Source organism: Thalassophryne amazonica, chromosome 6 (assembly GCF_902500255.1).
Source record: "Thalassophryne amazonica chromosome 6, fThaAma1.1, whole genome shotgun sequence".
Lineage (NCBI taxonomy): Eukaryota > Metazoa > Chordata > Actinopteri > Batrachoidiformes > Batrachoididae > Thalassophryne > Thalassophryne amazonica.
In genome coordinates this window covers 83,227,754-83,516,111 of record NC_047108.1, presented here as the reverse complement: position 1 = coordinate 83,516,111, position 288,358 = coordinate 83,227,754, and the positions used below count along the sequence as shown (strand labels likewise).

At 41.0% G+C, this 288,358-nt stretch overlaps 2 protein-coding genes across 3 annotated transcripts in view; both read left to right on the top strand.

The window, feature by feature from the left end:
- Window positions 1-124,856, top strand: part of LOC117511481 — a 146,044-nt gene extending 21,188 nt beyond the window's left edge. The window contains exons 2-9 of the mRNA XM_034171502.1: window positions 80,301-80,514; window positions 84,875-84,929; window positions 85,017-85,104; window positions 85,192-85,628; window positions 93,884-94,036; window positions 94,359-94,514; window positions 110,684-110,824; window positions 124,251-124,856. Of these exons, the coding sequence (XP_034027393.1) occupies window positions 80,375-80,514; window positions 84,875-84,929; window positions 85,017-85,104; window positions 85,192-85,628; window positions 93,884-94,036; window positions 94,359-94,514; window positions 110,684-110,824; window positions 124,251-124,766 (1,686 nt within the window). The 5' untranslated portion in view covers window positions 80,301-80,374 and the 3' untranslated portion in view covers window positions 124,767-124,856. The remainder of the gene's footprint in view (window positions 1-80,300; window positions 80,515-84,874; window positions 84,930-85,016; window positions 85,105-85,191; window positions 85,629-93,883; window positions 94,037-94,358; window positions 94,515-110,683; window positions 110,825-124,250) is intronic.
- A 19,561-nt stretch (window positions 124,857-144,417) lies between these two features.
- On the top strand, window positions 144,418-287,018 carry si:rp71-79p20.2 (zinc finger protein 704). 2 transcript variants are annotated; one of them, XM_034172627.1, is made up of 9 exons: window positions 144,418-144,832; window positions 163,524-163,753; window positions 245,319-245,419; window positions 249,749-249,987; window positions 267,565-267,665; window positions 281,010-281,283; window positions 281,786-281,917; window positions 283,674-283,801; window positions 286,787-287,018. In XM_034172627.1, exons 1-9 carry the CDS (start codon window positions 144,824-144,826, stop codon window positions 286,896-286,898), a joined length of 1,326 nt encoding a protein of 441 aa, XP_034028518.1. In that variant the 5' UTR covers window positions 144,418-144,823; the 3' UTR covers window positions 286,899-287,018. The 2 variants fall into 2 exon arrangements, with proteins under 2 accessions (XP_034028518.1, XP_034028519.1); XM_034172628.1 differs by having other exon boundaries at window positions 144,713-144,836.
- Window positions 287,019-288,358: the final 1,340 nt, after the last annotated feature.

The following is a 288,358-nucleotide window of genomic DNA, read 5'->3' as shown; positions in this document are numbered from 1 at the left end:
CTTCAGTATGTGTTCAGGCAGTGATGCGGATCTCATCTGCATCACAGACATGCGTGCCTCTGCGGATGAGCACGGACATGATCGGATGGCGGCCGACTCATACAGGAATGTTACACGGTTATTGCGGTTGTTTGGCGGATGTGGGCCACTTTTGTGCGCATTCTGAGCACTGTTTCTAAGTCCTCAGTAAGGAAAATAACTATTGGCTGTACTAAAAGTTGCTAGAAGTCACTAAATGACATCATCACTTAATTTGCATAATTGGCATTGTGCATGTAATTGTTATCGACATTGTAGGAGAGAGGAATCCCGTCTTGGGAGGGACAAAAAGTGATCAAAAAATGCCCTAAATATGTTTAGAACTACAAATGAATTCTGTTGATTCTTGCGCTTGGAACCAACAAAAGTGACCCAAAAGAGACACTCTCGCGGAGTTACTTGTTTTTCGTTTTGTTTTGTTTTTTACTTTAGTTTCCTTAAATCTGGTATTTAGTGCAGTGATTTATTTTAAACATAGAAAAAAATCTGCCCGGCTTTGATGTGACACACAGGCAGTTGGGACATTAATTTATTATTTTGCTGTTCTGTTTTAATTTTGCATGTCAGTGAAAAACCACAACACTTGGGCTAAAAACGATTTAGGAATAGAATTTTATGTTGAGAAAAATAAACATACACAGTTGCAAAGATGGAGGTGGGAACCAGCCTGTGTCTGTGTGAGTCAATCAGAAGCACTCACTAAGGAGCTCTCAGCCAATGAAATGGAGTAACTAAATAACAGTCCAATCCAAGCCAGAATTGTTCTCAGTCAGCTTGCAAAAACTGTCACGGTTTGGACTTTCTGCGTGATGTTTTCTCTGTTTTGTTTAGGTAGGTTTGTTTGACGTTGTTGTATGTGATTTCTCTTTCTTCTATTGTGGTCAGCACGATCACATGATCTCTGGTTGCCAGGTCAGGGGTGCCTCTAAGCAGAATAGCCCGTCAATCCGGGTGAGTCAGAATTCTGTTATTTCCACAACAGCTCAAAATTTAATTATGGCTAAACTTACGTCTGAACATTCATCCGTGTCCATTCCTGTGTTTGTTGATTCAGGATCAGAGGCTAACCTTATGCATTCTTCTCTCGCTAGGAATCTGCACCTTAAACTGCATCGCCTCCAGCGCCCTCTGGTGGTCAGGGCAGTGGATGGCAGCTCATTGGGTCAGATCATACATAGACCTCAATCTGTTCAGTTAGTAGTATCAGAAACCCATTCTGAACAAATTAGTTTCCATGTTTTTGATAGTATGACTCATCCAGTAATTTTGGGGCACCCCTGGCTAAAACAGCACAACCCAAACTTTAATTGGATGAATGGCCAAATTAGCTCTTGGGGTACAATGTGTACTAATTGTGCAGATGTAGTTAGTAAACCTCACTCCCAACAGCTCAAAAGGATTCTCTGGTCACAAGGCCAGAGCCCTGGGTTTTAGCCTTCTGGTTAGAGAGTCCGACTCCCATGCTGGAGCTCGTGAGTTTGCGTTCCGAGGGGAGCGAATGGGCGGAGTCATAACAACACAACGCAGAGTGCAGCCGCTACACTTGCTCCACACAGATCTCTCCGGGGTCCCTGCTTGTTATCACGACCTTGCTCAGGTCTTTAGTAAGTCTAATGCTAAGTCTTTACCTTCACACCGAGACTACGACCGTGCCATTGATTTACTCCCCGGTACCAGTCCCCCTAGGGGGAAATTGTATTCACTATCCGCACCGGAACGACAAGCCATGACAGAATACATCCAGGAGTCTCTGGCAGCTGGATTAATCTGTCCTTCGTCTTCTCCAGCACGTGTTGTTTTTTTCTTTATGGAAAAGAAAGACAAGACCTTACATCCATACATTGACTTACCTCGGCTTTTGAGTTGCTGGAGGGTGCTAAAATATTCACCAAATTAGACCTACGAAATTCATATCATTTGGTTATGAACAGGGAAAGAGACCCTGGTACTGAGCAGTGGTTTTTATAATGGGTGGCTTTAAAATCTACGAATCCCATATTGCCTCTATAGCTGTGCAACAATCACTGTCGCTAATGTCACCTGCTAATATCTGGTAACAGCGCTAACATATAAATGATGAAAATAATTTTGCTTAATGAAGAAAATGGTCTGTTAATGCAACTAGCCACACAGTAAGTCATATTATCTCAAATATTTGTAGTAAAAAGACAAACACGGTCAAGTTTTTGACCAGTTAGCAGTCTCTGCTAGCGGAGTCCTTGCCAACTCCTCAGTAAGGAAAGTCGCTATTGGCTGTCCTAAAAGTAGCTCGAACTTGCTAAATGATGCCATCACCTAATTTGCATAATTAGCCATGTGCTTGTAATTCTTACTGATGCTGTAGGAGAGAGGAATAAAGTTGTAGGGGTGGGGTGGGTAGTGAGTATAAAAACCCTAAATATATTTGGAACTACAAATGAACATTTTTCCAGTTGATTCTTGGGCTTGGAAGCAACAAAAGTGACCCAGAAGAGACACTCTAGTGGAGTTACTTGGTTTTTTGTTGTTTGTTTGTTTGTTTGCTTTAGTTTTCTTAAGTCTGGTATTTAATGCAGTGATTTATTTTTGAAAAAGAAAATATTTGATATTTTTTAAGTTCATACACAGCAAGAAATCAATTCAGGATGTGTTAATATAGACTGACAGTTGGAGTCACCACTGAATGAATGTGTTTTGAGAAATGTGAAAGCCATCTGTCTCTATTTGCATACATTACAGTATTTATTTGCATGCTTGGCTCTGATTTGCAACATGCCTTCAATTAGCATAAGTGTGAGCTATTTTTTTCTCACCTTAAACCCCTTTTCCTGTTGGAGACACTCTTCCAGGCTAAAGCACAGTGTGGATTGTTGGTGTCACCTTTGAATCAGTAGGTGGTTGTGATGGAGGATGAGCCTCTGCACTCAGAGAGTGTGAGGACGGCAATCGGCTTGTTTATGTATTCATTAATAGGCGGTTTGCTCCTCAGAGGACCATTTTCACCTGTTTCACCTCCCAGGGGTTTGAGAGAGTAGTCATTTGCTCTTAAAGCTGTGTGGGATTCAGGGGATCACACAAATGCACGAAGGTACACAGGACTGTTGACGTAAAGGCCCCCTGACACTTGCACGAATTTGATCTGTGCACTTGCATGCACATCGTTGTGATGATTCCACCCGCTGTGTTCCCAGCTGGTCGCCGCGCTTTGTTCCGCTGGATGCTTCATTTATAAAATGATTATTTCGTAGCTGATTAATCATTTTCTCTCCGAGTTGGCTGTTGAAAACGGCTGTAATCGCTTCCAGAATCACAGAGGACTATTCCAGCTGCCGCTTTTCTCCTCTCTCACATGTGTGCATTGATCGAGGTGGAGAAAGCGTTTAGAACCGTCTAAAAAGGTAATTATTTGTAATGTTTATATTGATATAGCATGGTAAAACAGTTGCATGTTCTTTCCTTTTTGTGATCAGCTGTAAAAGCATATTTATGATAGATTTAACATCTCGTTATAGTCGATCAGATGAGCTGCACTCTGATGCGGTGCACCTACACAATCACTTGCACTCACACAAAGTGCTTTTAATTGTTTTGCATAATGTTCATGTTAAGTTCACATAATTAATGTGTGATGGAGATTTTGAACATTTAAAAATTTTCTTTGCGCACTTGCACAAAGCTGTGCACAGTTTACAACGGTTTACAGTGAGTTTATGACGAGTTTACTCTCATACACAGCAGAGTGCGTGCAAGTGCACGGATCAAAGTCGTGCAAGTGTCAGGGGGCCTTAACCCTCATGAATGAGAGACTGATGGGACAGTAGACGCTGCAGAGAGACAGAGGGGCAGAGTTGTGTGCTCCGGGAGCATGGCAAGCCAGATCCTCTATTGATTGGTTTAGTAAGAGAATCCTCAGGCTTTTAGTGGCGCTGCTTAATAAGAGTGGCTTGTGGAAAGAGAGATCACATCAGCTAAAGTCCACTCCAGAGGCTGCCTCTAGATTTAAAGAAGAGTTAACAGCAAAAAGCAAAACATCAACAAGAAGGGGATAATCCCAAAGCCTTTTCATGGTTCTCCGTCTTTGAATGTAACACTTTACTTGAGGAACCGAATGGAGCATTTTTTCATTATTGCAAATTATACTAGTCAGGTTTCCATCTGTGGCCCTTGAGCTCAAGGATTATGGCCTGCAACATGCCCTATCGCCAGTTATCCTCATGCAGTTTGAAGTAAAACGTACAAAAGGTAATGTGCAAAAATTTGTATATATTCGACATATTCGCCAGCTGGCAGCTGGTGATGACATCACAAAAAATAAGCTGAAAGATTTTCCCCCCTGCCCCAAAATTCATCTTATACTTATTGTTATTCTAACCTTAATCCTAGCCCTAATGCCAATGCATGTCTCTGACTGTTAAATGTGAAATATGCATTGCAAATTTGCACAGAAATTAGTAGGAATGTGCATGAATATGCATGCTTTACTTTAAGTATGATATAAGAAAAGTTGGTCATTGTATCACTGATTATTAAATATGGACTGCATGGGTCGCTTAGAATTACGACATACCAGTTATTTCTGTAAATGAGCTCACTAGCAGCCACTTTTTTCCAGTCACGCTATTGTCTCGAAGGACGGCAAGTTGGACAGAATAATGCATGATTTCAGCCGATCTGTGGCCACAATATGGATGAAGGTACCAGTGGTGCCCCATCAATAATGCTGAGAAAAATTGGAATTGTGCATTAGTGAGCAAAAACTAAAAGGAAAAAATACTGATCCCAGAATAGCATTTTACGGCATTGTCATTTAAAAGAAGTATGTGAGCCAATTTGAGATGAAATATATAACAGAACATGAAAGTAAAACAAAAATTAAAGATGACATAGAACAATCTAGCAGGGGTGGTGGCTACGTGGTTAGTGTGCTTGATTTCAAGGTTCCTTGGTCAAACCTCGCTCCTGCCACATTTCTCCATGTAGTGTGGAGTTGTGTCAGGAAGGGCATCCGGCGTAAAACTTGTGCCAATTCAACATGCAGAACCACCTCAGCTCTGCTGTGGCGACACTGAGTGGAAAAAAAAAGGGGGCAGCTGAAGGGATTTACTATAGAACATGTTAGTTGTGGATGGTGCCGAAACCATTGGTTGTTACTTCAAATGAAAATGTATCCTTAATACAGCAGTGCTACCTCAAAACACTGCAACACTGAAAATAGCAAAATAGTATTTGAAACACCCTTGGTTCAAATACTATTTCATAGTCCATATGAAAAAGAAGACATCACAATATGAGCTGAAATATACATCAGAATAGGAAAGTAAACCTGGAATTAAAGGATAGAATGTGTGGCTGGAGATGGAGACAAAGATTTTATATTGCAAATTAGTGATGGCTAACTTGAAACACTGCTTCAAACATTTTGAATCCTTTGTACATTGCTCCAGAGACCGGATAAAAAGGAAGTCATCCCGTGCTGTGCTGCACCTGGTCAATACGGTGCCATCAGAACAGTTTAGTCCCATGCATCCATATCAAATTATGAATTTTATATTTAAAGGCTGCAGTCTATGCTGTCTGTATGTGCACTAGCATGGATGCTACTTGTGTTTCAGTGGCAGCTATCATATCAGCTAGCCATGGACATAATTTGATTTGAAAAACCTCACCCCTGCCAAACTTTAAAAGTGTTCTAACAATAAATGCATGTAAATGTCATTAATTTGGGAAAAGTTCCAGATAATGTAATTACATTCTAGGGCTGGGCGATATGACCTAAAATTCATATTGCGGTAACAGTATATTTCGCAGTGTAAACATTACTGTAATGCTGCGTTCACACCGGGCGCTATGCAAGTGCCAGCAGCGACAGGTTGCCATGTAATCCCTATGGAACGACGCATTTTGGCTCCAAGTCACGCAGCGCGACGCGAATGAAGCGACGTGAGTGAAGCGATTTTGAGCAATTGGCGCAATATTGCGTCGCATCACGCCGCATTGCTCTCCTCCCCAAGTTGAAAAATCTGAACTTTTTTGTCTCATCGCGCCGCGATGACCAATCAGGGACTGAATATGTAGTGACGTGGAGATGTCTGGAGTTTGACTGAAGATGTGAACATGTCCTGTATCTGGTAACAGCCTGTGAGCAGGACTTATGTCTCTTTTGTCCTTTATTTCACAATTATGACAGAGTTTTTGGAGCGAGCAGCAGCCCCGCAGCAGCCCCACAGCAGCGGGAGCGGAGTTTCTTTCTGTTTTTATTTTACGTGCGCATGAGCGAATCGTCCATTGAGATTATTTTACTTATTAACTACACAGATGTATAATAAAACAAATGGTGACTGGTTTCTAAACACAATTATGACAGAGTTTTTTGGGAAAGAGCGAGGAGCAGCCCCGCAGCAGGCAGCAGAGTTTCTTTTTTTTTAATTGTTTACATGTGCGCGCATGAATGGTACAGGAGGTCCTCAAACTGGGTCCTGCAGAGGCGGAAGGACCGTTGAAAGCGGCCATCATCCAGACGCAGCTCCTGCAGCAAATAATGATAGTCCCTGAATAGGGAACGTCTCATGACGTTTGTCAGGTTTCCACAACAACTCGCTCCGTGTGATCAAGGTCCGTCATGTTAACTTGACAGACAACCGGAGCCGGCGAGCGGAATGGAAGCTCCTCCTATTTGATGACGCACCGGGGCGAATTTTCGCAGCAAAAGCAGAGCGACACACCGGGCGAAGGAGGCGCGTCCGTCGCCACGCGACCCCCGCGAATTTGTAGCGTCTGATCGCGCCCGGTGTGAATGCGGCATAAAAATTATAATGGAAGTGTTTCTGAATGGGTCCCCTAGCAAAGAAAATTTATTGTGCATATTTCAAAACTACAGCTACAATTTGCCAGAAGGTACAGCTAAGATGCAAGGCTAGATTTGATGTTTTGGGGAAATAATTAAATATTTTTTTTTATTGTTGGGTCAGTGGCTGAAGTTTCGTCTCTTGAACACTAAATGGGACATCCGCTTTGAATACATGAAGCATTTTCAGGACGGAGCGCTTTTTCTCATTTACAAAACTCAATGCGAAACCACCATGAATAAAAATACTTAATTTACTAAGATTTGAAGTCAATCTGGGTAAATCGTTGTTCTCTGGCTGAATTTGTGTCTCTACTCTGATTTAAAAAATCCTTGCATTATTTAATGTGGCGCTTCTTCAAATGTTTGATTCAGGTCATGACAGAGCCTCTGCCCCCGGAGCATCCACTGCAATAAATAAACAACGGCTTTGCAAATACTGCATGTTCAATTTCAGTTTAATTTGGTTTATTTATATAGCGCCAAATCACAACAAAGCTGCCTCAAGGTGCTTCACACAAGTAAGGTGTAACCTTACCAACCCCTATGTTATGGTTTGGACGCGGATTGAGGAGCGATCCAGCGTCTGACTGAACCCAGCGTCAAATAACCAGAAGCAGTTCCAAAAGAAACAAGTTTTTTTTTTTTTTCCCCTAGTGCTGTACATGAAATACTAAACAAAACTGGTGAGGTGAAGAGGCGGCGCGCTTTCTCAGCGTCTCAATAGATCGGAGCCCGAACGTTTTGGACTCAGGAATTCCGCCGACACCCCCCCAGGTGGCTTTTCCCAGGACTGTACTCTCTGACGTGTGCTGACCGCTTTTGCCTCTCACCCTCGTCCTCCTTCACAGGCGCAATGTCAGAATCTGGAGCGGCCCTCAGCGTCCCCAAACAATCGTCACATGGTCGTATTCTCCGGCAATTCAGCCCTGATCACTGCTGGCTTAAATGCAGCTCTTCATTTCTTCATTGGCACCAGCTGAGAGTCCTTAGATCTGCACTTGAATGCCACAAGTGTCGTAGATCGTCCTGATAGAGAGCCGCACGTGAGTGCAACAGGTGCAGCAGATCACCGTAAGAGAGGTGAGAGACTCTTCTGCAGCACACTCTCCCCAGAGATCAGCCCCAAACCACCTGGGAGGAAAATAAACACAAAAACAGCAAAACAATGCCCAGCCAACCCCCCCAACACACAACAGTACCCCCCGTCAACAGGATGCCGCACAGACCTGACCCAAAAACAGCCCCTCTCATCGGGGTCCAAAGCAGGAGGCGGGCAGCAACGACGCCCCCAGAGTCCACAGCAGGCAACAGGGCCGGGAGATGCGGCTGGAAGGCCGGCTGGCATCAAAACAAAAACACCCCCCAAACAACTCCAAAAGAGTCCCAACACAACCCAACATAAAAACAAAAACACAGAAAATAACCCCAGCATCCCCCCCAGAGAACACCACAAACACACCCCAGGAAGCACACCGGGGAAAACGCAAAAGAAAAACACAACACCCACCCCAACACCTCCCCAGGGGACTGTCCCATCAAACCCCGGGAAGAAACGAAAAACATACAACCCCAATAAACCCAACAAAGCCCCACAACACAATATAACACAAGCTACAGTAAAAAAAAAAAACCAATAACCACCCTCGGTCCAACATGTAGAGGTCAACACCCCCCAGAGGACATTCTCGTCAACTCCGGGAGTAACAACCATAGCTGGGGCCATCCAGGAATCCCCAGGCGTATACGGGAGCCTTAACGCCCCCCAGAGGACCGTCCCATCAAACCCCAGGAGACACCCCCACGACCCGGAAACCCCCACCCCAGCCAAACACGGCCAGTTGGCCCCACAGTCAAACTCCCCCCCAGAGGACCATTCCATCAAACCCCAGAGGTGGAAAACAGGAGGAAACATAACATAAAAATCCCAAAACCCCAGGGGACCCCAAAAACCACCCCAGGGGCAAATAAAAACAACAGGAAGCCCCGTTGACCTCCCCAGCACCCCGAAAGACCCCGGAACACCCCCAGAGTCTGTCGGCAGACACATCGTGGCAATCGGCTCAGGACTACTGAGCCGGGGAAGACAACAGGAAAAATGTAACCCAGCCCCACCCCAAAGTCAGGGGAAAACAGGCAATACGGCCGGTGTCGTCCCTCCGACTATACTCCAGTCTACCGGGAGGGGTGGACAGCGGAAAAGGCGTACGGCTCTGATCGGCCCCACCGCTCCGACTGAAGTATATTCCCACTGCCCCACACCCCAGTGACCCAATGGCAAACGGTCAGAGGCTCACCGAGGCTGGGGTGGAACTGGTAATTAACAAAACCTAACTAAGGGCCCTGAAACCCCCCCCCCCCAGGTGCAGAGGTTTTCTTGGGGATGCCCAGCATAACCAACCTGCACCACCCCACAACACTAAAGATGAACGGTCAGAAGTGTGTGAGGTTGGGGTTAGGGGACAGGGAAATAAAAACCAACAAAACAAAATGACCCACACCACTAACAAAAATTAAACAACTATAAATAATAAAAACCCACGCTTACCTGAGCCCAAGCGAACTCCGATCAGCCAGCCTGTTCACTCCACCAGAACTGCCTCAAGTGCTGTACACAAAAATCAGTTCACAGAAAACTCCCCAATTATATCCCAAATAATTCCCAAAAAACACCTGGAGCCATATTACTGTCCTGTCTCCTGACACTCGTTTGACCGGGGCAATATGGCTGTTCTAACCCTTCCGAGTTGCATTGGCTCATCCACTAGAGGAGCTAGAGGTCCCGTCGGAGGAGTCTCAGTGGAGCGAAGAAGAGGTGGTCTGGACCTGTGTCGGGGAAAGCCCCGAGACACAAAACCCCGCTCGGACGTTCGCCCATGCCAGGGTGTCCCCTCGCAGCAGATTTGTAACATATGACACACGGCTGCTCTCAGAAGAGAAAGACGCCTGTCGCTGAGCAAAAACCAAAGAACACTGCATCAAAAACGGAGCACAAGTCTCCACATCTCTCGAATAAGGTTCTGGATGACATATAACCGGTTCAGGAGCCGAATCTCTGGACGGCGAACTTATCTGTACCGGGCTCGATGGAACCAGAGCTGCAACCGCAGGAAGCGGAACTGCCTGCGCTACTAGCTCTGTAACACGGGCATCTGTCTGCTGAATTTGGATCGAAAGGTGCTGTACTTGCTCCCAAATCATCTCCAGGTGTTTCTGGACTTTTTCCTGAAAAGGAACTGCCTCTGCCGCTGGGTCCATACTGGAATGGCCGGAGAATTCTATTATGGTTTGGACGCGGATTGAGGAGCAATCCAGCGTCTGACTGAACCCAGCGTCAAATAACCAGAAGCAGTTCCAAAAGAAACAAGTTTTATTTTTTTTTCCCCTAGTGCTGTACATGAAATACTAAACAAAACTGGTGAGGTGAAGAGGCGGCGCGCTTTCTCAGCGTCTCAGTAGATCGGAGCCCGAACGTTTTGGACTCAGGAATTCCGCCGACACCCCCCCAGGTGGCTTTTCCCAGGACTGTACTCTCTGACGTGTGCTGACCGCGTTTGCCTCTCACCCTCGTCCTCCTTCACAGGCGCAATGTCAGAATCTGGAGCGGCCCTCAGCGTCCCCAAACAATCGTCACATGGCCGTATTCTCCAGCAATTCAGCCCTGATCACTGCTGGCTTAAATGCAGCTCTTCATTTCTTCATTGGCACCAGCTGAGAGTCCTTAGATCTGTGCGTGAATGCCACAGGTGTCGTAGATCGTCCTGATAGAGAGCCGCACGTGAGTGCAACAGGTGCAGCAGATCACCGTAACAGAGGTGAGAGACTCTTCTGCAGCACACTCTCCCCAGAGATCAGCCCCAAACCACCTGGGAGGAAAATAAACACAAAAACAGCAAAACAATGCCCAGCCAAACCCCCCCAACACACAACACCCTAGAGCAAGCACACAGGCGATAGCGGTAAGGAAAGACTCCCTCTGATGATACTGAGGAAGAAACCTCAAGCAGACCAGACTCAAAGGGGTGACCCTCTGCTTGGGCCATGCTACTGACACAATTGACAATACAAATATACAAATATATGTTCAGCGACAGAACTGCTAAGTGCAGAAGACCTTCAGGCGTCTCACTCCTTGTCTCGGTGAGAGACACGCCTCAGCTCAGAACAGACACTTCACGTAGGAGTTTTTCTGGATTGAAAACCTCCTGGGCGTTATCGCGATTAGTCAGTGCAGTCCAAATCTCTACCATCAGCCAAATTTATACCGTGAAACAGTTAAACTGGATCTGCCTTGCACCCCTAATACATTCCCTTCATCCTTTATCTGGCTAACATCCAAGCTAGGGTAGCCCATTCGCTAAAGTATCCCCCAATGAGCTTAGTTATTTACACAGTAAATTTTGCAGAGTAAAATTTACTCTGCTGGGATAACATTTGGTTCCAGTCCATACAGAGTTAAATATATTCTATCACAGTGCTAAATCAACTCTATCACAGTGTAAAATCATCAATTCTTACTGGAGTAAAAACACTTGATTTGACAAGACGGTAGAGCTGATTTCACTCTATAACAGGGTATATTTTACTCTGTTTAGCCTGGGACCAAATGTTATCCCAGCAGAGTAAATTTTACTCTGTTAAATTTACTGTGTGGTGTGTTTCTATTCCATGTGGAAATTAGCCTGTTATGCTTTTTTGCAAGGTAATAATGTATTCAGTTATACTGTATGTGTTCTTCAAGTAATGCCAGTTAGCAATTTCATTAAATAGTTGAACCCTGGAATTGTAGCATTTTGTACCCACCGCAGCACGTTTACAGCATCGACGCTTTCAGTATAATATCAAAACAAAGAGGAAAAAATGCTGGAAGCAGTTAAGCTGAATTATGTCAATATACCACCATTTTCAAGACATCTCTGTGTAACAGTTTTAATTCATATGTGAGCTATTATTAAATGAGTTTGCAAACACATTTATCAGTTTTATTATTTTAAAACGCCAGTGAATAAGATCGGTACGACGGGTCACTTTCACCTTCGGGGTCACTGTGTAAGTAATGCTCAATGAGGATCCACAGTGTGCACTGCCTCATCTTGCAGCGAGCGTGCATTCACGTCACAGGGTGGATGCTGTGGTTCAAACACTGATGTCGTCTTTTTGCTGCAACTTCCCTCGCTGTCGGTTTTGGTGTTAAGTCAAGAGCCGGGCTTCACAGAAACACTGAGCTATTTTGGGAGGCAGCAGATTGTGTTGAAGGAGGAAGTGAAGTAACACAATTGGGGTTGAGATTTGTTGATGACTGAAACCCTTGAAAATATCTTCCTCTAGTTCTGGTGTCCCATGTGTCACCTTGTGGATTGTGCCCAGTCACCATCAGATAATGGGTCGCAAAGACAAGAGATGTACAATCACATTACTGCTGATTACTGAATTTTTTTAATACATATTTGTCACAAAAATGAGTATTTCAGGCATTAGTTGGTGATTTTTATTATAGTTTATTAGATTATACTGTCAACATTTTACTTTAAAACAAATGTTGAATACAAAGGGCCCTATTTTGATGATTTGTGGCATACAGTGTAAGTGCTCATGCATGTCCATCTCTACTTTGCTACACACATGGTACATAATCTAACCACAATGTAGGGAAAGGGTGCAAATGGTTTGTATTAATTCACTTATTTAGTCATGTGAGTATTTTGGGTATAACTTGAATTGTCACCACCCTGTGATAGAGTGGCGTACTGTCCAGGGTGTACCTGCCTCACACCACCCCCACCCCTGAGACCTGTAATTGTAGTAAGCGGGTATAGAAAATGGATGGATGGAATTGTCACCTGCCTTTGATATTAAAGGGGAAATCCAGGATTTTACAACCTAGGCTCTATTCTGAGACTTGTGGTTGGGGGGTCACCAGTTTACTTGGGACAACTTGGGCTAACTGGCTAATAAATGTAATAGCATGTGGCAAGACTAGGAATGGGTATCGAGAACCGGTTCCTTTCGGGTATCATTAAGAAATGATTCGATCCACCGACATCAATAAGCTTTTTGCTTAAAGATTCTGTTATCGGTCCTTCAGAGTGGCCGTTATTTTGGGGGGTGTTTGTCAGGAAAATGATCATTTCTCTACATTGATTACAGACCCTGCAGCGAGTCCGTAATCAACTTTTCTGCAGCGCGGCTTTGCTTTAAACCTTGAACCAGTCGAAGCAGTGCTTCGATCTATTGCTTTGTTTATTCTTTCTTTCTTTCCCTTAATTTTCCCCCACTAAAACCCTAAAGAGCATACGTCTGTGAGTATTATTTACCTTTTTTATGTTAAACCGACCTGTTATGGTCTTCTGAAACAGTTGATAGATGTATTTTATAACTTAAAAACGGGAGCAATGCTAATGCATTAGCATGTCTATGGCATTCTCAATGTTAAAAGTTAGCATTAAGCAGTTGCAGCTGTCATCACGTTCGGGTGCATTTGTTTTCAAATTGTAATATTTTTTAAAGTTATTTTTGTTTATATATTAATAATCTAATGATTATTATATACTTATTATATACAATTTTAGAGAAAGAGACAAAAAGAACCTGAATAGAAACACAACAGAAAATATAAAACCAACTAACAATGAACATACATAAATAAATAAATAAATACATACATACATACAGAAATAAATAAGTGTTTCCTGTGAACAACTATTGACTCTTACACCTCCATTTAATCCCTGTCTTATTTAAGTTTAATGACATTTTGTTTCGGTCAAACCATATTTTCAATGTGTTAATTTCTTCAGTGATTTCCTCCAGAACTATCTGCCAAGCTAGAAAACTGCTGCATGCCAAGCTAGAAAACTGCTGCATCCTAGTAAGAGCAGAATACTACTGGAATGAATTTGAATAAGGAAAGTTGTTTTTTTTTTTTTTCCTTCACTAACTGGATGCTGCACTCACTCCAGTTTATCATCTGGAATAGTCCCAGATTGCATTTCAGAGCTTCTAGAATTGAAACATTTTCGTGCAGGTGGTGTTGGGGGGTAATTTTGGGTTTCAGCTTTTTTTTGTTTTTCACCACTTTCATCCCTGAATATGTTAATCATGAGTCACTTTTGTGCAGATTAAAGTTACTAACTGGGACTCCTGTCCTGAAAGAAAGAGAATCGTCCTCCGTTCTGTTCACACAGCTCCAAACGCTGCGCGGCTCTCTGCCAAGTCAAGTTAGAACGATAGAGTCAAGTCGGAATTAATAACTTCAAAGCGAAACACCATTTTGTTTATTTTTATTTATGTCCAGAAATCAAGGATACAGTGACCAATTTCATATTTATTTACTTTAAGACTCAATGAAAACCTGTAAAGCCTACTTTTAGTACAAAATTCACAAGGTATCGATAAGGGAATTGATAAGGAATCGGATCGATAAGCAGAATCGATAATGGCATCGATATCGATAAAATCTTATCAATACCCATCCCTAGGCAAGACATGGCAAGCTACAAACACTCAGTAAACTGCTTCTTGTCACCACTGAACAGAGGAAAATGTCATTAAAAGTGCTGTGTAGCGTGGGCAGGGTCACTGCTAGGGCAAATGTGTACATGTTGTCCACACTAAATGTAAAAAACAGTTGACTATAGAGTTAACCACTAACCTTAGCCTAGCCGTCCTCCCCCGGTGTTGCTGTTATTGATTGATTACAGGTCACCTGCAGAGGAGGAGGCTTGTTTTATAAAAGAGAGAAGTCAGCAGTCAATTTGTATCCTCTCAGTGGAGAGCAGTGCCGGGGGAGGACGGCTAGGCTAAGGTAAGTGGGTAACTATAACTGACATGTTAGAAAGCTTCTTGACACTGAGTGAGGTAAACATGCACACATTTCCCTCCCTAGGAACACTCTCTGTGCTAGCGGACACTTGAAAAGTCATTCTTGAAGATTCAGTGGCAACAAGAAGTGGTTGGCTTAGAATGTTTTTTGCCTGGCTCCATGCTGTTAAATGAATTAGCCAGTTAGCTCAAGAGGGTGTTTGACTTCTAAATCCTTACTGAGTCAATTAAGTTTGTTTTAGGCCCAAATGGAAAAAAATGACCCCAAAATGTATAAAAATACAACCTTGGTTGTAGCATCCTGGCATTCCTGTACTGCAGTATTACTATTGACTTGGCAAACTCAAATATGAAAGGTTCTCTGGCGTGAAAACAATTTTTCGTGACAAGCGTCAAAGTGCACAAGCTTGAACGGCAGTCATCCACCAAAACTCCCTGAGGTGAAGCATTAGAGCACCTACTGCAACGCCTCCTCATCTTAAGGCAATCCACTCCACTTTGCACCAGGAGCAGATGCCCACGGGTGCACAGATGACTGCAAGCACATTTGCTATTTAAAGAATGTGTGCGCTGAGTGTGAAAATGACAACTGGTAGTGACACTTGCAGCATGCTGCACGCTCCTTTGTGTTATTGTGTGTGCAGGAGATGAAGGCCAGAACTATTTTTTGCTGTTTTTTATTATTTAATTTTATTATTTATATATTCACCTCCACATGAAAGTGAGCTGAGGTCTCATGTGGTCTGTCTTTTTCTCTCATATATTTCTGTCTTTCATGAACAACACACATGCACACACAAACACACACATCTCCATATTTATTTAACCATCGTCTTCTGTTTTCCTCGCTGTCATCAATACCGGCGCTTTTATTTGTTTTTTGATGTGATTTTTCATCCTCTGCCTTTCTGTCTCCCTAGTTCCGTTGCAATCTGACACGATTGTACGGATGTTTTTGTTCTTATCTTGTGTGTGTGTGTGTGTGTGTGTGTGTGTGTGTGTGTGTGTGTGTGTGTGTGTGTGTGTGTGTGTGTGTGTGTGTGTGTCCCTTTCATTCACTTGTCTGATCAATACTTCAGCTTCGTCTGCACAGAAGTTGTCATAAAATCTCTGCTAACCCAATTAACCAAGCGACGCTTTAAACCAATTAGCAGGACTCTGAGCTGTATTAACTCCACTGGCATCTATAGTGCAAAGCCAGCAGGTCAAAGGCTTGCTGGGCTCACCACCGATAGCAACCCCTCCTACCACACTGAGAAACACGGCCTTTAAAATATTAATGCCATGTTTGCTGTTTTCGTGTTTCCGCTGGTAGAAATCAAAACCGCACCGGGTTCTTTACGTGTTTGACTGAGCGAGGCACAATTTGCACATCATTTGTGTGCAGCATTTCCAGCTGGTTTTCAAAAAGTGGATTTATGAGCAATATGTTGCACTGCAGTATCCATCACTAATATCTGCTGATTTTACAATGCGTGTGATATAAAAGTACCTTTTCTCATTATTGCTTAAGAGCAGCCTGTCTTTTGGCGAGGCAGACTTATTTATTTTATACAACACCATTCAGAGGAGGGAAGGCAATTCAAAGTGATTCAGTGAGGCAATTAAAAAAACAGATTGAATTTAAGATGTGAACACAATTAAAAGAGAAGTGGAAAACCTTTAAAGGTAGTGAGTAAAAAACAGTGCAGCCACAAAGACTTTAAAAGGGAAGGCAAAGGCTATTTGCCCAACCGTTGGGCAGATAAATATAATGTCTTACCTTATTCGCCCAACTGTGATCGTGTATTTGACAAGTTTGCACATCTAAGCTGTGTTTTTTACACCACTTTTTTAAGGCTCTATTCGCCCTATTGACAAATCTTCAGAGAGGTCGCCGCGCTGCGAGATCTCAGTAACATTGAGAACTGCATTGAGACGCTCTGATCACGCTGCACTTTAACCGCTGCACACAGACAACACCATTAACATCTCAACATAAAACTATTTTTAAAACTAAAACTTTTATGAATATATTCTCTGGGTTTATAGATGTTGTTATTGTGTTTATTTTATATAAACATGTGAGAATCACAGGCTGTCTCTCCGTTATTTTCAGTGGGAGCTGTTGTGAGCTACGCTCGCTTCCTGTTCATGTCGTTCTAGGGGAAAGTGAAGTTTGCTCTTTAACGTCTCGATTATTGTTCTTTACAACACTGTCCTCTTTGTTCCAGACTAATATATATAATATGTCTGAAATTCGGTTTGCGTTTATTAAATTCCACGCAGATTAAACGTAACAGACACAGATTATTTGTTATAATTGTTTTAGCAAGTTTTCATGGTATCATGCAGCAGTCTCTTATTAACGTGACGAAAAGCATAAAAAATACATTTTTGTAGCATAATCTTCATTTACAACTGTCATCGTGTTGATTCTGTATGTGTTGTTGACTGCAGCGACTCTCTGGCACGCAAGGGATTATGGGATACGTCAATAGGTCGAATTGCAGCGTGAAAAGCAGCGTATGTTTGACACATTTAATGGCGCTGTCTTTGATTATTGCGAAAAAAAAACACAGCAATGGATAAAAGCAGACAAACTTCATAAGCATTTTGAACGGAAGCCTGTTAACAACTACGAAACAGTTTTTCTGAACAAAATGCTGCTTATTGCCTGTAAGATAGTGTTAGTTTGACACAGTTCCCTGGGTGTGATGAGCCATACAGAACCGCTTTAGATTACAGCCCGTCCGTGGGCTGTGAACCCTCCCGCAGCTGGCGAGAAAATATCCGCCCTTTTTCCCTGCATTGAAATCAGAAGTGAACTTACAAGAGCCCTCATTGGTCGGTTGTGGTTGGCTGTATATACTATTTATACGTATTTACTTTATTGAACCAAGGGTTGGGCGTATAGCCACTCCGAAAAGGGAAAGTGTTACAGCATAGGAGTCAATACCACAAGACACCAGTAATGTCTGAAGGCCAGATTTGAGCGAGCCCAGTGACGAGGTGGAGTTCCGTCAGTAATTCACAGGTCAACGGCTATTTTGGAACATGACTTCATTTTATCAAATCTGAAATTTTTTGAGCTGAGTGTTCTCATATTTGGTCATTATATATATATATATATATATATATATATATATATATATATATATATATATATATATATATATATTCATTACTGTTACTTACAAGTACATTAAAGCATAACATTTTAGTCCAGGTTTATTATTTAAAAATGAATAAATAAATACATAAGCAACTTATACATTTTTTGTGAAAAAATATGAGGCAGTTTAAAATGTAATGTTTATAGGGTATTTCCCATCACTTAGTCTGTCAACACAAAATCAACTCAGAAATATTGAAATATTACATTTCCAATAAAAAGCAATTGTTTTTGTTTGTTGGGGTGGGGGTCTATATTTTGTTGAGTTAATTTTTTGTTGTTGTTTTATGTAAGCATACTGCCCAGTACATGACAAAAAAAATCTGTCCATGTTTTATTATACACTGTGGCAACCCTGAATAAAATGGGAGTTGCCAGAAGAAACAGATCATGATTTATTTGTTTGTTTGTTTTGCACAGCACTGTTTTGAGCATATTTTTATGTTTTTAATGCAAATTAAATTTGTAAAAGATAAAATTAACTTCAGAATAAGTAAATAAAAATCCATCACATACTGTCGTTATAGTATTAAGTTTATACAATCTTTTTTGCACTTTTCTCATTACCCCGTCTGATTATCGGATGAGCCGGTCCGTCATTCATATCGTCCCTTTTCTTTGTGCTTATTTAAACTGCAGCAGCAGCATTTTGCTTATCTGAATCATAACAGTGATCATCTGAAAAGAAGTAACTAATGAGACTTTAAAACAGTCAAAAACAACACTAATGTACATGAAAGCTCAGTTTGATGTCAGGGTAATTTAAGTATTTCATTGTGGTTTCTTGGCTCAGCTCAGTAGAAGCTTCTGATTTTTCATATCTGGTGCAGACGGTGATGCAGAGGTCTGCTTTTTGCTTGAGCCGCTATCTGCAAAACCTGCTCACATCTCACTTTCCTGTCAATTTTCATACATGAAACAACAAAATGGCAGAAAATGCATTCATTTCTGATGCTTTAGTTTGAGCAGTTTAATTATTATTACAATATTTACATTTAAATGAATCATATGAGACAACTTTTTCTGCATTAAAAAAACAGATTTCATGTTTTTCAGCCAAAAAGAGCTTATGGAGTAGGTTATACCTTCTAAAAAAATGTGGGACCCTGTTTTCTAAGCAAATTTTCTCTGCAAATTCATCAGTATGTATACTTGTACTTGAGAATGTACGTACATTTAAACACAGTTCAAACACATCAAACAAGTAAACCACCTGTAATCGAACCAGAATTGAAAATAGCAAACACGTGCACAGACACACACATGCAAAGTAACAATATAGGGTGTTTTTTCACAGTTGGTAGAAGCTTCATAAGCTTCAATGATGCAACACCTCAAACAAACACAAAAAAAGCAAACTCACATCTCTCTGATTACTAGAAGAATTTCTTCATGCACAGTAGTAGAATTTTGGGATACGTCACCACAAAAGGGTACATAAATTTTACACCAACTAAACCTTGAATTTTATCAAAGTGCAAAGTGGATCTATAATGGATCTCTGGCTTTCTTCTTCTGATACCTGTAAGCAGTCACCTCATTGGAGTAGGCATCAAAGTTCGTTCAAATTTTAATTGAAAATGCAATCAGAGTAATGAGCCAAAATACCAACACAGACTATATGGTACATGCGATGCATCTGGAAAGTATTCACAGCACTTCACTAGAGTTTTTCCTCACCACTGTCACCTGTGTGTTTGCTCTAGGGGTTGGTACAGTTAGACCTTGCTTGTGTGAAACGCCTTGAGGCAGCTTTGCTGTGATTTGGTGCTATATAAATGAAATAAATTAAATTAAATTCACTTTCATCACATTTTGCTATGTTACAGCCTTATTCCAGAATGCATGAAATTTTTTATTTTTTTTTGTCATCAAAATACTACACACAATATCCCACAATGGCAAAGTAAAAAAAAGGTTTTTGAGATTTTTGCACATTTATTAGACATAAAAACCCCTAAGAAATCACATGTACATAAGTATTCACAACCTTTGCCATAAAGCTCATTGAGCTCAGGTGCATCTTGGTTCCACAGATCATCCTTGAGATGTTTCTACAACTTAATTGGAGTCCATCTGGGGTACATTCAGTTGATTGGACATGAATTGGAAAAGCATATGAGGTACATACAAGGTTTCACAGTTGACAGTTCATGTCAGAGCACAAACCAAGCATGAAGTCAAAAAAATTGTCTGTAGATCTCTGAGACAGGATGGCCTCAAGGCAAAAATTTGGGGAAGAGCACAGAAACATTTCATACGGTGGGGATGTTTTTCAGTGGCAGCCACTGTGAAAATAGTCAGGACTGAGGGAAAGATGAATGCAGCAATGTACAGAAACATCCTGGATGAAAACCTGCTCCAGAGCACTCTTGACCTGAGACCGGGGAGACGGTTCATCTTTCAGCAGCACAGTGACCCTAAGCACACAGCCAAGATATCAAAGGTGTAGCTTCAGGACAACTCTGTCAGAGCCCAGACCTGAATCCGACTGAACATCTCTGGAGAGATCTGAAAATGGCTGTGGTTCCCCATCCAACCTGATGGAGCTTGAGAGGTGCTGCAAAGAGGAATGGAAAAAACTGCCTAAAGATAGATGTGCTACAATTGTGGCATCATATTCAAGAAGACTTGAGGCTGTAATTACTGCCAAAGGTGCATCAACAAAGTATTGAGCTAAGGGTGTGAATACCTATGTACATGTGACTTCTTAATGTTTTACTTTTAATAAATTGCAAAAATAATGATAAACTTTTTTCATGTTGTCATTATGGGGTGTTGTGAGTAGAATTTTCAGGGGTAAAAATAATTGACTCAATTTTAGAATAAGGCTGCAACATAAAATGTGGAAAAAGTGAAGCGCTGTGAATACTTTCCAGATGCACCGTGCGTTACTTAACACTGCCTCATCATGCAAACATAGCATTGTCATATTGCAAAGAAAAGAACTGATGGACTTCAACTTTAGTTGCCACATATCATTTTCACAGTAGCAGAATAAATTTCAGTGGGATCAAATTAGTCATCTGTGACTTTTCCACAGTGTGAGTAGCTGTGAGGAGCGCGATGGATGAACAGGCATAATAAGTTGGCAATAGCTGTGCTGGAGTGGAGGAGTAAGGGAGGTGGCCTTGGACAAGAAGTGTAAAGAAAGGCAGCATGACTCACCATGAGTGCAGCACACTCCATTGAGAAGCATCCCACGGTGCTCTTTCTTCTGTGTCCTCTCCATCTGTGGTGCTATGTAGGATATGCACAGAGAAAGAGAGAGAGATTGCAAACATGCATGTAGGTTAACGTTTCACAATTCACCTGGGGTAATGGTTTTTCCATAAGCTGCAATTGTTGAGGCTGATCTGGCTTTTAACGCTGAATCAAATCGATGCCTTCCTGGTCTGAGGCTGGGAGTAGCAGAGGAGCAGCTGTCTGTCTGTACAGCCGTGATAACACTGCTCAATGGGCACTAAGTACCTTTCAAATGAAAATGGAAATTAGACACAGTCAACTGGATGCTACTGGACCTCAAATGGGAGAGGAGAGTATGATAGTTAAGAGATGTTTCACACTTTGTCTTTATTGCGTTTATAATGAGGGGCTGTGCAAACCATGACTCATTCTTAGACTCTCACATGCATACAATTTCACTCATACATATGTTTTCACATTCACAAACCAGCCATTTCGTTAGGTTTACCTGTTTAACTGCTCTTTAAGTTAGGGCCCTCTCCCACTGGGGAAAGGATTAATTGTGCATGAATTGAGTACACAAATTACGGGCGTTCGTTGTCGTCCGCAACAAAAATGGCCAAAAATGACAAATGTCCCAGTATGAATTACGGATATATTAATAATATATAGCGAATATATGATGAACAATCACGGTTGTATAATGCATGTAGTGAGGAAACGGATCTGACGCATTGCGATTATCACGGCAGTATTACGGGGGTATTATGATGCATCACGCACGTGTTGCGCGTGCACGGCATCTGCATTGCGGTCATAAATGAAGTGCACATAGGCCATTGGCATCACTATTCACACCAACAGTACAGGCTCTAGAACATTTGCTGGACTTGGACAAGTTGATTGGAGTAAACAAGCAGTGAACAGGGCGAGTGGTGACGTCAGCGGATCGCATCAGAGCACAGCTTGCCTGTGCGATTATAACAAGTTAAATCTGTTATAAACATACAAATAAATACTGTAACAGCTGCACACAAGAAGGAAAAAACATGCAACTGTTTTATCAAACCTTGACAATGTAAACAAGTCAAATAATTACCTTTTAGACGGCTTAAAATGCTTTCTGCAGCTGGAGCCGGGCACGCGCGCACGAACGGCCCAGCTGCAGCTTCCTCTGTGATTCAGGAGGTGATTAGAGCTGTTTTCAACAGCCAGTTTGCAGAATAAAATGATTAATCAGCCACGAAATAATTATTTTATATACGCAGCATCCAACGCAGAGTGTGTGGCAGCCGGTAGAACAAAGAACGGCATCCAGCTGTGAACACAGCGCATCTGATTTGCATCCGCCACAAATCAGATGCAAAGCAGATGTAATAAAAACGCTTTATTCATGGCCAGTTTGTATGCAGTCGCTACAACTTATTTTAGTTCGTGATGTGGACATGATGGGCACACAAAATATCCATTTTACACACTGTCCCAGTCCGCTGCCAAGCCGCAAATCCCCGACAGTTGCGGATATCAGCAGATGACGGTGGATATACAGCGCATAAATTGTGTATGTTTGTGTATGTATTGAGTATGTATGGAGTATGTAAGGTGGATGTCATCCGCAGCCAAAATTTTGTGCTGCTCAGAAATCCTGGAAACGGAAAAACGTGCCTCTGCAGATACTTGCGGACGTGTGCGGGTGTCGGCCGACTCATACAAGCATGTTTCACCCATATTGCGGATGTTAAGTGAATATGAGCCAATTTTGTGCGCAATCCATATGCAAATCCTCCTAAACGCCAGTGGGACAGGGCCCTTAGATACTCTTCTTCTTCTTTCGACTGCTCCCGTTACGGATCACCACAGCAGATCATCTCACCCTGTTCTGTGACTCTTCCTCTGTCACACCAACTACCTGCATGTCCTGCTTCACCACATCCATAAACCTCCTCTTTGGCCTCCCTCTTCTCCTCCTGCCTGGTGGCTCCATCCTCAGCATCCTTCTCCCTATATACATATCCAAACCATCTCAATATCACTTGTTTTTACTTTGTTTCCAAACCATCATACCTGTATTGTCCCTCTAATATGTTCATTTCTAACCCTGTCCGTTAGGGCTGTTCATGTTATATAGTGAAAAAATAAAAGTTGTGAGAGACTTCAGGCCAGGTTTCTTCCTCAGATGGAGTTTTTCCTTACCACTGCTGCTCTGGGGGTTGGTAAGGTGAGACCTTACTTGTGTGAAACGCCTTGAGGTAACTCTGTTGTGATTTGGCGCTATATAAATGAAAATAAATTGAAATTGAATTGAAATTGAGGAATAGCCGAGTGGAGCAGCAGCGGCTGTATGGTTTAGCAGCACGACATTCTTTACAAATCACCTGCATCTTGTGAAGATTTCCATCTTTTTTAAACAGCCAAAGTATCTCAGAAAGCCTGATTTAAATGTTTTAGGTGCATCAAAAATCTACAACTGCTCGTGGACCTCCATTTTGTTGTGGTAGACATATGTTTTCTAGCTTCCACCCGTGTTCAAAACAAAACGCGATGCAGGGATGATGCATTTAATGTGCCTCAGAAAAAAAATCAATACAAGCACGCAGCGAGCAATGCGATCACGATTTCGCCCATCAGTTGAATCGATGCACACTGAATGAATCGATACACTCGTATCGCACACTTGTGTATCTAGATACCGTTTCATATCGATTAATCTTCATATGCCTAATGTACACACAAATAACTTCATAGTAAGCACCTGTAAGGTATTTACAGTACTGCTGACATAGAAACATGGGCAGTTTTCTCAATCCTGCAAAACCCCTCAAGAAATGGTCTAAATGAAATCCGTCAGATTCTGTTGGTGCACGACTACATGTATGTTAGTTAAATCTCTGTGTGTGTGTCCTTCATGTTTCTGTGCATGGCAGTTTCAGAGGGTAAATGTGAGGAAACAAGACTTTCAGGGAATGTGCTGTGCTAAATGGTTGCACTGTTGTGTCGTGTGCGCTTCAACGTGCTCTCAGCAGTCATCCTTTGAGAAATATAAGCAGCAGAAGCAGAGATAGGCTTTCTCTGACACAGCACATCTGTCCTATTTGTGCACAGTTTGTGTCAAAATGTCTTAAAATTGGAGAAGACACTTGGATGAGGAAAGAAAACATCATAAATGAAAGTGAAACATCTTGAAGTCAAAGTTTTCTACAGTCACAGACAGCACCATGTGGTGTTACTGGCAGGCCTCTCAGTGAAATGTGTCCTGTAATGAAATCCTTCACCTGCTCGGACCTTCACGGCACAAGGTTGGAGCCCATTCCTTTGTAGACATCATCAGACATGAGTGAGACTTTCACTGCAGTTTTCCTTAGTTCCTTCTTATTCTCCGAGCATTTTTCCTTCATTAATTGAAGTTCGGGTGGTGGTCAAATGGTTAGTGTGCTTGGTTCCATTGTCAGTCATATGTCAGAACCCGACCCCCATTGTGCTTCAGGGATAAGGTGGCCTATTTCAGATCATGAGTTGTTCTGTACCTTCTCCGTACCATTCGCTCTTTCGCAGTTATGAATCTCGTGGCGTCTCACGGTCCGTGACTCATGGGAGAAGTCGGTTTCAGCAAAGTTTCGGTGTCAAGAACTCAGCACTCACAGTGTAAACAAACCTTGTGAAGTATGGACAATAAGACATCAACCACGGCAGAAGTCCATCACAGGTGCTACACCTCCTCGAGATAACCCTCTCAACTTGGGAGAACATGTCATCAGCATAATCGCCTGTGAACTCGCTAAATCAACTTCATCCATATCCTCGCTTTGCCACTGTTCTGCTGGCGCCACAGTGCATTCTGGGAAGCACAGGGGGCTGCCAGGGAGATTATGGGAAATGCTGAAGTACCGAATTTCCTTCTCTTTGTTCTGCTACAGATTAATGTCACCTGTTGTTTCAAGGCTGCATTGTTGGGTTGTTTTGGTTTGGGCTTTTTTTTTTTTTTTTTTTTTGGGGTGGGGGGGGTAGGTTAAATGTGTTGATGCAAAATTATAGGCTGGCATGAAGATTTTTATGTGAACATACATGCAGTTCTACCTCTTGCAGGATTCTTGATCTGGCTAACTGTTCCTGTCCAGGGAAATAATTGTTCACCGTTTTTCAATGCACTAGTTATCTCAGTTCGTCTTCTTTTTTCTTTCTTTTTTTTTTTTTTACCTAAGATCACGTGTGCATTTGTTGGTTTTGGAATATTTTGGTCCTTATGACAGTTAAAACAATCAGATTGTCATCCCCTTTTCTAATAGGTCTAATTTGATTTTTTTTTTCTCACTTTCCTTTCCATGAAAAAACTCCTTTAACAGTGGAATGTGCCGAAAAAGTGCTGATGTCCACGCCTTTTTCCTCTTTTTGTGGAAGTCAGACGACGTCCCGGATCAACAAAGCCTTCACGTTGGAAATTATTGGTAATCCCCATAAAATCGTCCCTGAAAGCCAACAGAATTTTCCGAAAAGGTGTCCACCTGGAGGTCTCTCACAGTTTCTGGAAAAAATTAATGCAGCAAAGCTCCAAATCGTTCAGACATTTATTCGCAATAAAAATCTGACGAGAGGGTGGACCACTGCTCACACACCACTGCTGGACCACACTGGACCACTGCTCATGCTCCAAATCGTTCAGACATTTATTCGCAATAAAAATCCGACGAGAGGGTGGACCACTGCTCACACACCACTGCTGGACCACACTGGACCACTGCTCACGCTCCAAATCGTTCAGACATTTATTCGCAATAAAAATCCGACGAGAGGGGTGGACCACTGCTCACACAAAGCCTGCTCACAGGCGAGTGACGCAACCGACAGGCGTGAAAAAACTCACGCATGCGCACGAAGGTTCAAGCTTTGCTGATGCAATCACACGTGATTCAAATACATATGGTTTTTGAAAAAAATTAAAAGGTCCGATACTTTTTGGACAGACCTCGTACATTGATTGATTGATACAGAGGGTGGATGACAGCAAAATCACCCATATTTTAATGCTTAATACCCTGGAAATGTAATACATGCAGCCTTTTGCAACCTCACATCTGAAAGATAAGCTCTTATTGTGTATACATACATTGATTGATTTCATGCCCAAAACATTGGGTAAAACCAGTTTAAATTGTTGACTAAAGGGTGGCCTACATTTATATAGCACATTTCCATCTGAACCAGAAGCTCAAAGCACTTTGCAATAGTGCCTCACATTCACCTATTCATACACCGATGTCAGGGTGTTGCCATGTAAAAGGCTGAACTGCACACCAAGGGCCATTAGTGATTTTCCAGTCTGGCAGGGGTTTGAACTGAGGATGCTCTAATCTCAAGCCCCCTGCTAAACCACTAGACAACTATTTTTGTTTGATGACAAACAAAAATAACATGGTTCCAGAAACCAATCTAGTGGGAGGCACTGGTTGCAATCAGTGAATTAATAATGAGAAGAGAATTCCAAGTGGAGACAATGTTATCGCCATAGCACTTTGTTTTTTTGGTGTGTGCATAAGCATGCTCATGAGGGAGTTCAACTTTTCTTAGATCCATGTAGGGGGTGTACCCTGACTCATTACTGTTAGGGAGGTACCGCTTCAGTAGACAGGAAATATATATTTTTTACTTTATTAATGTTATTATATTGTATTATTATTCAGTTTATTAATTTCTGAATAGGGTCTGTGTGTCTGTTTACCCACAAACAAAAGGTAGTGAGCTGTGCCTTCATTCTCCGTCTCTTCAGTGGATCCTTGGGTACTGCTTGAATGTCTTTGTGTCACTGCAGTTCCTTAAAAGAACTCAGATGAAGAGTATTACTTGCATTCTGAGGCAGTATTAGCTATGACATTTTGGCCTTGTGGTGCATTTCTCTGGACATGCCTCAGTGTTGAGGGCCACAGCGGCTGGAGAAGGTCAAGGAGACACCCACATTTCACCTGACATTTCCTGGTAAAACCATCAGCTAAAAAGTTCATAAAAGAGAAAAAACATAACAGATGTCTGGAAAAGGGCTTGTTACAGAAAAGACAGCAACAGCAGGTAGGAGTGTGACTCATTCAGAAGTTTGTACCATACCCTGAAGCCACAGACCACAGGAAGACGGCTGCAAATCATGCTCGAAGGAGCTCTTGTGCAGAAAGGTTGAACACCGTGGAAACCTTTCACTTTTATAGGTAATTCAAATTGTCGCCGCCTTTGTACTCATTTATTGAGCCAGAAAGGAGCACAAGTGCAGAGTTTAGCTTCGAGAGACGATAAGGGAACTAATTTCATTCTTCTTCTCTCTTCTGCGCTCTGATCCTCACCTCCTGCTTCATATCTCTTTGATTGCCATGTTTATGACAGCTCCTTCCCATTTTCTCCTCATGCCTCTCTCTTTTCCCGCTGGGTGGTGTGGCATGTCAGCAGTTCATTTTCAGATGAAGGTCTACAAGCACGCACACGCCCAGCACGCAGACATACACACTGATGTGCACAAAGGATAAACACACTTTGAGTGCGACGCGCTCGCTCGTTCCATATAGAGGTAAAGTGAGTGCACCAGCATCTGCAATGAATAATTGAGTTATCTGGCCTGGCGCAGAAATAGCAATCTCTCTGCACGAGTGTGAAAACATCACTCGCCACCTGAGACCTGAGAACGGCTGCCGCCATGTGGCTCGACACGTGTTTCGTACTGTTTGCATGCAGGACTGACTGACTGTTAAATACAACAGGGGTGGATGATGCAAAAATGCATGTGAACCGAATAAAGAAGGTTTTTATTATTATTATTATTATTAATTACAGGACACAAACCTTAAATAAGAGCACAGTACAAAAGTTTTGCACATTTTTTAAAAGTGATAATGCAGTGTTTGAAACATCCCAAAACTAGTCATCCAATAAAAATGTGATTTCTATTTTTGTTTGTTTCATTAAATGAAATTATTATCAACCAATAAAGTTATAAGTGTAATTTTCATGTGAAAGGTGTCAGATGACTGATGCACACCCTGCACCCTCATATATGTCTGTAAGTAAGTTTTTTAAATTTAGGTTTGACTATGTATGACTTCATCATATGACTTTTCTGTGATGCCATTATGAAGTTATTCATACCAGTCAATTGCAAATAGTTTGGTCACCAGTATATACTTGACATTATCCATCTAGCCTTTTTGTTTGTTCAGATATAGAAAAAATGGGTTTTGGACCATGTTTTCATTGACCTTTGACCAAACTACTTCAAAATGTAATCACCTCTACGTATCTATCCAAGTAAGATTCCCTCCAGGTTTGAAAGGAATCCATGGAGCTTTGAGTTATCTTGTCCATAGTCAGACACACACACACACACCACAGCCAGGGTAAATAAACTAAAACCACAACGAAAAATCACATCTGCTCATTTTCCTTTTTTATGTGGGTTCCTTCAGGATGTTTACAGCCATATTTTAAATTGTACTTTCATATGTTTACATACAGTGAGGAAAATAAGTATTTGAACACCCTGCGATTTTGCAAGTTCTCCCACTTAGAAATCATGGAGGGGTCTGAAATTTTCATCTTAGGTGCATGTCCACTGTGAGAGACATAATCTAAAAAAAAAAATCCGGAAAACACAATGAATGATTTTTTAATAATTTATTTATATGTTACTGCTGCAAATAAGTATTTGAACCCCTACCAACCAGCAAGAATTCTGGCTCTAACAGACCTGTTAATTTTTCTTTAAGAAGCCCTCTTATTCTGCACTCTTTACCTGTATTAATTGCACCTGTTTGAACTTGTTATCTGTATAAAAGACACCTGTTCACACACTCAGTCAATCACACTCCAACCTGTCCACCATAGCCAAGACCAAAGAGCTGTGCAAGGGCACCAGGGACAAAACTGTAGACCTACACAAGGCTGGGAAGGACTACAGGACAACGGTAAGCAGCTTTGTAGTCGACAACAACTGTTAGGATTATTTATTAGAAAGTGGAAGAAACACAAGATGACTGTCAGTCTCCCTCGGTCTGGGATTCCATGCAAGATCTCACTTTGTGGGATAAGGATGATTCTGAGAAAGCTCAGAACTACACAGGAAGACCTGGTCAATGACCTGAAGACAGCTGGGACCACAGTCACAAAGATTACATTAGTAACATATGATGCTGTCATGGTTTAAAGTCCTGCAGGGCAGCAAGGTCCCCCTGCTCAAGCCAGCACATGTCCAGGCCCGTTTGAAGTTCACCAGTGACTATCTGGATGATCCAGAGGAGGCATGGGAGAAGATCATGTGGTCAGATGACACCAGAATAGAGCTTTGTGGAATCAACTCCACTTACCATGTTTAGAGGATGAGAACAACCCCATGAAAACCATCCCAACCGTGAAACATGGGGGTGGAAACATCATACTCTGGGGGTGCTCTTCTGCAAAGGGGACAGGACGACTGCACTGTATTGAAGGGAGGATGGATGGGGTCATGTATTGTGAGATTTTGGCAAACAACCTCCTTCCCTCAGTAAGAGCATTGAAGATGGGTCATGGCTGGGTCTTCCAGCATGACAGTGACCCCAAACACACAGCCAGGGCAACAAAGAAGCGGCTCTGTAAGAAGCATTTCAAGGTCCTGGAGTGGCCTGGCCAGTCTCCAGACCTGTAAGTGCTGTGACAGTTAGAAGACACCTGTGTGAAGCTAATTTATTTGCAAGAATCTCCCGCAAAGTCCCTCTGTTAAATAAAAGACATGTGCAGAAGAGGTTACAATTTGCCAAAGAACACATCAACTGGCCTAAAGAGAAATGAAGGAATATTTTGTGGACTGATGAGAGTAAAATTGTTCTTTTTGGGTCCAAGGGCCACAGACAGTTTGTGAGACGACCCCCCAAACTCTGAATTCAAGCCACAGTTCACAGTGAAGACAGTGAAGCATGGTGGTGCAAGCATCATGATATGGGCATGTTTCTCCTACTATGGTGTTGGGCCTATATATCGCATACCAGGTATCATGGATCAGTTTGGATATGTCAAAATACTTGAAGAGGTCATGTTGTCTTATGCTGAAGAGGACATGCCCTTGAAATGGGTGTTTCAACAAGACAGTGACCCCAAGCACACTAGTAAACGAGCAAAATCTTGGTTCCAAACCAACAAAATTAATGCCTCGCAGATGTGAAGAAATCATGAAAAACTGTGGTTATACAACTAAATGCTAGTTTAGTGATTCACAGGATTTCTAAGAAAGCAGTTTGAACATAATAGTTTTGAGAATGTAGCGTCAACAGCACATGCCTTTGCATCTTCTAAAGCAGCCTGACATTTGCGACGGATGATGGTAACCATTGAAACCCCTGAACGTGAAAACAGCAACTGCAGTTTTTAGCTCACACATCACTTGATCCTACAAAGCTGAAGTAATCGTAGATGCCGTGTTCATGTTTGAAGGACGAAGGATGAGGCTTCTTATATTTGCCAAAAAATAAAAGGCACCTGTGTTTAATAACAAAACCTGCAGCCATCACACATTGTTCTACCGTTCACATTACCAATACAGTCCTCAGTGGTGTGGGAACACATATGAGGGCTGTCAATAAAGTATAGGTCCTTTTTATTTTTTTCAAAAACTATATGGATTTCATTCATATGTTTTTACTTCAGACATGCTTGAACCCTCGTGCGCATGCGTGAGTTTTTCCACGCCTGTCGGTGACGTCATTCGCCTGTGAGCACTCCTTGTGGGAGGAGTCGTCCAGCCCATCGTCGGAATTCCTTTGTCTGAGAAGTTGCTGAGAGACTGGCGCTTTGTTTGATCAAAATTTTTTCTAAACCTGTGAGGCACATCGAAGTGGACACGGTTCGAAAAATTAAGCTGGTTTTCGGTGAAAATTTTAACGGCTGATGAGAGATTTTGAGGTGATACTGTCGCTTTAAGGACTTCCCACGGTGCGAGACGTGTTAAAGGAGATTTTTTTAATGTGCGGCGGCACAGGAAAAACCATTTGATAACCATTTGTAAAATCCAGGCGGCTTTTGATGGCTTTCAGTGGAGTGAGTATATGAGAAATTGTTTAACAGCTGGACATGTTCCAACTTGTCCTTAAGGCTTCCAACGGAGGTGTTTTTCCTGTGGCGGAGCGTCGCAGCGGCTGCGAGCCGACGCTGCAATCCATCCGCACGTCTTTCATTTAAAAAAATCTCCTTTAACAGTGGCATATCCAGATAAAATGCTGAAACGGACTTCTTCTGAAACTTCTCTGTTCTCTCACGACGTCCTGGATCAATAGAGCCTGAAATGTGGAGGTTTTCAGCTTGAAACAGGCTGACGACGGCCCCTGAGAGCGCTGCGCGACGTCTCGCACCGTGGGAAGTCCTTAAAGCGACAGTATCACCTCAAAATCTCTCATCAACCGTTAAAATTTTCACCGAAAACCAGCTTAATTTTTTGAACCGTGTCCACTTCGATGTGCCTCACAGGTTTAGAAAAAATTTTGATCAAACAAAGCGCCAGTCTCTCAGCAACTTCTCAGACAAAGGAATTCCGACGAGGGGCTGGACGACTCCTCCCACAAGGAGTGCTCACAGGCGAATGACGTCACCGACAGGCGTGGAAAAACTCACACATGCGCACGAGGGTTCAAGCATGTCTGACGTAAAAACATATGAATGAAATCCATATAGTTTTTGAAAAAAATAAAAAGGACCTATACTTTATTGACAGACCTCGTATAATTACAACTGATCATCACATCCCCTTTGAAGATAAATACTGTATTAAACAGAGGAAAATTATTATTATTATTGTTATTTTTAATCAAAAAGCATGAAACAATATCTGGCAACAAACCAAGTCAACTTAGGAACATGCTGGTAACAAAAATTGTCCAATAAGTGAATTAAACAAATTTATCTCCTTCTGTGTTTATTCTTGAGTTGAGTCTGTCCAGTCGCTTTATTTCTCGAGTTGACCGTCTTAGATCAGGTTGTTATGGTAAAGTTTTTGTGTTACAGTCTGTCGGTGGAGTCGTAACAGGCAGTCCTTTGTGACCTCCATTGGGCACATTGGTTGTTGTTGGTGTTTTTAGGAGACTGCGTCTGTTACACCTGAGAGTTTGACCATCCTCAGTCTGCACCATGAAGGATCGCGGTGCCACTTCCTGTAACACAGTACCCTTTGTATTCCATCCATCGGATGCTCGGTAGCTCAGAAGAGCTAGGTATGGATCTGAGATTCTGTCTGATGCTTTCTTTAGAAGCTGTTTCAGAATGTGAACTCATTTTTCTGCTTGTCCATTTCATTGTGCATAGTGTGGACTTGATGTGACATGATGAAAGTCACATTGCTCTGTAAAGATTTGTCATTCGCTGCCACTAATACATGGTCCATTGTCGCTGACTATAGTCACTGACTATTGTCATAGACTATAATGCCGTGCCTGGCAGAGATGGATTTAGCGTGTGTTATGACACATGCTGATGACATGCTTGTTAGCAAACCCATTTCTGGATAGTTTGAGTAATAGTCAATTAGTACAAGATAGTCTTTACTTTTGAGATGGAATAAGTCCATTCCCACTTTTTGCCAGGGTGGAATTGGCAACTCCATTTCCACCATTGGCTCTTTTGTTTGCTTACTCCTGTGTTTTTGACATGTTTCACATTTGCTTACTAATGTCTCAATGTCTTTGTTTAGACCGGGTCAGTAGACTCACTCCCTCGGTCTCCTTTTACACTTCTCAATCTCCAGATGGCCCTCATGAATCCTGTAAAGCACATCTGATCTCAAAGTCTCCAGGATAATGATCCTCCCCGTTTTGAGTAGTAGTCCATCCACAGAGCTCAGGTTACCACAAACATGGTAAAACTGTGGACATGAACCAGCAGGTGACCCCTCCTTAGTGTTGTGAATGATACTCAGGTTGTGTTGTGTGTCCTGTCTGGTAGCCCCTACTATTTGTTTTGACTTTGTGTCTGACACAGGCAACGTTGTAGACACCATGTTCACATGACATTCAATGTCCTCATCAGTTGTGCTAACAGTTGCGCTCAGGTATTTTGGAGAGAGTGTCAGCAAGAATCAAGTTTTTTTTAAAGTGTATAAATGAGTTCAAAGTCGTAGCTTTGCATTCATTAAGCATTGGATCCTTGGAGACATTTCATTTAGGTTTTTTTTTTTTTTTCTTGATTATGGACACCAGTGGTCAGTGGTCAAATGCTGTAAACCATAGGCCACACCCAAACACTCCTTTTCTATCTGGGCATACTTGCATTCCGAGTTGGTCAAAGACCTAGATGCATAGGTCACAGGTTTCCAGTGCTCGCCCACGGCTTGAAGGAGAACGGACCAATGCCATCTTTCAAAGCATCCATTGACACTTTGATCTTTTTGTTGTGGTCATAGAAAGCTGAGACAGGTGCTATGGTTAGTGTCTTTTTAAGCTTTTGCCACTCATGTTCTCATGTTTTGTGGTCCATTTAAAGTCACAGTCATTGTGCAACAGTTCACGAATGCAAGATCTCTTTGCAGTGAGATTGGGAATGAATTTACCAATAAAGTTGACCATCCCCATAATGCGCAACACAACTGTCTTGTCTGTTGTTGTAGGCATGTTCAGCATCGCCTTTATTTTCTCTTGGTCTGGTTCAACACCTAGAGCTGTAAATTTATCTCCAATTAAGAGTATTTCCTGTACTCCAAACTCACACTTGTTTTAGTCTGTACTTTTGGATGTGCTGTAGCACTTTGCAAAGTCTTGATTGTGCTCTTGGAGGGTAGAGCCCCAAATGATGATGTCATCAATGTAGACTTGAACTCCTTCCAAGCCCTCAATGATTTCTTCCATAGCTCTGTGAAATATTTCTGGAGCTGACTTTATCCCGAATGGCAGTCGGCGATAGCAATACCTCCCAAATGGTGTATTAAAGGTACACAACTTCGTACTGCTTTCATCTAGTTTTAACTGCCAGAAGCCTTGTGATGCATCAAACTTTGTGAAGTAAGTCGCTCCTGCCATTTCACTGATGATTTCGTCACATGTGGGTATTTGGTAGTACTCTCGCTTTATATTCTCATTTAGATCTTTTGGGTCCCTACGTGTTCTCAACTCTCCATTCTTCTTCTTGGTGACTACCATTGAGTTGACCCAATCTGTCGGCTCTTTAGCTTTCCTGATCACACCTAGTTTGGTCATTCTGTCTAGCTCTTTCTTAAGGGCTTTGCGTAGTGGTTCTGACACTCTGCGTGGTGTGTGTATAACTGGCTGTGCACCTTCTTTGAGCTGGATTTTGTACGTGAAGGGCAGTGTACTGTAATTTTCCTGGTTTCCAAGAACCAAACCATTGTATTCCTCATTTTGGAAATATTAAAGGTCACTATGAAAACCGGACCGGGAAACTCATAGACAGTGTCCATCTTGTGAAAAGCCCAGAAAATGGGTCATACAACACTTTTTATACAATGTGGCTGTTTACAATGGGTGTAGTTTAATCTGACATTTCTAATGTTACTGGCTCTCACAGATAGGGGGAGCCCTCCCTGTATCTAAAACTTAGACATAAATGATGGAAGTAAAAATTAACTCTTATGTTTAAATGTTAAACCAGATCCCAGAGACTTCAAATCAGATAGCAAAAGCAAATACTTAATAACTAACATAAAATAAGGACTTAGCACAGATATTATCTAACAGTACCAAACCCTTTAAACACATCTGTAAAGTGCTGTATTGAGTCTACAGAGTCTGGTGATGTGCTTGGCTTTGCACCATTACAGTACACTCTTTTCACTAGCTCTAGTTCTTCACACAACTTGTCACCCAAAAGTGATTCACATCCTTGGTTCGCAACTGAAAACAGTACATGGTGCGCTTTGCTTTTGACAGTAATATTTTTACTACAAGTGCCTAAACACTGAATAGGCTGCCCATTGTAGTCTTTTAGTTCAGAGCTGCTACGTATTTGTGGTTTTATCTGCATATCTCTTATGTCTGACATACCTATACAATTTGCTTTTGCACCTGTGTCCAGTCTCATTGTAACTATAGTGCCATTGACCAGTAAAGGAGGTATCCATTTGTCATCTTTGACAATGCTGTTCACTTTTTGTGGCTCATCTACACAGTTAACAATGCCTACAAAGAAAGTGTCATGTTATGTGTCGGACGCAGCTCGGAGAACCGACCAGCGTTTGAAGGACCCAGTATGAAATAAGCAGAGCACGGTACAAAGGCTAACTGAATTTAATACATAACAGTGATACAAAAATAACAAAGTGCGGTCTGGCGTGGTGCGCTCCCAGCAGCGCTAACGGTCCGGAGCCAGAAGCTGTTCGGACCCAAGGACCCCGCCGACACCCCCCAGGTGGCCGCAACAAACCGAGTCTGTGAAAGAAGGAACCATTATGTGAGTCCACACTCTACACACAGAGAGAACACTTAAAGGTGTACAAACAGCAAACACTTCCTGGCTTGATTACTAATCAGCTTCCCAACCTGCAGGCATGGAACATCCAGTTCACAAAACTCCACTGCAGTGGAAGCCGATACATGACTAACATACAGCTCAATATAATAAAGGTGTGAGGGACACCACATTTACTGACTGTATAAATGTTAGTCACAAAATCTAACGTACCTCAGGAAGTGTGCTGACGAGCGTGAGACCTCACCCCCTCCTCTTTCACAGACCGTGCATCAAACCCTGGATGTTCTCTGCATCCACTGATGATGAGATGGCTCCCGAGACGACGATCTCACCCGTCTGGTCACAAGGTCGAGTCTCTGGCAAATACACACTGTATACTCCAGTCTTAAATGCCACCATGTTCCAATCCATATAGATGCACCTCAGCTGTGAGTCCTGACGAGCCGCAGGTGATCAGGGTGAGGTCCTGATAACCTCAGCAACACAGCCACTCAGTCCCAAATGCAAGCCACCTGGAAGGAAAAACAAAAGACAGAAACAAAAAGGCAGCCAGGCCCCCCAGCCATACAACATGTCACTTAAGTCTGTATCCTCAATCACATTTACAGACTTGGCTTGCTTTCCTTCCTATGCTTTTGAAAAGCATTGTTTGGCAAACGGTTCTTTCCATGACATTTGGAGCATACTTTGTCAAAGGCTGGGCACTGTCTCGGTTTGTGCTGTGACCCACAGCATTTGCAGGTGAATGTTGCATCGTTGGTCCACTGTGCAGTCCTGGTGTGGTTGTGGCAGAGGTGGGACGAAGTCACCATCAAGTCACTCAAGTCATAAATCAGCAAGTCCCAAGTAAAGTCTGAATCTTAATGACCACCAATTGTTTGCAAGCTGACTTGAGACTTGACTTGGGACATGATGATTGATGACTTGAGAATGACTTGGCAGCAACTTCTTCCCACCTCTGGTTTGCGGCGCCTCCCTTGGAATGACACTGCACCATCTGCTGTAGCTGTTCCATCACTAGTGTGCGCCAATGCAGTCGATACATCTCCAAACGTCCTCATATGCTTTTGGGATATTTTGCTTGCTTGGTATATTTTTATGGCTCTATCAAGCGTCAGGTCCGACTCACATAACAGTCTTTAACGCAGCTTCTTATTGTCCACGCCAAAAATTATTTGGTCTCTCACGTGTACCAAAGTTGCACGTCTGAGCCTTTAGATGTAAGATCTAAACATGTATCTTTCATATGTCTCGTTCTTCTTTGGTGTGCAGTGGACATCAAATTTATGAAACAAATCAAATCAAATCAATTTTATTTATATAGCGCCAAATCACAACAAACAGTTGCCCCAAGGCGCTTTATATTGTAAGGCAAGGCCATACAATAATTACATAAAAACCCCAACGGTCAAAACGACCCCCTGTGAGCAAGCACTTGGCAACAGTGGGAAGGAAAAACTCCCTTTTAACAGGAAGAAACCTCCAGCAGAACCAGGCTCAGGGAGGGGCAGTCTTCTGCTGGGACTGGTTGGGGCTGAGGGAGAGAACCAGGAAAAAGACATGCTGTGGAGGGGAGCAGAGATCAATCACTAATGATTAAATGCAGAGTGGTGCATACAGAGCAAAAAGAGAAAGAAACACTCAGTGCATCATGGGAACCCCCCAGCAGTCTAAGTCTATAGCAGCATAACTAAGGGATGGTTCAGGGTCACCTGATCCAGCCCTAACTATAAGCTTTAGCAAAAAGGACAGTTTTAAGCCTAATCTTAAAAGTAGAGAGGGTGCCTGTCTCCCTGATCTGAATTGGGAGCTGGTTCCACAGGAGAGGAGCCTGAAAGCTGAAGGCTCTGCCTCCCATTCTACTCTTACAAACCCTAGGAACTACAAGTAAGCCTGCAGTCTGAGAGCGAAGCGCTCTATTGGGGTGATATGGTACTTTGAGTTCCCTAAGATAAGATGGGACCTGATTATTCAAAACCTTATAAGTAAGAAGAAGAATTTTAAATTCTATTCTAGAATTAACAGGAAGCCAATGAAGAGAGGCCAATATGGGTGAGATATGCTCTCTCCTTCTAGTCCCCGTTAGTACTCTAGCTGCAGCATTTTGAATTAACTGAAGGCTTTTCAGGGAACTTTTAGGACAACCTGATAATAATGAATTACAATAGTCCAGCCTAGAGGAAATAAATGCATGAATTAGTTTTTCAGCATCACTCTGAGACAAGACCTTTCTAATTTTAGAGATATTGCGTAAATGCAAAAAAGCAGTCCTACATATTTGTTTAATATGCGCATTGAATGACATATCCTGATCAAAAATGACTCCAAGATTTCTCACAGTATTACTAGAGGTCAGGGTAATGCCATCCAGAGTAAGGATCTGGTTAGACACCATGTTTCTAAGATTTGTGGGGCCAAGTACAATAACTTCAGTTTTATCTGAGTTTAAAAGCAGGAAATTAGAGGTCATCCATGTCTTTATGTCTGTAAGACAATCCTGCAGTTTAGCTAATTGGTGTGTGTCCTCTGGCTTCATGGATAGATAAAGCTGGGTATCATCTGCGTAACAATGAAAAATTTAAGCAATGCCGTCTAATAATACTGCCTAAGGGAAGCATGTATAAAGTGAATAAAATTGGTCCTAGCACAGAACCTTGTGGAACTCCATAATTAACCTTAGTCTGTGAAGAAGATTCCCCATTTACATGAACAAATTGTAATCTATTAGATAAATATGATTCAAACCACCGCAGCGCAGTGCCTTTAATACCTATGGCATGCTCTAATCTCTGTAATAAAATTTTATGGTCAACAGTATCAAAAGCAGCACTGAGGTCTAACAGAACAAGCACAAACACAACATCCAACTCATCTTTGTCATCTGGCGAGTCAAACACGGACGTGTTAAACTCTTCAATGGCCTGTGACCCTGCTAATGGTAGCAATAGTGCTACTTTCCTCGTGTCCGGCTTCATGTCCACACCCATGGCCGTGACATACAGATTGTAGTGCTGCTTGAAGGCATAATTACAGTATGTAAATTGGTTGCACATAATCATAATGTGTCCAAACATCATAATTCTCTTATGTTTCCAATTGAGATACATGAGAAAATTATGTTTTTGAACACATTCTGATTATATGCAAACCATGTACATATTTAAGTCATGTTTTCTTTTTCTGTGCTGCAACAGGATAAAGGCTGAAGGATGAAGGATTTGTTGTGTAACCAGGGACGGACAAAATTTTGTATGCTGAAGGCATAGTCAAATAACACAAAGAGATACACACACCTTCCATCCTGAACATTCACAATAAAAGTCCAAGCCATACAGCTGGTACAACAACAAAACAAATAATAATAAATATAGCCATAAGTGGTAATTGACAGGCTCTAAATACCTTTTCCATAATTTGACCTTTGAAAATTGCAGGCATGGCAGACACATATAAAGGCATTAAAATCTAATGAGTGCCATAAAACATTTTGTGTCCTGTCGTTGGCTCCCATTCAGGTTTGCCATGGTTAATAATCCACCTCACCCTGTCCCCTGCATCTCTCACTTTGACTATCTATATGTCCCATCATACATCATCCATCATCCTCCTCTCTGGCCTTCCTGTTCTCTTTCTGGCTGGTGGCTCCATGCAGTAGTTATTGCCTAAATGTACCATGATGGTTATATCAACCCCATCACATCAGTTGGTGTGTCATTTTTTGCGGAAGTCCATAGTGATAAAATTCACCAATTTTGATTTCAATAGAGTAATTCATTTATGAACTATAGCAGATTTAGTCAAATAAGCCTCACCCATTCAAATTTGGCATCGCCTCTGTGGTTAGATGCAGCACCATCCAAGAAATCCATATCACAAAGAATTTTAATTCTAGGCCTCAGAGCTCAGATGTTTTTGCGAAAGGTCTACTATGGTGGTTATAGCACCCTCATCAGGTCAGTTCATGTGTTAGTTTTTTCATACGTCCACATTGATCATGTTCACCAATGTGCTATGCAGATTTATTGAAATAAGCCAAATTTTAGCAAAACAGGAAAACAGGTCCAAAATCCATTTGAAAGCTTTTGTGTTGCTCAATTCAAACAGTGTGTAACATTTTGTGAAGTTTGGGGGAAAAAACTGTAGGAGTCAAGAAAAAACAGCACAGTTCAACATTTTCTTCCTCTATCCTTTAATAAGAAAGACAACATTCCACTTTTTCTCCTGCCATTAAAGATTTACCAGTGGTGACTGCTAATAATGTTGGGGACCATGATCGGTTGAGGTCATTATTCACAGTTCATAGCATCTCGTGATTGCCTGAGATAATGACAACTGAAAAGAACATGGCTGCTAAGAAAAATGTCCTTGCAGGAAACACCAGAGAAGCCTTATGATGGTTAAATGTACAACCCAGAAGCACAATCATGACACAGAGTTGCATTTAATAATAAATAGTGCTGAGAGTAGTTTGAGACCTTTGCACTTCACACCAGCACTCGACAAAGACAGACAACCATTCACACCTACAGGCAATTTATAGTCAGTTATAGATAGATAGATAGATAGATAGATAGATAGCTTTTATTATTGTCATTACAAACAATGAGATTTCCGCACTCACATTCCACATACATACAGCAGTTAATCCACAATCATTACTTGTTTACTGTAATAATGACACACGTCAGAATTAGGACAACACATATACATTTGATATTGTTTATGTGCACTAAACTTGAAACAGTCCGTTTTCCAAATTGAGGCGATGTGAGTGTGTTGGTAGCTGCTGCAACTGAAGTCACACCGCCTGCCAGCTTGGGAAGAACGGGGGCCTGCCGCGGGGGGGGGGGGGGGGGGGCAGGAAGAGAGGTAAAAGGAGAAACTGGAGCATGCTTCAGTCCATGTGTAAGTCAGTTATTGTCTTTGTGGGTTGAGATAAGAATGGAGCCGAATAATCTCACCAAGGCCTGAATAAATTCCTCTGGAATAACCAGTAAAAATCTATTTAAGCATAAAAATTCAAAAAGAAAAAATAATATAGCACCTTCAACTGCACCACAGACTAAAACAGTTAAATGTGGTCTATTAAACATTAGGTCTCTCTCTTCTAAGTCCCTGTTAGTAAATTATATAATAATTGATCAACATATTGATTTATTCTGCCTTACAGAAACCTGGTTACAGCAGGATGAATATGTTAGTTTAAATAAGTCAACACCCCCGAGTCACACTAACTGCCAGAATGCTCGTAGCACGGGCCGAGTCGGAGGATTAGCAGCAATCTTCCATTCCAGCATATTAATTAATCAAAAACCCAGACAGAGCTTTAATTCATTTGAAAGCTTGACTCTTAGTCTTGTCCATCCAAATTGGAAGTCCCAAAAACCAGTTTTATTTGTTATTATCTATCATCCACCTGGTCGTTACTGTGAGTTTCTCTGTGAATTTTCAGACCTTTTGTCTGACTTAGTGCTTAGCTCAGATAAGATAATTATAGTGGGCGATTTTAACATCCACACAGATGCTGAGAATGACAGCCTCAACACTGCATTTAATCTATTATTAGACTCAATTGGCTTTGCTCAAAATGTAAATGAGTCCACCCACCACTTTAATCATATCTTAGATCTTGTTCTGACTTATGGTATGGAAATTGAAGACTTAACAGTATTCCCTGAAAACTTCCTTCTGTCTGATCATTTCTTAATAACATTTACATTTACTCTGATGGACTACCCAGCAGTGGGGAATAAGTTTCATTACACTAGAAGTCTTTCAGAAAGCGCTGTAACTAGGTTTAAGGATACAATTCCTTCTTTATGTTCTCTAATGCCATATACCAACACAGTGCAGAGTAGCTACCTAAACTCTGTAAGTGAGATAGAGTATCTCGTCAATAGTTTTACATCCTCATTGAAGACAAGTTTGGATGCTGTAGCTCCTCTGAAAAAGAGAGCTTTAAATCAGAAGTGCCTGACTCCGTGGTATAACTCACAAACTCGCAGCTTAAAGCAGATAACCCGTAAGTTGGAGAGGAAATGGCGTCTCACTAATTTAGAAGATCTTCACTTAGCCTGGAAAAAGAGTCTGTTGCTCTATAAAAAAGCCCTCCGTAAAGCTAGGACATCTTACTACTCATCACTAATTGAAGAAAATAAGAACAACCCCAGGTTTCTTTTCAGCACTGTAGCCAGGCTGACAAAGAGTCAGAGCTCTATTGAGCCGAGTATTCCTTTAACTTTAACTAGTAATGACTTCATGACTTTCTTTGCTAATAAAATTTTAACTATTAGAGAAAAAATTATTCATAACCATCCCAAAGACATATCGTTCTCTTTGGCTGCTTTCAGTGATGCCGGTATTTGGTTAGACTCTTTCTCTCTGATTGTTCTGTCTGAGTTATTTTCATTAGTTACTTCATCCAAACCATCAACATGTCTGTTAGACCCCATTCCTACCAGGCTGCTCAAGGAAGCCCTACCATTAATTAATGCTTCGATCTTAAATATGATCAATCTGTCTTTATTAGTTGGCTATGTACCACAGGCTTTTAAGGTGGCAGTAATTAAACCATTACTTAAAAAGCCATCACTTGACCCAGCTATCTTAGCTAATTATAGGCCAATCTCCAACCTTCCTTTTCTCTCAAAAATTCTTGAAAGGGTAGTTGTAAAACAGCTAACTGATCATCTGCAGAGGAATGGTCTATTTGAAGAGTTTCAGTCAGGTTTTAGAATTCATCATAGTACAGAAACAGCATTAGTGAAGGTTACAAATGATCTTCTTGTGGCCTCAGACAGTGGACTCATCTCTGTGCTTGTTCTGTTAGACCTCAGTGCTGCTTTTGATACTGTTGACCATAAAATTTTATTACAGAGATTAGAGCATGCCATAGGTATTAAAGGCACTGCGCTGCGGTGGTTTGAATCATATTTATCTAATAGATTACAATTTGTTCATGTAAATGGGGAATCTTCTTCACAGACTAAGGTTAATTATGGAGTTCCACAAGGTTCGGTTCCAATTAGCTAAACTGCAGGATTGTCTTACAGACATAAAGACATTGATGACCTCTAATTTCCTGCTTTTAAACTCAGATAAAACTGAAGTTATTGTACTTGGCCCAACAAATCTTAGAAACATGGTGTCTAACCAGATCCTTACTCTGGATGGCATTACCCTGACCTCTAGTAATACTGTGAGAAATCTTGGTGTTGTGAAAGTGTAGTGACACGGACCTACAACAGGGGGCATAAATGAACGGTCAATAGATGAGCCAAAAAAGTAACAATTTAATGTTGTGAAGGTGCACAACAAATACACAGATAATCTCAGAATCTGATAATAGTCAATCCACAAAGGTGACGTGTGGGCAGGCTCGAGGATAGAAGACGTCTGTCCTGAGAAGAGCCGGAACCACACGATTTCCGCCGCCACCGAACCTGGTGAATACTGGAGCCGCCAAGTCCCGAATTCCCAGGTGATCACCGTCCCCGACTGTCGGATCTGGTACTGCTGGCGAAGAGCAAAGACAGTCAAGTGTGGGTGTGTGTACACCCCGTAACAACAACGGTGGGAATTCCACCTCCACCTCTAACACACACTCGTGCAGCGTCTGAGTACCACTTATCTGACGGGACGTAGGACGAAACAGTCGCGACCCACGCCGGTCCTCTGGTTGACAGCTGCAACACAATAGCTCTTGGAATCAATTAATACAGGCAGAGAAAGTTACCTCCATAGAAGTACGATATCTCGGCGATGAGGTGGAGATGACGTCTGGGTTTTATGGAGTGAGATGATGAAGAATGAGTGACAGCTGTCAGGAAATAATGAGAGACAGCTGTCACTCCCGGCTGTGTCCGTGGCGGCAGCGCCCTCTCGTGCCTGAAGCCCGCACTTCAGGCAGGGCGCCCTCTGGTGGTGGGCCAGCAGTACCTCCTCTTCTGGCGGCCCACACAACAGGACCCCCCCTCAACGGGCGCCTCCTGGCGCCCGACCAGGCTTGTCCGGGTGTCGACGGTAGAAATCGGCCAGGAGGGCCAGATCCAGGATGAAGCTCCTCTTCACCCAGGAGCATTCTTCGGGTCCATACCCCTCCCAGTCCACCAAATACTGGAACCCCCGGCCAATCCGACGGGCGTCCAGGAGCCGGCGCACCGTCCAAGCCGGCTCCCCGTCAATGATCCGGGCAGGAGGCGGTGCCGGTCCGGGAGCACAGAGGGGCGAGGTGTGGTGAGGCTTGATCCTGGACACATGAAAGACTGGGTGGATCTGCAGTGAAGCTCCAACTCCCGGCTTCACTGCGGTGACCCTGAACCATCCCTTAGTTATGCTGCTATAGACTTAGACTGCTGGGGGGTTCCCATGATGCACTGAGTGTTTCTTTCTCTTTTTGCTCTGTATGCACCACTCTGCATTTAATCATTAGTGATTGATCTCTGCTCCCCTCCACAGCATGTCTTTTTCCTGGTTCTCTCCCTCAGCCCCAACCAGTCCCAGCAGAAGACTGCCCCTCCCTGAGCCTGGTTCTGCTGGAGGTTTCTTCCTGTTAAAAGGGAGTTTTTCCTTCCCACTGTCGCCAAGTGCTTGCTCACAGGGGGTCGTTTTGACCGTTGGGGTTTTTACATAATTATTGTATGGCCTTGCCTTACAATATAAAGCGCCTTGGGGCAACTGTTTGTTGTGATTTGGCACTATATAAATAAAATTGATTGATTGATTGGAGGTAAATAGTGGGCAATTGTCCTTGAGGCTAGATAAGCCTGGAGTGTTGCAGCTGAGCAGTGAAAAACACTTTTTAACAGTTCCAATTATGAATAAAGAATATTCCCAATTATGAATTAAGAATATTCACCGGCCTCCGAAACCTTCAGCTTCAACTGCAAGGCACGCATCAGCTCCAAGGTGTCATCCAAATTGCGTCTGTGTTCAAGAGTCAACGCAGTCTGAGAATGCACTGCCTTGCCAACCTCGTTAATCATGACGGACAAGCGAGGGGCCGCGGTTCTTGATGCCGCCGTCTTGCCAATTTTCCAGTAGATCAGGGCAGCACATAAGCCAAAAAGTACCAGCCCTGCTGCCATGAGACCAAAAATGAATAAATCCTTGACATCCTCAACGGAGAAGGGCACCAAGCATGCAACACGCCAAGAACCCCAGGAGTCGAGGACATAGCCCGCAGGATACGTTCCATCTGGGCAGGTATGATCCCCCCGTCCTGACCTTCTTGTAGAAAAAATGGTGTCAATAGCTTTCAGAGACCAGCTGATCAATTCCATGGTTAATCCAATAGAAGTCCAATAGATCCAGAATCTAATATAGTTTTGAGGAATTCACAGTCTGGTGAAGTAGGGACTTGAAGGTTAAAGGCAGAGAGATAAGGGAGAGTGGAGGAGATGCGACTGCCCTTGTCGGAGTCCCAAGCTGTAATGAGTCCTAAGCTGTAATTATAAAACCATAAAATAGGTTTTTGGACTGGGGGAGGATATAGAGTGAGGGTAACTCTTTGCAGGCATGTAGAAACCAGGCAAATTCTGCATAGAAGGGCTTTGGGTTTGAGTCAAACCTATAACCTTCTTGCGGTGTTACTGTTGGGGCTTTAGTAGTTGTAATTGCAATACTGATTTTTTGTGATATTTACTCAGGAGGAGCTCGGAGTCGAGCCGCTGCTCCTCCACGTCGAAAGGAGTCAGTTGAGGTGGCTTGGGCATCTTTTCCGGATGCCCCCTGGATGCCTCGCTGGAGAGGTGTTCCGGGCACGTCCCACTGGGAGGAGGCCCCGTGGAAGACCCAGGATACGCTGGAGGGACTACATCTCTCAGCTGGCTTGGGAACGCCTTGGGGTTCCCCCGGAGGAGCTGGGGGAGGTGTGTGTGGATTGGGAGGTCTGGGCGGCTTTGCTTGAGCTGCTGCCCCCGCGACCCGACTCCAGATAAAGCGGAAGAAAATGGATGGATGGATGGACATTTTGGATAACTGGTCATGTTATAGATGTATGATGCCTCATCCACGTTAGTATCACACCGGTTTCCACCCGAATGGCAAGCAGTGGGGAAACGGTTTGATCCAATATGTCCACCAACTCCATATTCCAGTGGGAACGTGCAAGTCACCCACAAAAAGGCACAGATTTTCAGTGGAACCAAAACACAGTCCCTGTTGTGAGGCAACAATACCTTCATGGCCATCATGTACAAAAAACAGTGTTTGCCACTGTCAGTGGGCCTTTAAGGTGCACTGACACGAGCATGCCTTTGCTTCACGCAATAGCACGAACGTCGTTGTGACGATCCCACCTGCTATGTTCACAGCTGGACATCGTTCTTTGTTCTAGCAGCTGCCATGTGCTCTGTGTTGGACACTGCGTATATAAAATAATTATTTTGTGGCAGATTAATAATTTTTTTCTGCAAATTGGCTGTTGAAAATGGCTCTAATCACTTCCTGAATCACAGAGGAGGCTGCAGCTGGAGCCGTTCGCGCGCGCCTAACAATTTGAGCTGTTTGAAAAGGTAATTATTTGTCATGTTTACATTATCATGGCTTCATAAAACAGTTGCATGTTCTTTCCTTCTTGTATGCAGCTATTAAAGTATGTTTATAACAGATTTAACTTCTTGTAATAATCCTTCAGACAAGGTGCGCTCTGATACAATCTGCTGACATCACCACTCGCTCTTTTCACTGCTTGTTTACTCTACTTGACGAGCTGCACGTCGTGTTGGAGATTAGATTGCGCCACATAGCACGACATTTGTGCGTGAAAGATTTTTTTGAACATTTCAAAATTCTCTGTGTGCAATAGCACGCACCGGCACCCCTCTGGCGTCCTGTCTGCACCTGTTAAAGACGAGTTTACTCTCCAGCACAACACATCACGACCTGTGTCGTGAAGCAACGGCATGCTTGTGTAAATGCCCCTTTCATCTTAATCTAGGACAGTCGGAAACCCAGACACTTTGATTCACACATTCAGTTTCTCAAGTGCTACAATCAGGACATCCACTGACTATGCAAATTGTACGGTGTGATGTCATATAAAACAATCCTAAGTGATGCAGATTGACAGTTTTCCATGTAAATGGGTCATCAAATCTTAGGATTTAACATTTTAAAAATATGTGTCATCGCAGTTTGAAGAATTAGACCCATTTTGACAACCTTGCTCGATTTGTGGTGACGGCTCCCAAGGAGATTATCGTGGCTGTTTAAATCCTCACAACTAGTGTTCCTGGTCTGGTTTAAGCATTCTGTCTGTGTTCGTGAGGACTGACCTGATGTAAATCTGCTATGAGGCCTGGCACATATTCTTCTTGAGAAGCTCCCAGGAGCCCTCTGAAGAAATCCGAGTGGCGAAATGGCAAAGCTGAGGGAGCAGAATCACAGCAAACTGACAAATAAGGCCAAATCTGACAGGCAAATCCTCAGAGCAGCGCCACAGTTTGACAGATCCTTCGGCAGACGAGTGCAAGCCAACGCCCATTGCAGTAACACCGGCAGTTTGTTCTGTTTGATAACTTTAGTAGAAACAATGATGTAGTGGTGGCATCATTGACATTGATTTCACATGTGGCTGAGCTGTATTGTGTAGTACTGAATGTGAAATTGATGTTAAATAGTGAGTTAAGTACATGTCCGCAGTGCATGGTTGCTTGTTTGGTTCTGTATTTAGAGCAGTAATGTGGGCTTGGGTGTAGAAACAGCCAGCTGTTAGGTCTAACAGCCCAGAGCTCCGTTGTGGGGAGACGGTAGCAGATTAAACAGTCCTACTCAAGCAGCCCACAGGTTTATTCTCGCCGCTCCCCCTCCCTGTCCTACGTGCACACACACACCGAGCATAGTCAAGAGGTGATGCTGTGAATGGCCACTTATCTCACCTGAGAAGCTAAAGGAAATTGGTCTCAAAGCATCATATGTTACAAACCTGCAAAGAGTGAATGTGAGGAGTTAATGTGAGGAGTTAAAAGTGGCCCTAAAAACAGGTCTTGTCATCTCTCCATCACTCTTCCAAAGACCATGTGGGCAGGTTACGTAGATAATACACTAGCTCAGTGGGCATGTCTCCCAGAGCATGCAGGCATCCAGGTATAGATTTCCATGACATATGTCACAGAAAAATGAAGGAAGCTGTTTTGGACCTGAATTTGGCTTATGGTAGAGTAATTTCAGCATGGATAGACAGAGAATTGAGAAATGAAACCCCAAATATATCTAATTAGTAAAAGTTGATAAATACACATCTTGCATTCCATTTGTGCTTGGAGGGCCAAGGATTTAGGATTCTTCCTGGAGGATCAAGTGGCCTTCACTAGTCACACTCACTGTTTGCACAAGAACCTTCATCTGCGTTGTCCCAGACCAGCCAGCTGTAACCAAGTACTGGTTTTGGCTGGGAAGTCATGGCTTCTCATCATCTTTGTGCTACAACATCAGAATAGCCTTTATTCGCCAAGTAGCTTCAAAGAATACAAGGAATTTGACTCCGGTTGAACTGTATTCTCTCTGTACAAGTATGTATAAATATACACTAAATAATTCACAACAAAAATGTGCAAATAAAATATGCAATAAAAAATGTATGCAAAGGACAAACAGACAAAACAGACTGAGGTCGTACATGAGGTATATGAATTTGTGAGGGTTTTTTTTTGGCAGATTAAATTGTTCAGTGTGATGGCCTGTGGAAAGAAACTGTTCCTGTGTCTCTCTGTTTTGACGTACAGAGAACTGTAACGTCGACCAGAGGGGAGGAATTTCAACAGTGTGTGTCCAGGGTGTGAGGGGTCTGCAGAGATGTTACCAGCTGGTTTCCTGTTCCTGGACCGGTATAAGTCATGGATGGAGGGCAGGCTGGCTCCGATGATTGTTTTCTGCAGACCTGACAGTTCGTTGAAGTCTGTGCCTGTCGTGTTTGGAGGCAGAGGGAAACCAAACGGAGATGGAGATGCACAGGACAGACTAAATGATGGAAGTGTTAAAGATGATGAGCAGTTCCTGGAGAAGGTTAAACTTCCTAAGCTGTCTCAGGAAGTACATCCTCAGCTGTGCCTTTTTCCTGATGGAGTCTATATGGGAAATCCACTTCAGATCTTGGGAGATGGTGGATCCCAGGAACCAGAAAGTGTTCACAGTAGACACAGTGTTGTTGAGGATGGGGGGGGGGGGGGTTCTCCTGAAATCCAATATCATCTCCACAGTCTTGAGTGGGTTCAGCTCCAGGTTGTTCTGACCACACTAGAGGACCAACTGTTCCACCTCCTGTCAGGATGCAGCCTCATCACCGTCCTGAATGAGTCCAATGATGGTAGTATCATCTGCAAACGTCAGGAGTTTAACAGAGGGGTTCCCTGAGGTGCAGTTGTTCATGTAGAGGAAGAAGAGCAGTGGGGAGAGCACACCCCCCAGAGGGGCACCAGTGCTGATTGTCCATGTGCTAGATGTGATGCTCCCCAGTTTCACCTGCTGTGTGCTGTCAGTCAGGAAGTTGGAGATCCACTGACAGGTGGGAGTTGGCACAGAGAGGTTGGAGAGTTTTTTGCTGGAGAATGTCGGGGAGGATGGTGTTGAACGCCAAGATGAAGTCCACGACCAGGATCCTCACGTACATCCCTGCAGAATCCAGGTGCTGCAGGATGTAATGTGTCTGCATTACATCCAGCAGCACCATGTTGACTGCATCCTCAACTGACCTGTTTGCCTGGCAAACAAACTGCAGGGGGTCCAGCAGGGGTCCTGTGATGTCCTTCAGTGAATAAAGTGAAATGAACTTGAAATGACCTGGCACAAACAAATGGGCAACTTAAATACCTGTTCACTAATTGAACACGTGTGGTGATCACAAGAGGGCGGAGCAGAACAAGCCAACAGAAAATTACAAACAACATACAAGAGACCACAATCAATCAATCAATCAACTTTTTTCTTATATAGCGCCAAATCACAACAAACAGTTGCCCCAAGGCACTCTAAATGACTGTAATCATCAAATTAGAACTTCAGTACCAGCAAAAGCAATACATCATAAATCTAAAACAAAATCACAAAAATAATGAATGCAAAAAGGAAATCCAAGACATACATGCAAAGTGAGAGGCAGGGCCCAAGCCATGAGCACCAGCCAAACGCGCGCACAATCCTGAGTCACAGAGCGTGAACGTGGATCTGGAACTAACAGGAAACCATAATACTAGAAGATCAAAAATTAACAAGAGGATCAAAGTGAAACAGAGAGAAAGAGAAATCACACCCGATCACAGAGGGCGGAGCCCACTGACAGAACCTGACATGCACTGCCGCAACAGAAACAGACTACGCATAGCCAAGGACAAGAAGAAGACATTCATGCACATATGCATGACCACATACACACAAAGGCTGGCACCTGCCGGGAGACTCGGACACAATGACAAACCACACATGTATGCAAGCAGACCAAAAAGATAACACGCATTCCCACATACGCTCCCCCACACGCATACGTCTGTCTAATGGAATAAGTAAATTTAAATAGAATGGTAAATGGACTGCATTTATATAGCACTTTTCCATCTGCATCAGACGCTCAAAGCGCTTTACAATTATGCCTCACATTCACTATGCTCACTATACACTGGGAGCATTAAAGACCTTGCCCAAGGCCCCTTAGTGATTTTCCATTCAGGCGGGGATTTGAACCAAGGATCTTCTGGTCTCAAGCCCAACACCTTAACTACTAGACCATCACCTCCCCTTTTAACACAAATCAATTTTAACACACATCAGTTTTAACACACAAATTTAACCACAAATTTTACAATGATGCCCCACATTCACCCATTCACACGCCGACGCTGGGAGCAACTTGGGGATTAAGAATCTTGCTGAATAATAAACTTACAAAAGGAACAAGTGTAGTTTGTATTTGGATATTGTATATGGAAATTAAAGCTGCAAGTTGTGATAACTCACGCACTCACTCACTCACTCATGTTCAACCGCTTATGCCAGCTAAGGGTCGGGGCGGGGGGGCTTGAGCCTATCCCAGCAGTAGTTGTGGTAACCGTGTGCTATTATTATTATCATCATCACCATTTCCACACAAATTCAAGGTACAAAGCAACAAAAACTCTGCAGTGTGGTGAGATGAAGTGTGTCAAACATCTGATCCAGATGTGCTGCTGTCATCAATGTGATGCCTCTGAGGAAATGACATCTCATTTGTCTAAACGCATTTTCCCTTAATTGCTCTCTTCTCGCGCCTTTTCCTCGCGTCTCAAGTGCGACGCGCTCACACGGCAGGGAAACATGGATGCAATTAACAGATGATGCAGAGACAGAAGGAGGGAGAGTGAGAAAGAGTGGAAACAGAATCTGCACCTGCATGTTCTGACAGCACACTTGCACCTGCACACGTACCGCAGCGCACATGCGGCTGTGAGAATTAACAAGGCCTTTGTGAGCTCCAGGCCGTGTGCCTCCCTCTGCACCTTTGACAGGGTTAACGCTCTTTAGCTTTAGAAATGGTCATTAATCTGCTGTGAGCAGATGAGTCAGACAGAGCTGGGAATATCACAAAGTGTGAGGCCATGTCTCCCTCACTCAGTTCAAATCCTGTTGTGCGACACTGCAACTACGAGACCGAACCCTGCTCCTCCTTTGCTCTTTCTGTTTCTGGTTCATTCTTCTAGTGCTCAACCCCCCCCCCCCCCGTTCTTTCTCTTTTTCATATGCTCTGGCTCTGACGTCTTTCTTTCTAGTCTGCCTGTCATGCTTCTCCTTTTGGTGCTTGCAGGAGCATTGGGAGGGTTTCTCCAAATTGGCACACATGAATAATGCATCTAAAGCAAAAGCTGAGAGCTGGGGTTGGATATATCTGCTCTTTATCTATATTACAGTTATGTGGGGAGTTATGCTGATACTTCATAAAAATATTGCTCATCAAGTCTTTAACCAGCTTTGTTAACTCTTACGTGCGTGGTCACCAATTGCATGCAGACACAGAGTTTCGTCCACCTTGAATTTCAGTCGTTTGGGAAAAGGGTGCTGGTTGTTTTGGTGCAGCACACATCCATAATGCATGTGTGGGATTTTGATATTATTTGATTCTCTGTCACTGTTTGTACCACTTTATGTGTGCGGGTATTTCTCGCTCTTCCAAAATTGCAGTGTTAAAACACAAACTGCACTCAGGAGCACAAATCTCACTGCTGCAACACCATCATTAAAGTAATGAGCAGAACGTTAGCACTGAAGTCATCCAGCAACAGTGCAGGAGAGAGAGAGAGAGAGAGAGAGAGAGATTCCCAATCCCATAAGAATGTTAAAGTCGTGAATGTTGCTTCTGACTCATTCTGGTTAATTAAGTTGAGTGAGAAGAAAATGGGCTCTAGTCATGTCTGAGGTTCAGCACTATACTGTGTTTGTACTAGGGATACACTGATCCACAATTTTTCACTTCCGATCTGATCCCGATACCTGAATTTGGATATCTGCCGATACCGATACTTTTCGGATCCAATACCAGAGCTCTGTTTGCTTTAATATTATTATTATTATTAGCATCATTGTTGATTTTATATGAGGATTTTCTTAAAAAGGAGACCTGAAAGTTCAGCTACAATTTGCCAGAAGGTGTATCTAAGATGAAAGACTAGATCTGATGTTTTGGTGAAAGAATTAAGTACTTTTATTTTATTTTACTTTTTTATAGACTTTTATAGCCTTATTTTTATAGATTAAAGAGGAAAGACAGCACTCTCTCTGTCTCTCTCTCCCTGCCTGTCTGTCTGTTTGTCTCTCTCTCTCTTTCTGTCTATCTCTCTCTCTCTCTTTCTCTCTCCCCCTCTCTCTCTGTCTCTCTCTCCCTCTCTCTCTGTCTCTCTCTCCTCAATTTCAACGGAGCTTTATTGACATGGGAAACATATGTTTACACTGTCAAAGCAAGTGTTACAGTAAAAATTTAAAATGAAGTCCTCTCCCTCTGTCTCCCACCCTCGTGCTCTCTCTCTCTCTCAATCATTCAATCATTTTTGATGGCCAATGATATTTATGAGAAATTTCAGTCTGGTTTTAAACCATGCCAGAGTACTGAGACAGTGTTGTTGAGAGTTTTCAATGATCTAATGGTAACTGTTGACTCAGGAACAGGGCGCCTAATGGCGACTTCTGCTCCTACTGGCAATTAGGATGGGTTAAATGCAGTAGACACATTTCATTGTGCAGGGAACATGTTCTTCTGTGCATATGACAATAAAATTCCTTTGAATCCTTGAATCCTTTGAGGAAATCCAGTATTGTTAGTGACTCTGGATTTGACAGCCACTTTTAATACCGTAGATCATGGGATCCTTTTAGCACGAGTGGAACAGTGGGTGGGCATTACAGGCTCCACTTTCTCATGGTTCCAGTCTTATTTGATTGACTGGAATTTTTCTGTGCAGTTAGGTGGTTTCACTTTATCCTCGGCTTCTCTTGTCTCTGGGTTTCTCCAGGGATCTGTCCTTGGGCCAATTCTTTTCCTGTTGTACATGTTACCATTAGGGCCAATTTTTAGGAAGTATAATTTGCCTTTTCATTGCTATGCCGATGATGTTCAGATTTATCTGCGCCTGACACCTATATTCAGTGATTCTGTGCAGACATTGATTGTTTAATTGAGGTTAAGTCTCGGATGTAGGGATGTCCCGATCAGGTTTTTTTGGCCCCGATCCGATTCCGAGTCATCTGATTTTGAGTATCTGCCGATATCGAGTCAAGATCCAATACTTTAAAAAACTGAAGGAACAAATGCTAAATATATAATAATTTCATTTTAATCACCATATTTTATTATTTATCACTTAAACAGTACACTTCTCCTTGAGGTAGCTTGAACAATCAAGTAATAATCTACCAGACTTAAAAAAAATGTACAAATTTCCATGTTATTTTATTTGTCTAAAAATGTCAAAGGTTCCGTATGTTGAACAAGAAATGATCTAATCTGAAATAACAGGTGGTTTTAATTTATAGATGAAAGGTTTCTAAAGAACCATTTATTGATTTAGCTATTTTAATTACAAGTGTTCTAAACTTTTTTAAACAGTAGAAGAAGAAGAGGATTATATTTAACGTGGGTAGCCAACGAAAGCATGAACCTTGTTTCCAGAAGGGCCCACGCACGTGTCTCTCACTCCTCCCCAACACTGTTGTTAAGAGTGCCAGTTTGGAGCATGGCTGCGATCGGGAAGCGAACCCAGATCGCTGGCGTCCCAGTCCAACGTGCAGACCATTACGCCACCATCTCCCTCGTACAGTAATCAGAAATTTTGAGGTAACAAACAACAACAACAAAAAACATTTCCAAGGATTTTTCTTCAGACACGTGATTTCTGCACTGATCTGTGGTTCAAATCCCCGCCTGACTGGAAAATCACTAAGGGCCCTTGGGCAAGGTCTTTAATCCCCTATTGCTCCCGGTGTGTAGTGAGCACCTTGTATGGCAGCACCCTGACATCGGGGTGAATGTGAGGCATAATTGTAAAGCGCTTTTAGCGTCTGATGCAGATGGAAAAGCGCTATATAAATGCAATCCATTTACCATTTGTACAGATCAGTGGTTTCTGCCACTACTCTTCCGTGTTTTGGCCCGATGCGTCGTTGCTATTGGACAGCGCGAAGCGACGGCACAGCTCAGAGCGTCGAAAGTTCAAAAGTCAACTTGAAAAGTAAAATGAAAAAAAAAACATTACATTTGTGTCCTGACAGTCCTCAGTGTACCCCTCTGATGCTTTATCAGTGTTCAACAAGTTCAGAGCAGCGCAGTGAACGTGAATGAAGACGGAAGCTCTTTAAGACGCGCTCCTAAATGTGATGAGTGTGCACGTCTCTCGTGTGCACACCATCTCTCACTCCGTTTTGCAGACAAACGATCACAGGACAATTTGTTTTTTTCTTTTTGTTAATCAGATGACAGATCGTCGTCCAGAGGACTTGGTCAGCACCGGGTCCTGTTGCGCACGGAGGGATGACTGAGTAAGAGTTTCGGTGGGAAAGTGTCCATCATCCTCTTGTCATTCCATCGAGGCGTCAGGCTGAGTGCGTAAACACACAAACAGCAGTTCTGCGAAAGAACTTTGCGTGCGTAACTCCCCCCACCTCTGTCCAGTTGAACTTATGTTTTTTCTTTTGTTCAATTAAAAAAAAAAGAAAAAAGATTGGGTTGAACTTTGACCGTGTCCGCCTGCCGACAAGCAGCAATGCGCGCTCCGGTCAGAAGCGTCACGTCAAAAGCCGAGCTAAAGTGACGCTTCTGACGCCTCTAAATAGGAAAGCGTCTCACGCCTCTGACGCTTCCGACGCGTGAAAGCCCCATTAATCTGGAATAATGAGCCTGAAATAGCGCTGATCAAAATATTGAGGATAAAATCTATATCGGATTCCTGATCGGGATGCAACGTCCGATTTTGATCAAGTCTGAAACCACGTGATCGGGCCCGATTTCCGATCACGTGATCGGATCGGGACATCCCTACTTGGATGACTGTAAATTTTTTGAATTTGAATGAAAACAAGAGTGAAATTATTGTGGTTGTGGTCTATCTGATTGTTCTGCTGGATTTCTGGGCCCTTTCACTCCGAACATTCAGTCTTCTGTGAAAAATCTTGGCATAATATTTGATGACAGGTTGAAACTTGATCGTCAAGTTTTTCCATTTGTGGATTTCAGCAAAAGTTAAAGGGTACTTATCATGTAAAGACTGAGACTGTGATCCATGCTTTGTTAATACACGGCTGGATTACTGCAACTTATTGTACTATGGCCTTCCAACCCCCCCTGCTTCTGCTGCCTCTGGAAGTGTAAACTCATGTACAGTGGTGTTCAGAATAATGGTAGTGCTATGTGACTAAATAGATTAATCCAGGTTTTGAGTATATTTCTTATTGTTACATGGGAAACAAGGTACCAGTAGATTCAGTAGATTCTCACAAATCCAACAAGACCAAGCATTCATGATATGCACACTCTTAAGGCTATGAAATTGGGCTATTAGTAAAAAAAAAAAAAAAGTAGAAAAGGGGGTGTTCACAATAATAGAGCATCTGCTGTTGACGCTACAAACTCAAAACTATTATGTTCAAACTGCTTTTTTAGCAATCCTGTGAAACACTAAACTAGTATTTAGTTGTATAACTACAGTTTTTCATGATTTCTTCACATCTGCAAGGCATTACCTTTGTTGGTTTGGAACCAAGAGTTTGCTTGTCTACTAGTGTGCTTTGGGTCATTGTCTTGTTGAAACACCCATTGCATACCACCTGGTATGCGATATATAGGCCCAACATCATAGTAGGTGAAACATGCCCATATCATGATGCTTGCACCACCATACTTCACTGTCTTCACTGTGAACTGTGGCTTGAATTCAGAGTTTGGGGGTCGTCTCACAAACTGTCTGTGGCCCTTGGACCCAAAAAGACCAATTTTACTCTCATCAGTCCACAAAATATTCCTCCATTTCTCTTTAGGCCAGTTCATGTGTTCTTTGGCAAATTGTAACCTCTTCTGCACATGTCTTTTATTTAACAGAGGGACTTTGTGGGGATTCTTGCAAATAAATTAGCTTCACACAGGCGTCTTCTAACTGTCACAGCACTTACAGGTAACTCCAGACTGTCTTTGATCATCCTGGAGCTGATCAATCGGTGAGCCTTTGCCATTCTGGTTATTCTTCTATCCATTTTGATGGTTGTTTTCCGTTTTCTTCCATGTGTCTCTGTTTTTTTTTGTTTGTTTGTTTGTTTTTGTCAATTTTAAAGCATTGGAGATCATTGTAGATGAACAGCCTATAATTTTTTGCACCTGCATATAGGTTTTCCCCTCTCCATTCAACTTTTTAATCAAACTACGCTGTTCTTCTGAACAGTGTCTTGAACGTCCCATTTTCCTCAGGCTTTCAAAGAGAAAAGCATGTTCAACAGGTGCTGGCTTCATCCTTAAATATCATCCTTAAAATCATCAGCATTTAATTATTGCTCTGGCTGGCTAGCTGGCTGTTAGCAGGAATATGTAATGAATATGGAATATGATTTTGACGAAATTTCCACCACAGATAACTATTAGGCCATGGAAGACGACTGAATTTTGGAGGTGATCCAGATCCAGATTGGTGGATGTCAGACATCTGGGATTGCTGTTGTCAATAATTATAACATGAAAGGACACTTTGCTATTGGCGGAACTTTTTTTCATTGCTGTTGAGCTGACATTCTTAAGGTCACAGAAGAAATTATACATGACACCTACCCTCAGCTTATACAAGCGTATTTCCTGTTTAACTGCACTTTGGTTCCAGCAGCACTAACTCTGTGCAGTGTCTGATACGTTGCACACCAACTCCACAACAAATAAGCAGTTGAAATGATAGTGTCTGGGATGATTTCCGATGATCACAACCTTAAATGATGCCCATGATGCTTGTTAAATACGCTATTTGAACCTTCTTCTCTTTTTTTTTTTTTTGTTAAAAAACTGTATAAGTCTGCACCTGGGCCATCTTTTGAGCCTTCACCATGCAGATGTTCTTAGATGAGATTTTAAAAGTGACCAGTGATTGTCATTAGCTGCTTTCTCTTTTCTACCATTGTGTTCACATCATAGTCCAAAAACACGTGGTGCTTCTATTTCATTCATGCACCTGCAGCAATTTTAGATCAGACTGATTGTAACGAAGTGTTACGTAAAAAGCAAATTACTGGCTCAAAAATAAGAATAAGACCAAAAAACACAGTTTTAAAATAGCAATGTCAAAAGTGCTTATTCTTAAAAAAATAAATAAATTTACTGTAACACATTAATACCCACCCTTGATTTCTGGGTGTGTAATCAACAATCTTTTATTTACCACACTTTATCATTTAGCCCCCACGCTCGGTGTTATTTTTCCATATCCTGCACTCTCTGCTGTGCTTTAAGGGCACACCCACCCCCAAAACTCAAAAAGACAAAGAAATCTGTAGAGCGACCTTTGGGATTTTCTTTGTTGTTTTTGGTAAAGATTTCAACACATGACACAAGATGAGGCAAACAAGTGAAATGTCAGAATCTTCTGCGACTCTAAAAATAAAATAACACAAAGGTTGCTGTTTTGGGACATCACAGGTGCACATTCAGGTCTGCAGCAAACAAAAGTTCTTTACAACCAACAGCAAACAGACGGAAGCTGCCAACGGAAGTCAAGAAAGTAAAGAGTTGGATTGTCCACAACTAAGTCAAGCTGTGTAATGCACCAGTGGCTTCTGCTTTTTAATCTTAAATGTCAATAAGTTAAACATAGGAAAAGTTACACTGACTAAACAGTAAACGGTAGACAGCTTCTTCTTCTTTCCCATGGACTCGCCACAGTAAATTGTCCTTCTCTATCTCCTCTGTCAGACCAACCACCTGCGTGTCCTTTTGATAGACACATTTGTGTGCTGATAGGATAAGTGTACAACATGCTTTTATACAAAATAGGAGCATACAGTAACTCCACATTTCTGACTGTATATGAGACAGTAATTCAATGCATTTCTGACAGCATATACTGTATTATATAACAGTTGAGTGGATCCTTGTCATTTGATTGGTGCTTTGTATGTCACATGACATGGATTAATTCATCCCATTTGTGTTGCACTGGGTATAGAGTGTGACTTGGTTCCATTTAGAATGTAGATTTGGTTCCATGTTTGGTACCATTGCACTCTGCATACACATGCATGTGCGCACGTCCTCGTGTATACGCGCACACGTACTTGTGCACACACACATACGTGCACGTGATCATGCATGCGCGCCCACACATGCGCGTGCGTGCACAAACACACACAACAGGCACACGCACACACAAAACAAATCCACTGTGCTGTCTGGAAGCTGTTGGCAGGAAGTTGGAATGAAAAGATGGACTATAATTTCTGATGTGATTTTTTTTTTTTTTTTTCGCTGCACTTTGGATGTACACAGTCTTTTTTTGGTAGTACACAGTCGCACAAGCGCCAACCCGGCTGAGTGTGTGTGCGCGCATTTGCGAGCATGGGACAACGACTACCAAGACATGATTTGATTGACCTAACTGACACTGCTAATTCTTGTAACACACACACACACAAAACAAATCCACTGTGCTGTCTGGAGGGTGTTAGCAGGAAGAAAGAATGAAAAGCTGAACTCATTTCTGATGTGGGTTTTTTTTTTTTTTCGCTGCACTGAGGACGTACACAGTCATTTTTTGGTAGTACATGCGCACAAGTGCCGACACGGTTGCATGTGTGTGCGTGGGGGGACAATGACATGATGATTTGATTGAGCTAAGTGACGTGCTAATTCTTGTAACACACACACACACAATCTACTCCGCTATAAGCCATCTGGATGCATGAAGAACTCTTCAGATGAAAAGCTTATGTGATTTTTGGCTAGACTGAGGAACTACACTAAGTCTTTTTTTTTTAATGGAAGTCCGAAGTCAGTGCACAGTATCACTGGACTACACGTCACAATTTGAACTTTAGCAGCAGTGGAACAGCAAAATGTAAGTTATTAAATTATTAAAATTTCATGACCTTGTAAAATACTGTACTGTAATTATGGTATTTAAAGCATTCAATAATCAACTTCCAAAAAATGTGCAAAAATTCTTTTCTCACAAAGAGAAGATTCATAATCTGAGAGGTAATAGAAATTTTATTTTACCTAAGGTACAAACCACTCTTTATTGTATTTACTAATCTACTCTTCATTTAGTTGTCAATATTTTCGATGTGAATGACTTGTTTCTTATTTTGGTGTGTTATTTATTTTGTTTGTTTTTTTTGTGTGTGTGTGTGTGTGTGTGTGTTTTTTTCTCAACAGATATGGAAATTGGAAGTCAAATATAGTTTAAGTTAAGTATTAATGTAAGATAGGGGTGGGATTCAATAAGTTTTCTTCTTCCCACTCCTTTTCGAGCAAAAATGAAATGTATCTGATTGTTTAATATGTACTAGGTTCATGTATTCTGTTACACTGCTCGAAATGAATTAATAAATGAAATAAGTCCCTTTTCTGTTGTTTATAAATTAATAAAATGTCAGATGACAAGGATCTATTTTACCCGTTATATAAAACAAATAATGAATGTTTTTACATTCTTTCAATGAAACAAATAATTAATTTGGTGAAAGCTGGAACATACCATTCAACTCTGCTTCACCTCGTTGAATGTAATGTTTCAGCTTTCACCTCATGGAATATTTGTACCATTGAACTCATAAACATTCATTATTCATATAATGTATTATTTGTCTTCTGGATCCATTGTTCCAAAACTACGTCAACTGTCCTAAGGCCCTTTTATCTATCCACTGAAGGTTCTGATTGGTTTGAGCAATTTTGGCTCTTTGTGTTTCCACCTGGATGATTGTGTGCTAATTGGGTTCAAGCTGTGCTAACCTGAGTGAATGATATTTGCTGCTCGTGCATTCTAAATGAGCACCTGGTGTAGGCAATGATATATGAAGAGATTTATGTTCAACAAACACAACAGTTTGTTCAGTTCAACAAATCTGAATCATCTGTCAAAACAAGAACAGTAGTAGTAGAGGGTATTATGGCTTTTAAATTTTAGCTCATAAGCACGGTAATAGTGTGTAAGCAATTGAGGAAATAACCCAACTGAGTCTGGTCTGCTTGAGGTTTCACTGATGTTACATTTTTCATTAACACCAGTGGCCTCATTTGTCAATCATTTGTATGCATGAATTTGGGCTTAAACTGTGTGTACAACAATTTCCACATGAAGTATAGAATTTGCCAACTTGTACTTATACCTATAAATGTGTATAAATATACACACAGCTCTGATGCTGTTGTACATACAACATCTAGTGGTAGAAACTGCAACTCAGTATGCAACGTCATCTACGTAATGGACATTCTTTATTTCCTCAAATAAATAAGTACACAATAAATAATTATGCCTCGTTATAAACAGATGTGTAGCTCATCCAAAATCGCCCGATAAGAACCTTTCACAAACATCAGTATCTGCGTTATTTATCCTCATATGAAAACCTAGTTTACCAAATAAACAATGTAGATAAACAATGCTGGTGAAAATTGCATCATTGCGTAGTTTGTCCAGTAGAGAATGGCATTGCTTGCAGTGTTCCACAGGACCCACAAGAGACATTAACCTTCCACATATGTTGGAATTCAAAAATTAAGGTTCATTTATTATGTTATGAGAAACTGATGATTACACAGTGGGGCCAAAAAGTATTTAGTCAGCCCTTGATTGTGCAAGTTCTCCTACTTAGAAAGATGAGAGAGGTCTGTAATTTTCAACATAGGTAGACTTCAACTATGACAGATGAAATGAGAAACAAAATCCAGAAAATTACATTGTAGGATTTTTAAAGAATTTATTTGTAAATTATGGTGGAAAATAAGTATTTGGTCACCCACAAACAAGCAAGATTTTTGGCTCTCACAGACCTGTAACTTCTTCTTTAAGAAACTCTTCTGTCCTCCACCTGTTACCTGTATTAATGGCATCTGTTGGAACTCGTTATCTGTATAAAGAGTCAGACTCCAGACTCAACCATGGCCAAGACCAAAGAGCTGTTGAAGGATACCAGGAAGAAAATTATAGATGTGCACCAGGCTGGGAAGAGTGAATCTACAATAGTCAAGCAGGTTGGTGTGAATAAATCAACTGTGGGTGTAATTGTAAGAAAATGGAAGACATACAAGACCATTGATAATCTCCCTCGATCTGGGGCTCCATGCAAGATTCATCCCGTGGGGTCAAAATGATCATGAGAACGGTGAACAAAAATCCCAGAACTACATGGAGGGACCTGATGAATGACCTGCAGAGAGCTGGGACCAAAGTAACAAAGGTTACACACTACGCAGAGAGGGACTCAAATCCTGCAGTACCAGGCGTGTCCCCCTGCTTAAGCCAGTACATGTCCAGGCCCTTCTGAAGTTTGCCAGAGATCATATTGATGATCCAGAAGAGGATTGGGAGAATATCATGTGGTCAGATGAAACCAAAATAGAACTTTTTCGTAGAAGCTCAACTAGTCATGTTTGGAGGAAGACGAATGCTGAGTTGCATCCCAGGAACACCATACCTACTGTGAAACATGGGGGTGGAAACATCATGCTTTGGGGCTGTTTTTCTGCAAAGGGGACAGGTCGACTGATCTGTGTTAAGGGAAGAATGAACGTGGCCATGTATCGTGAATTTTTAAGCCAAAACCTCCTTCCATCAGTGAGAGCATTGAAGATGCAACATGGCTGGGTCTTCCAGCATGACAATGATCCCAAACACACCACTTAGGGAACAAAGGAGTGGCTCCGTAAAAAGCATTTCAAGGTCGTGAAGTGGCCAAGCCAGTCTCCATACCTCAACCCCATAGAAAATTTGTTGAGGGAGTTGAAAGTCCACGTTGCCCTGCGACAGCCCCAAAACATTACTGCTCTGGAGGAGATCTGCATGGAGGAATGGGCCAAAATACCAGCTACAGTGTGTGCAAACCTGGTGAAGACTTACAGGAAACATTTGACCTCTGTCATTGCCAACAAAGATGATGTTACAAAGTAATGAGTTGAACTTTTGATATTGACCAAATACTTATTTTCTACCATAATTTACAAATAAATTCTTTAAAAATCCTACAATGTGATTTCCTGGATTTTTTATTTTTTTTTTTTTGTCTCATTTTGTCTCTCATAGTTGAAGTGTACCTATGTTGAAAATTGCAGACCTCTCACATCTTTCTAAGTAGGAGAACTTGCACAATCAGGGGATGACTAAATACTTTTTGGCCCCACTGTAACAGCAACTGTCAATTTCTGCCACAGTATTCGGATGGCAGGGTCAGGAACTTGGCATAAACAACATGAAAGCATTGATCCATCCCACCTTGTATCAACAATTCAGACTGATGGTGGTGTAATGGCATGGTAACTGTGTGATGCTTTCATGTCAGTGTGGACTAAAACCTTTTCAGCACCTTGTTGAATCTCATTTTCCACAAGAATTCAGGCAGGTCTGAAGGCAAAAAGGAAGTCCAACATGATATTAGCACTGTGGACCTAATGAAGTTATATGTTACATAAGTTAAATTTATATATGAATGCATTAGGCGTCTGTAACACTCTGGGGCCGACGCCGTCGTATATGACGGCTAAGACCAAGCTTTACTAAATTATAAATAGCTTTTTAATGATATGAGATAGAAACTTTTTTTTTTTTGCTGAAAAGTTAACTCCGCAGACTTTTGAGCCAGCCATCGGCCATCTTTGTACTCCTCATAGAAGCTGTGTGATGACGTGCACAATGTGAGTGTCCAATCGGAATTGGTTCACCGTCACATGGTTTTCCAAAATCCAATCGTAGGGCAGATTTACCTCACGTGAAAAGCCAAAGATCTTTTCAGGAGTGATATGTTACTAGTTGGCCCGTTTGAATAGCCCCCTGGGTGCTCCAATGAGTACATACTATGAGTACATACTCAGTGCACCCTGCGCCATTACGCACAGCGATCAGTGAAAGCAGGAGCACACGGAGAGCCTCTGATGACAATTTCACGTGCTCAAACAAAGAGTGTGTAACTATCAGGATTGCTCCACTAGTTTGCATGTGAATGTTACTGGATAACTCTGTTGCTTTCTCGGCGCAAACCACTGTTTACCATATCAATGGACAACAAAACGCATAGACCATTTTGTATATATTGTTCAAAATGTGCATTTGTGTTTATTGTTTGAACCTTTTTGTTGTACAGTCTTTCACACAAGACCTCAAATTACCTTTATAAAGTGTCAAAACAGTTGTTTGTTATAGTTTGCTGTGTGTTTTGAATAAATGTGTGGAAAATTATTTTTCGCTTTATTTTTTCCTTGCCTGTTTTGATTGTAAACCATTATTACACTTATAAAACACAACAAAAACATATATAGTCTGAAAGCACAGGTTTTCCTGAAAAACAAAGACATAAAACTTGATTGTAGGATGCAGGGAGAGCTGTTAACAGCAATAATAAAACATTTATGCCAGGCGAGTGAACTGTCCAAAAAATGCCCACGGACCTAGGAGGGGTGGAATTTTGTAAAAAAAAAAAAAAAAAGTTTGTTTGTTTCTTTTTATTAATGTATGAATATCTATTTTTATAAAACACAATCAATATGGTTCCAATCAATTTGCTTATAGACAAGATGGAAAGAATGTAGTATTTCTTTCATTCAGCAGAGGTTACAGAAAAATTTGGCATTGTGAATTGTTTCTGTGAATATGACGAGATGTGTCTTATTCAACTTTTCCCTTGGTCTAGTGTTGCAAAAAGCAATCAAAAATTACAGTGTATTGCAATACTTGTAGAATCACATTTCTTAAGAATCACAACCTGTTTCGAATCGTCCCCCAAGATTGTGAGACATATATCGAGAGTTAAGTGTGTCATCCCCGCCCAAATAGGTAGACTACTTTATTAAGAGGGAAAAAAATTTTCCATGTAACCCAGTGAGAAAAAGAAAACCTTTAACCAGGTTGTCTTCTGGTATATGTAAAAATTTAGTAACAAAAGTCATCATTAAATTTAGCAATAGTATTTAAGATCATTGTAAATGTAATGTAATAGTCTTACTCATTAAATGTGGGACATTGCTGAAAGCTTTGAGCAGACTGTACATCCCATTTGGTCTTACGAATGATATTAGAGCGTTAGTCTTGGACAAATTGCTTTGCAGATTATGTTCATTTGATCTGTTATGTGACTGGTTCTAACGGGCCACTGTGGGTTAGGCCCAGAATTGCAAATTAAATCTTCAAGTGAGGGAATATGTGAGTGTGAGGCTTAGAGATAGTCACGGCACCCGGCGGTAAAAGTGTCAGAGGGTTTAACTGTAACCACCGCACCGCTTCTGCCTCTCTCTCGCTCTCTCGCTCTCTCTCTCCTTCTCCACGTTGTTATGCACAGTGCGGCTGTGTCCCGCGGGGCTGAAGATTGGCGTGGACATGATGTGATTTCTCGTCTCCTCTCTGCTGTAACATGCTGCAGTCCAGGCGCTTGATGAACTTTCCTCCCTATGTTTGAAGGACATTTTGTCCACTGTAGCTTCGTCTTCCACTTGCTAAAATGTATTTGTCTGTATTACACATTATGCGCGATTCGATGACTGATCCCCAATTTGCAGATGGGGCAAAATGACAGATGATCTGCTTTCCAGGTCGATGTGCCTCAGGCATGATCTGACAGAGCTGATGATGCTCGTCAATCTGTAACTGACATGTAATGTGCCATGTGTCTAACTCCAGTCCCCTCAAGAACACTGTAAAAAGCATGTGAACACCTCAGGTTGTCTGTCTGTGCATAGGATAACTCAAAGACTTACAGATGGACTTTTTTTTTTATCTGCTTATGTATTCCATTTGCTGAGACTTTGCTTTGCACCATTTGAATGTTGTTGGTTTTTTTTAGCCATAGGATGTTGCAGCCAACACACTCTGTGTCTTTATGGTTGCTTAGCAGCAACATTTGTGTTTGCATGTTTGATATTTTTTTTGTTCTGCTTTGCTTATTTATTTTGCTATTGTTATCATGGCCAAAGCAGATGGTCACCCAACTGATTCTGGACTGCTTGAGGTTCCTTTCCATGGGGAGGTGATGGTCTAGTGGTTAAGCAGTGGGCTTAAGACCAGATAGTCCTCGATTCAAACCCATGTCTGGCCGGAAAATCATGAAGGGCCCTTGGGCAAGGCCGTAATCCCCAAGTTGCTCCTGGTGTGTAGTGTGTGTGTGTGTGTGTGTGTGTGTGTGTGTGTGTGTGTGTGTGTGTGTGTGTGTGTGTGTGTGTGTGTGTGTGTGTGTGTGTGTGTGTGTGTGTGTGTGTGTGGTGTGTGTGTGTGAATGGGTGAATGTGAGGCATTACTGTAAAGATCTTAGAGCTCTTGGTATAGATGGAAAAACGCTATATAAATGCAGTCCATTTACCATTCTTCCTAGAATGAAAAAACCCCAGAGAGAGTTTTTCTTGACCAGTGTGCTTGCTCAGGGGGTGGGTAAGGTTGGGCATTACACTTGTGAAACACCATGGGATGACATGTTTTGATTTGGCATTGAAAAATAATAGTACCTTGTATGGCAGCACCCTCAAATTGGGGTGAATGCGAGGCATTAGTGTGTAAAGCGCTTTGAGCATCTGATGCAGATGGAAAAGCGCTATATAAATGCAGTCCATTTAAGAGTTGTTCAAGAGCCAAGGACCATTTGTGGACAGCTTCAGAAAGACCTGGAATTTACAGGTACACCTAAGAAAATGCAAATGCCATGGCCTGTATGTACACTCACCACTCAAGACTCCATTGCTTAAAGTTTGATGTACAACCTTTAGACAAGCCTGTGAAATGGTGGAGAATATAGTCTGGTCACACCAAAATTGAACCCTTTGGAAGCCATAGTACACACCATAAATGGCACTGCACATCACCCAAAAAACACCAGCAAACTTCATATAATTGAAGAAAGGATAAATGGAAAAATGTACAGAGACATTCTTGATAAAAAAAAAAAAACTATCAGGATGATGAAAATGAAACAAGGGTGGACATTTCAGCAAGCCAGTGATCCCAAACACACAGACAAGGAAACTCTCAACTGGTTTCAGACAGAGAAAATAAAGCTGCTAGAATGGCCCAGCCAATCACCTGACTTGAATCCAAAACAAAATCTATGGAAAGAACTAAAGATCAGAGTTCATAGAAGAGGTCCACAGACACTTCAAGATTTGAAGACGGTTTGTGTGGAAGAATGGGCCAAAATCACACCTGAGCAATGCATGTGACTAGTTTCTCCATACAGGAGGTGTCTTGAAGTCATCCTTACCAACAATTGGCTTGTGTACAAAGTATTAAATAAATTTCAGTTATTGTGTTCAATTATTTTGCCCTGTGTGATTCCATTTTATTACACATGACTTAATTTCTGTACTTATTTATTACTTGGGTTGTTACCAATATCTGATGAAAATTTTATGTCAATAACACCTTTAGAAATATATTTACTGAGAAAAAGGTGACATGTTCAACAGTTATTTTACCCACTGTTACTGTTGTTAAACAGTCTGAAAGTGACGGTGTATTTGTGTTATTTATACTTATTTTATCCACTGTATATTTATTAGAGCTGTCAAAGTTAACAGGACAATAGAGGAAGGAGTGGCAAGATGGCGCCTGTGTGTTTGGCGTGCCATCAGCCTTGTTTTTACCGCTCGTCGAGTTTTTTGTTATTTGTAGCTGTGTTTTTGCTCTGTGTGTTATGCCGGGACACCTCTGCCTTGCTTGTGTATAATCGTCAGTCTCTCTTGGACATTAATGCTCTTTATGAGCCGCTGCTGTAGTCTGGGTCCAGCCTGGGAGGGCCCCGCCCTGCTCTGCCACCTGTGCTCGCGGAGGTCCCACTGCACCTGCTCCATTTTTGTTGCGTTCCTCTCCGGAGGAGGCGCTTTAGAAGGTGCGGAAAGCGGAGCGGTGCGTTGGTGAAATTTAAGTTCTACCTGGCAGCCTTCACTAAAGGGTCTGATCCTCGCCTCCTCTGGGATGGACGATATTTTTGGGCGTGGGAGCGGGTGCTGTGCACGAGAGGCTGCTGGATTCGTTCTGTCGTTCCTGGACTGTCCTCTCCGATGACCGGACCAGCTCCGCTGTGCCCGTTTTTGCTGCAGCTTCCTGCTGCTGCCTCTCGCCGGGTTGCAGAGTTTTTACACCGGTGCTGTCGTCTGCGGGCTCGCAGACGCGGTGTTTCACCTGAGCTCCTCCGGCTGCTGAAACACGCTGCGTCACTGGCTGCTGAGGAGCTGAACTTCCGCATGACTTCATTAAAATCTGCTGATTCCACCGAGATCCTTAGTTTGGGTCTCATTAACATCAGATCATTGACTCTGAAGTCATTGCTGGTTAATGACTTAATTGTGGATCATCATCTGGATATGCTTGGATTATGTGAAACCTGGCTTAAATCTACAGCTGTCCTTCCTCTGAATGAGGCCTGCCCACCGGCATACACTTTTACTCACGTTTCACATGATGTGAGGAAAGGCGGGGGTGTTGCTTTTATTTATAAATCCAGGTTTACTTTAGTAACTGTTGGGGGACATAAATATAATTCATTTGAGCATCTGATTCTCCGTTATGCCCATGATGCTAAGTACTGTCAAGGTCATAAAACTGGAAATCAGCTATGTTATATTGTCACTGTCTATAGGCCTCCTGGCCCATATTCTGATTTTTTAGATGAATTTGGCACGTTCATCTCTAGTCTTTCAAGTAGTGTAGACAACATTTTGATTATTGGTGACTTTAACATTCATATAAATAAGCCGTCTGATCCCCTTGGTAAATCATTTATGGAAATCATGGATGTACTAGGATTTCGGCAGTGCATTCATGGTTCAACACATATCAGTGGTAATACTTTGGATTTGGTTCTTGCACGTGGCCTTGGCTCTCTATGCCGATAGCTGCTGGAAATCCTGTCCACATAAAATCTTTACAGGACTGTCTCGCAACAGTGAGAAGTTGGATGTCTAGCAACTTTCTACTTTTGAACTCTGATAAGACTGAAATGATGGTTCATGGTCCAGCAAGACATCAGCATCAATTTGATCAGCTAGCGCTTAGCCTTGGTTCATGTGTTATACATCATACTGACAAAGTGAGGAACATTGGGGTAATTTTTGATCCTACGTTGTCCTTTGACCTCCACATTAGGGACATTACGAGGACTGCTTTCTTTCATCTAAGAAATATAGCAAAGATTCATCCCATCCAGTCTATGGCTGATGCTGAGACTCTGATTCATGCTTTTGTTTCTTCTAGATTGGACTATTGTAATGCTTTGTTTTCTGGTTTACCACAGTCCAGCATCTGGGGTCTTCAACTGGTTCAAAATGCTGCTGCCAGACTTCTGACACGAAGCAGAAGGTTTGATCATATTATGCCAGTTCTGGAATCCCTTCACTGGCTTCCGGTCTCCTTGAGATTGGATTTTAAGGTGTTACTATTGGCCTATAAAATTGTTCACGGACTGGCGCCCCCCTATCTGGCCGGCCTGGTTGAGTCCTATGTGCCGACAAGGGCTCTGCGTTCACAGGGTGCAGGACTATTGTGTGTCCCGAGGGTGAAGAAAAGGTCAGCGGGTTACAGAGCTTTTTATCACCGCGCCCCAGCTCTGTGGAATGATCTGCCTGCGCTGATACGACAGTCGGACACTGTGGAGACTTTTAACGCCAGGCTGAAGACACGTCTGTTCTCCCTGTTTTATCATTAGTATTTTATATGATTGTGTGTCTTTTTTTATTCGTTTTATTTATTTTACTTCTTTTACCTTTTTATGGTTACATTTTTTTATTGTGTTTTAATCTTATTTCATTTTATTCTGCTTTTAAATGTTTGTGAAGCACCTTGAGGCGATTACTCGTGATTTGGCGCTATATAAATTAATAAATAATAATAATAATTATTATTATTATAACATGTTGACACAAATTCCTTTTAACACCACAAATTTTTTTTTAAGCATGTGATTAACTTCTGCGACCATCGGCATAAGGAAGCCATGTGGCAGAGTGTGGATAGCAGTAAAAACAAGCCTCCTTGAGTATAAAATAACTGATTAAGGAATTTTATAATTGATCCATATCAGATTAATTAAATCCAATTCACCAACTAAATGCATGAGCATTGTCTGCTTCACTATAAACCTGATGTTCGCTCTTTAAACAGTGTACATCTCACTCTTTGTCATAAGGACGGAGTGGTCACAGGTTCAGCACTACACCATGGAAGTTGAAAAACACACATCACTTCAAATACACACCAAGTCTATTTCTGGTTACCTTCATCCCGGCCAATCAGGTAGCAATAGGTTACCATTGCGAGACTTGAACCCCTGCGTGGTATTGCAGGATTTGACCACTTCCAGGAACAGCCTTCCATTGGGTAAAACAAACACAACATCACTTCACACAGAAAGATGGTGTACTGTTTTATTTTTGTCTGCAGTCACCGAAGCAATCGCGAAAAAGTGTTTTTTTCCGTTCCAGTGGAGGAAGTGAAGACAAGGCAAATGGGAAAGGTTGTTTTAGCGGGATTTAATGTGAATAATGAGGAGTTGAAGTTGGACCAAAAAGAGCACATACGGACCATGCCGCGCTGTTATGGCCGTGGCCCAAAACCGCCACTGTCCTAGAATGCCACGGCCTATCAATCAGTATCAAACATGTTCAATACGTCCCTGAAAATAGTTGTAGTGGTTCCAAAATAAATCAGTGTCAGAGAAAGTGCCATGTTTCTGTTGGGGACAGACGAGTGACTGGGTGATAATGGGGCTGTCCACGGAAGTAGAATTATTGCATCATATGTTCTTTCATTTTAACCTATTATGGCCCACCTTCACACTAGACTACGGTAACGTGTTCGCACAAAAAAAAAAAAAACGGCATTATTGAACTCCTCTTCAGCCTCCTATCAGGCTGGCTAAAAAGTGCAGACCTGGCAACTAGCAGGCTTATAAAGTGCAGACCTGGCAACCTGCTCAAAAACGAAGGTAAAGCTGCACCCAGCTGCATTCCCAGTCAGAACTGCAACAAACGATACTTTAGCTTCAAATTTTTTACCCCGATGGAGCACAATCAAATAGGTCTCAAGCTGTACTCACTAATACTACCCCGTTTAAAGATGTTTGAACATGATTGAAAACCTGGAACGTGACCGCCTGGAACATGACCGCCTGGGAGTGACGGCGTAATGATGCCGATTTCAATAGCTTGAATATTTCACCCCGATTTCAAAACTTGTGTCGATGATGGCCATAATGACTGCGTACACCGTTTGTTCAAGATTGACAAAAGGTGGATCAAGAAGTTACTGTGATGCTCCAAAACACACACACACGGGAAAAACCAGGTGACTGAGGTGATTCGCGAATATTCATTTTTAACAAAAATGAAAAGTTTATCTTAAATGTTCCAGTAACTTAACAGCCTACATTTGTTAAAGGTTATCTTTGTACAGTTGCATTATCACCTTGGCTCAACACATTTGAACATTATTTCATTGTGTTTCTATGCTACATTACAGTCTCCCACATTACCTTTGTGTGCACTATGTAACACAAGTGCCTCTTATTGTAGTTGACATCTTGCAGTAATCAGATGCTCTAATTTCTAACAAAGTGCATGAAATTATTTGTAGTAAATAATCCAACTGAATCTGGTTTACACAAATATATGTATATAGATGCCAAGTTCTGAACTATAGACCTGATCATGGAGCTGGTCAAGGGTCTGCATTTACTGATGCTGTGGTCAGTTTATTTATTGAGCCAGAGTAGCGCTTTAATCACTGTCATACAAGAACAATTCTTGTATGTCAGGACAGGCTTCTTTGTTGTCATGTCGTAATAATCACTTTGCTGGATTTGTTGTGATGTGATGACAGAGACTGAAAGCTACGCTCAGGAACATGACGGGGACATATCAGCTTTGTGAATCTCTGACTGCAATAAGGAAAATTGCATGAATGTCAGCTCTGGGAAGCCACTATGGAAAGAGGAAGAAGCTTTTAGAAAGGTCTTTATGTGATTTTATTTTGATATGAAGATAAAAATGAAAATTGAGGTAAAGCATAAGTGACTTTGAGCCATTAAAATTAATCTGGAAGATGTGAGTCACTCTCAAGGTGAGGAAGAGCAAAAACGTACGAACTTGAGGTGGAGCGCTGGAAACATATTTTAAAAAACAATACCTTTGCTTCTTTGTTATATAAATAATTATTTCCATCTTGATGTCAGCTGTTTGCCGTGTAACTGGTGCAAAAAGCATTGAATGTTTAAGGTCAATATCAGCAGAGTGGACTTCATCTTCTTCCTCTTTTCGACTGCTCTTTAGGGGTCTCCGCAGCAAACGCTACCCCAATGGGTAGCCTGTCTCCATCTCACTAGGTCCTCTGCATCTGTCTCTGTCACACCAGCCACCTGCATGTCCTCCCTCAGTACATCCATAAATCTCCTCTTTGGCCTCCCTCTTCTCCTCCAGCCTGGTGTCTCCATCCTCGCCATCCTTCCCTCTATATATATATATATACCCTGGGTCCCTCCTCTGTATCTGTGCAAACCATCTCAATCTCGGCTCTCTAAGGTTGTCTCCAAACCCTTGTATCTGTTAAGCAGATGAATAAATTGGACCCAAAATGCAGAGAACCACACACTGGCTAGGTGAAATAAGTGATTTTATTTACTAAAAGAGAAGAATCAGAGTCCAAAAGCTAGGGTTCTGTCCAAACAGTCCATAGTGTATCAGGCATGGGCAAAGAATCAGCGAGTTTGAAGGCTTGCGTAAAGAAAAACAGATGACAAGGCTGAGCGTGGCTGGCACAGGAGGTCAAGGAACTAGCAAGGAGTGGATGACTGACCCGGTCTTTTAAACTACACTGGCGTAGATAATTGATTGCAGGTGCGAGTTGCAAGCAGTTCAGCCATGCCCAGCCTAAGACTCACAAGACAAACAGAACTGCAAGGGGAGGGGAAGAATAGCAGAGGATACAAACATAAAAAGGTAATATCCCAACAGTACCTGCACTATATTGTGTGAAAGTTGGAGCGGTTGTGGGAGTGTGTGTGTCTGACAGTGTCGGACTGTATGTGTGGTATTGTTCGACTGAGTATTCCTTCACTGTATTTTATTATGTAATGGGGACTGCAGATGGAAACTAGCTATTTAGCTACAATCTGGTAAAAATCATCTTTGTTTTATGAGCTTAATGTCTCTGTACATTGTCCCTTTTCAAATAAAGGCGAGTAATAACTATCCCCCTGATATGTTTTTTTCTGAATCCTGTCCATTCTTAAGATTTTGCAGAATGAAATAGACTCTGCAGTAAATCAATGTGGCCCCACTCTGAATAGTGTTAAATCATCTCTATCATAGCGTTGAATTAACTCTATGATTGCATAAATGAATAATATTACAGTTTGTCAACTCATGTTAACACTGTGACAGAGTTGATTTAACAGTGTTTGAAGTGCACAATTTATTAAGTAAGCTGTTGTCAGTGATTCCAGGTCATAAGTAATTGGCCCATAATGGATATGAAATAAAGCAGTCGCGAGGTGCTTGTGGTGTCGATGTTGAACGATGCACTGAGACACTATCTGCAGCAAGATCATGTTGTAGGTCTTTGGAGCAGGTCTGTGGGTCGACGATGACTGTTCTCACCATCCTTTGCTTCAGCTTATGTGAGATTTTTCTTGGTCTGCCACTTCGGCCTTAGCTAGTACTGTGGCTGCGGTCTTCCATTTCCTGAGATAGCTTTTTGTATCCTTCTGCTAAACCATGATGTTGAACAATCTTTGTTTTCAGGTCATTTGAGAGTTGTTTAGAGGCTCCCATGTTGCCACTTATTAGAAGAGATGCAAAAAGGGGAAACATTTGGAAATGTCAACCTTAAATACCCTTTCTCATGATTGGATTCACCTGTGTAAGGAGGTCAAGGGTCAATGAGCTTACCAAACCAATTTTGTGTTCCAATAATTAGCGCTAAATGTATTCAAATCAATAAAATGACAAGGGTGCCCAAATTTATGCACCTGCCCAATTTTGTTTAAATCATTATTGCACACTTTCTGGAAATACTAGAAACTTCATTTCACTTCTCAGATATCAGTGTGTTCATCTCCTTTATGATATATTTAACTGAAATTCTGATCCAGACAACCAATGATTTATAAAGGAAAATCATGAAAATGATCAGGGGTGCCCAAACTTTTGCAACTTCAAACTATGAAGGAATTACATATGTATACATAATGACTCAATTTTCAGAGGAATAAGTAATTGGACAAAAGCCAAATAAGGATTTTTTTCATAGAACTCATCAATTTTGCAGCCAGTTTTCTTTAGAAAAATCAGAGGATGGACATATGATCATTTCCAAGTCACTGAATATTTCTTATACATCACTTATATCAATTATGAAGAAATCCACAAATTGTACTGTATAGTAATCCTAGCTGTAGTAGACAGTTCTCGTGACCATGCAAGAAGTAGAAGAGGCTTCTGTCAATGTGACTGGAGAAACTGCACGGTCGACTACTGAACATCCTATTTTGGGCTGTACTCGTATTGGCATTTTTAACATGCACAATAACCATAATATAAAATAAAGTCATACAAGCTTATCACGGGGCCTAGTGGCAACTAAGGTAACTACTACTCCTTGTTAAAAATCATTGTGTTTAAGATCTGATGTTTCTTTGCAAAGTGGGTGCTGTTAAATTTGCCTCACAGAGGAAACCTTCCACCCTGTGGTTGCACTGCACGGCTGCATTCTTCCTGGTGCTCTGTCAGTTCTGCCTCCTGCATACGCTCCTTCTCAGCGCTCACTTTGACCTCATTATCGCCATCATTAACGACAAAATCCGGAGTTGTGGTCTCCATCAACACTGCCACTGCCGTCTTTGTGCTAACCACAATTAGCTGCAGGCACATATAGAGTGATCACCGCCATCATCATCATCATCATCATCACCATCGTTCTCACTATGTTGCTTGTTCAGGCTGTCACCGTTTTCCTCGTGACGCTCAGAGATGAAGACAGATGTGACAAACAAACATTGCTCCGTGCTAACAGAGTGTTGTTGCTGCGCTTGCTGCAGGGATGTTGTGCGTCGTGCAGGAGCCTCCTCTCTCCTCCTTCAGAGGCTCGTTCACCACTTGCTTCACATGCTGTCGCGGATGCTGCTGCTTCACATCCTGCATTGTGTTTGCTTTGTGTTTCAGAAACACAACCGTTTCTCTTCTGAATATTTCAGCAGGGGCTGACAAAACGCAGGCAACAACCGATCGCTGATGACCTCCTTCTCATTGCCTCCCTCCACCTCCCTGCGCTCCTCGCACATTTTTCCAGTCTTCATCCTCCTTGTTTCATCACTCCCTTTTCCTTCTCCTTGCCCTCCCTATTTAGTTTTTCTCTCGTTCCACTCTGTGACTGTCTTCCATCGTTTTGTTGCATCCTCTCCCACCTGTCTCTCCTTCCTCACCCCTCGTTTGGCATGGTGTTCTTCCTCATCACCTCTCTTTTACCCTTTAATTTCATTCACTATCAGGTTCTTCCTCCATCTGCGGCGTGCGCTCTGCCTGTCCATCTCTTTCATAAGGACCTGTCTGAGGCCTCTGATCAGCTAATTCATTCGCTGTGCATCGCCTCACATATCTACAGGGTCAGGCAGACAGAGGGGGGGAAGAGAAGAATAGGCCATCTATGGGAGGATGGAGGGATATGGAGAAAAAGATGCAGCTTTATCACCAATAAACAGAAGGCAAGAGTCTGTGCTGGTGTACTATCTTAACCACACTCTCCCTCTCTCCCATTCTTTTTCTCTTTCCCCGCTCACTCTTTCTCAAACACTGATAATATTCATTCCAGTGCCATATAAGAATCACCTTTATTTTTAAAAGAGATGGAAATCTCTTTTGCAAGGATGTATGTTAGTAAGGAATATACAAGATCGGAAGTGCTCAAAGAACACAGCGACGCTACGCTCAAATTTCAAAGTGTCACTCAGGCGTGTCGAGAAAATGTTGCATGTGCTTTAAACGGTCACTAAACAATAACAATATCCATATACCTATAAATGATACGCCCAACTATGATTTGGATAACAACAACAAGAATAAATAGCAATACCACCCTTTTCGCAAACGGGTAATATTTTTCATACCACCCGAGTAAAAACCCACAAAATGAATGTCGCCTGGTAATCGCCAATCCAGACAGCGGAGCGGCGCCACGACGAAGAGGTGCGTCAGAGGAACTGTGAAACACTGGTGAGTCACTATTAATAATTTCTTATGTGTCCAACCTCGTAGGTTGATTGTTAAAATTTAATTTGTTAGTTCTAAAAGCCATCATAATTATTTATAGGAAAATGTTCTTTTTTTTCTACTAAGGTAGAAAAAGAAGAAAACCATCCTCAGGATGTATGGTTTTCTTCGGGGTGTATAAAGCCATATTCATTGGTAAACAACTTGATAACTGATAATATCTGAACTTGTTTTAATAAAAGTAGCCATTTAAAGAGATATCAGCAGTGGGCTGTAAATATGACCTTAAGTGTTCACGTTGACTGACCTAAACAAAATGAAGTCACTTCTTCCCATCCATACACCCAATGGACCTGCCAGTTTTGGTCAAAATTGTATTATGAGTCCTTATTAAGTCTAATTTACTTTGACCTCCATTTTTGAGTACACAGCCCCTTTAGGGGCTACAATCTGCACCTCTTTAGTTATATCTGTGTGAATTTATTCATGGTAGTGCTCACCGGAGGTGGAAATTTGATCATCTGCTGCAGTAGAAAACATGAAATCAGAGCAAAGGAGTACACGCCCAGTTGTAGCTTGGCGATGGCGCCGTAGCACCGCGCCAGTGTCCACCACATGTGGTTTTAGCTAGTGACTGTAATTATACTGAATTTGGTGTCGTGTTTTCCAGAGCAGTGGCTTGACATAGATCAGCACAAGTCCTGCAATATGGTAATCTCGTATCATTCATTAGAACATGTTTAAAATTTCCTGGGCGTCTAAATCGAGCATCTGCGGGGCTAGACAGCTGGGAGTCCACCAGAAAACCAGCAATAAAGGCAGCTGTGGTACATGTGAGAGCAGTAGTCAGAAGGAAAGAGCATAAGAAGATCCTGATGTAGTTAGGGGACTGAAGGGAAAGCATTAAAAGATGTGGAAAGTAAAGATCACAGTGGCCCAAGTGGTAACAGGCGCTCTCAGAGCTTTGACCCTCAGACTGGAAGAATGGCTCCAATAGATTCCAGGTATAAAATCTGAGGTCTCTGTCTAGAAGAGTGCTGCACAGGACACTCAAACTCTCAGGTTTCTGGAAGAAGACCTGAGCTCGAGGGATAAACACACCACCATTGATTAGATAAGATTAGATTAAATTAGACTGAAATTTATTGATCCCTTGGGAAGGCTCCCTCAGGGAAATTGAGGTTCCAGCAGCATTGTATAGCAGCACACAGGGTAAGAAGCACACAGAGTATCAAAAGTGAAAGTAAAAACAGTTTGCAAATATAAATATAAATACACAAATATAAATACCAGACATACTGATCAATATTGGTTTACTAGCTTCTGCTGTTCCTCTCCCTCCCATCCTCTGTCTTCATGTTACTCCTCCTCCACCTGAATGAGGAGTTGTACAGTCTGGTTCTGCACTTGGGAAGGAGCAGTCTGTGGTTGAAGAGGCTCCCCTGGTTGCTGATGATGGTGTGTAGAGGGTGACTGGCATCGTTCATAATGTCCAGCAGTTTGTCCAGTGTTTGCTTCTCTTCCACAGTTTTTGCAAGTACAATCACAATTTGTTCCATGAAGGGTAGGATCCCGAGACATTATGGTGCTGCTGGGGTGTGCAGTGAAGGGGGTAAGGGTCAGGCTAAATATACTGTGTACGCAAGTAATAGAACTCCATAATGAGCTCCCATGTAGCAGCAGTTTTACAATGTATCTCTGCCCTAATACCAACATAAGACCACCATAACTTCAGTAACTCAAGTAAACCCAGTGCCGGAAGGTTTGTGCATAGCATGGCATTTACTAGTGCTCCAGGCACAAACGTAAGTTCAAATTTTATGGCCAATCTGGTGACTGATAAATATAGGGTGTCCCAAAAAAATATACATTTAAAACACTCGGTTTCACCTTTAAATGCTACAAACTTAATTACTTATGTTTCTTTTTTACTTGCAGAGACCCTGAAGTTTATGTTGATGCCAAGCAAGACTCAGGAAAATGCCAAGATTAACCATACTACAGTGAACAAAAATTATTGAGTTTTGGCACCAGAGTGTCAAACAGGTGCAGCGACTTTATGCTAGACTGACAAAATGCAGGGCCAATATGGACATTGATATGAAAAACGTCAACCTTTCAGCTTTCTATCCAGCCATAAATTTGTTTCCTAGACATATGCTTTGACCATTTTCTTTGCTGATAAAATGTTGCATATTTTTTGGGACACCCGATATACATAAATAACTCAACCTATTTGTTTAATGCATCACCTCTGTAAACAAGGGTGAAAAAGTCCACACATTGCACTCAAATTTATCTTGAAAATCCAAAATAGCCATGTTGAAATGATAATGTAGAACCAGACGAGCCTTGGCCATGGATAGATGACAGCGATGAATTGTCCATCTCGCAACTTGGCAAATCCCAAGAGGCTCGTCCTGTATGTTCAGGCTTGAGATGCTCAGAATGGCTCATCACATTGACTAAAAACATAAAAATAACATGCAGTCACAAACAATTGACATCAGCTCCAAATGTACCTTTTAATAAACACAATAGTGATTCAGTGTAACTAGTAGAAAGGTCACAGAAGGGTGGAAACCTGGAATTGAGTGCATGAAATATAACATGAGACCAGGAGGTCCTGTCAGGCTCAAAGAAAATGAATCTTTGCACTAAACAACTGAAGGGGGGTGCAAAAAACGACGAGAGAGAGAAAAACAATGAAAGCTCTATTGGCGAGGGTGAAAAATGTGCTTTTAAGCTTGTCACCAGTGTTACTTCAACTAATGATAACACTAGCAGCATTGATATCAGCGTGGACACTGACACAGACACTGCAGAGCTCGACTGAGGAGACAAACAAGGTGATGACTGAAACTAGCAAATACAAGTGGCCATTGAATCAGGTCTGCACACTGGACTGGCACTAAGCGAATGAAGCACGGGAAAGCGGGTTCGCTGTAGCAGCGTCTGGATCAGAGGCAACTGAAGCAGCCTATGTATTTGTGCTTGGATGTGGCGTGAATGTTGGACCACGTAGCACATGTTAAACTGTGGTTGGTATATGTTGTAGAAATTATAGATTTGTATTTTGTTGTGAATATCTGTATTCCAGTCTGTATGGGTTTATCTCAAGCTTTTTGTTAATATTCAGGTGCAGTTGGTGTTGGGTTTGAAAATGAGGTCAGTGGGCTCAGTGATGGGTGACATCAGACTATGGAGCTTGACAGACCCTGGGAGGTTGTAAAACATCATGATAACACTACACTATGTTACAGTATGATGTAATGTAATTTATATGGACACAACCTTTATTGTTATGACTGACTACCATAAAATCAATACTGTTTAAGACAGTAAATGGGGCAGGGTGATGTCTAGGGCTGGGTATTGAATCAGATTTCAAGAATCAATTCGATTCTGATTCTTAAGATTCAGAATCGATTATTTTGATTTAGTTTAATTCGATCAGATATTGATTTGGGTTAGTGTTATTAACACCGTTTTTTGAGCTGTTACCTGATTGTCTAGTTATGCAACACATACTTCACAAAATTTGGCCCTTAAAATGCAGGCAATAGTGTTTCAGAGAGTTATAAATTTTAAAAATGTCCTGGGAATAATGACCCTGGTCTTCCCTAGAAAACTAGTGCCTGCATCGCTCACTGCGCAGGACGCTGCAGAAGAACTTTTCAACTACACCAGGAGAAAGGGGCTGGGAGGAAAGTTCTCGTAAGTTCTCCTGCTGCAGGAGAACTTTTCCCCTGCAGCAGGAGAACCCGGCTATGGGAAACGTTCTCCCACAGTCCACACCAGAGAATCTTCGTGTGCTGTCCCATGGAAATGGCATGTTATGAGGAACAACAACAAAACTACTGTGTGAATTATAAATGGCGGACAATTCTCTTTTCCTGCCCACAACAACAGTCTCGATAGTCATGATTGACATCTTAAATGGCTTTGACAGAGGTTGATGAATAAATTGTGGACGCGTTGCTTCTAAATCAGAACCAGTGCATCCACAATCAATGTAAAGAGCAGGTACTTTGCACAGAAATTATCATTTAGTTTTTCCCGTTACACACCTTCGGAGACAGAGTAACGGCCCAACGGCAGCTTACTTTTTTCAGGCACGCTGTTATAACGCTAGCGAGAAGTGCACACACACATACACACACACACACACACACACACATATATATATATATATATATATATATATATATATATATATATATATATATATATATATATATATGATGATCTTTGGATGTATGAATAGATCTACAGTATGGGAATTAAAATGACAATTGATTTAAAATCAGAGGCTTGATCTTTTCAACCCAGCACCAGTGATGTCAGGTGAAATCAGTAATCCATTCAAGGGATCTGTCATTTGGACAAACAAATCTAGTCAATGGTTATGCACGCATAACACAACAGGCCAATCAATGTCTGTCATGAAATGCACCACCGTTTTCCAGTGTTTCAAAAATTACAATAAAATCTTGGCGTTTTTCTCCAAAAAGTGAAAGCATTCTGCCGGGAAACTGAGTGCAGCAGTAGTGGATGTATTCTTTCCGTCAGTAAAGACACGGCTCTGGGGAGTTCAGTTGGTTTTTCCTGTAAAACTAACACAAGAATTTTTTTTTTTTGTAGCAAGTCAAATTAATGTTACGGTATCATTTGATCTTTTTTTAACCACAAAAAGAATATGATGAAACCGTTATTTTTTCCTTCTTCTTCTTTGCACATTCGTACTGACTGCCTTGTAAGGTGTTCTATTTTCTGTGCATTATTCTCCTAGTGAGTCAAAAATAGAAACTGATATGTCAGAATGAGACAGTGACAAAATGCTAGAGGCAAAGCAGGCATGCACACCCACACACAAACACACAAACGCCGTTAAAACACATCACATTTTTTTTTTCATCTCTATCTCTTGTGTCACTCACATGCTGTATCTTTTGGTCTTTTTTTCCCCCTCTCTTCCCCTGCCCGTATCTCTGCAGCTTTTCATAAGCGCACAGTTTGTGTGACAGAGTTCAGATCTGAGCACAAGTGGAAGTGAGTGACGGTGTGTGTCATGGAGACACTGGGCAGCAGAGACAGCCCCAACCTCGGGGAGCCACCCTACAGTAAGGTGCTGCTCCTGGGAGCCATCGCAGCCGCGTCGGCCTTCGTGGTCACCATCCTCATCGTACTTGTCTGCGTGGGTTGCCAAAGGTAAGAGGACAGTCTTGTGACTGAAAGCCAGAGGTCACTCAGACCTTCACCAACATCCAGTAGTCCTCTGCTTATGTATTCTTAACCGAGCTGGGGGGGTTCTGTATCATCAAATACATGGAAATCAAAGGGAGAGATCATAGAAGAGTGGACAACTGGTCTAGGCAGAGATTGCCAAACCTCCAGATGTCTCGTTTTCCGCTTTTGTCAAGACAGGCACTACATTTTGCACTGCTTCTCTCTGCTGCTGCTCCTCCCTCACCACACCCTGAAACCCCTCATCTTTGGCCTCCTGCTTGGTGGCTCCTCCGCAGCATTCTTCTCATGATCTCCCAGATGTGCCCAATCATGTCCATCTCACCTCTCTCACTTTGTCTTCAGACTGTCCTACTGAACTGTTACTCTGATATGCTCATTTCTAATTCGGTCCTCCTTTGTCACTCCTAAGAAAAGTCAGAGCATCTTCAGCACTGCCGCCTCTAAGCCATACAACATAGCTGGTCTCACTACTATCTTGTAATCTTTCCTATTCATTCTTATAGATGCTCTTCTGTCACACCTTTCTCCACCCACTCCAACCTGTCTGCACTATCTTCTTCGCATTTTTTGCTACACTCTTCTCAGAAAAATAATAATAATATAATAATAATAATAATAATAACCACCCTGACATACAGAGGAGGAAGAGGGAGACAGATGTCTTGCTTCAATTTGAAGTCTTTATTACCGCGGGAGTGCCATCACTGAAGCACATTAGCAAAACATCAGAATATATAGAGCCTGTAACACATGGGGGGTCCTAACAACAATTTTGCCAGTCATTCCCCCCCTGTCTCCAATACAGCTGCCACACTTAGCTACTCAAGGTTGGCCAAGACAAACATACTTTTGTCAAATGCGGGAGAGTGGAATTCTCTTATCTTATTCCTTGAGGAGAACCTTGTTGGTCACTCTTGAAAGTAAAGTTAGCACAATATATATTCAGCATACATGATATCAATTAAAAGAAAACTCCACATTCTCCCATGATGATAATAATTAAAAATACGTAATAAAGCACAAGAACTTTTCCAACACTCTTCATTACGTTGACTTGTTGACCCCAGGCATTTCTTTCTCATTGGTCTTCCCACCTCTACTGCTTGCAACATCATTTCACCGCTTGTACTCTGTGCTGCTCCTGCTGACTTTCATTCTTCTCCTATCTATACCTTTTTGTCTGATCTCCTCCAATCCTACCTCAAGTTTAACCTGTCATTCCTAGTACACACCTCATGCTGTCCACATATACATATCCTGCTCCACTCTCACATACTTCTCTGCAAGTCCATGTTTTCTCATACAGTGCCAAGCACCTTCTATTAAGCTGTCTCTAAATCTAAAAACACCAAATGCATCTACATCTTTCTTTTCTTCTCCTCTGTGGTATTCCTTTGCAGTTTTTCAAAGACTTCCACCCTCGTGTGGAACATTGCTCGCCAGCTGGCTCAATCCCTTGCTTGTTTCTCTGAGGTCTTCCAGTTGATATAGCAGCTCTTGAGGTTGTGCTTCAGGAGGTCCTTGTAATGCTTCTTCTGTCCTCCTCTGGAGCATTTTCCTTCTCTCTGCTGGGAACAGAAGAGCTGCTTGGGAACTCTACCATCATCCTAACGACATGAGGACTCCACCCAAAGCTAGTTCATGATGATGACACGCTCTATGCTCTGGAGCTTGGTTTCAGCCAGGGCGCTGATGTTGGTATGGTAGTCTTCCCACCTGATGCATAGGCAGCATTGGTGAAATAGCTTGAGGGTCTTCAGGTGGCAGCAAGCGTCAGATCCGTACTGCAGAGTTGGTGTGACAACAGCTTTATAGACCAGGATTTTTGCATCATGTTGAAGGTCTCTGTTGTTGAAAGCATGAGTGCGAAGCTGGCAGAAGGCAGTGCCTGTACGCTTGTTGGTGTAGGATCTGGACCTCAATGACTGCATTGCTTGTGACATGAAAATGTATTTTAAGTGCTATAGATTGTACTTTAAAACTGTTTGGATTTCAAACTGTAGTTCTTTGAACTTTGTTTTGCAGAACATCATGGACAAAGGTCTCAAGTTTGGTTTGAATACACAACCTTCAGGGTATGAGGCAATAGCAATATTACCAACAGTGCCAACACTGACAGCTCACTTTGACAGGAATAATATCATCACTTTAAATTACAAGTTACACATTTGAGAAACAAACCAATACCCAGATTGGGTTTTCCACTCTGGTATTGGTCACAGGCTGAAGCCATGTCGGTGTTGCAGGAGACAATGCAGTGTGATGAATTGGGCATGTCAAAAAGTTGCATGACTTCATTACTCCAAATGCTCTTCCTGCATCAGCCAGAAGTGATGTAAGCCGGTCTCCGTTGTCCCCTCTTTTTAGACTCCACCATTAAAAATAGGCTCTGGGTTCCAAACACATTTGCTGATTGTGAAGCAAACAACATTGTCATTGTAGGCTCTTAATCTGACATGTGGCTGCTGATTGCTGAGAGCTACTACATCATCATCACAACCGAGTTGTCACACAAGCAAGGCGTGCCTTGAGGAGAAAAAATAATTTTGGGCCTTGAACTCCGTAAACGAGTGCCACATGATTAAAACAAAAACAAATACAAATGCTTAAAGCTTTTATTGAACTTATTCTCACTCGACAACTTCATCATTGTTTCCACAGCACCCTCTGATGGTCCAGTTGTAAAAGGCATGCGTGTGACCACCTGTTGCATCAGATTCCTGTGCAGGAGGAGAGTCTATAATAGGTGCCAAAAATAGACATATCAATGTTGCCACCTACAGGAGAAAAATAACTGCCAATTCAGCTGCGCCACCTACAGTCAAAGAGTGGTCAGCAGCACAGCCAAAAAAAGGGGCTTTCAGTGAATACTCAGGCCTTGTGCTCACGTCTGTTGGGTGGTCAAGATGACAGAACAGAATATAACATATTGATATGTGGCAATAATAGAAAAGCAGAAAAAGAGAAGTATCTCTTGATTTTCTCTGGGCCGCTATCATCCTTTTTTAGGATTGCAAGTGACAGATGTGATGAGCTGATGTTTGCAGGATGTGGAGTCTAAGCAGGCTAACGTCACTCCTCAGCAGGAAGACAAGAGGATGAACTCTGAGGCAGCAAAAGCAATGAAGTGGAACAGCTCTCACCACCACCACCACCACTCCCAAACCCTCAGGGACCAATCATCGAGTGCTCTTTTGTTTTGTTGCCGTGGGAAACACAAAGATGTAGAGAAATGTCAAACTGGCTCATGTCATGGCCCTAAAACCACATTACATTGGGATCTAAAGGATAAAGTTGACGTTTCCACTGGGTATGGTAATGTGAGGAGCTGAACGGTGCTTTATCTTGTTGCATAAATCTGATTGATCCTGGAAGAAGAAACATGCAGCACTTATTGATTTATGAAGCTCTCCTGCAGTCGTTCTGTGCTCACTCTCACCATAGAAGCACATCTTGTAGAATCCGAGCGTATAACTTACACAATAATTGCTGCCTTTTTATGCGATTGTCTACCTTTGTGTTGTTTTGAGTTTAGCGCCCTGCTGTGCCGCCTTATGAGCGCCATCCTTAGGGAGCGCCATACCTTCTCACATCTCCCTCGGGGCGGGGTGGCCATATGTTAGTAAGGAGAGGCTGAACTTCCAGCTGACTAGAGGAGACAGTCGCTTGTTGCGGTGTATATATTCTGGCGCAGATGATCGCGTCGTTATCCCGAAAGTGGCGTGTGTAAATGAGCCGCCTTCCACGGAGGGTTTGTGCACCTGTGTGCGATGCAGAAGCTGCATATTTCTGCATTCTAATTTACAGCACAGCTGTAAGACCTTGTGAATCTCGTGACGCAGAGCCTCGCCCTCCTCGGCGAGAGACAGAGAGAGAGAAACAAGCTGTTCTTACATTCTCACCTGCACCCAGGAGCTTTTGTCTTCTTTAGTAATGTCATCGCTCCTTCACCATATCAACAGTATCCTCTAGCTACAGCACCGTCACCGTTTCCAGGTGTCCTCAATGATGCGCTTGTGGCTTTAAAGAATGTTGTCAAGGTTATTACCAAGGGATAGAAATGGATAAATACCTTCAGCATTTACAGAAGAAAATCATAATGAAAGAAAAACTTGCTTTTATTGGTTTTATTACATGAAAAAGAGTTTGAAATGTTCTTGGTCAAGGACAGTTTTAGCAGAAACCTGCGTCACACTCTGTCCACTGTTTCACTTTGGTCTTGTTATCAGATTTGTTTGCACTAACCAGAGGTGAATGCTGATGGTATCTGTGGATGTTCTCTCTCTGTCCACTATCTCCTGCTAACCTTCCTCATTTCCAGAAAAAGCAAGAGCAAGCATCCACCAGCTGGAGTGAAAGGGACATCTGTAAATATGGTGAGTCAAAATGCAGTGTATAGCGGTGTGATTGCATGTGTGTTCTTGCACTGTCGTATTAATGTGTTCACCTACGTGTGGCTGCAGGGTACGCTTCGGCATCCTAAGCTGAACTCCATGAGCAAATCTGACACCAAGCTGCACGAGATAAACCGCTTTCCCTGCAACGGAAACAGTAAGTGTGATGTGTGATCGTCTGGCAGCAGAGCGAGCTCTTGTATCACATCGCACTATTTCAGTCCTGCTCTCTCCCCTCTAGCAGTTCCTAAGAACCGCCCCGCCAGTATGGACCTCCTGCTCCTTCATACTCGGCGCTCTCAGACCGACCTGAGGCCCTCCCACGGGCGTCAGCTTCCACAAATCCCAACTAGCCCCAAAGGGTCTGGACAGGATGGAGGAGGTGAGAGTGGTGGAGGAGGAAGCGGAGGAGGCAGTGGAGGAGGCGGAGGAGGAGGAGGAGGAGGGGAGTCTAGAGACCATACCTATACTGAAGTGGGAATACGTAACAATCCTACCCCGACACGCGGCTTGGACGATGGCCTGTATGAGAGCGTAGGCATCCGAGAAGGTGACACCAGTTCAAAGGTTACGTCCGCTTCGCCATCCACATCAGCCAACACACCACCCGGCGAGCAGAGCTGCACAAAGCCCCCACTGAGGCCAACGGGGTCCGTAATGGAACGGGGTTCAGGAACGTACGTATATAAGTCCACATCCAGTACACTGACCTTATTGTTTCTTTAAGGTGCGTTACACATAACCAAGACGCGTTACGAAATGTCATTTTTCTGTCATGCGTGACACATTCCTGACATTCCTAATGTGACTTAACACATCTGAATAGGTTTCTTAATAGTGCGTGTTGGTGCGTGATATTCTTAATATTCGTGGAGCATGTTTTTGCCTGTCCAAAAATCTCCACGAATGTCCACACCACCCTCATTCGTCTCACGTCGTGGAGGTCGCAACTGAGCGATTGATCCGTCTTGATGAGTAGTGATCAGTAAGAGAACGTGACAACGTCATAGTGGTTCCTGTGATGGTTCTTGGAGCCCAAACTGTCACGCGTTATTACGAAGTGACACAGAAACTGTCAAGTTTTGACACAACTTGTAACGCGGCGTCACATTTCACTGCGCGCCACGACAAATCAGTTTTCTGTCACGTGCGCACAATTAAACTCGGCTCCAAGTGTCGTTCCACAGTTCCTGCTGAAGCTCCTCAGGGCACTCCTGCAGGTGTTCCACTTGCTGTTTGTAACCGATGAGGCGGGAAGACGAGTCTGGACCAGAGGAACCAGGGGACGAGAGGATTACTCGACGTGCAGCACAGACATCTCTGCACCTTCATCCAGTCCGGCGGAGGAAGAGGCATGCGCACAATTAACCCTGCTGCACCGCATTCAATTTAGATTGCTGACGCAAGGTCAGCTAAAAGTCTCATTTCAAGTTGCCTCTTCAGCACTTCAGCATGCTGTTACGCGCAATAGCGCGCACAATGCGGAACACTATTCTTGCGTGCGTAATGGTTCCTGATAATCTCCAGCAACATGTGCCCTTAATCGTAAGTGTGGTTAACAGGTTGCAGGCAGTTCCTGAGGACACTGACGCCTCTTCAAGGTCGGACTGGGAACAAATTTCGGCCCTGGCATTTTTCCTCTGGACCAGCCCACTATTGGCCCGATGAATCCACCCCCAAATACGCACACCCACCCGTCCATACCAAACCCCCAATGAACAACTACTATACACCTAAACACCATGAACACACACCTAACACACACTTTCACTGTCATTTCACCTTGATCATAGTACAAAAACGCGGACCCGCGCCACGAGGGGGCGTCCTGATAGACATTAAAGGCAATTACATATTTTGACGAAATTACAAAGTTTAAATGACATATATAAAAACATCATGAGGTTTATGTCACAGAAATCCTACTTTACAATCACACTGCAGGTCATTGTTAAATTATTTCCTTTTGCATTTATAATAAATACTTGTATTTTGTAGTGTTGGTTTTCTGGTTGAAATAAGATATAAAGAATCTACCAGACTTCAAAAAAATATACAAGTTTCCCATGTTTATTTTATTTGTCTAAAAATAAATGTCTGAGGTTCCTTATGTTAAACAGAAATTATCTAATCTGAAATAACAGGTGGTTTTAATACAGATGAAGTTTCTAAAGAACCCATTTATTGATTTATTTACCTATTTTAATTACAAGTGTTCTAACCTTTTTAACGTAATCAGAAATTTTGAGGTAACCACAACAAAAAAAACATTTCAATGATTTTTCTTCAGAAAACCTGCTCTATAAATGAGCAGTCCTGTCACACGTTAATGTTTTGTACAGATCAGTGGTTTCTGCACCAATCGGATTGGTCCAATCCATTTGTAGAGATCAGTGGTTTCTGCCACGAGTCTTCCATGTTTTGGCCCGACGCGTCGTTCCTATTGGACAATGCCAAGGTACGTCACAGCTCAGAGTGTCGAAAGTTGCGCACCTCATCTCGACAGAACACCGCTCTGTGGTATGCAGGAGATCACTTGAACCGAGCGTCTATACGTTCAATAATAATTTAAAAAATATTGTCATCACTCTTCACTCTTAGTCTGTCTCTTACAACGGTGCAGCGTAAATACACGAGCTTTCCAGGAGCGCACGTCTCCTCCGGTGCGCACTATTTTTTGGGGGGGCGACCCGCCCCCTGTGATAACTCATCGCCCCCTTAATATTTTTTTTTTCTGGTGCCAGTCTGACAAAACGGAAGCAAATGCACACAAGCGGAAAAAAGTTTTTGTGTTTCCAAAGTGTGTTGTGAGAGAGAGAGAGAGAGAGGTAATGTGTAACCACTGCTAAGGATTCACACAGCAGCAAATTAAGGAGCTGAAGTCCGTAGCTGTTGCATTTAAAGATTAACAAAAGTAAGCACAGGATAAAAAAAATGACTCCAACCTTGTAAGCAGTAGAAGAGCGGAGAGAAGTCCATGGCGGCGAGGACTCAATCTATTCACCTGGGCGGGATCGGCCGCCTGCACTTCCCTGCAATCTGATTGGCCACACTGTATGCTTCTCCATTGTCATTGGCTGTTGTCATGTCAATCATTGTGCTCGATGTAAGTCTCCGTTGTGTGTCAAACGGAAACAAAACTGAAACCTAGATAAGACTGGCGCCGGTATGAAACACTAGCAGAACTTTTATTTTGCACAAATTCAGGAAGTGGCTCTGCAGCTGCGCCGATTAATGCTGTAGCTTCAACCGATTACGGATTTTCCTCGGTGTTGACAGCAGCGCTTGGTTTCGGAACACTGTATATTTCCATAATCTCTATAAAAAATGGGAGGGCCAGCCCACGCACGTCTAAACGGTGCAGCGGCCCACCGGGGCAAATGCCAAAATCACAGATTATCAGTCCGAGCCTGCGCCCTCTGCCCCGAATCATCACATTCGTGATCAGCGGGCCGAGAATGTGTACTTCGTGGCATTCGTGACGTCGTCGTTATGTTTAAACGCAGCATTAGAATGTGGAGCACTTTAAGAAAAACATGCAAAAAAAACTGTCATTTTTATTATAGCTTCCGAAACCTTTACAAACTATGCATTAAGTTATTACAAGCAAAGTTTGTGATTTAAAGGATTGCATGGTAGCACCCTGACATCAGTGTGTGCATGTGTGAATGGGTGAATATGAGGCATCATTGTAAAGCACTTTGAGCTTCTGATTCAAATGGAAAAGTGCTGTACAAATCCAGTACCACACTATTTGTTTCTCTTATTGATCAAAGTAAATGAAGTCTACGTTAAACAAATTCATTCATTCATTCATTCGTATTTCTATACCCAATATTCCAATGAAAGATAAAATATATCAGTGACTCATCAGGTGAAAACTAGCTGTAAAGTCATTATGTGTGCCCAGATTTTTATTTGACTGATGTAGAGATTTGTTTGCGTCGAGTTTAAAGGGCATAGTTTTGAAATTTTATCATGTATATGGTGTCAGTTTTTGTCAGACCAGACGAAATATCTTCTTCAACGACCTTTTTTGTTCATGATGAAAGCGAAACGAGGACGATACTACGTCAGTTGTAAAAACGCTAAAGACGAAAAAAGAACCTGCGTTGTTGTTGATGAAAAAAGACGAGACTAAAATGTTTTGCATGAAATAAAAACTGAAATACAATCTCAAATTTTCGTCAACAAGCTGTTACACTTTGAAAATGTTTCAAAAATGTGTCGCATTCAGCAGAGTTTGCGCTGACGCAAAATCAACAAGGCTGGACGCAGCATATAAAATGTGCCGCAGGCGCATTGAGATTGCCCATTCAAAAACATTCAAAAATTGTTTTTTAAAATAACTTTTTCCATTTTGTTTGATTATGCTTCTCTGTCTACATCAGCCTGCTGTGTTTGTGAGCACAGAGCTGTAGAGGCCACTAGTGCGGACACCAGCATCCAGAAAGTTAACTAACATTTTTCTTACAAACTACACAGTAAAATCACCATTGTGAAACTAACACTGTCAGTGTTAGTTTTACACTGTCAGTGTTAAATTAACAGTATTAAATTAACACTGCCAGTGGACATATGGTCCTACTCTGGCCAGAGTGGCACCATATGTCCACTGGCAGTGTTATTTTAACACTGGTGATTTTACTGTGTAGGAACCCAGTGGTGTCCCCCCCCCCTCCCCACACACACACACAACCAAAAATTGCACAAACAGCCATTTTTTAATTATTTTTAATATTTCAGAAGTGCCCCTGAAATTGCAATTGAAATTGACATCAAAAGACGGCCGGCTACACTACAACTACGAGGTCTGTTAGAAAAGTAATCTGACCTTTTTATTTTTTTCAAAAACCTGATGGATTTGAATCACGTGTGCTTGCATGAGCCAACCTTGAACCTTCGTGCGCATGCGTGATTTTTTTCACGCCTGTCGGTTGCGTCATTTGCTTGTAAGCAGCCTTTGTGTGAGGATGGGTGGAGTCTCTCGTCGTTTTTTTCTTTGCAAGGAAATGGCGGAACGACTGGAGCAGCGCAACTGCATCAAATTTTGCCAGAAACTGGGTGACAGCCAGGTGGAAACCATTTGGATTATTCAGACGGCTTTCGGTGACGATCCTATGGGCATCACACAGATTAAAGAGCGGCACAACCGGTTTAAAGACGGCCGCACAGCGGAGGAGAGCGAGTCACGCTCCGGGCGGCCATCATCATGCTGAAATGACCAGATCATTCCAAAGTGAACGCTGTGGTGATGTGGGACCGTCGTGTGACTATCAGAGAAATTGCGGAAGAGGTGGACATCAGCACTTTTTCGGCATATTCCACTGTGACAGAAGATTTGGTCATGAAAAGAGTTGCAGCGAAATTCATCGGCACGAAGCTGATGGCGCAGCAAAAGCGCCACCGTGTTGAAGCCTCACAGGACATGTTGGGACATGCTCAGCTCTTGCACCATTCGGAAGATTCAGACGGCTTTCGGTGGCTGTTCAGTCGTGTGACTATGTAAGAAATTGTGGACAAGGTGGGCATGTCCCAACATGTCCTGTGAGACTTCAACACAGAGGCGCTTTTGCTGCGCCATCAGCTTCGTGCCGATGAATTTCACCGCCACTCTTTTCATGACCAAATCTTCTGTCACAGTGGAATGTGCCGAAAAAGTGCTGATGTCCACCTCTTCCACAATTTCTCTGATAGTCACACGACGGTCCCACATCACCACAGTGTTCACTTTGGAAATGATCTGGTCATTTCAGCATGTTGATGGCCGCCCAGAGCGTGACTCGCTCTCCACCGTTGTGCAGCCGTCTTTAAACCGGTTGTACTGCTCCTTAATCTGTGTGATACCCATAGGATCGTCACCGAAAGCCGTCTGAATAATCTGAATGGTTTCCACCTGGCTGTCGCCCAGTTTCTGGCAAAATTTGATGCAGTCGCGCTGCTCCAGTCGTTCCGCCATTTCCTTGCAAAGAAAAAACGACGAGAGACTCCACCCATCCTCACACAAAGGCTGCTTACAAGCAAATGACGCAACCGACAGGCGTGAAAAAAATCACACATGCGCACGAAGGTTCAAGGTCGGCAAGCACCCGTGATTCAAATCCATCAGGTTTTTGAAAAAAATAAAAAGGTCGGATACTTTTCTAACAGACCTCGTATACTTATTTTTATTAGCCATTTCACACAATTGAGAAAAATGTGCAGGAATTATAGGCCTGTATTTAAAATATGAATGAGATGTGCGTTATTTGGAAGAAAGTCGAAGTGTAACCGACTTTAGCCCACTAACCCCCCGTCCCTTCCATTACAAAAACCCAGAGGTGAACTCTATCCCGTGTGCTCCTCCCTCCCCTTTCTCACACTGCTTCTGTGTATCGTCCTTCTCAGCAAGCAAGTGTGCCTGTGCAGCTGCAGGGGGCGCCATGTTGCCAATTCCACACACAGTTACAAGAAAACCGCTTTGTGGTTCATTTTTAAAATTTTTTTAAGTGCTGGTGTCCACGGTGCCGCGTCGGTCCCGTTCATCCCGTACCAAAAACTGCTACTGTAGGAACCTAAAAGCCAAAAATATTTGTTTTTAATAACTGCATGTTTACGAAGATAACAGCACTGATTACATTACACATCTGTGGATTTATCAAAAATGAAATCAGTAATAAACATGCTGTAGCATAAATCTGTCTGACATTAGTGACAAACATTTAATGAAAAAATAGTTTACATTGACACTGTTTCACGGTGTTAAAGTGTCTGATCAGCTCTCTGAGCCTCAGATTAAAGTTACCGTATGTTAGTTTACATTTACACTCTCACGCTGTCTGTGTTAAAGCGTCTGATCAGCTCTCTGAGCCTCATATTAAAGATACTGTGTGTAGATTTTTGAACACAGCAACAAACACTACATCCATCCAATATGAATTTGTTTAAACATTATTTATGACTAATATATTACAAATGATATGAAATATATATAAAAAATAATGAAATATGAAGTGTGCATCATATTTAAATGAAATTGGCTCCAGTTGTGGCTCGTACAATAGATAAAAACATTACAAATCTTGAATTATTTATTTTATTTTATTCTGCTTTGCTTTAACTAAATTCCAGTCAGTTCTTAACATGCAAACAGAATAACCAGATCCAACAAATGTTTCAAAAGACTCACACCCTACGGCACTCTGGAGGTGTTTTTCCTGTCGTGACCCCCCGCGGTCGGGTCCGGCCCGACACTCGACTCTGCCCGCACGTTCTTTCATTACAAAATGTCCGTTAACAATGGAATGTCCGAATAAACTCCTCGTGCCGACTTCTTCTGAAAGTTCTCTGTTCTCTGACGACTTCCTGGATCAACAGAGCCTGAAATGTGGAAGTTTTCAACTTGAAACGGCGAGACGCTGCCGCATCGAAGCGCAGATCGCCGTCAGGCGCCGTGGGCCGTCCTTAAAGCGACAGTTACAGACCAAAATCTCTCATCAGCCGTTAAAATTTTACCGAAAACCAGCTGAATTTATCGAATGGTGTCCACTCAGTTGTGCCTTACAGTTTTGAAAAATTTTTTATCAAACAAAGCAGCAGTCTCTGAGCCATTCCTAAACAATGAAAAAACGACGAGGGGGTGGGCCACTCCTCACTCAAAGACTGCCCACAGGCGAATGACGTAACCGACAGGCGTGAAAAAACTCTCGCATGCCCATGAGGGTTCAAGCATGTCTGATGTAATCACACGTGATTCAAATCCATATGGTTTTTGAAAAAAATAATAAGGTCGGATACTTTTCTAATAGACCTCGTATTCTGACTTTTTCCACTGTATCAAATCCATCTGCGTGTCCAGGCAGTCTGTAAAAACAGCGTCATGGAGCCAAGCTTCTCCCCCTGCGCGCAGCTTACGCAGCCATTCCTGCATACAAGATACGTAGCATGATGCAACTCTATGCAGGCCCGATGTGAAAGGAGCTTCTGACTGATACCATGCATTCAGCCCAACAGAATGTTGCAATGCATTCGCGATATCCTCTGCTGTGATTTGGCAGAATGGCAAACATTTTGACATTTTGTCACACTGAATGCAGGCATAATCTTGATCGTCCAGTTCCTCCTTTCTCACCCCACCCACTAAAAATCCAATTGTGCTTTTTGATTCCGAAGTAACAATGTAGCCAGTGAATCCAGAATCTTAATATCGTGGGCTGACTGGCTGCACAAACATCATCATGACTGAGTTGACACACAAGCAAGGCGACATTGAAAGAGAAAAATATTTTGGGCGTTGATAAGAAAGACCATCAACAAGTACCAGTGTGAGCACAAACAACTCAAAACCTTTGAGCTTTTGTTCAAGAGTTTGTCGTGAAAAGACTGGTTCATTTTCACGATTTCTGCAGTGCCCTCTGGTGGTCAAAGTTGAAAAGCATGCGTGTCAGTCTGTTTTATCGACTCCTGTAGAGGAAGTCTGGCAGACTTCAGGGGCGAATGTATGATCATTGCAGAAAACCAACACATCAAAAGGTTAAACACAAAACAACACATGCTGTTGCCCCAAGACGTTGTATAGCTCTGTTTGGTCTTGTTTGTAGGTGGCGCAGATGTTTCACAGCATCACATCACACAAACTTTGTGTTGTTCTAAATATACAGTCTGTCTGTATTATGATACTGTAAAGTAAGTAAAGTAGTAAGTAAGTCCCTTCGGCTGCTCCCTTGTTTGCACTCGGGGTCGCCACAGCAAATCCAAGGTGGATCTGCATGTTGAACTGGCATAGGTTTTACGCCGGCTGCCCTTCCTGACGCAACTCCACATTACATGGAGAAATGTGGCAGGGGTGGGATTTGAACCCGGAACCTTCTGCACTGAAACCAAGCGCATTAACCACTTGGCCACCACCCCCTATTATGATACTGTATATGGTTGTATTTCTTTCCTGTCTCTGATAGGGCGGCAGAGGAAACAGTTCCATTAATGGGCTGACAGCGGGAAGAACCAACAACATGAGTGTGGTCAACAAATCCCCTCTGTCCTCTGCTAGCTCTCTGATCCACCAGGATCCAACTACAGCTGAGTACGCGTCTGTGCGAAAATTCAAAAAGGTAACAACGGACGTACGTTTCACACTTCAAAATGTACAGTAAAGGCAGTGCTGATTAAAAAAAAAGAAGCCATCGGCGAAGTTCAGTTTATGCCCACAGTACATTAAACTGACAGTACACATGTGAGCCTGTGTCCGTGCAAACTGTGAAATTCTCAAGTACCTTGATTTTTTTTTTTTTTTTTTTTATGTCTTTTGTTTGATGACCGGAAAAACTCTTAGGTATCGAGTCGTCATCTTGATGCTGCTGTGTTTCTGCTGTGCTCAGTGACTGTAAATCTGGAATATAAACAGTGTTTCCACTGTGGAATCATTACCTCAAGGTTGACAAGACAAACAGGAAGGAAAATAATGGAGCCGACAGCCAGTCAGACAGCCAATCAAGTGTGAGCGATTCGCCCTCTGCTCCTCCGCTCCATCGCAGTCAGGAGTTTCCTCGCAAACCGCTGGAGCCGTTTCACCTGCACTCCTTCCCGAAGGTACAAGAGTCACAGGGTCAACGTTCTCCATCTTAACACTACATTATTACATCATATTTACACACTTTACTCTATTGGGTCTGTCTGTCAGGCTGTTATCCTACCACCAGAGGGCGCTGTCCACAAACAAACAGAAAGGAAACATGCAGGAAGGCATTGTGCCTTTATATTAATATATATGCAGCTATAAGAATAAAGTTCTTTGTTTGTTTGTTTGTTTGTTTGTTTTAAGGAGATTATCCAGAATTCACCTGACAAACTTGTTATGTTGTTAAAATGTCATTGTGCAGTGGTTATGGAGGTGGTCTGGCCTTTAGATGTACTTCTAAACCACACCTTCAATGTAGGGAAGTTCTGAATGGGGATCGTTGGGACAATAAACTTCATTATTATCGTTATTATTATTATTATTAGTATTAGTATTAAAACACATTCAACAACATATAAAAGGCTTATTTTTCAGAAATATTCCATGACAAGAACGTTTTAGATCACAATGAATGCAGTTTTGGCCAAATAATTTAATTCATGAGTTTTCATTAAAATAGCCTTAAAATGCACCATAAGAACAAACAACAGAATTCATAACAACCATCATTGTTATGAACTCATGGTGGCTATTTTGGACGCTATCCTGAATATTTGGCCAAATATTGGCCAAGTTTTTGTTTGTTTTGTTTTTTTCTTATTGGGCACATCCTTAATGAGACATCAAAGAAAATGAAAAAAGTTAGTTTGGTTTATTGCTTGGGAGGTGCAAAGGGGTGATTGTAGCTCCCCTATTGTCTGTTTTTAGTGTGTGTGTGTGTGTGTGTGTGTGTGTGTGTGTGTGTGTGTGTGTGTGTGTGTGTGTGTGTGTGTGTGTGTGTGTGTGTGTGTGTGTGTGTGTGTGTGTGCGCGCATGTGTTCCAGCCCCTTTTGCACTGTACCGTGAAGCACATTATTAAAGTGGCAAAGAGTAAAGAGTGGAAGGACAGATTATGTAAGAGCTTGGTAAACTGCTAATCTGTGTGTGTCTGTGTGTGTGTCTGTGTGTGGGTGCGCATGTGTGGGTGAGTGCACGAGCAAGCGTGCACGTTCCACAGAATCTATCAGGAAATCTATCTAGAAACAGCTAACAAGTAGCCAGCAGCCAGTGTGTGGATAAATAACAGTGTTCACATATTGAAGCCATTTGCTCGGCCCGGCTTCGATTACTCACTCTCACTGCACTGGAGGAGCATATAAAAGTTTAATCAACCTCGGTTACATGTGCACAGACCACTACGCTGCCTCCTAATTGGTTTCTAATAGGTTTTGATTGCCAGCAGTGATAAAAATTTATCAAGAACTCTTACTTGGTTATTTATTGCTTATTCTTATGAGTGCATTTTTGCACAAGGCAGTGAATATTGTTTTTGTTTTTAGCAGATCATCCAGTTCTATGAATAAAGGCCAAAACCAATGCATATTTATGAAATGATTGCGCATTATTGGTGAAACATCACAATTGCACTCTGTTTCACCCATATTGGCCTCTCTTCATTGGCTTCCTGTTAATTCTAGAATAGAATTTAAAATTCTTCTTCTTTCTTATAAGGTTTTGAATAATCAGGTCCCATCTTATCTTAGGGACCTCATAGTACCATATCACCCCAATAGAGCACTTTGCTCTCACACTGCAGGCTTACTTGTAGTTCCTAGGGTTTGTAAGAGTAGAATGGGAGGCAGAGCCTTCAGCTTTCAGGCTCCTCTCCTGTGGAACCAGCTCCCAATTCGGATCAGGGAGACAGACACCCTCTCTACTTTTAAGATTAGGCTTAAAACTTTCCTTTTCGCTAAAGCTTATAGTTAGGGCTGGATCAGGTAACCCTGAACCATCCCTTAGTTATGCTGCTATAGACTTAGACTGCTGGGGGATTCCCATGATGCACTGAGTGTTTCTTTCTCTTTTTGCTCTGTATGCACCACTCTGCATTTAATCATTAGTGATTGATCTTTGCTCCCCTCCACAGCATGTCTTTTTCCTGGTTCTCTCCCTCAGCCCCAACCAGTCCCAGCAGAAGACTGCCCCTCCCTGAGCCTGGTTCTGCTGGAGGTTTCTTCCTCTTAAAAGGGAGTTTTTCCTTCCCACTGTCGCCAAGTGCTTGCTCACAGGGGGTCGTTTTGACCGTTGGGGTTTTTCCGTAATTATTGTATGGCCTTGCCTTACAATATAAAGCGCCTTGGGGCAACTGTTTGTTGTGATTTGGCGCTATATAAATAAAATTTATTTGATTTGATTTGATTTGTTTGTTTTTTTATTTGGTGGGAGATGATTATTCAGAGGTGTGCTGACAGAATTTGTATTAAATGTGCAGTTTAAAGTAAAGGTCATGCGCTTGCTGTACATGTAAAGTTCACATATACAGCACACAGCGAGCGTTTGGGGGCTCACCCAAGCACACACTTATACTAAATATGAATGAAATTGGTCAACTGGTTCTTGAGATATCGCACTAACAAGGGAAAACAGACGAACATGCTGATTGCATGTATTTCATACCGGGGGGGATAATAAATTGATCATTTAAGGTGAATGCACAGTTGTGAATCATCCAGCAGGTGCCAATGTTCAGCAGGTGGCAGCTCCACAAATGATTCTTCTGCTTTATGTGAATTCTGGATGAATGTTTCAAAGGTTTCAAAAAGGTTCCAGGACTGTGTTCTGAGGTTTGACATGAGTAATTTGCAGTACAGATGAAAAGCTTTGTTATTATCTCCATTCACATGTTCTACCCATCATTTAAAAATGGCTTTATGCTGCCATTCTGTTGTATAGTTCGTCCTGTATTTGGCTGTGTAGGGGGAATTGTGTTTCTTCCCTCGTTTGCAGGCTTAAGTGATGAACTCTGGTGAAGGTGGGCGGCAGACATGTCTATTGGATATTATTACACATGCAAACAAAGCTACTCTTTCAATTGATCAAAGCATCAAAGGTCATCACAAACCAATAAGTTCATCCTCAGTATGTGCTCTTTATAAGTTGAGGAGTTTGAACATGATAGCACTTGTTGTTTTTGAGTTACTGTCAACATAACGTGGCTGGGATGGAAGAGCCCACTCACTCACTCACTCACTCACTAGTACAGTTACAAGTGCAGGGAATAAACGGAACTATCAAAAGCTAATGTTTGAAAATTGGCATGTGTTCTGACAGGAGGACACACATCAATATGGTGAAGACAGAATATTGAATACCAATTGTCAGTTTTATAGTGGGGTCATAGTGGAGCTGCTGACCATCTTACAGTTGGGGGGGGGGGGGGGGGGGGAATAAATGCCACATTGGCCACAATGCAAGAGTATGTCTAAGTGCCCCATCACACTTTAGCACGAATGAGCACAAGCCAAGCCGAATCAGGTGGAATGTAAAAAAAAAAAAAAAAAAGGGCCACATCTGGGAGGGAATAAGAATTGCGGAGGACAGCTGTCCGAATCCCCAGACAGCGCTCCGACCCGCCCTGGCTGATTTGTGTACATGCTGCACGCGTGAGCCTCCAAAAGCAGTACAACTGTAAGTGGAATACTGTAAGAGTACCTGGACAGCTGCCAGAATGCAGTAAGAACAGTAAGAACTTACAAGCCGTACGATTACGCTCCGATTGCGGTTGGGGAGAATATATTACAGCAGCACTTAAGGTTCACTTGTGGTGCATTCAGGCACATTCAGCACATTCGACCAGGGTTCGACGTGGCGGAAACATGTCCCCCTGAACGCAATCAGAATTTCACAAATGCCGTTTTCATGCCGCAAGATTGTTTAAAATGCGGTCAGACTGCGGTCAGATGGCACTTCGGCTGCTGTTCGATATTTTTCCACTTTGACTGTGGCCCGATTGTTTTTGAACATGAGCAAAATATTCGGGTTGTACAGAGGCTTCAGGGTTGTACAGAGGCTTCAGATAACTGTCGCTGAGATAGATGATTACTGGAGTGCAGTTTGAAGCAGAAACGAGGTGTTTCGGCGCTGAAATGAAACAGCACTGCTGCTAGCTAAACAACGAGCGGCGCGCTGCTGCTAGCTAAACAGCAACAAAATTTTTCTCCCATCAAGTTCTTATTCTCTTCTTTTCATCCGATTCTGTGCCATTTTACACAATCTGGATTACAATACAGGACTAGAGCACCTGGAGGATTACATTGACAAATATTTCAACAAACTCTGCATCATGGGACATACTCAAAAGGCTAAAAAACCACGCACGGTAGAATCCGCTTCATCATTATCAGATCTTTCACCTCAGTGTTCTCCTGCTAAACCATCGGACAGCCCAGAAATGACGAACCTTTTACTATCTATAAAGGAGCGATTATCTTCTCTGGACTCAAGAGTCGCGCTGATTGAACTCCTGCATAAAGAGTTCCAAGAACTTCGCCGCAGTTTAGAATACAGTCAACATCAAATCGAATCTCTCACTAAGGAAAATGCATCACTACAAAACACCGTCACCTCGCTCACAAACCAGCTCTCCACTGTTTTAACCCAGCTCGCCACTCTCACGACCGAAAATAAAACTATGAATGAAACTGTCCTGGAACTACAAGCACGCAGTATGAGGGACAACTTGATTTTCACGGGCATTCAGGACCCACACATCGACGACCCCGAAAAACTGGTAAAAGACTTCATGATTAAAGAACTCAGACTCCCACTAGATACGGTCAACAACATCACTTTCCACCGTGTGCACCGTTTAGGACGCAAGCTCCCCAACTCCACCCGACCCCGGCCCATTATCGTGAAGTTTGAACATTTCAAACAAATAGAATTAGTCCAAAGGCAAGGCAGACAGCTGAAAGGGACCCATTACGGACTTAATGACCAATACCCGCAAGAGATCATTCGCAGACGCAAGCAGTTATTTCCCATACACAAGGACATGATGAAGCAAGGTAAAAAAGCAGTCATCACAGTTGACAAATTGTACATTGACGGACAACTGTTTAGAGACAAAAACATTACACCCTGGCTTTACTAACATTACATTACCACCTGTGTTTTCTTTCGTACTCTTTCTACCCAGAAGCTAAATCTATTTGCACCGCGCTTATCACACTGTATATACCATGCACGTATCTCATTGCTCGCTTATGTCGTTTCTCTTGTTTTATTTGTTCATGTTATTGTTTTTGTTGTTGTATGTCTGTGGATGTCTCCATTTTTTTTTCTCCCTTTTCTCCCCTTCTCAACATTTATTGCGCTCCAAACCACATGTGCACATACATCACAGTCTCACTCTTACACACACGCTTGCAGACCTATTCACACACACATAGCATTCCAGATTACCATAAAAATAACAAATTATGCAGCTTAAATTTGTAACATGGAACATTCGGGGGGTTGGCTCTCCGGCAAAGAAAATTAAAGTTCTAAATTATTTATACAGCATTCATGCAGACATCTGTCTCTTACAAGAAACACACCTCACCCATTCAAATCAACATAGTTTAAAAAACTCACAATTTACCAATTCCTTTTCTTCTCCATATAATTCAAAACAAAGAGGAGTATGTATCCTACTAAATAAAAAAATTCATTTTAGTCTTAACACAACAATTACAGATCCAGAAGGGCGTTTTATTATCATCAACATTTCCATTAACAATAACCCAATCACAATTGTCAACATTTATGGTCCGAATTCCAATGATCCTTCCTTCTTTCATAATCTATTTTCATCTATTTCTAATTATTCTCACTGCCCAGTAATTGTAGGAGGTGACTTCAGTACAGTCATTAACCCATCAATAGACAGATCAAAAACCTCAAATAAACCTTGGCATTCTACTAGAACCATACAGCAGTTCATGAGTGATTTTGGTCTTGGTGATGTTGGAGGCTTCAACACCCAAATGCCCGTGAATATACATTTTTTTTCATTAGTTCACAAATCTTACTCTCGTATTGATTTATTTTTAACAAGCAACTCAATCATACCCAATATTTCCGAATCTCAAATATATCCAATCACCATCAGTGACCACTCCCCTGTAACATTCACTTGGAACTTGCCTGCTTTTCAGAAATGCTCTAGCAGATGGCGTTTTAACACATCTCTTTTACAGGACTCAGAGTTCGACAGTTACTTTAAGAGAGAGTGGACATCCTTCCTTGAAATAAATGACTCCCCAAAGTCTGGGAAACTTGGAAAGCCGTTCTGCGAGGTAAAATAATATCATTCTCTACCTATAAAAAGAAAGTAGAAAAGGAAAAACAAACACAGCTAGAAATGAAAATTAAAGAATTGGAGACAATTAATGCAACAAAACCAACTGAAATTATACACCGAGAACTCAGAAAAAATAAACTTTTGCTAAATGAAATAATTAACAAACAAAATCTATTCCTTATTCATAGACTGAGACAAGAATCATTCCACCATAGCAATAAATCCGGCAAATACCTAGCTAACCAAATAAAAAGAAATAAAGAAAAAACAACAATAAATTCCATCATGAGCTCAGCAGGGGAGCCAACCAGTGCTCCACAAGAAAGAAATAAAATATTCCAAGACTATTACACAAATGTGTACTCCTCTGATTTGAACCCAAGTCAAGAAGACATAAATCAATTTCTCAACAACATTCATTTACCAAAGCTTAACATAGAACAAACAAATGCATTAGAATTATCAATTTCAGAAAAAGAACTTTACTCCGCTCTTAACTTAATGCCCAGCAATAAAGCACCAGGACCTGATGGCTTCCCTGTTGAGTTCTACAAACACTTTTGGTCAATCTTATCTCCATTATTTATGAGAACAATAGACAAAATAAAACAAAATCTCAAATTCCCAACACACATGAACACAGCTCTTATATCACTTCTCCCCAAACCCAATAAAGACCCCACCCTGGCATCAAATTATTGCCCAATTTCACTCATCAGTGTACATCTCAAAATCATCAGTAAAGCTCTAGCCCTCAGAATTGAAAAAGTCATACCATATATTATTCACCCTGACCAAACAGGCTTTATCAAAGGAAGACAATCATCCAGCAATACCCGCAGATTATACAACCTAATGCATTACTCATCAGTACAACAAAAAGACACACTCATAGTTAGCCTAGATGCTGAAAAGGCATTTGACAGGATTAACTGGAATTTTTTACTCACTACGCTGCAAAGGTTTGGCTTTGGGGACTCATTTATGAATTGGATCAAGATTTTCTACACATCACCATCAGCCACAGTCACTACTAATGGACTAACATCACAACGTTTCACATTGCACAGGGGGACTAGGCAGGGATGTCCACTCTCTCCATCATTATTTAACATCTTTATTGAGCCCCTGGCAGCAGCAATCCATCAGAACCCACTCATCAAAGGTATTGAAACAACCCAAAGTCATAAAATATCATTATATTCAGATGATATTTTACTTTTCATTCAAAATCCACAAATCTCTCTACAAGAAGTAATTACAACAATTCAGTCATTTTCCCAAATCTCTGATTATGCAATAAACTGGAATAAATCATCCATTCTCCCACTTAACAGTTATCGGGATGTGGTAATCCAGCAGTCACCCATTCCCTTATGCACAGATCACATCACTTATCTAGGAGTGAAGATATCCTCCAGGCTGTCAGAGCTGAGCGCTCTCAACTTTACACCATTACTGACAACAATAGAAGATAACTTACTCCGCTGGCATAACTTACCACTTACCATAATTGGCAGAATAGCAGTCGTAAAAATGAATATATTACCTAAATTAAACTATCTATTTTCAATGATTCCAATCCATCCCAAACCCACCTGGTTCAAAAAATTAGATTCAATCATTTCCCATTTCTATTGGAAAAACAAACCACCAAGAATAAAACTAACTACTCTGCAAAAAAATAAATTTCAAGGAGGTCTAGAAGCACCAAACTTTCAATTATACTCCCTGGCAAACCAGCTACAATACATATATAAATGGACACACCCTACCCAATCTGATATCATCTGGCTAGACTTGGAACAAACTCTGTGCAAAGACATAAACATATCAGACATTCCTTTTATTACAAAGTCCATTAAACACCATACATGTTTCAACGCGGTCACAATAGCCTCCACCCTGACAGCCTGGTGGAAATTCCACCAAATCACTAATTCCACTCTTGCCCCATCTAACTTCACTCCACTGTGGAATAACCCGGACTTTGTAAATAATAAAAAATCATTTAACTTTAACATGTGGGCTGAAAAGGGTATTACTCACATTAACCATATCTTCAGTTCCAATGAACTTTTACAATTTCCACTCCTGATCCAGAGGTTTGGCATCGGGAGCAATCAGTTCCTGAAATACCTGCAATTAAAATCAATTCTACAAACAAAAATACATTTCAGATCATCAAATCTACAACTGTCACCTGTAATATCACAATTAATTAATCTATCTTCATCCAAAAAATTACTCTCCAAAATATACAAAATTATTTTAAAACCTCTTCAAGAAATATCTCTGCCGACATCCAAATGGGAAAATGACTTGTCAATTTCTCCCGATGCCAACTTTTGGAATCAAATCTGTAAAAATATTTATTTTATGACTAATAATGCAAATTTACAATTGATACAATACAAAACACTGCATAGAACAAATTACACGGGGGAAAGGTTATCAAAAATGGGACTCACATCAGAAATTTGCATGCACTGCACAGAGAACTGCACAGACACATACATACATTCATGCGACATGGCACTGCACCCCCATCAGACACTTCTGGGAACAGGTTACACAGGCACTTTCATCCTTGCTGGACTGCCACATCCCATTATCTCCCGCACTCTGCTTGCTAGGGGACACTTCAGTAATTACCAAAAAAACCTATAGATTTCAAACTGGTTCTCATAGCTCTAACCATCGCCAAGAAAACTATCCTCATGAACTGGAAAACACGAAACCGTATAAACATCAATTATTGGAGAAATCTTCTCACAGATTTCATCACAATGCAATATTCTTCACCTCCCTACAATGACTCAGCAGAATCCCAACCCTCCCACTCAACATTAACTGACCTGGTATTGTTTTAGTTTCCTTTCGGAGAGGAGGGAAGAAGAAAGAAAAGGAAGGAGGGAGAAGGAGAAAGGAAAGGGAAAGGGAAGGAAATGAGAGGGGAAGGGAAAGGAAAAGAAAAAAAGGGAGGGGAAGGAAGAGAGAGAGAGAGGAAAAAAAAATCAAAACCACGTCACTCTTGACAGCACACTCGCCTCTACCCCCCTCACAGAGCCCACTGGCATCTGGTCAATATTAATAACTTTTCTCTCATAACCTCACACCAGTTGTATGTGTATGTGTGTGTGTGTGTATGTATCGGTGTGTGTGTATATATACATATGTATATAATTTTTTTTATTTTAGGCTATTTATATATTCATTATTGATAATAATATAATAATTATTGATATTATTATAATAATTATTTTTATATGATATATGACATGATATATGTGTATCAATCAATCAATCAATTTTTTTTTTTAGATAGCGCCAAATCACAACAAACAGTATATGTATATATGTTTGGGTGTATGTGTATGTATATATATATATATATATATATATATATATATATATATATATATATATATATATATATATATATATATATATATATATATATATATATATAATAAATGTAGGCTATTTATGTATTCATTATTGATGGTAATATAATAATTATTGATATTATAATAATTGTTTTCATATGATATATGACATGATATGTGTGTGTATGTGTATATGTATGTATGAGATTTTATGATTTCTTATATGATTAACGGCTGCATGAAATACTAATAGTGACAACAACACAAGGACAGGTTGAATTAATATATATATTTAATATATATATATACATTAAAGATAATTAAAAATAAAACACTGCACATTCAAGGATCCTGTCCATTCTAACCCTACATTTATGTCTGTGTGTTTTTAATGCACTACATTCCACAATGTTTTTAATGCACCATACAAGATGAGACCCACACACAGACAAAAAAAAAATGGGTCAGATACAACGCAATAATCAATGTCACACTATTTTGAAAGGTTGTTTAATCATTGTTGTTGTTGCTGTGGTATGGATTGATGTTGTTATGATTATTGCTATTAATATACACAGATTATGTGTTTTGTAGACGTGTGTGCATGTGGGTATGTATGTATGTATGTATGTGTATATGTATATGTATACATGTACATATGTGTATATATATATGTGTGTGTGTGTGTGTGTGTGTGTGGGTATGTATGTATGCATATGTATATATACCTCCTTGTGTATCATGTCTGTATTGTTTTATGTTATATGGTTATTATCCTCATGCATTTATTTCTTTATATTACCGTTGTTGCCAGTGCTCGTTAATGCCTGTTTTGTTTTATGTTGTCATGTTGTCTTCTAATAAAGAAGAAAAAAAAAAAGGCCACATCTGGGAGGGAATAAGAATTGCGGAGGACAGCTGTCCGAATCCCCAGACAGCGCTTCAACCCGCCCTGGCTGATTTGTGTACATGCTGCACGCGTGAGCCTCCAAAAGCAGTACAACTGTAGGTGGAATACTGTAAGAGTACCTGGACAGCTGCCAGAATGCAGTAACAACAGTAAGAACTTACAAGCCGTACGATTACGCTCCGATTGCGGTTGGGGAGAATATATTACAGCAGCACTTAAGGTCCACTCGTGGTGCGTTCAGGCACATTCAGCACATTCGACCAGGGTTCGACGTGGCGGAAACATATCAAACTTCCCCCTGAACGCAATCAGAATTTCATGAATGCCGTTTTCATGCCGCAAGATTGTTTAAAATGCGGTCAGACTGCGGTCAGATGGCACTTTGGCTGCTGTTCGATATTTTTCCACTTTGACTGTGGCCCGATTGTTTTTGAACATGAGCAAAATATTCGGGGAGGCTGCACAACTGTGCTTGATTGTTTGGACTGTTTTTTTTTTTTGGTGGGGGGGGCCACTCTTTGGAGAGAGGTATTTAGCAATGCCTATATCTTTAGGGTCAACCTGGGGCAAACTGTCTCAGTGTATGGTTGTGAGACTTGGACACTAACCAGTGACCTAAGGCCATGACCGGATGTCTTTGGTACAAGGTCTCTTCACAGGATCCTTAGGTACCGTTGTAATGACTGTGTCAAATGAGCATCATTGTGAGGAAGCCTCATTTATTATTATTATTGTAATTTTGGCCATGTGGCATGTTTCTCTGTGCACGATCTAGTACGCCAGTGCCTCACTGTTGAAACCTCAGTTCTCTCCCCCTGGTGGCCATTGAAGGTACTGCAGGTGGGCCATGAGAGATCATCAGTTTTTGATTTTCAAATTTATAAAAGTTTGATTACTTTAAAAATAATGGGGAATTAAATTTTTGTGTTATTACCCAAGGCCATCAAATATGGCCATCGGGTATTGTGAAGGCTTTGCATCCGTTCGTCTGTCCATCTGTCTGTCCGTCTGTCTGTCCATCTGTCTGTGCTCAGCATAAGTCCAGTCCTGTTACTGCCAGAGTTTATAAATTCACAGGGAACATTCTTGGAACCCAGACCTTGGATAAGTTCAAAGATGGCTAACCTTGACCTATTTTAAGTGGCTAAAATGTCACGTTCTGTTTCAATCTGTTTGTTTAGTTGTTTTTTTTTTTTGTTGTTTTTTTGAGTGGTGAGGGTGAGAGCCAATCAGAGTAGAGCTCTACCCTGACGTCAGTGGGTGCTCTCTCCAAAACCGCTTTATTTTGTGTGTTTATAAATGTTTCTCATATATTATGTAAAAGCTAGAGAGAAATAAACACTTCTAAAACTGAAAACACTGTTTTTGAAACCTAATAACACCTCTGAACTGATTATTTCATGGGCATTAGCATGGTGATGTCACAGACTGCTAGCTAGCTGCAAAACTTTGTTTCGTTTGTGTGTAAATATAACCTGTTTGTGATATAGTATGTAAAAACTAGCGAGAAATAAACACTCCTAAAACTAAAAATGCTGTTTTTGTAACCTGATAACACCTCTGGAATCATTTACAAGACTTTTGTGGACATTAGCATGCACGCTAACTTAACACTAACTTCCTATGAAGTTAAGGGGCTTTATTGAACATATATAAATTGTATGTAAGACAATATGATCTTAATAGTTCATTAAACAACTGCAAATTAGAAAGAACACATTGCTCATACAGCCATGTGTATTTTAGCATTGCATTCTACATGTTTTTTTTTCATTTGTCTCACCTAGTGTGACATACTGTATGTACAGAAATACTTCCTCTTAGTTATATGTGTTGATCAGTATTGTTACTAAAGTTTTGGGTGAGTTCCAAATGATTTTCAGATTTCAAAGTGGGCCCCAGCATTTGTTTGGGAATGGCTGACTTTGATAAGGATAAATACACTCACCATCGACTTTATTAGGTACGCTTGTTCAATTGCTTGTTAAAACAAATAACTAATCAACCAATCACATGGCAGCAACTCAGTGCATTTAGGCATCTAACCATGGTGAAGACAACTTACTGAAGTTTAAGCCAAGTATCAGAATGGGGAAGGAAGGGGATTTAAGTGACTTTGAACGTGGCATGGTTGTTGGTGACAGGCGGTCTGGTCTGAGTATTTCAGAAACTGCTGATCTACTGGGATTTTCACACACAACCATCTCTAGGGTTTATAACGAATGGTCCAAAAAAGAGAAGCTATCCAGTGAGCTGCAGTTGTGTGATCGAAAATATCTTGTTGCTGTCAGAGGAAAATGGTCAGACTGGTTGAATGGGCGACTGCGTGATGCTATCATGTCAGTATAGCTAACATCTCTGAGGAATGTTTCCAACAACTTGTTGAATCTGTGCTTTGAAAAATTAAGGCAGTTCTGAAGGCAAAAGGGGGTCCAACACAGAACTTGCAAGGTGTACCTTATAAAGTGGCCAATGAGTGTATCTTTGTCTCAAGATTTTTTTTTTTTTTTTTTTGGTACATTAATGTTCACAGGGCAGTCATGTATCACTACCTGGCATAGTTGCCTTGTGACTTATATTTTGTCAGTATACTTTTATCAGCACATTGTATATCCCATTGTATGTACTGCCAATACATACACCGGGGTTAGACTTAAGGTGTGTACATCAGGCCAGCTGTCTGTGTCCTTTAACAATGTGTCCGACGTCCAGGGTGCTTGCGTAGGATGATCTTTTATCAGTGTCATTTTGTCAATCAATCAATCAATTTTATTTATATAGCACCAAATCACAACAAACAGTTGCCCCAAGGTGCTTTATATTGTAAGGCAAGGCCATACAATAATTACGTAAAAACCCCAACGGTCAAAACGACCCCCTGTGAGCAAGCACTTGGCGACAGTGGGAAGGAAAAACTCCCTTTTAACAGGAAGAAACCTCCAGCAGAACCAGGCTCAGGGAGGGGCAGTCTTCTGCTGGGACTGGTTGGGGCTGAGGGAGAGAATCAGGAAAAAGACATGCTGTGGAGGGGAGCAGAGATCAATCACTAATGATTAAATGCAGAGTGGTGCATACAGAACAAAAAGAGAAAGAAACACTCAGTGCATCATGGGAACCCCCAGCAGTCTAAGTCTATAGCAGCATAACTAAGGGATGGTTCAGGGTCACCTGATCCAGCCCTAACTATAAGCTTTAGCAAAAAGGAAAGTTTTAAGCCTAATCTTAAAAGTAGAGAGGGTGTCTGTCTCCCTGATCTGAATTGGGAGCTGGTTCCAGAGGAGAGGAGCCTGAAAGCTGGAGGCTCTGCCTCCCATTCTACTCTTACAAACCCTAGGAACTACAAGTAAGCCTGCAGTTTGAGAGCGAAGCGCTCTATTGGGGTGATATGGTACTATGAGGTCCCTAAGATAAGATGGGACCTGATTATTCAAAACCTTATAAGTAAGAAGAAGAATTTTAAATTCTATTCTAGAATTAACAGGAAGCCAATGAAGAGAGGCCAATATGGGTGAGATATGCTCTCTCCTTCTAGTCCCCATTAGTACTCTAGCTGCAGCATTTTGCATTAACTGAAGGCTTTTCAGGGAACTTTTAGGACAACCTGATAATAATGAATTACAATAGTCCAGCCTAGAGGAAATAAATGCATGAATTAGTTTTTCAGCATCACTCTGAGACAAGACCTTTCTAATTTTAGAGATATTGCGTAAATGCAAAAAAGCAGTCCTACATATTTGTTTAATATGCGCATTGAATGACATATCCTGATCAAAAATGACTCCAAGATTTCTCACAGTATTACTAGAGGTCAGGGTAATGCCATCCAGAGTAAGGATCTGGTTAGACACCATGTTTCTAAGATTTGTGGGGCCAAGTACAATAACTTCAGTTTTATCTGAGTTTAAAAGCAGGAAATTAGAGGTCATCCATGTCTTTATGTCTGTAAGACAATCCTGCAGTTTAGCTAATTGGTGTGTGTCCTCTGGCTCAATCAAATATCTTTTCTGGAATTATGAATAACACAAATAGATTGAACTATTTCATTCATTAATCTTAAAATAAACCTTCATTTTGTTTCCATTTTAATTAATTCTTTATAACCTCTGATTCGTGGCTGACAAATATCTGTGCAAAATCTACAGTGTGGTAACTTTGCAACATAAATGTGCTGTTGTGTTTGCTAATGTAAGAGTTATCATGGTAACACAACGTTACAGCAAGAGGACGTAGTGAATGAAGCCAAACAAAAGCTGAGCCCTACATCTGTAGCATGACAATGCGGCCAGTCAAAGCGAGACAAAGAAGCCCTGCAAAACGCCAAAGTTCTGCTTTGGGGCTCTTAAAGAAGACTGAAAGAACTTGATTCAGTGTAGCCTGAGCTCTTGAAAACATCTTGTTTTGAAAAACACAGGCATCTTAGCAGCACAGTTGGATATGATTTGCAGCACTGCTTGTCTGTCAGTAAGATATCAGAATGGTTTGTGTAAAACATTGCAAAAGCAGGCTCATGGGTTGAACTGTTGAACTTTTGCTGATGATTAAACATGAGTCAGTCATTTCCGAACATTCTTGACATACACAGTAAATTTTGCAGAATTAAATTGGCATATGGTCACTTTTCAAAATAGTGTCAAGTGACCTTTATCATAGTGTTAAATTAAGTCGATCAGCTCTCATAGGACCGATTTATAGTATGATAGAGATGATTTAACAAGATGTACTGTACAGTGGGACCGTATGCACTCACTGCAGACGCAAGTTATGACGGACGACTGAGAAGTTTTGAACTTCACAGAAAAAGTTGGGTGTGAAGAATTAAATACAATTCATATATAATTTCTAGGTCCTGCAAAGCAACACTATTCACTATGTGAAGTGTCCAAAAGTTCGGCAGTCTAACATATAATAAAAAAATGACATAGAAATTTGATGTTGACAATGCAATGCATTATGGGTTGATTTCATCTATATGCAACAAGGAGAATTAGCTGGTCCATGCTCCTTTTTACAACATGCCCATACAGTCCGTGAGTGACAGATGAAGCAATACTGAGAGGGGGCGTGGCTGCCAGCAGTTCTTTTCCTTTAAATTTGCAGGCAAGAAACAGATTTTTTTAGAGACCTGAAAATGAGGTCTGTTTCGGATGCATTGCATCGGATCTTTGGAGTATTTTTGGTTATAAGTTATATTATTCTCTGTTTGTAAGACATACAGTAACAGAAAAGATTTATAATATAAACCCCTTTAAGGAAACTCAACACAAACCAGGAATTGTAGTAGTGACACCTGTCACAGATATGTGACAAGTTGTCGTCAGAATTCGATTCCAGTCAGAAACTGATCTCAGAGCAGCGGAGAGAGCAAGAGTCCTTTAAAACACTTCCTGATCTATCTGTTAGGCTTTTGATGTAAAAGCAATAAAAAAGAGGACCATTTAACTCAGAATATACAGTAGTAGAATAAAACACAATTGTGATTTTTTTTTTTTTTTTTTATGGCTTTAACCTCATTTGCTGTATCTTTATCCTTCAAAAACAATCAATTCTCTCACACAGAACCCACCCACACTGTGATGTGTGGACAGTGTTTATGCACCATTACCGCTCCTATGTAATTAATTTTTGCCTTTGCATCATAATTATGATACTCAACTGATCTGAAACTGATTTTACCAGGAGGCTGTGTTCATTGGCAACGGGGAGCAGTACATCTGGAAGCCTCCTGAGGATGATGACATCATCACCTTGCACCCACCTCCGCATCGGGCAGAGAAGGGACAGGGACAGGGACACCCATCACCCCCTACTGCCAAGGAGGTAAACCAACTGTGTTTATTGATGTTGGGATTCACCTAAAGGCGGACTCAGAGAGGACCAGGTCTCTGATACGCCGCTGTTCTATGTTTAACATGTTGGGTGCCTGTTTGAGTGGACAAGACGTCATAACACCTCTGCCCCATGACCCTCCTGTCATACGAAGCCTGTGCTACCAACCCAAAGGATATGTTACAGAATCCAGAATCCCCAACCCCCATGTCTGAACCCTTCCCTTACCCTACTCTCCCATCACCCCCTCCCAAACCAACTCATCTGCAGTATCTGCCTCGGACATGTGAAACGCCACACAGACCAGTTTTGTGCCAAACAATGTATTTTCACTTTTTGCTAATTCAGATGTTTGTTAAACGGTCTATATCATGAGTCACTGGGCTTCTTGAAGGCAAAATGCGATAAGTCCTGACACACTGACCTATATTTATGGACGTGTGTATGTGGGAGTGAGAGGGGGGTGAAGCCTGCACTCACCAATCATGTCACATACTGGACCATACAAATAGAACATCCAGCCCTGGCTTCTCCACTCCCAGCCGTTCAGTTTTACACTCTGGCTAAACACAATAGCACAGTGAGAAGTGTGGAGAGACAACTGAGAAAGTTATAAGTGAGATGTTGTGGTAAATAAGTTATTTGGTCGGATGGTTGAATGAAATAATAGTTTTAGTCTGTGTTTGACACTGACAAATAAGTGCAGCTTTGCTGATGACATTCAGAGGAGTATTTGATTAGATTGCCAGACAATGGAGACAGGAAGTTTCTGCGATTATAGTAACACTCACATTGCATCAGCGTCCCTACATGACGGACCCATGATATGAATATGAACTTTCCACTTGTAAGCACCAGGGAGATACATTCAAATCAAAATGAACAAACTACTACTGTATTTTTTGGGAAGTCCTGCAACATATATGTGCTTAACATAAGGACTTGTAAGCTCTGGTATATACAGTACTTATTTATATACTGAAAATCACACATTTGTTAATAATAATAATAATGATAATAATGATGAGTATTTATATAGAACATTCCCAGGAATCAGTGCACCAAACAAAATAAACTCCACGAATAAAATAATAAATGGCAATAATACCAGTATACAACAACGATGCACAAAAATAGCTAATTCAAGAGGGAATTTGTGTTCATCTGATGATTTCTTTTGTCCAAACTGCATCAAATAACATCCAACATGTTATCCAACATAAGTATATTTGTCCATCTTGCTTTATTTACTTATGTATGTATTTATTTATTTACTTTATTTTATCATCTTCATGGAACACACCACAAGCTGGGGTCTTCCTGCATTAATCCACTATTCACACCTCCATGTTGCTGTGGGCCAGCAGTCTCTGTTCGTCTGATTATTTCTTTTGTCAAAATTGCATCAAATAACATCTAATATGTTGTCTTACACATGTTTTATTTGTCCCTGCAATGGATTGGCAGCACATCCAGGGTGTACACTGCCTCTCACCCTCTCACCCACTGACTGCTGAGCTAGGTTCCAGCCCCCTTCCCTGTGACCCTTTAATTGGAATAAGCAGGTACAGAGAATGAATGAATGGTTTACTTGTTCATATTGTTTACTTTTACTTTTGTCTATTTGAAGAGTTTCAGTCAGGTTTCAGAATTCATCATAGTACAGAAACAGCATTAGTGAAGGTTATAAATGATCTTCTTATGGCCTCAGACAGTGGACTCATCTCTGTGCTTGTTCTGTTAGACCTCAGTGCTGCTTTTGATACTGTTGACCATAAAATTTTATTACAGAGATTAGAGCATGCCATAGGTATTAAAGGCACTGCACTGCGGTGGTTTGAATCATATTTATCTAATAGATTACAATTTGTTCATGTAAATGGGGAATCTTCTTCACAGACTAAGGTTAATTATGGAGTTCCACAAGGTTTTGTGCTAGGACCAATTTTATTCACTTTATACTGTTTCCCTTAGGTAGTATTATTAGACAGCTTCTTCTTTGTCTTTCGGCTGTTCCCGTTAGGGGTCGCCACAGCAGATCAATCGTTTCCATCTCACCCTGTCCTCTGTATCTTCCTCTGTCACACCAACCACCTGCATGTCCTCTCTCAGCACATCCATGAACCTCCTCTTTGGTCTCCCTCTTCTCCTCCTGCCTGGTGGCTCCATCCTCAGCATCCTTCTCCCTATATACCCTGGGTCCCTCCTCTGCACATGTCCAAACCATCTCAAGCTCGCCTCTCTGACTTTGTCTCCAAACCGTCCCACCTGAGCTGTCCCTCTGATATGTTCATTCCTAATCTTGTCCATTCTTGTCACTCCCAAAGAGAATCTCAACATCTTCAGCTCTGCCATCTCCAGCTCTGCCTCCTGTCTTTTTGTTAGTGCCACTGTCTCTAAACCATACAACATAGCTGGTCTCACTACTGTTTTGTAAACTTTCCCCTTCACTCTTGCTGATATTCTTCGGTCACAAATCACTCCTGCCACCTTTCTCCACCCACTCCACCCTGCCTGCACTCTCTTCTTCACCTCTCTACCACACTCTCCATTACTTTGAACAGTTGACCACAAATATTTAAACTCATCTACTTTCACCACTTCTACTCCTTGTAACTGCACTATTCCACTGGGCTTCCTCTCATTCACACACATGTACTCAGTCTTGCTTCTACTGACTTTCATTCCCCTTCTCTCCAAAACATATCTCCACTTCTCCAGACTAGACTCAACTTGCTCTCTACTCTCACTACAGATCACAATGTCATCTGCAAACATCATAGTCCATAGGGACTGTCTGATCTCATCTGTCAACCTGTCCATCACCACTGCAAACAAGAAAGGACTCAGAGCTGATCCTTGGTGTAATCCCACCTCCACCTTGAATGAGTCTGTCATTCCGACTACGCATCTCACCGCTGTCACACTATTCTTGTACATGTCCTGCACTACCCTAACATACTTCTCTGCCACTCCAGACTTCCTCATACAATGCCACAACTCTTCTCTTGGCACCCTATCATAAGCTTTTTCTAAGTCCACAAACACACAGTGTAACTCTTTCTGTCCTTCTCTGTACTTTTCCAACAGTATTCTCAGAGCAAACATTGCATCTGTAGTGCTCTTTCTCGGCATGAAACCATATTGTTGCTCACAGATCTTCACCTGTTTTCTAAGCCTAGCTTCTACTACTCTTTCCCATAACTTCATGCTGTGGCTGATCAGCTTTATGCCTCTGTAGTTACTGCAGCTCTGCACATCACCCTTGTTCTTGAAAATAGGAACCAGCACACTTCGTCTCCACTCCTCAGGCATCCTCTCACTTTCCAAGATTTTATTAAAAAATCTGGTTAGAAACTCTACTGCCATCTCTCCTAGACATTGGAATGTCATCTGGACCAACTGCCTTTCCACTCTTCATCCTCTTCATAGCAGCCCTCACTTCTTCCTTGCTAATCTCTTTTACTTCCTGATTTACTCTCACCACATCATCCAGCCTTTTTACTCGCTCATTTTCTTTATTCATCAACTCTTCAAAATATTCCCTCCACCTTCTCAGCACACACTCCTCACTTGTCAGCACATTACCATGTGCATCTTTTACCACCCTAACCTGCAGCACATCCTTTCCAGCTCGGTCCCTTTGTCTGGCCAATCGGTACAAGTCCTTTTCTCCTTCCTTACTATTCAACTTCTTGTACAGCTCGCAATATGCCTTTTCCTTTGCTTTTGCCACTTCTCTTCTCGCCTTACGCCGCATCTCCTTGTACTCCTGTCTACTTTCTTCATCTCTCCGACTATCCCAAAACTTTTTCGCCAACCTCTTTCTCCTTATGCTTTCCTGGACCTCTTCATTCCACCACCAAGTCTCCTTGTCTTCCTTCCACTGTCCAGCTGTCATACCCAGTACTGCCCTAGCTGTCTCCCTCACCACATCTGCAGTACTTTTCCAGTTGTCCAAAATTGCTTCCCCTCCAACTAGTGCTTCTCTCACCTGCTCGCTAAATTTCACACAACAGTCTTCCTCCTTCAGCTTCCACCATCTGATCCTTTGTTGAGCTCTCACTCTCTTCTTCTTCTTTACCTCTAAAGTCATCCTACAAACAACCATCCTATGCTATCTAGTGACACTCTCTCCTGCTACCACCTTACACTCTGTGATTTCTTTTAGCTTGCATCTCCTATAAAGAATGTAGTCCACCTGTGTGCACCTTCCTCCACTCTTATATGTTACCCTGTGCTCCTCCCTTTTCTTAAAGTAGGTATTCACCACAGCCATTTCCATCCTTTTTGCAAAATCAACTACCATCTGTCCTTCCCCATTCCTATCCTTGATACCATATCTACCCATTACTTCCTTATCACCTCTGTTCCCTTCTGTTGTGTGGGCCGCCAGAAGAGGAGGTACTGCTGGCCCACCACCAGAGGGCGCCTTGCCTGAAGTGCGGGCTTCAGGCACGAGAGGGCGCTGCCGCCACGAACACAGCCGGGGGTGACAGCTGTCACTCATTATCTCCTGACAGCTGTCACTCATTCATGCTTCATCATCTCACTCCATAAAACCCGGACGTCATCTCCACCTCATCGCCGAGATATCGTCAAACCGTTCAGGTAGTATTCTCAGCCTTGAAAGTGAACTGTGTATCAGTCTGAACTCTTTTTTGCAGCCGCTTTCCTGTGGTGTTCCGTGTCTGTGTGACCGGCGTTTGGTGTGTCCAGCAACGGCTCCGCTGCACACCTCTATCAGATAAGTGGGTAGACAGGGGCTGCACGAGTGTGTGTTAGAGGTGGAGGTGGCATTCCCACCGTTGTTGCTACTGGGTGTGCACACACCCATATCTTATTGTCTCTGCTTCCTGCCAGCAGTACCAGATCCGACCTTTGAAGACGGTGGCCACCTGGGGACTCGGGACTTGGTGGCTCCAGTATTCTCCGGGTTCGGTGGCGGAGGAAATCGTGTGGTTCCGGTTCATCTCAGGACAGACGTCTTCTATCCTCGAGCCTGCCCACACGTCACCCTTGTGATTGACTGTCTGTTAAATTTCACATTCCTCTGTGTTGTGCTCATTCACAACAGTAAAGTGTTCATATTTGACTCTTTCATTGTCCGTGCATTTGCGCCCCCTGTTGTGGGTACGTGTCACTGCACTTTCCCCAACACCTTCACCAACATGCCCATTGAAGTCTGCTCCTATCACCACTCTTTCATGCTTGGGCACACTCCCCACCACCTCATCTAACACACTCCAGAAATCTTCTTTCTCCTTCATCTCACAACCTACCTGTGGGGCATATGCACTGATGATATTCATCATCACCCCTTCAATTTCCAACTTCACACTCATCACCCTGTCAGACACTCGCTTAACCTCCAACACACTTTTAACATACTCTTCCTTTAAAATGACCCCAACACCATTTCTCTTCCTGTCCTCACCATGGTACAACAACTTGTACCCACCGCAGATGCTCCTGCTCTTACTTCCCTTCCACTTGGTCTCTTGCACACACAGTATGTTTACCTTTCTCCTCTCCATCATATCAGCCAGCTCTCTCCCTTTACCAGTCATACTACCAACATTCAAAGTCCCCACTCTCATTTCCACCCTTCTAGTTTTCTTCTTCTCCCGCTGTTCGTGGCAGTGTTTTCCTCCTCTTCTTCGTCGTCTTCGCCCAGCAGTACCCCAATTTCCACCGGCACCCTGTTGGGCAATAGCACCGGTGGCGGACGTTGTTAACCCGGGCCGCGACCGATCCGGTATGGGAATTCGATTCTGAGTCTGCATAGTTGGGTTGGCTTGTTTTATGCCAGATGCCCTTCCTGACGCAACCCTCCTCATTTATTCGGGCATGGGACCGGTACTCAGAATGTACTGGCTGCACACCCCATGTGGCTGAGTTAGTATTATTAGACAGCATTGCTTAAATTTTCATTGTTACGCAGATGATACCCAGCTTTATCTATCCATGAAGCCAGAGGACACACACCAATTAGCTAAACTGCAGGATTGTCTTACAGACATAAAGACATGGATGACCTCTAATTTCCTGCTTTTAAACTCAGATAAAACTGAAGTTATTGTACTTGGCCCCACAAATCTTAGAAACATGGTGTCTAACCAGATCCTTACTCTGGATGGCATTACCCTGACCTCTAGTAATACTGTGAGAAATCTTGGAGTCATTTTTGATCAGGATATGTCATTCAATGCGCATATTAAACAAATATGTAGGACTGCTTTTTTGCATTTACGTAATATCTCTAAAATTAGAAAGGTCTTGTCTCAGAGTGATGCTGAAAAACTAATTCATGCATTTATTTCCTCTAGGCTGGACTATTGTAATTCATTATTATCAGGTTGTCCTAAAAGTTCCCTGAAAAGCCTTCAGTTAATTCAAAATGCTGCAGCTGGAGTACTAACGGGGACTAGAAGGAGAGAGCATATCTCACCCATATTGGCCTCTCTTCATTGGCTTCCTGTTAATTCTAGAATATAATTTATACTTATAAGGTTTTGAATAATCAGGTCCCATCTTATCTTAGGGACCTCATAGTACCATATCACCCCAATAGAGCGCTTCGCTATCAGACTGCAGGCTTACTTGTAGTTCCTAGGGTTTGTAAGAGTAGAATGGGAGGCAGAGCCTCCAGCTTTCAGGCTCCTCTCCTCTGGAACCAGCTCCCAATTCAGATCAGGGAGACAGACACCCTCTCTACTTTTAAGATTAGGCTTAAAACTTTCCTTTTTGCTAAAGCTTATAGTTAGGGCTGGATCAGGTGACCCTGAACCATCCCTTAGTTATGCTGCTATAGACTTAGACTGCTGGGGGGTTCCCATGATACACTGAGTGTTTCTTTCTCTTTTTGCTCTGTATGCACCACTCTGCATTTAATCATTATTGATTGATCTCTGCTCCCCTCCACAGCATGTCTTTTTCCTGGTTCTCTCCCTCAGCCCCAACCAGTCCCAGCAGAAGACTGCCCCTCCCTGAGCCTGGTTCTGCTGGAGGTTTCTTCCTGTTAAAAGGGAGTTTTTCCTTCCCACTGTCGCCAAGTGCTTGCTCACAGGGGGTCATTTTGACCGTTGGGGTTTTTCCGTAATTATTGTATGGCTTTGCCTTACAATATAAAGCGCCTTGGGGCAACTGTTTGTTGTGATTTGGCACTATATAAATAAAATTGATTAAATAATTGATTAAAGATTAAAGACTTTTGGAATTTAAAACTCCTTATGTTAAGTAACAGCACAGGCTGTGGTGTGCATATGTGTAACACTGACATCCTGTCCTTTGTTAAACTCACCCACAGGGAAACGTTTTGTTAAAACGTGAGTTCCGCATACATAAAGAAGGTACAACTTATACTTTGGAAAATACGGGACACGTCCTGTTAGTGTGCAGATTAATGTAAGTACGAGAGAAATGCTTATGTTTGCAGCATTTACTCCAAATGAGTTGGCCACAGTGGGAATGTGAACTTTGCAGCACTAAGCACAAGTGAGATATGTCCAGAGCAAAATGATTAAAACCCCCTTTCAGCATACAATTTTTTTTAAAGTTCAGATTACAACATTGACTCCACCTTATGTACCATAATGTGAATTATGAACTTTCTATTGCATAAACTGGTAACATACAGTATACCCAGAACTCATATTGAAGCTTCTCATATTTTCATTCATTCATTCCATAAATGTAAATTATTAAAACAAAAAAGTAACTCTTATTTTTAAATAACTTTATATCTAAATAAAACAGACATTCTAACTGATTTAACACATATTTGATCAAATAGAATGTGTGTACAAGGCAAAAATTTAATTTTAAAGTACGTAAAGGCAGGTTTGAGGCAGAGTTTGAAGTGATTTGGATGATGATCAGCACCTCCAAATCTGAGCCCTTGGGTGGATTGTCCCCTGTGGATCAGGGGAGAATCATTGCCGCAAGTGGAAGAGTTCAGGTATCTCAGGGTCTTGTTCACAAGAGAGATTAGGCTGTGTCTGGGTTCTTGCAGACACTATACCGGACATTCTTGGTGAAGAAACATTTGAGCCAGAAGACGAGGATTTTAATTTACCAGTTGATTTGTGGTCCTATCCTTGCCTCTGGTCATGGACGTTGGGTAATAACCAAAAGAACAAGGTTGCGGAAATAAGGATCCTCCATTCAATACCTGGGTTTACACTCAGGGGGTAGGGTGAGAGGCTCAAATATCCAAGAGGGACTCAGAGTAGAGTCGCTGCTTTTTTGCATTGAAAGGAGCCAATCTGAGGTGATTCGGGCATCTGGTGGGGGACACCCCCTGTTCACTTCCCTAGGCAGGTTTTCAGGCACATCCAACTGGGAGGAAGCCCTGGGGAAGACCCAGGATACGCTGCAGGGATTATATTCCCCAGCTGTTTTGGGAATGCCTCATTATCCCCTAGGAAGAGTTAGAGGGTTTAGCCCAGGATAGGGAAGCGTGGGTGAGCTGCTTGATCTGGAAAAATACATTAATGAATGACATGCACACACACAAATGTGCACTTACAGCACTCTCATCACAATAATGTCATTTGCACATCTGTGACTTTACCAGATTACTAATAACTGAAGACATTGGTTAGGGTTAGGGTTAGGCTAACCCTAACCCTATATTGGTCTTCAGTTGTGGTTATAAAGCCACATGCATCACGTTTGCATTTGTATGTCATAAAACACCATCTACATGAGTGCACAGTGATCAGCTAGTCCAAACTGTGTGGGGAGACTTGTGGGATTTAGTAAAAGCAGTATGGTTATCCTGGAAAGTTTTCAGAGTTGAGCCAGAGTTGACCTTTGGATGTTTTATGTGGAGATAAAAGGGTTAATGCGGCTGTTTGGCTTCAACTCCTCCTCTGCAAATCAGACTAGTCCACAGAGGAACTAGCCTTGACTGCAGTCTTTTTCTTTTTTGTTGTTCTTCTTCTTCCTCTCTCTCTCTCTCTCTCTCTCTCTCTCTCTCTCTCTCTCTCGCTCTCTCTCTTGTCCTATTATTTACTGTGTTTTTCTGTGTGACACTGTTGTTGCCCTAACATGCCCATATACTCCATATCCTCTGGTGTTTTGTCAGTTGCAGCCATGAAAAGGTGCAGAGTTTCTACTCCCACTTAAAATCTCCTCCTCTGCTGTGGCGCTCTCTCCTGCTCCACTCACTCTCTCCGTGGCACTGCCCCCACGTCACGTTGCACACAGCGTGTCTCACCAGTGCACACTGCTGGCAGATCTTTGCCTCCCCAAATTGTTTGAGCCGTAAACTTCATTGCAGGGAACGTGCACTGCCGTGGATAAAGCGGTGCAAATTGCAAAATGATGCGACTATCTGATGCATTAAAATCAGAAGCTAAAAAATGAGGGAGAGAACGGGTCATAGGTAGCAATGAGGAGGAGAAAAAAAAAGAAAACATGCAGAAGCTTCCTCAACAGCTGCAGCCCAGTTTTGAAATCCCCATCATCTTGTGACTTCCTTCCTCTGCTGCACAGTGCTGCAAATGCTGTGTGCACATTGTGTGCACACATTTAAAGCATGCGCTACTGGGGTCTTTTTTATCAGTCACACAATATATTTTTCGGTGGGAGGGTATAGGTACGACTTAGGGATTGTCAGAGGCATAGAAAGAGGCGGAGAGAAGGAAGGTTGTTTTTTATATGTACCATGTATGTGTGTAACATACATGGGCCCTGTGCTGACACGTCGGTTCCGTAAGTGTTTGGACAGTGACACATTTGTGTGACAGCAAAATTGTATTTTTCGCCTTTGTACACCAACACAACAGAGTTGAAAGAAAAACAACCAAGATGTGTTTGTAGTGTAAACAGTTAGTTTTACTTCAAGTGGTGAAACAAAAATATTGCATTAACCGTTTTGGAATTATAGTCATATTTCTCTGTCTGTTTTCAGAGTTTATAAGTAACTGGAGAAACTAAATATGAGAATTATTGTTCATACATGCAATCACTTTCACAGGCAGTTTTTGTAAGACAAGTCAGGCAAATGGATACATGAATGCATCCAAGTGGTGATGCAACAGACTGAAGTTGCACAGTGCAGTTTCTCCAGTCACAACCACAGAAGCTAATAACTTCTTCAGGGTTGTCACAGCTGTCTTGGTGGCTTCCCTCATGAGCGTCCTTACACTGCCACTCCACTGTCCACTACTCCAGACATATTTACCATGCTGGTTGTGTTTGTTTTTTGTTGTTGTTGTTGTTTTTTAATGATTTGTTAGGTGATTTCTTTGGAATTTGGGAGACAAGTAAAACTGCAAAATTCAAATCAAAATCAAATTTATTAATTTATATAGCGCCAGTTCACGATGAAATCGTCTCAAGGCACTTCACACAACATAATAAAAACAGAAAAAGCGTAATTAGAAATTTAAAAATAATAAAAAGACAAAACCATAAAAGAATACAAAAATAAAAACACAATTATAACACTAATGATAAAACAAGGAAAACAAATGGGTCTTTAAATGTGATTTAAAAGTTTCCACAGTATCCAGCTGCCGTACGTGTGCCGGGAGATCGTTCCACACAGCTGGAGCACGGTAGGAGAAAGCTCTGTGACCGGCAGACTTTTTATTCACCCTGGAAACATAGAAGTCCTGTAAATTTTTGGAAAGTGCATACAATAGCTCATCAAACAATGGACGGTTCCATTTTCCTGCTAGCCACCATGGCAGCCATCTTGGATCTGTAAAAATTGTTGGGGAAAGTGTAGTGACATGGACCCACAACAGGGGGCGCAAATGAACGGTCAATAGATGAGCCAAAAGGTAACAATTTAATGTTGTGAATGTGCACAACGAATATACAGACAATCTCAGAATCTGATAGCAGTCAATACACAAAGGTGACGTGTGGGCAGGCTCGAGGATAGAAGACGTCTGTCCTGAGAAGAGCCGGAACCACACGATTTCCGCCACCACCGAACCTGGTGAATACTGGAGCCGCCAAGTCCCGAATTCCCAGGTGATCGCCGTCCCCGACTGTCGGATCTGGTACTGCTGGCGAGGAGCACAAACAGTGAGATGTGGGTGTGTGCACACCCAGTAACAAAAACAGTCAGAAGGTGGAAAGTCACCTCCACCTCTAATCACACACTCGTGCAGCTCCTGTTAACCACTTATCTGGTTGGGGTGTGAAGCGAAGCCGTCGCTGATCACACCAAAACGCCAATCCCACAGATAAGGCACACCCACAGGAAAACAGCTGCAAAGAAGTTCAGACTATAAAGTCAGTGTTAAGTTCAGATACAGCAGAGAATATTACCTTCACAGGTAGATGATATCTCGGCAATGAGGTGGAGATGACGTCCGGGTTTTATGCAGTAGTACGATGAAGTGTAGATGGGTGACAGCTGTCATGAGATAATGAGTGACAGTTGTCACCCCCGGCTGTGTCCGTGGCGGCAGCGCCCTCTCGTGCCTGAAGCCCGCACTTCAGGCAGGGCGCCCTCTGGTGGTAGGCCAGCAGTACCTCCTCTTCTGGCAGCCCACACAACAAAAATGGCTGTTTAAACTCAAACTTCTTCTGAGTTCTGAGTTCGTAGATTCTTCGCCTCACCGCCACCCAATATCTCGGCTTCAAAATGACTTTGGATCTTGATTCCAGTAGCTAAGTACACATTTTCAGGGCCAAGGAATTCAGTTGTGCTAATTAAAAAATTCAACATGTGGACAAAGCCACATTTATGGATGACCATCTTGGATTTTTTATGTGATGACCACCATGGTGGATTCCGATAAAACGTAATCACCCATTTTCTGATTGGCTGTTTCATGCCCTTTTTAAAACAAATCTCTGCAATGTAGTGAACCTGAGGAGAAATAAATCCAAGACACATTCAGTGACTGAAATATTCATGTACATATTCCCCTGAAGAGGATCTTTAAAAAATGTCTGTAAAAGTGACAATGAACCAGAATCAACCCGATCTCACAATGAGTTCATGATGGCGTCACAAAAAGTGATTTAATCTGTTAATTCATCATATGTCACAAAATGTATTACATTTTCGTGACAGTATCACAAAATTTTTTTTATTTTTTTTTTGATGGCATCATGGAATTTGGGATGACACAGGGGGGATTTGGGGTTCTGGTCAGGGTTAAAATAGTGACCAAAACTTGACCACATCACAAAAATGTGGTGCTCTTCTTGACCATGTCACAAAAATAAATAAAGAAACGTAACTCTGGGCTGACCATAATCCTGATATTTAGTTTGTTTAATACTCTAACTTCTGAAAGTGGACAGATCGTGTATAAAATGACTATAACTTGCATATCGCTAATACTGTATTTTTGTTAAACTCACTTGAATTAAAGCTAAAAGTCTGTATCATGAGTACATTTCAACTGATTCATTTCAGCTCCACTACAGTGATCCACAGAGGCAAAATTATGATATATATGTGTGCATGCGTGTGTCTCACTACTTTTTTTACCTCATTGCGTCCACAAGCGTATCATAGAGAGGCACTTTGCAGAGCCGGTGTTTCTCAGGGCCACAACAACACAGTTGCTGGACTGGGTGTGAACATCAAAGGTAAACACTGCCATGTCCCACAATCCTCTGCTCCTCTACTGGCCGTGTGGAATTTTGACACAGAAATGCCAAAGGTCAATGCTCTGGTTTATTAGAATTCCCCCGCACGGCTTTGCACATGTCTTTTGGTTGTGATTACTAAACTGTGTCGTGAAAATTTCACTATCTGCATCTGTTTACCAAAGACAGAGACACACACACAGAAACATGCTTAAGGTATGAGAAGGGAGCAAAGTCCGTTAGTGAACAACACATTTTTTTCAGCCGCTGGGCTGTCATCCAGGTTTTTTCGCTCTGTGCCCAGCTGTCCCATTGCCAAAGCGGTTGTGGTGAAATTTTAACTGGTTCTTCCACTGTTCTGCCTCTCCGCACAGACCTAAACAGACTGATAACACAGTTTACTCTGTCTTATCCTGCCTGGTTAAAATAGGTCAGATTACTGCACAGAGCGAGCTGTGTCAACACATGCGCAGAAATTTATGTGCACACACCCCACGCGTCCAGGCCCACATATTTTTACATGACAAATTAACAGCGCTGTGTAGCATGTTCAGCCTCATGTTGAACTAGTGGAATTTTAAGTGTGGCATGCACGCAGACAGATGTGCACGTGAAAGTAGTTTGCATGCTCTTTGAAAACTCAGCAATATGAGCTTTTTTAAGGTGCAAGAGCTTAATGCAGCAGTTGCAGGTTGTGTGTTGTGTCAGTTTTGGTTTTAAGTGTTCCCTTCTACAAAACAAAATCCTGAATGATGCGTTAGAAGTCACATTCTGTTTCAGGCTGATAGAGTTGTACTGTAGTGCAGTGACACTGTGCTCTACTCTCCTTTTGTGTCTGTGTTCTCAGATCGCAGACACCTACTCCATCGTGTGTAAAAGCCAAAAGAAAAAACCTCCCATGGATTACAGTGGAGCAAAGACCCTGCCGCGTTCCTTTGGTGGGGACAGAGGAAACACGGGTTCCCGAGGCCGAGGTCGAGGGGTCCAGGGCCAGGCTCGTTCCCAGGAGGAGCCCTGCTATGAGCCAGTGGGAGACAGGTCCTGGTCCACATGCGCTGTGGCCGAATCTGACCCCGCGTACGCTACTATTGACACCCACCGGAAACGTGAGCAGGCAGGAACCAATAATAGCACAGTAGGAGGTATTGCCACTCTGAAGAGGAAGAAGCAGGTGCAGCAGCAGCAGGCAGCGCCGGAGGCACCAAAGAGCTCAGGATCCACTGCCCCGCCTCAGAGAGGCCTGCCTGGTGGAGAAAACTTTTACGAGACCATCAGTGATGTGAAGCAAGGAGGCAGCAGCTCCAGCACCACCACCATCTTTACCTTCAACGACGGGATGGAGATGTACGTCACTGGCCTGTAGCTGGTTGGCACGCCGGAAAATCTGAGAACCCCCAGGTACAACATGAAGGGACTTTCTTCTCCACCGGTCATCAGGTTGCTGTACATAGACAAAGGACCCTCTATAGACTAACAACATGAAAATTCATTTTGTGTTGACATCAGGTACAAACAGGGTCTTAATCCAGGTCCACATTTCCCTAGATTGGTCTGTAATTCAGAACCAGCCTAACCCTAGTCCAACCCAAATGGACCAAATGTTTTGAATAGAAAACTGGTGTATGCATCTTCATCTTCCTATGTCAAGAGCGATACTTACCCCTTTGTGCGCTATTTTCCATAATATCTTTATTTTTATACAAACAATAGTCTATAAAGTGTGTGCAGTGTAACTCACAAAGTCAAAAAGAAGATAGGTTTAAATGGCAAAAAATATATATATAATAAAAGACAAACATGCATGTAAAGATGAACCCAATGACAGACAATTTAGACAGTCAGTTTATGTAATATTTTATTATTTGTGTTTATTAAGTGCAGCAGATAATTCTTTGGTGTCAAAGCTCCATGTTTTCACCAGTGGTGGGAACAGCTAAACTAAAAGTTATCTTCAATAACCACTAATCCTCTAAGTGAAAATTAACTATGATAGTGCTGAACTGATAAACCACTAAAACACTGAGCTAAGGCTACCACTAACAGCTAACTACTAGCTATTATTATATGAATTTAGCTTTGGCTAGGTGGTTTTGTGCTCTAAAACCCTGAAAAACTGACCTATTCAGCTGCTATTTTAATATGTTGAAGCATAAACACAGGGGTTCCCAAAAAGGTTTAGCAGGCCAAGATTAGCTGATGATCAAGATGTTCATAATTCAATGAACAAATGAAATTAAACAGTAGTTTCCTTCCAACATACAGATTACGCACTATTAAATATTAAATAAATAAGAAATTTTAAGAAATAAAAATACACATGGAAAAATAATTTTAATAATCTAATTAATGCATTTACACTGGCTAAACCTCCTGCTCTTCTGCTTGAGGTGATGCTTGTTCCCTTTGCATGATATGTCAGTTTCATTTAATTGATTAATGTATAACAGGAACAAACAGGTATGAGTTTAGGGTTTACAAATGTTTTTGACAGTTAACCTTTAAAAGTGTACAGCCTTTGATTTTTTTTAAGATTCCACTCATGAAAATAAATTTCTTTGACACCACTATTATTTTATTTATTAGCCTTTAAATAGAGGGTTCATAATATGACATTGCCAATATGATCAAAATTTGCATTGTCTGTAAAAAAATTTAAACTTTTTCCCCCTGAAGGGAAAACTTTCAAACAAACAAATGATCTTGAACTATGTTCAGTAGCAACCCATACAGTCTATGATAGTGACGTCATAGCGCGGGGGATGCTGGGAAGCACACGGTGACAGCCAATCAGAGTAGAGATGCACGGTGACGTCAGCTGCCTGCTCCCTCAAACAAAATAATACAATATGGTGGAAAATGCTCTGAAACATCTTATTTCTGTATAAATTTAATATGTTTCTCATATATCTTGTAAAGGCTATATGAGAAATAAACACTTCTAAAGCTATAAAAACTGAAGTCATTTACAAGACATCTCACGGATGTTAGCATGCCCACCATGTGTGTGCGTGCATCACCCGAGGTCAAAGGTAAATTCAAAATCTCATGCATGCGCACACGCACTTCCTCCTACAGATAGTTAAAAAGAAAACAAAATATTCGTTATGGAATTCCACCCCCCCTTCCCCCGGTAACTAAAATGTGCTTTAACTTAGCAACATGTTTCAAAAATAAACTGACATTATAATGCTTGGATTTCACTAGAAATTAATTGTGTCAGTTTTGCAAGATTTTAAATTTTTGTACTTTAAATTAAAAATGTCAGCTGACTTAAAGTCAGCTAAACTAAATATAATAGAAGCTAATACGTCAGCTAATGGTTTTCAAAGCCTGCTGAAAAGCTAATCCGCTAACAAAAAGTTAGCTTTACTAATTAGCTGTTAGCTGGTGAGCTAACTGTGCCCAGCACTGCTTGTCACTACCTGCAGCTTGTACTTGAGCACAGACTGAGACGGCAGAGTGACATTAGCACTTTCTTCTCCCACAGTCGGAGCCCACAGGTGGATTTTGGGGAGGAGGTTAAATGGTTAAGTGGAGGTATGTTTCCAGCAGGAACTGGTTACCTGTAAAGTTTGTAATGTGAGTACTGGCTGCTTGAACGTGCTTGCAGGCCACTATTAGCGGACGACAGCTGCCTGGCTGTCAGCACTGTGGTGCGTTCAAACGCAGACCTGTAATTTGCAAGGCTGGTCTAACACAGTAAAGGAGGATTTTTTTTTTTCTACATCCCGATTCATTATCCACATACGGTGTTCATCATAACTTAGTGAAGGCAAGGTTTCATTTCCTCATAAATTCTAAGATTAGTTATCGCTCCACACCGCTGTCACATTAGAGAAACATCAGCAGCCACAGGTATGATGGCACCCCACACACACAAACAGACAAACTTGGCAGAGGGTAAATCAGTCAGGTCATAGACAGGACTGTGCAAACATTCCTCCAGCGACACAATGTGCGACCTTTGGTGTATTAATGGGACAAGTGAGAGGAGAGGTTTTAGAAAGTACACTCAAAAAACTGACTCACTGGATTGGATTTCCATCTAATAAATATATGTCATCCTAACTAAATTAGATTATCTTGCATCGATGTGCTTTTTTTAAAATTTGGGCTCCATTTATTTATTACATGGAAATCCTGCATATAATTGAATTGAGTTTATCCAATGAGTCATTTTTTTGAGTAGCCAAGTAAAATGCATCCAAATTATTAGAGTTTGCCTCATCTTCTGCAGTAAACATGCCATCTTTTGGAGAATTGAGTACTGTGTGGATTCATTCAGCAGTAATCGGTGGGTAGCTGAACAGAAGTGGACTTGAGTAAGACAGTGAAGCTCAAAACTGGTCAAAACTTTAAACACGGGGGGATAGTAAAAAAAAAGAAAGCACTTTAGCTTTGGATCCGTTCAAGAACAGCTTGGTACTTTTGACTACAATCCTCAGAGGTCTTTGGTCTCATGTCAGGTGATGCATCGTGCACTAGTCTTAGGTTTGCTAATTGAATTAGCAATAGAACTCTTGTGCTGGTTTTCCACTGTCTTTAACTGAGCTGAGCTGCATCGTGATCATCTGAATTTCCGCTGTGTATTCACAGTTGCAAATATCCATACTGACCCGTGACACTGTGGACCTCTTCGGGGGTAGGACCAAAATATGGCCTTTTCCACCGTCAACCTCTCTGTCACAAGCATGTGACTGGTTTAAAAATGAGTTGTCATACAGTCGACGAGCAACAACCCCCACAAATAGCACACCCCACCCATGCTAAAATCTGCAAGACAAACCTGCTGTAGTATTTCTCAACGTACAACATGTGATCAGGGCAAGCTGAAGCAAAGCCTAAAATACTGATGTCTTTGTTGACAACTCAACAAAACTTAAACTAAGGGCCCTATCTTGCATACAAAAGCAGAAGAATGTGTCATTGCTGGATTCCAACCAATGCAGTTGTCTTTTTCCTGCCCACCACCCATATTGTGTACTTGAAGTTGTCTGTGCACCCATGGGTTGGTCTTAAAATAAGGTGTGGTGAGACGCAGTCCTGGTGCATCACTATCGTGAGGCAGCAGAAAGGGATTGCATGACACACCACCAAAAGCCTGGTCTAAGGTCAAGCACTATATTTATTTGCGTACGTAGGGGGGGGTTCAAGCTGCACGTGCACTCTACTTGTACTCACACATAGGGATGCACATTAGTGCATCAAAAGCTACAAATAACTGAACTAAAAAAAATTTAAATGGATGAGTTTAAAACTAACATAAACATACTAAATTTTAATGACTCGTGTATCCAATTATTTTATTCCTGCAGGTTGCAGGCGGCACCAACACATGTCCCTGCCATGTTCAGCCAAGTTTCTGTCGCCGTCAGATGGCATAAAAGAGATCAAATGAACAGAGGTGGAGGAGGAGGTGTTGCAGGAACTTGGTGCTGTACTGGTCCCACAGATAATCCGCTCACACGCTTTGATGCTTTGTACACAGATCTGCTTCCTCACTAGAACACCTCTCACAAAGTCCACCATCAAAATACCAATGCTCCAATTTCAATCTCATGCTGCTCTTTAACAGTGGCACAGGTAGCAATCTAACTGGTGTTCCTCATACCCAAAATGCATTCATGACTAATTAAGAGACTAAATACAACCCTGTTGCATTTTGCGCCTTACTTTGCACTCAGATTATGCACCGTATCAGTACAAAGGGTAGTGCGGCATGCCCCATTTGCACTTGCACTTTGCCCTTTAGACTGTGCACTATAGACCATCACAATAGGGCCTTATATCTTCTCATCTCACCTCATTTTTTTCCATGTGTTTTCGCTGTATTTTTTACCTGTGGGCTAAGTGAGAGGAAGCATTCAACTCTGTTGATTCACAGGCATCCTGAGTCATCATGGCTGCTTGCGCAAAATAGGAGAGCGCAACAATCTGACAGACAAGCAGTACCTCTACACAATAAATTTTGTAGTGTTAATTTAACTCTGTAGGGAGTGCATATCGTTGTTGTCAGATAAAAATCACTTATCTTAAAATGATCAGATTTGGAGATAGGAGGAGCATTGATTAACATTATTTTTGAATGGGGCCATATACACTGCAGTGTTCATTTAACACTGCAGAATATCCTCTGTAATGAATGAAGAATAGTTTGAAATGCTCTGAGGACTGAGAAGTTTTAATGAATGATGAACGGAATGACTTGAGCCAACGTGAGCCAAAATGCATCCCATTCCTTCAGGAAGTGACGGTGAACAGGTTGAATTGTAAAAAGCAAAAAAAAAAAAAAATTATATTCTCTGCAAGAGATTTGTTCAGTTGGCTCCCTGGTCATTTTTGCATTGTTTTTGACCTGTGCTTCAGACTATTCATCAAACCAATTAACTCCCTGTTCATTTGACAATGAATCAAGTTGTACCCAAGAAGAACTTATAGTGTCTTTAAATCACTATATAGATGTTTGGTGATGACAGTACCTTTGCAAGAGAATGAAAGTCCAAGTCTTTAGGGTCCTGGTGCCTCTTCTTACTGTATGGTTATGAGACTTGACGCTAACAGTGACCAAGGGAGTTAACTGGATGTCGTAAATCAGTGGTGTCCAAATTATTCCAGAAAGGGCCAAGAGTGTGCAGGTTTTCCTTGCAGCCACTGACTCCAGCAGGTGATTCACTGATGAACTCATCCCACTTGCTCAAAGTGATGGGCATGTTGTCTTAAATACTAGGCCTCTTCAGAGAATCCATGTGTACCACTGGAATGATTGTATCTCAAATGAATGGCTACTTAGGGAGACAGATGAAAAATATCACTTGCATTATAAGGGAACGTCAGCAATGACATGTTGTTTATTTGGGCATGGCCCATCATGCAGGTACCTCGGCGTTGAGGACCCCAGCAACTGGAAAATGCCAAGAGGACACCCACATTTCACCTTGCTGTGGCAGATAGATGGCTGCTAGCGGAGATGAACTGGAAGAATAAGTAAAAATTGTAGGAGGAGCAGCGAAAAACACTTTTTCATACAATTAAAAATGGGGGAAATTTGACAGAAATGGTAGGGTCTGTGTGCTTAAATGCAGAATACTCCAAGGAATCCAGATAAAGATTTTGATTCCATGAATTACATCCATCCATTTTTTTATACCTGCTTACTCCAATTAAGGGTCGCGGGGGGCTGGAGCCTATCCCAGTAGACATAGGGCAAGAGGCAGGCTAAACCATGGACAGGACGGCAGTCTGTCACAGGGCCACATATAGACAGACAAACACATTCACACCTTCAGACAATTTAAAGTTTCCAATCCACCAAACCTGCATGTCTTTGGATGTGGGAGGAAGCCGGAGCACCCAGAGAGAACCCACGCAAACATGGAGACAACATGCAAACTCCACACAGAAATGCCACAGGTGGGAATCAATCCCATGACCCTCTTGCTTTAAAGCAACAGTGCCAACCACTAAGCCACGGTGCTGCCCTCTATGACTTACAGTTCAGGGGTTATTCAACAAAATATAAAACTGGTTGTTATAGCGCCATCATTTGGTGTATCAGTGTAATTGTTTTTGTCTGAGTAACGGGTGCAAATTGGAAGCTATGTGATAGGTTTCTTTGCTGTTAAATATACTATACAGTCTCTAAAGAACAAATTGTTTTAATAAAGAATAAATAAAAATGTCTGCAAAGCTACATGTTATAAATAGGTGGGGCTTATATGGATGGATGTATCTGAGGGCAAGGAATACAAGGAACAAATAGCTGTGATTCTCTGATGCACAGCTTAGTAGTTATTGGCAAAAGTCTCTTTTGGTGGTTGTAGTGCCTCTATCAGGTCAATTCATGTGTCACTTTTTGCATGCATCCACAGTGATCATGTCCACCAAGTTTGATTTCAAAAGAGTAATTTATTCATAAGCTATAGCAGATTTAGTGGAATAAACCACACTCACTCAACTTTGGTAGGCAATTGCCACAAAATAGACAGACTCATTTTTATTGTCATTCAGTAAAAAATATCACAGATGCTGTCACAGAACGAAATATTGATGCACTGTACGAATAACTAAAAACACAGAATAAAGCACAGAATACCAGTCCAAGGTGTGTGATAGTTTTGTTTTTTAAACTATCGATAACTGTCTCTGCATCTGTGTATACACAACATGCAGTAATAAATAAAGGACACAGGATATTGCACGTATGAAAATGCTACAAGGATAAAGTTGCAACCAGATGCTACATTGTATTCTATATCCCACATTCTATATTGCACAGTTTTTTCTATTGATTTGTATTTAACTGTCTTATGGCAGTTGGGTAAAAGTTGTCCCTGAATCTGTGTAGTTTGCAGCTCAGGCTACAGTACCATCTACCTGAGGGCAGGGGGAAAAACAGATTGTTAAAGAGGTGTGAAGTTTCCCTGATTATCCTTCTTGCTCTGGACAAGTAGTGCTGTTCTGCCAGTTCACCAATGGTTGGCAGCCTGGCCCTCATAATTTTCTCTGCTGCCCTCACGACCCTTTCCAGTGCCTTCCTGTCTGCAAGGCTGCTACTTTCATCCCACAGAGAGATACTACTGGTTAGTACACTCTCTATGGTTCCTCTGTAGAAGGTGAGGACAGCCGGGCTCAAATAGGCACTCTTTAATAGGAAAAAGTATCCAAAAATACATTTGTGTGGCTCAGTTCAAGAATTCTATGTACCACATTTTCTTAAGTTTAAACAAAACGTATACAAGATGAGTAGCGGAAAAAAAACTTAAAAAAAATTCAAAACGTTTGAAAAATTTATGTGGTGGAAATGGGCACGGCCTATGTGGTTAGATGCAGAAGCAGCCAAGTAATGTTATCAACAAAGAGTTTTAATGACTAACAGTTCAGAAGTTATCAGCCAAAAGGTAAAACTGGTTATTATAGTGCCACCATCAGGTCAATCACTGTAGTTTTTTGGGGGGTCTGAGTAGCAATGAAGATTTTGCTTGCTGTAGATTTTGCTCTTTCTGATTTCCAGATACTTTTAGGGGAGAAACAAAACAATAATATAAGAAAAAACTGTCCTTTTGCAATGTCATACACCCTATCTTCCACACCAGCTTCTGCTCTGACTTATCTCCTAGTAAAACAAAATTTTTTTCCCATGTAGCTTTGGTGAACATTAAAATCAATCAATCAATCAATTTTATTTATATAGCGCCAAATCACAACAAACAGTTGCCCCAAGGCGCTTTATATTGTAAGGCAAGGCCATACAATAATTACGTAAAAACCCCAACGGTCAAAACGACCCCCTGTGAGCAAGCACTTGGCGACAGTGGGAAGGAAAAACTCCCTTTTAACAGGAAGAAACCTCCAGCAGAACCAGGCTCAGGGAGGGGCAGTCTTCTGCTGGGACTGGTTGGGGCTGAGGGAGAGAACCAGGAAAAAGACATGCTGTGGAGGGGAGCAGAGATCAATCACTAATGATTAAATGCAGAGTGGTGCATACAGAGCAAAAAGAGAAAGAAACACTCAGTGCATCATGGGAACCCCCCAGCAGTCTAAGTCTATAGCAGCATAACTAAGGGATGGTTCAGGGTCACCTGATCCAGCCCTAACTATAAGCTTTAGCAAAAAGGAAAGTTTTAAGCCTAATCTTAAAAGTAGAGAGGGTGTCTGTCTCCCTGATCTGAATTGGGAGCTGGTTCCACAGGAGAGGAGCCTGAAAGCTGAAGGCTCTGCCTCCCATTCTACTCTTACAAACCCTAGGAACTACAAGTAAGCCTGCAGTCTGAGAGCGAAGCGCTCTATTGGGGTGATATGGTACTATGAGGTCCCTAAGATAAGATGGGACCTGATTATTCAAAACCTTATAAGTAAGAAGAAGAATTTTAAATTCTATTCTAGAATTAACAGGAAGCCAATGAAGAGAGGCCAATATGGGTGAGATATGCTCTCTCCTTCTAGTCCCCGTTAGTACTCTAGCTGCAGCATTTTGAATTAACTGAAGGCTTTTCAGGGAACTTTTAGGACAACCTGATAATAATGAATTACAATAGTCCAGCCTAGAGGCAATAAATGCATGAATTAGTTTTTCAGCATCACTCTGAGACAAGACCTTTCTAATTTTAGAGATATTGCGTAAATGCAAAAAAGCAGTCCTACATATTTGTTTAATATGCACATTGAATGACATATCCCGATCAAAAATGACTCCAAGATTTCTCACAGTATTACTAGAGGTCAGGGTAATGCCATCCAGAGTAAGGATCTGGTTAGACACCATGTTTCTAAGATTTGTGGGGCCAAGTACAATAACTTCAGTTTTATCTGAGTTTAAAAGCAGGAAATTAGAGGTCATCCATGTCTTTATGTCTGTAAGACAATCCTGCAGTTTAGCTAATTGGTGTGTGTCCTCTGGCTTCATGGATAGATAAAGCTGGGTATCATCTGCGTAACAATGAAAATTTAAGCAATACCGTCTAATAATACTGCCTAAGGGAAGCATGTATAAAGTGAATAAAATTGGTCCTAGCACAGAACCTTGTGGAACTCCATAATTAACCTTAGTCTGTGAAAAAGATTCCCCATTTACATGAACAAATTGTAATCTGTTAGATAAATATGATTCAAACCACCGCAGCGCAGTGCCTTTAATACCTATGGCATGCTCTAATCTCTGTAATAAAATTTTATGGTCAACAGTATCAAAAGCAGCACTGAGGTCTAACAGAACAATCACAGAGATGAGTCCACTGTCTGAGGCCATAAGAAGATCATTTGTAACCTTCACTAATGCTGTTTCTGTACTATGATAAATTCTAAAACCTGACTGAAACTCTTCAAATAGACCATTCCTCTGCAGATGATCAGTTAGCTGTTTTACAACTACCCTTTCGAGAATTTTTGAGAGAAAAGGAAGGTTGGAGATTGGCCTATAATTAGCTAAGATAGCTGGGTCAAGTGATGGCTTTTTAAGTAATGGTTTAATTACTGCCACCTTAAAAGCCTGTGGTACATAGCCAACTAATAAAGATAGATTGATCATATTTAAGATCGAAGCATTAAATAATGGTAGGGCTTCCTTGAGCAGCCTGGTAGGAATGGGGTCTAATAGACATGTTGTTGGTTTGGATGAAGTAACTAATGAAAATAACTCAGACAGAACAATCGGAGAGAAAGAGTCTAACCAAATACCGGCATCACTGAAAGCAGCCAAATATAACGATACGTCTTTGGGATGGTTATGAGTAATTTTTTTCTCTAATAGTTAAAATTTTATTAGCAAAGAAAGTCATGAAGTCATTACTAGTTAAAGTTAAAGGAATACTCGGCTCAATAGAGCTCTGACTCTCTGTCAGCCTGGCTACAGTGCTGAAAAGAAACCTGGGGTTGTTCTTATTTTCTTCAATTAGTGATGAGTAGTAAGATGTCCTAGCTTTACAGAGGGCTTTTTTATAGAGCAACAGACTCTTTTTCCAGGCTAAGTGAAGATCTTCTAAATTAGTGAGACGCCATTTCCTCTCCAACTTACGGGTTATCTGCTTTAAGCTGTGAGTTTGTGAGTTATACCACGGAGTCAGGCACTTCTGATTTAAAGCTCTCTTTTTCAGAGGAGCTACAGCATCCAAAGTTGTCTTCAATGAGGATGTAAAACTATTGACGAGATACTCTATCTCACTTACAGAGTTTAGTTAGTTACTCTGCACTGTGTTGGTATATGGCATTAGAGAACATAAAGAAGGAATCATATCCTTAAACCTAGTTACAGCGCTTTCTGAAAGACTTCTAGTGTAATGAAACTTATTCCCCACTGCTGGGTAGTCCATCAGAGTAAATGTAAATGTTATTAAGAAATGATCAGACAGAAGGGAGTTTTCAGGGAATACTGTTAAGTCTTCAATTTCCATACCATAAGTCAGAACAAGATCTAAGATATGATTAAAGTGGTGGGTGGACTCATTTACATTTTGAGCAAAGCCAATTGAGTCTAATAATAGATTAAATGCAGTGTTGAGGCTGTAATTCTCAGCATCTGTGTGGATGTTAAAATCGCCCACTATAATTATCTTATCTGAGCTAAGCACTAAGTCAGACAAAATGAAGATGAAGGAGGAAGAAAACAATACGCCATTATCGCACCACTCGAAAAAAAAACCGATACGAGGTGAAGATGGATACACACTGCTCAGAGTGAGAGATGCAGTAGAACGATTCCACTGTGAGAAAAAGAAAATACGTTTCAAAGAGTTCAAGGCCGTGACTACATAAGGTATGTAATACCAAATGCACTCAAATGTATTTTGATTCACTGTATATTTTTTCTTACCTACTGACAACACTTTCAGTTGAATAGCTCATGCCACTGCCATGAAAACAGAACTTTTATGTTGTTGGTGCAATTTTTTTCTGCTCGATCAAAAAAAAAAAAAAAGTGCATGCTTTAATATGTGGACATGAAAACAAATATTGTGGTACCTAACTGAGGTTGTTTGTTAAGCTTTTCTGCTGTACTTTTTTCTTTTTTGGTGATGGGGAGGAGGGGGATGTGATGCATTTGGGTTTTCTAAAGCGGCCAGTTGTAGGACGAGGGAGAGCGAGGGAGTTTTGTTCAGAGTATTGTTTGTGCTTTGCTCCATGGAGCAGGATAGATGTGGGGGAGGGAGAAGCCGACACATGCAAGCTGGATGTGAATCGCTGCAAATGGAATCGGATCCAAAATCATGTCCTCCTCCAAATGGTTTTGCCTGTCGCTTTTGAGGTTTACGTGCATTTCACACACGGTAAAATTTAGCCATGTGTTTTCCAGTTTCGGAGAGAAAGCATATTTTACAGTCAGCCCTTCCGTACCCCCCCTTTCCCCAGCACCCCACCGCCACCACCCCACCAATACAAGCCATGTTGCTCTTCCAATATGTGGCACAAAAGAAACACTGACCTCTCTTTTCTCTGCCTGACCTTGGTTCCCTCCCTGTACAGACGGCCTTAGATGCCCAATTCTGAGGGCTTCTGGGAGTCATATGGGGGTAGGGTGGGGTGGGGTGGGGGTTGCGCAGAGGCCATGGGTCAGACCAAACCCCACTCTGATAGCAACAATGCACCAACGGCTCAACTGCTGTCTGATATGAGAAATGACTAACAGCTGAGAAGCTTTTACAAGCTCCGCTGAAGCTTCCTGTCAATAACGTTGGCTGAAAATCGAGATCACGCCGAATCCTTTTTCGCTGGCTGTCAGTTTACTGTGTCACATTTCCTTTCTCCCGAGAGAAAGCACTGATCTGATCTAGTTTGTTGATGTACATTGATCAAGTTAATTGCACAAAATACAATATGATGATGTAAATGTGTATAATACTCTGTTGCTGTACTGATGTTGTTCTGATGTAACATACAGTATATTTGTTTTGGGGGTGGGGGGTGGAGAAAAATAGAAAGAGACTTATCATAGACACGTACTTGTGGATATGCAAAATGTTTCATGGCTTTCCATGTAGATACGGTTTGTCAAATGTCTTCAGATATTATTATGGGCCAATACTGCTGTGACAGCTATAGCCAATGTTGTATGTTCTTGAAGCACAGGGTTTAGTTTTAAAATGAGGAGTATAATAAAAAATATATATATATAGTGTGACAGTGCAGATACGCAAAAGATTGTAATGTTTTATATTAATCTTCTTAAAATAATTAAATTGAGTTTTTACTTTTCTAATAAAGTGGCGATTATAATGTGTTGATCTGCTGTTTGTCTTTTTTTTTTTTTTGTACACATTATTAACATAAGCTGTCAGGACAGATTGTTTCTGGTTCTGCAGCAACCTCAAAGTTATAACTGCTTGCAATAAAATGTGATTGTGAAAAATTAAGCAATAAACCAGTGGCTACACTCCACAAACAATTTTTCTGTTAAATCAGATAAAGTATGAGCAACAAAACAGTGGTTTCAGTGTGATTAAATGTCATGATTCCACCCAACAATGCAACTCATAGATAAAACAAAGTTGAAAAGTTGCTTTGATATTTTTACTTAATACTTAAAATCAGGCAGGAACATTTTATCCCTTGTGTGTCAAACTGAAATTTTCTGGGGACACTTGACCACTGTATAAAAGACATCCACTGTGAGAAGTAGCTTTTGTATTAAAGGGATCATAGTGTGCAAAACTATTTTAATCGATTTTTCTACAGTTGTACACGGTTCGTATTTCATGTTAAATATCCTCCTAATTCTCACAATTTTCTACTCGACATTTATAAATCCTACATTTATGTCAAAACAACTCATTACCTGTGGACATCATATATGGCCATCGGATATTGCAAAGACTTTGCATCCATCCATCTGTCCATCTGTCTATCTGTGCTCAGCATAAATCCAGACTTATTACTGCCAGGGTAGTCAAATTCACGGAAGGAACATTCTTGGGACACGGACCTTGGACAAGTTCAAAGATGGCTACCCTTGGTCTATTTTAAGAGGTATTTTAAGAGGTTAAAAAGTCACATTCTCTTTCAATCTGCTCCATTTTTTGTTTTGAGTGGCGGAGATGACAGCCAATCAGACTAGAGCAGCACCATGACGTCAGTGGCAGGTCTCTAAAAATGCTTCATTTACATGTTTGTGTATTCTGTAAAAGCTAATGGATGTTAGCATGGTGACATCACAGGCTGGTAGCTAGCTGCAAACAACATTTCATTTGTGTGTAAATATATTAGCTTTGTCATATTTTATGAGAAAGCTAGTGAGAAATAAACACTTCTAAAACTGAAAACTCTGTTTTTGGAACCCGATAACACCTCTAGTCCGATTTACAAGACATTTTGCGGATGTCAGCATTCATGCTAACTTCCGTTCACTCAAAGCTAACTTCCACTCTTGTCAGAAGCTCCATAAACATAAATACTGTTTAGGATTGATTGATTGATAGAAGGGCTTTATTGAATATGGAATATGAAAAATTGTAAGTAAGACAATAGGATTTCAGTAATTAATGTAAATAAGAACCAATGTTGTTATTTACATTAATTCCTGTACAATTTATATATATATATACACTCAACAAAAATATAAACGCAACACTTTTGGTTTTGCTCCCATTTTGTATGAGATGAACTCAAAGATCTAAAACTTTTTCCACATACACAATATCACCATTTCCCTCAAATATTGTTCACAAACCAGTCTAAATCTGTGATAGTGAGCACTTCTCCTTTGCTGAGATAATCCATCCCACCTCACAGGTGTGCCATATCAAGATGCTGATTAGACACCATGATTAGTGCACAGGTGTGCCTTAGACTGCCCACAATAAAAGGCCACTCTGAAAGGTGCAGTTTTATCACACAGCACAATGCCACAGATGTCGCAAGATTTGAGGGAGCGTGCAATTTGCATGCTGACAGCAGGAATGTCAACCAGAGCTGTTGCTCGTGTATTGAATGTTCATTTCTCTGCCATAAGCCGTCTCCAAAGGCGTTTCAGAGAATTTGGCAGTACATCCAACCAGCCTCACAACCGCAGACCACGTGTAACCACACCAGCCCAGGACCTCCACATCCAGCATGTTCACCTCCAAGATCGTCTGAGACCAGCCACTCGGACAGCTGCTGAAACAATTGGTTTGCATAACCAAAGAATTTCTGCGCAAACTGTCAGAAACCATCTCAGGGAAGCTCATCTGCATGCTCGTCGTCATCGGGGTCTCGACGTGACTCCAGTTAGTCGTCGTAACCGACTTGAGTGGGCAAATGCTCACATTCACTGGCGTTTGGCGCGTTGGAGAGGTGTTCTCTTCACGGATGAATCCCGGTTCACACTTTTCAGGGCAGATGGCAGACAGCGTGTGTGGCGTCGTGTGGGTGAGCGGTTTTCTGATGTTAATGTTGTGGATCAAGTGGCCCATGGTGGCGGTGGGGTTATGGTATGGGCAGGCGTCTGTTATGGACGAAGAACACAGGTGCATTTTATTGATGGCATTTTGAATGCACAGAGATACCGTGACGAGATCCTGAGGTCCATTGTTGTGCCATCCAAGAACATCACCTCATGTTGCAGCAGGATAATGCACGGCCCCATGTTGCAAGGATCTGTACACAATTCTTGGAAGCTGAAAATGTCCCAGTTCTTGCATGGCCGGCATACTCACCGGACATGTCACCCATTGAGCATGTTTGGGATGCTCTGGACCGGCGTATATGACAGCGTGTACCAGTTCCTGCCAATATCCAGCAATTTCGCACAGCCATTGAAGAGGAGTGGACCAACATTCCACAGGCTACAATTGACAACCTGATCAACTCTATGCGAAGGGATGTGTTACACTGCATGAGGCAAATGGTGGTCACACCAAATACTGACTGGTATCCCCCCCCAATAAAACAAAACTGCACCTTTCAGAGTGGCCTTTTATTGTGGACAGTCTAAGGCACACCTGTGCACTAATCATGGTGTCTAATCAGCATCTTGATATGGCACACCTGTGAGGTGGGATGGATTATCTCAACAAAGGAGAAGTACTCACTATCACAGATTTACACTGGTTTGTGAACAATATTTGAGGGAAATGGTGATATTGTGTATGTGGAAAAAGTTTTAGATCTTTGAGTTCATCTCATACAAAATGGGAGCAAAACCAAAAGTGTTGCATTTATATTTTTGTTGAGTGTATATATATATATATATATATATATATATATATATATATATATATATATATATATATATATATATATATATATATACTTTGCACTGGGATAGCAATTATACAACTGTAAATGATAAAGAAGACAATGCTCATATGGCCGAGAGTATTTTAGCATTGGATTATATTTTTAGACTTCTGGGACATATGGAAAGGAAGTCCATCTCTGAATTTGACACAAAATCTGGTTCCAGTATGACACCAGAATCCAGATCCGGATCACCCCCAAAATTTAGTCTTCCATGGCCTAATATCTATCTGTGGTGCAAATTTTGTCAAAATCTGTGCGCTAGTTTTGACATAATCATACTAACAGACAGACAAACAAATAATAAATAAACACCAGTGATTTTATTACATCCTTGGTGGATGTAATAAAGGATTGTTCTAAACTGGGTAAAGGATACCGTGCCTTCTTAATTCAAGAGTGCACTTTTTTTTTACTAAAATTATGATGTAATGACAAAAGTTGTGAAAATTGCAGTGAATTGGTCTCAGTAGCTACAGTGAGCATTCTAAATGGTATCTTATGTTGCTAAATGCACTTCATAATAAAAGCAGTTTAATGTAAAAGTCACCAAAAGTCATTATTTACCATTTGTGATTTGACAGCTTTGAGCTGACATTAGCTAAAATCCATTGTTTGCAGGAGTGACCCACAGACATGAACACAGAAATTTTCCACAGTTTGGATCATGTTTCAGTAAGGAGTAAAGCTAAATAAACTCTTGTCTTCTCTGTAACGGCCCCTGTTTGGTAAAGTTTAAAGTGTCATTGAATACGTTGGAGTGAAATCTAAAATATTCTCAAATTTGTATGTAATATTGGCCCTGTCAAAGAATATACATATACTTGGAATCCTTTTTATTTTTATATAAACTCTGTATATGATGCTCAAACATCTTTGATTTGTACTAAGTGGCTTTTGCTTTTGACTGTTTCTCTCACACCAGCTGAACTTATGATTCTGCTAAAAGTCGTCACTGCTCACACGTTTTTTGTTTTTTTTTTCTCTTTTCAACATAGTGTTTATTACACAGTTGTTATTTAGTACAACATTATTGTGGCTGGTACTGATTTGATTTATTATGGGAAGTTTTGCAAATTTGCTGTGTACTTGTTTCTGTCTATATATTTAAGGTGTTAATATCTTGTTCAGTTTAACATTTAAATTTGGCCTTAGCAATAAAAAAGCCATTATTTAATGTCTTCGTGTTGTAATTGCGGAAAAAGTATTGATCTAGGCACCGGCACCATTAATAATACCACTATTTAAATCATTATTTTAAAATAGTGGTTGAGGACTAAAAACCCAGGCAGCACAGTGGTTTAGTGGTTAGCACGGCTGCCTCACACCAAGAAGGTAATGGGATCAATTCCCACCTGGGGCCTTTCTGTATGGAGTTTGGATGTTCTCCCCATGTTTGCGTGGGTTCCATCCGAGTGCTCCGGCTGCCTCCCACATCCAAAGACATGCAGGTTAGGTGGAGTGGAAACTTTAAATTGTCCGTAGGTGTGCATCACCATCCCTGGTTCTCAAGACCAGGCACCTAAGTGGCTCTACTCTACTCTTTTCTACTCTCCTATTTTACTCTTCCTTTTTAGATATTTAGATATACCTTTGTATACTGACATAGTTCCACCTTAGAATTGGAATATAATACATAAGATATACCTTACTGAATTTTCATGTGGGTGTGAATGTGTTTGTTTTTGTCTACATGCGGCCCTGTGACTGACTGGTGTCCTGTCCAGGGTGTACCCTGCCTCACGCCCTATAACTACTGGGATCGGCTCCAGCACCCCCATGACCCCTAACTGGAGTAAGCAGTTGAGAGTGAGTGAGCGAGTGAGCACTAAGAACCCAAATGATACACAGTCGTACCAATGAGCCAGGCTGTACTCTATGGTGTCCACTTTCTAAAGATTCGTTTGATGAAAAGATGTGCAGTCTGGTCCATAAGACGTTGGACAGTCATTCTCTGTTCCATGGCACCATGAATGTGATGCAACAAACAAAAGATACACGGTCCCAGTTTCTCCAGTCACAGCCAAAGAAATCTGTAAAAGTGATGGCTTGTATTAATAATATTTTGTATATTTGGGATGTCACATTACTTATGGCCTATGAAAATAGAGGTACAGTGTATAAAAACATTTGTGTTTCTTATTAAATTGATGTACTGGACAAGACAAACCCTCTGTGATGTCACCCACAGGTTTTCTGAAGGGTGTGTTTGATGGCAGTTCCAAATGACTCGCGTTAGAGGTCTTCAACTTGTTCCAGAAAGGGTCGAGAGGATGCAGGTTTCTTTGCAACCATCCACTCCACCAGGTGATTTCACTGATTAACATCACTTTGAGCAGGTGGAATCAGTTAATCAGTGAAATCACCTGGTGGAGTGGATGGTTGCAAAGAAAACCTGCACTCTCTTGGCCCTTTCTGGAATGAGTTGAAGACTAGCTGGTGGTTTCATAACGCCTTGGATTACTGGCTCAATAATCTTGGAGTAACAGTGGACCAAAAATCACCCACTTATGGATACCTTTTAATTATGGCTAATTGTACTAATATACAAATTTAATAATATTAAAATTTAACTCAGTGGAAATGCTGGTTCCCAGACTTATTAGATTATTCATAAGTACAATTAACCACATAAGCCATATTATCTCACATACAGTATTTTTCATAAAATGCTCAGAAAAGACAAACACGTATGAGTCCACAGCAGCTACTGCTATCAGGTCCCTCTGTTCGCCGGCACACTAGCTGTCACTCATTTTGACCACACCCCTTATTATTCATACCTGTATGGCTTAAAATACCTTAAATGGATAGGTTTTATAAAAATTTTCCCCTGTACAACTGCCATGAATGGGGAAACTTACTATACAGACCAAAACTGTTTTTTGTACCAGGCTGTAAAACATTTATTTCTGGCCGTGGCTATTTGCACGGCAGCCATGTCTATAACTCGCACGGCAAATCAAATCAAATCAATTTTATTTATATAGTGCCAAATCACAACAAACAGTCGCCCCAAGGCGCTTTATATTGTAAGGCAAAAGCCATACAATAATTACAGAAAAACCCCAACGGTCAAAACGACCCCCTATGAGCAAGCACTTGGCGACAGTGGGAAGGAAAACTCCCTTTTAACAGGAAGAAACCTCCAGCAGAACCAGGCTCAGGGAGGGGCAGTCTTCTGCTGGGACTGGTTGGGGCTGAGGGGAGAGAATCAGGAAAAAGACTCAGTGAGAATCAGGAAAAATCACCAATGATTAAAAGCAGAGTGGTGCACACAGAGCAAAAAGAGGTGAATAAAAAGAAACACTGGGTGCATCATGGGAACCCCCCAGCAGTCTAAGTCTATAGCAGCATAACTAAGGGATGGTTCAGGGTCACCTGCTTTTTCTCCCCTCGCAAGACTCTGGTGGCAAAACTTGGAACTACTTGTATAAACAAACATACTGCATTCAAGATGTCATAACTCCTTTAATATTTTTCGATTCTCATTTCACTATTCGCATGGCAAGACTCTGGTGGCAAAAGGCCGATTCGAATGGCGGCCGTGTCCATAACTCTCATTTAATGCAGTATGTTTGTTTATACAAGTAGTTCCAAGTTTTGCCACCAGAGTCTTGCTGTGCGAATAGCCAAATGAGAGTTATGGACACAGTGGCCGTGCGAATAGCCAAATGAGAGTTATGGACACAGTGGCCGTGCGAATAGCCACTTCCTTTATTTCTACTGTAAAACTGATCAATTTAACATGGGCTGCTCCAAGCATTGACTTTTCTTGGCGATTCAAGGAACTACAAGATTCAGCACAATTTGGCTTCAATTTTCAGCATTCAGCATTTTCAGATGAGCCACTGGTTCTCGTAGCTTATTCTGCCCACGGACCACCAGTTTCATACCTGCTTTTCAACAAGCCACAATGTCAATATAATTGAAGGGGAATTATGACAAATGAACAATAGCTGTTCACTAACTGTAAAACATCAACTAAATCCACACTGTAATCGTAAAAAACATTTGAAACATGCGCAGTTCGCTAGCTGAGGCCTACAAACTGTTTTCCTCTCAACACCGGCTTTCAGTCATCGCCAGACACCGGCCGGTAAACTGCTAGGCCACGCCCCCTCTCCCCTTTTCCACCCACACTTCTTGAGAAAAAAAATGTGATTGACACGCTAAACCCATCCAATCACAGGCTGTTCCTTAGTGGAGGCGCGCCAGCGTGTAATGTTTATGTATGGTGAGGACCAATAGGAGCGAAGTGGAGGGGGCGTGGCATGCTTTTGGAGGAAAGAGGCAAAACAATCTTTTTCTCATCCTCCTGCAGACCGGGCGGCTTTTTGGATATCCCAGGTTAGAGGGGGCGGCGGCGGCGGCCGCAAACTTTACACGTAGACTAGAATAAAGTCGTCAATTTAACAGCTCGCGACAATCCTGATAAATGCATTTAATTCGAGCAATTTGCACTAAAACCGACAGAAAGCTGGTTTTCTTTCTTTAGTCTTCTCTCGCACGAATATAGATTCCAGATATGTTTTAGACAAGCCGTCGGTTGGGACGAGGGCGGATTTTACCTGTCGGCTCCCCACGGTGGGGAAAAACCGGCCCGTTCTGTCCACGTTTGACACCAACGGAGGAGGCTCGACGGTGGAAGATAAAACCGAGAAAAGCTCTCCAGAAGGGAACGAGCTGTCTTCTGGAGGACGAACATTGCACGACATGGAAAAAGTAAGTTTTACCACTATTTTTTTAACTCATGGTTTGAGTGTGTGCGATAAACTGTTAGCCACAGCTAACACATGCAGATGCTCACGTAAGCGTTAGCATAATTTCAGACTTGTCACATCTCCCGCTGTCTTATCCTCGTGGCAGCGTGTGACATTTTCACAAGTGTTTGATTCACTTTTCGAAAATGTCAGTACGTGTCAGCACTCGTTTGTCACTTTTAAACCTCTTTAAATGGCGGCTCATTCTGTTCCAAAGTTTAACAGAAAAAGAGGGGGTGGGGGTGGGGTCGTCAGGGGCTCGAGCGGCCGGTGTTTGCCCCTCCCCCTTCATAACTTTTGTGGGTGGAGCTACAGTAAGAACTTCCTGGCTGCTACACACACACACACACACACGGTCAGCTTTGCCATTAACCTTCAGAGAATTTTTATATTTATTTTTGTAAAAGTTCGCTTTTATGTGCACAGTGATTTGAGTTGCATGTGTTTGTAAATTATGTGATTGTATGTTTATTGTGCATGGCTGTGTTACATCAAATTGACACAGTCTTGGTGAGAATTACTGATATTCCTAAATTTTAAGTGCAGAATTTAACACATGTTGGGAAGTATATGCAAATTGAATAGTTTAGTGTGATATAAAATATTTATAATTTTAAGCACAGAATTTTAAATATGCTTAGTTATAAATGCAAATTAAACAGTTTTGTATCATCTCAAATATTTCATAATAATTGATGCCATTTGATGAGTTAATCATCAGTGAAAGTGATGATTAAACTCACTTTCTTTAGACCGGTGTCACCAGCTCTATATGTATGTACATATGTCTTCCATATGTACCTGCTGTAACCCCCAGCTGATTAGTCAGCTATCGATCCGATTGTTTTTCGATTCCTTTATCGATACCTCTTGTGAACTAAAAGTAGGCTTTTCTTTGTATTTTATTGAGTCTCAAAGTAAATAAATATGAAATTGGTCACTGTATCCTTGATCTCTGGACATAAATAAAAGTAAACGAAATCTGTAGTTTCTGTCCAAAGCATTTCCTTTCAGACATTTTGGCATGAATGTCTCTCCATACTTCTGAGCTGAGTTCAGCCGGCTGCTGCAAGTCAGTGCAGGGCGTCTCATTTAAATCTCACGTTTAAATCAATTGTAGTTTGTTTGTATTACAACATTTGGAAAGAGATGCCAATTGATTTAAACAGCGTTTCGCCTTGAAGTTATTAATTCCGACTGGATTCTATCCTTCTAACTTGACTCAGCAGAGAGCCGCGCAGCATTTGGAGCTGTGTGAACAGAACAGAGGACGATTCTCTTTTCTTTCTCGCAACAAGACATGAATCTCAGTTAGTGACTTTAATCTGCACAAAGTGACTCACGATTGACATATTCAGGGATGAAAGTGGTGGAAAAACAAAAAAAGCTGTAACCTAAAATTACCCCCCAACACCACCCGCACGAAAATGTTTGAATTCTAGAAGCTCTCAAATGCAATCTGGGGTTATTCCAGACAATAAACTGCAGTGAGTGCAGCATCCATTTTGGTGAGAAAAAAAAGCCAACTTTCTTTATTCAAATTCATTCCAGTAGTATTCTGCCCTTACTAAGATGCAGCAGTTTTCTAGCTTGGCAGATAGTTCTGGAGGAAATCACTGAAAAAATTAACACATTGAAAATATGGTTTGACCGAAACAAATTGTCGTTAAGCTTAAATAAGACAGGGATAAGGTGGAGGTGTAAGAGTCACTAGGTGTTCACAGGAAACAGTTATTTATTTATTTATGTTCATTGTTAGTTGGTTTTATATTTTCTGTTGTTTTTTTTAATCAGGTTCTTTTGTCTCTTTCTCTAAAATTGTATTGCAGCATTATTAGTTATTATTACTATTATTGTTGTTGTTGCTATTATTATTATTAATATATTACAATTTTTTAATGCATTTGACTCTTTTATGACAACAAACACTGAGCCATTAATTATTATACAGAAAACAAATGCACACAAACGTGCTGACAGCTGCAACAGTTGAAGCAGCTTAATGCTAACTTTAACATTGAACATGCCATAGACATGCTAATGCGTTAGCATCGGTCCCGTTTTTAAGTTATAAAATACATCTATCAACTGTTTCAGAAGACCATAACAGGTCTAAACACCCCCAAAAGCAATGGCCACTTTGAAGGACCGATAAGGGAATTGTTAAGCAAAAAGGTTATTGATGTCGGTGGATCGAATAATTTCTTAACGATACCCTTATGCACAATGTTGTTGCTACCAGTCACTTTGGCAGGTGATTTCACAAAAGATCAGGACTTTAAGTTGAGGAGGACCTCATCAGTATTCTCAAGGTCGGTCATCCAGGCATTTAACATCGATGGGTGGGTTTTGTCTGTGGAAAACATCGCTGAGCTCCGTACAAATACATGTAATTTGGTCACTTTTCAAAGGGGTCAGACTCATTAGTTAAGTTCATTTAATGTACAGTGGTTCATTTCTGGTCATCTTAGTGTATAAATTTCACTGTTCCGGGTAATGAGAGTTATCACCTGGCTGCGAGAAGAGACAAAAGCAAACCGGCTGATTTCAGTAGACAATCAATGCAGCCCGAGTGAGTTTTCACCGAGCAGCCAGTCGCGGAAGTATGAATTCTCACCTTCAGATTGGCCACTTCACCGGTGCTGTGGCGCCACCCTCGAGAATAAACACATGCTAAGATGATTGGTTGAAACCTACACTGTCTTGGTAGTTCATTACAGATTGCTGTCCAACCCTGTTCTAAACCAGTATCTCTGCTAACTAGCAACCTTGGAAATGACTTGATCTTAAATGGTTTGGGATAGTTTTTATTTTTATTTATTTATGTTTTGAGATGCATAAAAACAGTCTGAAAATCTGACCAACAGTCTTTGTGCATTTCTGGAGCTCTTGTACAGTAGCTGAATTCTGATATGGGATAGGTCCAGTCCCAGAATTGTTTCTACCTTTACATACTGCATAGAACAGACAGATGAGTTTTGTTTTGTTTTTTTTGTTTTTGGTTTTTTGGTCACTGAACTTGTCTTGGATGTCTTGGGCTACTTCTTCTCCATGAATCATTAAGAAATATAAACAACATAGTAGTGCACAGTAAATCTATCTGGAGTAGGCCTGAAAGAGTTAATCACTTCTGTGGCTGTGATTGGAGAAACTGCATAGTACATTTTATGCGTTGCATCACCATTTTCACAGTTTTATGGTGGACTGGAACAGAGAAGGACTTTCTTAAACAGAAGTTTGCCTGAAGGCACATGAGAGATTATCCTTGAAGCTGAGAGTGTTGGTGTAACAAGCAAAAGTTGCATGATACCCAATTTTTCCAGTCACAGCCACAGAAGCCTGTAACTTCTTCAGAGCTGTTGTGCGTCTCTGCTTAGCGTCCCTTGCTAGTCTTCTTGCTAGTCTTCTTGTACACTAATTCTGTTCTTGAGAAATACCTACTCTAGGCAGATTTAACATACAGGATTATATGGTTTGTATTTCTTAATGAGTGATGTAAATGAAGTTCAAGACATATTCAGTAACCTGAAAATATTAATGTATCCTGCCCCTGACTTGTTTCAAGAAAACACTCTTGAAGAGTGGTGGCTAATATAAAAAATAAAGTGATGATATACTGTAAATTCATCCGAGTCGACCACTGTCATGTATGCATTTTGTGTGCGTTATTAATTTTGCTGTATGAAAGCATTTGTTGTTCACTTTATTAAATATTTTGGAAACATAATTGTTTTTCTGAACATATTTTAAAATCTGTACTTAAAAGTCAAAGGTGCCAGTATTTCTGACAGGACTTCAGAAAGTGTATTAACATATTTCACTGTTGTCGTGCTTTTTCTGGCACATAAGCATTTAGGTTTTTTGTGTAGTGCCCCTTGAGTCGGTAGCTTCCTCCAGTTTCTCTGTGACCCTTAATTGGAATAAGCGGGTATAGGGCATGAATGAATGATCTACACATTTTGCTATCAGACCTTTATGACAGGGTCATTCTGTGTCCAATTATCAAATTTTCTGACGACTTTTAAACACCTCATCTTGGAAAACTGAGGAAAAAAAATGTCATTGTAACTGGTTTGCAAAAAATAAAGAGGGGGAAAAAAAGCATATAATGAAAATTTTACCCAGTTTGTGGCAGAGGTGTGGAGTTTTGTTTTTTTGTACTGTGAGATGAAAGACCATGTTTGGAGCTTCATTAAAACAAAGTTCTATTGATAGTATACCCTTGAAACTTTGTATGTAGACTAATTTATTTTTCAATTTATTTCAGAACAATTCACAGAACAATTCATGGACGAATATACAAGAAATGCTATTGGCGCACAGGACAGGAGGATCACCAACACGAATACAACTCCCATCTCTGGATGGAGCTGCACCTTAAACAGAGAGAAAAAACAGAATCGGGCATCAGAAAGACAAAAAATACTGTATAATTTGCCAGCATGAAATAACAAGAAAAACAGAGAAATACTAAGGTGATCGCCGGCCACTAGCCCTAAACTTCACTAAAAGACCCAGAATTTAGGTAAAGTTGACGCCGCAGCCCGCTCCAATTACTAATAAATGAAGTAAGAGTAGAAAGCGTAAAACAAAACTGTACCAGTATGCTAGCCATACAAAAGGGAAAATGAGGGCATCTTAAGTCTGGACTTGAAAATCTCCACAGAATCTGACTGTTTTATTGACGCAGGGAGATCATTCCACAGAACAGGGGCACGATAAGAGAAAGCTCTGTGACCCGCAGACTTCTTATTCACCTTAGGGACACAAAGTAGTCCTGCACCCTGAGAACGTAAAGCCCGGGCCGGTACGTAAGGTTTAATTAGGTCAGCTAGGTAGGGAGGTGCCAGTCCATGAATAATTTTATAGGTTAGTAGCAGAACCTTAAAATTTTGAACCATTTGGAGACACCTAATGCTAGACTGCGGTAAACCAGAAAATAGAACATTGCAGTAGTCCAATCTAGAAGAGATAAATGCATGGATCAGGGTCTCAGCATCAGCCACAGACAGGATGGGACGAATCTTCGCTATATTTCGCAGGTGGAAGAACGCAGTCTTAGTAATATTTCTAATGTGGAGGCCAAAGGACAACGAAGGATCAAAAATTACCCCAAGGTTCCTCACTTTGTCAGTGTGATGTATGACACACGAGCCGAGGCTGAGCGTTAACTGGTCAAATTGATGCCGATGTCTCACTGGACCAAGAACCATCATTTCAGTCTTATCAGAGTTTAAAAGTAGGAAGTTTCTAGACATCCAACTTCTCACTGCTGCAAGGCAATCTTCTAAGGATTTTATGTGAACGAGATTACCAGCAGTTATCGGCATGTATAACGGAGTATCATCTGCAAAGCAGTGAAAGGTAATCCCAAAATGCCCCAGTATGTGCCCAAGGGGTGCTATATAAAGGGAGAAAAGCAGGGGGCCTAAGACAGACCCCTGTGGAACCCCAAATTTCATGTCACTAATGTTAGAGGTAGTGTTACTGTACAAAACACAGAACGACTGGTCAAGTATGACGTCAGCCATGCAAGGGCACTCTCAGTAATCCCAAAATGATTTTCCAGCCTATCAAGTAGACTATGATGATCCACTGTATCAAATGCAGCACTGAGATCTAACAGCAACAGAACTGTAGTGGTGTCCGAATCCATTGTAAGCAGAAGATCATTCACCACTTTAGTGAGAGCCGTCTCTGTGGAATGATATTTTCTAAAAGCAGACTGCAGTGGTTCAAAGAGATTATTCTCAGTAAGATAGTCTATGAGCTGCCGTGACACCACTTTTTCCCGAATTTTAGAGAAAAATGATAGATTTGATATCGGCCGATAGTTTTTCAATACACTAGGGTCAAGATTAGGTTTCTTAAGTAATGGTTTAATCACTGCAGATTTGAAACATTTAGGAACAGATGCAGAAGTTAAAGAAAGATTAATAATTTCCAGCACAGTCGGCCCAAGAGTGGGCCACAGGTCCTTAAACAGTTTTGTTGGTATAGGATCAAATAAACAGGTTGTGCTTTTGTTTACATTACGAGTTTTGTCAGCATGCCTCGTGAGATACTATCAAATTCTGTAAATCTAGGTAATACCTCAATAGTGGTGCCCACCTCAATAGCAGGGTGTAGTGGCTGGGTTAAGGCATGCCATTTGATGAATTAATCATCAGTGAAAGTGATGTTTAACCTGATGTCTTCTATTTTCTTCCCAAAGTAATCCAGGAAATCTTTGCTGTAAAAGGAGTGTGAACTACAGGTGGTTGTCCATGCATAAGTGTTGCCACCGTGTCGAACAAGAACTTTGAGTTATGCTTGTTTTTGTTGATCAAATCAGAGTATTAGGTCCGCTTTGTAGCCAATAATGCATGCTTATAGTCTAAGATAGCATCATGCCACGCAAGGTGAAATACTTCTAATTTTGAACGGCGCCATTTCCGTTCTAGACCTCTTGCTTTATGCTTGAGGTCACGCAGATAATCATTGAACCAAGGTGACTGTGATTTGGGGGAGCGCGGTTTTAACACAGGTGGTGCAATCATGTCGAGTGTAGTTTTGAGCACTGAGTTTAAACTATCCACAAGTCTGTCTACTGACTGACTGTTTGTCAAATGTGAAGCTAAGACATCAGGCAGTCTAGCTTTGAGTTCAGTTTTAGTTGAGGAGTTGATGCATTGCTGTAATGATATATAAGGTTGTTGTTCCACTAAACGGCAGCGAAACTGTAAACTTAATAAGTAAGTGATCAGACACCACTGATGTAAGAGGCATGATGTCAATATTCGTAACAGCAATACCACGTGCGAGAACCAGATCCAGGGTATTTCCACTAATGTGTGTCGAATCCCGAATGCATTGCCGAAATGTATCTGTAATGTATGTAATTGTATCCACAATTTCCATAAATGATTTCCACAGGGGATCAGAAGGCTTATTCATATGAATGTTAAAGTCACCAATGATCAGAATGTTATCTACACTAGTTGACAAGTTAGAGATGAGCGCACCAAATTCATCTAAGAATTCAGAATATGGACCAGGAGGCCTATATACAGTGACAAAGTAATACAACTGATTTTTATTCTTGTGACCTTGGCAATGTGTAATATCCTGAGCAGAGCGGAGAATCAGATGCTCAAATGAGTTATATTTGTAACCCCCAACAGCTAATAAGCTAAACCTAGATTTATAAATAAGAGCAACACCCCCGCCTTGCTTCGCAGCACGAGGGACATGACTAAATGTATATGCTGGTGGGCAGGCCTCATTTATTGGGAGGACAGCTGTAGGTTTAAGCCATGTTTCACATAGCCCAATCATATCTAAGTGATGATCAATAATTAGATCATTGATCAGCAGTGATTTTGAGGACAGTGATCTTACGTTAATGAGACCCAGTCTAAGGACCTCAGTGGGGTTGACAGTTGAACTGTTTGGGTTTAGGGGTGGTTCCAGAGTAGCATATATAAGATGCCTAGAAGTAGGTTTAGACTTGAGACATTCCACGTGCGTTGTAGGTAGCAGATACGAAATCTTTGCTATTGCTGGATCAACCACTGGGCCATCCTCAGTTTCAACATCATCCAATATAGTAATGGGTATTAAGTTTGGAAAGCATATCCCTCTATGATTTTTATGGACACGACAACGGAAGCAGGCCACAGTCTCAACTTGTTGAAATTCCCTCCCTGGCAAATAAACTGCACTATCACCATAGTGGATTTTCTGCACTAAATTCCCTGCTAAGCTAATGGATTCCACACCCACATTTGTCATTAGCCTTGCAGGGTCTCTAATCACCTGCTCCGTGGCCTGCTGTAGATTCCTAATGTGTAATTTATGTATGGAGAATTCCATTTACCTGTCATTTATAGTGCATGAGGACCAGGAGATGATCTGCAGCTCCCAAAAACAGGCTACCATACAATATTCAATCAATCAATCAACTTTTTTCTTATATAGCGCCAAATCACAACAAACAGTTGCCCCAAGGCGCTCCATATTGTAAGGCAAGGCCATACAATAATTATGAAAAACCCCAACGGTCAAAACGACCCCCTATGAGCAAGCACTTGGCAACAGTGGGAAAGAAAAACTCCCTTTTAACAGGAAGAAACCTCCAGCAGAACCAGGCTCAGGGAGGGGCAGTCTTCTGCTGAGACTGGTTGGGGCTGAGGGAAAAAAACAGGAAAAAGACATGCCGTGAAGGGGGGCAGAGATCGATCACTAATGATTAAATACAGAGTGATGCATACGGAGCAAAAAGAGAAAGAAACAGTGCATCATGGGAACCCCCCCACAATCTACGTCTAAAGCAGCATAACCAAGGGATGGTCCAGGGTCACCCGATCCAGCCCTAACTATAAGCCTTAGCGAAAAGGAAAGTTTTAAGCCTAATCTTAAAAGTAGAGAGGGTATCTGTCTCCCTGATCTGAATTGGGAGCTGGTTCCACAGGAGAGGAGCCTGAAAGCTGAAGGCTCTGCCTCCCATTCTACTCTTACAAACCCTAGGAACTACAAGTAAGCCCGCAGTCTGAGAGCGAAGCGCTCTAATGGGGTAATATGGTACTACGAGGTCCCTAAGATAAGATGGGACCTGATTATTCAAAACCTTATAAGTAAGAAGAAGAATTTTAAATTCTATTCTAGAATTAACAGGAAGCCAATGAAGAGAGGCCAACACGGGTGAGATATGCTCTCTCCTGCTAGTCCCCGTCAGTACTCTAGCTGCAGCATTCTGAACCAACTGAAGGCTTTTTAGGGAACTTTTAGGACAACCTGATAATAATGAATTACAATAGTCCAGCCTAGAGGAAATAAATGCATGAATTAGTTTTTCAGCATCACTCTGAGACAAGACCTTTCTGATTTTAGAGATATTGCGTAAATGCAAAAAGGCAGTCCTACATATTTGTTTAATATGCGCTTTGAATGACATATCCTGATCAAAAATGACTCCAAGATTTCTCACAGTATTACTAGAGATCAGGGAAATGCCAAATTGTAATCTATTAGACAAATATGATTCAAACCACCGCAGCGCAGTGCCTTTAATACCTATGACATGCTCTAATCTCTGTAATAAAATTTTATGGTCAACAGTATCAAAAGCAGCACTGAGGTCCAACAGAACAAGCACAGAGATAAGTCCACTGTCCGAAGCCATAAGAAGATCATTTGTAACCTTCACTAATGCTGTTTCTGTACTATGATGAATTCTAAAACCTGACTGAAACTCTTCAAATAGACCATTCCTCTGCAGGTGATCAGTTAACTGTTTTACAACTACCCTCTCAAGAATCTTTGAGAGAAAAGGAAGGTTGGAAATTGGCCTATAATTAGCTAAGATAGCTGGGTCAAGTGATGGCTTTTTAAGTAATGGTTTAATTACTGCCACCTTAAAGGCCTGTGGTACATAACCAACTAACAAAGATAGATTGATCATATTTAAGATTGAAGCATTAAATAATGGTAGGACTTCCTTGAGCAGCCTGGCAGGAATGGGGTCCAATAAACATGGCGATGGTTTGGACGAAGCAACCAATGAAAATAACTCAGAACAACCGGAGAGAAAGAGTCTAACCAAATACCGGCATCACTGAAAGCAGCCAAAGATAACGATACATCTTTGGGATGGTTATGAGTAATTTTTTCTCTAATAGTCAAAATTTTGTTAGCAAAGAAAGTCATGAAGTTATTACTAGTTAAAGTTAATGGAATACTCAGCTCAATAGAGCTCTGACTCTTTGTCAGCCTAGCTACAGTGCTGAAAAGAAACCTGAGGTTATTCTTATTTTCTTCAATTAGTGATGAGTAGAAAGATGTCCTAGCTTTACGGAGGGCTTTTTTATAGAGCAACAAACTCTTTTTCCAGGCTAAGTGAAGATCTTCTAAGTTAGTGAGACGCCATTTCCTCTCCAACTTACGGGTTATCTGCTTTAAGCTACGAGTTTGTGAGTTATACCACGGAGTCAGACACTTCTGATTTAAAGCTCTCTTTTTCAGAGGAGCTACAGCATCCAAAGTTGTCTTCAAAGAGGATGTAAAACTATTGACGAGATACTCTAACTCCCTTACAGAGTTTAGGTAGCTACTCTGCTCTGTGTTGGTATATGACATTAGAGAACATAACGAAGGAATCATATCCTTAAACCTAGTTACAGCGCTTTCTGAAAGACTTCTAGTGTAATGAAACTTATTCCCCACTGCAGGGTAGTCCATCAGGGTAAATGTAAATGTTATTAAAAAATGATCAGACAGAAGGGAGTTTTCAGGGAATACTGTTAAATCTTCTATTTCCATACCATAAGTCAGAACAAGATCTAAGATATGATTAAAGTGGTGGGTGGACTCATTTACTTTTTGAGCAAAGCCGATAGAGTCTAATAATAGATTAAATGCAGTGTTGAGGCTGTCATTCTCAGCATCTGTGTGGATATTAAAATCGCCCACTATAATTATCTTATCTGAGCTAAGCACTAAGTCAGACAAAAGGTCTGAAAATTCACAGAGAAACTCACAGTAACGACCAGGTGGACGATAGATAATAACAAATAAAACTGGTTTTTGGGACTTCCAATTTGGATGGACAAGACTAAGAGACAAGCTTTCAAATGAATTAAAGCTCTGTCTAGGTTTTTGATTAATTAATAAGCTGGAATGGAAGATTGCTGCTAATCCTCCACCACGGCCCGTGCTACGAGCATTCTGACAGTTAGTGTGACTCGGGGTGTTGACTCATTTAAACTAACATATTCATCCTGCTGTAACCAGGTTTCTGTTAGGCAGAATAAATCAATACGTTGATCAATTATTATATCATTTACCAACAGGGACTTAGAAGAGAGAGACCTAATGTTTAATAGACCACATTTAACTGTTTTAGTCTGTGGTGCAATTGAAGGTGCTATATTATTTTTTCTTTTGAATTTTTATGCTTAAATAGATTTTTGCTGGTTATTGGTGGTCTGGGAGCAGGCACTCTCTGCACCAGAAGCTGCAGAGAGGTGTATAAGACCACAGCTCTGCCTCCTGGTCCCAACGCTGGACAGTCACAGTTTGGAGGATCCAAGAAAATTGGCCAGATTTGTAGAAATGAGAACTGCTCCATCTAAAGTGGGATGGATGCCGTCTCTCCTAACAAGACCAGGTTTTCCCCAGAAGCTTTGCCAATTATCAATGAAGCCCACCTCATTTTTTGGACACCACTCAGACAGCCAGCAATTCAAGGAGAACATGCGGCTAAACTTGTCACTCCCGGTCCGATTGGGGAGGGGCCCAGAGAAAACAACAGAGTCCGACATTGTTTTTGCAAAGTTACACACCGATTTAATGTTAATTTTAGTGACCTCCGATTGGCGTAACCGAGTGTCATTACTGCCGACGTGAATTACAATCTTACCAAATTTACTCTTAGCCTTAGCCAGCAATTTCAAATGTCCTTCGATGTCGCCTGCTCTGGCCCCCGGAAGACAATTGACAATGGTTGCTGGTGTCGCTAACTTCACATTTCTCAAAACAGAGTCGCCAATAACCAGAGTTTGATCCTCGGCGAGTGTATCGTCGAGTGGGGAAAAACGGTTAGAGATGTGAACGGGTTGACGGTGTACACGGGGCTTCTGTTTAGGGCTACGCTTCCTCCTCACAGTCACCCAGTCAGCCTGCTTTCCCGACTGCCCGGGATCTGCCAGGGGGGAACTAACGGCGGCTAAGCTACCTTGGTCCGCACCGACTACAGGGGCCAGGCTAGCTGTAGAATTTTCCACGGTGCGGAGCCGAGTCTCCAATTCGCCCAGCCTGGCCTCCAAAGCTACGAATAAGCTGCACTTATTACAAGTACCGTTACTGCTAAAGGAGGCCGAGGAATAACTAAACATTTCACACCCAGAGCAGAAAAGTGCGGGAGAGACAGGAGAAGCCGCCATGCTAAATCGGCTAAGAGCTAGTAGCTACGCAACCTAGCGGATTCCTAAAAACACACAAAGTGAATAATGTGTAAATAATTTAAAGGTGATTCAGCAGAAGGAGTGCCCCAATCAAGGCACCAAACAGGCCATGAAGCAGCACAGGCAACGCACGACAACAGTGCTAAAAGAGAAAAAAAAATAAAATAAATAAATAAATAAAAAACGAAAGCGTTAGCAAGCTAGTTAGCTTGCCAACGCTGATGAAAGTTAGCAGATAAAAGTGCTCCGTCGCGATGTTTCGACCGTTAGAGGTCTTCCTTAGGCGTTGGAGCACAGTAAAAAAGTAAAAAAAAAAAAAAAAGGTAAAAAAGTCTTGAAAAAGACTGTTAATTCAAGTCCAAAGCAGCAGGTAGCAGTCTCAGTGTAAACAGTCCCAACAGAGAGCCCATATAAACCTGGGCTCCAATATTGGTGATTTATATGAAGTAATTAGTACAGTTAAACAGGCATCAAAATGACAACTAATATAACTAATATTTTTTTCAGTTCTCATGGTGGCCTAAATGTCTTTTTTTTGTTTTTTGTTTTTTTTTTTTTGCATATGAGAACGCTCACATAGTCACTCACTCATCTTCAACCGCTTACTCCAATTAAGGGTCACAGAGTGGGGTGGGCGGGCACTGGAGCCATAGGGTGTCAGGTGGGGTACACCCTGGACAGAACACAAGTCTGATGTAAGGCCACATATAGACAAACAAACACATTCACATGCACACCTCACACCCACACCCACACACACACACCCCTATGGACAATTTAAAGTTTCCAATCCACCTAACCTGCATGTCTTTGGAGGTGGGAGGAAGCTGGAGCACCTGGAGAGAACCCATGAAAACATGAGGAGAACATGCAAACTTCACACAGAAAGGCTACAGGTGGGAATCGATTTCATGACCTTCTTACTGTGAGGCAACAGTGCTAACCACTAAGCCACTGTGCCGATAACTTTGACCTAGTACATTAGTTATATGTATCCCTTTAGAAAAGGTACATTTGAGAACATTTTATGGTTTAAAGTATGAAATTTAATTGGATGAAGGGTTGTTCCATGTCAGGTCATCAGATGGCTTCTGCCATCAGTATCTGGTTTGGTTTTTGAAATCCTGACTCAAAGTTCTTATCAGCTTGTACATCATGTATCTTGTTCGCAGCTGGTCTGCTCTGTGTTAGCCTGATCCCGTCAGAACTCAGACGCTAAGCAGTGCAGCATCTGGTTAGTACTTGGATGTTAGACCTCTTTGGAACACCAGCGGCTGTGTGTGTGTGTGTTTCTCCGGGTGAAACTGGAGTTGCATCAGGAAGGGCATCCGGGGTAAAACTTGTGCCAATTACCAATGTGGATCTGGCTGTATCCACTGTGGCAACCCCGTCCTGAGACGGTAGCAGCTGAAATGACAATGCACACACATCATGTACATTGTTTAATGTTTTACTCATTACATACTCCCAATTTTTGTAGAGCTTTTTTGTTTCCCTCTCAAATTTAGGTTATTAAAGAACACATGGTGATATGTCGTTACTGCGATTGCCTTCTGAGTTTAGTCCAAAGTGAAGATAGCCTGAGTAGTTAAAGTAGCATAATTAATGTGAATGTAAACATTACGTTATCATTGTATTAATTATTAGTAGACCCTCTTCACTAAAGCAATATATGACCAAAACAAAAAAGACATGCTGCTAGTTAGAACCATATGACAGCTGTCATCCAGCTGACTTACTGTATTCCATTAAAGCAATATACGAGGTGTATCTGAAAAGTAACAGGACTGGGTGTGCTGTATGAGCTATGGGTGAAAGAGGAATTGGCAAATTGTGTACATATCTACAGAATCATCTTTGGTTGACTGATTCGGTCCCACTTACTTTTATGTTGTATTGATCACTGTAGACTTACATGACAACATGATTGTGGGCAGTCTCACACAATGTCTTATAAATGGTAAATGGACTGCATTTATATAGCACTTTTCCATCTGCATCAGATGCTCAAAGCGCTTTACAATAATGCCTCACATTCACCTGATGTCAGGGTGCTGCTATACAAGGCACTCACTACACAACAGGAGCAACTAGGGGATTAAGGACCTTGTCCAAGGGCCCTTAGTGATTTTTCTGGTCAGGTTGGGATTTGAACCAAGGATCCTGTGGTCTCAAGCCCAATGCTTAACTACAAGACTGTCATCTTCACCTCTTTTTAAACATTTTCTGACATTCTTGTTTTGTTATTGTTTCAACTCAGTAACATCTTGTGAATACTGTTCTTGCAGTTACAACACCTTTCTGATAAACTGCCCCAGGTGGTATGCAGATTAGGGTCGAGTCATTTTGAAGGATATCAATCAATCAATTTTATTTATATAGCACCAAATCACAACAAACAGTTGCCCCAAGGCGCTTTATATTGTAAGGCAAGGCCATACAATAATTATGGAACAACCCCAACGGTCAAAACGACCCCCTGTGAGCAAGCACTTGGCGACAGTGGGAAGGAAAAACTCCCTTTTAACAGGAAGAAACCTCCAGCAGAACCAGGCTCAGGGAGGGGCAGTCTTCTGCTGGGACTGGTTGGGGCTGAGGGAGAGAACCAGGAAAAAGACATGCTGTGGAGGGGAGCAGAGATCGATCACTAGTGATTAAATGCAGAGTGGTGCATACAGAGCAAAAAGAGAAAGAAACAATATAGATCATTATTTGCTGCAGGAGCTGAGTCTGGATGACGGCTGCTTTCAGTGGTCCTTCCGCCTCTGCAGGACCCAACTTGAGGACCAACTGTCTCGTTCACGCGCACATGTAAACTATTAAAAAAAAAAAAAGAGAAACTCTGCTGCTTGCTGCAGCTCGCTCTTCTCCCAAAAAACTCTGTCATAATTGTGTTTAGAAACCAGTCACCAAGTCTATAGCAGCATAATTAAGGGATGGTTCAGAGTCACCTGATCCAGCCCTAACTATAAGCTTTAGCAAAAGGAAAGTTTTAAGCCTAACCTTAAACGTAGAGAGGGTGTCTGTCTCCCTGATCTGAATTGGGAGCTGGTTCCACAGGAGAGGAGCCTGAAAGCTGAAGGCTCTGCCTCCCATTCTACTCTTACAAACCCTAGGAACTACAAGTAAGCCTGCAGTCTGAGAGCGAAGCGCTCTATTGGGGTGATATGGTACTATGAGGTCCCTAAGATAAGATGGGACCTGATTATTCAAAACCTTATAAGTAAGAAGAAGAATTTTAAATTCTATTCTAGAATTAACAGGAAGCCAATGAAGAGAGGCCAATATGGGTGAGATATGCTCTCCTAGTAAGGAAATACGAGGTCTGTCCAAAAAGTATTGTACCTTTTTATTTTTTGCAAAAACCATATGGATTTGAATCATGTGTCAGCCAAGCGTGAACCTTCGTGCGCATGCGTGAGTTTTTTTTCATGCCTGTCAGTTGCGTCATTCGCCTATGAGCAGGCTTTGAGTGAGCAGTGGTCCACCCCTCTCGTCGGATTTTTATTGCGAATAAATGTCTGAACGATTTGGAGCTTTGCTGCATCAAATTTTTCCAGAAACTGTGAGAGACCTCCAGGTGGACACCATTCGGAAAATTTAGATGGCTTTCAGCGACGATTTTATGGGGATTACACAGATGGAGTGCTCCAGCCGGTTTAAAGACCGCCCACAGCGTCTGAGAGCGCGGCGCGCTCCGAGCTCCGATCGACAGGCTCAAACCCCACTCAAACAACCAGATCATTTCCAACGTGAAGGCTTTGTTGATCCGGGACACCGTCTAACTTTCACAAAAAAGGCAGAAGGCGTGGACATCAGCACTTTTTGGGACATTCTACTGTTACAGGAGTTTTTTTCATGGAAAGAGAAGCGGAGGATTGCGCCACCATGGCGCGGAACAAAACCACCTCCGTGTTGGTCTCACAGGACAGCTTTCAGCTGGCTCAGACGGCTTCCGGTTGCTTTTCAGTCGTGTGAGTATCTGAGAAATTATGCATGATCTGGACATGCCCCAACATGTCCTGTGAGGCTTCATCACGGCGTTGCTTTGCGCCATGCGGCTCCGCCGCGACGCATGGAGTTCCTCCGCTCCTCTTTCCATGACAAAAACTCCTGTAACAGTGGAATGTGCCATTCATTTCTAAACTGGACGCTGTCTTGATCCGGTATGTCGTCTGACTAGCACAGCAATTGCGGAAGACGTGGACATCAACACTTTTTCGGCACATTGAGACAGACGTGCGGAGGAACTCCGCGCGTCGCAGCGGAGCCGCATGGCGCAAAGCACCGCCGTGATGAAGCCTCACAGGACATGTTGGGGCATGTCCAGCTCATGCACAATTTCTCGGATACTCACACGACTGAAAAGCAGCCGGAAGCCGTCTGAAAGCCATCTGAAAGCCGTCCTGTGAGAGCAACACGGAGGTGGTTTTATCCCGCGCCATGAGCGGCACGGTGGCACAATCCTCCGCTTCTCTTTCCATGGAAAAAAAAAAACTCCTGTAACAGTAGAATGTGCCGAAAAAGTGCTGATGTCCACGCCTTCTGCCTTTTTTGTGAAAGTTAGACGACATCCCGGATCAACAAAGCCTTCATGTTGGAAATGATCTGGTTGTTTGAGTGGGGTTTGAGCCTGTCGATCGGCACTCGGAGCGTGCCGCGCTCTCAGACGCTGTGGGCGGTCTTTAAACCGGCTGGAGCACTCCTTAATCTGTGTAATCCCAGTGGTGGGCACACTTCCGATAATCCGATAAGATAATTATCGAAGATAATGCTTTCAGTATCGGATTATCTTTTTAGATAACTTTCAAAACCATTATCTGACCAATTATCTTCCGATTAATTTTTATCCGATAACTTTTAAACCGATAAACAAAATAAACAAAGATGAACAGCGACAAGCATTTTTAAAATTAGTTCAGCACCCACCTGTTAAGTTTCGTAACAGACGCATAGTTATAACCTCTGCAAACAGAAGAGAAGTGCTTGTATAAAAAGCATCTCAGTCCTCTGCAAACAAAGGAAAAACAGCCCCAAAAAGAAAAAAAACATTTCCTTTAACACCATACCGATATGCTTGCAATATGACCTAAGTCATCCAGAGGCATACATTTTTAATTTATGGTTCAAATTTTGACCAAACTAATTTTGGACAAGTTATTTAAAATTAGTCATGTCTGAAGTTTCATAAAGTAAAAATATCAGATATATGTTTTAGTTTTAAAGTAATGTGCTAATTGTTAAGGTTTTGTGAGCACATGCTCTGCCCCGCAGTGGATTTTGGGTAGGATGATGTAATCTCAGTACGTCACGACAGGACAAATGCATTTCAGACACTCTGTTCAGGCTCCACGGACAACAGCACTAAACTCTAGTGCCTAAAACTCTCTTGAATATATTCTCTGCGTTTATAGACGTTGATTTTTTTTTTAATTGCGTTTGTTAAATTCCACGCATTTTAAATGTGAGCAGACAGGGATTATCTAGAATTTGTTTTGAAAGCCTCTACTGCCATCTAGCATCTACTGGCCAGTAGTGTTCATGGCAGTGTCTGGGAACCAGTAGATGGCAGTGTTCTATTTATTTTGACCCCGGTTATGTCAGATGATTGTCAAATCAAATTTTTTGCTTTGCAAATGGCTTTTTTTTTTTTTACAAATGAAGTTTAAAAACAAAACAACTGCAAAATAATAATAATAATAATAATAATAATAACATTATTACAAGACAGCTCTGCAGTGTTTACACAGGCACAGTGCGAACGGTTGGATGCTGCTTGTAGCTTTCAGCAGCAGGAAACCCTCACGACGGCCGACCACAATAATATATCAAACAGGTTTGATTCTCATTCGACCATACGATCGGCGATCAGGAGGTGGTCATCAGATGTTGACCGCAGCTTGATACTCCATGAACACTACACGATGCAGGACGCACGATTAACCTGAAACTTGGTCCAAAAAATTCCTGCATGAAAAATCATCTTGCACACTGTAAAGCACGTTTTACAACATCAAATGAATGTTGTAAAGAGAGAATGTGGAGAGAATGTGCGCAAACATGCGCACATTCTCTCCACATGCAAAAAATTTTGCGATGACACTTCCAGGGCTCTGTAAAAATGCCTGTTTTTACAAATAAAAAAATGGAATATTTTACAAAAGCACATTTAAACACCAACACACGACAGACGTCACATTAACGTGTTGGTTTACATAATGAGTGACTGAACCAATCAGTGTTTAGCAGAGGCACGTTTACCCAGAATCCTTTGCGATCTGTCTCTTTGTTACAAAACGTCAGAATTAGTGCATTATTCAACATTAAAAGATATATGTTATATTTTAACTTTGTACCAATGACAGAATTGACATTAATGGAGTTATTATTTCGGTATTAATGTTATTTATAAATCAACACCATAACTCAGTATGACTTTATTTTTCAAGACCTCCGCATGACCGGAGCTTTGTCATTGATAGAGAGCTGGCTTTACGGCTGCTCTCAGGGTGCCTCTGTGTTGGGAGGGCTTTAATAAACTAGAGCTTCCAGCAATGCTGCTCCTTTGAAAAGTGGCATTTGAATACCCTCTGCTGAAGAAAACAATTAACCTCTTTCTGTCAGAGGACATGATGTGGCTGAAGGAGGAATGCTGATAATGGCCTCATTATGATGGGTTAGATTTAATGAGTTCTTGCTTCATTTTTCTAGACTGGCCTGGGGGACCAAAAAGACACCAGTTCCGCTGGGGTCCTGAAGAGGGCCAGTCCCACTCACTGCTCGGGCACAAACAGACAGGTGACTCTCATGCACTTGGATATCAGGAATCCAGGGAAACCAGCAGAGCTGGTCAGCAGCTTTACGGCAGCACAAAGGCAGAGCATCCCTTCTACCGAGAGACAACTCTTCCCATCCTCTCACATCCCGGTTCCCAGAAACAGGTACTGAGAGGCTGATCACACCTGTTGTCATGAAACTTTGATTGCTTTTCATTGTCTGGAGATTAAGTTGTAACATTGGTATTTTTGGGTTTACTCTGTGAGTATTGCTTTGTTGAGTGACGTAAACATCACCTCCTAGCAACTCTAGATGATGTGATTTAGACTTTGGCATAGTACGAATATGAACTTTGGATTCCACTTAGGATTTTGGAATATGTACATTGATGACTGTCAGACATATTGGTGTATTTGTGATGCTTCATCCTACCAGATCAGTTTGGGAGCTGCTTGCCTTCACCAAGGAGGTTTATATAATGGCTGAGTGGATCCTTGTCATTTGATTGGTGCTTTGTATGTCACATGACATGGATTAATTCATCCCATTTGTGTTGCATTGCATTTAGAGTGCGGCTTAGTTCCATTTAGAGTGCAAATTTGATTCCATATGTTTGGTACCATTGCACTCTACGCACGCACGCATGTGATTGTGCATGCACATGTGCGTCACACAAAACAAATCCACTGTGCTGCCTGGAAAAAAAGCTGGACTCATTTCTGATGTGATTTTTTTTTCTTTCTTTTTTTTTTTTTTTTGCTGCATTGAGGACGTACACAGTCTTTCTTTGGGAGCACATGCACACACAAGCGCCGACCAGGTTGCGTGTGTGTGTGTGTGTGTGTGTGTGTGTGTGTGTGTGTGTGTGTGTGTGTGCGCAGGCGGGGGGGACAATGACTCTCTCAAGACATAATTTGAGTGAGCTAACTGACGCTGCTAATTCTTGTAAGATACACACACAAAACAGATCCACTGTGCTGTCTGGAGGCTGTGAGGAGGAAGAGAGAAAGGAAAAACTGGACTCATTTCTGACGTGATTTTTTTTTTTTTTTCGCTGCACTGAGTACGTATACAACCCCTGGCAAAAATTATGGAATCACCGGCCTCGGAGGATATTCATTCAGTTGTTTAATTTTGTAGAAAAAAAGCAGAACAGACATGACACAAAACTAAAGTCATTTCAAATGGCAACTTTCTGGCTTTAAGAAACACTATAAGAAATCAGGAAAAAAAATAGTGGCAGTCAGTAACGGTTACTTTTTTAGACCAAGCAGAGGGAAAAAAATATGGAATCACTCAATTCTGAGGAAAAAATTATGGAATCATAAAACCAAACAAACAAACGCTCCAACACATCACTAGTATTTTGTTGCACCACCTCTGGCTTTTATAACAGCTTGCAGTCTCTGAGGCATGGACTTAATGAGTGACAAACAGTACTCTTCATCAATCTGGCTCCAACTTTCTCTGATTGCTGTTGCCAGATCAGCTTTGCAGGTTGGAGCCTTGTCATGGACCATTTTCTTCAACTTCCACCAAAGATTTTAAATTGGATTAAGATCCGGACTATTTGCAGGCCATGACATTGACCCTATGTGTCTTTTTGCAAGGAATGTTTTCACAGTTTTTGTTCTATGGCAAGATGCATTATCATCTTGAAAAATGATTTCATCATCCCTAAACATCCTTTCAATTGATGGGATAAGAAAAGTGTCCAAAATATCAACGTAAACTTGTGCATTTATTGATGATGTAATGATAGCCATCTCCCCAGTCCCTTTACCTGACATGCAGCTCCATATCATCAGTGACTGTGGAAATTTACATGTTCTCTTCAGGCAGTCATCTTTATAAATCTCATTGGAAGGGCACCAAACAAAAGTTCCAGCATCATCACCTTGCCCAATGCAGATTCGAAATTCATCACTGAATATGACTTTCATCCAGTCTTCCACAGTCCACGATTGCTTTTCCTTAGCCCTTTGTAACCTTGTATTTTTCTGTTTAGGTGTTAATGATGGCTTTCGTTTAGGTTTTCTGTATGTAAATCCCATTTCCTTTAGGCGGTTTCTTACAGTTCGGTCACAGACGTTGACTCCAGTTTCCTCCCATTCGTTCCTCCTTTGTTTTGTTGTGCATTTTCGATTTTTGAGACGTATTGCTTTAAGTTTTCTGTCTTGACGCTTTGATGTCTTCCTTGGTCTACCAGTATGTTTGCCTTTAACAACCTTCCCATGTTGTTTGTATTTGATCCAGAGTTTAGACACAGCTGACTGTGAACAGCCAACATCTTTTGCAACATTGCGTGATGATTTACCCTCTTTTAAGAGTTTGATAATCCTCTCCTTTGTTTCAATTGACATCTCTGGTGTTGGAGCCATGATTCATGTCAGTCCACTTGGTGCAACAGCTCTCCAAGGTGTGATCCCTCCTTTTTAGATGCAGACTAACGAGCAGATCTGATTTGATGCAGGTGTTAGTTTTGGGGATGAAAATTTACAGGGTTATTCCATAATTTATTCCTGAGAATTGAGTGAGTCCATATTTTTTTCCCTCTGCTTGGTTTAAAAAAGTAACCGTTACTGACTGCCACAGTTTTTTTTTTTCTTGATTTCTTATAGTGTTTCTTAAAGTCAGAAAGTTGCCATTTGAAATGATTTTAGTTTTGTGTCATGTCTGTGATCTGCTTTTTTTCTACAAAATTAAACAACTGAATGAACATCCTCCGAGACCGGTGATTCCATAATTTTTGCCAGGGGTTGTATAATGACAATGTGAAAAAGTTTTTTTTATTTTTTTTTGTAGATTTTTTGCAAATTTATTAAAAATAATAATTAAAAAAACTAAGAAATCACATGTACATAAGTATTCACAGCCTTTGCCATGAAGCTCAAAGTTGAGCTCAGGTGCCTCCTGTTTCCACTGATCATCATAGAGATGTTTCTACAGCTTAATTGGAGTCCACCTGGGGTAAATTCAGTTAATTGGACATGATTTGGAAAGGCACACACCTGTCTACATATAAGGTCCCACTGCTAAACACTGCAGAACACAAACCAAGCATGAAGTCAAATTTCTGCAGCAATCCACCAATCAGGCCTGTATGGTAGAGTGGCAAGACATCAGCCACTCCTGAGTAAAAGGCACATGGCAGCCTGGAATTTGCCAAAAGGCACCCGATGGACTGTCAGACTCTGAAAAACATAATCCTCTGGTCTGATGAGACTGATTGAATTCTTTGGTGTGAATGCCAGGTGTCATGTTTGGAGGAAACCAGGCACCATCCCTACAGTGAAGCATGGTGGTCACATCATCATGCTGTGGGGATGTTTTTCAGCGGCAGGAACTGGGAAACTAGTCAGGATTGAGGGGAAAAATGAATGTAACAATGTACAGAGACATCCTGGATGAAAACCTGCTCCAGAGCACTCTTGACCTCAGACTGGGGTGTGGTTTCATCTTTCAGCAGGACAATGACCCTAAGCACGCAACCAAGATATCAAAGGAGTAGCTTCAGGACAACTCTGTGAATGTCCTTGAGTGGCCCAGCCAGAGCCCAGACCTGAATCCGATTGAACATTTCTGGAGAGATCTGAAAATGTCTGTGCACCGACGCTCCCCATCCAACCTGGTGGAGCTTGAGAGGTGCTGCAAAGAGGACTGGGCAAAACTGCCCAAAGATAGGTGCACCAAGGTCATGTCATTATATTCCAGAAGACTTGAGACTGTAATTGCTGTCAGAGGTGCATCAAGAAAGTATTGAGCAAAGGGTGTGAATATTTGTGTACATGTCATTTCTTTGGTTTTTATTTTTAATAAATTTGCAAAAAAAACCAAACAAACAAAACAAAACCTTTTTCGTGTTGTCACTACGATGTGTTGTGAGTAGAATTTTGATGGAAATAAATTAATTTACTTCATTGTGGAATAAGACTAACTTTAAAGTGTGGAAAAAGAAAAGTGCTATGAATACTTTCCGGATGCACGGTAGTGTTTTTGTTGCTGTTTTTCTGATAAGGATTATGCAGAAACTACAAAACTGATTTCCTTGAAACTGGTTGAAAGGGTGGGGTCTGGACCAAGGAAGAAACTAGTAACCTTTGGAGCAAATCCAATGAAGGGGCATATCAAGGAATCATTTTTTTCCACTTTCTTTCACCTTTTGAGATTTCTGAATTTCTCAAGATATAATGTGAAAAAAAAAATCTATGAAAAAAAGCAGGTGCTTGTAGAGTACTAATTATCTTTAACATTGTGAAATAGTGATTTTCACAAATTTCTCAAGAGATAATGTAAATATTGCCACTCTAATTGTTGCGGAAAGGAAACCACAGCAGTTGTTTCCCTTTTCCCGTGGTGAAAATTTGGTGAGAAGAGTGGAAATCCTGCATCACTCCGTCTACAATATTTGTAAAAAAAATAATTGGAATTTGTTTACTTCCTGTTTTCTAACAAACTAGGGACATACAAGCCAAAGCGGATGATGCATATTTGTGTTCAATCACTGTCTCTGTATTAGATCAGACTGTGCTGCATGTGCTTTGAGACAACGTGGACTATTTATTTTTTTTTTTTTTACAAAGTTGACAGTTTACATAGATGAAGTGATGTTTTAAACATTATTTGTGAATGAAATGTAATAATGAAATCTGAATTTTGCATAATATTTAACTTAGGTTCCTGCTTTTAAAACAGATTAAAACATTACAAACAAGAGCAATCAGAGATTTCTGATGTCCTCCAATCCAGATTTGGATCACCTCCAAAATTTAATGGGGTCTTCTATGCTCTAATATCTATCTGTGGTACAAATTTGGTGAGAATCTATGAAGTAGTTTTAAAGTAATTCTTCAAAGTGTATAAAAAGAGAAATCTTGATCCAGATCATCTTTAATGAAGTCTTCCCTGGCCTAATATGTATGTGTGTTGAAAGTTTCGGCAAAATCCATGCAGTAGTTTTGACATAATCCTGCTAAAAGTAATCATTCAAAGCCTGTATAAAGTGAAACTTGATCCAGAATCCGGATTCAGATATTGATCAACTCCAAAATTTAATGGGTTCTAAATTCCATGGCTCAATACCTATCTCTGGTGAAAAGTTTTGACGTAATCCTGCTGGCAGACAGACACATAAATGCAGGCAATTTTATTACTTCCTTGGTGGACGTAATCAGAATTTTTTTTTTTTTTTTTTTTTATTCTGGTTCACTTTAAAAAATTCCAGCCAATTCTGAACATGCAAAAAGAATAATTCAAACCAACACCTGTTTCATTTCAAAATACCTGTGCGTCTACAGCATTGTGAAAATGATTATTTATAGATTAGTTTTTGTTTACATTACTTTTTTCAGATATAAACTTACATAATCTCTTTTCACTTTGCTTTCATGGCATCATTTGTCACACCATTTTTCTTAGCATACTGCAGCTCACTTGAGTTGCTCCTGAAATTAGCAGCTCTATGTACTGAATTAATTGAGAATCGAAAATTGATCTTGGAATTTAAAATTGTTTTGAAACAATTATTGATATTGAATTGAATCGTGACCCCACGAAACCGAATTGAATTGTGATATACTGAAAGATTCTCAGCCCTACTCATTGTTTCGCTAATTTTTAAAGGCATTTTCAAATCTGTATATTTTTCCCGTAAAATTTTGTGCATTATCTCTTGAAAATGTTGAAAAATGTCTCATCTCACAATGTTGAAGAAAGTGGGGTGAAAAATCCCTTAACCCCCCCCCCAAAAAAAGTTAAGGTTTTTTCTTTGATTCATACTACACCCTTTCACCAAGTTTCAAGAAAATCAGTTTTGTATTTTTTTTTTTTTTGTAATTTTTTTTTTGTGCTTAATCCTGCTAACATTTATCTCTTGCAGTTATAAATTAGTGTGGTGGTGTATGTATGTGCCCTTGGAGCACTCTCTAGTTTGATACTGAATTTGCAGCAATGAAACAACAGATACACCTTTCAACCAAGACTACTGTATATATTTCTAGACAGAATGTTAACTCGAAGTGGAATTTGCCCTCCAGCTAAAACTGTGCAGTGGTTTGGGCAAGAACGGTGTGGGGGTGTGCTGGTTAGCTGACCACAATTTTGGTATTCGGTCCAGAAAAGGTTTTGAAATATGTGTCCTAAGAAAAGTTTGTGATGAGGCCCGGATTGTCCAGTAACGTAACAGAAGGATGAAAAATAACAAATCACTAGTCATGTCAGGACTGTTTACAAATGAAGCAGTGAGGGTTTTTTTTTTTGTTTGTTTAATCAATTAAGCTTTTTGTACATTCTGCTTTGTTGTTTCTAAGCAGTTTCATGTGCATTGGCCTCTCTGTTTGACAGGCTGAAAGATGAGCCTATGCGCAGGTTGTATGATGTTTCGTGTGCAGTGCAAACATGCACAAAAGTACATATGAAAAGGGTTTTCCAGGAGGTTGTTTGATAGAACTACATACACAAAGTATTCCGCACGGAACAAGCAGAAAATGCAGGGACAAGCCGACTGTACTGATAAAGTGATTATGTAACTAGGAAGAGGACTGGGAGAGGCTCTTGGCGGTGTCTAAGCACCTTTTTCCCTTCATTTTTCGTAGCAATTGCTTTTGTTCCAGTCTCTCTGCCAGACTACGGTAACAACATGCCTTGTGGCGATAGTGTTGAATGCAAGGATCTCGTCATTTTGTGTCTCTGTCATCCTCAGCCGCAATGTGTGCTAATTTTAAGTTCAAAATGAAAGAGGATACAACTTCTGAGTCTGCTTGCTAGTAGGTGTGTCACATGTAGAAGTTTTAAATGTCAGACTTTTTTTTTTTTTGTTTTGTTTTTTACCCCTGCCAACAAAGTTGGGCTGAATTTATGTTATCTTCCCTGTTTGTGAACAGCCTGTAACCCACAATTTTTCATATACTGTTATGAAATCTTTTACAGAGGATTCATATCCTGATAGGCAAGAACTGATTCAGTTTTCCATGTCAAAGGTCAGTCAGGAAAAATCTTGGAAAATTTAAAAAAAATCCCTATCCTTTAACATTGAATGAATTTTCAAAAATTCATAACTGTCAGAAAAGATCAGATTTCTTTCATATTTGAGAGCGTTATATAGGATGGTATCCTTTATCGATTGACATAGTTTGATCTGGATCTAATCCAGGTTACAGATTTTGTGGCCATTTACATTTAACATGGAAAACCCCACTTAATGTATATTTTACATTATATCTTATTCAAATGTGCCCAAATCACTCTCATATTTGAAAGTGAGGTGCAGATTGGCACTCACTATCGCCAAGTTTGATCTGGATTGTTGATTTTGTGGACATTTGAACTTAATGTTGAAAAGCCCATTTGGTGTACGTTTTGCATTATATCTCAAACAAAGTGCTTCAATCACTCACTTTTTTTGTTATGGGTTTACTTTCACCACCAAAATTGGATGGAGGTTTTAATTTGATGCCTGTTTGTTGATCTTCCAGTTATCGGTCTGAAACGAAGTCCCAAAAAGCACCGACAAATTATGCATAGCAGAGATAACCAATGTCCTGCAAAAATGATCTCAAAAAGAATTCAGAAACTGAAAAAGTTGATCCTGACACCACAACAAAAAAACCTCTGATTCAAGTGCATGAACTAAATACATACTCCTGACATTTCATCACATCTAATTTAGTTTATAAAAAGCCACTTGTAACAGGACTTTTACCTTGAAAATTATTTTCCAAGGTAAAAATTAGTGGAATTAGAAACTAGTGTTAGAGGAGGTTGGCGCACTATGAGCACAGTGCTCTAGTTTTTTTGTTTCTTTTCTTTTCTGTCCCTATCTCTGTCATGCAAATGTTACATACTGCTTGGTCATGTATGACAGGTGGAGTAGTCCTTAGGGAGCATGCAAGACTGAACAGGCAGAGGGATGTTGTGGGTTTCTTGTTGTATGTGTGCTTGTCTTGTTTAGATAACAAAATGCTGGTCTCATCTCTCAATCAGGATCTTAATATTTGAAACATTTCTTTCCTACGACATCCTGACAACTATCTCGGTTTGTCATTATCACTGTAAGCTCTGAATTGACACAACACAAAAGATGTTGAGTAATGTTACATAACAATTTGATGATGTTAGCCAGGCCTCTTTGCTGTTCCATTGAATTATTAGATTAGCTCAGTCTTTCCTAACTGGCTTTTGCATTGCTTTTGCTGAAACAGGATCTCAGTTTCTTATCAACCATGAAACAACCATCACATTTACATTAATGTTTTGCAATGGCATATAATAGCTGATAAGTCATTTATTTTTCTTTAAGTCCATCTCTGACTGCCACTTCTTCTTCTCTGGTTTTTGTGGAAGCATTACAGCACCACATGCAGGCCTGGCATATGTAGTATGGCATTTTCAGCCCCCCACCCACACTAAATGCAATACTGGAGCCTAGACCGTACAAGCTAGTGAGGTGCCACTTTCAGAACTGGTACAAAATCATGTACATAACTCAGACACAAAAAGTTTAAACAAATCCGCCTATAGGGGGTGCTATAGCAGCACCTTTACTTTTTTGCCTTTAACTCCCAAACCGTATATCGCACATTCAAGTACCTTATATGGATGTGTTCACTGGCTTGAGCTGAACTCCATGCCCATTTGCACCAAGATAGTTCTTTTGAAAATTAGCAAAATATGCAAAACTGTCCTTTTCAGACGCAATTTCAGATTGTTGCTGTGATCAGCACCAAAATTTGCACTCAGTCTTCTTGACCTCAGAAGCTTAAATGATTAAAATGAGCTTGATGTATCTCTGAGAGTCCATCAGATGCCTTTTGGCAAGCTCCAGGTGGGATGCCATGTGCCTTTTACTAAAGAGTGGCTTCTGTTTGGCCACTGTACCGTACAGGCCTGATGGTGGATTGCTGTAGAGATGGTTGTCCTACTGGAAGGTTCTCCTCTCTCCACAGAGGAATACTGCAGCTCTGACAGAGTGACCATTGGATTCTCGGTCACCACCTCTGATTGCGCAGTTTAGATGGGCGGCCACCTCTTGGGAGAGTCCTGGTGGATCTGGACTTCTTCATTTATGGATGATGGAGGTCACAGTGCTCATTGGGATCTTCAGAGCAGCAGAAGTGTTTCTGTACCCTTTCCCAGATTTGTGCCTTAAGACAATCCTGTCTTGGAGGTCTACAGACAATTCCTTTGACTTCATGTTTTGTTTCTGCTCTGATATGTACTGTCAACTGTGGGACCTTATATTGTGTGTCTTTCCAAATCATGTCCAATCAACTGAATTTACCCCAGGTGGATTCCAATTAAGCTGTAGGTGTAGAAACATCTCAAGGATGATCAGCAGAAAAAGGATGCACCTGAGCTCCGTTTTGAGCTTCATGGCAAAGGCTGTGAATACTTATATACATGTGATTTCTTAGTTCTTTTTTTAATAAATTAGCAAAAATAAAAAAGAAACAAAACAAAAAAAAAAACAAAAAACAAAACTTCACATTGTTATTATAGGGTGTTGTGTGTAGAATTTTGAGGAAAAAAAAATTATGCCATCCATTTTAGAATAAGGCTGGAACATAAAAAAAAAGTGGAGAAAGTGCAGCGCTGTAAATACTTTGCAGATGCACTGTATGTATGCGCGTCTCTGTTGAATTGTAACATTCAAGTGGTGAGGTGTGTGTGCTTGTACATGTCCTTCATTGTATCTGGCTGTGAATGAAGCACTGTGTTTGCTGCACTCTGTGGCCTGTTTTGGACAATGTCAACAAAACAATTTATTTTCATTTGCTGTCCTCCTGCTCTGATAATGCTGCCGTTGTGCTGCAGGATTAAATATTTGAAGAGACCTTAACTGTAATGCTGCTGTTCACCTCAGTTCTGTTTCTTTTGTGCAGTCTTGTTCGTTTGCAGCTTGTCTTTCCAGTTTGCAAATACTGTAAAATAGGTCACTGTCCTATGGACATGCCCAAACAAATATCTTGCAGTAAGAAAAGGAAAGGAATAAAATAAAAAAATGAGGAACTTATATATAAATTAATTTCTTTATAGATGTTTAGTATGAACATCATTCTTCTTCATGTTCTTTTGGTGCCTGCCATTCCAGAAAAAAAGTTATGCACGAGTTTATGCTGTAAGCACCGTATAGTCCCCGAGGCCCATCGATGCCTGTGCTTAAACCTGGATTCCATACCATGAAGTGGATGAGAGTCTATGACCTATCCCAGATGGGACACCAGCTCATCACAGGTTGCCTCCACAGTGAAAGCTGGTATCCGCTTTGAACATGGTAGACTAGAACAATGCAGCTTAAATGTCTTCTCCAAGAACATAGCCTGCCAAAGCATTCCCAGTCATACCACCTGTATGACTGGGAATGCTTTGGCGGTTGATTACCCATAATATTTTTTCACAGCTATCAATCAATTTCAATCAATCAATTTTATTTATATAGCACCAAATCACAACAAACAGTTGCCCCAAGGCGCTTTATATTGTAAGGCAAGGCCATACAATAATTACGTAAAAACCCCAACGGTCAAAATGACCCCCTGTGAGCAAGCACTTGACGACAGTGGGAAGGAAAAACTCCCTTTTAACAGGAAGAAACCTCCAGCAGAACCAGGCTCAGGGAGGGGCAGTCTTCTGCTAGGACTGGTTGGGGCTGAGGGAGAGAACCAGGAAAAAGACATGCTGTGGAGGGGAGCAGAGATCAATCACTAATGATTAAATGCAGAGTGGTGCATACAGAGCAAACAGAGAAAGAAACACTCAGTGCATCATGGGAACCCCCCAGCAGTCTAAGTCTATAGCAGCATAACTAAGGGATGGTTCAGGGTCACCTGATCCAGCCCTAACTATAAGCTTTAGCGAAAAGGAAAGTTTTACAACAGTATCAAAAGCAGCACTGAGGTCTAACAGAACAATCACAGAGATGAGTCCACTGTCTGAGGCCATAAGAAGATCATTGGTAACCTTCACTAATGCTGTTTCTGTACTATGATAAATTCTAAAACCTGACTGAAACTCTTCAAATAGACCATTCCTCTGCAGATGATCAGTTAGCTGTTTTACAACTACCCTTTCAAGAATTTTTGAGAGAAAAGGAAGGTTGGAGATTGGCCTATAATTAGCTAAGATAGGTGGGTCAAGTGATGGCTTTTTAAGTAATGGTTTAATTACTGCCACCTTAAAAGCCTGTGGTACATAGCCAACTAATAAAGATAGATTGATCATATTTAAGATCGAAGCATTAAATAATGGTATGGCTTCCTTGAGCAGCCTGGTAGGAATGGGGTCTAATAGACATGTTGATGGTTTGGACGAAGTAACTAATGAAAATAACTCAGACAGAACAATCGGAGAGAAAGAGTCTAACCAAATACCGGCATCACTGAAAGCAGCCAAAGATGACGATACATGTTTGGGATGGTTATGAGTAATGTTTTCTCCAATAGTTAAAATTTTATTAGCAAAGAAAGTCATGAAGTCATTACTAGTTAAAGTTAAAGGAATACTCGGCTCAATAGAGCTCTGACTCTTTGTCAGCCTGGCTACAGTGCTGAAAAGAAACCTTGGGTTGTTCTTATTTTCTTCAATTAGTGATGAGTAGTAAGATGTCCTAGCTTTACAGAGGGCTTTTTTATAGAGCAACAGACTCTTTTTCCAGGCTAAGTGAAGATCTTCTAAATTAGTGAGACGCCATTTCCTCTCCAACTTACGGGTTATCTGCTTTAAGCTGTGAGTTTGTGAGTTATACCACGGAGTCAGGCACTTCTGATTTAAAGCTCTCTTTTTCAGAGGAGCTACAGCATCCAAAGTTGTCTTCAATGAGGATGTAAAACTATTGACGAGATACTCTATCTCACTTACAGAGTTTAGTTAGTTACTCTGCACTGTGTTGGTATATGGCATTAGAGAACATAAAGAAGGAATCATATCCTTAAACCTAGTTACAGCGCTTTCTGAAAGACTTCTAGTGTAATGAAACTTATTCCCCACTGCTGGGTAGTCCATCAGAGTAAATGTAAATGTTATTAAGAAATGATCAGACAGAAGGGAGTTTTCAGGGAATACTGTTAATTCTTCAATTTCCATACCATAAGTCAGAACAAGATCTAAGATATGATTAAAGTGGTGGGTGGACTCATTTACATTTTGAGCAAAGCCAATTGAGTCTAATAATAGATTAAATGCAGTGTTGAGGCTGTCATTCTCAGCATCTGTGTGGATGTTAAAATCGCCCACTATAATTATCTTATCTGAGCTAAGCACTAAGTCAGACAATTCACAGAGAAACTCACAGTAACGACCAGGTGGACGATAGATAATAACAAATAAAACTGTTTTTTGGGACTTCCAATTTGGATGGACAAGACTAAGAGTCAAGCTTTCAAATGAATTAAAGCTCTGTCTGGGTTTTTGATTAATTAATAAGCTGGAATGGAAGATTGCTGCTAATCCTCGGCCTGTGCTACGAGCATTCTGACAGTTAGTGTGACTCGGGGGTGTTGACTCATTTAAACTAACATATTCATCCTGCTGTAACCAGGTTTCGGTAAGGCAGAATAAATCAATATGTTGATCAATTATTATATCATTTACTAACAGGGACTTAGAAGAGAGAGACCTAATGTTTAATAGACCACATTTAACTGTTTTAGTCTGTGGTGCATTGAAGGTGCTATATTATTTTTTCTTTTTGAATTTTTATGCTTAAATAGATTTTTGCTGGTTATTGGTGGTCTGGGAGCAGGCACCGTCTCTATGGGGATGGGGTAATGAGGGGATGACAGGGGGAGAGAAGCTGCAGAGAGGTGTGTAAGACTACAACTCTGCTTCCTGGTTCCAACCCTGGATAGTCACAGTTTGGAGGATTTAAGAAAATTGGCCAGATTTCTAGAAATGAGAGCTGCTCCATCCAAAGTTGGATGGATGCTGTCTCTCCTAACAAGACCAGGTTTTCCCCAGAAGCTTTGCCAATTATCTATGAAGCCCACCTCATTTTTTGGACACCACTCAGACAGCCAGCAATTCAAGGAGAACATGCGGCTAAACATGTCACTCCCGGTCCGATTGGGGAGGGGCCCAGAGAAAACTACAGAGTCCGACATTGTTTTTGCAAAGTTACACACCGATTCAATGTTAATTTTAGTGACCTCCGATTGGCGTAACCGGGTGTCATTACTGCCGACGTGAATTACAATCTTACCAAATTTACGCTTAGCCTTAGCCAGCAGTTTCAAATTTCCTTCAATGTCGCCTGCTCTGAACCCCGGAAGACAATTGACTATGGTTGCTGGTGTCGCTAACTTCACATTTCTCAAAACAGAGTCGCCAATAACCAGAGTTTGATCCTCGGCAGGTGTGTCGTCGAGTGGGGAAAAAAGGTTAGAAACGTGAACGGGTTGGCGGTGTACACGGGGCTTCTGTTTAGAACTACGCTTCCTCCTCACAGTCACCCAGTCGGCCTGCTTTCCCGGCTGCTCGGGATCTGCCAGAGGGAAACTAACGGCGGCTAAGCTACCTTGGTCCGCACCGACTGCAGGGGCCTGGCTAGCTGTAGAATTTTCCACGGTGCGGAGCCGAGTCTCCAATTCGCCCAGCCTGGCCTCCAAAGCTACGAATAAGCTACACTTATTACAAGTACCATTACTGCTAAAGGAGGCCGAGGAATAACTAAACATTTCACACCCAGAGCAGAAAAGTGCAGGAGAGACAGGCAAAGCCGCCATGCTAAATCGGCTAAGAGCTAGTAGCTGCACTAAGCTAGCGGATTCCTAAAAACACACAAAGTGAATAATGTGTAAATAATTTAGAGGTGATTCAGCAGAGGGAGTGTTAGTATTTAGTTAGCTTTAGGTGCAGTTAACTTTATGTTTAGTTGTTATTAGCCTTAAAGCTAATTTGTTTGTTTTCAGTTCAGTTAGCTTTTCAGTTATGCTACATACTGTCGCTTTCATATTTAGTTGGCTTCATAGCAGGCATATCCAGTCAGCATTCTGGTCAGTACTCTTGCTTCACAGCAAGAAGATTGTAGGTTTGATTCCCCTTAAGCCTAATTGCTTTCTGTGTGAAGTTTGCATACTCTCCCTGTGTCTGTGGGTTTCCTCCTACTGTCAAACATAAATGTTCGTTTTATGTTTCATCAGGTGTTGTAGATAAATCAGTTGTTGGAAAATCATTCAGTCATTTCAGGACCACATGATGCTAGAAAGTGGTGTGGCGCTAGGGTGTCATCCCCATTGGGACGCAGCAACACACACGTGGACAGCTCCTCGATCTGATCCAAAAGCTTATTTCTACCAGAAAGGAACACTTAAATATACAAACAAACAAAAAAATTGTTCAGACAGGAAGCAGAATGTTGATTTGAGTACCTCATGTAGCAGACTGCATTGTTTGTTTGTTTTTTTTTTTTTTCTTTGGGTGGGGTGGGGGGAGATGAAGAGGCAGCAATAGTTTTAAGGTTGAAGTTGGCATGGATTTCTCTCGTAACCTAATCATTCACAAGTGCTGAGTCGGTATCTCGGACAACTCATCTTGTCAGATTGTGATGGTAAGGTTAGCTTCCATAGCTAAAGGGCAGTGTACTAAACACTATCATTAGATGTCACTGTGATATTATTAATATAATAGCTACATTGTGAAGGTGTAGCGAACCATCTGCTACTGCACACACCCTCCACTGACTACAACACATTTTGCCTTGGTCCTTTACCAGATATATGAGGTCTATTAGAAAAGTATCCGACCTTATTATTTTTTCAAAAACCATATGGATTTGAATCACGTGTGATTACATCAGACATGCTTGAACCCTCGTGGGCATGCGAGAGTTTTTTCACGCCTGTCGGTTACGTCATTCGCCTGTGGCAGTCTTTGAGTGAGGAGTGGCCCACCCTCTCGTCGATTTTTTTTTTTTTTTTTCCTTCATTGTTTAGGAATGGCTCAGAGACTGCTGCTTTGTTTGATCAAATTTTTTTCAAAACTGTAAGGCACAACTGAGTGGACACCATTTGATAAATTCAGCTGGTTTTCGGTAAAAATTTTAACGGCTGATGAGAGATTTTGGTCTGGTAGTGTCGCCGTAAGGACGGCCCACGGCGCCTGATGGCGATCTGCGCTTCGAGGCGGCAGCGTCTCGCCGTTTCAAGTTGAAAACTTCCACATTTCAGGCTCTGTTGACCCAGGACGTCGTCAGAGAACAGAGAACTTTCAGAAGAAGTCGGCATGAGGAGTTTATTCGGACATTCCATTGTTAACGGACATTTTGTAATGAAAGAACATGCGGGCAGAGTCGCACGTCGGGCCGGACCCAACCGCGGGGGGTCGCGACAGGAAAGGTTGGAAACCTTAACGGACAAGTTGGAACATGCCCAAGCTGTTAAACAATTTCTCAGTTACTCACTTGTTGAAAGCCATCAAAAGCCGCCTGAATTTTACAAATGGTTTTCAACACGGAGGTGTTTTTCCTGTCGCGGCGCACACAGATTTGCCGAGTCGTCACGGAAACGACTCGGCGAATTTGCGCGCACGTCTTTCATTAAAAAATGTCCTTAAACAGTGGAATGTCCGCATAAAGTCCTCATGCCGGCCTCTTCTGAATCTACTCTGTTCTCTCACGACGTCCTGGGTGAATTAAGCCTTAAATTAGGATGTTTTCAGGTCGAAACAGGCCGACGACGGCGCCTGGAAGCGCTGCACGACGTCCCGCTGCGTGGGAAGTCCTTACGGCGACAGAAACACCCCATAATCTCTCATCAGTCGTTAAACTTTTCACCGAAAACCAGCTTAATTTCTCGAATAGTGTCCACTCGGATATTCCTCACAGGTCCAGTAAAAATTTTGATAAAGCAAGGTGTGCCGTCTCGAGCAGCGTGTGAAACAAAGGAATTCAGCCGAGAGGGCGGGACCACATCTCACTCAAGGCCTGCCCACAGGGAAATGACGTCACCGACACGCATGAAAAAACTCACGCATGCGCACGAGGGTTCAAGCATGATTGGTGTAATCGCACGTCATTCAAATCCATATAGTTAAAAAAAAAAAAATAAAAGGGTCGGTTTATTATCTAATAGACCTCGTAAATCTGGTTTCTTTTCGCCGTGGAATGTGCTGCTTAATGCATTTTCCACAGTCTTCAATTTAACCACAGTCTTTAATTTGACCTTGACCTTTTCCAAAACAAAGTTTTTAAGGGCAGTTCTGGGGTCAAGTTTGGTGGAAATCAGCTGTAGGACCCGGAAGGAGTAGGAGAACAACAAACAGGCGACTGTTTCTCAAATTACAGTATGAAGATTGATCAGCAGTCTGTCATAACTGCGTAACTAAAGTAGCTGTTTATTAAAAAAAAAAAAAAAAAAAAAAAAAAAAAAAAAGAGGCTTGTCCCCTTGGGGGCATTTTAGATTTTTATAGCAAAAAATAAATAAATATTTTCCTCAAATCTTGTGTCAACCCTGCTCCTGCTTCCTTGGTCTGTCTTTGATTAAGTCTGCCTTTTACTAAGATTCTTAAAGTTCATTCTCCCTGTCAGCACTCATCAGGGCAGGATCCAGCACACTGATTAAGGAACAAAGAACTAGAAAAAAGGGCTGAGGACATGATGAGGGGAGTGCACATCGTGCTTGACGTGGAAAGCTTTTGTGTCTTATCTGTCCTTGGTTAGATCCGCAGTCACCACAGCGGGGTTAAAATGAATAGAAAACACTGAGTCAGCGTGAACACGATGCCACAGTAACCAACTGCAGGGACATGGGGGGTAGATGGTGGAGGGAATAAGACAGCTGTCTTTTTGTCATAATTACTGTTCAGCCTTTTGACTCACTCTGCTCAGAGTAACCACGAAGGTCTGTCCCATTCAGATCTTCTCTAGTCCTCTTCTCTCAGTGGAGACATTTCAACCAAAGAACAAATTCCCATCTCCGCTGCAGTACAGCAACACTGCACTCCAACATTATCTTGACTGATGTGCGCAGCCATTTGTGCTTTGCACAGTTGCATATCAAACCACCAAGCCTGGAGTGTAAACACCATAGTTGCACATATGAAAGCTAGAGTGAGGACTCACGCCTGGCTGTGTGCTGGCAAGGAGCATGCTGTGCCATTACCAAAGGGGGCAAACAGTTGTGTCTGTCTTGGGTTTTCATTTTTATTTCTTTGTTCTTTTTGTTTTCTTTCTGGCATTCTGGCCTCCACATTCACTCGACACACATGCTGTATTGAACATCCGGGTACTTCGTGTCCTGTTTTCCCTCTATGGTGTAGGCACGGCAGCGTTACATTAGCTGTATAGAGAGTCATCATCCTGTTGGCATATCTTGGCCCTCCTGGAGACAGTGTGCAGCATGTACAGTAGTGTTCAGAATAATAGTAGTGCTATGTGACTAAAAAGATTAATCCAGGTTTTGAGTATATTTCTTATTGTTACATGGGAAACAAGGTACCAGTAGATTCAGTAGATTCTCACAAATCCAACAAGACCAAGCATTCATGATATGCACACTCTTAAGGCTATGAAATTGGGCTGTTAGTAAAAAAAAAAAAAAAAGTAGAAAAGGGGGTATTCACAATAATAGTAGCTTCTGCTGTTAACGCTACAGACTCAAAACTATTATGTTCAAACTGCTTTTTTCGCAATCCTGTGAATCACTAAACTAGTATTTAATTGTATAACCACAGTTTTTCATGATTTCTTCACATCTACGAGGCATTAATTTTGTTGGTTTGGAACCAAGATTTTGCTCATTTGCTAGTGTGCTTGGGGTCGTTGTCTTGTTGAAACACCCATTTCAAGGGCATGTCCTCTTCAGCATAAGGCAACATGACCTCTTCAAGTATTTTGACATATCCAAACTGATCCATGACACCTGGTATGCGATATATAGGCCCAACACCATAGTAGGAGAAACATGCCCATATCATGATGCTTGCACCACCATGCTTCACTGTCTTCACTGTGAACTGTGGCTTGAATTCACAGTTTGGGGGTCATCTCACAAACTGTCTGTGGCCCTTGGACCCAAAAAGAACAATTTTACTCTCATCGGTCCACAAAATATTCCTCCATTTCTCTTTAGGCCAGTTGATGTGTTCTTTGGCAAATTGTAACCTCTTCTGCACATGTCTTTTATTTAACAGAGGGACTTTGTGGGGGATTCTTGCAAATAAATTAGCTTCACACAGGCTTCTTCTAACTGTCACAGCACTTACAGGTAACTCCAGACTGTCTTTGATCATCCTGGAGCTGATCAATGGGTGAGCCTTTGCCATTCTGGTTATTCTTCTATCCATTTTGATGGTTGTTTTTCGTTTTCTTCCACGCGTCTGTTTTTTTTTTTTTTGTCCATTTTAAAGCATTGGAGATCATTATCGATGAACAGCCTATAATTTTTTGCACCTGCGTATAAGTTTTCCCCTCTCCAGTCAACTTTTTAATCAAACTACGCTGTTCTTCTGAACAATGTCTTGAACGTACCATTGTCCCCAGGCTTTCACAGAGAAAAGCATGTTCAACAGGTGCTGGCTTCATTCTTAAATAGGGACACCTGATTCACACCTGTTTGTTCCACAAAATTGACAAACTCACTGACTGAATGCCACACTACTGTTATTGTAAACACCCCCTTTTCTACTTTTTTTTTTGTTTAACTAATAGCCCAATTTCATAGCCTTAAGAGTGTGCATATCATGAATGCTTGGTCTTGTTGAATTTGTGAGAATCTACTGAATCTACTGGTACCTTGTTTCCCATGTAACAATAAGAAATATACTCGAAACCTGGATTAATCTTTTTAGTCACATAGCACTACTATTATTCTGAACACTACTGTAAATAGAAAGCCTTTACCTGGACTTCCTATATGCTGAAATTAATTTGTTTCTGGATTTTAGTATGAGTAGGGGGGCAAAGCTCTTGATTTACCGATCATTCTACGTTCTAATCCTCACCTATGGTCATGAGATTTGGCTCATGACCGAAAGAACGGGATCGCTAGTACAAGTGGCCGAGATGAGTTTCCTCCGCAAGGTGGCTGGGCGCTCCCTTAGAGATAGGGTGAGGAGCTCGGTCACTCGGGAGGAGCTCAGAGTCGAGCCGCTGCTCCTCCACGTCGAAAGGAGTCAGTTGAGGTGACTCGGGCATCTTTTCTGGATGCCCCCTGGATGCCTCGCTGGAGAGGTGTCCGGGTACGTCCCATTGGGAGGAGGCCCTGGGGAAGACCCAGGACACGCTGGAGGGACTACATCTCTTGGCTGGCTTGGGAACGCCTTGGGGTTCCCCCGGAGGAGCTGGGGGAGGTGTGTGTGGATCGGGAGGTCTGGGCGGTTTTGCTTGAGCTGCTGCCCCCGCGACCCGACTCCGGATAAAGCGGAAGAAAATGGAAGGATGTTTAGTATGAACACCATTCTTCTTCATGTTCTTTTGGTGCATGTCATTCCAACAAAAACTTTATACAGCAGTTTATAAGTACTGTATAGTTCAGGGGTGGGCAATCATGTGCCATGAAGGGCCGAGACACTGCAGGTTTTCCTTACAACCAATCACCTCAGCAGTTCATTAATGATCAGGTGTCTCAGCAGGTGATTTCAGTGACGATCGGGTGTTTATGTTCAGGGGAGAAGCCCATCAGCAATCCACCTGCTGAGGTGATTGGCTGCAAGGAAAACCTGCAGTGTCTCGGCCCTCGCTGCCGACCCCTGGTATAGGGCATGAGGCCCATCGATGCCTGTGCTTAAACCTGGATTCCATACCATGATGTGAATGAGAGTCTATGACTTATCCCAGATGGGAAACCAGCCCATCACAGGTTGTCTCCACAGTGAAAGCCGGTATCCACTTTGAACATGGTAGACTAGAACAATACAGTTTAAGTGCCCTCTGCATGAACATAGACAGGTAGTATAATTGGGAATGCTTTCGTCGGTTGATTACCCATAATATTTTTTTCACAGCCATAATTTTAGCCATAAGCAAAACTGCTATAATGTTGTAGTGTAGTCAGAACTTAAGTCACATTCATATTGGTGTCGGAGCAACCATGCACAGCAGCCAATCCTTTTCAGGCAGCAGTTGCAACTATATATCTGCAGACTGCAGTTGCCTTGAATATCTGATGCATCATTTTTTTTTTCCCTCCACTGGAGATTTTTATTTGTTTCAAATTTCAGGACACACAAGGTTCAAGCTCTTGAACTGACACAGCTTGGGGTGACAGGTCATCTTCAATGAATGGAGTCACGGGATGGGGGGGGGGGGGGGGTAGATAGCTACACAAGACTGTGTTATATGGCTTCTGTTTAATTGAACCCCTGCAAATAACTTAGAGGAGCATGATACAGTGAGGATTTCAAAGAAAATAGAACTTAAAAAATTGCATCACTTTTTTCAGTCTGCAGGTTTTTGGTTTGCTCTAAATGATTCATTCTTTTACAGCAATGAGGGGCTCTGGAAGAAGCCTCTAGTAATCTGAAATATGTGGTGTGTGTGAATGTACATGTGCACAGTTTCTGATGAGACATTAATCATCTGCTGTTGTCCAGCACAAGAGAAGAGAAATCGGTTTTGTAAGTGAGGAGGCGAGTCTGAAGCACGATGGAATGTTTTTTGCCACTACAACCCCTGGCAAAAATTATGGAATCACCGGCCTCGGAGGATGTTCATTCAGTTGTTTAATTTTGTAGAAAAAAAGCAGATCACAGACATGACACAAAACTAAAGTCATTTCAAATGGCAACTTTCTGGCTTTAAGAAACACTATAGGAAATCAAGAAAAAAAGATTGTGGCAGTCAGTAACGGTTACTTTTTTAGACCAAGCAGAGGAAAAAAATATGGACTCACTCAATTCTGAGGAAAAAATTATGGAATCACCCTGTAAATTTTCATCCCCAAAACTAACACCTGCATCATATCAGATCTGCTCGTTAGTCTGCATCTAAAAAGGAGTGAACACACCTTGGAGAGCTGTTGCACCAAGTGGACTGACATGAATCATGGCTCCAACACGAGAGATGTCAATTGAAACAAAGGAGAGGATTATCAAACTCTTAAAAGAGGGTAAATCATCACGCAATGTTGCAAAAGATGTTGGTTGTTCACAGTCAGCTGTGTCTAAACTCTGGACCAAATACAAACAACATGGGAAGGTTGTTAAAGGCAAACATACTGGTAGACCAAGGAAGACGTCAAAGTGTCAAGACAGAAAACGTAAAGCAATATGTCTCAAAAATCGAAAAATGTACAACAAAACAAATGAGGAACGAATGGGAGGAAACTGGAGTCAACGTCTGTGACCGAACTGTAAGAAACCGCCTAAAGGAAATGGGATTTACATACAGAAAAGCTAAACGAAAGGCATCATTAACACCTAAACAGAAAAAACAAGGTTACAATGAGCAATTGTAAAAAAAAAAAGCAATTGTGGACTGTGGATGACTGGATGAAAGTCATATTCAGTGATGAATCTCGAATCTGCATTGGGCAAGGTGATGATGCTGGAACTTTTGTTTGGTGCCTTTCCAATGAGATTTATAAAGATGACTGCCTGAAGAGAACATGTAAATTTCCACAGTCATTGATGATATGGGGCTGCATGTCAGGTAAAGGCACTGGGGAGAAGGCTGTCATTACATCATCAATAAATGCACAAGTTTATGTTGATTTTTTGGACTATTGAAAGGATGTTTGGGGATGATGAAATCATTTTTCAAGATGATAATGCATCTTGCCATAGAGCAAAAACTGCAAAAAACATTCCTTGCAAAAAGATACATAGGGTCAGTGTCATGGCATAGGGTCAATGTCAATGAGCAGATCTGATTTGATGCAGGTGTTAATTTGGGGGATGAAAATTTACAGGGTGATTCCATAATTTTTTCCTCAGAATTGAGTGATTCCATATTTTTTTCCTCTGCTTGGTCTAAAAAAGTAACCGTTACTGACTGCCACAATCTTTATTTCTTGATTTCTTATAGTGTTTCTTAAAGCCAGAAAGTTGCCATTTGAAATGACTTTAGTTTTGTGTCATGTCTGTGATCTGCTTTTTTTCTACGAAATTAAACAACTGAATGAACATCCTCTGAAGCCGGTGATTCCATAATTTTTGCCAGGGGTTGTAATGCCATAGCATATAGTCATCTTAGCTTTGATGTTCTTTACAGCTCATCACTTACTATTTTACCCCATTTTTAATTGTTTATATAGGGGGAGGTGATGGTCTAGTGGTTAAGCATTGGGATTGAGACCAGAGGATCCTCTGTTCAAATCCCAGCCTGACCAGAAAATCACTAAGGGCTCCCAGAGTTTGGTGGGCAACTTGCATGGCAGGAGCCTGTCATTGGGGTGAATGTGAGGCATTATTGTAAAGTGCTTTGAGCGTCTGATGCAGATGGAAAAGCATTATATAAATGCAGTCCATTTACCATTTCATTTATATTTAGGCTGTGAACTTGTGGGCAGGCATAGGAGGCCTCATGAACAGAGAGAGAGCCAAAACCCTTTATTCAGAGAAGAGGAGCTCCAGCTGCACAACTCAAAGCATTGCAGTAAAATGCTTCATCGTGCACTCATAAACAGTTACATAAGGCCTGCTGTCCAGCGTCAACAGCATTTAGAGATCACACAGTTAACTGTCTCCTCTCTTCACTTTAACCTTCCTGTCATTCTACCCCACCCTTCGTACTCTCCAGCAACTACTGTCTCCTCAGTCCTCCAGCCTTGCTCACTTGCTTGTCTCTACAGTTTTATTTTTTCCCAACATATGACTTTTGTGTTCTTGAAGTTCTGCCAGATCTATTTTTCACATGTCAACATGCTCCTGAAATGGAAAATGAGGAATACACTTGCAGTGAAATGAAGACTTTGCCATATTGTTTGTTTGGGTTGAAAGGGAGGTGCATATGTGTGTGTCAGTAAGTGTGTCTACACAATTCCATGAGTATGTAAGAAAGTAAAAACTACAGCATAGCCTGCTCTGAAATTTGGCATTCTGATAGATAGGAGTGAGAATGAAAGAAGCTGTAATTGTGGGCCATGTTGGTGTTTTTAACATGCACAATGACCATAACATTAACTAAGCACAGATAGGTCTATCAAGTTGCTTGTGAAGCCTTGTTGGTAATTGCAGGGTCCTGGTGGCCACTAAAGCCACTGTTTGCTTGTTTGATATTCGTGTGACCCAATATAATTAAAGTTGCTTTTAATGGTTTCTTTTACAAAATAGCAAACAATTTGTTTTTGTTTTGTTTTTTTTTTTGGGGGGGGGGGGGGGGTTTGTATTACTTATCAATTCCACATATTGCAGCATTGTAGTAATATTCACTTCAAGAGGGATGTGATGGTTTGTGTTTTACCACTAGGTGTCAGTAATAATGGTCAATGAGAGATGAAACTGAAGAGAAGGTAGTACACAGTTCTGTCCAGTTCATGGCTGTAACGCAGATACAGGTAGCCAATTGCCAACAAACTCTACGGTGGTTGTAGAATACAGGTTTGCATGGCGCGAACTGAAATCTTCATGGGAAGCAAAAGTGAAATAAACTGTAAAAAGCCACACAATTATGTATGGGTGAAGATACACAGGAGAGCCTGAAGCTAATCCCAAATGTGGGCAGTTGGAACACTTCTGAAAAGTGCTGTGACTGTGCTGGTGAGGTAGAAAGCACTGAGTGGCAGCTATCAGTAGGGGTGTCGGAAAAAATCGATTCACGTCCGAATCGCGATTCTTATTTATTACAATTCTGAATCGATCCAAAATGTCCAAGAATCGATTTTTTTAAAGCATTTTTTTAAACATAATCTTGCTTACTCGCTGCGTGTACTGTTTGTCAGGCAACTTCTTCTGTACTACAGCGTCCCCGCGAGGGTGGGGGTAGTCCGGCGTGCTTCAAACACTTGTGCGCTGCAGAGATACACAGGAATGACTCATGATGTTTTGGTGGCTTTGGGAGCGGTTGGGACGTGGGCTTGCCGCTTCTGAGGAGCAGCGAATCAAAGAGCCACGAGCCAAATCGAACCATTGCTTCAGTGTTTCACGCTTTAAACTGGAGTTGCGCTGCAGAAACGGTTGCAGAAACGAGGCTAGTGTGAAGTGTCTTCGCCTGTGAGTGCTTTGTGACGGTGGAGGAGCTCAGTGGCACCCGCTGCTCGGTAGGGACAGAAACTGCGATAGAAGTCAGTCTCCAAACACAAGCAGCTACAAAAAAAACCCACCAGAAATAGAAGCTCGATTTGTCGCTAGTCGTTTTTAACAAAGATGTCGCTAAGAGGATTAGGAAAGTCTCCGTTTCAACTCAGAAAAGAATGAAAATGCTCCCACGGATGTTTACACCAAAAGATCGCTGATTCGCTCATTTCACTGTCAATCAAAAGGATTCAGCCTAAGACAGATCATCCAATCATCATGCAGAAGCTGGGCGTCCGGGCCAGCCGAGGCCAGCCCACTGCCCCATAAACCCCCAGACACGCTGAGCGTCCGATGGGCGGGACAAAGTCCAGCATTTATCCAATGACTCATCTTGTTTCGCTGCATGCTTTGTTTCGCTATTAAAGCACTGTGAAGTTTCGAGAGTTCATTGGCTGTAGCTTGGCATGGCGGACGAAGAGCTGATTCAGCCAGCACCGTCTTTGCTGAAAGCAAACGTTTGGGCGCATTTTGGATTTTATTATTTGCTGCGTAAGGAGCTTGACATGACTTATGCAGTGTGCAGAATCTGCAAAATGAAAGTCAAGTACTTCGGAAACATTTCAAATCCACAAGCCCACATGCTACGCTATCACCCGGAGCTAAAAAGAGGGGAGCAGCATTATCTGCCGACCCGCTAACCTGCCAGCCAACTCCGAACGAGCAAAGCAGATAAGTAAATTTACATCTAGAATCACTTGATTAACCTTGTAAAGCTGCATTTTCTTAAACGTAAACATTTTTTAAGTAATATAACTATTTCTCAGAGCTCTGAATCGAAAATCGATTGTGAATCGAATCGTCACCCCAAGAATCGGAATCGAATTGAATCATGAGTTATTGTACGATTCTATCAACTTTCCACTTACGAAATATACTGCAGAAAGATCAGGGTGAGACGCATGTCTAAAGCTATCAATCAGACTGTAAAAAAAAATGCCATGATTGGAGCAGATGCTTATCTTTGAGATTGGATCAGTACATGCTTATGAATCTTATTTTCAAAAATAAATTCTATCAAGTGTAGTAAAAGGTACATGACAATACAATGACTGATGCTTTAAAGAAATGAAAAGCTTCTGCTCTGAAGTGTGAATCATGGTATCTCATACATTATACAACAGCAGCTTGTCAAGCACGTGCTTCCATTTTCTGGCAAGAGATGATAATGAAGTATTTATTCATATATAAATGCGATACACCATGATCTATTTGTGAATTAAAGATAAAACTGCCTCAGTGGAAGAAAATGTGTCAGAGATATTCCCTGAGAAAGATAAAAACAGAGATAAAATTTAGTTTTCTCTCATGAAGTATCTCTGGTACATTTCCAAGCTCTGTGTGAAAGATGACCGTCAACTAAAGCCCCTTTCACACCGGGGCTGCTTCGAGTTGCGTCTGGCGTCGTCATGACACCGCCGCGTAGAAGCAACCCAGTGCCGAGATGATGCAGCTCGACGCTACAACAGCGTGAGGTGCGCAAAGGACGAAGCAAATCGGACAGAGACAGGACATGTCCACATCAAGTACAGTGCACTCAGTACTCCTAAGAATGTAGCACGTTGTTCAGTACATACAGTAGTGTTCAGAATAATAGTAGTGCTATGTGACTAAAAAGATTAATCCAGGTTTTGAGTATATTTCTTATTGTTACATGGGAAACAAGGTACCAGTAGATTCAGTAGATTCTCACAAATCCAACAAGACCAAGCATTCATGATATGCACACTCTTAAGCCTTAAAGCTTAAGGCTATGAAATTGAGCTATTAGTAAAAAAAAAAAAGTAGAAAAGGGGGTGTTCACAATAATAGTAGCATCTGCTGTTGACGCTACAAACAGAGTTTGGGGGGTCGTCTCACAAACTGTCTGTGGTCCTTGGACCCAAAAAGAACAATTTTACTCTCATCAGTCCACAAAATGTTCCTCCATTTCTCTTTAGGCAGTTGATGTGTTCTTTGGCAAATTGTAAGCTCTTCTGCACGTCTTTTATTTAACAGAGGGACTTTGCGAGGGATTCTTGCAAATAAATTAGCTTCACTCAGGCGTCTTCTGTCACAGCACTTACAGGTAACTCCAGACTGTCTTTGATCATCCTGGAGCTCATCAGTGGGTGAGCCTTTGCCGTTCTGGTTATTCTTCTATCCATTTTGATGGTTGTTTTCCGTTTTCTTCCACGTGTCTCTGTTTTTTTTTTTTTTGTCCATTTTAAAGCATTGGAGATCATTGTAGATGAACAGCCTATAATGTTTTGCACCTGCGTATAGGTTTTCCCCTCTCCAATCAACATTTTAATCAAACTACGCTGTTCTTCTAAACAATGTCTTGAACGTCCCATTTTCCTCAGGCTTTCAAAGAGAAAAGCATGTTCAACAGGTGCTGGCTTCATCCTTACATAGGGGACACCTGATTCATCAATCAATCAATTTTTTTATATAGCGCCAAATCACAACAAACAGTTGCCCCAAGGCGCTTTATATTGTAAGGCAAGGCCATACAATAATTATGTAAAACCCCAACGGTCAAAACGACCCCCTGTGAGCAAGCACTTGGCTACAGTGGGAAGGAAAAACTCCCTTTTAACAGGAAGAAACCTCCAGCAGAACCAGGCTCAGGGAGGGGCAGTCTTCTGCTGGGACTGGTTGGGGTTGAGGGAGAGAACCAGGAAAAAGACATGCTGTGGAGGGGAGCAGAGATCGATCACTAATGATTAAATGCAGAGTGGTGCATACAGAGCAAAAAGAGAAAGAAACAGTGCATCATGGGAAACCCCAGCAGTCTACGTCTATAGCAGCATAACTAAGGGATGGTTCAGGGTCACCTGATCCAGCCCTAACTATAAGCTTTAGCAAAAAGGAAAGTTTTAAGCCTAATCTTAAAAGTAGAGAGGGTGTCTGTCTCCCTGATCTGAATTGGGAGCTGGTTCCACAGGAGAGGAGCCTGAAAGCTGAAGGCTCTGCCTCCCATTCTACTCTTACAAACCCTAGGAACTACAAGTAAGCCTGCAGTCTGAGAGCGAAGCGCTCTATTGGGGTGATATGGTACTACGAGGTCCCTAAGATAAGATGGGACCTGATTATTCAAAACCTTATAAGTAAGAAGAAGAATTTTAAATTCTATTCTAGAATTAACAGGAAGCCAATGAAGAGAGGCCAATATGGGTGAGATATGCTCTCTCCTTCTAGTCCCTGTCAGTACTCTAGCTGCAGCATTTTGAATTAACTGAAGTCTTTTTAGGGAACTTTTAGGACAACCTGATAATAATGAATTACAATAGTCCAGCCTAGAGGAAATAAATGCATGAATTAGTTTTTCAGCATCACTCTGAGACAAGACCTTTCTGATTTTTTGAGATATTGCGTAAATGCAAAAAAGCAGTCCTACATATTTGTTTAATATGCACTTTGAATGACATATCCTGATCAAAAATGACTCCAAGATTTCTCACAGTATTACTAGAGGTCAGGGTAATGCCATCCAGAGTAAGGATCTGGTTAGACACCATGTTTCTAAGATTTGTGGGGCCAAGTACAATACCTTCAGTTTTATCTGAGTTCAAAAGCAGGAAATTAGAGGTCATCCATGTCTTTATGTCTGTAAGACAATCCTGCAGTTTAGCTAATTGGTGTGTGTCCTCTGGCTTCATGGATAGATAAAGCTGGGTATCATCTGCGTAACAATGAAAATTTAAGCAATACCGTCTAATAATACTGCCTAAGGGAAGCATGTATAAAGTGAATAAAATTGGTCCTAGCACAGAACCTTGTGGAACTCCATAATTAACTTTAGTCTGTGAAGAAGATTCCCCATTTACATGAACAAATTGTAATCTATTAGACAAATATGATTCAAACCACCGCAGCGCAGTGCCTTTAATACCTATGGCATGCTCTAATCTCTGTAATAAAATTTTATGGTCAACAGTATCAAAAGCAGCACTGAGGTCTAACAGAACAAGCACAGAGATGAGTCCACTGTCCGAGGCCATAAGAAGATCATTTGTAACCTTCACTAATGCTGTTTCTGTACTATGATGAATTCTAAAACCTGACTGAAACTCTTCAAATAGACCATTCCTCTGCAGATGATCAGTTAGCTGTTTTACAACTACCCTTTCAAGAATTTTTGAGAGAAAAGGAAGGTTGGAGATTGGCCTATAATTAGCTAAGATAGCTGGGTCAAGTGATGGCTTTTTAAGTAATGGTTTAATTACTGCCACCTTAAAAGCCTGTGGTACATAGCCAACTAACAAAGATAGATTGATCATATTTAAGATCGAAGCATTAAATAATGGTAGGGCTTCCTTGAGCAGCCTGGTAGGAATGGGGTCTAATAAACATGTTGATGGTTTGGATGAAGTAACTAATGAAAATAACTCAGACAGAACAATCGGAGAGAAAGAGTCTAACCAAATACCGGCATCACTGAAAGCAGCCAAAGATAACGATACGTCTTTGGGATGGTTATGAGTAATTTTTTCTCTAATAGTTAAAATTTTGTTAGCAAAGAAAGTCATGAAGTCATTACTAGTTAAAGTTAATGGAATACTGAGCTCAATAGAGCTCTGACTCTTTGTCAGCCTGGCTACAGTGCTGAAAAGAAACCTGGGGTTGTTCTTATTTTCTTCAATTAGTGATGAGTAGAAAGATGTCCTAGCTTTACGGAGGGCTTTTTTATAGAGCAACAGACTCTTTTTCCAGGCTAAGTGAAGATCTTCTAAATTAGTGAGACGCCATTTCCTCTCCAACTTACGGGTTATCTGCTTTAAGCTACGAGTTTGTGAGTTATACCACGGAGTCAGGCACTTCTGATTTAAAGCTCTCTTTTTTAGAGGAGCTACAGCATCCAAAGTTGTCTTCAATGAGGATGTAAAACTATTGATGAGATACTCTATTAATAAGCTGGAATGGAAGATTGCTGCTAATCCTCCGCCCCGGCCCGTGCTACGAGCATTCTGACAGTTAGTGTGACTCGGGGGTGTTGACTCATTTAAACTAACATATTCATCCTGCTGTAACCAGGTTTCTGTAAGGCAGAATAAATCAATATGTTGATCAATTATTATATCATTTACCAACAGGGACTTAGAAGAGAGAGACCTAATGTTTAATAGACCACATTTAACTGTTTTAGTCTGTGGTGCAGTTGAAGGTGCTATATTATTTTTTCTTTTTGAATTTTTATGCTTAAATAGATTTTTGCTGGTTATTGGTAGTCTGGGAGCAGGCACCGTCTCTACGGGGATGGGGTAATGAGGGGATGGCAGGGGGAGAGAAGCTGCAGAGAGGTGTGTAAGACTACAACTCGGCTTCCTGGTCCCAACCCTGGATAGTCACGGTTTGGAGGATTTAAGAAAATTGGCCAGATTTCTAGAAATGAGAGCTGCTCCATCCAAAGTGGGATGGATGCCGTCTCTCCTAACAAGACCAGGTTTTCCCCAGAAGCTTTGCCAATTATCTATGAAGCCCACCTCATTTTTTGGACACCACTCAGACAGCCAGCAATTCAAGGAGAACATGCGGCTAAACATGTCACTCCCGGTCTGATTGGGGAGGGGCCCAGAGAAAACTACAGAGTCCGACATTGTTTTTGCAAAGTTACACACCGATTTAATGTTAATTTTATTGACCTCCGATTGGCGTAACCGGGTGCAATTACTGCCGACGTGAATTACAATCTTACCAAATTTACGCTTAGCCTTAGCCAGCAGTTTCAAATTTCCTTCAGTGTCGCCTGCTCTGGCCCCCGGAAGACAATTGACTATGGTTGCTGGTGTCGCTGACTTCACATTTCGCAAAACAGAGTCGCCAATAACCAGAGTTTGATCCTCGGCGGGTGTGTCGCCGAGTGGGGAAAAACGGTTAGAGATGTGAACGGGTTGGCGGTGTACACGGGGCTTCTGTTTAGGGCTACGCTTCCTCCTCACAGTCACCCAGTCGGCCTGCTTTCCCGGCTGCTTGGGATCTGCCAGGGGGTAACTAACGGCGGCTAAGCTACCTTGGTCCGCACCGACTACAGGGGCCTGGCTAGCTGTAGAATTTCCCACGGTGCGAAGCCGAGTCTCCAGTTCGTCCAGCCTGGCCTCCAAAGCTACGAATAAGCTACACTTATTACAAGTACCGTTACTGCTAAAGGAGGCCGAGGAATAACTAAACATTTCACACCCAGAGCAGAAAAGTGCGGGAGAGACAGGAGAAGCCGCCATGCTAAATCGGCTAAGAGCTAGTAGCTATGCTAAGCTAGCGGATTCCTAAAAACACGCAAAGTGAATAATGTGTAAATAATTTAGAGGTGATTCAGCAGAAGGAGTGCTTTAGTTAAGGCACGTAAAGATTACACTGGGAAACAAATCGTAATCTAGATAAGTAGATCAATCTGACTGCGCAGATTAAACAGCTAACAGATACAGAAAAACACCGCTGTGCTCCGGAACAGGAAGTGATACAATACCGCAGTGAGAGCCAACCACCAGTAGTCAATTCATACCTGTTTGTTCCACAAAATTGACGAACACACTGACTGAATGCCACAGTACTATTATTGTGAACACCCCCTTTTCTACTTTTTAAGTAATAGCCCAATTTCATAGCCTTAAGAGTGTGCATATCATGAATGCTTGGTCTTGTTGGATTTGTGAGAATCTACTGAATCTACTGGTACCTTGTTTCCCATGTAACAAGAGATAAGAAATATACTCGAAACCTGGATTAATCTTTTTAGTCACATAGTACTACTATTATTCTGAACACTACTGTATAACTCTAGACATCTCCACATTTACTCACGGACGGTTTGTTCACATCCGCGCGCACGCAGCTCGCGGTCAAAGGAAGAAAGAAACTATAACAAAACTCAGAGTGCAGACCTGCAGCTCAGCACAAGAACAAATATAAACTAGAAGAGAAATCAGAGTACACAGTCTGCCAGACTGTGCACTAAACTTTCTCTGTGCAGAGATCCTGCAGGCTGCGTTCTCACCTCCTCTCTGCCCCCCTGCTGTGCGCACGTGACGGAGACATTCCTACATTGTCACGATGTTACAGGAAGCACTGACAGACACAGGAAACTACTGACAGACACACAGACAGTTCATGTCTCTCTAACTCCGCCAACGAATTTGGTTTGAGGTAATGAAATGTACTGCATTTAATGTACATTTTGCATTATATCTCGGATCAAAAGTGCCTCAGTTACACTCATTTTTCTGTTATGGATTTACCTACACCACCAAAATTGGATGGAGGTTACAATTTTATGCCTGTTTGTCTATCTTCTACTTGTGTTCTATGAAAATTAACTGAAAAAGAATTTATAAACTGAAAAAAGTGAGGGGAAAAAACCTGACACCACAAAAAAAAATCTTTAATTCAAGTGCATGAACTAAATACACATTTCTGACATTCCATCACATTTAATTTAGCTCATGAAAACCCACTTCTAACAGGACTTTGGCCTTGACAATTTTTTTCTAACTAAAAATTTGTGGAATTGGAAACTCGTATTGGCAGAGGTTTGTGCTTTATGAGCGCAGTGCTCTAGTTTAATATGTTTTAGTATATATATTTTGTCACTAATAAGGTCCTGCACTTTAAATTTCATTGTATTATTGCAATGGCGATAAATGATATTCTATTTTATATTCATTATGTGATGGATAACATTAAATCTGACTGGCTGAGGAAGTGTGATGAGAAATGAGATATAAAGTGTGCAGCAGAATAGTATTCTGTTGCACGTTCAAATGATGTTCAAATAATGTTATATACATATGTATTTAATATAGCATCATTTGAGTTTATAGATTGTGCCCAAAGGGGAGACATAGAAGCAGTTAAGAACAAGAAAAACTAATGCCCCGCAGGAACATTTATTAACTTCACACTTGAAGAGGTTGCAAATCTATTTCACAGTCAGCTACAATGGGCCGGGGCTTGGATGCTGTTTGCCAAAGCCACTGGAGTATTATGCAGTACATGTTCCACCTCAATCAATCAATCAACTTTTTTCTTGTATAGCGCCAAATCACAACAAACAGTTGCCCCAAGGCGCTCCACATTGCAAGGCAAGGCCATACAATAATTATGAAACACAGTCTACGTCTAAAGCAACATAACCAAGGGATGGTCCAGGGTCACCCGATCCAGCCCTAACTATAAGCCTTAGCGAAAAGGAAAGTTTTAAGCCTAATCTTAAAAGTAGAGAGGGTATCTGTCTCCCTGATCTGAATTGGGAGCTGGTTCCACAGGAGAGGAGCCTGAAAGCTGAAGGCTCTGCCTCCCATTCTACTCTTACAAACCCTAGGAACTACAAGTAAGCCCGCAGTCTGAGAGCGAAGCGCTCTAATGGGGTAATATGGTACTATGAGGTCCCTAAGATAAGATGGGACCTGATTATTCAAAACCTTATAAGTAAGAAGAAGAATTTTAAATTCTATTCTAGCATTAACAGGAAGCCAATGAAGGGAGGCCAACACGGGTGAGATATGCTCTCTCCTGCTAGTCCCCGTCAGTACTCTAGCTGCAGCATTCTGAACCAACTGAAGGCTTTTTAGGGAACTTTTAGGACAACCTGATAATAATGAATTACAATAGTCCAGCCTAGAGGAAACAAATGCATGAATTAGTTTTTCAGCATCACTCTGAGACAAGACCTTTCTGATTTTAGAGATATTGCGTAAATGCAAAAAGGCAGTCCTACATATTTGTTTAATATGCGCTTTGAATGACATATCCTGATCAAAAATAACTCCAAGATTTCTCACAGTATTACTAGAGATCAGGGAAATGCCATCCAGAGTAACGATCTGGTTAGACACCATGCTTCTAAGATTTGTGGGGCCAAGTACAATAACTTCAGTTTTATCTGAGTTTAAAAGCAGGAAATTAGAGGTCATCCATGTCTTTATGTCTGTAAGACAATCCTGCAGTTTAGCTAATTGGTGCGTATCCTCTGGCTTCATGGATAGATAAAGCTGGGTATCATCTGCGTAACAATGAAAATTTAAGCAATACCGTCTAATAATACTGCCCAAGGGAAGCATGTATAAAGTGAATAAAATTGGTCCTAGCACAGAACCTTGTGGAACTCCATAATTAACTTTAGTCTGTGAAGAAGATTCCCCATTTACATGAACAAACTGTAATCTATTAGACAAATATGATTCAAACCACCGCAGCGCAATGCCTTTAATACCTATGACATGCTCTAATCTCTGTAATAAAATTTTATGGTCAACAGTATCAAAAGCAGCACTGAGGTCCAACAGAACAAGCACAGAGATAAGTCCACTGTCCGAAGCCATAAGAAGATCATTTGTAACCTTCACTAATGCTGTTTCTGTACTATGATGAATTCTAAAACCTGACTGAAACTCTTCAAATAGACCATTCCTCTGCAGGTGATCAGTTAGCTGTTTTACAACTACCCTCTCAAGAATCTTTGAGAGAAAAGGAAGGTTGGAGATTGGCCTATAATTAGCTAAGATAGCTGGGTCAAGTGATGGCTTTTTAAGTAATGGTTTAATTACTGCCACCTTAAAGGCCTGTGGTACATAACCAACTAACAAAGATAGATTGATCATATTTAAGATTGAAGCATTAAATAATGGTAGGACTTCCTTGAGCAGCCTGGCAGGAATGGGGTCTAATAAGCATGTTGATGGTTTGGATGAAGTAACTAATGAAAATAACTCAGACAGAACAATCGGAGAGAAAGAGTCTAACCAAATACCGGCATCACTGAAAGCAGCCAAAGATAACGATACATCTTTGGGATGGTTATGAGTAATTTTTTCTCTAATAGTCAAAATTTTGTTAGCAAAGAAAGTCATGAAGTCATTACTAGTTAAAGTTAATGGAATACTCAGCTCAATAGAGCTCTGACTCTTTGTCAGCCTGGCTACAGTGCTGAAAAGAAACCTGGGGTTGTTCTTATTTTCTTCAATTAGTGATGAGTAGAAAGATGTCCTAGCTTCACGAAGGGCTTTCTTATAGAGCAACAAACTCTTTTTCCAGGCTAAGTGAAGATCTTCTAAATTAGTGAGACGCCATTTCCTCTCCAACTTACGGGTTATCTGCTTTAAGCTACGAGTTTGTGAGTTATACCACGGAGTCAGACACTTCTGATTTAAAGTTCTCTTTTTCAGAGGAGCTACAGCATCCAAAGTTGTCTTCAATGAGGATGTAAAACTATTGACAAGATACTCTAACTCCCTTACAGAGTTTAGGTAGCTACTCTGCTCTGTGTTGGTATATGACATTAGAGAACATAAAGAAGGAATCATATCCTTAAACCTAGTTACAGCGCTTTCTGAAAGACTTCTAGTGTAATGAAACTTATTCCCCACTGCAGGGTAGTCCATCAGGGTAAATGTAAATGTTATTAAAAAATGATCAGACAAAAGGGAGTTTTCAGGGAATACTGTTAAGTCTTCTATTTCCATACCATAAGTCAGAACAAGATCTAAAATATGATTAAAGTGGTGGGTGGACTCATTTACTTTTTGAGCAAAGCCGATAGAGTCTAATAATAGATTAAATGCAGTGTTGAGGCTGTCATTCTCAGCATCTGTGTGGATGTTAAAATCGCCCACTATAATTATCTTATCTGAGCTAAGCACTAAGTCAGACAAAAGGTCTGAAAATTCACAGAGAAACTCACAGTAACGACCAGGTGGACGATAGATAATAACAAATAAAACTGGTTTTTGGGACTTCCAATTTGGATGGACAAGACTAAGAGACAAGCTTTCAAATGAATTAAAGCTCTGTCTAGGTTTTTGATTAATTAATAAGCTGGAATGGAAGATTGCTGCTAATCCTCCGCCCCGGCCCGTGCTACGAGCATTCTGACAGTTAGTGTGACTCGGGGGTGTTGACTCATTTAAACTAACATATTCATCCTGCTGTAACCAAGTTTCTGTTAGGCAGAATAAATCAATACGTTGATCAATTATTATATCATTTACCAACAGGGACTTAGAAGAAAGAGACCTAATGTTTAATAGACCACATTTAACTGTTTTAGTCTGTGGTGCAATTGAAGGTGCTATATTATTTTTTCTTTTTGAATTTTTATGCTTAAATAGATTTTTGCTAGTTATTGGTGGTCTGGGAGCAGGCACCGTCTCTACAGGGATGGGGTAATAGGGGGATGGCAGGGGGAGAGAAGCTGCAGAGAGGTGTATAAGACCACAGCTCTGCCTCCTGGTCCCAACGCTAGACAGTCACAGTTTGGAGGATCCCAAAAAATTGGCCAGATTTCTAGAAATGAGAGCTGCTCCCTCTAAAGTGGGATGGATGCCGTCTCTCCTAACAAGACCAGGTTTTCCCCAGAAGCTTTGCCAATTATCAATGAAGCCCACCTCATTTTTTGGACACCACTCAGACAGACAGCAATTCAAGGAGAACATGCGGCTAAACATGTCACTCCCGGTCTGATTGGGGAGGGGCCCAGAGAAAACAACAGAGTCCGACATTGTTTTTGCAAAGTTACACACCGATTCAATGTTAATTTTAGTGACCTCCGATTGGCGTAACCGAGTGTCATTACTGCCGACGTGAATTACAATCTTACCAAATTTACGCTTAGCCTTAGCCAGCAATTTCAAATGTCCTTCGATGTCGCCTGCTCTGGCCCCCGGAAGACAATTGACAATGGTTGCTGGTGTCGCTAACTTCACATTTCTCAAAACAGAGTCGCCAATAACCAGAGTTTGATCCTCGGCGAGTGTATCGTCGAGTGGGGAAAAACGGTTAGAGATGTGAACGGGTTGACGGTGTACACGGGGCTTCTGTTTAGGGCTACGCTTCCTCCTCACAGTCACCCAGTCAGCCTGCCTTCCCGACTGCACGGGGTCTGCCAGGGTGTAACTAACGGCGGCTAAGCTACCTTGGTCCGCACCGACTACAGGGGCCTGGCTAGCTGTAGAATTTTCCACGGTGCGGAGCCGAGCCTCCAATTCGCCCAGCCTGGCCTCCAAAGCTACGAATAAGCTGCACTTATTACATGTACCGTTACTGCTAAAAGAGGCCGAGGAATAACTAAACATTTCACACCCAGAGCAGAAAAGTACGGGAGAGACAGGAGAAGCCGCCATGCTAAAACGGCTAAGAGCTAGTAGCTACGCTAAGCTAGCGGATTCCCAAACAGGGAATCCGACACTAGACAGGCTGTGGAGCAGCACAGGTAACGCACGACAACAGTGCTAAAATAAAATAAAAATCCACTAGACAGGCTGTGGAGCAGCACAGGTAACGCACAACAACAGTGCTAAAAAATAAAATAAAATAAAAATAAAAATCCACTGGACAGGCTGTGGAGCAGCACAGGCAACGCACGACAACAGTGCTAAAACAAAATAAAAATCCACTAGACAGGCTGTGGAGCAGCACAGGTAACGCACGACAACAGTGCTAAAATAAAATAAAAATCCACTAGACAGGCTGTGGAGCAGCACAGGTAACGCACGACAACAGTGCTAAAAAATAAAATAAAATAAAAATAAAAATCCACTGGACAGGCTGTGGAGCAGCACAGGTAACGCACAACAACAGTGCTAAAAAATAAAATAAAATAAAAATAAAAATCCACTGGACAGGCTGTGGAGCAGCACAGGCAACGCACGACAACAGTGCTAAAACAAAATAAAAATCCACTAGACAGGCTGTGGAGCAGCACAGGTAACGCATGACAACAGTGCTAAAACAAAATAGCAAAACAGCAGCACACCTGTGTTGTGCTGCTGTTTCCATGCACTGGAGGAATTAAGATAAGATCTGAAATGTTGATTTTTATATATACTCAACAAAAATATAAACGCAACACTTTTGGTTTTGCTCCCATTTTGTATGAGATGAACTCAAAGATCTAAAACTTTTTCCACATACACAATATCACCATTTCCCTCAAATATTGTTCACAAACCAGTCTAAATCTGTGATAGTGAGCACTTCTCCTTTGCTGAGATAATCCATCCCACCTCACAGGTGTGCCATATCAAGATGCTGATTAGACACCATGATTAGTGCACAGGTGTGCCTTAGACTGCCCACAATAAAAGGCCACTCTGAAAGGTGCAGTTTTGTTTTATTGGGGGGGGATACCAGTCAGTATCTGGTGTGACCACCATTTGCCTCATGCAGTGCAACACATCTCCTTCGCATCATCCGTGAAGAGAACACCTCTCCAACGTGCCAAACGCCAGCGAATGTGAGCATTTGCCCACTCAAGTCGGTTACGACGACGAACTGGAGTCAGGTCGAGACCCCGATGAGGACGTCGAGCATGCAGATGAGCTTCCCTGAGATCGTTTCTGACAGTTTGTGCAGAAATTCTTTGGTTATGCAAACCGATTGTTCCAGCAGCTGTCCGAGTGGCTGGTCTCAGACGATCTTGGAGGTGAACATGCTGGATGTGGAGGTCCTGGGCTGGTGTGGTTACACATGGTCTGCGGTTGTGAGGCTGGTTGGATGTACTGCCAAATTCTCTGAAACGCCTTTGGAGACGGCTTATGGTAGAGACATGAACATTCAATACACGAGCAACAGCTCTGGTTGACATTCCTGCTGTCAGCATGCCAATTGCACGCTCCCTCAAATCTTGCGACATCTGTGGCATTGTGCTGTGTGATAAAACTGCACCTTTCAGAGTGGCCTTTTATTGTGGGCAGTCTAAGGCACACCTGTGCACTAATCATGGTGTCTAATCAGCATCTTGATATGGCACACCTGTGAGGTGGGATGGATTATCTCAGCAAAGGAGAAGTGCCCACTATCACAGATTTAGACTGGATTGTGAACAATATTTGAGAGAAATGGTGATATTGTGTATGTGGAAAAAGTTTTAGATCTTTGAGTCCATCTCATATAAAATGGGAGCAAAACCAAAAGTGTTGCGTTTATATTTTTGTTGAGTGTATATATATATATATATATATATATATATATATATATATATATTAGGGCTGCAACAACAAATCGATAAAATTCGATAACAACAGGCGTTGGCAACACATTGCGTCATCGATGCGTTGTCGAGCGATTATGACGTCAGAATCTGCTGGCCGCTTCTGACGCCAGTAGTGACCAGTGCACAAAGCAGATCAGACGCTGTTTCGTGGAATTACACAGTTAGAATATGGCAAGTAGACAAAAGAAAGTTAAGACTTCAAAAGTGTGGGAGCACTTTACGTTAAACAATGCAAAGATGCTTGTTAACTGCAACATTTGCAAGTCGGACCTTGCGTGGCACGGGAGTACAACGGTAATGATGCACCATCTCAAATGAAAGCATATCGGAGTCATCAATGAGGAAGGGGAGAGCTCAGTGTCTGGGTAAGTTAACAAATGTTTGTTTATTTTTGTGTAAGCAGTTGTAACGTCTCAGTATGACAAGTCAGGCAGTGATATGAAGCCTGACGGTTGGATCTAGTCAGGCTCAGGCTGTCTGCGCATCTCCCAGAGCAGTGAGGTGAGGGGCAGAGAGTGAGAGAAAAAGAAAAAGAACAGTAACAGCACCGACAGTTTTTTTATTAATGTTGTCAAAGTCCTACCATCAACATTAACACTTGTCCCATTGTCCGAGACAAGTGTAAAATCGGACAAGTAATAGCTCTAAATCGTTGTCCGACTGGACAAATGGCATTTTTTATTTATTTATTTTTTAGTTTAAAACGTTCAAATTCTTCTCGCACCTCGCGAGAAAGCGTCTTCGATTTTTCCTGCCACACTCCACGCAGCGGGCAATCGGAAAACATAACACAGGGTTCTCCCCAGACAATGGAACAACGACGCCGCGCCACAGTGTTCTGACAGTGCCGTCACAGGTAGATTGGTAGTGCTATCAGGTAGTTTTTATAGAATCCAGCCAGGCTGTACAGAACTGGCCGCTCACCCTCCCCCGCAGACAGACAGCCCATCAGATTAATCGATTACCCAAATAATCGTTTGTTGCAGCCCTAATATATATAATACACAAGATAGATTTGCATGATGATTTGACATAAGGTCTAGGCCGGACGGCCTTCCTGGAGGAAATCCACGTTACATGGAGAATGGATAGGGATGGCCTTTAACTGTGAAGCTGCTTCACTAGAAACAAGCGCACTTAACCACTTGGCCAACACCCTTCCATCAAACAAGTATTCTATATGATTTAACTGAAGGATGAGGCTTTAAATGTGTTAAGCAGAGAAGAAACAATTCTCTTCCAAATCAGCCTTTCAATTACACATGTAATATCTACCTAATGATTAATGAAGCTGTGACATCAGTGCCAAAAAAAACATTGCAGTGTTGGGTACTATGAACGGATGCAGTGCCTGACACGTCATGGATCACAGTATTTAACTGCATACAAAAAGCATGTCTGTATTTGTTAGCAAAGCCAAAGTCAAACATGCAGCAAATAAATGAGAACTGAAATTGTGTTCTGCGTGATGAATAATCTTTGCCTTCAGAGGACCAGAGGCTGAGAATTGTTCATCATGATGTTAGAATTTGAACAGGATTTAGTTGGCTATCCTTTAGACAAAGGGTGTAGGGAGCAAAAGGCCAAGAGAGAAAAAAATGTGACACACAAACAGAAGATCTCAAAGGAAATTTATGAGGGAGAGGAGGTTGGAATCTTTGGTTGAGTACGACTATTTTGGTTCACACCAATAGCAAACAAGTAACAGTGGCTTTAGTGGTCACCAGGACCTTTCAATTGCCAACAAGGCTTCACAAGCAACTTGATAGGCCTATTTGTCTTTAGTAAGCTCTCTGGAGTCGACTGACATGCCGCCGTGTAAAGTCACGACCTCAAGTGGATGTAGCACACAATCTGCTCCACTCTGAGTCTCTGTTTGAATGCATGTTGAATGTGTGGAATTCCACCTGTACACCACTTTTTAAATTTTGTTAAGAGGCCAAGTATACCTTGAATTATGAAAATTGACACTAGTGTTTTTGCCGGGATAATCTCATATTTGCTGTGTGTTTTGCAGAGACCCGCAGCAAAAAAAGACTCATTTCCTCATTCTGCTGAGGGGTGGGAAGAAAAAAAGACTCACTCATCTGCAGCAGGAGAAAGGGGTGTTTACCGTTGGGGGGAAAACTCAAGAGCTAACCAATCAAAATCACCAACTCCACATGGGTTTGATGAAAACCCACAGACCCCACGTGTGTGTGTGTGTGTGTGTGTGCGCGCGCGTGCGCGCGTTTTGCTAACGGGACTTTTCTTCCGTCTCTCTCTCTGTGACAGCAAACAAATAATGAAAAATACACAAGTTTTTCTTTATCACTGGTGTAAAATATATTACCTAATAAGTAATGACCCCCAATCCATGTAAATTGGTTGCTGAGTGAAGGAAAATTGTGGTTTTGTGCGGAGACGGCAATCAGTTTTGCAAATTGTGATATTTTCTGTGCTTGGACTGTGTATTAGTGTCTATGGTGGAGTGTTATATGTGGTTGGTGTAGTCCATCCATCCATCCATTTTCTTCCGCTTTATCCAGAGTCGGGTCACGGGTGTAGCAGCTCAAGCAAAGCCGCCCAGACCTCCCGATCCACACACACCTCCCCCAGCTCCTCCGGGGGAACCCCAAGGCGTTCCCAAGCCAGCCGAGAGATGTAGTCCCTCCAGCGTGTCCTGGGTCTTCCCCGGGGCCTCCTCCCAATGGGACGTGCCCGGAACACCTCTCCAGCGAGGCGTCCAGGGGGCATCCGGAAAAGATGCCCGAGCCACCTCAACTGACTCCTTTCGACGTGGAGGAGCAGCGGCTCGACTCCGAACTCCTCCCGAGTGAGTGGTTGGTGTAGTTATTTTATTTATTTATTGTGTGTGTTAAAATAATGAGGCGTGTTGGACCAACCCAAGTTTTTCTTTCTTTTTTTAACTGCATGAAGATGATCAAAGCGCATCATTAGAATCTGAACCAGAGCGTGATCAGTCTGATGATGATGTGGACTTTATTGTTCTGGTCTGGATCAACATGAGGGCAGGTGGATCCACCGACGCGCGCACAGATCTGTACAGTGGATCGGATCATGCACTTCTCTTTCCAGCTTATCCAGGACTCGGCGCTGCAGAGCTTCGCCTCAGCGCCAAGTCCTGGCACAATGAGCAGGGTGCAGAAGTAGGCTTCAGGGGCTGAGAACACAGGAGTCCAGGTAGAGACTCCCCCTCCCCCCAAAGTCCAAAACACCTTTTTCTATTGTTTTTTTTTTTGCCACTAATACAGTAAGGACAGTCTGTACCAACACCAATAAAAAAAATAAAAAAAAAATACCACAAAAATAAGGAATTGGGGAAAAATCCACAATACTGAGGTGGAATATCTGTACAGGTTTTTGGGCTTCTGATGTGCATTGGACAGGACTTGTTTCTCTGAGTGGCACAAATATAATTTGTGTAGCATCTTTTTGCATGTAGCCACAAAAAAAAACTCTTGAAGCATTTCTTACATTTGAATGTGAATTGTTGTATATAACTTTGTTTATGCTACATTTTTACATATACCATTGAAATTTACAATTTATACAAGGTCTGTTTAGAAAAGTATCGGACCTTTTTATTTTTTGCTAAAACCTGATGGATTTGAATCACGTGTGCTTGCATGAGCAAACCTTGAACCTTCATGCGCATGCGTGAACTTTTTCACGCCTGTCGATTACATCATTTTCTGGTAAGCAGCCTTTGTCTGAGGACATGCGTAGTGCGCTCGGCGGATTTTTATTTCAAGGAAAAAGACGGAACGATTGGATCAGCGCCACATCAAATTTTGCCACAAACTGGGCGACAGCCAGGTGGAAACCATTCGTAAGATTCAGACGGCTTTCGGTGACTTTTCAGTCGTGTGACTATCCGAGAAATTGTGGAAGAGGCGGGCATGTCACAGCATGTCCTGTGAGACTTCAACACGGAGGCACTTTTGCTCCGCCATCAGCAGCAGTATCACAGCCACTCTTTTCATGGCCAAATCTTCTGTCACAGTGGAATGTACCGAAAAAGTGCTGATGTCCACCTCTTCCGCAATTTCTCGGACAGTCACACGACGGTCCCGCATCACTACAGCATTCACTTTGGAATGATCTGGTCATTTCAGCATGTTGATGGCCGACCGGAGTGTGCTCGCTCTCCACCGTTGTGCGGCCGTCTTTAAACCAGTTGTACCGCTCCTTAATCTGTGTGATGCCCAAAGCATCGTCACCGAAAGCCGTCTGAATCTTCAGAATGGTTTCCACCTGGCTGTTGCCCAGTTTCTGGCAAAATTTGATGCGGCGCTGCTCCAGTCGTTCCGTCTTTCTCCTTAAAATGAAAATCCGCCGAGCGCACTACGTATGTCCTCACACAAAGGCTGCTTACCAGAAAATTATGCAATCGACAGGTGAAGGTTCAAGGTTTGCTCATGCAAGCACACGTGATTCAAATCCATCAGGTTTTTGCAAAAAATAAAAAGGTCTGATACTTTTCTAACAGACCTCGTATTTGCATTCTAAGTTATAAAAATGGTTTCTTAAACATATTTCTGGTTTTTACAGTAAAACAATAACTTATTGAAATTTTAGGTTTTAAGGTGTATTTAGGGTAACTGTTTTAATGCAGTATGTCAGAATGAAAGAAAAACTGTAAAGTTACACAGGTGAGGTTGTACTGAAAAAAATGACACCAAACAAGGCAAAGTAAACTGTTTTTAAGGTAAATTATGAAGGTAAAACCAAAAGTAGTCAGAACGCCCAATAATACCCAAGACTCTACAGGGTTAACGTTATGGTCATAATGCATGTTTAAAAAGTGCCAACATGGCCCACAATTAGAGGTTCTTTCGTCCTCACTGCTATTTATCAGAATGCCAAATTTCTGAGCTGATTATGCTTAGGGATAACCCTGTTGTGTCTGATTTGCGGACATTAATGCTGGATTTTACGGTCGAAAATTGAGCTTTACGACTGTAATCCAACATTAACGTTTGCAAATCATTGGACACAAGGGGGTTATTCCTGTTATAATCCAATTGCAACATTTGCATGGATCCATGTTCACCACTGAAGGCTGTTACGCAGACAAAGGGTGTGGTCATCTCGTTAAAGCTTACCGTGGCAACAGCGTCTTCATGCCAAACTGGAAATTCTGTGAGCAGAATCCACATCACTACTTTTGTATGGTAACTTAAATTAATCCATTTGGTGTGGTTGCTCCACCAGTTGTTGTTTTTGTTTTTTTTCTTCTTTGTGTTTAATGGCAGTTGGCAACCTCTCGCTCTCAGCTGATAGCGCCATTATTGACACCTGCGTAGCAACGTCCACGGACAGGGTGCAGAGTAACACATTAAATGTGAAACAGTTTTAATATTTTGCCACCATTTCTGCAATATTTTATGGTCTGAAATCTCACACGATTCACCAGTCAGATTTCCGGAAAAAATGTAATTGGATTAGAATGTAGTTTTTACTGAGTTAACATACTTCAGGAATTTTCTAATGCCCGTCCTTGTCCCTCTTAACCCAAACAGACAGAATATGGCAAACTCTTCATTTGACTGCAAATGTATTCTTCTTCTTTTTTTTTCTTCTTCATTTTGGAAGCATGTTGACATGTGAAACATGGATCTGGCAGAACTTCAAGACCACAGAAGTCATATGTTGGGGTAAAAATAAAACTTGGAGGCAATTAAATTGCGCAAAGTTGGTGGATTGACGAGACAGCAGTTTCTGGAGAGTACGAAAGGTGGGGTAGAACAACAGGAGTGTTAAGGTGAACACAGAGAGGAGACAGTTAACTGTGTGATCTCTAAATGCTGTTGATGCTGGACAGCAGGCCTTATGTAACTATTTGAGTGTATGATGAAGCATTTTACTGCACTGCTTTCAGAGTTGTACAGCTGGAGCTACTCTTCTCTGGATAAAGGGTTTTGGCTCTTTCTCTATTCGCAAGGCCTTCTGTTCCTGCCCACAAGTTCACAGTAGGGCTCTCACCTAAGCAATGGAATAATTGCGCTGTGCCATCATGCTGCTTCCTCAGTGCGGTCATGCCAATTTTCAAATTTAGGGTGTTCCCTCTCTTTTTTCCTGGGTAATTTTGCTTAAACATATCGAAATTCATTGGTTTGCAGCTGCGCTGCATAATTTTCCTTGGTGCCATTATTTCCTGGGAATTCAGATTAAGCTGTCATCTTATGATGTTTCAATGTCTCAGACCCACCTCTCACACCTCAGACCCGGCTGCAAGATGTCATGTAATGAGAATTTTTTTTTTTTTTTTAATAATAATGAATTTTCTCAGTGAGCATACAAACACAGCCAGCGGGAACTAGGTGGCTCCGTAAGAAGCATTTCAAGGTCCTGGAGTGGCCTAGCCAGTCTCCAGACATGAACTCAATAGAAAATCTTTGGAGGGAGGTGAAACTTGAAACCTGAAAGATCTGGAGCAGATCTGTATGGAGGAGTAGACTGAAATCTCTGTTGCAGTGTGCAAACTTGGTCAAGAACTAGAAGAAATGTCTGACCTCTGTAATTGCAAACAAAGGTTTCTGTACCAAATATTAAGTTCTGTTTTTCTATTGTATCAAATACTTATTTCATGCAATAAAATGGGAATTAATTATTTAAAAATCATTCAGTGTGATTTTCTGAGGGTTTTTTTTTTTTTTTTTTTTTAAGATCCTGTCTCTCACAGTTGAAGTGTACCTACGATAAAAAATTGTAGGCCTCTCCAACATCGACAGTGGATCAAATACTTATTTGCCTCACTGTATATCACAAGTAATGCACTAAAATAACAAATTGATGTCCAATTCAGCTTTAGTTATTATTTTATATTTTAAGTGTGAATCTTGTGTATGTATGTGAGGCTTGAGATCATTTTTTTTATGATCAGACCAGTCAGGAGGATCAGGCTCACTTGAGTGGACTCCTCTCATTGCTGCCAAGATAACACGGAGTGTTCCAGCTTTGGGAAAGGTAAAAAGTATCCCGCCATAAACTCTGCATTTGTGGTTCCGGTTCGTCTTGGACAGACGTCTCCTATCGTCGAGCCTGCCCACACGACACTGTTGGAATTTAACTTGAGACCGAAATTGTGATTTGTTGTATTTGTTGTGCGTGTTCACAACAGTAAAGCCTTGTTATTTGACTTTCTTCATTGTCCGTTCATTTGCGCCCCCTGTTGTGGGTCCGTGTACTGACACTTTCCCAACAGCAATCAACCAATACTAAAGCAATCTTCAAATACACCTTGTAGTGCAGTGGAACCCAGAGTAGTACCATCTTAGCTAACCCATCGACTTCAGCAGCCCTGCACATGCCTTGGGGATCCTGATGTGTTACACGAATGCAGGCACACAGGTACCACTGCAAAGTTGACAAGGAACATAGATACTGGGAAACAAACCTCTGTAATCTAGAGAGATAATATCAATCAATCAATCAATCAATATTTTTTTTTATACAACGCCAAATCACAACAAATAGTTGCCCCAAGGCGCCTTATATTGTAAGGCAAGGCCATACAATAATTATGTAAAACCCCAACGGTCAAAACGACCCCCTGTGAGCAAGCACTTAGCTACAGTGGGAAGGAAAAACTCCCTTTTAACAGGAAGAAACCTCCAGCAGAACCAGGCTCAGGGAGGGGCAGTCTTCTGCTGGGACTGGTTGGGGCTGAGGGAGAGAACCAGGAAAAAGACATGCTGTGGAGGGGAGCAGAGATCGATCACTAATGATTAAATGATTAAATGCAGAGTGGTGCATACAGAGCAAAAAGAGAAAGAAACAGTGCATCATGGGAACCCCCCCAGCAGTCTACGTCTATAGCAGCATAACTAAGGGATGGTTCAGGGTCACCTGATCCAGCCCTAACTATAAGCTTTAGCAAAAAGGAAAGTTTTAAGCCTAATCTTAAAAGTAGAGAGGGTGTCTGTCTCCCTGATCTGAATTGGGAGCTGGTTCCACAGGAGAGGAGCATGAAAGCTGAAGGCTCTGCCTCCCATTCTACTCTTACAAACCTTAGGAACTACAAGTAAGCCTGCAGTCTGAGAGCGAAGCGCTCTATTGGGGTGATAATGGTACTACGAGGTCCCTAAGATAAGATGGGACCTGATTATTCAAAACCTTATAAGTAAGAAGAAGAATTTTAAATTCTATTCTAGAATTAACAGGAAGCCAATGAAGAGAGGCCAATATGGGTGAGATATGCTCTCTCCTTCTAGTCCCCGTTAGTACTCTAGCTGCAGCATTTTGAATTAACTGAAGGCTTTTTAGGGAACTTTAGGACAACCTGATAATAATGAATTACAATAGTCCAGCCTAGAGGAAATAAATGCATGAATTAGTTTTTCAGCATCACTCTGAGACAAGACCTTTCTAATTTTAGAAATATTGCGTAAATGCAAAAAAGCAGTCCTACATATTTGTTTAATATGCGCTTTGAATGACATCCTGATCAAAAATGACTCCAAGATTTCTCACAGTATTACTAGAGGTCAGGGTAATGCCATCCAGAGTAAGGATCTGGTTAGACACCATGTTTCTAAGATTTGTGGGGCCAAGTACAATAACTTCAGTTTTATCTGAGTTTAAAAGCAGGAAATTAGAGGTCATCCATGTCTTTATGTCTGTAAGACAATCCTGCAGTTTAGCTAATTGGTGTGTGTCCTCTGGCTTCATGGATAGATAAAGCTGGGTATCATCTGCGTAACAATGAAAATTTAAGTAATGCTGTCTAATAATACTGCCTAAGGGAAGCATGTATAAAGTGAATAAAATTGGTCCTAGCACAGAACCTTGTGGAACTCCATAATTAACTTTAGTCTGTGAAGAAGATTCCCCATTTACATGAACAAATTGTAATCTATTAGACAAATATGATTCAAACCACTGCAGCGCAGTGCCTTTAATACCTATGGCATGCTCTAATCTCTGTAATAAAATTTTATGGTCAACAGTATCAAAAGCAGCACTGAGGTCTAACAGAACAAGCACAGAGATGAGTCCACTGTCCGAGGCCATAAGAAGATCGTTTGTAACCTTCACTAATGCTGTTTCTGTACTATGATGAATTCTAAAACCTGACTGAAACTCTTCAAATAGACCATTCCTCTGCAGATGATCAGTTAGCTGTTTTACAACTACCCTTTCAAGAATTTTTGAGAGAAAAGGAAGGTTGGAGATTGGCCTATAATTAGCTAAGATAGCTGGGTCAAGTGATGGCTTTTTAAGTAGTGGTTTAATTACTGCCACCTTAAAAGCCTGTGATACATAGCCAACTAACAAAGATAGATTGATCATATTTAAGATCGAAGCATTAAATAATGGTAGGGCTTCCTTGAGCAGCCTGGTCGGAATGGGGTCTAATAAACATGTTGATGGTTTGGATGAAGTAACTAATGAAAATAACTCAAACAGAACAATCGGAGAGAAAGAGTCTAACCAAATACCGGCATCACTGAAAGCAGCCAAAGGTAACGATACGTCTTTGGGATGGTTATGAGTAATTTTTTCTCTAATAGTTAAAATTTTGTTAGCAAAGAAAGTCATGAAGTCATTACTAGTTAAAGTTAATGGAATACTCAGCTCAATAGAGCTCTGACTCTTTGTCAGCCTGGCTACAGTGCTGAAAAGAAACCTGGGGTTGTTCTTATTTTCTTCAATTAGTGATGAGTAGAAAGATGTCCTAGCTTTACGGAGGGCTTTTTTATAGAGCAACAGACTCTTTCCAGGCTAAGTCAAGATCTTCTAAATTAGTGAGACGCCATTTCCTCTCCAACTTACGGGTTATCTGCTTTAAGCTACGAGTTTGTGAGTTATACCACGGAGTCAGGCACTTCTGATTTAAAGCTCTCTTTTTCAGAGGAGCTACAGCATCCAAAGTTGTCTTCAATGAGGATGTAAAACTATTGACGAGATACTCTATCTCACTTACAGAGTTTAGGTAGCTACTCTGCACTGTATTGGTATATGGCATTAGAGAACATAAAGAAGGAATCATATCCTTAAACCTAGTTACAGCGCTTTCTGAAAGACTTCTAGTGTAATGAAACCTATTCCCCACTGCTGGGTAGTCCATCAGAGTAAATGTAAATGTTATTAAGAAATGATCAGACAGAAGGGAGTTTTCAGGGAATACTGTTAAGTCTTCTATTTCCATACCATAAGTCAGAACAAGATCTAAGATATGATTAAAGTGGTGGGTGGACTCATTTACATTTTGAGCAAAGCCAATAGAGTCTAATAATAGATTAAATGCAGTGTTGAGGCTGTCATTCTCAGCATCTGTGTGGATGTTAAAATCGCCCACTATAATTATCTTATCTGAGCTAAGCACTAAGTCAGACAAAAGGTCTGAAAATTCACAGAGAAACTCACAGTAACGACCAGGTGGACGATAGATAATAACAAATAAAACTGGTTTTTGGGACTTCCAATTTGGATGGACAAGACTAAGAGTCAAGCTTTCAAACGAATTAAAGCTCTGTCTGGGTTTTTGATTAATTAATAAGCTGGAGTGGAAGATTGCTGCTAATCCTCCGCCTCGGCCCGTGCTACGAGTATTCTGACAGTTAATTTTAGTGACCTCCGATTGGCGTAACCGGGTGTCGTTACTGCCGACGTGAATTACAATCTTACCAAATTTACGCTTAGCCTTAGCCAGCAGTTTCAAATTTCCTTCAATGTCGCCTGCTCTGGCCCTCGGAAGACAATTGACTATGGTTGCTGGTGTCGCTAACTTCACATTTCTCAAAACAGAGTCGCCAATAACCAGAGTTTGATCCTTGGCGGCTGTGTCGTCGAGTGGGGAAAAACGGTTAGAAATGTGAACGGGTTGGCGGTGTACACGGGGCTTCTGTTTAGAACTACGCTTCCTCCTCACAGTCACCCAGTCGGCCTGCTTTCCCGGCTGCTCGGGATCTGCCAGAGGGGAACTAACGGCGGGTAAGCTACCTTGGTCCGCACCGACTACAGGGGTCTGGCTAGCTGTAGAATTTTCCACGGTGCGGAGCCGAGTCTCCAATTCGCCCAGCCTGGCCTCCAAAGCTACGAATAAGCTACACTTATTACATGTACCGTTACTGCTAAAGGAGGCTGAGGAATAACTAAACATTTCACACCCAGAGCAGAAAAGTGCGGGAGAGACAGGAGAAGCCTCCATGCTAAATCGGCTAAGAGCTAGTAGCTGCGCTAAGCTAGCGGATTCCTAAAAACACACAAAGTGAATAATGTGTAAATAATTTAGAGGTGATTCAGCAGAAGGAGTGCTTTAGTTAAGGCACGTGAAGATTACACTGAGAAACAAATCGTAATCTAGATAACTAGATCAATCTAACTGCGCAGATTAAACAGCTAACAGATACAGAAAAACACCGCTGTGCTCCGGAACAGGAAGTGATACAATACCGCAGTGAGAGCCAACCACCAGTAGAGGCAATCACAGACACTGCCCAAGCTCATACTTGGCCTGCTCGTCTTATGTGCTCCTGAAAGAATTCCAGGTTGTGGTCTTTCCCTACAGTCATTGGAACCTTCCTCATAGTAAGTCCAAAGGCAGGATTTAGTCATCTTCAACTACACCGGTGTGTATGAAGATGATCAAACAAAAGTAATCAACTCAACGCTAAGATATTTCAATGATTAATTACTGGTGGGGGGGGCCTTATTTGGTATCTAAAATAGCCACAGTGATGTAAATCAAAGTAATATCAGCACAGTTCCATGTTTGTGAATGTGAAGATGGAAAGTGAAGCAAACACGGGGAGAACAAACCTCATACAGAAAGGACCAGGTAGGAAGTGATCTCAGGAAGTGACCTCATTTTATTGCTTTGGTTCAGCAGTGCTGACCGCGAAGTCACCATGCTGACCACATAGAAATGATAAGGTTAAAATACACACTTGCCTAAAGGTTGTGCACGCAGATACACATCAGTTTCTGTCTTTAATCCAAAAACCATTAGTACAGAAGAGGCAAATGGAAGATTGAATAGTAATGATATTGTTGACATTGTCAATCTGTAATCAGAGGAGGATTTTAATCAAACTGGAAGTGGTGTGATGGCAAAATTAGGAAGTGCTCTCATTTCATGGTGAGAATGAGATACTGAAGCTGCTGAAAAGAACTATTGCAGTTTGCACATTTGTAGGTTTTACAGGCTTGCTTTTACAAGTATCACTGAGCTGTTGTCAAATATGTCATCATTAATTAGTAACAATGTTTTAATAAAATTATGGTTGTAAAATATGAATAAATAAAAACTAAGTAAAAAATAACTAACCACATATCCTTTAACTGTATTCTCTCTACAAATGTAACATTTTTTACTTTGAAGACGTGATGACAGATTCATTTTGCAGGATTATTTGAAAAATCACACAGAAATATTGTGATCTGGAAAGTTAACAGCAGCTGTCAGTAACTGAGCACCTGCTAAAACCATGCATGGGCTCTTAAGATTTTATAATTGACTTGTAACTAAATTTGTGTGATTGGTTATGAGTCTGTGCTCTAATTCTGTCTCTGATCTGTGGCTGCTTAGCTTCTAGCAAACTCTCCCATCTGTCCTTTCTCGAGAGGATGGCATTAGAAAAAGTTTGTCCTAATCTATCCACCGTGCCCCTCTGGCCTCGTTTGAAAAAGGGATAGCGCTCACTGTGAAACCAGCTGGTTACATTTGGCTAACAACCGCTTACGTCATGTTTTATGAAACCAACCTATCATATGTCAGCATGTTTGTGGAATAGTTCGAACTGGTGCTGTAATCCATAGTTGTGGTTTAAAAAGCTTTTCAGGTGGTCCACAGGGGGAAACTACTTGTTTCACCTCCACAGCTGTTTGCATATGATCATCATCATGTCTCCACTGTTTCCATGATCTGTTCGTATTGCCTCCATTCATCTTCTTGCCTGTGTAATTGCTGGCTCTGCTCGATAATACAGGAGCCGTTTTGGTTTCCTCCTCCTGAAGGATGTGGAAACGTCAGTGATTTGTCCAGAGGAAAATGGCATTTATAGGCACATGATTGGAAGATCACCAGGACACCTAAAGTTGTGCTGGTTACCTTTTTTCCCCCTCTTCCTCAGTTTTATTATCTAATATAGGCTGATGGGGATTTTATGGGGCAGAGCACCAAAGGATACATTACTTAGGTTTAATTACTTTAGTATTGGGTTTACATTATAAATTGACACATAACTACTGTTAAATACCATGAGCAGGAGCATAAGATTTGAACCTCCTGTCATTCTTTCGACGGGTTGTTTTAATACACAAATCCAAAGACACAAGCTATATGAAAGTTATTAATGTTTGCTGATGCAGTATAAGGTTTGTTTATGTCAGTGATGCAGTTTCTCTTATGGTGAGCTGAAAAGAAAACAAGACAGATTTCTTTTCAATGTCTTTAAAATCCAATTATAGAAGTCTTCAATGACTTTGTAGATACAATCATGTCCATAAATGACAATTTTTCTGTTTTTGCATATATACACCACCACAATTGTGTTGAAATGAAACAAAATGTGTTTGTTGGTTAGACTTTCAGCTTTAATGCAAGGGTTCAACAAACATGTCACATTAAATATTTAGGAATTCTAGCCATTTTTATACAGTCCATTTTTTTTAAAGGCCATAAGAAATTGGACAGACTAAATGTAATGATTATTGCTTATACAAATCATCAATGTTTAAGCCAGTTTTTCTTTAGACAAGTGAGGTGATGGATACATGAAAGTTTCCAGCACCCTGAGTGCATTTCCTCACATTATATTGCAAGAAAAAGACCCACCCTGATCACTTCATAACACCAGCTGCAGTTGACTGATGCTGCTCTCTGTAGGTATTTGGGTTTGAGTGAGTAGAACAGAAAAAAAGATGCAAAATTTCAGCCTTCTCTCTCTCTGTGTGTGTGTGTGTGTGTGTGTGTGTGTGTGTGTGTGTGTGTGTGTGTGTGTGTGTGTGTGTGTGTGTGATAATTTCGACATTTGGCCATTGGTGCCGTTGTCTTTATCTGCTGTTGCAAGACGCACCTTATTTCTATAGGACAAGTAAAAAAAAAATGTTGTTCCACGGAGACATGGATCAAAATGCTTAATAGTAAAGCCTGTAATTTTATGTTGAAGATGTTCTTGACTTATGATTGCAATGCTCATATAATTAAGGTGATAGTAGACTTACCGTGAGCTGCTGCAGTTACACAGTCTGTTCCAGTGTTCATCATCTTTGTAGTGGGATGGATAAAACCGGTGTCACAGACCGAACAGTTCCCCACTAAAAATTGGTCCGCCCTGGCTCCACTGCACATACGTCATTTCAGAGTTCAGCAACTCGTCTGAGGCGGACTCTTTTCGCCCAAAGCGATCAAATGGATTAATGGGATTATTTACCATCAGATGACAAGGTAAAACCTCTTAAATCATTTAAGTCAGTTTTAAGCAGAAACAAGGCGATAATCTGTGATGCTTTGAAATGACGGAGGTGCATTGAATGCGTCAGTTAGCAGTTCATGTAGCTGTGGTGCTCTGATCACTTCCTCCATCTTTTATGATGAAATAATATTGAATTTATGTGGAAATGATTGTTGTACAAAAGCTTCAGATATCTGTCGCTGAGACAGATGACTGGAGTGCGGTTTTAAGCAGAAAGGAGGTGATAATCAGTGAACCACGGCTGATGACGCATGCGCAGTGAAGACGGCGGACTAATTTTTAGGGGGTGGGGGTGTTCAGTCTGCGACACCAGCACACTGACCTCCAGGGATTTGCAGAGGAATGCTGAGGTGTGTTTGTTCAACTATTTTCAATTCAGTTCAATTTAATCAGCTTGTAAAGCACCAAATCACAACAAAAGCCGTCTCAAGGTGCCTCACACAAAACAGTTCAACATAAAAATGAAAATAAATAAATAAAAATTTAAATATTCCAAGTACATAATTAAAAACATAAGTAAAAGAATAAAACAGATAAAAAATAAAAACCTATTCATAAGACAGAAAATAAAAATAGGTTTTAAGTCTTGACTTAAAAATGCCCATGGACTGATCTGGTAGAATCCTACATGCTGGTCCCGGCTTTGCGATCGCAGGATGCGGGACTTTTCTGTGTTCCCAGGGTGAAGAAGTCAGCAGGTCAAAGAGCTTTTTTTTTTTTAATCGTGCACCCGCTCTGTGGAACAGTCTGCGACCGTGAGGCACTCGGAGTCCATGGGCATTTTTAAGTCAAGACTTAAAACCTATTTTTATTTTCTTTCTTATGAATAGGTTTTTATTTTTTATCTGTTTTATTCTTTTACTTATGTTTTTAATTATGTACTTGGAATATTTAAATTTTTATTTATTTATTTTCATTTTTATGTTGAACTGTTTTGTGTGAGGCACCTTGAGACGGCTTTTGTTGTGATTTGGTGCTTTACAAGCTGATTAAATTGAACTGAATTGAAAATAGTTGAACAAACACACCTCAGCATTCCTCTGCAAATCCCTGGAGGTCAGTGTGCTGGTGTCGCAGACTGAACACCCCCACCCCCTAAAAATTAGTCCGCCGTCTTCACTGCGCATGCGTCATCAGCCGTGGTTCACTGATTATCACCTCCTTTCTGCTTAAAGCCGCACTCCAGTCATCTGTCTCAGCGACAGATATCTGAAGCTTTTGTACAACAATCATTTCCACATAAATTCAATATTATTTCATCATAAAAGATGGAGGAAGTGATCAGAGCACTTGTTGGATTTGTGAGAATCTACTGAATCTACTGGTGCCTTGTTTCCTATGTAACAATAAGAAATATACTCAAAACCTGGATTAATCTTTTTAGTCACATAGCACTACTATTATTCTGAACACTACTGTATGTACTGAACAACGTGCTACATTCTTAGGAGTACTGAGTGCAGTTAGTGTTGGCACTGGATATCTGAATGAGTGAAGTCTGATGCAATCGGGCTAATCCTCACACCTCATCCGTCCTCACAATCTGCATCCATGCTTCCACTCCTTGCTGTTTTTCTTCTCTTATGCATTTTCCTCTTCTGAACTTCCTCACATTATATTGTGAGAAAAAGACCCTGATGACTTCACGACACCGGCTGCAGTTGGCCGACGCTGTCCTGCAGGTATTTGGCTTTGAGTTAGTAGAACAGAGTAGATTTGGAACTGCACTGGTTTGCTTTCACAAAACAGGAAACCAGGCAAAGGCCTGCTCTGGCTTGTGATGGCAAAAGAGCAAGTCTCAGGAGTCAGTGATAGAGGGAGTGGGAAGTGAAGAATGAGGAACAAATAGAATGTGAGTGCTACAGATAGGGGATCTCAAACTGTTCAAATTTGCCTAACATTTGATTTTGGACACCAGATTTTAGAGATGATTCTTACTATTTCTTTACTTGGGATCTTTTTGTTCTTTGTAATATTAAATGTTATGCACTATGATTTCGTATTCCTCCTCCCCTCCTTTCTTGTTTTAGTCAGAGTTCGGCATGCTCCTAAGAATTAGCAGCCAGCCCAGTTCTTCACAAGGCTCAGGAGATGGCATGTCTCTGCATAGAAAGCATCTTGTCCAAACTGGTTTGGAGTATTTAGATAAGTGGTAAAGAAAAGTTTTGTTTTGTTTTTCTTTTTTGGGGGGGGAGCGCAAGATTAAAAGTTTACTTGTTAAACCTCTGCTTGCTGCAACACATCAACTGAAAAGACAAGTGTGCTGATAACAAAATGTTTTGGCACAGAAAGAAATGAAAGTTCACTGAAGTCTAAGGTCATAACTCTGGGAAAAGTGTCATTTCTCTAGCAACAATATTGCTGTTGAAGAGAACTCTCAGAAGTCATGGGGGAAGTTGGTGTAGCAACACCTTGTTTCCTAAAAGCACATATTGTGTATATACTGGACAAACCTTGCATGACGTCACCCATTGGTTTTCTGTAGAGACCAAAAAAAAAAAATGCTTCTCTGGGTGTCATCATATTGCAGTGCTAACTCTGCTTTCCTCACAGCCAGTGATACTCACCCATCCTAAGAGCTACTAACAAGCTAAGCTAACAGGCTAACCTTGGTTTGGGTGTTTTTTTTTTTGTTTTGTTTTTTTGCAGGCATGTTTTTTGGGACTGGTTGGTGGTTCTTGTAATGCATGACTTTGGTGTGGGCTTTAAAAATGATGACCATCTTATTTCTTCAGTAATAGTGGATTAACTAGACCTAATATCATCAAGCAATCAATAATGCTATTAGCATCTAAAATTAAATAAGAGAAAAAGTTCCCTTGACAGTAACACTGAAGCACAGATGTCTCAGATGATCCCATAGGACAATTAACCACACAACAAGACATATTATTACGGATATTTGTCATAAAATGCTCTGAAAGGACAGACACCATCCTCAGGACTGTGAAAACTCAGCGGATGCGCCGAATTCTGTGGATTTCGTCATGGGGATGAGGTGTGTGTGCGTGGGGGGGGTGGTTGGTGTTTTACTCTGTAATCGTGATCGCCACTGAGTTTTTAAAATACCTATTGCAAAGCAGTGTTAATTTTTACAACACTGTGCAAGTTTGATAAATCCGCGGACACTGATCTGGAAAACAGATACAAATCGGTGTCCGCAGAGTTCCGCGGAGAACTATGACTCACTAAAAGCATGGCTGTTATGCCAATTGTCGTAAAGCAGGACTGGTTGGTTGCTACGGGGAAGAATTTTACTGTATGTCTGTGTCATGGAGCGATGTCGAAAGAGAGAAGATGGCGAGAAGGACTGTGTCAAAAAGTTGGATAATGAATCAAGAATCTGTGGAATGGCGCTGGCTTGAATTTAAAGTAATCTTCATGAACGCATCTGAAAGACAAAAACGGGAAAAGCTCACTGCATCTCGTCCCATCAGGAAACATGGTAAGAATTTTTCTCTCCCTGGAAAATAAACATTGTGCTGTTCAAACAGGATTTCCCACAAGATTATGTGACTTTTTTTTTATGTAGACTTTTTTCATTGAAAAAAATACACTGTGGCTTTGAATGGATTCACAGGAATTCACACAATGACAGTGACTTTTTAAAAAAATAGACTTTCTTTCAGTTGGAGAGAGAATTAGGACTGTGCACGACGAGATTTATGTAGATCAGTGATTCTCAACCGGGGTGCCGTGATCGATCGTCGGGGGTGCCGTGGGTATTTTTCATATTCGCGATTATTTTTCATATTCGCGATTACCGTGAATTATTTATTTTATCCATAAAGCATAAAACGACTCAGAATCTGACGTCAAACGTGCTGCAGCCTCACTCTCGTCTTAAGGCGGGACAATAACAAGGAGGCTGACGGCCGATTAAAACAGTGTCGTCTCCTTCAAAAGCCGTCTAAAATGCGGAGCTGTCGGTGTGTGTGTCTGTGCCTGTGTGTGCGCGTGCAGAGTTAACAGGCTGCAGACTGTGAGGGAGGGGGTGGGTGAGGGAGATTCCTGAATGCAGGCGCGACACGTTCAGTGCGCAGCGAGCGCGGAGCAGAGAGAGGATTTTAACCCGAGTAAACGAAACCAAAACATGAAGCTGCCTTTACTTCTCTCTGAACTTTCTCTAAAGGTGTGATTCTGCCGTTACCGTCCTGTTCACACCATGTGCGCTTCGTATGCTGAATTTATGAGATCATGAGATGAAATAAACGGTCAAATATCTTTAAAAACATATTTAAAAAATGAGAATATATGAATGAACTGAGCCACAAAAAAAAAAAAATGTTCAGACGCAGAGATCACAAAAAGCAGGTGAGAACTCTGAACTTTAACAGTTGTTATTTTCCAAAGGTACGAGTATTTATTTGTTCAATCTTGAGCTTAATGCAGTGTTTAAGCACAAAACGTGACTGATGAGGAGAAACAATTTCAGAAATGCAACAGAAACAACCACAATTCAGAAAAAGTTGGGACTGTATGTAAAATGAAGATAAAAATAAAAATGTTGCACTATTCCCAGTTTCTCCACTCACAGAAGCCAAACGTTCTTCCAGAGTTGTGTAATTATACTGCAATAGTAGAATATAAAGAAGGGGAAAAAAAGAAAAAAAAAAAGAAAGAAAATATATTCGTCAATCGCAATTATTTGTCTGACAATTAATCATCTCCAGAAATTCCTAATCGTGACAGCCCTACTTGAGATCAGAGCGCAAAATGCTTGGGGATTTTCGAAATGCGGTGTTTTCTGTATCGATTTTCTGTTGCGATAATTGGTTTTGCGCAAAACCAGAGGTAATAGCATTATAATATTATTTTGGTTGGTGGCGTGCCGCAGGATTTTGTAAATATAAAAAGGGTGCCGCGGCTCAAAAAAGGTTGAAAATCACTGATGTAGATACACCACTTTGTAGACCTAGATTGCTGAGATGAACCATGCCATGTTCTCCTAAATCTCAAGAATTGAAAGCTAACGCTGTTTTGAAATACAACTCTGTCGCTTGATAATTACCAGTGCAGAGACTTGAACAGTATCTAATTGCTGGGTCAGATCGTAAAAGGTAATTTGGACATGTGTGACCTGCTGACTGCCGCTGCAGCCGTATCATCCATAACAACTGAGAACAGAACACTGGTCTCTATTGCACAATCTCTGTAGTACATAATGCCTTCTGTGCATCTCCTCACTGCCTTCCTCGCACCATTGACACATGGTCACAACTGAAAGTCAAACACTCCAACGCAGGTCTGCACCCTGTGTTTGCAGCTATATGTTCTATCCTGATCGTATCAGCTTTTTCACTTTTTCATGTTGTTTCTCCTGCTGATCTTAGTGCAACACAATGTACATTTTGTTAAATCACAAATATTAAAGCTTAAGTATCAGGTTATGTGCGAATGTTTATGTATCTTTGTAATTCCCTCAGTGCTGTACACTCTATACACATGTTGTCTCTTACGTAAGTCTTCAGACTGTGAGCCCCCTGGAGAGGCAGAGGCTGTCATGCAGGAGTTGCATCTCTTTAATGTGGGCTGCGAGTGTAAAGACTATTCAGTTCTGGGACAAAAAGCGCTCTTTCTCTCTGATCCTCGAATGTAATCCACAGCCTTAGGGCCAAGCACAAACAACGGACAGCTTTATACTAACAAAATAATAGAGCATAGACACAGAACAAAAACATGATTCCCCTTGTGGTGTCCGACGCCCTAACACTGATAAGCCACAGAGACATAGGCATACATGCACACTCATATACTGTACTTAGTTCTCTCTTTTTTTTTTTTTTTTTGTGATGAAGTTTTACATTTGTGAGAGGACAGACATGGAGTCGATAGTCAGAAAGGGCCTGTAACATACAGAATTATACTGCTGAGGTGACACCTAACTGCTCCGCCTCGTGATAAATCATATTCCTCTTTTGAACAAACTTGCAGGTTGCATCTTCATAAACAAGAGCAATCATAAATTTCTGAGGTTCGCCAATCTGGATCCAGATCACCTCCCAAATTCAGTGAAAGCTGGCATGTTCCATTCAACTCTACTTCACCTTGTTAAATGGGACATTCCATCTTTCACCTCATGAAATATTGGTACCATTGAAAGAATTAAAAAACAATTATTATTTGTTTTATATAACAGCTAAAATAGATCCTTGTCATTTGCTATTTTATTAATTTATAAACAGCAGAAAAGGACTTACATTTTGGTGTTCCACTGGTGCTAAAGTCCAAATTGTAACGTGTAGACAAGTGATGCTGTGCACTGACTTCGGACTTCCATAAAAAAAAAAAATAAAGACTTTGTGTAGTCCCTCAGTCCAGCCAAAAATTACGTCAGCTTTTCAGGTGAACAGCTCTTCATGCACCCAGTCACTATATAGCGGAGTGGATTTTGTGTGTGTGTGTGTGTGCGCATGTTACAAGAATTAGCAGCGTCAGTTAGCTCAATCAAATCATGGTGTCATTGCCCCCCCTCGCGCGCGCACACGCAACCAGGTCAGCGCTTGTGCACGCGTGTACTACCAAAAAAAAAAGACTGTACATCTTCGGTGCAGCGAAAAAAAAAAAAAAAAATCATGTCAGAAATGAGTCCAGCTTTTCATTCTTTTTTTTCCTGCTAACAGCCTCCAGACAGCACAGTGGATTTGTTTTTTGTGTGTGTGTTTTACAAGAATTAGCAGTGTCAGTTAGCTCAATCAAATTATGTCTCGGGAGAGTCCTTGTCCCCTGCACGTGTGTGTGCGCACACACACGCAACATAAACATACAAATAATCAATGTTTCTACATTCTTTCAATGGAACAAATATTTAATTCGGTAAAAGCTGGAACATACCATTCAATGAGGCGAAGCCCTACCGCCATGTTTAGTGAAACACTGGCCCAGGTAGTGTGAGCGCTTTCGCCTCGTTGAATGGTATGTTCTAGCTTTCATCTCATGAAATATTCATACCCTTGAACTCATAAACATTCATTATTTGTATACTATTACTAAAATAATCGATAGCTGCAGCCCTACCGCCATGTTTAGAGAAATACCGGCCCAGGTAGTGTGAGCGCTTCGCCTCCTTGAATGGTATTTTCCAGCTTTCATCTCATGAAATATTCATACCATTGAACTCATAAACATTCATTATTTGTATATTAGTGCGCAATTTTGGTGCTATATGTAATGTGCTATTCCATGCTCTGACCACCGCACGCCTCGTTGAATGGTATGTTCCAGCTTTCACCCCATGAAATATTGGTTCCTTTGAAAGAATGTAAAAACATTCATTATTTGTTTTATATAACGGCTAAAATAGATCCTTGTCATTTGATATTTCATTAATTTATAAACAACAGAAAAGGGACTTACATTTTGGCATTCCACTGGTGCTTAGGGTGAAGAGACTCCGTCTCAGATGTGCTGCTGTGGTCCAAAATGACACATGCGCAGTGAAGGCAGGAAAACCAATTTTGGGGGGGGGGGAGGGGGGTCTGTGACACCGGGCGGAAATTTGCCACTGCCCACAGCTGGAACACTGTCGAAGAGAGCTCTCTGAAACAGTTCGGCTTCATAAAACTTGTTAAATTGTGCTCAACAATTGATTGAATTATTCCCCAACACACCCACACAGACACCTGCTACCTCCACAGTCCTTTTGTCCTGATTGACCTGCAGACTCTGCAGTTGTTTATGTCAGCAGAGTGTGTTTGAGTCATAGTTCTGAAAAGAAGTTGTTGGGGGGGGTGATGCATGGGGGTACAATTTGATAAACTGAGTAGTGTGTCTACATCTGAAATACTGGCAGAAGGAGCTTGGTTCATTTAAGTTTTGAATTAAAAAGTGATGAGGCAACAGTTGTTGATGCTCTGTTCACATCTGTTCGGATTATATGAGTGATTTAATTTACAGCTTTCACCAGTATTTTGGTTTTATTTTGAGATTTAGGAACATGAGTAATCAAGACCTGCAATGATTAATCACGTATGCCTAATGTTTGACTTAAATGAATCAGCAACAATTTTGGTGATTGATTAATCAATTTGAATAAATTTTATATCCAAGTACTCTGATTTCAGCTTTTTAATTCTGAGTATTTACTGGTTTATTAGTTTATTTGCCCTAATCTGGTCGTAAACTGACTGTCTTTGAGTTATGGACAAAACAAGACATTTGATGGCATCTTCTCATGCTTTGGAAAACATTTTTGCCATTTTCTGACATTTTGTGGACCAAACAACGCATCATTTATTCATTCAATTATTTTCCCGATTAATCATTTGTGAAAATAATCGTTTGTTGCAGCCCTAATGTGTGATAAGTCTATGTTTTCAATTGATGATTGTATATTTTTTTTAGTTTGAAGTAGTTTTTGTTTGGAAAAAATTAATCTGTTGCATTTCAAAATTATTATGTTAGCCTGTTTAATGCTACAATTTGAATTACAATATAAAGCTAAATTTATTCATATGGGCTAATGAAATCATTCATTTATAACGGGTCTTCAATGTTACTGTATAACAGTACCCACTAAATATGAAGATCTCAGGTTGTAAAATCACTTGTGGTACATGTTCTTTCATTTATTTCCAAGGCTTCACTTTGATGTGGTGGGACTTATTATTTAATTTATTACATTTTCACATCAAACACTTTCTCTTAACATTAGTGATGTATGCTGTTGGGTAACAGGCTATGATGCATTTCATTTACCTCGGAAGTCATAAATAGTGACTGAGAATGATGTCACTCCTGAGGTAAATGCTTTCTAGTTTCCACATAGCACCACAAGTCAAAGTATGCTGGACACCCCCAAGATTGTGGAGTATACAGTGTTACAACAACTATTCTCTCCACCACAGAGACCTGGAGAAGAACTGATGGCACAAAAGCAACATTACCATTTCAGTTTACTCTTTAGTTTGCAGTGCAGTGGGCTAGTCCTTATTAGTAACATCTACCAGGTTAGCCAATATTAGCGGCACAGCTGATAATTATGGTGTGCACAGAAGTGTTAGTGAAACTACAACTGTCACGACTGTCTCTGCTCGGAGTAGCCATCTGGGTTTGCGATCTCTGAGTATGTGGGGTTCAAATGAGTTGACTTGTTGAAATTCCAACTTTAGGAGCTGTTCCTGGGGGGAATAACTGGGAAATTCTGACCTCAGACTACAAATGAAATGCATCATAATTCCACTCTTTATGTTGTTAAAAACTAATGTTATGGATCTCTGATAGTAGGACTTCAGTTTTCGGATCCACTCCTTGTATTGAGTGCTTTTCTTTTTTGATTGAACAGCTCTGACATAGGCACTTAACCTTATATAGTGTTATTAGGGGTAGGCTATGCTAATTGACAAGCATCATGAACAAAAAAATTCTTGAATCAAAGCAGAAATACAGGTTTACAGTGTGAAAAGTGCTTAATAGTGGCCAGCACCTGCGTTCTTCTGCCTGCAATTAACATTTATAAAATCAGTTTTTCACATTTGTAAATTGATTCAGAATCGTACACTTCCACATCATGATTCATCCAAAAATTCTCCCCCCCACCCCTAGACAAAAATACAAAACTATTGTTCCACAAGGCCGTGTGTGCGCGTGTGCGTCAACACACGCATTGCTGTATCTGGTGGTTCAGTTGGGTACAATATGTACCTAAACCAAACGGATCCTGGGGATTTCTACTGGGCTGGTAACTGGAGCAGAGGTCCTGTGTTAAATATAGAGGGAAGGCCCCATCGTCTCCCCAACAACAGCAGACAGCTCACTGTGCATGAGTGTGAGTGACAAACAAAACATGCTGGGAATGTTCCAACAGAATCCAAGTTCTGGAGTTATCAAGAAATTTATTTTTTAAAAGTTGTTAATTAAATTAAAAAAAAAAAAGAATTTTAATAAACAGTTTTGCCTTCATAAACAAGTAACTCTCTGCCATGATATGACCGTGAGTAGAATACTGATTCTGCTTCATCTGCTGCTTCTTACAGCAGGCTTTTGAAAACTCTGTGTTGATTGTGCTGACCCACACATCGTGAGCTTAGAATCTTAGGTCTAGAACTGTAATAGTCCAGAGGCAGTCATAAACATCTACAGAGTACCTGTCCACAAGCAGTTTCAGGATTTGTTGCTTCATTCTAGCATCCACACTGCCACAGGGCTGATGTTTTTGATAATTTGGGGTCATTCTCTACAGTAAACATATGCTCCTGGGTGCTCGCAAAGAAATACTTGTAAGATCTGCTTGCTTTTTTAGGAGTTCCTCTTTAATTATTTATTTATTTATTGCAACAATCACTATCAAAGTTACCATTGTGCTTTTATATCTATCATTGCAGGCATCGACATTAACGCTTGTCCGATTGTCCGGGACAAGTGTAAAATGTGATTGGACAAGCAATATGCTAATTGTTGTCCAACCGGGCGAGTAGCTTTTTTTTTTAAATGTTCAAATTCTTTATTTTCATCGCTCGGAACCAAAATACCTGACTGCCGCCTTTTTTGTTTTCTTATTTACGTCACGCCTTGTCTCGCACCTCGCGAGAAAGCGTCTTCGGTTTTTCCCGCCACTCTCCACGCAGCGGACAATCGGAAATCATGATGTCAGTGTGTGCGTGAGACCACTGTATGGAGTGTGCGTTTGTATAAGAGGCTGACATTTTTTCAGGAATCCCACGGGATGGGAGTCAACTTTGCTATTTATCACGTGATTGGAACGGTATGGGATTAAAAAATCATGGGAGCAGACGGGAGCCGGAACTAAGGTTTTAGGCAGCGAGCCGTCCTGCTGTCATTTGAGTGGTCAGTTTTCGAAAAAGACGCCGAAAAAATAGTGGGCGGCTTTGCTTAAAGCCGTCTAACATTAAGACTGGGTCCGATTGCTGCAGCCGTGTGTGTGTGTGTGTGCGCTCGCGTTGGCTAGCTGCGAGGAGGGAGAGGAGGGGGCGGGGGAGGGGCGTGTTGAGCGCAGAGTGAAACACAACACAAACTAAACTGTGGCGCTGCCTTTATTTCTCTCTGGAGTGTTCTGACGGTACGTCCTGTTCACACCGTGTGCACGTGTCGGTGACAGTTATACTGAAATTATGAGATGAAATAAATGGTCAAAATTCCTTAAAATGAGAATATATGAATGAACAGAATAAAATCCCGTGTTTTAAAAAAAAAAAAAAAAAAAAAAAAAAAAAAAAAAAAAAAAAAACCTGATGTGGAGAAACTCTGCAGTGATGTTCAGAAGCAGAAATCACATAAAGCATCTGAGAACTGTAAACTTTAACAGGCTGTTGTTTTCCACAGATATTTATTTTAGATGGCTTAATGTTGTTGTTTAATGTTCAAGCACAAAACGTGACTGAGAAGGAGAAAAGAAGAGGAAATGAACTCTTGTCAGAATAAAAATACAAGCTGCTGATTTTTATTTTTCAATTTTCATTTTATAGCAGTTTTTTAATTTCAGAAATGGAACAGAAACAACCACAAATAAAAAAAAGTAGGGACTGTATGTAAAATGTTGATAAAAATAAAAATGTTATATTCCCAATTTCTCCACTCACACCCACAGCCAAACATTCTTCCAAAGTTGTGTCTTGGTGGCTTCCCTCACTTGTCTTTTTCCAGCATGGACATTTAGTTTTTGAGAACTGCCTACCTGACACAGATTTACCATAAAGTACCACACTGTTTGTATTTCTGAATGATTGATGTAAATAAAGTCTAAGAAATATTCAGTGAGTTGGAAATGTTCATGTATTCATCCTCTGACATTTCCCAAGAAAACTGGCTGTAAATATTAACTAATTCTTCCATTAACAATAAATTGCCCTGTCCAAACCTTTTTTTCTTGGAAAATGCTGCAGGCCTCAAATATAGGAATGGATATATATATATATATATATATATATATATATATATATATATATATATCCATATATATACAACCCCTGGCAAAAATTATGGAATCACCAGCCTCGGAGGATGTTCATTCAGTTGTTTAATTTTGTAGGAAAAAAAGCAGATCACAGACATGACACAAAACTAAAGTCATTTCAAATGGCAACTTTCTGGCTTTAAGAAACACTATAAGAAATCAGGAAAAAAAATTGTGGCAGTCAGTAACGGTTACTTTTTTAGACAAAGCAGAGGGAAAAAAATATGGAATCACTCAATTCTGAGGAAAAAATTATGGAATCATGAAAAACAAAAGAACGCTCCAACACATCACTAGTATTTTGTTGCACCACCTCTGGCTTTTATAACAGCTTGCAGTCTCTGAGGCATGGACTTAATGAGTGACAAACAGTACTCTTCATCAGTCTGGCTCCAACTTTCTCTGATTGCTGTTGCCAGATCAGCTTTGCAGGTTGGAGCCTTGTCATGGACCATTTTCTTCAACTTCCACCAAAGATTTTCAATTGGATTAAGATCTGGACTATTTGCAGGCCATGACATTGACCCTATGTGTCTTTTTGCAAGGAATGTTTTCACAGTTTTTGCTCTATGGCAAGATGCATTATCATCTTGAAAAATGATTTCATCATCCCCAAACATCCTTTCAATTGATGGGATAAGAAAAGCGTCCAAAATATCAACGTAAACTTGTGCATTTATTGATGATGTAATGACAGCCATCTCCCCAGTGTCTTTACCTGACATGCAGCCCCATATCATCAATGACTGTGGAAATTTACATGTTCTCTTCAGGCAGTCATCTTTATAAATCTCATTGGAACGGCACCAAACAAAAGTTCCAGCATCATCACCTTGCCCATTGCAGATTCGAGATTCATCACTGAATATGACTTTCATCCAGTCATCCACAGTCCACGGTTGCTTTTCCTTAGCCCATTGTAACGTTGTTTTTTTCTGTTTAGGTGTTAATGATGGCTTTCGTTTAGGTTTTCTGTATGTAAATCCCATTGCCTTTAGGTGGTTTCTTAGTTTGGTCACAGATGTTGACTCCAGTTTCCTCCCATTCGTTCCTCATTTGTTGTGCATTTTCGATTTTTGAGACATATTGCTTTAAGTTTTCTGTGTTGACGCTTTGATGTCTTCCGTGGTCTACCAGTATGTTTGCCTTTAACAACCTTCCCATGTTGTTTGTATTTGGTCCAGAGTTTAGACACAGCTGACTGTGAACAATCAACATCTTTTGCAACATTGCGTGATGATTTACCCTCTTTTGAAATATGTTGGTTTCATACAGTCTGTAGTTACAGAAATAGAAGACAGTCAGGTTCATTACGTGTCCATCACCACCACATTTTGAAAAACTATAAGACCACAGGCTATGCATTATTTATGTTTTGTGTCGTTTAGTGACTTTTTTTTTCCAATTTGGATTAAGGCAATAAGTTCCTCCCTGTATTGCCACAGATGAACTGTTTCTGTTGGCACATCTTCTGAAATAAAACTGCAAAATTTTACCACCCACATAGGAGAGTGACCGTATTAACTTTTTCATGAAGTGATATGTCACAGCAAATAGGGCTGCCACAACTAGTTGACTAGTCACGACTACATCGACTGTTGGAACCGTCGACAACTAATTTATTAGTTGACGAGTCGTTTATTTTATTTAAGTTTGTTTTTCTCTCAATCCATAGTTTTAGTCAGCGAGCCGTCCTGCCGTCATTTGTGTGTGCGTGCGTGCGTGCGCGGAGTAAACTAGCTGCAGACTGTGAGCGAGGGAACCATCAGTGCGCTTGAGACAGCGAGCGCGGAGCAGAGAGAGGATTTTAACCCGAGAGAACATGTAAAAAAAAACAAAAAACCCCACACACAACCAAACCGTGGAGCTGCCTTTACTTCTCTTTCCACTTTCTCTACCCGCACGGTTCTGATGGCACCGTCCTGTTCACACCATGTGCGCATCGTATACTGAATTTATGAGATCATGCGATGAAATAAACGGTCAAATATCCTTAAAACATCCTTAAAAAAAGAGAATATATAAATGAACTGAGCAAAAATTATGCATACACGAGTTAAAAATAAAACCCTGATGTGGAGAAGCTGATGTTCAGAGGCACAGATCACAATGCAGGTGAGAACTCTGAACTTTAACAGCTGTTATTTTACAAAGGTATGTATTTATTCAATCTTAAGCTTAATGCAGTGTTCAACCACAAAACGTGACCGATGAGAAAGAAAAATGACTTCATCACACTAAATGATCTGTAGTCAGAATAAAAATACAAGCTGCTGATTTTTGTTATTTTTCAAAGTTATTATAAGCTGCAGCTATATGTTTTATTAATTTCAAAGTGAGTTACCTCTTATTTTATTCTGGTTTATTTCTACAAAAAAAATATGGGGAGCCAGATCAGCCTGCATTATTCTGTTCAGTTTATATCAAAGTTTTCCTGCACATCTGTGTATTTTTTTCCTTCTTTATACAACCCCTGGCAAAAATTATGGAATCACCGGCCTCAGAGGATGTTCATTCAGTTGTTTAATTTTGTAGAAAAAAAGCAGATCACAGACATGACACAAAACTGAAGTCATTTCAAATGGCAACTTTCTGGCTTTAAGAAACACTAAGAAATAAGGAAAAAAATTATGGCAATCAGTAACGGTTACTTTTTAGACCAAGCAGAGGGAAAAAAAATATGGACTCACTCAATTCTGAGGAATAAATTATGGAATCACCCTGTAAATTTTCATCCCCAAAACTAACACCTGCATCAAATCAGATCTGCTCATTAGTCTGTATCTAAAAAGGAGTGATCACACCTTGGAGAGCTGTTGCACCAAGTGGACTGACATGAATCATGACTCCGACACGAGAGATGTCAATTGAAACAAAGGAGAGAATTATCAAACTCTTAAAAGAGGGTAAATCATCACGCAATGTTGCAAAAGATGTTGGTTGTTCACAGTCAGCTGTGTCTAAACTCGGGACCAAATACAAACAACATGGGAAGGTTGTTAAAGGCAAACATACTGGTAGACCAAGGAAGATATCAAAGCGTCAAGACAGAAAACTTAAAGCAGTATGTCTCAAAAATTGAAAATGCACAACAAAACAAATGATGAACGAATGGGAGGAAACTGGAGTCAACGTCGGTGACCGAACTGTAAGAAACCACGTAAAGGAAATGGGATTTACATACAGAAAAGCTAAACGAAAGCCATCATTAACACCTAAACAGAAAAAAACAAGGTTACAATGGGCTAAGGAAAAGCAATCGTGGACTGTGGATGACTAGATGAAAGTCATATTCAGTGATGAATCTCGAATCTGCATTGGGCAAGGTGATGATGCTGGAACTTTTGTTTGGTGCCGTTCCAATGAGATTTATAAAGATGACTGCCTGAAGAGAACATATAAATTTCCACAGTCATTGATGATATGGGGCTGCATGTCAGGTACACTGGGGAGATGGCTGTCATTACATCATCAATAAATGCACAGGTTTACGTTGATATTTTGGACACTTTTCTTATCCCATCAATTGAAAGGATGTTTGGGGATGATGACATTATTTTTCAAGATGATAATGCATCTTGCCATAGAGCAAAAAATGTGAAAACATTCCTTGCAAAAAGACACATAGGGTCAATGTCATGGCCTGCAAATAGTCCGGATCTTAATCCAATTGAAAATCTTTGGAAGTTGAAGAAAATGGTCCATGACAAGGCTCCAACCTGCAAAGCTGATCTGGCAACAGCAATCAGAGAAAGTTGGAGCCAGATTGATGAAGAGTACTGTTTGTCACTCATTAAGTCCATGCCTCAGAGACTGCAAGCTGTTATAAAAGCCAGAGGTGGTGCAACAAAATACTAGTGATGTGTTGGAGCGATCTTTTGTTTTTCATGATTCCATAATTTTTTCCTCAAAATTGAGTGATTCCATATTTTTTCCCTCTGCTTGGTCTAAAAAAGTAACCGTTACTGACTGCCACAATTTTTTTCCTGATTTCTTATAGTGTTTCTTAAAGCCAGAAAGTTGCCATTTGAAATTACTTTAGTTTTGTGTCATGTCTGTGATCTGCTTTTTTTCTACAAAATTAAACAACTGAATGAACATCCTCCGAGGCTGGTGATTCCATAATTTTTGCCAGGGGTTGTAGGAGTTGCATTTGCTCCACAAAGTTTTAAAACACAATAAAATGTTCACATTTTTCTTTATAGCAGTTCTGTAATTTCAGAAATGCAACAGAAACAACCACAAATCAGAAAAAGCTGGGACTATATGTAAAATGAAGATGAAAATAAAAATAAAAATGTTGCACTATTCCCAGTTTCTCCACTCACAGAAGCCAAACATTCTTCCAGAGTTGTGTCTTGGTGGCTTCCCTCACTTGTCTTCTTCCAGCATGGAGATTTAGTTTTTGAGAACTGCCTACCTGACACAGATTTACTATAAAGTACCACACTGTTTGTATTTCTGAATGATTGCTGTAAATGAAGTATAAGAAATAGTCACCGATTTGGAAATGTTCATGTTTTCATCCCCTGATGTTTCTTGGAAAATGCTGCAGGCCTTAATTTAGGAAATTACGTATGATCCAACTAGTCGACTAATCGCAAAAATAATTGTTGGCTGGTCGACTATCAAAATAGTCGTTTGTGGCAGCCCTAACAGCAAAGTAGATGTGATAAATATTTAATCTGAATCTCAGTCCCAGAAAATGTTGAAATGTAATGATTTTTCTATTTCAGCTGCAATTCTTATGTTGGAATATTAAAGTTAAAGTACTTACAAACAAAATACGTATGACAGGTTTTTATTACGTGACAAGCCAGAGCAAAGTATATGTGATAAATATTTAATTTGAATCTCACTCACAGGTTGTCCGGACAACCAGCTTTTCCTATAGGACAATTAAACTGCCACGGTTACTTGTCCTATGGACAAGTACACTAAAAAGCTTAATGTCAATGCCTGCATTGTGTGCTAAGAATGGACAAGCATTTGCCAGATCTGTCGCACAAGAGGTCTTCCTATCATGCAAACCACAATATGACTGTCAGGAAGTATATGATCAATTTTCCACCCATAATGAAAATGGACACATTTTAACATTGTGGTGCATCGGACCACAGTGCAGCGTTAACACCCTTACCAAATATACTGATACTTGCACATGTAGACACATGGCCTAGCCCTCTGATTACATTCTGAGCGTCCTGCTGCTCCTTGCCGTCTTTCTTTCTCTCTTGTTCTCACTCTCTCTCTCTTTTTCACAGTGCTAGGCCTGGTTTGTTGACTTTAGCTGGTCCGTGTGTTCTGCCAGTGCCAGAGGGGAGGATTCTTGGCTGAGCCAAGGCCAATGCAATTTGAGGGAGGAAGGAAAGTAAGAGAGAGAGAGAGTGTGTGTGTGTGTGTGTGTGTGTGTGGTGAGAGTAGAATTTGTATTGTTTAGTTTTTGCATGTACTTGCATTCATCTGAGCTATCCATGCAAGTACTATGCACAAACAGAAGCACCCATGTGCAGCAATCAGTGTTCACTTAATGCATTGTAACAGTGTTTTTAAACATGTGCTCATCAGTGGCTGTCGCTGTGTAAAATTACTAGCTTTGAATACAAATGGTGCCATTAGGCCACATTAAAGGTCCTATAACCAATTTATTTTTATGTAATGAAGCACCAGCATCCCAGAGTTTAAGCCACTCCCCCCCCCACTCCTCATCTTACCCTTTCCCACCTCCAGTCTTGTATAAAGTACCTCAGAGTGATGCTTGAGTGAAAGTACAAGTATCTTACCATAAAATTACTTTGGTAAAAGTTAAAGTCTCCTTTAAAAAATACTTGAGTAAAACTCTTAAAGTATCTGAAATTTACTGTACTTAAGTATCAAAAGTAAATGTCTCAGATAAAATTCACTTTAAGTAAAATCCAAAACGAGTGGAGAGTGAAATTGTGACATGAAAAGAAAGCCAGTGTGGTGTTTGGCTAAACCAGGAGGGGGCCTCAGACCCTATAAAAGGCTGGATGGGCTCTGGTGGAGCAATTGGTGTTGGTGTGATGGGATGAGTGAGCAACAGGTGGATGTAAATAGCTGTAAATAAAGCTGCAGTTCTTTTTCCTAGAAGACCCACACACATTTTTCTGTTAAACACAACAGCCAGGTTCTTGTAAAACAGAACAGTCATTTTGTACCTCAGTTGTGCCAAATTTAAGGGAAAAAAATGCAAGCGTTATCACCGCCAACCACTGCAAAGCAACAAACCATGGTGGTCTTTGTGCTCTCGAATCCAAAACATGGCGCTTCTTTTACGCACCGCATCTCTGTGGTAATTTCAAATAAATGAAATGAAACAGTCACCCACACCGGCGGCCAGTTTTGTCAGTACTTAAGTGTGTGTTAATTCCAGTGGGAGCCGATCCGTGTATGTGTGCGTGCGTTGGCGTGTGTGCGTTTGGAGTCCAAAGTGCAGATGGCCCCCTTTTCACCCTCCAGTCTCCTCTTCTTCAGCGGTTGTGCAGATAATACTTATTTTATTTTGTTTATTTATTTTTGTCTTTTAAACTTGTTTTATGTCAAACACGGCACTGATGCTGCAGGGTGCGGAACCCTGCGCTGCGACTGAAGAGGGCTGTATCTCTTCCGGCACGGCACACCGCTGTTTTCACCACTGCAAACAGGCATTGCCCAATCAAATTTCTTCTACTTTTATATTGTAGTAACGAGTAACAAAGATGGTTCAGGGAAATGTATCAGAGTAAAATATACATTTTATTGAAGAAATGTAGTGAAGTAAAAGTGAAAGTCACCAGAATTCTAAATAACGAAGTAAAGTACAGATAAGTCAAAATTCTACTTAAGTACAGTAATGAAGTATTTTTACTTCATTACATTACAACACTGCCCACCTCCCTTCACTTTTTTCCCCCAGCATGGTGATGGGAACCCTTTTTAGCTCCTGCTTCTTGTTTCTTGGGTGGAGGAATTTCTGGAGAGTCGCTACAGTCTGCTATTTTGCATGCATATTTCATTGTGGACAGTGAAGCATGAGTTACTGCTGTGCGGCACTGCTTCTAGATCTACGACATGGAACCTCCTCTGGTACTGGATGGTACCACTGAGACAGACAACTAGTCCAGCACCACCTCTCGAAAGTAGCTGTCTGTCTGTCACTACCAGGTGAAAGGAGCGCATCCCCTTGGCCTTTTCCAGTTGCTGAGAGCTTAAACACTGTTATGTGGCATGCTCATCTGATGATCAAATCCAGGGAGTCATTGAATGCCTGGATCTTAGGTGGTACTGGTGCTATGCACCCAGGGTTCTCACCAGGATTTTTTCACAGCATGGGGGGAACTTGGCGAGTATTGTAGGAGGGTCCAGGGGCATTCTCCCCCACCAATTGCATTTTGAGGACCACTTTGTGTTGCTAACTGGGATGGTAAATAACATGTGACAGCCTTTAAAAAAGGAGAAAAAAAAAAAAACACAGAAAAGCCGCCTATGCTGGTTAAATCACAGCATAGGGGATCCGCATCACAGCATAGAGGCCCCATATACTTAACTGTGCTGGCGAGAACCCTGTATGCACCCTTGACCGCACCTGAGCACTTTATGCCAAAAAGTACATTTTGTTTGTTTGTTTGACTAGTATAAGTACTCTGGGTCGTGGCCAGGGCCAGTGCGCTGGCATGGGTCTGGCCCGAATTGTAGAGGTGGTTTGTCATGAGGTCCAGCTGGGCTCTGATGCAGACGCATGTGGTGTGGGCACAGACAACACAGGAGCACTGACATTGTCACTGACACATTTCAATTTAACAATTACAGCTTTGATAAATTAAATGTCATTTGGGTTCAAAATGAGTCTGGTTTCTTACCTTAAGGTGAATTATGGTCAGCTAGGAAAGCTGCAAAATGTTGAATCTTGCTGCATCCATAAACTTGTTGTTGTGCATACAGTATCATTGATTGATGATTCCTTATTGCATAATCTATTCAGACGGGACAGGCTTTATATGGAGAGGTGGAGTAAAGTAATTATTGCCAGAAATTCTCAATGTTTTGCCTCATCCAAATGTGACATATGGACTGTGTGTAGCACCTTTTATCTCAGGTTGTATTATTATATTACTATTGTGTGAACCCAGGTGTTTGTGGAAAAGGTATTTTTTGCTGTTTATCTCAAGCATGGAGGTGCATAAAGATGCATTTGTAAAGCACACTGCATCTTGCTTTGTTTGCACACAAAACGAAGATCATGAAGTTCATCAACGAAGGGAAATCCAAAGCCAATGGGATGGGAGACAGACATGTATGTGCCTGTTCAGACCACCTACTCTAGTCTGGGCACAAGAAGCACAGAGTTTATTCATCAAAAAAAAAAAAAAACGTTTAACTGACAGATCACTTAAAGCTAGATAATAGTGTTGAGAACAAAAATAAAGAGTGTGACACAGGAACCTGAACACATCCCTGAATTTATTGGAAAGAGACTTCGTCCATTCCACCCTGTCTGTTTATGGGTTGGCTATCATGTTCAGCAACTTCTTGTGCATTATGCAAGTTTTCAAGACATGCAAAAATTAAAAGCACAGTCAGTGAGTATTCACATAGCTTGGCTGCTTGATGGTTGGTTTTAGGACTGAAAATGTTACACAAGGAACTTGAATAATTTAGTTCCTGTCACCAAAGTCCTGCTATTAAAAAAGTCTATCACTTGCATTATGTAGCCTGCTCAGCTACAGCTACAGTGTATCATTGTTTCACACGAACTGTTATTATTAACGCACAGCACATTCAGACTTTAGATGGTGAGATGGCAGAGAGTCAATAAACCACCCATAAACAGCAAAAAAACTTCAAAACTTTAGGTTAATTTCAAACTAAGAAAAGAGGACAACACGTCATCGATGGTTCAACATGTGAACAGAAAATGTCAACATTAACACCAGTTCACGAAGTTGATCCTCTACAAGGTAAAGTAAAGGCTGATATTAACCAAATTTAGGATGTTCCCTCTCGGTTTTCCTTGGTAATTATTTATTTTTTCACATCTTTGCGGGTTTTATAGCTTTTCCAGACCGAAAGAAACCTCAATCAGTGAAATCCTCAGTCAGCGGACAGGCTGCGCATGAACGTGTACACAGCCTGTCAAAAACTCTGTTCTGGAGTCAAGCTTTTCTGCAAAAGCCACATTGATGAATTCACTGTTCATGCTGTTGATGAAAACTCTGAATCTGAATAAAGGCATTGTTTCAATAGTTAAACTTGATTCAATTAAAATGCACATTTCTTTGCGTCATCTGTGCAATGGACAGCAACCAGAGTGAATTGAGACACAATGCTGTTTTTTATGCACAAAACACAATGCTTCGCTTTCAAAAAGCAATAAGTCTATTTCAGATGATCCGTGTGAACCTTCCTTCTCTTAAAAAGCTTTATTTTGCTCAGTGTGTCGCTTTGTGGTGTAGCTTTTGCTGCTACATTGATTAGCTCTGTACCGGAAGAGACAGAGCATGGGCATGCTCTGTGTCTCTTCCTCATTTTTTGTCAGCCCAACTATGAAAACAAAGAACAGAAAAGGTTGAATTACAACACAGTGTGGCATTTTATTCCATTCAAAAGATGCCGTTGTATGTTGCTATAATAATGTGTTAAATGTTATTTATAGGACTTTTAAATGCTTCAGCTTACTGCACCATGATTATGTGAATGCTGTGCCCAGTATGATGCCATCATTTGATTTACTGCATGCCATAAATGTACCACAGTTTGAACTAAAAGGTTCTTGTTGACATACACACTTAGGGACTCTACCAAAAATGCCTGAACACCCTCCTCCACACCCAAACAGCCAGACTTGTTGACAGCCATCTGTGCTTTCCAATTGCCTCTTTTTGGGTGCTAAATAAAGGCATCCCAAGTTTAACTTGCTCCCAAATAAAGATTCTTGGTGTTGCATCAGTGGAACCACACTTCAGCCTGCCCTCTACACCCCTCGCAAGTTTGATAGCTCCACAGATATTTCAGAGACAAGAGAGATTGTGGGCGCAAGAGAGAGTGGCAGAACATGTTGTATGCAGTACGTGCAGGCGCTGATGTGTTGATCAGTGACGAATGGTACTGACGTGCTGCTTATCTGTGAGAACGGGTTTAATGATGACAGAATGTGGTGGCCATCTGCTCCTAACTTGGTGTAAACATTGATATCAAAGTCAGCCAAGGCAACTGTAGATTAGTCTTTACAGCAGTCATCATGCAGAAGAGGCTGGTGACAGTTGGCTGCCTTTTAAAACTCTGTTAGCGGTGTTTACTGCTTAATACGTGTGTGTGTGTGTGCACGATCACAGCAGCTCCATTACATCTGCTGTGAGCATGTGTGCACACACGTAAATGGAACTGCGGTACAGTTTCTGGGATCTGCTGGGAAGCAGAGGAAGGATAAAGCGCAATGTCAGGAAATCAGACTTGCAGAGGAGGGGTGCATTTTCAGTATCACACATGCATTAATGTCGGGGATGCTCTGTTACATAATGTACTAAATGATCTGCTTTTGGAGTTTATGCAGAGCGTTTAAGTAGTGTTTTTTTTTTTTTTGCTCTGCATTCCCCTTTTGAGACATCCATGTTGGCAGCAAAAGGCGAAACGGAACAGTGTTGTTATTACGAACATAAATCAAGCGTGTCCCCGGTTGACCCTGTTTTGTGCTGAAAACAAAGTTTATGAGTGAAAGGCGACACAGCTGATTTCATTATCTCCCGTCCAGGATGTATGAAGTTGTGCATGCTTTCGTTTATGCGCACACACTGGAGACACGCCTCTTTTCTGGGCAGGTCTTCTGTTTTTAGTGTATATGTTATAATTTGTGTACTGTGGTTCCATGTCTGTGTGTCAGCATTGCGCACATTTGTTTATCTGTCTGCACTCTTGCGTGCACACGCACACACACACACACACACACACACACACACACACACACACACACACACACACACACACACACACACACAGAGAGAGAGAGAGAAATGGCTTACAGTCTTGGGAGATTAAAGCAGCACCTTTAGTGTGAACATCAGGGGGAGGTTTGTGTCGTTGTGCCTGAAAGATCCTTTTATATGTGGTTTATATCTCTGTCATCCGCTTAACCTCCTTCCAGCACATACTTTTTTTTTTTAAAGTTTCCTTTAAATATTTTTAAATTTTAAAGTGAAACAAAGTGCACACATTCCCACAGATTTACAGCATGCTTGTGTGTTTGTGGAGTCCAGAGTGAAGTTTTAGCAATGAATTTGTGTGCTGAGACTTGGAGTGGATCTCTGCCAGGGCTTAGGGCTTGGCTGAGCAAACGCCTCAAACCAGTTTACTCTGGTTGTGTAGCGGAGAAGTTTGGGGGCGGGACAAGGACCTCTTAAAGCTGCAGACCATGTGTGTTTTTGCCTCTCTCTGTTTTTTTCTTTTTTCCTGTGCATGAGTGCGTGCATGTTAATATTTTTGTTTTCTAACATTACAACTTTCATGTGAGATACAAAAAAACATGGGAGATATGTTTGTATGGGCTGAGACATCACCCTTTTTATAATTTTTTTTGTTGTTGTTTTTACACAATGTGTGTGTGTGTGTGTGTGTGTGTGTGTGTGTGTGTGTGTGTGTGTGTGTGTGTGTGTGTGTGTGAGAGAGAGAGAGATTGTGTGGGTGACTTCTTGTCAAAGCTTTCAATAATTTTCTCCCTGTTTTGCTTGCAAAGTTGGGTTGAACAGAGGCATTGAGTGAAAAGTACAGCGCAGAAAAGTCTGCATGAAGTAGAGAGGTCTGCATTTCATTGCAGCATGGCACAGATTCACAAATTGCAGTTTTTATTTCTCACATTTTTTACTCTCTGCCAATGAGGAAAAGGGTGTAGGTTATGAGCTCAACCTGTGTGTGTGTCAGGGTGTAAGGTTATGTTGTTTTTTTTGGTCACAGAAGAAATTCTTCAATTTTGAAGGGAATCAAATCTGTCATTTGTAACCTAGAATGTGACATTACAATGTGGGCTGAGATTAAGCCTGTCACAATAAATAATTGTGCTGGACGATATATTGCCTCAGAAAATAATATTATCGCTGTCATCTCAAGTTCATTTTTTTTTGCCATTGATATGCTGCATAAAAGTGCAAGTACATCCTTTCGAAGACCAAGGAACTTTTAATTCTCAAGAATATTCAACATTGGACTTGGAATGTGAAAAAAAAAAGTCCTAAACCAGTAGTTTATTTTGCAGGAGGATGGTATGACTCAATGCTCCCTCAGTGCCTGAACTAATGGGCCATTTTCTCCATGTGATGGGTCCTTCAATGGGCCTCTGCAAAGAGGAATAAAATAAATAGTTCAAGATTTGCTGTGTTTTTTTTAGTCTGTTGTCAGAGCTATAACTTGTCAACTTGCGTTAAATATGATCTAAATTTCCTATTTCATTATTTTGTGTTAATTTCATGTCATTTGATGTTTGTTATACATAGGCCATAAATAATGCCTAAAAGGTTAAAAACATATTAGTATTGGATTAATATAGCATTTTCTGAAACTTCAAAACCTACAGACAATAGCTTTAAACGAGTGATGCACAGAGCTGCGTCAGGCACTGCCTTTCTTTTCATTCATGGGAGGTGATGGTCTAGTGGTTAAGCGTTGGGCTTCAGTCCAGAGGATCCTCGGTTCAAAACCCAGCCAGACCAGAAAATCACTAAGGGCCCTTGGGCAAGGTCCTTAATCCCCAGGTTGCTCCTGGTGCGTATTGAGCAACTTGCATGTTTGTGAGTGTGTCTGTGTGAACATATGCCCTAAGCATGTCTGTGAGTCTCTGTGTGAATGTGCCATTCACACAGACACAGGCAGGGAGTGTCTCTGTGTGAATGTGCCATTCACACAGACACAGGCAGGGAGTGTCTCTGTGTGAATGTGCCATTCACACAGACACAGGCAGGGAGTGTGTCTGTGTGAATGGCAGGCAGGTGTGCACAATGCCATCGCACCGGCGTCGTGCACACCTGCCTGTCGTTGTGATGTTTTGTAGTGCGCTCATACGAGCTCTACCACCGTGAGTAGCCTTGATTTGTACGTATTCACACTATGTGTAAGTAGCTATGTGTCAGGAGCTTTTGCTATGTAAAAGCTACTGACAAACACTACTAAAACTGAAACAGTTTCTGTAACTTTGTAACACCTCTGGAGTGATCGGCGTGCATGCTAACATCCACTCTTGTCAAAAACTCATGTATGCGCAGACGCTGTTAAAATGTAAATACAATATTGTTTCTGATTGATTGGGTTTATTCTGCAACATCAATCAACCAATCAATTTTATTTATATAGCGCCAAATCACAACAAACAGTTGCCCCAAGGTGCTTTATATTGTATGGCAAGGCCATACAATAATTACGTAAAAACCCCAACGGTCAAATCGTCATCGAAAGCCGTCTGAATAATCCGAATGGTTTCCACCTGGCTGTCACCCGGTTTCTGGCAAAATTTGATGCAGTCGTGCTGCTCCAGTCATTCCGCCATTTCCTTGCAAAGAAAAAACGACAAGCGACTACACCCATCCGCACACAAAGGCTGCTTACAAGCAAATGACGCAACCGACAGGCGTGAAAAAAATCACGCATGCGCACGAAGGTTCAAGGTTGGCTCATGCAAGCACACGTGATTCAAATCCATCAGGTTTTTGAAAAAAATAAAAAGGTTGGATACTTTTCTAACAGACCTCGTGTGTGTGTGTGTGTGTGTGTGTGTGTGTGTGTGTGTGTGTGTGTGTGTGTGTGTGTGTGTGTGTATATACACACACACAATTGTATACAAACGTTTGGGCACCTCTGATAATTTTCATGATTTTCCTTTATAAATCATTGGTTGTCTGGATCAGAAATTTCATTTAAATATAGCAGATAAACACACTATTTGAAAAGTGAAATTACGTTTCTAGTATTTACAGAAAGTGTCCAATAATTATTTAAACAAAATTGGGCAGGTGCATAAATTTGGGCACCCTTGTCGTTTTTTTTATTGATTTGAATACATGTAGCACTAGTTATTGGAACACAGAATTGGTTTGATAAGCTCACTGACCCTTGACCTCTTTACACAAGTGTATCAAATCATGAGTAAGGTTATTTAAGGTTGCCATTTGCAAATGTTTCCCCTCTTTGCATCTCTTCTAATAAGTGGCAGCATGGGAGCCTCTAAACAACTCTCAAATGACCTGAAAACAAAGATTGTTCAACATGATAGTTTAGGAAGGATACAAAAAGCTGTCTCAGAAATTTCAGCTGTCAGTTTCCACTGTGAGGAACACAGTGAGGAATTGGAAGACTGCAGGCATAGTAGTAGTTAGGTTAGTAGTAGTTAGCCCGACGTGGCAGGCCAAGAAAAATCTCAGTTAAGCTGAAGCAAAGATTGGTGAGAACAGTCATAGTCAACCCACAGACCTGCTCCAAAGACCTACAACATGATCTTGCTGGAGATAGTGTCTCTGTGCATCATTCAACTATACAGCGCACTTTGCACAAGGGGATGCTGTAATGCAGAGGATTTTTTTTCTGTGTACACGCCACAGTCGCTTGAGGTCAGGGTTCGATTTTAGCGGTTACCCGGGAACCCGTGGCACCCTACTTTGGGGGCGGGCACACAACTCTTTAGACTTGCATTCCCGACTGGAATACACCTTTTTTATTTCATAACTGTACAGAAAGCTATCAAATTTGGACAAAATTTGTGCAGAATTTGACTTTCTGAGACCGACACATACACAAAACGTCATCAAAAAATGTTCTTCTCCTCTGTTTGTAATGCCGCGTTTTATTACACACAGATCAAATGGAGCGTTTTTGAGGGAAGAGCGAACAGCAGCCAGCGGAGAGTTTTTTTTTTTTTTCCCCTCTACATGCGTGCGGAGCAAATCATCCCTGAAGATTATTTTATTTATTAACTACACAGATGTATAATAAAAGTAAATGGTGACTGGTTTATAAACACAATTATGACAGAGTTTTTGAGCCATGATTGCTAATGGGCTGGATGTTTAATAAAACATCGGCAGCTGAGATGACCCCATGCCAATCTGCCTGTGCATATTGGCATGGGGTCATCTCAGCTTCTGACAAGGTTAGAAAATTTCGAAATTTCAGAAAATATTACTCCAAAAACACAAAAATTCCCTTCCATAATTTCATCCTGTCTGATGAAGGGCGAGGCCCGAAACGTCACCTTTGGTGTGTTATTAAAGACTTCTTTGGGAGCTAACTGGCTGTGCGGATCGCTTTTGTTTTTTGTTCTTCCATAATTTCACCCCAAATCTGCCCCAGATATCACCAGAATGCACAATTTGCATCCTTTTATATCAAAATTTTGTGGGGGGCATGCCCCCAGACCCCCCTAGTTGCTTTGCCACTATGCTGCGTAGTGGTAGGTTTGGTACCTTAACTTTTCTGAGGGGCACCAAACTTTTCAGATTTTGGTGCCCTTAAGGCACACAACTATTTATTCTAAAAGGCAAACCCTGCTTGAGGTATGCTAAAGCACATTTGGACAAGCCAGCTTCATTTTGGAATAAGGTGCTGGGGACTGATGGAACTAAAATTGAGTTATTTGGACATAACAAGGGGCAGTATGCATGGCTGAAAAAGAACACAGCATTCCAGCATTGTTACCTACAGTAAAATTTGGAGGTGGTTCCATCATGCTGTGGGGCTATGTGGCCAGTGCAGGTCCTGGGAATCTTGTTAAAGTTGAGGGTCACATGGATTTCAGTCAATATCAGCAGATTCTTGAGAACAATGTTGATGAATGAGTGACACAGTTGAAGTTGCGCCGGGGCTGGATCTTTCAACAAGACATTGACCCTAAACACTGCTCAAAATCTACAAAGACATTCATGCAGAGGAACAAGTACAGCGTTCTGGAATGGCCACCTCAGTCCCCACACCTGAATATTATTGAAACTCTGTGATGTGATTTTAAGTGGGCTGTCCATGCTCGGAAACCAACAAACCTGAGATGTTTTGTAAAGAAAAAATGGTCCAAAATACCTTCAACCAGAATCCAGACTCTTATTGGAAGCTATAGGAAGCATTTAGAGGCTGTTATTTCTGCAAAAGGGATCTACTAAATATTGATGTATTTTTTTCTGTTGGGGTGCCCAAATTGATGCACCTGCCTAATTTTGTTTAAAGAATTATTGCACACTTTCTGTAAATCTTATAAACTTCATTTTACTTCTCAAATATCACTGTTTGTCTGCTATATATTTTAAACTGAAATTTCCGATCCAGACAACCAATAATTTATAAAGAAAAATCATGGATATTCATCAGGAATGCCCAAACCTTTGCATACAACTGTATATTATAGCAGTAAGATGAAAGGTTGGTAATGCAAATGAATCCTTGAGCACTCACAGTAAATTATCAACATACAGGCATTCATGTGTCCCAGAAAACCACAAAAGCTTATTTTTCAGCAAAATTATTATTTTACAGCAGTTGAATTAGAAGTTGAGTTCATCTGAAGTAAAATTTAAAGTTGGTTAAATGGAACGGTAGGTTTAGCAAACTTTTAACTTGAAGTTTATTTGTTATCTGATGGGCAATTCTGTGGTAACGGAATTACAATAGCAGCAAAATCTGGACATGCGGCATCTAACCACGACAGATTAGCTCAGATTGTAATTCCGTTACCATTGAATTGCCCTGATGCAACTAATGCCATTGAATTTATAAAATTCTAAATGTTTTTGTAGGTGTTTTTTTTTTTTTTTTTAGGTTTTCTGAACTTTTACTTTTTTGCAGTTTGTGCGTGTACTGCTCAGCAAGGAATGCACTAAGCAGGAATAGAAGAAAAAACAGATATGTTTTTTTTTTTCCTTCTTTCTAAACAAGTTGTGGAGGCAGACTATAAATGCACCATAAAACCAGTTCACTCCAGAGACTTTCTTTTGCAACCTACATACACAAACAGTGACTTACTTTAGACCTACCTGTCTTCGTGCTGCATCTGCTTCTCTTGTTGAGTTTTTAGCTGACATCAGTCGAATGTCTCACTGTCACTGATAGGGTGTTTTGTAGTTTTCACTGGGAATAGGAACAAGGCCTCGCTGTTGTAATGCTCTATAAAACTGTCACAGTGTGGCTGGCGTCTGATTTTTATCAAGCATATTCTGTGTTCCAGATGGGGGAAACGTGATCGTTGTCAGTCTACAGCAAACTCGTTTCCTCTGTGGTCAGTCTGTATTTGTGTGTTTGTGTTTGACAGGAAGCCCTCAGGTCACGCTGATAAGGAGGTGATGGCTGCCGCTGTCCTGACCTCACTCTCCACTTCCCCTGTTGTGCTCCACCCTTCCTCTGCTCCGACAGGTAACATCATTGCCACAGTGTCAACTGCAGTCACGTTTAACATACCTGTAACCACACACTGGATTAAGCAAAGCCAGTGTGCTCAGTGTAGGTGCTTTTCCATTGTAGGGACTCATACTTTTACTAAGACATGAGAACCAGATAAAAAAGGAACAATGTGTGTTTCCATCAGAAGAACCAGGACTAAAGTCTGTGCACCAGGATATAAAAGGGGTGGGGGACGGGGACCGTTAGTGCACTAAATGGCAGTGATAGGTCAGGGTGCTAATTGTAACAAAACAGAGCCAAATTTAAAGTAAATTAAAGGAGACAGTGTAGTGATAGTGACATGCAGCACTGCTGAGGTTTTTACTGGTATTTTTGAGTGTTCTGCATCACTTTCTGAAATAACATGGAAGTTTGCACACGCAGTTGTCTTTTTGTCTGTTGTAACTCTGAAAAAAGTGTTAATATTTATGATAATGTAACTAATCACATGGTTGAGTTGCTTTCATCATTAAGGGTCCAAGCCCAGAAGGAGCAAAGACCCCTATTGTTATTGTCAGAATTATTATTATTATTATTATTATTATTATCATCATCATCATCCCATTTCCCCTAACAATATCTAGAGATCAGAAACCCTGTTGATGCTATTATAACCACTTTTATGTTTTGGATAATAACGTCTGAATCATGAGTCGTACAATCAAACGTCTTCTTTAAATTTGATTCCTTGGGCCCTTCTGCATCTGTCTGCATAGGCAACAACTATTTCTGCCTACATAGTGTTTTTTTTTGCAAATCTGTTTTTTGGCTACACCTACAGTTTTTGTTCAAACTTGATAAAATTTGGCACATAGCTGTAGCATTTTTATTTATTTATTTTATTTAACCAGGTTAGATCAAGATTGAGATCGTGATCTGTTTTACAAAGGAGACCTGGACAATTATAAAGTTTCCACTTCACCTAATCTGCATATCAGTAGATGTAGGAAGAAGCCAGAGCACCCAGAGGGAACACACTCAAACATGAGAAGAACATGCAAACTCCACACAGAAAAGCCGTAAGTGGGAATTGATCCCATGACCTTGTTGCTATGAGGCAACAGTGCTAACCACTAAGCCACCATACATACCATGTTTGGACTGAGCTGCACAAAAATCGTCAGATGGATTTTTGATCTTGGTTTCCATTTTGCTGCTATTGGCTGTTAAAGTTGAGTGGGTGTGACCTAATTCACTAAATGTGGTCTAGCTCATGAAGGAATTACTCTTTTGACATCAAACTTGGGCACGATCAGTCTGGTTTTCTTCAAAAATTGATACCTTAAGTGACCTAATGGGGCGCTACAACCACCTCAATAGACTTTTGCCAGTAACTACTGAACCCTACATTGTAGAAGCACTGTTTTGTTTTTTTCTGGTGTTCCTTGTGCTCAAGCGCATGTATCCATACTGGCCTACATCCATTTTGTAGTTTGGTGGTCATTTTGAGATATTCTTACTCTTAATATTCTAATTTTTTGCTCAGAGACTGTAAAAGGTATAGCATTGAAACTTCATGCAGCTTCCACAAGCAGCCACTACTCATGAAAACAATTACACTTCGAAAACACATGGTGCTATGATAACCACATTTACATTTTTGTTAATTACTCCTAAACCGTAACACACAGAATCAGACTTTTTTGACACCTACATTTTTTTTGAGTGCCCTGCAGTTATCAACACTGGCCATGCCCAGTTTTGCCTGGGGCATTTTCCGCATTGGGAAACATTAGATGACTGAATACAAAAGATATCTAATGGATTTTTCAGATTATTTATTTATTACAGTTTTGCAACAATTGGTGAGCAAAGTTGAGTGGGTGTGGCTCATATCACTGAATCTGTTACAGCTCATGAATGAGTTTTGAACTCCAAATTATAAGACAATATCATTATTAGGTTCTGAAAAAAATGATACCTGAAATGACCCGATAGAAGCACTGTCACCACTTCATTATTACCAAAGTAATTTTTTTTTTTTTTTTTTGCAATAACTTCTCAAACTTTGGACATTAAATAGAAATTCTTGAGGGTTCTGCATCTTAAGACATTGACCAATCAAATGTGTCCCACAACAACTTTTTCGACCATTTTCAATTTTTTTTGCAAATCTATATTTTCGCTTCTTTGACTTTTTTTTTTTTTTATTTAAACTTTATTTAACCAGGGGGTCCCATTGAGACTAATAACCTTTTTTTCAAGGGAGATCTGTCCAAGACAGGCAGCAGCATAAAATAAACACAATTACAGACATAACATAAAAAGAATAACATCACAAGAACCCATACAGTACTCTTCATGTTGTCCTCCCACCTTTCTATATTTGTAGACAGCGGGATTGTAATGTTGTCTTGTTTGAGCTGTGGCAGCTGCTGTTTATGTTTCTAATCCTCGTAGAAAGTGGATGCACGCAAACAACGGTTCTTTCTTTGCCCATGCTACGTCACAGCATTTCTGCAAGCGTTCCGGGGTTTTTTGCTGATTGGTTAATATTGTTTTAATGGCAGCATCTATGACATTGACCATGATGGATGAATTATCATTAAATGGCATCTTTCAGAGGCAGATATTTCAGTTGTAAGAGCTCCTTATTTTCATTGATACGCATCAATCAATTGTTTATTGCACAGTTTATTTTACTAGCTGTATTTTAATTAGGGGTTTTCTTTTCCTTTTAAGTGTATCACAGTACATGGGTTCCGATTCGATACGTATCACAGTATTTGACCAAAGTGATTATATAGTGAGTAGAGTGTTGCCTGTGGGGATCCACGGGCTCTAGATTGGGTATTGTTTATAAAATACGTAGCTGACATTTTTTCAAGGGTAGTAATAAATTACGCAAAGTTTCTATAATGAAGTAGAATGGTGTGTGAGTCCAGAATGATTTTAAAACCTTAGACCTCAACAGTTTTAGAGGGAGAACTCAGCCCTTTTATTTCCTGTTAATTGTGTCATTTTTAATGTTAATTTACTGTCTTAATGTATTTATAAATTTCTTAGGTTCTTGTTATCATGCACACACTATTATTATTATTATTATTATTATTATATTATGTGCTTACATTGAATTTACTAAATAAAAGCGCGCACGCACCCTATTAATATATAGATGATTTGCTGCCCCCTGCTGGAATGGCATGTGAGTCCAGAATGTAATTATCAACACCCATTGGTCAGTGTTAGCTAATATCTGTAGTTTCTCCAAAAATATTAGTCATATAAACGTTTTGTTTTGGCGGCATTCATCCTTGAGCCAAAATACATAAGCATACCAAACGACAAATGTCAGCTTTCCACTGTTTATCCGGGATCGAAGTTATACCCATGCACGCAGAGCTTTTTGTCTTTTCTGCTCTCTGCCCCCAGCAGATGCTTTTATTTTTACACACCCACAAACAGAGACTGTGGCAGGAGACATCAAATGCACTACACTTGTCCCTCATGGTAATGGCAACATGACACTTAACTAAACTGACCAAACCAGTTGAACTACAAAAACACAATAAATCAATAACACTAACACTGTTAAACTAACATGAACCACAATAACATGTGAAACCCTGAACTCCCATGGTGCATTGCAGCACAATGGCCATTGTTCACTGTTAGCTAATATCGCTAATTTCTCCAAAAATATCAGTCCTATCAACTTCCCAATTTGTGCAGCATTCATCCTTGACCCAAAATACATAAGCATACCAAACAGCAAATGTCATCTCTCCCCAATTTCTCCATGATTGAAGCCATATGCACGCACGCACACAGAAGCCACTTGACTATTACAATACAGATTTTTTTTTTTTTTTTTTTTTTGCTTTTGTAAGATTTGCACTCTCTAGGTGCTGTTCCATTAAGTAAATAAGTAGCTGTGCTCAAGTTGTTCTCTGGAGAAAGTTCTTGTAGTGTGCCTTTTTTGTGGCTTTTCAAAATTGCAGGGGCATCACATCATGCTCAGATTAGGTCTGCAATACGTTGCACCTACTGCTGAATGAAAGTGGAACTACATTTCTACCTTATTTCCACCAGCAATTGATTCTGGACTTTAAAAATTGATTTTTCTATTATAAAATTCATTATCACAATATAATAATATTTTTTTTCACCCCCAATGTCGCAGGTGATAGTTTTATTTCACATTTTCAAAGTAGTGCTCACTTATCTTCATTTTAACTTCACTGTCTACATTCATGCACAGATGTTTTACAGATGTTTTTGTTCTCAACCATGAAACATACTTTTTTGTGTGTGTGAACAGTCCATAATTTGAAGCTAATTTGCTCACTTTTGTGGCTGCAGTCCCAGAGCCTGCCAACAGGGGATGGAAAGAGGTGCTATCTGCTAGCTACAGCAGCTCAACCAGTGGCAACTGGAGCTGGGATGCCAGCGACCAATCAGTGCCATCCACACCGTCCCCACCGCTCTCCAACGACGCCACCAAGAACTTCCCGCTGTCGTCCCAGGGCGATGATGTCAGTGAAGATGTCGCAGAGACCACACACTTCATGTTTGAGGACCCAATACCTCGAAAAAGAAAGGTAACGAGAAAAGTCTAATGCTTGTGTCATGTGACAAGAAGCATGAGAAGAGATGGAAACTTTAACATTCGTCAGTAATTTCCACCCTCAGAGCAAGTAAATATCGTTTGACATTAAACTACTATGTCTAGGGTGATTTTTATCAGTTTTCCTCTGCATCCTTCACCATGAAGCTTTGACTGGTGAAGCATCAGATAATAGTTGTACACAGTGTCTACAATCATAGCCACTGAAGATTGTAGATTGTAGCTCCTTCACATTTCTCATTTGTGTGTTGATGTCGCTCGACCCCTTCATGCACAGTCACACATTTATTGAAGATGGCCACTCTTACCAGATTTGTCACAAGAGGCACCAAGGAAATCATCCCTGGACCCTTTTGCATGCCGAGTTGTTACAAAATAATGAGGAAAATAAATTGTGCTGGCCATGATACGAGTACAGTACAGTACAACGCTCATCTGTCCAACTGTAATTGGGACTTAAAAAAAGAGGGACACCAGACAAGAAGTGCCACAAGGTTAGGATGTAATTATCTTCAAATTAGAGTCTGTGTTCTGTTATATGGAAGTGAGATTACCAACCTATGGACCGGTGTTTGATTCCAGGTGTGCTTACGTTACGCTGCTTGTCCATTCATGCTTCGGCCTCATCTTGATGATCCGTGGTGCACAGTCTGAGATGCTTTGTGCTACTGCATTTAGTGACTGTCCAATTCATTTTTTTAAGTTTACACAGCGTATAATTTGAGCACGAAATAAGATAGGGACAGGAAGAGGTTGTACTATTTATTCTCTTTTTAGTCACGCAAATGTTTTGGGTATAACGTGAAATAGGCTGTGGATTCCTACAATTACCTCCGGCAGTGGCTGGACAGCAAACTGGACTGGTCAACCCACACCAACCGCCTGTACAGGAAGGGACAGAGTAGGCTATATTTTCTGAGGAGGCTGCGGTCTTTTAACATCTGCAGGAAACTCCTGATGTTCAGCATGTCTATGGTAGCCAGCGTCCTCTTTTACATCCAGCCTGGATATGTCCTTCTTGGGTGTGCTGCTCCCCTCATCACATCCAAGAAGGACACATCCAGGCTGTACAAACAGATGAGGCGGGCTGGCTCTGTGGTTGGCATGAAGCAGGACTCTCTGGTGACGGTGGCAGAGAAGAGAACACTGGACAAACTGCTGAACATTATGGATGATGCCAGTCACCCTCTGCACACCGTCATCAGCATCCAGAGGAGTCTCTTCAGCCACAGACTGCTCCTTCCCAAGTGCAGGACCAACAGACTGAAAAACTGGTCTACTCTGTCTTCAAATTGAAACGGACAGTCTGCACTCCTGGTTCATGGTCATTATTTATTTTTAACATCTCACTCGATGTGACAGTGAAAATAACAAAACCTTGAATGTCTATCTGGACCTAACGGACCATAGGCAATTAATTTGCCTTTGATTAGTTTGCATTGCTGACGTTTCTGGCTTGAGGCTGCTTCCGAGTTACAAGAATATGATTTGGTTGAACTTTTGAGTGCAGCTGCAAAACTGACCATCAGACTGGTGCGTCGGTGGACAGCACAAATTTGGGAGTCATCGTTCATCTCCCAATACACATTTTGGTCTGCTTGTCTCAGTGCATCGCCCACTGCTTATCATGTGTAAGCAGCCTGACTTGGGTTCCCTCTGTTTGGAGTCTTTCACAATATGCTTTCCCACTTAGCATTTGAGATTTATTATGCAGTAAATCCAGAGGATTCAATGCGGCAGAATAACATTTAACTTTTAACAGTGATGACTAAGAAACATCACACTTCCTACAACCATAATTAGTGTTCGTAGAATGTTTAAAGGTCAGTTACAAATGGGTTTTTTTGGGGGGGGAGGGGGGGGGGGAGGTTGCTTTGTTTCTTGATTAGTGGCTCACCATGGAGCATATTTGTGCTTTGTTTTATTTATTTGATTTGGCGACATTTATTTTATAAAATTGTATGCAAATCAATATTATGCACTTAAATAATACAGTATTTTGTTAGAATTTATTGTTGCTACAGATGACAAGTGTTTTATGATTACTGTTTCAAATCCTTAGATGTATGTTATAAAATACTGTATCTGTATCCCCCCATTACCCTTAATTGAAGGTAGCAGTTGAAGATGAATGAGTAATTAATTAGTACTTTATTTCATTATTTTTATTTTATTTTACTTTTATTTGTACAAGGAAGTGTTAGAAACATCCCGTGACCTGATCCTGGATAAGTGGTTGAAGATGAGTGAGTATTAGAAACATTGCTATAATTTCTCACTAGGGGTGCAACAGTTAATCAATACAAATTAAAAATTGTAATAAATTTAAATAAATCCATGCATGGACTCCTGAATTGATCTAAATGCACTATGAATCAGTTGATGGCTTAGTGTTAAAGTCACAAATCAGTTAAGTTAATTTGGTTTTGCTACTCCTTCTCTGTCATCACATCCTCAAAGTTCCAAGGTCGGTGTGAGGCTGTCACAGGAATGTTAACTTTGTGATCCAAAAACGAAAGCAACTTGTCCGATAGCGGTAGGTGGTTTGAATTTTACATTCAGTTTACAGTGTTTCTGTGAGGGCTCTCAGTTGTCCAGGTTGTTTCCATAGTAGAGAAGCTTGAATCTTTGACTGGACTTGGTTGCTTGACGCGAGTATGTTTTGCTTCAAATCGCAGAAGCTTCCTCAGCTAAAATTCTTGCTCTGGTAGTCTGACTTCTGTCTTGACACTTGACCCTTTTCCCCTGTTTGGTTTAACCGTGGGAGGGGGTCTGAGACACGTTTTGTCCCCTGTTTACAATGGCTACTCAGGTCAAAGCAGTTTCAGTCTTTTGTTCATGGTAATGAGTCATTCACGTCATCACGAGATGCGTTGGGAGAGCCGTCGGTCCAATCGTTAGGAGGGACAGCTACCCTGTCATTAGGAGGGTGCTAACTAGAGCACAATAGGTGCTAATTAACCCAGTCCAGTCGAAGACTCAAGCTTCTCTACTATTCAGTTCACAATTTAATATTGTCATTCTGGTTCAGTTATAGGAAGGTTATATTGCGCTAACGACATCTGGCTTCTCCAGTGCTGCACTTTTTGCTACCATATATGGTCCTGTCCCAATGGCAACCAAAAGGTGAACAGTGGCAACTCCAGAATGATGCAGCACAATAGCAAATGTAGAGAATGTCAGTGGTCTTTCATGAAACATGCATTTGAAGGCAAGCAGTGCCACTTTTTGGTTTATTTGAATTTATCTTGCAAAATGAATGTCTCCATTAAACAATCGTATCAGATTGCGTCATGTCACTGAATTAAATAAAACCAAATTCAGTTGTTCTATAATAAAAAAATATTGTTCCTGAGTCGTATTGTAGCCCACTTATCTCGATATGTATCAGATGATTCTATAAAGACAGATGCACGTACCTCTCACTTAAAACCTGCCACTTGTTTCAGTGATACATTATGTTCAGTTTTCCATTTTTGCCTCTTCAGTTTCTGTTTTTATAAGTTGTATAAAAGGTGCAGAAAATCATAATATTTCCTGTCAAGTTTTGCTTCGTCATCTCGGCCTCTTCAGGGGAAGAGTTTGGATGATTTAATAAGAATGGAGGAGGCAGGAACAAAATGAGGACAATCAGAGTGTGCAGACGAGAAAAAGAGTGAAAGCACAAGGTAACAGCAGTACAAGAAGTGATAAATTTCTATATTTCCTCCAGCTATACCATGATGGAGGATGGCTCATATACAATATGTGGGGGTTTACAATTCATCTTCCCCGGAGTGGGGCGGTAGTAAAAATTATTGAGCTGCAGAATGTATGAAACCATAAAGACTGCAAGGATGATGTTGCCAGAGAGCTGCGGGCAGGAAATGAAGTGGGATGATGCTACGAGCAGCACAGATAGGCCAGCTTTGAGTGCGAGCCTGAAAACATGAGGTAATCTGCTGTGCTTTGTGCTGTAATATGCCTCACATCAGCCCCATGGGTCTAAACCCTCATTTGGAAAGCAGTTTCTTAATGGGCAGCACATAACAGGATTAAACTCTGATCTCATAATTTTATCCAAAGTTGTTTCAAACGGCATCGGTTTAATATAGATTAATGTAATTACTGAATTAACAGGGAAGATGTGTGTTCATCATCCCTGTCTGACTTTGTGCACGATAACTCAATGTAGAGGATTGGATTCGATGAAATTTCAGGAAGAGATGATAATGAGGGCAAAATGCTGGTGATAGTAAATGCTTTTTTGATGTTTTTCCCACTTTTATTGCTTTTGCTGTTTTTCAGGAGCAGCTTCATGACATCACAAATGTCTGTCCTGTCTGTCTGTCTGTCTGTCAATGTCGCCATTGTCAGTCTTGAATTTTAATCCTGGGTCTGCATTGATAGTTAAATGTAATGCTTTCATTATGATCACGATGCTGTTACTTCCTCACTGCAGGCGTTAGCTTTTTCCTCCGTCGATTTTTCATAAGTGGAATCTCCACTTGAAAGCTGTGTTCTTTCAATTCAGTTTAAAATGTGCGCTGTGCATTTGTGTTCTAGCAATCATCTTTGTGTGAGTGGAAACTGAAGTTATTATACAACCTGCAAAAAAAATGAGAGATTTTATTTGAGTCATCTTATCAGTTTGTGCACTCCTCCTAAACTGATTTCTGAAGGTGTGTATGATGGAAAATGATTCCACATCAACAATTTCAAGGGGGATAACTGAACTTTTGTCATTTGTTCTTTTTTAACATACTTTATGTCAATGATGTACAGAGGTCAGAGGTTGACCAGCATGTTAATTCAGGTGTTTTATTACAAAAGATATACAGTAGTGTTCAGAATAATAGTGCTATGTGACTAAAAAGATTAATCCAGGTTTTGAGTATATTTCTTATTGTTACATGGGAAACAAGGTACCAGTAGATTCAGTAGATTCTCACAAATCCAACAAGACCAAACATTCATGATATGCACACTCTTAAGGCTATGAAATTGGGCTATTAGTAAAAAAAAAAAAGTAGAAAAGGGGGTGTTCACAATAATAGTAGCATCTGCTTTTGACGCTACAAACTCAAAACTGTTATGTTCAAACTGCTTTTTTTTTTTTAGCAATCCTGTGAATCACTAAACTAGTATTTAGTTGTATAACCACAGTTTTTCATGATTTCTTTACATCTGCGAGGCATTAATTTTGTTGGTTTGGAACCAAGATTTTGCTTGTTTACTAGTGTGCTTGGGGTCATTTCAAGGGCATGTCCTCTTCAGCATAAGGCAACATGACCTCTTCAAATATTTTGACATATCCGAACTGATCCATGATACCTTGTATGCGATATATAGGCCCAACACCATAGTAGGAGAAACATGCCCATATCATGATGCTTGCACCACCATGCTTCACTGTCTTCACTGTGAACTGTGGCTTGAATTCAGAGTTTGGGGGTCGTCTCACAAACTGTCTGCGGCCCTTGGACCCAAAAAGAACAATTTTACTCTCATCGGTCCACAAAATATTCCTCCATTTCTCTTTAGGCCAGTTGATGTGTTCTTTGGCAAATTGTAACCTCTTATGCAAGTCTTTTATTTAACAGAGGGACTTTGCGGGGGATTCTTGCAAATAAATTAGCTTCACACAGGCGTCTTCTAACTGTCACGGCACTTACAGGTTACTCGAGACTGTCTTTGATCATCCTGGAGCTGATCAATGGGTGAGCCTTTGCCATTCTGGTTATTCTTCTATCCATTTTGATGGTTGTTTTCCATTTTCTTCCACGTGTCTCTGTTTTTTTTTTTTTTTGTCCATTTTAAAGCATTGGAGATCATTGTAGATGAACAGCCTATAATGTTTTTGCACCTGCGTATAGGTTTTCCCCTGTCCAATCAATTTTTTAATCAAACTACGCTGTTCTTCTGAACAATGTCTTGAACGTCCCACTTTCCTCAGGCTTTCAAAGAGAAAAGCATGTTCAACAGGTGCTGGCTTCATCCTTAAATAGGGGACACCTGATTCACACCTGTTTGTTCCACAAAATTGACGAACTCACTGACTGAATGCCACACTACTATTATTGTGAACACCCCCTTTTCTACTTTTTTTTTTTTTTTTTTTTTTACTAATAGCCCAATTTCATAGCCTTAAGAGTGTGCATATCATGAATGCTTGGTCTTGTTGGATTTGTGAAAATCTACTGAATCTACTGGTACCTTGTTTCCCATGTAACAATAAGAAATATACTCAAAACCTGGATTAATCTTTTTAGTCACATAGCACTACTATTATTCTAAACACTACTGTATGCAGTCAAGTATTGTTGATAATACATGTTTTAAGAGAACAGGCAGGAGGAGAAGAGGGAGGCCAAATAGGAGGTTTATGGATGTGCTGAGGGAGGACATGCAGGTGGTTGGTGAGACAGAGGAAGATACAGAGGAGAGGGTGAGATGGAAACGATTGATCTGCTGTGGCGACCCCTAACGGGAGCAGCTGAAAGGAGAAGACTTAAAAACACAACTGTTCCACTACATTTCCTGCGCATGAGCTCTCGCTCTCTCCCCATCTCCCTCCCTCTGTGTGTGTGTGTGTGTGTGTGTGTGTGTGTGTGTGTGTGTGTGTGTGTGTGTGTGTGTGTGTGTGTGTGTGTGTGTGTGTGTGTGTGTGTGTGTGTGTGTGTGTGTGTGTGTGTGTGGTCTTGTCCATTCTCTAGAGGCTGCTGAAAGGTGATGTGAGCCTACACGCACAGTCTTTGATTAGTAGGGACACAGGTCCCTACTTGCTTACTGGGCAGTTGCCAGTTACTGACATGAGAGAGGAAATAAATTGTACTAAAAACAAGAACTTCATGCATATGAGTACTGGAATGTTATCCTGGATTTTATTTAAAATACATTTTAGGAAGTTCACATATTGTATGAGTTAAAAAAAAAAAAAAAAAATCACTTAACCCCTTAACGCCTATTGTCGCATATATGCTACAATATTTGACTCAAATATGCAACATATCAAATTGACCAGTATGCCTGTTGTCGCAAATTTGCAACATACCATTATTATTATTATAACATAAAGTCATTACCAAAATACCAAAATTACTATTTATTTTTTGTGCAAAAGTGAAATTAATAATCTCAACATTATTTACCATCTACGTAAAGGCAAAAACACACACAAAACATTTCTTTATATACAGCTATATAAATCAATCAATCAATCAATTTTTTTTATATAGCGCCAAATCACAACAAACAATTGCCCCAAGGCGCTTTATATTGTAAGGCAAGGCCATACAATAATTATGTAAAATGTAAATTCAGGCATTAAGGGGTTAAATTTAGATGCATACTTATTGTGAAAAGCCTTGAATGTTTGCATTAAACTTTTTGAATAGAGTTGCACAGACCTGTACTATAACCACCCCCCTCCACCCTCATGTTATTCCTTAAAGTTTCTTTCAGCCTGACCCACAGCATGTAGAAACAGCAGGACTTTCAGACACTCTATGCATCTGAATTTCTTGCATATTGGATTTCTATTTTTATAGGCTTTCTGCTCTAATAACTCTCTAATGAGGTGTACTACAGGGCCCTGTGTAGAGTTCTGCAAAAACCTGCATGACAGCCTTTTTACTAGAGCTTCCAAGGAGGTCCTCAGTGATCATTGTGACAGAATACACAGCTTCCTACGCAGTACGCATCAGTGTTCTGCAGAAAAGCGTGTATGGTTTTACCACCTTGAACACCCATGTGATAGCTGCGTTTTCCCCCACAGTGAGCAAATTAATCTTCTTGGAATAAAACAAAAAGAAAGAATGCAGTTGTGACCAAAGGATCCTTGGATTGACTCCCTGTCACAAAGAAAAATCACTAAGGGCCCTTGGGCAAGGTTAATCTCCAAGATACTCCCGCTGTGCAGTTGAGCACCTTACAAGGCAGCATGATGACATCAGTGTGTTTGTGAATGGTTGAAAATGAGGCATCATTTTAAAGTGCATGGATGTAAAGCGTTATAGAAAATTCAGCCCATTTACTGTTTATATTGATGTATAGCACACTGTTTATAGCACATGGGATGAGTCCTATTCCCGTTTGCTGTTTTACACGGCACATAATCGTTGCGCAACATAAGGAGCGGGGCACAAAGGGGTTGTGCTTATTCCCATAATTAATCATGGGTGTGTTTTTGATCCACCATGAATTACAATAAATCACATTATCTGTTATTGTCTTTAAGAGTTGTGTGTGCTCCAGTATGGTGCATTGCTGTTTAGATGGCAGACTCAGTCAGTAATAGAAGTGAGAGGTTTCTGACAGGGGAGTGGATATGCGTGCAAAGTTTCACAGTGTGCAGCAAATCATTGACAGGAGTAGCATCCACCTGATCTCCTCTATATCCCATCAGACACAGACAGACTCCAGCTGCTCCTTGACCCCCTCGTGGCCAGCCCTGTCTTGGTGCTCATTGCTAGTGAACCTGAGAAAGAAGAAAATCAGTGCAAAGAGTTACTAAAGCTTTAAGTTTTTATTTTCTTTTTTCTATTCCTTTTGGTCCTTGTACAACCCCAATTCCAGTGAAGTTGGGATGTTGTGTGAAATGTAAATAAAAACAGAATACAGTGATTTGCGAATCCTCTTCAACGTATATTCAATTGAATACACCACAAAGACAAGATATTTAATGTTCAAACTGATAGCCTTTTGTTTTTGTGCAAATATTTGAAATGGATGCCTGCAACATTTTTCAAAAAAGCTGGGACAGTGGCAACAAAAGACTGGGAAAGTTGATGAATGCTCAAAGACACCTGTTGGAACATTCCACAGGTGAACAGGTTAATTGGAAACAGGTGAGTGTCATGATTGGGTATAAAAGGAGCATCCCCAAAAGCCTGTCACACCGCCCCCAATTTTACTTATTCAAATTCATTCCAGTAGTATTCTGCTCTTACTAGGATGCAGCAGTTTTCTAGCTTGGCAGATAGTTCTGGAGGAAATCATTGAAGAAATTAACAAATTGAAGATATGATTTGACTGAAACAAATTGTCATTAAACTTAAGTAAAACATGGATGAAGTGGAGGTGTAAGAGTCACTAGGTGTTCACAGGAAACAGTTATTTATTTCTATATTTATTTATGTTCATTGTTAGTTGGTTTTCTGTTTTCTGTTCTTTTGTTTTGTCAGGTTCTTTTTGTCTCTCTAAAATTGTGTTGTAGCATTAATAGTTATTACTATTATTGTTGGTGTTGCTGTTGTTGCTGTTATTATTATTAACATATAAATAAAAAATACAATTTATAATACATTTGACTCTTTACGACAACAAACACTGAGCCATTAATAATTATACAGAAAACAAATGCACACAAACGTGCTGAGATGCGAACAGTTTAATGCTAACTTTAACATTGAAAATGCCATATAGTGCAGCAGATAAGTGAATATTTACTGAGGGATCCTTCAAATGGTGATGCAAGCACCAAATTTGGCACACATACTCCTTAGACATTACTCTTTTAAAAATGTCGGGTACCCACGTGAACTTTCAATAGGCGGCCAAGAAGGGGTCAGTTGAAGCACACAGGGCATGGGCCCACCAATAGGGGCAGCCCCAGAACCATGCCACCCGGGCCACAGCCCCCGAGGGCGGAGTGAGTGGCAGCAAGGACGGGAGCAAAGGAGCCACCGCAATCGAATTCAAAACACAAGGTTGGGACCACTGAGCCACACGAGGGCAGGGCCCAGCCCCCAGACAAGAGGCAAGGCCCGACCCCGGGGCCAGGAAGAGCACAAGGCCCCCCAGCGCAGCCAGCAGTGCCCTCCCCAACCTACCCCCCACCCCGGATCCCACCCCAGCCACCAAAGCTTATGACCAGGAGACCGCCCGAGCAAGACCCATGCCGCGGAGACCACGTTCCCCCCCAGCAGCCGCCAGTCCTCCAGTGCCAACACCCACGCCCCACCGCCACCACCCACCCCCACAACAGGCCGCGGGACCCCGTGCCTCACAGGCCCAGAGCAGGGCCAGGGGACCACGGCAGAACCCGCGAGGCAGAGCCCCAGACATCCACAGCCACCCCGGGCCAACCCCACGTACCACACTTACCCTCACCTACCAACCCCACCCTAGTTGTTACAATTAATCTCCCTTGCTGTGTACGACCCCCTAAGTGTGCAAAGATAAAGTGTTGCATTAAAAGCAGGGCAAGAGACGGCAGGTGGCAGACTGCCGTGGGTGGCCATGGCACACCGCTGTGCCACAGCCTGCCCTGCAAACCCAACCCCAGCTATTACAATATAAACATTACAAATCATTACATTTTAAGCTGTTCCAAATACGTTTTCCACCTCAGCGCACGAGAGAGAGAGAATGAGCGAGAGTAGTGCAGCAGATAAGTGAATATTTACTGAGGGATCCTTCAAATGGTGATGCAAGCACCAAATTTGGCACACATACTCCTTAGACATAATCTTTTAAAAATGCCGGGTACCCACGTGAACTTTCAATAGGCGGCCAAGAAGGGGTCAGTTGAAGTATTACACAGGGGTCAAAATTTAAAAATGCTCCAATCATATTGAAAGGTATTCCATATTATTTGTCTGATCATAAAGATTTCAAAAAGGTATAGTTTGGACTATCTGTGAATGAATGTTCCGGAGTTATGGGGTAAAAACAGCAATAACAGTGACAAAGGTCAATTTCAATTTGTACAGGGGTCAGAAGTTAAAGTTGCTCCAATTTTGGTTAAAAAGTGATGCAAATTATTAGTTGGGTGATTACAGTTTTAAAAAGGAATAGTTTGCATCATGTATCATGCTTAGTTATCATGTTACAGGGTAGCATATGTCACATGTCATAGAATCCAATGGATGCTAATATTGTTTAACCTTTACTTTGCAAACCAAGCACGCAACAGTCAAAACTATGCCATTTATTAATCCTATTAGCTCAACCAGTAATTTGCACTACTTTTTACCAAAATTGGAGCAACTTTAACTTTTGACCCCTGTACAAACTGAAATTGACCTTTCTCAGTGTTCTTGCTGTTTTTACCCCATAACTCCAGACCATTAATTCACAGATAGTCCAAACTATACCTTTTTGGAATCTTTATGATCAGACAAATAATATGGAATACCTTTCAATATGATTGGAGCATTTTTATATTTTGACCCCTGTGTAATATTTCAATTGACCCCTTCTTGGCCGCATATTGAAAGTTCACGTGGGTACCCGGCATTTTTAAAAGAGTAATGTCTAAGGAGTATGTGTGCCAAATTTGGTGCTTGCATCACCATTTGAAGCATTTTTTTCAGTTATCCGCTGCACTAGAGAGAGGAGGAAAAAAAGGTCCAGATGAAACGGTCCTCTGATTCCAGAAGCGATTAGTGGTGTTTTCAACTGCCAAGTTCTGACAGAAATGATTAATCTGCTACAAAATAATTATTTTTGTAATCAGCGTCTGGCACACAAAGCAGTTGGGATTGTCACAACGAAGTGCGCAAGAGGGCGGAGCCAAAATAGCCTGTCCTATCCTCTTAGTCACCAGGTTCTTGGATAATGGGCTTTTAACAGCCTTGTCCTCACCACAAATGTGCCTCTAAAATCCTCATTTGTGCTCGTAGTACCTCATACACAAACTGCCCCATGCTGTTGTTGCTAAATTTCGAACTTCTTGAAATTTGTGCCACGCTCAGCGATAACCTTCGTTAGCCGAATATTCTGCCTTTAAGAGCTTCTCAGAGCCACTATTCTCCCACAATTGTTGAATAACTGGACTTGTACCAAAAAAATAACATGCTACGTGGCTCATTATTTATCCTTCGTTATTCGGTAGGACCATAGAAGTAGAGAGATGGGAATGCCAACTCAAGACCTCATTCCACTGAGTTCTGTTTGTGAGCTTGCGACTCCAAGATTTTAGCCGCAAGTTCTGGGGTAATTCAGTTTCGGTCTTTTGCCAGCAATAACATCAGATGCGCTTTTAAAGCACAGTTTCTGTGTGCGTTATTGCATTTTCTGCCGTGTCTTCAGCAAGTTTTCCCCTCGAAGTATGTTCAAAGTGTAGCTTGAATGAAGTTCTTGTTGATTTTAAATCGTATTCGGGACAAAACTCAATAATATTATTGATAAGAGCATGAAGACTGTCGCCAACTGTGGCAGAAAATCCTGGTCAGTAATCATTAACTATTCATAAAACGTGTATAAAAATACAATAAAAGCACACACCATTCAAAAGCATCATAGTAAAACTCAAATATAACTACATAAAATTCATAAATAGCCCCACACCATGATAAAATCGTCAATCAATAAAAATCAAACACCATAAAATAATCACAGTATTCCTTTGAATTAACAACACTTGGAGCATTTACCACATGATGGAGGCTGTTCCACAAGGTTACCACTATAAAATATTTTCTTGAGTCATATCTGCATATTTGCACCTCAAAAATGTGAGAGTGACATCTCAAACATAAATAAACTCTATTTTGGGGAAAAAAAAATTACAGCCTGAAAAAGTGTGTGTGTGTGTGTGTGTGTGTGTGTGTGAAATAAAATAAATAGCAACTGTATCCCTGTAAAAGTGTAGACAACAAATTTAGCACCACATTTTGGACAAGAAAATAATGGAGTAGAACATAAACTCGTCTTTTGGACCAGAAATCACATTAAAAAATAAATAAAAAGGTGGCATGATCCTCTTCCCTTAGTTGACTGAATAAACTTAACTCTGTCTTTTAAAACTTGTCTTGTTGGTAATCGACTGCAAGATCTATATTTTATATAAGATATATTTTATCTGAATAGTTCCCGATGTGTGGGATACGTGGGTTATATTTTGATCTTTCAACCTAACCAGTTCTTTGCAAACCTTCGCACCAATAACAGTGCGGCACAGATGAAGCATTTTTATTCTGAGAGAAGCAAACTTCTGGATCTGTTTCTAAATGTTTCAAAGCTGCAGTGATTAAACCATTACTTAAGAAACCTAATCTTGACCCTAGTGTATTGACAAACTATATGCCGATATCAAATCTATCATTTTTCTCTAAAATTCTGGAAAAAGTGGTGTCACAGCAGCTCATAGACTATCTTACTGAGAATAATCTCTTTGAGCCACTGCAGTCTGCTTTTAGAAAATATCATTCCACAGAGACAGCTCTCACTAAAGTGGTGAATGATCTTCTGCTTACATTGGATTCGGACACCACTACGGTTCTGTTGCTGTTAGATCTCAGTGCTGCATTTGATACAGTGGATCATCATATTCTACTTGATAGGCTGGAAAATCATTTTGGGATTACTGGGAGTGCCCTTGCATGGCTGACGTCATACTTGACCAGTCGTCTCACTGTGTTTTGCACAGTAACACTACCTCTAACCTTAGTGACATGAAATCTGGGGTTCCACAGGGGTCTGTCTTAGGCCCCCTGCTTTTCTCCCTTTATATAGTACCCCTTGGGCACATATTGCAGCGTTTTGGGATTACCTTTCACTGCTATGGAGATGATACTCGGTTATACATGGCGATAACTGCTGGTAATCTCGTTCACATAAAATCCTTAGAAGATTGCCTTGCATCAGTGAGAAGTTGGATGTCTAGAAACTTCATACTTTTAAACTCTGATAAGACTGAAATGATGGTTCTTGGTCCAGTGAGACATCGGCATCAATTTGACCAGTTAACGCTCAGCCTCGGCTAGTGTGTCATACATCACACTGACAAAGTGAGGAACCTTGGGGTAATTTTTGATCCTTCGTTGTCCTTTGGCCTCCACATTAGAAATATTACTACAACCCCTGGCAAAAATGATGGAATCACCGGCCTCGGAGGATGTTCATTCAGTTGTTTAATTTTGTAGAAAAAAAAGCAGATCACAGACATGACACAAAACTAAAGTCATTTCAAATGGCAACTTTCTGGCTTTAAGAAACACTATAAGAAATCAAGAAAAAATTGTGGCAGTCAGTAACGGTTACTTTTTTAGACCAAGCAGAGGGAAAAAAATATGGACTCACTCAATTCTGAGGAATAAATTATGGAATCACCCTGTAAATTTTCATCCCCAAAACTAACACCTGCATCAAATCAGATCTGCTCGTTAGTCTGTATCTCAAAAGGAGTGATCACACCTTGGAGAGCTGTTGCACCAAGTGGACTGACATGAATCATGGCTCCAACACGAGAGATGTCAATTGAAACAAAGGAGAGGATTATCAAACTCTTAAAAGAGGGTAAATCATCACGCAATGTTGCAAAAGATGTTGGTTGTTCACAGTCAGCTGTGTCTAAACTCTGGACCAAATACAAACAACATGGGAAGGTTGTTAAAGGCAAACATACTGGTAGACCAAGGAAGACATCAAAGCGTCAAGACAGAAAACTTAAAGCAATATGTCTCAAAAATCAAAAATGCACAACAAAACAAATGAGGATCGAATGGGAGGAAACTGGAGTCAACGTCTGTGACCGAACTGTAAGAAACTGCCTAAAGGAAATGGGATTTACATACAGAAAAGCTAAACGAAAGACATCATTAACAGCTAAACAGAAAAAAACAAGGTTACAGTGGGCTAAGGAAAAGCAATCGTGGACTGTGGATGACTGGATGAAAGTCATATTCAGTGATGAATCTCGAATCTGCAATGGGCAAGGTGATGATGCTGGAACTTTTGCATGTCAGGTAAAGGCACTGGGGAGATGGCTGTCATTACATCATCAATAAATGCACAAGTTTACGTTGATATTTTGGACACTTTTTTTATCCCATCAATTGAAAGGATGTTTGGGGATGATGAAATCATTTTTCAAGATGATAATGCATCTTGCCATAGAACAAAAACTGTGAAAACATTCCTTGCAAAAAGACACATAGGGTCAATGTCATGGCCTGCAAATAGTCCGGATCTTAATCCAATTGAAAATCTTTGGTGGAAGTTGAAGAAAATGGTCCATGACAAGGCTTCAACCTGCAAAGCTGATCTGGCAACAGCAATCAGAGAATGTTGGAGCCAGATTAATAAAGAGTACTGTTTGTCACTCATTAAGTCCATGCCTCAGAGACTGCAAGCTGTTATAAAAGCCAGAGGTGGTGCAGCAAAATACTAGTGATGTGTGTTGGAGCGTTCTTTTGTTTTTCATGATACCATAATTTTTTCCTCAGAATTGAGTGATTCCATATTTTTTTCCCTCTGCTTGGTCTAAAAAAGTAACCGTTACTGACTGCCACAATTTTTTTCCTGATTTCTTATAGTGTTTCTTAAAGCCAGAAAGTTGCCATTTGAAATGACTTTAGTTTTGTGTCAAGTCTGTGATCTGCTTTTTTTCTACAAAATTAAACAACTGAATGAACATCCTCCGAGGCCGGTGATTCCATAATTTTTGCCAGGGGTTGTAGAACTGCTTTCTTCCACCTGCGAAATATAGCGAAGATTCGTCCCATCCTGTCTGTGGCTGATGCTGAGACCCTGATCCATGCATTTATCTCTTCTAGATTGGACTACTGCAGTGTTGTATTTTCTGGTTTACCGCAGTCTAGCATTAGGTGTCTCCAATTGGTTAAACATGCTGCAGCCAGACTTTTGACACAAAGCAGAAAGTTTGACCACATTACACCCATTTTGGCATCCCTTCACTGGCTTCCTTATCCAGTGAGATCAGATTTTGAGGTTCTGCTACTGACCTATAAAATTATTCATGGACTGGCACCTCCCTACCTAGCTGACCTAATTAAACCTTATGTACCGGTCCAGGCTTTACGTTCTCAGGGTGCAGGACTACTTTGTGTCCCTAAGGTGAATAAGAAGTCTGGAATGATCTCCCTGCGTCAATAAAGCAGTCAGATTCTGTGGAGATTTTCAAGTCCAGACTTAAGACGCACTTATTTTCCCTTTCATATGGCTAGCATACTGGTACAGTTTTGTTTTACGCTTTTTACTCTTTTAATTCATTTATTAGTAATTGGAGCGTGCTGCGGCCTTGACTTTACCTAAATTCTGGGTCTTTTAATGAAGTTTAGGGCTAGTGGCCGACGATCACCTTAGTATTTCTCGTTTTTTCTTGTTTAATGCTGACAAAAATACAGTATTTTTTTTTTTTTGTCTTTCTGATGCCTGATTCAGTTTTTTCTCTCCATTTAAGATGCAGCTCCATCCAGAGATGGGAGTTGTATTCGTGTTGGCTATCCTCCTGTCCTGTGCGCCAATAGCATTTCTTGTATATTCGTCCGTGAATTGTTCTGTGAGTTGTTCTATAATTTATGTTTGTAGCATGGCCCAAGCAGAGGGTCACCCCTTTGAGTCTGGCCTGCTTGAGGTTTCTTCCTCAGAGGGAGTTTTTCCTTACCACTGTTGCTCTGGGGGTTGGTAAGGTTAGACCTTACCTGTGTGAAGCGCTTTGAGGCAACTCTGTTGTGATTTGGCGCTGTATAAATGAAAATAAATTGAAATTGAGAGCAGCGTGACTCTGTGAGCGATAATCGGAGCAGCTACAAAATGTAAGGCTCGGTAAAATATTCAGAATAATTGATCAAAACCTTTAACCTTATTTTGTGATGTTTGATACCGTCGATTTCCAGCAGAATATTGGAGTTTGTAATTACGATTATGATTTATGATCCCATGATTATTTGTAGAAAGTTCTTTTAATTATTATTGTTATTATTGCTCAGGTTTCAGTTTTAAAAGAGCATTTTGACAAATCAGTTCAGTTTCAGCTCTTGTTAAAACATTGTTTTTTATATTTTATTTATCCTGTTAAAGAAAAGTTGTGCAGTCCCACTCAAAACTGTTGGAAATGACTATAAAACTAAGCTACTGTGTGTAAATTTACATTTACAGTCAGTGTCAGTGTTAAATTGAGAGACACAGGCCTCTTCCTCATTGGATTATAAAGTACTGTGTGTCATTTTTTAAATTGAGATCAAATGCTATATCCATAATGAAATATTAATGTTTTTAACCTTTTCAGCATGCCTTTTCAAGATAATTTATTTCATTAACTTAGACTGACAGAATCATGCAAAAAAGTTTGATATTAAAAATTACAACATGAATGTCATCTTTTTTGTTGATTATACTTGCTTTCAGTTCATCTAAAGCCATTCAAAAGTAGTTAAAATAGGGCTTGCCAATAACATTTTAGAGGTATACCGTTACCGTGAAGGGATTCAATTTATACCGCGATATGGATTTTAGGTTATAACGCCCAGCCCTAACCGACACTAATCATTGCACCTCATTTTGAGACTAACATTTCCTGTATGTCCAGTAGTTTGTTATTTACATAATGTGCATGTTGGTCATGAAAATGACAATTGCATCATTTGGAAAGTCACAGTGATATTTTTCACTCTGCTGAATGTTGGTTTGTGTAAGACGAGACGTGATGTGAATAATAGAAGAATAGAGAAAATAAATTACAGCCTGACTTGTATATGACCTTCTGTATTTATGTTTCTATGACATGCTGTTATAGGTTGTCTTCATTTAGCACTATATAAACACAACAAAAAGTTAATTTGTGTTTGATGCAGGTGTTTTTTTGGTGAACATCTTTTTACAGAACTCCATGAAGGTGATGTTCAAGTGCTTGTGGAAGAACTGTGAAAAAGTCCTCAGCACCTCCTCAGGGATCCAGCGACACATCCGTACCGTCCACCTGGGGTGAGTCAGTACTGTTGCTTAAATAAAATACAAAGGGCACGACATGTGATTTTGAAATGTTAATGTATCTATCCACTGAATTGTCCAAAGAAAACCATTAATGTGATTTGTATTTTAAAAATTCTTATACAGTGCATCTGGAAAGTATTCACAGCGCTTCACTTTTTCCACATTTTGATATGATACAGCCTTATTCCAAAATGGAATAAATTCATTTTTCCCCTCAAACTTCTACTCGCAACACTGCACAATGACATGTAAAAAGTTTTTTTTTTTTTTTTTTTGCGAATTCATTAAAAAATAAAAGAACTATGAAATCCCATGTAAATCACATGTATTCACACCCTTTGCTAAATATATTGTTGATGTACCTTTGGCAGCAATCAGAGCCTCAAGCCTTCTTGAATATGATGCCACAAGCTTGGTGCACCTATCTTTGGGCAATTTGCCCATTCCTTTTGCAGCATTTCTCAAGCTCCATTAGGTTGGATGGGGAGTGTTGGTGCACAGCCATTTTCAGATCTCTCCAGAGATGTTCAATCAGATTCAGGTCTGGGTTCTGGCTGGGCCACTCAAGGACATTCACAGAGTTGTCCTGAAGCCGCTCCTTTGATATCTTGGCTGTGTGCTTTGGGTCATTGTCCTACTGAAAGATGAACCGTCACCCCAGTCTGAGGTCAAGAGTGCTCTGGAGCAGGTTTTCATCCAGGATGTCTCTGTACATTGCTGCATTCATCTTTCCCTCAATCCTGACTAGTCTCCCAGTTACTGCTGCTGGAAAACATCCCCGCAGCAACTGTAGGGATGGTGCCTGGTTTCCTCCAAACGCAACGCCTGGCATTCACACCAGAGTTCAATCTTTGTCTCATCAGACCGGTTGAAATTTTCTTAGCATCAAAATCAGTTTGAAGTTGAATTTCTAAGGTTGAATTTTAGCATCAAAATATTCAGCCTCAAAAACTGCAACATAAAAAAACATTCAACCTAAAAAAAATTTCAGCCTTAAAAAGTTCAACCTTAAAAAATAGAAAAGCAGGGAGAAGCAGTCAGTCCCTGTCTTAATCATCCAGCATTCATCCAATCACATTTTGCTCCATTGGTCATGTGACACCGAGACCAAACCAAAAGAAGGAGACAGGGATCGATTGCTTCTCCCTGCTTTTCCATTTTTTGAGGTTGTTTTTTTTTTTTTTTTTTTTTTTTAGGTTGAAGTTTTTGAGGCTGGATATTTTGATGCTAAATTCAACTTTCGAAATTCAACTTGAAATTCTGATGTTGATGCTAAAAAATTCCATCCATCCATTTTCTTCCGCTTTATCCAGAGTCGGGTTGCGGGGGCAACAGCTCAAGCAAAGCCGCCCAAACCTCCCGATCCACACACCTCTCCCAGCTCCTCCGGGGGAACCCCAAGGCATTCCAAAGCCAGCCGAGAGATGTAGTCCCTCCAGCGTGTCCTGGGTCTTCCCCGGGCCTCCTCCCAATGGGATGTGCCCGGACACCTCTCCAGCGAGGCATCCAGGGGGCATCCAGAAAAGATGCCCGAGCCACCTCAACTGACTCCTTTCGACGTGGAGGAGCAGGGGCTCGACTCCGAGCTCCTCCCGAGTGACCGAGCTCCTCACCCTATCTCTAAGGGAGCACCCAGCCACCCTGCGGAGGAAACTCATCTCGGCCGCTTGTACTCGCGATCTCTTTCTTTCGGTCATGAGCCAAATCTCATGACCATAGGTGAGGATCGGAACGTAGATCGATCGGTAAATCGAGAGCTTTGCCCCCCTACTCAGCCCTTTAGCTTTTGGGGGGCAAAAGCTCAAAAATTCAAATTCAAAGTCTGATGGCACAGATTTACTTCCATCCTTCAGGTGGGCTGCCATGTGCTTTTTTCTGAGGAGTGGCTTCTGTCTGGCCACTCTACCATACAGGCCTGATTGATGGATTGCTGCAGAGATGGTTGTCCTTCTGAAAGGTTCTCCTTTCTCCACAGAGGAATGCTGGAGTTCTGACATAGTAACCATCTGGTTCTTGGTCACCTTCCTGACTAAGGCCCTTCTCCCCAGCATGAAAATGACAATTACATCAGTTGCAAACTCACAGTGGTACTTTTAACTCTGCTGCATGTTGCTTTGTGCTTTGTGTAAGATGAGACCTATGATGTGATTAATAGAGGAGAAGATAAATTACAGCCTGACTTGTATGTAACCTTCTCCCTGACTGAGGCCCTTCTCCCCCGATTTCTTAGTTAGATAGGCGGCCAGCCTATCTAATGGATGGATCCCAACCTCTTCCATTTCTGGATGATGGAGGCCACAGTGCTCATTGTGACCTTCAAAGCAGCAGAAATGTTTCTGTACCCTTCCCCAGATTTGTACTTTGAGACAGTCCTGTTCCAGAGTTCTACAGACAGTTCCTTTGACTTCATGCTTGGTTTGTGCTCTGACATGCACTGTCCACTGTGAGATCTTTTATGTAGACAGGTGTATGTGTTTCAAAATCATGTCAAATCAACTAAATTTACCCAGGTGGACTCCAATTGAGCTGTACAAACATATCAGGAATGATCAGTGGAAACAGGATGCACCTGAGCTCAATTTTGAGCTTCATTGTAAAGGCTATGAATACTTATGAACACGTAATTTCTTAGTTATTTTTATTTTTAATAAATTTGCCTTTGTCATTATGGAGTATTGTGTGAAGAATTTTGAGGAAAGAAATGCATTTTATCCATTGCAGAATAAGGCTGTAACATAACAAAATGTGGAAAAAGTGAAATGCTGTGAATACTTTCCAGATGCACAGTATTTAATTTGTCCAAGTACTTATGGTCTCTTGAAAATTAAGGTACTGCATTTTGGTAAACCTCTTGAATTAAAGATGAAAGTCTGTTCTACAAATACATCTTTATTCATTTATTTCAACTCAATTATGATGATGTACAGAAACAAAATAACAGAAATTGGCCCTCAAATGTCTCCTCACAAATGACACAGTATGTTGGCTCTCACTGCCCTCTGCTGGTGTTGAGAGGGAATTTGCCTTTGGTTGTGATGTCATTAATACTGGACCATGACAATCACGACAGTATTTTTTTTTTCCTAATTATGTTGATTGCTAAATACTTAAAATTGTGTTCTTGAAGAGTACCTAATCTCAGACAAAGCCAGATTTTTCAAGATGATATTAAATGGCATTATACCGTACTCACGTGTCTTTGTGCCCAGGGTGTTGCACGCAAAATTTTCCCTGAAGAGGGGTGGGTTGATGCACGTGGCCAATATTACAACCCGGGGTAAACTTGGGATGTTGTGTAAAATGTAAATAAAAACGGAATACAATGATTTGCAAATCCTCTTCAACCTATATTCAATTGAACACGCCACAAAGACAAGATATTTAATGTTCAAACTGATAAACTTTGTTTTTGTGTAAATATTTGCTCATTTTGTAATGGATGCCTACAACATGTTTCAAAAAAGCTGGGACAGTGGTCTGTTTACCACTGTATTACGTCACTAATCCTCAAAGAACACCTGTTTTGAACATTCCACAGGTGAACAGGTCAATTGGAAACAGGTGAGTGTCATGATTGGGTATAAAAGGAACATCCCCAAAAGGCTCAGCTGTTCACAAGCAAAGATGGGGCGATTATCAGCATTTTGTGAAAAACTGCGTGACGAAATAGTTTAAGAACAATGTTTCTCAATATTCAATTGCAAGGAATTTAGGGATTTCATCATCTACAGTCCATAATATAATCAGAAGATTCAGAGAATCTGGAGAACTTTGTACACATAAGTGGCAAGGCCGAAAACCAACATTGAATGCCCGTGACCTTCGATCCCTCAGGTGGCACTGCATTAAAAACCAACATCATTGTGTAAAGGATCTTACCACGTGGGCTCAGGAACACTTCAGAAAACTATTGTCAGTTAACACAGTTCATCTACAAGTGCAAGTTAAAACTCTACCATGCAAAGCGAAACCCATACATCAACAACATCCAGAAATGCCACCGCCTTCTCTGGGCCCCAGCTCATTTGAAATGCACAGACGCAAAGTGGAAAAGTGTGCTGTGGTCTGATGAGTCCATATTTCAAATTCATCATGAATCATGGACGTCGTGTCCTCTGGACAAAAGAGGAAAAATATCATCCAGATTGTTACCAGCGCAAAGTTCAAAAGCCAGCATCTGTGATGGTATAGGGGTGTGTTAGTGCCCATGTCATGGGCAACTTACACATCTGTGATGGCACCATCAATGCTGGAAGGTACATCCAGGGTTTGGAGCAACACATGCTGCCATCCAAGCAATATCCTTTTCAGGGATGTCCCTGCTTATTTCAGCAAGACAATGCCAAGCCACATTCTGCACATGTTGCAACAGCGTGGCTTCATAGTAAAAAAAAGTGCGGGTACTAGACTGGCCTGCCTGCAGTCCAGACCTGTCGCCCATTGAAAATGTGTGGTACATTATGAAGCGCAAAATACAACAACGGAGACCCCGGACTGTTGAACAACTGAAGTCGTACATTAAACAAGAATGGGGAAACAATTCCACCTACAAACATGAGCGCACAGCTGTGTGTGTGACACGTGGAAGGGAACACCCCACTTCATCAAAGTGAAAGTCACAGTCAGTCAGAGCTGCGTGTCGTCAGAGCGAGCTGCAAAAAGTTTGTACCTGAGTTTTCAGAGGTGGTGTTTGTAGTTGCCATCTGCCATGCCGGTGTTTGCCAACCCGGACAGTGGGAATACCACCTCAACCGGCAACTTAGCCCCGCGACTGGACAGCAACAACGTCCGAGGCCCAACGTGGTGAATTCACTGAGGCCGCGCGCTGCGTCATTAAAGCCGCGCGTCACGAGTGCCGCTTCCCCGAGGCCTCGTGCAGCCACCGCGGATCCATCAGCGCGGAAACACCGAGGCCGCGCGGCACCAGCGCAGTGCAGATCCATCCCGGTGACAAACAACGCAGGCTGTTAACATCGGCGATCGACAAGCTGCTCATAAGCCGACCATGGGGCCTAAGAAGGTTCTGACAGCGGAGGAAGGAGACGATATTAAAAAATCTCTGGACTTTCTATCAGAGGAGATTTCTGTTGTGAAGCAGCAACAGAAATCAATCATGGATCTGGTGGAGGAGGTGAAGGCATTACGGCTCCAGAATGCCGAGAAAGACCGGCATCTGGTGCAGCTGGAAAATAGAGTGGCTGAATTGGAGCAGTACACCAGAATTAACGACGTCATCATCACAGGTCTTCACATCAAACCACGGTCCTACGCACGGGCGGTAACAGATGAGAGCGGAGGGGAGCCCAGTGAACAGGAGGTCAGCTCTGTGGAAAAACAGGTTGCTGATTTCCTCCTATCTAAAGGTATAGAAATGGATTTAAATAACATTGAAGCGTGCCACCCTCTGCCCCGGAGAAATGACGGTGATAAACGAACCGTCATCATGAGATTCATCAACAGAAAACACAAAACAGCACTGTTAAAACAAGGAAGAAAACTGAAAGGGACAAACGTATTCATCAATGAACATCTCACCAAACGGAATGCCGACATCGCCAGGAAAGCACGCTTCTTGAAGAAACAGGGAAAAATCCAGCACACATGGACTTCAAACTGTAAAATATTCATCAAACTGAACGGATCACCAGAACAAGCAAAAGTCATGGCAATAAGGAACATCGAGGAGCTGGACAAATATGAACAATAGTGTTTCTTAAAGCGAGGATCTGGACAAATATGACCAATAAGGTATGAGGACACAAACACATCACAACACCATGACACAGACCAGAGGAACCTATTCATCTACTACCTATTCATCTACATCTGGAGACAAGAAGGATATAACTCAAAGGATTGCTGATCATGGAAAAGTAGAACTGAGAACATTTAAATACACAGACCACAATGTACTGGACTTGGAGCACGATATAGACCCGGACAATAATTTCTTCTCAAATATCAATGACAGTTGTTGCTATTATACAGATGAACAGTTTAATCGGATCATTAGAACGGATAACAAATTATCAATAATCCATTTCAACAGCAGAAGTCTATATGCAAACTTTAACAACATTAAAGAATATTTAAGTCAGTTTAAAAAAATATTTAACATAATTGCTATATCAGAAACATGGATCAATGAAGATAAAGGAATGGATTTTGAACTGGATGGATATGAATTTAATTGTGTAAACAGAAAAAATGAGTGGAGGAGGAGTGGCTGTGTATGTGGATAAGAACATGGATTATAAAATAGTAGACAATATGACAACTGTGATTGATAACTTATTAGAATGTATAACTATTGAAATATGTGAAGAAAAAAGCAAAAATGTATTAGTCAGCTGTATATATAGAGCACCAGGATCTAGTATTGAAACATTCACTGACTGTATGGGAAAAATGTTCTCAAAAACTAATCAAAAAACTGTGTTCATTTGTGGTGACTTAAATATTGATCTGCTCAATCCAAATAAGCATAAAATAACAGATGAATTTATCAGTATAATGTACAGTATGAGTTTATATCCAAAAATCACCAGGCCAAGCAGAATTACATCCCATAGTGCCACCTTAATTGATAATATATTCAGCAATGATATTGAGAATAACACTGTGAGTGGATTATTAATCAATGACATTAGTGATCATCTACCAGTTTTCATCGTTTATAATAGAAACCATCGGCGGAATCAGCCAGAGGAGAAAATAAAATACAGGCGAGTGCGGACAGAGGAAAACATGAACACACTAAAGAAGGATTTACAGGAGCAAAACTGGGAAAAGGTATACAGTGAAAGTGATGTTGATAGTGCATATGAAACTTTTTTACAAATATTTACATCATTATATGATAAAAATTGTCCAATTAAACAAGACTACAGAAAACAAAAAATCCAAGCTCGACCATGGATGACGAAAGGGTTACGAAATGCATGTAATAAGAAAAATACACTGTTTAGAGAATTCATAAAACTAAAGACTAAAGAGGCAGAAAATAGATATAAGAAATACAAAAATAGATTAACTAATATTATACGGGTATGTAGGAAGGAATATTATAGTAACATATATAATAACAAAAACAATATTAAAGGAATATGGGATATATTAAATAGCATTATCAAAAATGGTAATAAAAAACAGAGTTACCCTCAGTATTTCATTGATAATAATGTCAAGAAGGAAAATAAGGATGAGGTAGTCAACAGTTTTAATAATTTTTTTGTAAATATTGGACCAAGCTTGGCAGAAAAAATTCCCGATTCCCAATCTGAGGATTGGGATAATAATCTTATAGAAAGAAATCCCTGTTCAATGTTCCTCACAGCAGTGGATGGAAATGAAATTATAGACATTGTGAATAATTGTAAATATAAAACATCTACCGATTTAAATGAAATTGATATGGTGGTGGTAAAACAGGTCATTGAATGGATTGTAGAACCATTAACATACATCTGTAACTTATCATTTCAAACCGGTAAATTTCCCAATCAAATGAAAATAGCTAAGGTTGTGCCGCTGTATAAGACTGGGGATAGACACCACTTCACAAATTATCGACCTGTTTCTTTGCTTCCACAATTTTCCAAATTATTAGAAAAGTTATTCAATAATAGATTAGACAAATTCATAAATAAACATAAATTACTTACTGATAGTCAATATGGATTCAGAGCACATAGTTCAACATCACTTGCATTAATAGAATCAGTTGAGGAGATTACAAACGCCATAGACCACAAATTACATTCAGTTGGAATATTTATAGACCTTAAAAAGGCTTTTGATACAATTAATCATGACATATTAATCAATAAACTTGAACAGTATGGGATTAGGGGGTTGGTGTTGCACTGGGTGAGAAGCTACTTAAGTAACAGAAAACGGTTTGTGAAGTTGGGGGAATATACATCATCATGCTTGGACAATGCTTGTGGCGTCCCACAGGGGTCAGTATTGGGTCCAAAACTGTTTCTAATTTATATAAATGATATTGTCAATGTTTCCAAAATATTAAAATTAGTATTATTTGCAGATGACACAAGCATTTTTTGTTCAGGGGGGGATTTGCAGGAGTTACTGAGGAGGATCAGTATAGAAATGGGAAAATTGAAAATATGGTTTGACAGAAACAAATTATCATTAAACTTAAGTAAAACAAAATACATGTTATTTGGCTATTGTAATACAGACATACAGGTTCAGTTACAAGTCGAGGGGGTAGATATTGAAAGAGTACATGAAAATAAGTTTCTGGGGGTGATAATAGATGATAAGATAAACTGGAAGACTCATATAAAACATATACAAAGTAAACTGTCAAGAAGCATTTCAGTTCTAAACAAAGCGAAACATATTCTGGACCACAACTCACTCCGCATTCTTTACTGCTCACTGGTTTTACCATATTTACAGTACTGTGCAGAGGTATGGGGTAATACTTATAAAGGTACAACACAATCACTATCAGTAATGCAGAAAAGAGCTATAAGAATTATTCATAATACTAGCTATAGAGATCATACAAATCCACTATTTTTACAATCCAAATTCTTAAAATTCACAGACTTGGTTCATTTTCAAACAGTACAAATCGTGTATAAAGCAATAAACAATTTACTTCCAGCAAATATTAAAAATATGTTTAACAGATCAGGGGATTACAGTCTGAGGGGGAAATTTAATTTAAAGCATCAGTGGGCACGAACAACATTAAAAGGTTTCTGTATTTCTGTCTGTGGGGTGAGGATGTGGAACAGATTGGGAGTGGGGCTCAAGCAATGTCCAAGCATGAACCAGTTCAAACAGCGGTACAAAAATATGTTTTTTTCTGGGTATAGGGAGGAGGAAGGGTAATGAGGGTTAGGGTGTTTTTTGTTTGTATGTAAGTAGGTATGTGTAGGTGTATATTTATGTTTGTGTATATATATGTGTATATATGTATATGTGTATATATGTGTATGTATGTTGATGTGTGTATGTATATATATATGTGTGTGTGTATGTATATATATATGTGTGTGTGTATGTATATATATATGTGTGTGTGTATGTATATATATAGATATATATATCTGTTTAGGTGTGTAGGAATCTATGTGTATATGTGGCAAAAGGTATTACTGGTTGTGGGGAAGAAGGGGTAGGGATAAATAAGCTGATGCTTCACCCTACCCCTTTTCGGACATGTTGGGTACACAGTAGGAACTTTTTTGTTGTTGTCTTTACTGATCTATCTTGTAATTGTTGTTGTATCAAATGTTCGAAATAAACAGTTTTCATTCATTCATTCATTCATTCATTCAAAGCTTCAACAATTAGTGTCCCCAGTTCCCAAATGTTTTTTGAGTGCTGTTAGAAGGAAAGATGATGTAACACAGTGGTAAACATACCACTGTCCCAGCTTTTTTTGAAACGTGTTGCAGGCATCCATTTTAAAATGAGCAAATATTTTCTCAAAAACAATAAAGTTTATTGGTTTGAACATTAAAAATCTTGTCCTTGAGGTGTATTCAATTGAATATAGGTTGAAGAGGATTTGCAAATCATTGTATTCTGTTTTTATTTACATTTTACACAACGTCCCAACTTCATTGGAATTGGGGTTGTACATTCGTCGGAACAGCCACTTTAATAAAATGTCTGATTTCATCACAATTAACAAATAAATCATGAGTAACTCACCCATTTGTGTCTGTTTTGTCCTGTACAAATCCTTTTCTCATTCATTAAATCTGTTCCTTGTCACCTGATGTCTGCCATATCTGTCAGAAAGTTGTGTGCATGCTCAAAACTTTGAGCGGACATCAAACTGAGAACTTTCCTGATGATTACGCATGTACTTGGTTGTGGCATACCAGTGGATGTCCAGTCGACGTAAAGCTACTTTCTCATGTCAGAAAAACCATTACAGCAGAATTCCATCTTCTATTCATATCCAAAAGCGCTGTACACGGACAATTGTTGTCTGCCCACTCATTTCAGAGCCTGATATCCATCAAACCAACACATTAGAAGATTTTTGCTATTAGACAAATCATTAATTAAATCCACTCTAATCAGTTCACACAATCCGCACAATGTGAACTGATGCCATTGTCATGCGACTACTATCAGCACACACTGGTGACATCACAGGTAAGACATGGAAGAGACAAGAAAAACATCATGAAAACTCATTATTTTTTGCTTTTATGATGTGTTGGGGATGAGCTGATGCTTGAGGAGGGGCGGCCCAGCACACAGATACAGTAATAGGGCAGCGCAGTCTTGTTTGAACCCTGCGTGATATTGCGGGATTTGACCACTTACGGAGACAGCCGCTACCATTGCACAATATATACACAGCATAACTTCACACGGGAAATTGGTGTACTGTTTTGTTTTCGGCTGCAATCACAGAAGCAGTCGTGAAAAGTGCTGTTTTATTTCGGTTCCCAGGGAAGATGAGGCAAATGTGAGAGGTTGTGTCGGTAAGTGTTAACCCATGGGTTAAAGTTCTCCATCACCACGACGGATTTCCGTCATCTGGAAAATGTAATCACACATACGCGCGCGCACGTGGTGTCATGCATGTTTTGGGGCCGAAATATGATCAATGATGAATCAAAGCAGCAATGTCTGCGTGGATGGTGCAGCACTGCAGAGAAACGGACTGTGTGAGTTTTCCTTCCTCTCCACTCTGTTTACTGCTTGTCATGAGCCACGGTCCTTCTTCTCCCTGTATTCGAGCATATGTCTGTGAGTAATATTTACCTTTTTTTTTATATTAAACTGACCTGTTATGGGTCTTCTAAAACAGTTGATAGATGTATTTTATAACTTAAAAACCGGACCGATGCTAACATGTTAGCGTGTCTATGGCGTTTTCAATGTTAAAGTTAGCATTAAGCTGTTCATATCTCAGCACAGTTTGTGTGCATTTGTTTTCTGTATAATAAATAATTAATGGCTTAGCGTTTGTTGTTGTAAAAGAGTCAAATGTATTATGAATTGTAATATTTTTATTTCTTTTATTTATATATTAATAATAATAATAATAATAATAGCAACAACAACAAAAGTAATAACTAATATTGCTACAAGTTTTGAGAAACAAAGAACCTGATAAAAAAAAACAAAAAACAGAAAAGGTAAAACCAACTAACAATGAACATAAATATAGAAATAAATGTTTCCTGTGAACACCTAGTGACTCCACTTCATCCCTGTTTTATTTAAGTTTAATGCCAATTTGTTTCAGTCAAACCACATCTAAGCTGTGTTTTACACAATAAAAAAAATTAAATGCAGTAAACTGCACATTTGTCTTTTTTCATGAAAATAACTTATTAAAGATCACATATTACACTTTAGTCAGGCCTTTAAAATACTTTTGTGGACTCTGTAATATGTTGTCAGTCATATGTGCAAAATAAAACAAAACACTACTCCAGGTATGTTTTTGACGAGAATATAACATCATAACTTTATTACAAGCTCAAACGTTGATGTTGTGTGATAGAGGCCTTTTAATAATAACTCAGTTCAAGAAATAATGGCAAAACTCACATGTAAGAAAAAACAACAAAAAAATGATTAATCGATTACTAAAAGAATCGTTAGTTGCAGCCCTAGTTTGTTTTACGAGTGAGAGTATTTTACTGATTAAATGTGAATAAGCCAGTTTTGAGTTTCTCACTGCACATGTGTTTTCAAAACTGGTGACAGTGTTACTTTGTGCACAGCAGAACAACGTTGTCAGTTGCTTTAGGCCCTAATTTTGTATTTTATTGACTGTACAGCAACACAGCACCCATTTGGTGCATTCACTGGATTTGAACAGATCAAAATACTTCAGAAGATAAAGAATTTTTACTTGACAGTTTGAAGTGAGTTTTCTTTGTTTCAGAGGGCTTCATACCCATTAAAATCCACCAGAGTATACAAAATTTGACTTGCTCTTTTCAAAAATTTCTGGGGGAGATCCCGCAGACCCCCCATAATCTATACTGTGTTTTTACTTTACAGTTTGAAGTGAGTTTTCATTGTTTCAGAGGGCTTCATACCCATTAAAATCCACCGGAATATACAAAATTTGACTTGCTCTTTTCAAAAATTTCTGGGGGAGATCCCGCAGACCCCCTATAATCTATATCTGCACAACCGCCTCGACACGTTTGAGCTCCGGGTCATAAACAAACCGCAACACATGTCCACTTTCCAACACATTGTCACTTTTTCTTGGCATTTTCACTTTGTTTGTAATTTGCCCAAAAACTCAGAGAAAGTGCTGTATTTCTGTCCCCAGAAGTAGAGAAATTACATCATATGCATTATATTTGACCTCTTTAGCGCCTGCCCTCAAATGAGACTGTGCTGCCTAATAAACGAAAACATTTTTGTATATAACTTTATTTTATGTTTATATTTTTTGTGACACTGAATTTTCAGATGTTGGCGATGTCACAATTCCTGATGACTATATTTAAAATAATTTTAAATGCAAAATTGTATTTTGTGGGTGTGTTTAAAAGTAGCATAGGTATTTGTAATTTACATTTTAAAAAATTAAACCTGTGAGGTTTAATTTTAAAAAATAACAATACTTTATGTGGTCATGAATAGAAACATAACCTGGGCAACAATAGTTGAGAATATTTGATTTGTTATTTGATTTGGTTTGTGTGCCAGATGCAAAATGCCCTATTAAGCACAAAAAATGTGATCTCAAGTATCACATGTTTTTAGGATTTTCAGTGTCACATCAGATTGGCTTTTGTATTTTAGTTTGTTTGTTTCCAAATACCAGAATAGTGTTTTATTTTGATACATATCATGTTGCTGGTTTTTGTAGTTTATTTTAATTCAATTAATAGAGTTTGAATAACATGAATAATATAGAATGTGTTGTTGAACAGTCAAGTGACTCTTACTTACTCTTTCCCTTATCCTTTCTTTAGGATGTGTGTTTGCAAGCTCAGAAAGTGTAGAGTTCTCTGTTTGCTGTTGTCTGACTTTAAGCTGGTTTAGTATATAACTGCTCATAATATTGGGAAAACAATACGATATTAATAATAAACGGTTGAGAAAACTTAAACATTTAAAACAAATGGTTCCACAGATTTCTTTTGCAGTTAACTGAAGTTTTAGTTTTGTTAACTAATTAGTTGACGAAATTGGATGGAAAGCACTGGCACCACTGTAACACATCACTCTGCCAGAGTGGTGCCAGTAATAATAGTAATACTACTACTACTACTACGAATAATAATAATAATTGTATATATACTGATTGTAGGATATTTGAAGTTTTGTTTTTTTTTCTCCCCTTCATTCCTCCAGACGTAACAGTGACTCGGACTACAGCGACGGAGAGGAGGATTTTTACTACTCAGAGATCGAGGTCAACATGGACAGCCTATCAGAGGGCCTGTCCAGCCTCACGCCGACCTCCCCCACCACGGCAGGCCCTCCATCCATCTTCCCTCCGCCACTCACCGATGTCTCTTGTTTGGAACACGTCCATACGAACAGTTTGCAGAGCCACACCCCGACGCTGCTCAGTCAGTCTGCTCCCTCCACGCTCTGCCACATCCACACTGACCACGCCTACCAGGTAACACACACACACACACACCCCAAAACAGAGAGCAAGCATGTTCGCAGTTGTGTTGCTATGCGCAGCGATGTTACATCTGATCTCATTTGTTACCTGAGAAATGAAACTTCAGTCAGAATTTACTTTTCTCCTCTTGACGTTTCCTCTAATTTTTTTTTTCTTTTTTTAACTGTTTACTTTCTGCTTATGTGCCCTTGAAGGCAATAGTGAAATGTGTTTTTATCTTACACAACACATTCACAGAAAAGCTTTCCAATGTTTGCTGTTGAAATTAGTCCTTTGCAGCACTTCAGCTGCTGTGGCAACACAAGATGCACTTCAGATGGATGCACAGTGTGAGAATATATCATATGAAGGGTTACAAATGAAGATAGATTTCGGATATAGACAAGGAAACATTTGCCTTATCTGCTTTTATTCTTACCTTCTTGTGCCATCACTCTTTTCTCTCCCTCCTCATTTCTCTCTGTGACTGTCACATCATGTGTGGATGATCCAGGCCACAGCTCCAGTGAGTATCCCAGTGGGCCCTGAGCTGGCTGGACACAGTAGTAATGGGACTGGGACTGGCACTGTGAATGCCCTCAGTGTGTCGTGGCAGTCCCCTCCTGTCATTTTCAAAGGCATCATGGTGAGTGAGCTCTGTCTTACACATTTTATTCACCAAAGGGAAATAATGTCACTCATTTTATTTATTTATAATTTTTTTATTTTTTGTTTGTTTGTTAGGCCATGTCTATCAATAAAGATAAATAATTAATAAGGCATCATTGATCTTAAACGCTCATTTTAAACCATTTTCCTCGGCCAGATGTTTTAAGGGACTGTGAACTCAAAAACAACCAAATATTTCATCACTAAATGGTAAAATGCACAGAAAAACCTTGATATACTAAAAGAAACGAAGTGAATCTCATCTTCCTTGTGGAGATGAAAATAATACTGATAGATAACCATTCCAGACATACACCTTGGACTATCACATTCAGGGCGGGTGATGGCTCTGTTTGGACAGATGCCTCTGCTGTGCTATCCCATTGGGCCAGCTACTTTGAGCAGTTGTATAAAGCTGATCCTCATGTTAGGATGTGCATCTCCAGTACCAAGGTTCTTGTGGCTGATTCTCCAGTCAGATGTGAGCCACCAAATGTTGGTGAGATTGCAGATTAGCTGAGTCTGGGGAAAGCTCTAGGTATTGGGCCTGAACTCATTCAGGTAGATGGACAGTCTGTTCTCCTGGCATTGCAAACAACCTTTGTTTTGGTCTGGGAGACAGGTATCTTTTCTATGGCATGGAAGAAAGGCCTTTTTGTTCCACTTGTCAAGAGTATTGGTCCATTTGCAACAACTAAAGGGGTATTGTTAGAAGGCTGTCTGTGCTGTTCTTCAAAGGATTATTCTTTACAAGATTCAGTCCCACTTTTTGCTCAGTGACCAGAGCAGTTTGTCTTCATACTGAAGACATTTGGATGGAGGTCATGGTCAAGAACAGGGGTAAGCAATAGTGTGCCATGAAGGGCCTAGACAGAACAGTACAGGTTTCCCTGCTACCGCTCACCTCAGCAGGTGATTTCAGTGATAATGCCATAGATACTGGATTTATTGGTTTACGAATTTTTCTGGCACTCGAGGCCCAGGGTCGTTAGGGAGAACAAAAATACATGGTCTGAAGGGTTGGTCAATAAAAAATAAATAAATAAACAATAATAAATAAATAAATTAAATAATAAATAAATACACACACACACACACACATATATATATATATATATATATATCATCAGTGATGTTGAAGTTGAGGAGTGAGGCTCAGCTGGAGACAAGAAAATCCTCTGTTCAAATTCCCATCAGACTGCATTCTCCAAGTTGCTCCCAGTGTGAAGTTGAGTGCCTTGCATAGCAACACTCTGAAGTGTATATGTGTGTGTGCGCACGCATCCGTGTCTGTGTGTTTAAGACATTGTGAAGCGATTTAAGATTCTGGTTTATTTGGAAAAGCGTTTTATGTAGTCTATGCAGTCCATTTAACCATTGACTGTGGTCCTGCTTTGCAAGTACTCATTGAGTGAGTATCAGCAGTGCTTTTTTGCAGCCTGTGTTGATTTTCACATTGTCAGTTGTATGGGCTGCTTTCTGGGACATCCTGAGAACTTGCAGGATCCTCTGTGAGTAAGTGGACATCATAGTCCACATAGTCCACAGATTTAAAAAAAAATGCTCACAGTTACTCTACCTTCTGACCACTAACAATCATGAGTTGCAGCCCTCAAATAAAGAGCATTACAGAATATTGCCTAATCAGTCTGATAGTCGTGTGTAGAGAGATTTGCTTTGTCAGCACAATATTGTCAATTAATACACTTGTGGTGTTTTGTTCACTTTTTCAGGGACCTTTGCCTCACATCAGGACAGTGAGCATTGGTGAAAAAAGGCAACCAGCAGCCAGCACACATACCACTGTCAATAAGAACCATCCTGTAATAACACCAACGGCAAAACCGACCCCAGGAACCAGGTGTGAATACATGACTTTCAAATATGTACTTTATACAAGTGTAGAAATAACTTTCACAGTCTGCAGTACAAACACATCACAGATGAGTGACAGTAAAAGGAAAATCCAACAAAGTGTCTTAACAAGGTGTTGGCCTGACATAACAGTTTCAGGTTCTACAAGGCTGTGGTACGCTATTGCAAAGCTAGAACAGCATTCTTTCAAAAGATGTTCCCTCTGTATAATTGTGCTGGAGAGTGCAGTCTAATACATTGCTCAGAAATCTCACCGAGGTGTTCGTTGACTTGGGTTGAGAACCGGTTGACTTTGAAGACTGTAACCTACAGTATGAGTTGCATCATGTTCATACTCATAAAACTATTTAGTGATCAGTAGTACCCTGCGTGGATGCGCCTTTCAAGCATAAATCAATAAATAAAAATAATGAAAACCACCTACGTAGCTTGTGTGTGTGTGTGTGTGTGTGTGTATGTATGTATGTATGTGTATATATATATATGTGTGTGTGTGTGTGTGTGTGTGTGTGTGTGTGTGTGTGTGACGCGGTGCGGCGGCACAGGAAAAACACCTCCGTGTTGATAACCATTTTTAAATTCCAGGCGGCTTTTGATGGCTTTCAGTGGAGTGAGTATATGAGAAATTGTTTAACAGGCAGGACATGTTCCAACTTGTCCTTAAGGCTTTCAACAGAGGTGTTTTTCCTGTGGCGGAGCGTCGCGGCGGCTGCGTCCCGACGCGCGGACCCGTCCGCACGTCTTTCATTAAAAAAATCTCCTTTAACAGTGGAATATCCGGATAAAATGCTGAAACCGACTTCTTCTGAAACTTCTCTGTTCTCTCACGACGTCCTGGATCAATAGAGCCTGAAATGTGGAGGTTTTCAGCTTGAAACAGGCTGACGACGGCGCCTGAGACCGCTGAGCGACGTCTCGCACCGTGGGAAGTCCTTAAAACGACAGAATCACCTCAAAATCTCTCATCAGCCGTTAAAATTTTCACTGAAAACCAGCTTAATTTTTCGAACCGTGTCCACTTCGATGTGTCTCACAGGTTTAGAAAAAATTTTGATCAAACAACGCGCCAGTCTCTCAGCAACTTCTCAGACAAAGGAATTCCGACGAGGGGTTGGACGACTCCTCCCACAAGGAGTGCTCACAGGCGAATGACGTCACCGACAGGCGTGGGAAAAACTCACGCATGCGCACGAGGGTTCAAGCATGTCTGACGTAAAAACATATGAATGAAATCCATATAGTTTTGAAAAAAATAAAAAGGACCGTTACTTTATTGACAGTCCTCGTATGTATGTATATATATATATATATATATATATATATATGTATATGTATATATATATGTGTATATATGCAGCTCTGAGAAATAGTTATATTACTTAAAAAATGTTTGTGTTTAAGAAAATGCAGCTGTACAAGGTTAATCAAGTGATTCTAGATGTAAATTTACTTATCTGCTTTGCTCGTTCGGAGTTGACTGGCAGTTTAGCGAAGCGCTGGTCAGTAGTCAGCAGATAACGCTGCTCCCCTCTTTTAGCTCCTTTTAGCTCTGATTTGAAGTGTTTCCGAAGTACTTGACTTTCATTTTGCAGATTTTGCACACTGCATACGTCATGTCAAGCTCCTTCTTATGCAGCAAACAATAAATTCCAAAATGCGCCCAGACATTTGCTTTCAGCAAAGACGGTTCTGGCTGAATTAGCTGTTCGTCCGCCATGCTAAGCTACAGCCACTGAACTCTGCAGCTCACGAGTGTTTGAAGCACGCCGGACCACCCCACCCCCTCGCGGGGACACTGTAGTACGGAAGCTGTTGCCTGACAAACAGTACACGCAGCGAGCAAGCAAGAAAATGTTTTAAAAAATGATTTTTAAAAATCGATTCATGGACATTTTGGATCGATATGTATGTATGTATGTATGAAAACTACGCAAGTAAAAGGTGTGACCATATTTCACCTTAAAAACACCTAGGTTCTTATCAACAGCCTTCTGCAATTTTGTAAGGAAATCTGATTCATCAGCAGAGTGATTTAGCATTTGAGTGGATAGCAACTGTCTGTGTGTTGTTGTATCACGCACACCTTGGTCTCTCTGCCTGCCAACGCTCATCTTTATGTCAGGTTCAGCTGACAACTTTGCTGGTAGGCTTGGGTATGTGGGCAAATGCAGAACGAAATATACGCCAACATGGGAGCGTAAAACCAGAATTAAAGAATAGATAGGACTTGTAGCTGGGGATGGCGCCAAACCTTTTTAGTTGGTACTGTAAAAATTAGTGAGGACTAACTAGAAAAACTGGAAACACTGTGTTTCAAACTTTGTTCTGTGAGATACATGAAAAACAAGACATAATACCAGCAAAATATTCAACAGAATGGCAACATAGAACCAGAATTAAAGAACAGATAGAATGTGTGGTTGGGGATGGTACCAAAACATTGTGTAGGTATTGCAAATTAGTGATGCTCACGCAAAACGCTGCTTCAAAGCTTTTCAAAACTATTGAAACATGCAAATTTTGAACCTTCGGAGTCTGTATGAAAAGGAAGACTGTATACGGTGTGCTGGATGATTCAGGAATGTGCGTTCATATCAGATTATGAATTTCATATTTGAAAGCCACTGTATAGTCAGTGTAATGTTTGTCTTACAGTCAAATAGAGTTATTGAAACACTTCAGACTTTCATTTGTTTAAATTTAATAGTTTTAACTGCTGTGATTACAATTGGTTTTGTTGTGAATTTGAATTATGATTTTATGCTCTTTTTTTCCCCTCATGTAAACTTTGCAGATGTGATGTTAATTTGCATTCTGTGTATTGTGTTGCTCCCCAAGGCACTGAAATTGTGTTTTTTAAAATGATTGTCATGTGATTTCTGTGTTGACTCACGAATTACTTAATGACAATTATCACGATGTGTCTACATTCTGCACATGCCCTTACATGGTCACTTCTGTTGTTACCAAGGAAACCCCGCGGGGAGGCGAAGAAGTGCCGAAAGGTGTACGGCATGGAGAAGAGAGACATGTGGTGCACAGCCTGTCGCTGGAAAAAAGCCTGTCAGAGGTTCATCGACTAGTCGCTCTTCCTGTCCCGTGTTGGTGAGATGAACTCGTTCCTCGTTCTGATTGGGAGTGAGGCAGACTCGTCTACCGAGGAGATGAGGGGAGATGCTCGGTGCTGCGGGGGAGGGGCGGGCGGGGGTGGGGGGTGGGGGGGGTGGGGGGTGGTGCTTCCCTTCATTTCCGTTTTCAAACACAAAAATTTGAGAGAAAAAAAAGGAAAAAAAAAAGTGCAGGTTTGAATACTTTTTATAAGACTGAGACATTTTCACACTGTTAATGAATAAGGAAGAAAAAAAACATTTGAATCGGATTCTGAAACTTCTAGTTTTTCCACTCTGCTTTTTCCCCCCTCCTCCTCCTCCTCTTCTTCGTCTTCCCCCCGCCAGCCTTGGCTCATGGCAGTGTTACCAGGCTACAGATTAGCTTTTGGGTACGCTTGCTGCCGTTTATATGTAGGAGCATCATGCTGGATCGCGACTCTTTTGGGAGGTTCATGTGTCAACACCGGATCACTGATTAAGTGACAAACTAACCAAAGGTAGACTGCCTGTTGGCTTACAACCAGCAGCTCTTCTAAAGTCTCACATCGCTGCCAGTTACAGCAGCATGACTGGATGAAATCACATATGGTTCAGTACTTCTGGTTTCCTGAATAAATTTGACATGGACACTGAACTCATCACGCCAAGTGGTACCAAATGTTTACCCGTGACCTTCCAAACATTTTCCTAGAGTTGTACATAGTATATGAAATATATTTTCTTCCCTTCTTTTTTACACTTCTTCCTAAGAGAAACGCATCTCGAAGAGGTTAGTCATCTTTCAGAGCATCACTGTAAATGTGATGTTTGTCTCAAAGAGTGATTTCTATTTCTTATCCTGCTGACGAGCAGCATTACAATGTTAATGTTTTTCTTCTCCTTGTTTTTTGTTGTTGACATGATGCTCTTGAAGAGACTGTGCACCACAATCGTTTTTTTTTTTTACTACAGATGCTCTTGAAGAGACTGCGCACCACAATCCTGACACATGAATACTCACTGCCCTTTGACTCGTTAATTTACTAACTGATGTGTATTTTGTATGTAGGCAGGTAATTCACCAATCACCTGAGAGTAAGTCGAGAAATCTTATTGAATTTTTCTCTTTGGATTAACAATCATTAACCAGTAATGTGTCTTCTTAAAATTTTTTAATCTGGTATAATATTTGAAAAGAAAAAAGAAAAATCGCCAGCATCACTGCAATATAGCCAACTTTCTCACTTTTAAGTGTAAAAATGAAAACAAAAGTGGAAATACACAAGTGGAATTTAACTTTCACAATACATGTTTAATGCAGTCAGGTCCATACGTATTTGGGCAGAGACCTTTTTTCAAAATATTTGCCTCTGTACACCACCACAGTGGAGTTGAAATGAAACATGTAGTATAGACTTTTGGCTTTAATTATATATGTATATAGTAATGGAACA

Coding starts and splice junctions, on each gene's coding strand:
- si:rp71-79p20.2 (XM_034172627.1), top strand. Junction 245,420..249,748: donor CCCTTCCTCTGCTCCGACAG/GTAACATCATTG, acceptor TTGTGGCTGCAG/TCCCAGAGCCTGCCAACAGG. Junction 267,666..281,009: donor ATCCGTACCGTCCACCTGGG/GTGAGTCAGTAC, acceptor TCATTCCTCCAG/ACGTAACAGTGACTCGGACT.